This window comes from Phyllopteryx taeniolatus, chromosome 12 (genome assembly GCF_024500385.1).
Source record: "Phyllopteryx taeniolatus isolate TA_2022b chromosome 12, UOR_Ptae_1.2, whole genome shotgun sequence".
Lineage (NCBI taxonomy): Eukaryota > Metazoa > Chordata > Actinopteri > Syngnathiformes > Syngnathidae > Phyllopteryx > Phyllopteryx taeniolatus.
In genome coordinates, this window is record NC_084513.1 from 19,753,610 (window position 1) to 19,997,703 (window position 244,094).

The 244,094-nt window shown below is 42.6% G+C and overlaps 16 protein-coding genes and 1 long non-coding RNA gene across 41 annotated transcripts; 9 read left to right on the forward strand and 8 right to left on the reverse strand.

Moving 5' to 3' along the window:
• The first annotated feature begins 517 nt into the window (after positions 1-517).
• bcl9 (BCL9 transcription coactivator) lies at positions 518-44,500 on the forward strand. 10 transcript variants are annotated; one of them, XR_009791263.1, is made up of 12 exons: positions 824-1,163; positions 7,627-7,829; positions 30,832-31,291; positions 34,973-35,286; positions 36,601-36,708; positions 36,820-37,006; positions 37,374-37,470; positions 37,571-39,752; positions 40,812-41,084; positions 41,612-43,964; positions 44,066-44,206; positions 44,323-44,500. XR_009791263.1 is itself a non-coding variant. In XM_061793497.1 (10 exons), exons 3-10 carry the CDS (start codon positions 31,011-31,013, stop codon positions 42,649-42,651), a joined length of 4,482 nt encoding a protein of 1,493 aa, XP_061649481.1. In that variant the 5' UTR covers positions 824-1,163; positions 7,627-7,829; positions 30,832-31,010; the 3' UTR covers positions 42,652-43,973. The 10 variants fall into 10 exon arrangements, 1 of the variants encoding a protein (XP_061649481.1); XR_009791262.1 differs by having other exon boundaries at positions 44,066-44,167; XR_009791266.1 differs by having other exon boundaries at positions 41,612-43,735; positions 43,880-43,964; positions 44,066-44,500.
• Positions 44,501-45,065: 565 nt separating this feature from the next.
• On the reverse strand, positions 45,066-50,010 carry acp6 (acid phosphatase 6, lysophosphatidic). Its single transcript, XM_061793499.1, has 10 exons — positions 49,822-50,010; positions 49,236-49,364; positions 49,011-49,141; positions 48,850-48,929; positions 48,694-48,781; positions 48,462-48,594; positions 46,588-46,688; positions 46,401-46,493; positions 45,485-45,650; positions 45,066-45,412 (listed from the first exon to the last, which is right to left on the reverse strand). The coding sequence occupies exons 1-10, from the start codon at positions 50,008-50,010 to the stop codon at positions 45,278-45,280; spliced, it is 1,245 nt and encodes a 414-aa protein (XP_061649483.1). The 3' UTR covers positions 45,066-45,277.
• Positions 50,011-52,130: 2,120 nt separating this feature from the next.
• gja5a (gap junction protein, alpha 5a) lies at positions 52,131-70,697 on the reverse strand. 5 transcript variants are annotated; one of them, XM_061793505.1, is made up of 3 exons: positions 56,776-57,261; positions 55,721-55,809; positions 52,131-55,032 (listed from the first exon to the last, which is right to left on the reverse strand). In XM_061793505.1, exon 3 carries the CDS (start codon positions 55,003-55,005, stop codon positions 53,887-53,889), a length of 1,119 nt encoding a protein of 372 aa, XP_061649489.1. In that variant the 5' UTR covers positions 55,006-55,032; positions 55,721-55,809; positions 56,776-57,261; the 3' UTR covers positions 52,131-53,886. The 5 variants fall into 5 exon arrangements, with proteins under 5 accessions (XP_061649489.1, XP_061649487.1, XP_061649485.1 ...); XM_061793503.1 differs by lacking the exons at positions 55,721-55,809; positions 56,776-57,261 and adding an exon at positions 70,578-70,697; XM_061793501.1 differs by lacking the exons at positions 55,721-55,809; positions 56,776-57,261 and adding an exon at positions 65,713-65,811.
• A 9,129-nt stretch (positions 70,698-79,826) lies between these two features.
• LOC133487234 (gap junction alpha-8 protein-like) lies at positions 79,827-84,288 on the forward strand. Its single transcript, XM_061793498.1, has 2 exons — positions 79,827-80,563; positions 81,079-84,288. The coding sequence occupies exon 2, from the start codon at positions 81,094-81,096 to the stop codon at positions 82,354-82,356; it is 1,263 nt and encodes a 420-aa protein (XP_061649482.1). The 5' UTR covers positions 79,827-80,563; positions 81,079-81,093; the 3' UTR covers positions 82,357-84,288.
• A 3,583-nt stretch (positions 84,289-87,871) lies between these two features.
• Positions 87,872-110,311, forward strand: LOC133487270 (follistatin-related protein 1-like). Its single transcript, XM_061793611.1, has 12 exons — positions 87,872-87,936; positions 89,088-89,322; positions 89,460-89,516; positions 103,199-103,300; positions 103,377-103,506; positions 104,093-104,125; positions 104,303-104,433; positions 105,805-105,926; positions 106,215-106,327; positions 108,080-108,190; positions 108,269-108,363; positions 108,751-110,311. Exons 1-12 carry the CDS (start codon positions 87,872-87,874, stop codon positions 108,790-108,792), a joined length of 1,236 nt encoding a protein of 411 aa, XP_061649595.1. The 3' UTR covers positions 108,793-110,311.
• Positions 110,312-111,566: 1,255 nt separating this feature from the next.
• On the forward strand, positions 111,567-122,820 carry lrrc58b (leucine rich repeat containing 58b). Of its 2 annotated transcripts, XM_061793039.1 has the most exons (5): positions 111,567-112,244; positions 116,169-116,297; positions 116,374-116,651; positions 117,472-117,701; positions 122,679-122,820. In XM_061793039.1, exons 1-4 carry the CDS (start codon positions 111,787-111,789, stop codon positions 117,666-117,668), a joined length of 1,062 nt encoding a protein of 353 aa, XP_061649023.1. In that variant the 5' UTR covers positions 111,567-111,786; the 3' UTR covers positions 117,669-117,701; positions 122,679-122,820. The 2 variants fall into 2 exon arrangements, with proteins under 2 accessions (XP_061649023.1, XP_061649022.1); XM_061793038.1 differs by lacking the exon at positions 122,679-122,820 and having other exon boundaries at positions 117,472-119,113.
• A 71-nt stretch (positions 122,821-122,891) lies between these two features.
• On the forward strand, positions 122,892-135,808 carry gpr156 (G protein-coupled receptor 156). Its single transcript, XM_061793026.1, is given in 11 exon segments — positions 122,892-123,031; positions 128,408-128,563; positions 129,104-129,231; positions 129,644-129,779; positions 130,337-130,447; positions 130,740-130,865; positions 130,991-131,086; positions 132,146-132,382; positions 132,962-133,120; positions 133,340-133,716; positions 133,718-135,808. Coding segments are annotated over 10 exon segments (2,346 nt in total). The 5' UTR covers positions 122,892-123,031; positions 128,408-128,443; the 3' UTR covers positions 134,574-135,808.
• LOC133487065 (uncharacterized) lies at positions 129,947-137,851 on the reverse strand. The gene is made up of 2 exons (XR_009791203.1): positions 137,511-137,851; positions 129,947-131,056 (listed from the first exon to the last, which is right to left on the reverse strand). It is a non-coding gene; the product is annotated as an uncharacterized LOC133487065 (long non-coding RNA).
• On the forward strand, positions 137,752-162,584 carry gsk3ba (glycogen synthase kinase 3 beta, genome duplicate a). Of its 4 annotated transcripts, none has more exons than XM_061793032.1 (11): positions 137,752-138,646; positions 142,528-142,721; positions 147,827-147,910; positions 153,926-154,036; positions 154,881-155,011; positions 155,104-155,210; positions 155,295-155,392; positions 155,474-155,581; positions 157,055-157,268; positions 157,838-157,936; positions 158,629-162,584. In XM_061793032.1, the coding sequence occupies exons 1-11, from the start codon at positions 138,559-138,561 to the stop codon at positions 158,697-158,699; spliced, it is 1,305 nt and encodes a 434-aa protein (XP_061649016.1). In that variant the 5' UTR covers positions 137,752-138,558; the 3' UTR covers positions 158,700-162,584. The 4 variants fall into 4 exon arrangements, with proteins under 4 accessions (XP_061649016.1, XP_061649017.1, XP_061649018.1 ...); XM_061793033.1 differs by having other exon boundaries at positions 155,474-155,569; XM_061793034.1 differs by having other exon boundaries at positions 137,753-138,646; positions 157,082-157,268.
• A 1,772-nt stretch (positions 162,585-164,356) lies between these two features.
• Positions 164,357-170,171, reverse strand: cfap91 (cilia and flagella associated protein 91). 4 transcript variants are annotated; one of them, XM_061793031.1, is made up of 17 exons: positions 170,013-170,171; positions 169,830-169,900; positions 169,248-169,393; positions 169,086-169,169; positions 168,151-168,210; positions 167,894-168,072; positions 167,626-167,803; positions 167,284-167,441; positions 166,991-167,167; positions 166,546-166,685; positions 166,387-166,476; positions 166,243-166,314; positions 166,019-166,165; positions 165,530-165,751; positions 165,313-165,461; positions 165,131-165,222; positions 164,357-164,988 (listed from the first exon to the last, which is right to left on the reverse strand). In XM_061793031.1, exons 1-17 carry the CDS (start codon positions 170,092-170,094, stop codon positions 164,813-164,815), a joined length of 2,223 nt encoding a protein of 740 aa, XP_061649015.1. In that variant the 5' UTR covers positions 170,095-170,171; the 3' UTR covers positions 164,357-164,812. The 4 variants fall into 4 exon arrangements, with proteins under 4 accessions (XP_061649015.1, XP_061649014.1, XP_061649013.1 ...); XM_061793030.1 differs by having other exon boundaries at positions 165,131-165,225; XM_061793029.1 differs by having other exon boundaries at positions 166,243-166,476.
• A 251-nt stretch (positions 170,172-170,422) lies between these two features.
• Positions 170,423-178,740, forward strand: si:ch211-214p13.9 (cell surface glycoprotein CD200 receptor 1-A). 5 transcript variants are annotated; one of them, XM_061793042.1, is made up of 7 exons: positions 172,581-172,788; positions 173,961-174,272; positions 174,568-174,843; positions 175,756-175,852; positions 176,377-176,419; positions 176,557-176,668; positions 177,173-177,643. In XM_061793042.1, exons 1-6 carry the CDS (start codon positions 172,719-172,721, stop codon positions 176,626-176,628), a joined length of 870 nt encoding a protein of 289 aa, XP_061649026.1. In that variant the 5' UTR covers positions 172,581-172,718; the 3' UTR covers positions 176,629-176,668; positions 177,173-177,643. The 5 variants fall into 5 exon arrangements, with proteins under 5 accessions (XP_061649027.1, XP_061649026.1, XP_061649025.1 ...); XM_061793041.1 differs by lacking the exon at positions 177,173-177,643 and adding an exon at positions 178,515-178,740 and having other exon boundaries at positions 172,583-172,788; XM_061793043.1 differs by lacking the exon at positions 172,581-172,788 and adding an exon at positions 170,423-170,578 and having other exon boundaries at positions 176,557-177,643.
• Positions 177,805-188,822, reverse strand: zgc:113337 (uncharacterized protein LOC503741 homolog). The gene is made up of 7 exons (XM_061793036.1): positions 188,631-188,822; positions 187,993-188,104; positions 185,565-185,885; positions 182,074-182,406; positions 178,734-179,018; positions 178,502-178,603; positions 177,805-178,160 (listed from the first exon to the last, which is right to left on the reverse strand). Exons 2-7 carry the CDS (start codon positions 188,075-188,077, stop codon positions 178,153-178,155), a joined length of 1,134 nt encoding a protein of 377 aa, XP_061649020.1. The 5' UTR covers positions 188,078-188,104; positions 188,631-188,822; the 3' UTR covers positions 177,805-178,152.
• Positions 188,823-189,051: 229 nt separating this feature from the next.
• Positions 189,052-191,457, reverse strand: LOC133486905 (dynein regulatory complex subunit 2-like). Its single transcript, XM_061792735.1, has one exon. The coding sequence runs from the start codon at positions 191,126-191,128 to the stop codon at positions 189,785-189,787; it is 1,344 nt and encodes a 447-aa protein (XP_061648719.1). The 5' UTR covers positions 191,129-191,457; the 3' UTR covers positions 189,052-189,784.
• Positions 191,458-192,186: 729 nt separating this feature from the next.
• Positions 192,187-197,863, forward strand: si:ch73-390b10.2 (Golgi pH regulator). Its single transcript, XM_061792240.1, has 14 exons — positions 192,187-192,447; positions 192,787-192,846; positions 192,955-193,058; positions 193,319-193,425; positions 193,508-193,609; positions 193,683-193,803; positions 194,709-194,789; positions 194,870-194,979; positions 195,066-195,154; positions 195,864-195,956; positions 196,035-196,130; positions 196,991-197,080; positions 197,227-197,292; positions 197,361-197,863. The coding sequence occupies exons 1-14, from the start codon at positions 192,406-192,408 to the stop codon at positions 197,565-197,567; spliced, it is 1,368 nt and encodes a 455-aa protein (XP_061648224.1). The 5' UTR covers positions 192,187-192,405; the 3' UTR covers positions 197,568-197,863.
• Positions 197,864-198,133: 270 nt separating this feature from the next.
• On the reverse strand, positions 198,134-205,122 carry pdzk1 (PDZ domain containing 1). The gene is made up of 8 exons (XM_061792239.1): positions 204,594-205,122; positions 203,578-203,787; positions 203,294-203,507; positions 200,463-200,795; positions 200,194-200,390; positions 198,950-199,186; positions 198,611-198,883; positions 198,134-198,399 (listed from the first exon to the last, which is right to left on the reverse strand). Exons 2-8 carry the CDS (start codon positions 203,782-203,784, stop codon positions 198,346-198,348), a joined length of 1,515 nt encoding a protein of 504 aa, XP_061648223.1. The 5' UTR covers positions 203,785-203,787; positions 204,594-205,122; the 3' UTR covers positions 198,134-198,345.
• A 2,312-nt stretch (positions 205,123-207,434) lies between these two features.
• On the reverse strand, positions 207,435-210,938 carry rsph1 (radial spoke head component 1). Its single transcript, XM_061792241.1, has 7 exons — positions 210,790-210,938; positions 210,525-210,638; positions 209,668-209,773; positions 209,484-209,574; positions 208,710-208,845; positions 208,454-208,525; positions 207,435-207,865 (listed from the first exon to the last, which is right to left on the reverse strand). Exons 1-7 carry the CDS (start codon positions 210,838-210,840, stop codon positions 207,716-207,718), a joined length of 720 nt encoding a protein of 239 aa, XP_061648225.1. The 5' UTR covers positions 210,841-210,938; the 3' UTR covers positions 207,435-207,715.
• Positions 210,939-215,068: 4,130 nt separating this feature from the next.
• Positions 215,069-231,138, forward strand: cckbrb (cholecystokinin B receptor b). The gene is made up of 5 exons (XM_061792970.1): positions 215,069-215,440; positions 221,924-222,175; positions 222,928-223,189; positions 224,076-224,203; positions 226,501-231,138. The coding sequence occupies exons 1-5, from the start codon at positions 215,293-215,295 to the stop codon at positions 227,040-227,042; spliced, it is 1,332 nt and encodes a 443-aa protein (XP_061648954.1). The 5' UTR covers positions 215,069-215,292; the 3' UTR covers positions 227,043-231,138.
• Positions 231,139-244,094: the final 12,956 nt, after the last annotated feature.

Consider the following 244,094-nt stretch of genomic DNA (forward strand, 5'->3'; position numbering starts at 1 on the left):
GAATAATTTAAAATAACATCAAAACGTATATTTACACAAAACAATTTCAAAATAATTCTATAACACTAAATAAAGTGAAAAATGGAAATGTATTTTATTTTTTGTTTTAAAGCTGATGGCAGGGACGCCATCATCCATAGAGGGGGTGATGTCCGAATGCGTTTCCAGCACAAGAAGTTGCTGCCGAAAGTACCAAAACTCCAAGCTAACTACTAAACTATGAAGTAGTTGTTTATGCGAGTGGACGGGCGAATGTTTTAGTGTCGTTTATTTATTTATTTGTTTATTTTTTTTCGGGAAGGTGTACCCGAGTGTGCCTCTACTGTCCCCGAGTGTGCCTCTACTGTCCGACAAGCAGCCTCACTGGCACACAGACCTGACCTAGAATTGCTACTCAGAAATCGGAGCAAACCATTTGAGCGTCACGGAGAGGGGTGCTGCTGTTGGCGGTAGTGCTGGTAGCCCGACGTCAGAAAATCTTGACTGGGATGCAATGGAGTTGGACCACTGGAGGAAAAAAAAAAAACAACTCGGGCGAAAGGGGGGGTGGGGGGTAGGGAGACGTGTTTGTGTTTTATTATGGTGTCGTAAAATGGGATTTTGCCCTGTCGCGAAGGAGGAATTAAAAGTCCCAGGTGAGTGTCATGTTTTTGGTGGATGACGAATCCAGGTGGATAATTAAAAAAAAAATAATAATAAAAAAAAAAGTGTCGCCCGTGTAAGGCATAGCTCGCCTCCTGGCAACGGGGCACACGCGGGGGACATCTCACTCCGGTATCCGTCCGTCTCCCTCCCTCCCTCCCAACCCACCCACCCACCCGAAGGCTCTTCGGCTGCTGCTGGCTAGCAAAGCCCCGCGTCGCGTCCACAGCCGTGGCGGACAACCGAGGCGCTCCTTTTCCACGTTACAGAAGCCCCATTTTTTTTAACCCCCTCCGCTCCCCCCTTCCTCCTCCCCCTCCCATTCCCAGCAAGCAAGCAAGCGACAAAAGCGGATTATTCACGATGGTCTCGGCATGGCGCAAAAGCCGCGGAGAAATGCTGTTTTTTTAGCCGCCGCCGACACCGGAGGACCGCCCGAGTTTGTTGGTGAAAATGGAAAAAAAGGATTACAATGCCCGTCGCGCGTGTCGTGCATTCCACGGGAGCTCCGCGGACGTGGGGTATTGTTTTTTAAAAATTTGTATTTAATATGTTATCATTCAAAAAAAAAAAAAAAAAAAAAAAAGAAGCTCTTTAGTGTGATTTGTACACGGCGGCGGTGAGAGATTATAAAGGCCCTGCGCCTTCTCATTTTAATTGTTACATTGTTAACAGAGCTAGCATAACTTGAGCAACGCACGCCCGCCGACCGAAGGCCCTCACACGGGGGGCTTTTATTTTATGAAGCCACGGTGAGACCGTGAAGGCACCCCCCCCCGTGTTGCGTTTGTGGTCCGGCGAGACGTCGTTGTTCCCTTGCGTCCAGTGACCTCCCTCTTCGGAGGAAGACTTTGTTTGCGCTGGCCAAGAGGCTCCATGAATGCTCGAGTCCTCCCTTCCCCCCATCACCTCACCCCCACCACAGCAGTAGCTCTGTGGCGAAACAGGAACAACTTCTTTTTTTAGGGGAAAAAATGGGGGAAAAAAAAAAAAGTTCCTGGAGTTTTTCAAGCGCTACTGGCTCGACCATTTTTTTCTTTTTCTTTTTTTTTGGTATCTGCCAGGAGTTGTCCAAGTGGGGCGCTGAGATTTAATGGGGAGGGGTGAGTCTCGACTGATTCGTAGCCGATGTGTGCTTTAAGTTTATTTATAGTTTGGGGTTTGTATCCGCGTGTGTGTATATTTTAGGAGGCCGTTTGTGAGGAACTTTGTGCGGCTTTGTGCTGTATCACACACACACTTGAAACACGCTAACGTGTGTTGTAGCTTTGTTTCTACTTAAGAACAGAGCCACAGGTTCTTGTAGTGCTAGCATACGTTTTGTGGTGTCCACAGACGAGAGTAGCTTGAATTTATAAAGTGTAACCGGCATTTGGTATCCATCAACAATCTTTGTTTAAAGCTTATCTTGTTGTTTTTGTCACACAACTGTTGCGTTTTTTTGAAGTGATGCTGTCAGGTCGGGGCAGGTATGGGCTTAGTGTCACACACGGCTAAGCACGCTAAAGCTAGTGAGGACGCTATCCTCAAGTTGTCATAGTTTCAGCACATTTAAAATGTCCCCTTTTGTTATGAGTTGTCGAACAAACATATGCAGGTAGTGGAATTAAAAATGTATAATTTGCAGCCGTTTAGCTATGCCTTTAGGTTGCACCCTGTCAACCAGGAGCTTAATGCTAAAACTAGCTTTCAGTCGGACACTGTCCACAAGTTCTTCTGGCAGCGTTCGCCTTGTCGTCACCAAATGGTCACGTGGTGTTTCGGTTGGCAGAAAGCCTGTGGAAGTCAATAGCCTCACGCTTATTTCCGTTAATTAACGAACGGTACTGCCGTGTTGCGTTATGGGCCGTACATGCACATCGCCAACGAACGGTTCTTACAGCTTTTGCGGCATCCTAAAAGACACATGAAGCTCACTGAAAGCTTACGTAAAGCCACATGACGTGACACAACTGGAAGCATACTGACCGGCCATGTTTGCTTTCGGCACTTTTGTATGGTAATCGTAAGACACTTAACTTTGTAATCACTTATTTTGCAGTGTAATATTATGATATTAGATATGTTCGTATTTGATATTTGGCACAAGCAAAAGATACATTTCACATGAGGTAATAACTTCCATCTCACTCTTAAATACTTGATGCTTGATGTTACTTTTGGTGATATTTGACCTCTTAAGTAGGCCTACTAGCGTATACAAATTACAAATGGATATGAGCCTTTATAATATGCAAACAGACTTCACGTATGGCGATGCATTGCCGTCTGAACATTTTCCAATTAACACTTGTATGATTGACACTTCTATGCATCGAGAGACTTTTTTTATTAAATATTTTGTGTAGGCCAAAATTAAAAGTTATCGATTTAAATGTATGCCGTCAGTCAGGCTAAGCGGACAGATTTGGGACACATTTGTGCGTAACTTCATATTTAAGGCAAATTGTGGTTGAAGCCTTGCTGCATAACTTTGCTTGGCATCAGCTGACCCAAACTTGCATACTGTGATTTAAAAAGCCACACAAACAAGGTTTCTTAGCCAAAATTACATGGAGGTGAATGGCATGTCTACCAACCAATGTTAATGCGCCTTCGCCAGAATTACGTCACGATGACGTTTTGCGAATGCTCCCATAGTGTTAGCACACTTAAGCATATTCCCCTTGTCATCTGTTGCCCTATAAACATAGGCCTACAGAGACATTGGAATTCAAATGTATAAGCTGTAGCCATTACATTTTGTGCTATTATTGTATCTTAAAATGCCAAATCTCTGCACCATGTCACCCAAAACTAAACATGTCTTGTTTTAGCACACTTATAAATATCCCCTTGTCATTCCCCTCCCTAATAAACGTACACAGAGATTGGAATTCAAATTTATCATGTGAAGCCATGACATTTTGAGCTATTCTCACAGGTAAAATAACAACTCTGGACCAAGACCTAAGGCTAGCTTTCAAGTCGACTCAATCCACAAGTCTTATAGTTTTAGCGCACTTAAACATGCTCTTCTTGTCGTTTGTTCACTTATGTAATTTCACAGGTAGTGGACTTCAAATTAATAAGTTGGACGTAAAATGGCAAGTCTGTGGACCATGTCACCCAAAGCTAAACCTGCTAAAGCTTTTGTTTTGATACCATCCACAAGTCCTTATGGTTTTAGCACACTTAAAAATGTCCCCTTGTCGTGTTGCGTCATAAACATAGAGGCAGTGAAATTCAAATTTACAGTGTGACATATTTAAGCTGTTGTCATTGGTTAGAATAACAAATATGCACCGTGTCAAGCACAGCTAAAAAGATGGTAAAGCTTTAAATTTGAGACTATGCACACATTCTTAGAAATTTTAGCACACTTAAACATAAGTCCCTCTTGTCATATGTTGCCTTGTAAACAATAAAAAGGTAGCGGAATTCAAATGTGTAAGGTGTTGATGGGATATTTTGAGCTATTATTATAGGTCAGGGGTCCTCAATTAAAATTCAGAGGGGTCCTGTTGCAAGGGATTTCTCAGGGCAAAGATACGAACTTCAAAATGTTTCGATTTGCATAACCAGTCCGTCAAACAAAATAAAAATGACACACATCCTTTTCACATTTGTGGTTTTGCAAATGGGATGTTTTGCTTTCCATGAAAATACTAATATCTGTCTGTACCATAAATGAAACTACTTAACGCAACAATGCATGAACAGGAATAAATGCATTCGCCAAAACACAGAAATACATTGTGCTTTTTAAACACACATCCAAACACTTTATTAGCAGTTCACACAAATAACTTAAATAGCGAGTAAACTGGCATAAACACGTCAGACCTAAATTTCAATACAAATTGTATTTTGATGCCTGCAACTCAAAAAAGAAAGGCTCGCCAACATTCAGTTAAGCAGCATAGGCATCTCAGGCTTAAATTTCAAGTAACACTGAACATGCAAATAAAAGTAAAGTAAATCAGAACAGGTTAAATGCACATTTCAAGTAAAAAAAAAAAAAAAAGTTTATATTTGAGTAACATCTCAGAAGCTGCATTGAGACATTCCGTGTTCGCTTATGTTACCCCAAAATAATGCCACCCGGGGCTAAACATAATTTGCTCTTTGTTGCGCTGTAAACTGGTGAGTGATCAGTTGTGTAGTTCTGCCTTACTGGGATCTCAGTCTTGCGTGATTTGGCCGCCAAGTTCAGTGGATATGTTTGGTTAAGGATCCGTGTTTCGTTTTGGAAGTGCCGCCTCATGTATCCAACTTCCTGCTTTTTATTAAAGCCACGGTCGCGCAACATACGGATTTGCGCTGGCTTTCGAATGAATGGAAAAAAGACTGGTCCTGCCATTGATTTACAAACCAAGTCAAGTTTCTGAACTTTTTAACCAGTCTTACCGTTGTCATTAATCTCACAAATCTGGTAAATAAACAGTTTGATAGTCACATGATTACAAGTGCTACTGTAGTGCTGAATATAGCTGTACGTAGTACAGTCTGTGACAGTGGCCTATACGGTATATAAGAAAAAAAACTGTCACCGTCACGATGTACCTACTTTATTTAACAACAAATGGTCGTGGGTCCACATGATGCCTTGACTTGGTCCAGAAAGCTGTTCTAGGTTAAAATGGCAAATCTGTACGCTGTGTCACCCAAAGCTAAACATGCCAAAGATAGCTTTCAGTAAGACATTATACACAGGTGCATAATAGTTTTACCACACTTAAACATCCCCCCTTGACATCTGTTACCTTATAAGCTTTCTTATTTAGTGGAAATCAAATTTATAAGATCGAGATGTGACATTTTGATCTTAGTATTGTATGTTAAAATAGCAAATACAAACCTTGTCACCAAAGCTAAAGATGCGAAAGCTTTTCATTGAACACAGGCTTTTATACTTTTATCACAAATCAGTGATATTATCAGTGATTATAATTTTAAAACAAATAAGATTCTTGCCACAGGTTCTTATAAAGGTTTAGCATACTTAAAAGTGCTCCCATTGTCATTTGTTGCCTTTTCAAGCATACAGACTTCATGGAATACAAATTTATAAAGTGTAGTAGACTCATATTTTTGAGTTATTATAATTTTTTTTATTAAGAGCAGCTTCTTTGGAGTGGTTAAAATGGGAAATCTCTGTCACCCAGAGCTAAACGCTGAAGTTGGCTTTCACTCTGATATACACACGTTCTAAGAAGCGCATTAGCATGTCCCCTTTGTTATTTTTCTGCATCATAAGCATCCCGATGTAATGTAATTTAAACATATAAAGGTGTAGACATGACTTATTGTCACTTAGCATATTTTGGGCTTTTGGAGAGGAAAAATTGCAAATATAGATTCTGTTTCACCCACAGCTTAGCATGCTAAAGGTAGCTTTCACTATAATACTGACAATAGCACTTTTTTTGGGGTGGTTTATGTCTCCCCCGTTGGTTTGATCCCTTACAAAGCATACACAGGTTATGGAATTTATTTGTGTGATCTTGAGCTGTTCGTGTTAGCATCTTTTTTTTGTAGCGGTTAACTTTATAGATGGCGGCACGGTGGACGACTGGTTAGAGCATCAGCCTCACAGTTCTGAGGTGCGGGGTTCAATCCCCGTCCCCGCCTGTGTGGAGTTTGCATGTTCTCCCCGTGCCTGCGTGGGTTTTCTCCGGGCACTCCGGTTTCCTCCCACATCCCAAAAACATGCATTCATTGGAGACTCTAAATTGCCCGTAGGCATGACTCTGAGTGCGAATGGTTGTTTGTTTCTATGTGCCCTGCGATTGGCTGGCAACCAGTTCAGGGTGTACCCCGCCTCCTGCCCGATGACAGCTGGGATAGGCTCCAGCACGCCCGCGACCCTAGTGAGGAGAAGCGGCTCAGAAAATGGATGGATGGATAACTTTATAGATGGGAGATACGTTCAGTAGCTCAGCGCCAACCACAACTAAATCTGCTAAGGAGTGTGTAAATGCACGTTCCTATGCACTTTTGCCATTTTGTTGCCTTCCAAAGCCAACAGGTACTGGAATTTAGATTTCTAGGGTGTGTGTGTCTGTGTGTGAGAGACCTTTTCTTCTTTTATAATTATTATTATTAAAAGCGTCAGTGGTGCTTTTGTAGCTCTGCTATCAGGTTACGTCCTAAAGTCGCACATGCGCTCATTTTTCAGTTAAAAAAACCCCCCCAAAACAAATTGAAAAATGATGAATGAACCGCTCCACCTTTTGATAACAAACGATTGTGTGGAAAGCAGCTAGACAGTCAGGCAAGGCAGCAATTCAGCAACTAATGCTAGTGGCCTCTTTGTATATTATTCCCTCCACATCCCCCCGTTGAGAGACCGTTTCTTTTGGCTCTTTTTTGTGCCTTCGAAGAAAACATTTTATGGGCAATGTGTATGCCCTGTCCAGGCTTGGTTTCCATGCACGGAAGGCACACTTTCTTATTTGAGAACGGAGGGCCCCCTCAATTGCTAAGCAATTTCTTGCATCATTTATTTACGTGATGCACACAGGTTCTTATTTATCTCTTTTTCCAATTCGGCGCTGTCGTCTTTTCATTATAGCGAGCTGTCCAATGCTTGGTGGCGATAGACTGGTATCTGTTCCGTGAGGCTAGTTTTGGTTGACTTTCAAAACCAAAGGAACACTTCTTACTCATCCGCATGACACCTGGCGATCATCTCTGAGGAGCTTCATACCAAAACACAAATTCTCATCTTTGAAGGTGCTCGACCTTCGACGTTGCACTCTATACATGCTGGAGCACATGTAACCTGTCACAGGCTTTTATGTGGTCCCTCTTCGCTTGAAGTCTAAATAAGTGTTTGGTTGGAAAAGGAGTGTAAATAGTCAGTGACCTAAAACTTTGCACCACTTGTATGTTTGCTCCATGTTGTCATGTCAACACCAGCGACTGAGTGCTTTTCCTTGCCGCTGCGCTTGTTTGCTTGTCACCCGATGAAGCAAAGTTCTCTCTCCCTGTGTGTTGCAGGTGTGAATGACTTGTGGCTGTAGGGTGTCGTGAGTGGGCCAGCTTCCTGCAAGTCCACACGCTCGCGCGCACACACCCGCCCTCCAAAGGGGGAGGGGGCTCACTGCGAGGGCTCCGGTGGAGAGCACACATCAGTGCCCAGGGGACCTGAGGCTTGGTGCTCCATATGAGGCCCTGCTCAAAGGGCAGGGGGGGCTTCTGAGGTAAGTCAAATGCAACTATGCTGCTATTTTTTCACCCCCACTAAACACACCTTATCATACAAATTTTTTTTCCACCATTTGGGAGAAACTACAATTACATTTTACGGTGGTCAGACATTATTATCATCTTTTTTTTTATTTTTTATTATTATTACCTTAAAGGTGGACCATTGACTGTTTCGGAACTAAAAGAAAAACTGTCCCGTGGGAAGTAATGGAAATTGAACTCATCACTTCTAAGTTTTCCGTCAACATAATAAATCCTTTTAGTAGCTGTACCGGCAATGCTTTGAGTAACATTCTTCACTGTCACAACAAGAAGTACGCCACTGTATAGTGAAATTGTGTAATCATCACCCTTAACTTTGATGACATGCATGGTGGCGACGATTACTGCTTGTGCTTAGGAGTTGAGTCTCTTCACATAAACACAGCTGTTATCTGTTGTTTTCTTTTTTTTTTTTTTTGTTATAGCCAACTTAGCCATTTTTTTTACTGAATAGCCAGGACAGAGACCTGTGAACCACTTTCCCAATTTACAATACATTTCTGTTATAAAATTTTTTCTGTATTTTACCACTCACAAAGAGACAAAAGTAAAAGTGAAAGACACATAATAATTGTGCATTGTATTTGTAGGCATCTTTCAGGACGCTCAAGATCACCTTAGAACACCAATAAAAAATTTAACGATAATTACGATTGCCATAAAAGAAAGCTCATAAAATGTGTAAAAGTCAGATGGTGTCTGCAAATCAAGGAGTTTTTAAGACAGGAGTTAAAATTGTGGAGGGAGTCGATATCCTGGAGTGACTGTGGAAGTGAATTCCATGGATGAGGGGGTAGGTTATCAAGAGCTCCAGACCCAAAATGGGATAAACAGGCTAGCGGTACCGCGAGAAGCATGGAGGAAGAAGAGCATAAAAGACATGATGGAAAGTAGGGATGGATGGGTCAGAGAGGTTAAGGGGGTATTAGGAGAAAGGACGTTGGAGCCAGTGCAGGTTTTTGAGTATGGGGGTGATGTTTTAAAAAGGAGTGAGTTCTGGTCAAGATGATGACAACATGTGGAGTTTAGATGCTGACTGAGCTGAAGTCTCCCGAGATTTGCTGACACCGTGTCCGATGTCATGAGTGATGAGGTCTGCATTCCTTTGCTTTGTTAAAGGTATATTTTTCCAGAATCGTTAGGCAGTTTTCTGAATCGGAGCACCTTTTGAGCCATCCCGCTTTGGGAAGTTCCACTGTATTTGGACCATAACATAAAAGTGCGGGAGAACAGCCTTGTTCCGTCCCTCTTGTCCTGTGTTAATTCTAGTTCTCGATGATGTTTTTAATATTTTCCTGGAATGTTTAACATGCATCTCCTTATGCCGTTTTTTTTTGCATTGAAAACCTGCTTGGTTGTCATTATCTGAATCATACTTGGAGACAAAGTGGGGCCATTGTTTGATAGCCTAACACTCCCGTGATGCAACTGTGACGACTGGTGCATGTTCTCTCCCTTCTGACATTTATCTGTTCAGACATCGATAGCTTTGTCGCGATGAGAGGAAAGCCCTTGAGTTGTGGCATTACTAATTATTCCAGAGGAAAGAGGACTTCATAGCTTGCGCCATTTGGCTCAATCTGCACATTGTTTGGTGGTCTTCTCCGTTTTGGACACAATTGGGGGACAGAACACGGTCACGCTGCTCTTCCTCAAATCTCTGTCTGTGCAGTTTATTTATCTGCTATCTAATCCTGACGCATGTTAACTGAAAACCGTGGGGAGGTGAAGGACGCCTGGGAAATGGATATTGATGGAAGGCAGCAGAGGATTTATTTTTTTCTTCTGTTCATTGGGCTCTCATGTTTCTTTTTGCATTTGTTTGCTCTGTGGGATTTCTAATTAAAACTCCAAAGATTTGTGGAATGTTAGAGGCGGTTTGTCCACTTCCCTATGGAGTACTTTGTTGGCGGGGGGGGGGGCAGGTGTCTGCTTGTCCACCATATTGATATTCACTTACTAGACTCATTTTTTGTTTCCTTTGATCCCTGTTAATAACGTCAAAATCCAAGCCACCAAGTTGTACACTTTAGTTGGTTATGGTTTAGATCGATCAATCCTGATCAGGCTTCTGTTTCCCTTACAGTGTATGTAGGCTGGCGTAACTGTGACCGTTGACTTTGTGCAAGAAGGAAGGTACAGCCTGGACTGGTCACCAATCAATCGAAGGGGACTGATAGAACCATTTACATGCACAACCATGATCAATTTAGTAGTCTTCAGTTAACCGAGAGTAACTGGAGAAACCCAACACAAGAATTGGAAGAACATGCAAAACACACACAAATACGCACACACACACAACCTGTATCTCCTGACTGTGAGGCAGACGTACTAATTACCAATTCACCAATTAAAACATATATACGTGACATGGTGCTGACGGTACTACTATACAAGAAATACTGCTTTAAAACCTTTCGACCAAATACAAAGATTTTTATTTATTTATTTTATTTAAAAAAAAAAAAAAAAAGAAGGCAGTTTTCATTTTCTTCCCATTCATTCATCGTGACATGACAGTAGTCGGACAATTCTATGCCGACCAATAAACAGACGACATTGTGTCTAACACCACTCTCCACAGGTGGACCAAAGTGTACCACTGAAACCGACACACCAACGAAGGGAACTGAAAAGTCGGACGGTCTGTTCTGCTTTTTGGGACCCTCTCTAATTAAAACATGCTATTAGGGATTCACTGATATCCAACCGTTCGTCTGAACTCGTACTTTGACTCGATGAAATGCTCCGATACTCGCATAACATTGCATTCGTATTCATGCTTTTATATGCACCAGACTCTGCTCTTCATCTCTTATCCATGTACTACTTTTATAAAGCGCCAACTCGTTTTTAGACTGTGACACCACATAACTGAAATGCCTTGTGTTACAGGCTACGCTTAAGTTACGTGTGGCAAGACTGTTAGATAAAACACGCAGTTAGATGTTATGTAAGTTATGACAATTTGTTCCTCTACAAAGTGTTATCTGAGTGAAACTCAAGCCATGTTCAAGAAGTCTTTTGTGTGAAAAAAATGTATTAAAATAAAACCGGTTTTATTAAAACTGTAAGACGTAATTGCATTATCTAGTATTGGTATTGGTGAGTACACGTGTCCAGGCAGTACTTGTATTCTGTCTGAAAAAAGTGGTATCAGTGCATCCCTACAACCTGTAATGCCTCCTGAACTAAATTATACTGCTTGGTGGAAACGAGGCTCGAGTTATTATCAGAACTAAAACTACAATGGAACGCAAAATGCAGACTTCCGCCAATGTTAAATAATCCTAATTTGGATTGGTACCAAATTGTACAGGTCCACAGGGTGCACTTAGTGTGTGCCACCACTACATAATACAGCCCTGCATTACTGCAGGTTTTCCGACTTTGTAGATTGTTTTCAAATTGTTGTTTTTTTTCTATTACGCAAGTTGGCCTTGTCATTAATAACTGGGGGAGGAACGATTGCATTGATTATACAAAACGTCTAGGTTTTGTATCCGTACCTCTTTGAGGCAATTGTGTTGTGAAACCAACAGAACTCAACAGAACATCTGCATAGGGCTAAGATTTGTCATTGCCAATCAAGCCGTCTCGATCGTGTTATTAATGAAAATGTTGTTTACAAAGATGGAAAAATGCTAGATTTGCAGCTTTGCGGGAACACATAACATTATGAGTTATTCCTTGGACTATTCCCACTTTTGGGGGGGGGAAAAAGGTTTTGACGTAGTTGTGCTGACTAACAAACAAACTGGAGAAAATAAAACCTCCTTGGCAGAAGTAATAATCCCCAAAACTGTTAATATATGCAATGTTTTCCATGGCTCTCCATTTGCCGGCTCACCAAACTTTGCTGTCTGACCACATTCAGTTATTCAGTGGCCGTGGTCTGACAGATTAAACCTAAATGGTAACGATGCAGCAGTTAATAACAATTTCTTTTTAATGCCCTACTTATAACTTTAGCATGTAAACTGGCACACCAAAAATGGCCGCCTATTCTGTCAAATTAACACGTTGTGCGTCAGAGGCGCAGGCAGTGCAAATTGGCAACCACACACACACTCACGCTCACACGCAAACGTTCATACATGCATTCGCCGACAGTGGTGTCTTGCTTGCTTGTATGAAAGGCATCGAACTGAGTTTAGTCATTGAATGAAAGATTGCATTTGATCCAGTTCTTTGCTGACCATGATGGAAATACCACCATTTTCAAAACACAGCAAATATAAATCATAGCATTAATGGAAAACAGCCACACGAGATGTCACTCCAAACAAATGTTTTAGGGCTCTAAGGACCAGCGTGGAGTTGTTTTTATACAGCCGAGCGTGCCACTGCGAACGGTTACATCAATAAGTAAAAACGTTTTCTAATGGCAGCATTTGTAGTATTTTTGTGCAGGTCCCATCAGCCTTTTTTACACCAGGAAGTCCAGCTCAGTGCAGTGCGCATTGGTTTTGTGGTTCCATTGTCATCTGCCGGTGGTAATTGGAAAAATATTTCTCCTCCATTACGGGCTACATATGTTATGTTGCCCACTTAACAATTCATTTATTCATTTTATCTCAGTATTCTCTGTCAACACTGCCTTTCTAAATGACCAATGAAAACTATTTTATGATGTCATGTGTTTAACAATTGGCTCGTTCTTTTTAAGTATGTCTGTTCATTTTATTTTTACTACGAGCAGAGAAATTCTTCTCACAAACTGACAACCTCGGATGAAGACCAAAATGTTTTGGGTATTATTTTGCTCAACTGTATCTCATCATTTCTATATTGTGATATACTGTAATTTTCGTGAACAAAATGTTGCATTTAATATTGGAAGTTACTCTCAGACTGCACTCTGGACAAACTCCGGTATATGCGCAAACTACTCGAGCATTCGGCAAAACAGTTCTAAGTACTTCCTCCTGGTTCGGGTCAATGGCGAAGGGGACTATGAAAAAGCAGTCGTACAAACTTTAAATGTGTACAATGTATTTTTGTCAAGCAATATTCCACCACAGAGCCACCAAAGACTTTTAATGTTTAGGCTTTGTTCGTATTTGCATACAGTATATCCTATAAATAAATGTTTAACGTTTGTCCGAAGACACGAGCCATAAAGAACACAACATTTTAGCAATTCAAAAAATTGCATAATAAAAATAATAAAAAAATTGCATAGCACACACAGGAAGTCAGTTAACTTGTTTTCTGGGTCTGGTCACATGACATTCCGCATATAGTGGATTGGAGGGCAACCGTGAATTGGAGTCTCCATTGTCAAAATATTTGTATGTAACTGAGCCGTACTATACCACATTTTGGCACTTTCTCCTTGATATACCAATCATACGGATCTAGCCAGACACAGTGCCATCCGTTGATTCTTGGTCAAAAGAGATTTTGTGTAAGAGTAATGGAATGGGATGAACACATGTTTTTTTTTTTTTTCCTCAAACAAAGCGTGTCATCTTGTCGGAAAGAACCACACGTTACGAAGGAAGAACACTGAATGCTGAATGTCCTCTATTGTTTGCTTTCTGTTTACTGTGCGGTGCTCCTCTTCTTTGCCAAATTTGCTGTCATGATGCTACGATGTCACACCATTTATGAGCCGCCGCAGCCATCTCACTAGTTTATGGTTTACCAAACAAACCCGTACCCTAGCGGGCCAAACTGAATGAGCTGTATCGCTTAGTGGAAACATGGCTGTACTCATGAGCGTGCGTCAGCGGAGGGGTGGTCTCCGGATCCACAGGGAAGTGAGCGGATCAGTCGGAATGCACATCAATCCATCATGCTGCTTTCGTGTTTCTCTGCTGGGATTGACGGCTGTGTGACGGGCGGACTTGTCCACCTGCCCCTGACAGGAGGGGTGCGCTCATGCTGAGCTGTTGTCATGTGGAAGCCCGCGTTGCTTTTGGGATCTTTGCAATAACTGCCTGCCTGTTTTCTGTGGGACTTGGTGGGCGTAATAATCAATTTACTTAATAAGCGTTCTGTTGCTTGTTTGGAATTGTATTGTTGATTAAACACGTCTTGAATCCACTGAGACAAAAGATTTGCAACATGCAACAAATCAATGAATTGATTGTTGATTTTCTAGTTTGTTGATCAAGGAAATTTGTAGAAATGTCCATCTCTAGTTTGTAGATGGGTTTCTGGGCTACCTCCAGTTGATTTAGATTTTGAAACATTTTTCCGTCAAAACAATTAAAATAGCATTAATCTGATCCATGGTCGAACTATTGCCATAATATCTTTATTATCTATATTCCATGATGTGAAGCACAACCATATTGAATCTGTGTTTTTGTCCAACTTTAGAGGCATATTTTCCTCAAAAGTATTGGTTGAACTCTGAAGGGGTCCTGACAGTTAATTTGAATTTATGTTATTGTCACTGCCTAGTACACTTATCCTCTTCCCACCATCACTCACTTGGCAACTCAGAATTACCATCTTAATGACATGACGTAAACCATGCGCGACTGTCAATCGATACGGGCATGTGCATGCACACAGGAAGCACACTACAACCCCCACTTTTAATTCAATTTGTGGTTTTAAAACTCACCACTTCACTGAATTAATCAAGCTGCCGTCGGATAAAATTATATTGATCCTTAAGTGCCGATTTGACGTGTGTTCCTAAAGTACTGCATTCATTTTTCATTTGACGACATGAGTCAACTACAATGCCTTCTGGTGTCCATCTTGATTGCGGGTATGGCGTATACTGTAAAAGGATGAATGGCGGTCAATAAAAATTGGACTCGAATCAAACCAGTTCTTTGTGTTGCAGTTTCATTCTTTTGCTACTGAAAGATGATATCCAAAAGGGCGCCGTGCTTTGAATTTGGATTGTTCACGTCTAAAACAAGCAGGTTTCATCCTGTTTGCTTTTGACTGATTTTGCAGAAATTGTAACTCTTATACAAAAGAGGTTTATTTACAGTGCATTTACCTTTTGGTATAAAAGCATACATTTAATGTCAAGAATTTTATGACAAATTTAGAACATTTCTTCAAGTAAAACAATAAAATTATCATTATCACATGTTCTGACATGAGTGAGTGGATGATATTTATTTTTATTGTCATTCAATGCACCTAATGGTAAATTGCCAACCAGCCTAATTAACATTTATGTCCTACGATTGAGTGACAGATGCGGAGTTTTCGTATGCGTTTGAATCGATACAAACCCTCTTTGCTGTACTTTTTTGCGAGCACATTTAGCATGCAGCTAATGGAAGAGCAGACATGCGATGTTGTCGAGGAGTCAGTCAGGAGAGAAAAGAGCACAAGTTGGCAAACTCTGTTGCAACCGTCAAAGCCATAAAGCGGCGCTGCAGTTTTCAGATGTTATTAGGACAAATAAGTACTGACTCGTGGGTGCCGTGGTATGTGTGTAAGCACACGTATATTTATCTGTGTCTGTATATTTAATTGGGCAGGTCTTGCCAGTGTGTTTAAAATTCCTCCGGAATGACACACTTGTGCAAACTGGGGTAATTCAGGGACACAGTCTGGCTCTCCAGAGTGGTGTGCTTTATGATTGTGAGGAGGTTCCACATGGACTGCATTACTACATTAAGTTGGGTTCCTTGTTCTCGTGGCAGTTGCTGGATAAATAATACAAACCAGAGAGGACATAATGGCGAGTGCCAGTAAGCTGCACAGTGCTACCGTAGTGTTGGCTACCAAACTATTACCTTCCAAGGGTCAAACTGTTGCCATCATAAAAGATATATTATCCGTAGACACGTTTGAAGTCATATTTTAACATCTGTACAACTACTGTAGTATATAAACTTCAAAATGCTCTTAAAATACATTCTTTAATGACAAACAAAGAGAGCATAATTAGAGCTTCATACATTTGTATTATATATTAAAAAAAAATAAAAAATCAACCACTAATGTAGACTGTAAAAAGCGTACAGATAGATATTTAATGATGAGCTCTACCACTTAATATTAGCCTTAAACGCCACTGTGACTGTGTCTACTTCTGTTGTATATTCTTCCAATGCTCTTTAGGTCTTAACAGTCGTTGTTGGGCTTGGTCCTTCATTTGTAAAAAGAAAATAAGGAAGTGCACAGTTAATCCATTGATGCTCGCTGAACTGAGCTCAGCTTCATAGTGAGGGCGACACTAAATTCTTAATTGAGGGTCAGGGTTTCCAAATGATACAGTACTTTCTTAGGGGCGTTTCGATGTGGCGGTGGTACAAATTCAGTTGGTTTAACAAAGCTTTTCCGTCTCTGCAGGCCTTTGCCCACTGCTTTAAGTAACACTGCAATTTCGCAGTGGGATCAGTTGGAAGGTCAACTGTTTGCATTGCTTTTGAATGCACGTAAATAAGCGATGATGCAAGGGAAGTCCTGTGCCCTCCTCTGTAAAGTAGATCATCCTGACTGCTGTCTCCACTGCTCATACTTGAGGCTTCTTTTTGATTAGAACATAGAATCAGAACATTAATGTACAGTAAATGAATTAAGTAGCAATGGTAGGAATGTAAACTTTTGCCTCATGCGTCCAAGAGGTCTGCAGAGTCCCTAAAGGGACTGGCTTTTGGGATTTCCCACAATGCTTCCAGCATGAGCGAGGGTAGGAATGTGGTCGGAGTGTGGGAGCAACTGTGAGGAGGGAGGGAGGAAGCTAGCACGGTCCGGGGACAGAGGAAAGTAGGGGACTGATGGGGGGCAGGGAGATTCTCTTTACAAAATGGAGTTACCATTAACTACCAAGTGCAATACACTCACGCACTGTGATGGATCGTCTAAGTGACCATTACATAGATAACAAACGTACAAAAAGAGAGAGCTATTTAATAAGTTACAGAACATAGTTACTTGCTCGGAATTAATAGTGGAACCTGTTTTATGTTTGTACAGGTGTTTTGTTTTATTACCTCCTCTTCCTGTGGCTACAGAGCGCACTACCTGGCCAATCAAACTGTGTGAAGGGGGCGGTGCTTTAGGCCAAGAAGGAACCTGTTTAAATTTCAGGACAGATTATGAAATTTTGTTTCTTTATTTGCTTAACTTGGATAAGCTCTTACACTTCAGAGGTGGTTATGCTTTTATCATGTTTTTGCGAATTCCATTGCATTTTTGCTGAGAGTCCCGAATATTAATTCCTATTTAAAATCTGCAAAAATGTTCAAACCAATCCAATCTGAACTGTGGTGTGTACAAAGTCCAACCAGGTGCTCCCGATTGCGAATTTGGAAGGAATTTGAATTGCATATCAGCAGTTGCTTTACCATGTTCAGACAGCCATTTTCCACCAATCAGGATGTTTCTGTTCACTTTGCTACAGTACAGTGTGCATCCTGTAAACTCTGATCAGGGTTGTGTTTCCACTGCAACCAGCATTTCAACAAAGGCGTACTGGAAAGTAGGGCCAGATATTGTGTGGAGATTTAGAATGGAAAGGCGATGAAATGTGTACCGTGCTGAACGATATACCGCATTGTGCAAACAAGGTTTTGTGTCTTTGAAATCTCTTTAGATCATGTTATAATCACTTGTGCTCATGTAGGATCTCATTCCATTTCCTTTTCTCTTTTTAGATTGATGAAGAATCCTTAAAGTAATTATTTTTCTTTGTTTTTTGCAGGTGCTTTTGTTTGTGTTCTCAGTCAGGATTCATGAAAAAAAAGTTCACAAACAGTTTGGTATGGCTGTTGTATGAATGGATTGTCTCATTGATTTGGTTGATTTAATGATCTGCCTCCCACACGGTACAGTTTGCTCAATATTTTAACTCCCATGTGACCATAAATAGGAACTGGCACTTGAAGTAGGACCATATTACACACATACACGTTGGGTTGCTTTTCCACTCGGTGTGCAAGTGCTTCTTTGTTTTGTGTGAGATAGCGGCGCTGGGTCCAAGAAGAAGCCGGCACTTAGCCAGGGATGCAGAGAAGGGATGCAGATGGGCAGAGATGTGCAGGGTGAAGTTTGTGTGTGTGTTTTTGTGTGTGTGAGAGAGCGAGAGATGCACACACACACACACACAGAGATCAGAGTGTCCAGTGCCGGTCCGGCTGGCTGCTGGAAGGGCCACGCCGCTCGTGGCGGCGTGCCCGGATTTAGCCAGCAGATGTGTCACTTGTGAGTCAGCTGTGCGCCGCTTGTATAGCCACGTCTGAGACACAGACGCCCACCTGGGCTCTCAGCAAAGAGAGCAAACGGTGTAATAACCCCTCTCCTCCTACGGGGATGTCTGTGTCACACTTTCTCGCCAGCCTCTTGTTTCCCTCGCCACTTCCATCATGTTGATGGATGCATTGCAGCTTCTGCCACGGTCCATCCATCCATCCATTTTCTACCGCTTATCCGAGGTCGGGTCGCCGGGGCAGTAGCTTTAGCAGGGATGCCCAGACTTCCCTCTCCCTAGCCACTTCATCCAGCTCTTCCGGGGGGATCCAGAGGTGTTCCCAGGGGTCTCCTCCCGGTGGGACGTGCCCGGAACACCTCACCGGGGAGGCATCCGAATCAGATGCCCCAGCCACCTCATCTGGCTCCTCTCGATGTGGAGGAGCAGCGGCTCTACTCTGAGATCCTCCCGGATGACCGAGCTTCTCACCCTATCTCTAAGGGAGAGCCCGGACACCCTGCGGAGGAAACTCATTTCGGCCACTTGTTCTTTCGGTCACGATCCTTAGCTCGTGACCATAGGTGAGGGTAAGAACGTAGATCGACGGGTAAATTGAGAGCTTTCGGCTTAGCTCCTTCTTTACCACAACGGACCGATACAAAGTCCGCATCACTGCAGACGCTGCACCGAGCCGCCTGTCGATCTCCCGTTCCATTCTTCCCTCACTCGTGAACACGACCCCAAGATACTTGAACTCCTCCACTTGGGGCAGGATCTCATCCCCGACCCGGAGAGGGCACGCCACCCTTTTCCGACTGAGGACCATGGTCTCAGATTTGGAGGTGCTGATTCTCATCCCAGCTGTTTCACACTCGGCTGCGAACTGCTCCAGTGAAAGTTGGAGATCACGGCTTGATGAAGCTAACAGAACCACATAATCAGCAAAAAGCAGAGATGCAATACTGTGGCCACCAAATCGGACCCCCCCTACGCCTCGGCTGCGCCTTGAAATTCTGTCCATAAAAGTTAGGAACAGAATCTGTGACAAAAGGCAGCCTTGGCGGAGTCCAACCGTCACTGGGAACAAGTCCGACTTACTGCCGGATATGTGGACCAAACTCTGAATCCGGTCGTACAGGGACCGAACAGCCCGTATCAGCGGGTTCGGTAACCCCATACTCCCAAAGCACCCCCCACAGCACTCCCCAAGGGACACGGTCGAACGCCTTCTCCAAGTCCACAAAACACATGTAGACTGGTTGGGCGAACTTTCATGCACCCTTGAGGATCCTGCCGAGGGTGTAGAGCTGGTCCACTGTTCCATGGCCAGGACGAAAGTCACATTGCTCCTCTTGGATCTGAGATTCGACTTCCCGACGGACCCTCCTCTCTAGCACCACTGAATAGACATTACCAGGTAGGCTGAGGAGTGCGATTCCCCCTGTAGTTGGAACACACTCTCTGGTCCCCCTTCTTAAAAAGGGGAGACCACCACCCCAGTCTGCCAATCCAGAGGCACTATCCCCGATGTCCACGCGATGTTGCAGGAGGCGTGTCAACCAGGACAGCCCCACAACATCCAGAGCTTTTAGGAACTCCGGGCAAATCTCATCCACCCCCGGGACCTTGCCACTGAGGAGCTTTTTAACCACCTCGGTGACCTCAACCCCAGAGATAGGAGAGCCCGCCTCAGATACCCTAGACTCTGCTTCCTCATGGGAAGGCGTGTCGGTGGAATTGAGGAGGTCTTCGAAATATTCTCCCCACCGACTCACAACGTCCTGAGTCGAGGTCAGCAGTGCCCAATCCCCACTGTACACAGTGTTGGTGGTGCACTGCATACCCCTCCTGAGACGCTGGATGGTGGACCAGAATTTCCTCAAAGCCGCCCGGAAGTCTTTCTCCATGGCCTCACCGAACTCCTCCCGTGCCCAAGTTTTTCCAGCAGCGACCACCAAAGCTGCATTCCGCTTGGCCAGCCGGTACCCATCAGATGTCTCAGGAGTCCCACAGGCCAAAAAGGCCCGATAGGACTCTTTCTTCAGCTTGATGGCATTCCACACCGTTGGTTTCCACCAACGGGTTCGGGGATTGCCAACGACAGGCACTGACCATCTTACGGCCACAGCTCCGGTCGGCTGCCTCAGCAATGGAGGCGCGGAAAATGGTCCACTCTGACTCAATGGGTGAGACGTGGCTGAAGTTCTGCCGGAGGTGGGAGTTGAAACTCCTTCTGAAAGGGGATTCTGCAAGACGTTCCCAGCAGATCCTCACAATACGTTTGGGCCTGCCCCGTCGGAGCGGAATCTTCCCCCACCATCGGAGCCAACTCACAACCAGGTGGTGATCAGTTGACAGCTCTGCCCCTCTCTTCACCCGAGTGTCCAAGACATGCGGCCGCAAGTCCGATGACACGACCACAAAGTCGATCATCGAACTGTGACCTAGGGTGTCCTGGTGCCAAGTGCACGTGTGGACACCCTTATGCTTGAACATGGTGTTCGTTATGGACAATCCGTGATGAGCACAGAAGTCCAATAACAGAACACCCCTCGGGTTCTGATCGGTGGGGCCGTTCCACCCAATCACGCCCTTCCAGGTCTCACTGTCATTGCCCACGTGAGCATTGAAGTCCCCCAGCAGAACGATGGACTATATCGAGTCGGAACTTCTCAACCTCACACACCAGCTCGGGCTCCTTCACTGCCAGAGAGGTGACATTCCACATCCCTATAGCCAGCTTCTGTAGCCGGGGATCGGATCTCCAAGGTTCCCGCCTTCGGCCACCGCCCAGCTCGCACTGCAGCCGACTCCTATGGCCCCTCCCACAGGTGATGAGCCCATGGGAAGGGGGACCCAGGTTACCCTTTCGGGTTGTGCCTGGCCATGGGTGCAGGCCTGGTCACCAGGCGCTCGCCTTCGAGCCCCACCTCCAGGCCTGTCTCCAGAGGGGGGCCCCGGTGACCCGCATCCGGGCAAGGGAAAACTGAGTCCATTGTTTGTCGTCATCATAAGGGGTCTTTGAGCCAAGCTTTGTCTGGTCCCTCACCTAGGACCTGTTTGCCATGGGTGACCCTACCAGGGGCATAAAGCCCAAGACAACTTTGCTCCTAGGATCATTGGGACACACAAACCCCTCCACCACGATAAGGTGACGGCTCAAGGAGTGGTTCTGTCACGGTGAGATGACAAAATGTGACACTACACGCGTCACCTCCCCAGGGATGAGCATTGAAAACCCACTGGTGATAGGATTGACCGTGGGGTGTGGGGTGCTTGAGAGACAGACTGGGGTAGTTAGCTAAGGCTACGTTTGCATGACCTTGCTCTTGGCATTTTGCAAGCTTCGTGTACAGACCGCAGTGTTGTTGACACAGACCATCATCATAAAACTGTATGGATGCCAAGCCAGTAGTTGGTGCTGTCGCTTTAAGTAATGTGACTCCAATGGAATCAGTATTGGTATAATGAATGTACATTTTGTGATGCTCCAATAGCACTGTGGGCCATATTCGCACACGGCCAGACTAAACACTTTACACACGTGCACATTCTCAGTTCTTACAGACGACCGGTTTCACTGTTTACATTCCGATTGTGCTATAGTTTTCAACCTTTTTTTTTTAAAAATGGTTTTGAATAAAAACAACTGTTTTAGGCCTGAAAAACAGTTATTTGAACGAATTGCCAAAACGACATATCCGTTTTTTAGTTGAAAGCAGATGCATGTAAAAAAGAAACTAAACCTAAGATGTAAACAAATCTCTTATACACAGTCACTTTATTTCCATGAATGTTCAAGAGAAATGCTATGTGATAATTTAACTCTGTCAGGTGGGCTGTTTCAGTCATCTAATCCATACCTAATCATGGATAAGTTAATCAGCAAGGGGATTTCATAAGAATTTCCATGAGAATTGGGGGTAATCGATTATTTTATATATAAAAACAATTCAGTCGGTTGTGTGGGATTAGGTTTTGCTGAGTCCCGTGTGAAGCAATTGATGCAAAAATAGTGAGTGGAGAGTCCCTGTTGATTGCTGTCGAATGGAGGTATTTTGACACAACTGCTTCAGGCAGCATTTATCTGCTCAACATAACTGCATAGAAACTGGAGTTTAAAACATTTAGAGAGACATTCTCCCATCTCTAGTAAATTTTTACAAAACTTGCACTTGAGTAATTTCCACATTGGTGAAAGGATATTAAAATCAAATCCCTCTCCGAGAAGGAGCTGGAAGAGCTTGTATAAACGAAACACATTTTTATGAACTGTGCAATCTGTACAAAACTTGGTGTAACAGCTCCTGCATAGCAAACATTGTTCAAATAGGATTGTTTTTGAAAGTTTGACATTTGCGTGTGTGGATGCTTTTAATGGGAACATTGTTACTTTTGGGGGAAAAACAGATGTATAAAAAAATATAATATGGGAAGTTGGGACAAATCCGTGTCTCCTGGTATGTTGCTATCCTATTCCGGTAGAATTTTTTATTATTTTTTTTAATTTGTATTTTTTCTCCAGATGATGCAGAAAGAGTTTTGGGAGCACGTGACTTCAAGAGGGCTCAGGCACTTCTTCCTACTCATGTCAAGTTTGTTACATGTGATCTCTCGTGTGTGTTGTGTCATCGGTGTCTGCTGGCTCTACTGCCACTCGGCATTCCTGACATTCTGTGTCTGTCGCGTTTGAGTCATGATGCCGTGTACTGGGTGTGGCCTCACCTCGGCGATTTGGCTTGCCGACGCTCCAGTGTTTGATTGTAAAGTGACTTTCAGTGCGTTTTCTGGTGTCTGCCATCAATCTCAAATGAGGAATGTGAAAAAAATAACCCCCTGTTGATGCACTTGTTTTGCTTCTCAGATCCTTGTCGATCTGGCAAAAAAACAAGAAACAGCTCGCTGTGTGTTAGCAATGGAGCTTTCTCTGTGAGAAAAGAACGGAAAGATGAAACTGTTTAGTTCCAAATTCATTCTGAGTGATTGGAAACAGGATCTAGTTGTCTAAAAAGTACCCCAGCTTTTTTGAAGATTCATTAGTATTTATTAGATTATCTTGAAACCATTAATTTATCTTTCATGAAGTTCAACGGTCACAGTCTCAATTTTTTGGATGAGGTTGGATATTTTTTGAACCGGGTGAATGCAGAAGTACTCTTCAAAGCTGAGTCACAATTTTGCGTGATTGCATTGGTGTGAGAGTAATGCAGTCTAAAGAATGGAACAACACACTTCCATATTAACAAACCTTAGGTTTCAATTGATAAACACTAAGCCTTTCACTGTTCAACAGCGAAATGACCTGGAAGTTAAACAAGCTTTATGGTAAATAAATGCTCTTGTGTAAGGAGGGAGACAGCCTTTTTGCCTTGGGTGCCCACTCTCCCACAAATAAGATATTACTCCAAAAGATTACAGTTTTCAAATGCACACAAGGACAAGAACGTAATTCTTTTTGACGAAACTCACTTTGAACTGTTTGGCTATAATGAGCATCAATCGTTACGTTTGGAGGAAAAAGAGGGAAGTTCGAGAGAACACCATCCCAATTTTGAAATACGGGAGTGGCAGCATCATGTTTTGGGATTGTTTTTTCAGAGGGGGGGCTGGTGCACTTCACAAAATAGATGGCATCATGAGTAGAGAACATTATGTGGAAACATCTCAAGACATTATCATGAAGTTAAAACCTGGACGCAAATGGCTCTTCCAAATGGACATTGAATGGAAGCATACTGCCCAACTGGTTAAAAAGTGGCATAAGGACAACAAAGTCAATGTTTTGGAGTGGCTGTCACAAAGCCCTCTAAAAAAATAATTCTCTCTTTATTCTTGCATCTAGCAAATAGAAATAGTTTTGGTAATCCAAATTGACCCAAAACTGTAAAAGTTAAGTCTGATTTCATATCAGAAACTGAGAAAAAAAGTTCTGGTTTCAACTGTGTATAGTGTATTTTTTTGAGAAAAAGCAAATGTGGCTGATTTGCCCTAAACAAATAAAGAGCCTAAAGAAGATTGAGATGGCTAGAGAGCTGATTGAGAGCGGGGATGGGAGCAATACTTCTTTGCGACTGAATTGCAAAGCAGGATTTGCATAAATGAGGCTGAAACGTCGGCAGGCCGAGCTGACGGCAACGCTGAGAAGAAGGCGAACGTGTTTGTTTTGGGCTATGCCTCTCCGTAAGAAGTGTCAGAAAAATTCCAGGCAGTGAGATGAATTAAAGTTGGTGGACAGTGGGTTTAATGCAAGGCCAGAAACCCTCTCCCCCCGCTGATCCCACACCATTAACCCCAAACAGGTATAAATCCTCCCATCTTCCCTCCGGAGCAAGTCTGGTGATGTAGTTCAAACGGGTCACTCAGCAAGCCCAGGAATGCTGTGACATAAGCGTGGAATGAAATGCTGCCTTTAAGTGAAAGGCCACTCCCAATGGAGAGAGAACTGTGTGCGCGCCTTATTGTCCAGAAGCAGAAAATTGCAGGTAAAAGCTCATTTGTAGAGATTCCTTCCGTTTCCTGTTAACTTGCATGCAATGATCCTGTGATGTCTTTTATTGGAGACGAAAACTCATCTTTAAATGTAACGTTGTTCTGTACCGCACATTAATCTATGACAGTTCTGTTCCTACAATTTCAGTACAGTATGACCTGAATTTTTACACAAATCTGAACATAGTCTCTATCGCTAACCTATGCTTATGCAGTAGTAAAGTCATAGTTACAGTAAAGAGTTGTGTGAAAAACACGAGGCCATAAATATGAAATAATCACAATATACGCAGTAGAGACAACCCATAAACCCCAATTACATACGCATAGTAAAGTCATAGGTACAGTAAATAGTTGTGTGAAAAACACTAGGCCATAAATATGAAATAATCACAATAAACGCAGTAGAGACCACCCATAAACCCCCAGTACATACATCAGGTTGCTGGTGGGTATGTCTGATTAAAGTGGGCTTAGATGTTCTCCTGCCGCCCCCAAATTTGTATGCATGACCCTTTGGACATGGCCAACAGCAACATTTGGGGATTTCAGCTTTGTAATTCTGTTTTGAATTGTTTTATTTAGGGCTTGTTAATATCAAGGATCTGGAGAATCAACGACATTTTTTTCAAGGCTCCATGTTGAGCTCTCACAGGAATGAATTTGCAACATAAACAGTAAGAGAGAGTGACATTTAAATTGGAAGGAAGTGAAGTTTCTTCGTAGATATTTTGCGGTTCTTTAGTCTGGTAAAGTTAGCACGTCAATACAACAATTCTACCTTCAAAGTGTGTGTTTTCAGCCGTTGGACTTGCCAATGCCACGAGGCTGCTTTTACTTGTTGACATGCTCGTAGTTCTTAACAAGAGTCAGTACACTCGCGTTAACTTTATTTTGTTTGCGTTGGCTTGTATATTAGAATATTAGAGGTTTGGTTCAAGCCTCAGGCCCTGCTGTTCTGCCTTTTTGTTTGTTTAAGCAAAAAAGGAAATGGTTGTATTTGGAATTGTTGAAAAACAAACTTTGATCATGAAAATGTGTATAAAGTAACAGTCCTGCAGCCGTTTTGTTTGCTGTTATGTTTTACACCTTGATCGCTGAATATTTTTCCCCATATTTCTAATATGCAGAACTGTTCAGCAATAAGAATCTCATCAGAGGCTACTTGAAGGGCACTGACACAATAACCCTGCCATGACGGACACCGCATCTCTGCTTTTTGCAGATGATGTGGTTCGGTTCGCTTCAAGCCGTGATCTCCAATTCTCACTGGAGCGATTCGCAGCCGAGTGTGAAGCAGCTGGGATGAGAATCAGCACCTCCAAATCTGAGACCATGGTCCTCAGTCGGAAAAGGGTGGCGTGCCCTCTCCGGGTCGGGGATGAGATCCTGCTCCAAGTGGAGGAGTTCAAGTATCTTGGGGTCTTGTTCATGAGTGAGGGAAAAATGGAACGGGAGATCGACAGGCGGATCGGTGCGGCGTCTGCAGTGATGCTGACTTTTTATCGGTCCGTTGTGGTAAAGAAGCAGCTAAGCCGAAAGGCGAAGCTCTCGATTTACCGGTCGATCTACGTTCCTACCCTCACCTATGGTCGCGAGCTGTAGGTCATGACCGAAAGAACAAGATCCCGGATACAAGTGGCCGAAATGAGTTTCCTCCGCAGAGTGTCCGGGCTCTCCCTTTGAGATAGGGAAGCTCGGTCATCCGGGAGGATGTCAGAGTAGAGCCGCTGCTCCTCCACATCGAGAGGAGCCAGATGAGGTGGCTGAGGCATCTGATTCGGATGCCTCCCGGACGCCTCCCTGGTGGGGTGTTCCGGGCACGTCCCACCGGGAGGAGACCCCGGGGACGACCCGGGACACGCTGGAGAGACTATGTCTTTCGGCTGGCCTGGGAACGCCTCGGGATCCCCTCAGAAGAGTTGGAGAAAGTGGCTGGGGAGAGGGAAGTCTGGGCGTCCCTGCTAAAGCTACTGCCCCTGCGACCCAACCTCGGATAAGCGGTAGAAAATGGATGGATGGATAGACACCACAGTGGGTGAAATATCAAAATTTCATCCCATCTTTCTTTGACGAACATGATGAACCAAACTGCTATTTAATTATTACCTCATTAAAAGCTCTAAATTGCCTCTACCCGACTTGTTCTGGACTGAAATCAGAATCAGAATCATCCTTATTTGCCAAGTATGTCCAAAAAACACACAAGGAATTTGTCTCCGGTAGTTGGAGCCGCTCTAGTACGACAACAGACAGTCAGTTGACAGAGAACCCTTTTGAGACATAAAGACATTGAGAACAACAGTCACTGAGGAATAAAGGGTTGCTAGTTATCTGGTAATGCCGGTACAGTTTTTTTGTTTGCATCTTTTTGCACAATTGTAAAAAAAAAAAAAAAAAAAAAAAAAAAAAAAAAAAAAAAAAACAGGACTCCTCTAGCACTTAGAGCAGTTCGAATGACTTATCTCGCAATAGTCCGGTGCAATGATCATTGTGCAAAGGGCGCCGAGACTTCAAGGAGTGCATGCGGTTTAAAGTGACGAGTAGTGCGATAATCTGGGACAATGTTGATTGTGCAAATGTTGCAGATACTCCTCAGTCAGTGTGCAAATGGGGCAGATGCTACTCTGGTATTGGTCAACAACAGATATGCAAATAGTGCAGCGTGGCGAAACAAGTACAGTGAGTGCACGAGTATTTATAATTGGCCCGACAGAAATGTGACAACAAACTCAGACAAAAGAAATTGGCACCATGTTGCAATGCAATTGTAAGTTAGCTGTTTAAGAAGTTGATTGCAAGAGGGAAGAAGCTGTTGGAATGTCTGCTAGTTCTAGTTTGCATTGATCGGTAGCGCCTACCTGAGGGAAGGAGCCGGAAGAGCCGGTGACCGGGATGCGGAGGGTCCAAGAGGATTTTGCACGCTCTTGTCTTAGTTCTGGCAGCGTGCAAGTCCTCAAGGGTGCGTAGGGGGGTACCGACAATGCTTTCAGCAATTTTGATGGTCCGTTGCAGTCGGAGTTTGTCCTTTTTTGTAGCAGCACTAAACCAGACTGTGATGGAAGAACACAGGACTGATTCGATGACCGCTGTGTAGAACTGCCTCAACAGCTCCCGTGGCAGGCCGTGCTTTCTCAGAAGCCGCAGGAAGTACATACTCTGCTGGGCCTTTTTGAGGACGGAGTTGATGTTGATCGCCCACTTCAGGTAGTGAGAGACTGTAATTCCCAGGAACTTGAAGGTCTTGACGGTTGACACAAGGCAGATGGACAGCGTGAGGGGCAGCTGTGGCGAAGGATGCCTCCTGAAGTCCAAGATCATCTCTACAGTCTTGAGAGATAAATAAATGCATGTTGACAGTAACAAACCATCATCCAAAATCACTCCTAATGTAATTTTTTACATTTTACATACCTCCATTTTATTACTGATTCTTAACTAACTGCGGTGTCCTGTGGTGTTTTTTAAAAATTGTTTTCTTTTTTTTTGGCCTTCCTTATTGTGAGGTTTGTCCAAACAGTGTAAATTGGACACATAAGGCTTGTCTGTTCTTGTGCTGAAACGGCCTCCTTATGCTCACATGCCTTTGCGATACGTCCAGCGGAGACGTAAATCACTTTGCTTGTAGTAGACTGTTGAGAGATTAGTGCTGCTGCTGTAGCAGGAGTCTTGTTTTTCTTTCTCCTCATTCCCGGTGACAACCCCCTACCCCCACAGAACCCTCTCCCGGACACTCCAACGGTCTACCTCCTTCTCCGCAGGAGAACTCTGGAACCAGTCACAATGTTGAGGTTTTGGAAGAGCTCCTAAATATTTTCGGGATGACAATGTAATTTCACTGACTTGGTTGCGTTCTCATGCAATCCTCCCTCTCGCTCACCAGTGCACAAAGTCTACTCCTCCCCACCTCCCCTCTTTGACTTTACACCTCACTTGGTACTTGCTGCACCTACAGGCACACTTACGTAACCCTAAAACACCTCTAAACCTTTTACTGTTGAAAGGTGAAACCGGTTGGCGAAGTTAAGGATTTTCCAGCTCAATCGTGCATTGTATTTTGACACCCTTTCATCACTGTTTCAATGCGGCCCTTGGTGCAATACATTTTGGTGAACAATGCAATTGAACTTGCGGGCAAAACTATCCTCTACTTCAGACTGGTCACAAAGTCTGACTGTGGATGGGCATAATAATCAATCGTCAACAAGTCTGATGATAATTTGTAGAGATGTCCCTATCCATCCATCTTTTTTTTTTTTTTTTACTTCCGATCCGATACCGATATTGCAGCCTTGAGTTTTGGCCGATACCGATATCTGTCCGATCTGATTTCAGCAATAATTATACATAATGTACTTATTTTGTAGTATGGAATGTTAGAAAAGGCTTGCCCAAGTGATATTACTCAGAGAACAATAATGTTCAACTGACCCATTTATTATTAACCAATGGGTTACATAAAGTAACTGCTGTGCGCATCTTGAGCTCAGAGGGGCAGTGTGGTGATCAAGAGCATTGTATTTGGATTAAAGGATTTTTAAAAAATCAAATTGGAGATGTAAAGAGAGTGACAACATACAAGGTTTGTAAATCCAACATAAGACACTTGGATTTGAAATCTTCATCAGACTCTGTGAAACCCACAGCGGCAGGTAAGCTGTGTTAGCGTCACAGTTCAGCTCACCAATAGCTGATTGAACATTAGCTAAGCTTCATGGTAGTTTTGCGTTCAATTGAGAAAAGAATAAAGTGTTTGACAATACGGAAACTGGTTTGGAACCATTAAACACCGATCGTGAATGAGTTAGACTCAACGTACGTGTAGACTCTGCTGCTGATAAATGTTTACTCCCATATATATTTTGATATTTATAATCACAGTAACAGGGTTACATAGATTGGTAGCTGTAAACAGGGGGAAAAAACATTTATTAATATAAGTATACAGTATATTGTCGCTGTTGGGTGGAAGTAATTGCCATATTTTTGGAATTGTTAAACATTTTATAGTTTGTTCTCAAGCTATTCTCAACTCTTGAGATTGTTTAATAATTTGTAAAAATATCAGACCCTTGTGTCAATGTCCATGTATAGTACTGACATGCAAGTTTGAGATTGAAAACATTATAAAAAAAAGAGATATTGTATAAGCATGCACATTTGTGGCAATTTATGTTTAACTTGGCTACAAATGGTGGGTAGAGTGAATAATTCTGGGATTAATTATTGGGGTTATTTTTTCTGCTACACTGGTAGTTCTTGTTTTATATTGGGAAAAAAAAAATCCTAGGAAAACTTCATACTAGAAGTAATCCGTTATAGAGATGAACTGTCATCATAAAACTTTCAACTGTACAGGCAGTGTTTTTATTAACATTTTAATTAATCGTTACTGTTGTAAAAACAAGTTAACCATGTAAAATAATAAAACAACCACACAATTTAAAATAATGGTCTCGATGCATATGGTGATGCTGGATGAAAATACTGGCACCACCGGAGTCTTACTGCTTTGAATGCCAGTGCGCTTATGTTAGCTAACTTACTGTATGGTGTGCATTCCTTTTGTTCTTTTGTTGACATCTCAACACAATCTTAGTGGTCTAAAAAGCCAAAGAAACAGCTCAATTTTTAAAATTAATCCTAGGAAAGACCAGTATCAGATTGTGACTGTACGACCACCGCAAGCAAACATGGTTTCGCGGTTTTGCAATTACAGCTCCAAAATGTTTCAAAACAAATTTTTATACTATGTTTATTTTTAAATGTTTGTGTAAAATGTTTGTACATCGAACACGCTCCAGAGGTACATTAGCAAACATGAAAAGAAAATAAACAAATTGCCACATGACAAAAGTCGTCAGGCTCTATGACTACTCGCAGCAATCACGGGCAGGGGAGCGGTCTCGTCACTTTGCCAGCACTGACGACTCAAGGAAGAAAAAAAAACACCGGTCCGTACTTGTGATGTAAAGTTTTAGCCGTTTTGAAACAGACTTTTTTTTTTAAGACCAAGGTATACCTTGAAACTGGTAACCGATGCTGATGCTGACATTGACGTCTCGCATGATGATCTCCGCTGAATAACTGTTAAAAACACATGCCTAGAAGTAATCCTTCGCTTGCTGAGCCGAGGTACTGTGTAACATTATATATGACGGCCGGTCATGTTTTTTTCTTTCAACTTCAAATTTATATTTCTCTGTTGTGTTCTGAATTGTACATCAGGGAGATTCAACTTAAGAGGTTCAACACTGTGTGTTTAGTTTTGCTCAGACTATAGTCTCCCGTTCCATTTGTGCTAACAGCCTTTTTTTTTTTCTCCTTCTCTTTCTCTGCAGTGTGCCCGAGGGCCATTGAAAGCCCCCTTGAGGAGTTTCATAAATACACAGTGAACGAGAAAAGACTCCTGGACTATTGTTATTGTTTTTACCCGTTTTCTCTTTCGCACAAACACACCACACACATACATACAGGGGCGGGCGCACACACTCACACAGACAAGGAGACGTAAAGGAGAATGTTGGAGGTCCAAGAGGAGAGGCCAGCGGCGGCAGGTACAGCAGCGACACATTTCAGTAAGAAGGAGCGCGGCAAGAAGGAGCGAGAGGAGGCCAAGGACGGACGGGGGAACCTCAGCAACCTCGGGAATCCAGGCTCCAGGAACGTCCGTGCCAAGGCGCCGCTCGCACACGCGGGCAGTCCACACCAGCACCTCACTTCGCCCTGTTCTGTCGTACTGGTAACCCCATCAATGCACTCCAATAGGCTAAAGAACTCCCCATCCACCAACACACAAAGGTGAGTGGGGCCAGAGTCCATGTAGAAATGAATGATGTTGAGCATGTCTTTATAACCATGCATTTCTTTTTATGAAATTTAGCAAAGCATGTTTATCTGCTAAGTGAGTGGAGAGAATACGTGCAACGTATTTGACTGTTTTCAGACTGAAAATGTAAGAAAATATGGAGTTGGCCCCTTCATAGCTGTAAAAGCGTTCATTCTACAAGATTTTGTCTGTTAAAGTTTGCGTTCATTTATGCAGTGTAGTACATTAGTTAGGCGGGCAGCGCAAGTGGTTAGCACATCAGACTGGCAGTACTGAAGTCCTGGGTTTGAACCTCAGCTCTGGCCATCCCGTGTGGTGTTTGAATGTTCTCCTTGTGCGGGTTTTCTTCGGGTACTCCGGCTTCCTCCCACATTCCAAAAAACGTGTGTTAGGTTCATTGAACGCTAAATTGTCCTTAAGTGTGAATGTGAGGGTGAATGCTTGTCTATATGTGCTCTGCAATTGACTGCTGACCAGTCCAGGGTGTTCCTAATCGCTCACCCAAAGTCAGATGGATTAGACTCCAGCTCTCAGCAGTGACTCTGATGAGGACAAGCACTATAGAAAATGGATACATGGACCTTAGTGAGCTTTCACCGATTGGACCAGGAAAAGAAGGCCGGACTGTTTGTTCAAGTTCATTCCAAAAGTGTTTCCACACCAAACTCCTCCAAGCATGCCTTTATGGGCCTTGCTTTGTGCAATGGGCCACAGTCATGCCTGACTGTCACCACAATGTCGTAAAAACATCAAATTTCACAAAATGTCTGAAATCTCTTTCGCACAGAGCTTAAGATCAAACTTTTTTAAAACAAGGCCCAGCCAAGGGAGGTTTTTCCCACAACAATGTGTGTTTTCACACAACGATGCAACATCCCGCAATGAGATAATTTGATGACATGAGCACCAGAACCTGGCGTGACCTCTAAAATACTTGATGGACAGCGATAATTGCTTTCAACACAAAAGGCAAAGTGAGTGGCATGTGTTAAACCCGCAGTGCTGTCCCAGCATTGCGGGTGTCGTCCCGCCATTGGTGTGGCTCTGGTGCGGCCTACGGTGGTGTGTCGGTGCTTTTTATACAGAACAGCCATGTGGAAACAATTCCAGCTTTTATGGTACAACCTGGACTGGTCGCCAACCTATCATATGGCACATACAGACAGAGGACCATTCATATGGACAATTTAGATTTCAGTGAATTTAACATGCATGTTTTTGGAATATGGGGGGAATAACCGACAAAACCACGGTTAGAACATGCAAACTCCGCACAGGAAGGCCCGGGGGCGGATTTGAACCCCCAACCCTCCAAAGTCTGTGTCGGATGTGCTAACCACCACCTTAGCTCGTCATGTCAATCAAAAATTGGTTAGAAAAGATTCACCTTGTTTCCCTTTAATTGACACGAGGGCGTGAGAACATACTATTACATACAGTATCGAAAGTCTTCGCATCGAAAATATATAGCCCCTGGCATAAGGGTCTTCAACCCTTTTCACTGTTGGAGTTACTTTGACAAAATCAAAACAGTAGGTACTCTTGTGTGTTTTTATTATGATAGGTACATATGCATTCAAGGGTCACTTAGAATGTTTTTAATTGCAAAATGTGTAATTTGGGACATTTGTTGATCGTGGATGTTTTTCATGTTTTTGTCCCCATCTAAACACAGAAAAAAATGTTGCAGCTGCAAGTTAGTTTTTTGTAAAAAAAAAAAAAAAAAAAAAAGTTGTTTCATGGACAGGTGACTGATAATTTTTTGTTTTGTGTTTATTAAAAAAAAAAAAAAAAAAAAAAAGGTGGGATGGTTGTGATTGGTTATAGAAATACCAAAGGATTTAATGTGCATTATCTTTGACCAATTGGCGAGCGTCTCAGTATCAGATGACTTGGAGAGGAGTGCTGTAAATTGGAGTTATTAAGGTCAAGAAAAAAGACAGTTGTAAGCAATGAGTCAACAGGGTGTCTATTGTATTTTCTCTACATGTGTGCGTATGTCACACTGTATGATAGGCTGTGGTGAAACTGACTGAATTCATGTCCAACCTCTGCATGCCCCTGTGGCCTCAAGCAAAGGTCCTCATGTGTGATCTGGAGATGTCCTGGGTTCAGGGAGTGCATTGTCTTTGGAACTTTTCCCTGCAAACTCATGCATCAGTCTCTGGAAACAGCTGTCTGGACTGCCAAAACTCTCCCTGGCGCTCCCCTGCTTTTTTTTTTTTTTTTTTTTTTTTAATACTCTCAGCAGCCCTGTGTGTTTGTACATATACTAGTGAGCAAGGCTGTGGTTGTGCTTTTTGGACTTGTTGGCATTCGTTTCACACTGCTTGTAGCTTGTACGAGTGTGTACGAGGACGAGTAGGAGGGAGGGATTAGGGTGTGGCAAGTAAGTTCTCTGAAAGTTGGATTTGTCCTGCTCGACAAGACTGGGCTGCTTTCATAGAGAGCGAGTTAGTCCGCAGCAGTCCTTTCTACAGGGGCGATGTCTGCAATGTTGTACTCTTTCCATGGAGAGTTTTGGATGAGGTAGAACATAAGATTTCTAGTTCAGAAGCGAGATGTCCTATATAAAACCTACATTGAGTCCTCTACACATTAAATTTTTACCAAATTGGATCATGACTGGGTTACCTCAGGTGGAGTAGTGGTAATGATGTTTGTCTCACAGCTGAGGGGTCACGAGTTTGAATCTCTGCTCAGGCCATCCCTTGTGGAGTTTGCATTTTCTCTTCATGCTTGCTTGAGTTTTCTCAACGCTCTCCAGCTTCCTCCCACCAGTATTATTTTTTGACAGCAAATTTTATTTAGTCTTATTCAGTCTTTTGACTACATTTTTTTAATTTAGGTTTAGTCATCATTTTGTCATTTAGATTGTTTTAGGTTTAGTCTAGTTTTGGTTGACAGAATACCATAAGATTACAGTTGGACATTTAGTCAGCTAAAATAAAAAATGTGTCAAGGGTATATATTTATACTTTCCCTTCAATTTCTAAAAGTAATCATATTCACCTAGATCAGCAGTACGCAATTTGTGATAAAAGTCCCACCAGTCATATGCGGCCTCTCTTTAGTGGTACAGGAAGGAATCACTGAATTAAATGTGCATAATGTTTCAGTGGTTTAGAGCTTCTTCGTTTTTTTAATCCAGTAGAGTACATTTGTAAAATTAATATACCTGTAGCTGTTTCTTGCAGGCATTTACGTCTCATTTTTATTTGTTGACAAAAATGTGAAAACAGACAACCGAAGAAGGCATAAAATTGTTGGGTCAACTTCATCCCTCAATTCGGCATTTTTTCAGTGTTGGTGTTGATATGGACATAATGCAGAAAAACGCAAATCACGCTCTGCCCCTGTCCTCCCGCAAAAACGGCACATGAAGCAGAAGAAAAAACAACATGGGGAGTTAATCCTGTGATACTGATGGTACAAAGGAAGAAGCCTTGTGGCTTTGTGAGACTTTGGAGGTGTGTTTTACCTGAGAATTGTCAATTCTGAATTGTTTGACTGAAGGGATTTCCTTTCTTTTTTCCCGTTTTGTTGTTCATGCATAACTGAACTAAATATTTGGCTTAATGTAAAAAAAAAAACAAAAAAAATCCTGAATATTACTTTCACATTGTTTTTCTTTGTGTGTTCCTTTGCGTAAGCCCTAAACCTAAGACGGAGGCCATGGTACGCTCACCTCCCGTCATGTCCCCCTCCACTGCCTCCCAGATGGACTCTAAAATGCCCAATCAGGGTAAACCAGGGAGCGCTGGCAGCCAATCGCAGCCCTCGCCCTGTGATCCCAAGACTCTGGGTGCCAAAGGAGCACAAAGCGTGGCAGGGGGCATCGGGCTGAAGAATGGCCAGAGCTTGACCTCCGGCACCAGCTCCAAAGTGAAAGTGAAAAGGGAGCGAAGCACATCGGTGGAATCGTTCGAACAGCCGGAGAGCGGAACGCCCACGAGTGACGAGAAAGGTAAGGCATCTTATAACTGCCGCTTGATTCATGTTGACCAGGTTTCAGAGGCCAGTATTACTCAGAGGCCTTGTAAAGATTTGCTGTCAGCACCTATGATTTCATAGGGAGATTATGCCATCTTTCTTTGTAATGGTTTTAACTGCTCACCGCTGAAAGAACAGAACAAAATCTGCAATGCTTGAATGCTTTTTTTGTCTGTAACTCATGATGACCCCCAAGTCTAGTAGCTATAGGCATGATCTCTTTTTGGGGATGGACATAATAATAAATTAATCGATCTTGAAGTGAATTGTTGATTAATTGCATTCTTGAAGCAATTGCACTGCTTGGCCTTGCTGTTGACTGAGTTTCAACAAGTTTGGTGTCTAATGTAGAACAGTGTGACATTAGCTATTAGGAGTGTAGCTACATCCAGAGTAAATTAAAGGAAATGGAAATTAACGACGGAGAAATTGAATGCTCTTGAGTTGACTAAAGTATTGGAACCGGATTGTTTGTTAAACAACTTTTAGGGTCCACATATACAATATAAACAATTTAAGGTAATCAGTAGCATATAACGTTATCTGCGACCAAGCATTCTATTTGGACAAGTACATTTCTAGTTGGTCCTCACTTTACGAAAGTTCTTCGCTTTGTGCTTTACTGCCGTTTTGAGGTTACAAACGGCCGACAAGGAACTAGTTCACGCAGCGGCCTAAGAACATGTTGTCACATGGCACAAGAAGGCAAGGTCAGTTACAGCACTTTCTGTTTGTCATTTGATTGTTTTATATTTATTGCCTAAAATAGTTTTCCACACAAATATTTACCGACTAACTTTACTGCTGCATTAGCGTAGGTTAATGATGGACTACGTCACATGTACAAATTCGAGTTACGTTGCCGCCGTAGCAACGGAACTTCCCCTGTAATGTCCTTCGCTTGTTTCCGGTCTGTTTAGATTCTCAATCATCTACGTCTAGGTAATGTGCAAGAGTTGAATCGAGGCAACAGGACTCTTCTTGGTTGTTGAACCTACCTTTCAACAACCAAGAAATGGTGAATGGAGTGCACTTATATAGCACTTTAACTACACTATCACTGTGCCCAAAGCGCTTTGCTCACACATTGACACACATTTATACACTAATGGGCGGCTGTTGCCATGCAAGGCACTACCAGGCCCACTGGGAGCAAATCAGGGTTCAGTGTCTTGCCCAAGGACGCTTCGACAGCGGACAGTACTTATAGTATATACACATGCCTGCCTCTCATTGTAACTTACAGTGCCATGTGTAAGACCACTTTTGGTTTTGTGTGTTTGCGCAGACAGTAGCAGAGTGAAAAGGATGTGTGTGGCGGAGAGGAGGCAGCCTTACAGTGGAGCCGACTGGTGCTCCGGGGGAGAAAGTGACGAAGATGACAAAGGATTCTTCAGTAAGTGTGCTTCCGAGCATGTGTTAGTGGTCCAACCGTTGATCAATTCCACGCGTGACTGCACTGCAACACCTCCTAAAGCTGCGTTGTCTCGTCCTTGTCTTCCCGCAGACTGTAACTCCAGTGACGTGAAGCCGCCAGATTCTGTCACCCATTCTACCTCCAACGCTGGTCTCAGCCGCTCATCCACACCCTCCCACAATTTACTGGGAGGCCAGGGCTCCACGACGGAACCTGCGAGTGGCCAGAAACCAGGCTCCAAACTAGTCTATGTCTTCACCACAGAGATGGCTAACAAGTAAGGAAACTTGCAATAACACTATTCCTTCTCAGAAAGTGTGTGTTGGGGCATTAGTGGCGGGAACGAGAAATCGCTGTTGTGCTTCACTTTTTTGGTGCTGTGGAAAACAAGGAAGAGTTGAACAAGAGTGTTAACAATTATATCGATTAAACAGAAGCAAATGGAAATGAAAGCCTGACGCCAGTAAAGACCATGTATTTCACCACACTAACCTCTTTCCGAGGGTGTGCGTATAAAGTACTGTAGTTGCTGTTTTCTGATCTCGACATCGTGGTCACTGTCATATCTGCTGCCAATTGAATACAAATGATAAATGGTTGTTTCTGCTTGCTGATACTGTATCTGTTTTCCTTCTTGACTTCAGGGCAGCTGATGCAGTTTTGACTGGCCATACAGAAAACATCATCACCTTCCACATGAAAAACATCTCCAACGGCAAAGACAAAGCTCACCTCCTCCTGGTAAAGACTTGCTAATATTCACCTACATTTATCACAGATAAACATCTTCACCTCTCTAATCATGTTTTTGTTCTTTTTTCCCCACCTTATTTTATTAAAGAACAATGCCGCAAACACCCTCCGAAATGACTCCAAGCCTTCCCAGCAAACGCCGTCCCATGGCCTAGATCAGAGCCACCTGCCTGGATCCAAGCCGTCCTTAACGGGCATGGCAGAGCCAGCCCCGCCCCAGTCCACAAACCAGGGAAGCCAGTCTGGCATTCTTCCACAGGATGGCTCATCCACCCAAGGCATTGAATCAAAAAATCTTCCCAGCAGTAGCCCCAGCAACAACGCAGGCCCTAATGACCAGACACCCATGAGCCAACCTGAGGCAGGCCTCAACGCTCCCACAGCAGGTGACGTAGGGCAGGGCGTAGGCCCCGGGGGACCGGGCCTGACGCCTCAGCAACAGCAGCAACAGTTGGCTCAGGAGCTTTTAAATATGGAGGCCAATACAGAGGGTCTGTCCCAAGAACAGTTGGAGCATCGCCAGCGCTCACTGCAGACATTGCGAGACATCCAGCGCATGCTTTTCCCAGATGACCGCGACGCACCACCCCCTGGGCCTCCACAGTCCCACGGTGGGCCCCACGACGGAGGCCCTGACTGTCCTCCCCGGAGGTCTGAGCCAGGCCCTTTGCAGGCCATGATTGCACAATCTCAAAGCCTTGGACCACCAGGTGGGCCAGGAGGACCTCGCCCACAAGGGCCACCCTTTGGACCTCCTCACGGTCCCAGAGACATGCCCCCTTTTCCGCAGGATGAAATGGGTCCTCACATGGGAGGCCCGGGTGGCTGTGGAGACGGTGATCAAATGACCCCAGAACAGGTGGCGTGGTTGAAGTTACAGCAGGAGTTTTATGAGGAGAAGAGGAAGAAACAAGAAATGCAACACCGGCCACTTCCTCCAGACATGATGATGCACCCCCATGGTCCACGTGCCATGATACGAGGACCTCCACCGCCCTATCAGATGGGCCCAGGAGAGATGTGGGGAGGACCAAGTGGGCCACAAGACCCTTACCCAGAACGCATGGGCATGGGCCCTGGCCCTGGTCCAAGAGGCATTCCCCCTCATATGCAGAGGATGCCTGGCTTCTCAGGAATGATCAATCCTGAGATGGAGGGCCCCCCGCGGCCCGGAATGGGGTGGCCTGACGACATGCCACCTCGTATGGGAGATGCACGAGGGTTTCCTGGTGGTCCGGGGGCCATGTTTTCTGGCCCGGGTGGTCGAGGGGAGCGCTTCCCAAACCCTCAGTCAGTCCAAGAAGCAATGTTCCACCAAGGTATGGGCGGAGAGAAGGGCCTTCCCCCTGGTATGATGATGGACATGCAAAGGATGATGGGCCACGGCCACCAAAGAGGTGGAATGGAACCCGGTAATGGCATGGGTATGTTTCCAAGAATGCCTGGTGACGGTCCTATGAGTCCATCGTCAAGGCTCCAGGGAATGGGCGGTCGAGAAATGGGTCCCGAGTTCGGCATGGGGCCTGGTCCTGGGCCAGGACCTCACATGCACCCTTCCAAGCTACGAGATCCTCCAATGAACTTGAGTCCAGATGAGATAATGAGAATGAGAGGAGGCCCTCCCATGGAAAACATGGCTGCGCAGGGCAGGGCAATGCAAGGGCCGCCCTTCCCTGAGCAGCCGCAACCTGGAGATTTTCCTATGGGGCCTGGGCGACCTTTCCCAGGGGGTCCCGGAGGAATGAGAGGCCCACATGGAGAGCAACCGTTTGGCCCAGAACACAGAGCAACACCAACGGGAGGCAATGGTCGCATGAACCACCTCCCCCCCAATTCTGGCCCTCCACAGGGCCAAAGAGGGCGCAAGCCAGCAGATCTGAATGTTCAAGCAGGTGGGAGCAACTCTCCTAACGTCAACCCACTAAAGTCCCCACCTCTGAGGCAGGTGCAGTCACCTATGATGGGCTCGCCCTCCGGAAACCTCAAATCACCCCAGACACCATCCCAGCTAGCTGGCATGCTCACGGGTCCCACGGGCCCCCAGGCCCCTCCAGCACCCCCATCGTCTGCGCCAATGAAGTCACCGCACTCCATGATGGGATCGGCGGGAGCCTCCCCCGTTCACATGAGGTCTCCTTCTCTTCCTAACCCCTCGCCGGGATGGGCCTCCTCGCCGAAGCCGCCCATGCAGAGTCCTGGAGTGCCACAACAAGGTGGCAAGCCCCCCCTCAGTCTCACCTCACCAAACATGATGGGGAACATGGAGCAAGGTATAGTACACTTTTCCTAATGATTTTTGGTTTTCAAGAAAACCTCTGAATTTGGGCACTAGGATACAAACAATGACATCGTGCCAATACTATATATATATCCATATGTATATTTATAATAGAATATACAGTAGACCCCCCACGTGACACCCGCCGAGTCACCTTTTCGCGGATTTGTTTTCAAATTTTCTCATCGTTTTTATTTTTTTTATTTGGGGGAACTAACCCTAAAAACGCTTATTGGCGGGTTATCCCCGCTTATTCAAGAATTTTTGGGGTTTAAAAAAAGTCTATCCCCGCCCCCAAAATGCAATTATAATGAGCGTCAATTATTAGCGGATTTTCGCTATTCGCGGTCCGGCCTGGTCCAACTCCCTATCCCCCGCGTATGGCGGGGATCCATCCATCCCTTTTCTGAGCCGCTTCTTCTCACTAGGGTCGCGGACGTGCTGGAGCCTATCCCAGCTGTCATCGGGCAGGAGGCGGGGTACACCCTGAACTGGTTGCCAGCCAATCGCAGGGCACATACAAACAAACAACCAGTCGCACTCACAGTCACACCTACGGGCAATTTAGAGTCTCCAATTAATGCATGTTTTTGGGGATGTGGGAAGAAACCGGAGTGCCCCGGAGGAAACCCACCCAGGCACGGGGAGAACATGCAAATTCCACACAGGCGGGGCCGGGATTTGAACCCCGGTCCTCAGAACTGTGAGGCAGATGTGCTAACCAGTCGTCCGCCTAGCGGGGATCCATGATGAATTATTTTTTTTTTTGAACCCAGAGCTTTAATACCGTGAGGAAGACATACTTACCACTAGACTACTGTGCAGTTTACAGAAATTATCTATAAAATATAAGTTTCCAAGATATAATAAAATACACTATATGACTGATTCTGTTTCCAGACAATTATAAGTACACTGCCAATGTCACCCATTTGTATTTTGGGAATGCAGTCGCCTGGCTCCATCTTGTGGTGATACAGTTTACCACACATTGTCCCAAATGCCAGCAAATCTCAAAGTTTTATTCTGTTTTTGTACTCCCACCTCGCAGGTGGTAATGGCCCTGCCTCTGCCCCGCCTTCATCCGGCGCACCGTCCGGCCCCATGTCCCTCCCAGGCAACGTGCCGACGGGCAGCCCTTACACCATCCCGCCCGAGCCCACACTCTCCCAGAACCCGCTTTCCATCATGATGTCGCGCATGTCTAAGTTCGCCATGCCCAGTTCCACGCCGCTCTACCATGACGCCATCAAGACTGTCGCCAGCTCAGATGATGACTCGCCCCCGGCGCGCTCCCCTAACCTGCCTTCAGTCAACAACAATGGTAACGTTTCAGTAGAACAACAGCGTGTGTGTATGTATATCTATGTTGTGTGTGTGTGTATGTATGTATGTGTGTGTGTGTGTGTGTGTGTGTATATGTATATATATGTATATATATATATATATATATGTAATGTGTATATAGTCGCGTGACATTGCAGATTTTCACCTATTCTGGGTGGGTCTGGAATGTATCTGTCACGATAAATGGGGGGTTCACTGTATCCTGAAATAATTATAAGCTCATCTCAACTTAGTGTGTAAGTGCCATTACTTAAATGGCGACAGGTGAATCTGCAGTTTTATTATGTAAATTCTGCTATCTAGTGGAAGAGCGATTCATTGTTCTGCCTGTCACTATACGTCACTGGCATAAATAAAGATACATTCATAGTGAATAAATAGTTTTTGTACCAAGAAAGTAAACTTTCATAATTTCCTGATTATCTCTCACAGCACAGGAGAGTGTATTATTCTAATAGAAATAGATTTGTATTAAGTATCATATATTTTGTGTGTGTTCATAAGGTATGCCGATGAACCACCAAGGCAATCCCCGAATGATGGGCCCTGGTAACTCTGGACCCATGCCAGCCCTCAGCCCACTAGGTATGAACCCAATGGGATCCCAGCCCCTCTCACACGGAATGCCACCACAAATGCCCTCTCCTAATGCCCCTAACATGGGCCCTGGTATGATTCCTCACGGCATGATGATCCCCCCTAACCCACAAGACCCCGGGATGGCCAACCCACAAATGATGCCCCAGGGACGTCTGGGTTACCCCCACCGAAACCAGGGTTACCCGCTTACCCAGTCCCCGTCTCAGCAGGGCCCTTTCTCCCCGCACAACGGGCCCGGGCACCAAGGTTTCCCCGGTCATCCCATGGGCTTCCAGGTAGAAGGAGGGCCAATGGGAGGACGGATGGGGAACATGCCTCACGGGGGAGGGCCGGACGGAGGCATGTGCAAGCCAAACACCCCCGGCGGACCAGAGTTCAACAACATGCAAGGCGGGTTCAGCGAGGCGGACCTTCACGAGGTGATGCGGCCGGGAGCGTCCGGCATTCCCGAGTTCGACCTATCCAGGATTATCCCGTCGGAAAAACCCAGCCAGACTTTGTCCTACTTCCCTCGTGGCGGAGGAGACAACCCTGGAGGCAAACCGCCGCACCCCTCCGGCTTCCCCATGCAGGCCATGATGAGCGACGGCCCTCCGAGAATGGGAATGCCCATGCAGGGGATGGGTGGGATGCCGGGGGTGCCCGGTGGGGGGATGGGCCCCCAAGACATGCCAATAGGCAACCCTGGCCAAAACCCCATGCGCCCCCCGGGGTTCATGGGCCAAGGCATGATGGGCCACCAACCCCGGATGATGTCCCCGGGTGGTCCCGGGGGAATGATGCAGGGGCGGCAAATGGCCCACCCCGGACCGGTTGGCTCCCCTAACATGATGATGTCACTGCAGGGCATGGGCGGCCCCCCGCAGCAGACAATGATGATGGGGGGGCAGATGAGGCCGCGTGACATGGACATGGGCTTCAGTCCGGGCCCTGGAATGTTCTAATCGGGGAAACTTTGTATCCAGAATGTTCTGGGACTTTGGGGTCTTTGTACGTGGGAGGCGCTAAGTGAGGAAGTATTATCCAAACAAAGTGGATGTACCCCGGAATCAACTGAACGGAGACGCCCTGTCACGTCACGCTCGTGGACTGCGGGGACTTTTTCCCAATGGAAGTGGGAGTACTTTTTGCCACAAGAACAATTTGGACTTACGAACTTCAGAATGTATGGAATTGTTGTGCAAAGTTTTTGTGTTTTTTGGGGACTTATCATGAGGAGTTGGACATCAAAGATGACAGTATATGTTAGCTTTCTTTTCCTCTTCCCCGAATTAAGAACAAAACAAAAAAATAATGGATGCGGTATGGAACAGGATCGAACAGGAACAGGATCGAGAAGAATTAGTGCTTTGTGAGGTCTTGGGTGGAATTACACGTTGTCTCCATTGTTTTTGACTGTTTCTGTACAGTATATATGTGAGCGTGTGTGGTATGAGCGTGTGTGTGTATAGGCATTCTATCAGTGACCTCTCGACTCCTCTTACCCGACTTTACTTGGGGGGCCGGGGGGGAGCGCCCCCCCCATCCCCTTAAAAACATACTGTACTGTTTACCATTGGTGGGCTATTCGAATATTAGTCTATTTTAATTTCCTTTGTTAACTCCAGTGTATAACAAACCAAACTATGACCTCATTAAGATAATAGTATTATTAAAAAAAAGAAAAAAAAAAAAAAAGACAAAAAGCACAAACATGGACTGTCTGCCGGAAGCGTCTTCTTTTTCTTTTTAACCACATGAAGTGTGTGGGGGGTGGGGGTCTTTGCAGCACACAATTAACACATGATTACAAGTTGTGCTCCAAAACTTCCAGGACTTCTTTAGCCAGCGTGAATCCTATTGCTAATACCCAGATGTGCTATGTGTGTTCTTGTTCCTGTTTTTACTTTTGTTTTTTTTGGGGGGGCGGGGGGGGGGTTGTTGTTTTTTGACTCTTGTTGACTCTGGGTAAATCATTCCCACAGCAATAATCCCTCCCCCCTCCCTCCAAGGGTCCTCAGAGTGGAGTGGGCTTGATGCCGAATCGAGGTATGTCAGGTAACATAGAAATAGAGTTAGCTAGATCTGGTGTAACGATATCAAAAGCGAGGCCGCGAGCGAGACGCCAATGTAAACGCGCACTGCTTTTTACCATCCAGTTGACTTCCTCTCTCTTTTTCTCTGTTGTATAAGCTTGTCATGTGTTTCTCCGTTGGCTTTGGTGCAAATAGTCTACCAGGGCTGTGGTGATGGACTACAAATAAAAGATATTGTTTTGGTATATAAATTTTGTCCGTTGCGTGTACGTGTGGATGGACAGTATGTTGTGGCTCTTGGCTACTCGCCAATGGTATTAACCCCCCCTTTTTTTTTTTTTAGGATACCGGTGACGGCAAAGAGTGATGATAGGCATAGAACAGAAAATGGAAATTACAGCGACATAGGAAAGCATCTGGCTGCTCAGCACAATATGACCAGTCGGTAGGTGATGCTTTATTGATCCCGTAGGACCAGAAGCAGGTATAAACTTAAATATACAGGGTGATTGAAACGTAACTCCCTATTTTAAAATACTTATAATTTATTCATGTTATAATATTTTTCTCCATTTTTTTGTGTATGTTCCATGATTAAAGGAGCAAGTCTATTCTACCAAACCAACGACTTTGGAAGAACTTGAAGGGCGAGTACGAGAAGTTATGTCTTCCATCCCACAAGAGTTCCTTGTGAAATCAGTTAATGTGGTTCCCAGGCAGCTTGAGAAACTGGTGGCTAATGCTGTCGCCCATATCAAATAAAACTCCATGCAATACACTTTCTTCTCATGTTCATTTCTTGTAAAAATTATATTTCATAAATAAATTACAAGTACTTAAAAATAGGGAGGTACTTTTCAATCACCCGTATATAATTTTATTACATTTGTTTTTCCCCCCGCCATATTTTGCTTCCTTCCCACAGATTTGTTTTATATTTTTTATTTATTTGCTTCCTTACCTTTTTTGCCTTCTGTGTTCGCACCTCCCCTCTTTCGTCTCTGACCTTTCCTGCCTTGTTACCCTCAGACTTTGGAGATTTCACTGTGTGACAAGGTTTATTCTTATTGCTCATCGGGTGTCCATTTTGACCCAAAGTGACCAAATGTGGCCCTTTGCCCAATACCTGTTACCTGGGAGTACAGAGCCTGACTGTTCTGTACTCCCATTTGGCAGGTGTTCAACTTCCCGTAACCGACAAAGTTCTTTTGAGACTCAACAAGTACTAGTGCTCTCCATTTTGCCTCCATTGCTTCAAGATGGTCATTCATTCATTTTATATAATTGATTATGTGGTGTAATACTAACACTGGAATCTAATACTAAAAAGTACTTGGACAGGATTCTGTTCCTGCTTGTTCATCAGAATCATCTTTATTTCATATAAACACACTGCAACTGACTGTTTTACACAACCTCATTTGTGTATAAAATGGTCATACAAGTCTTCCCCTGAGGAATGAAGTGACATTCGGTTTGTCAGCAAAACCAAATAAACAAAACAGTAGAGTTAATATGGACATGATGTGTAAAGGCAACAATAGCATGCATGTGTTCAGAGTTTCGACGTGTCTCCTGTGCTGTTGCAAAGCGACCGGTAAAGGTCAATGTCGAGTGAGTATGCTGAAAGCACCTTCTGGAATTCCTGCAGGGGGCAGTAGAGGCCCCTGCAGCCAGGAATAAGTTGATCCTAGAGAAAGGAAACGCACTTGATCGGTCACGAACAACAGGGTGCGTGACGGTGCCGTCGACGTGTTCCTACCTGGCCCATGTACGACACTTTGACAAACGCCTCCTTGGTGCGCCGGTGCTCATGAAGCTCCAGCGTGACGTCCGCGGCGTACGGCGGCCACTTCATGTCGAAAATTCCCAGCGCCATCAGGCACGGGATCAACGTGGTGTCGTGGGCCGAGTACAAGAACAACTTCCTGTTTGACAAAGCCGCCCACGAAATGACATTTAGTAGAATAAACTGGAATATAAGGGAATTTAAAACATTAATAGGAATAAATCAATGCTTATTAAAATATCGTTGTCCATCAAAAAGGAGGCATCTCGAAATTCACTTTTGTTTTTCTTGGCAGGAAAGAACTTACTTATGAAAACATGAGAATATGGGGATATGACAGGTTACAGACTTAGTGGTGATAAATCCATGGGAATTGGATGTGAATTAACAAGGGAATTTAAAGACAACAGAAATACAATTCATGTGAGCCAGTGGAAATACAGGGGAATTTAAATAAATTATTAATGGGAATACAAGGAATTTAACATTATTGGTAGGAATACATTCCAGTCAATGCGAATCCAATAATTAAATGGGAATGAAAAGAAATACAGGAACTGCAGTCAATAGTAATGGAAATTTAAAGATGGAGTTATAAGGATATTTAAAGGCAGTAGGAAGAAATCCATGACAAAATTGGAATATAAGGGAATTTAAAGACATCAATGGGCATGAATCCACGGAAATTATGGGAGTATATAGTATTGCCAAAAGTGGCAATGATCATTTCAGTTAAAAAAAACTTTGCAAAACAAAGTTTGTATTCATTTCCTTAATGGTAATAAATTGTCCTGGTGTCCAGCTTTGCAGTATTTCCCAAACTCTCCTGTTAAACCTGCCAAGAAAAGTTCGTAAATACTCCAGTCATGAAGAAAGGTGCAAGTGTAACCTGTTGGGTTCTGATGAGCTGCCTTGTAGCTTCTGGTCAATGTTAAATAAGAACATGTGCAGCAGAGGTCCCACGCACAACTGCAAGTTCTCCCTGTCGACACACATGTACACAATTATTGTGTCACGCTGTCCTTGTTGACTCTGATTAAGAGTGATAGGAGTCATTCATTGTTACAATGGCTGACCTCTTGCTGGGTTGGTAGCAATAAAACATCATGTCCACGGCTCTCCGCTCCACTCGGCTTCTCCACGTGTTGAGCACGGGCGGGCAGGGCAGGCCGTGAGCCTGACAATACACACGCACACACACACGCTGTGTCACGACTGTAAGTTTTTGTTCCCTGACACATTTCAGTTTGCCATGTTCACATCAGGCAAATTGTGATCATGCTAACATTTGTAGCGCAGGGTTTTAGGCGGGATGGTGATTGCTGTGTAAATTATGTGACCGCAGAATAGCGGACAGGCAGACAGCTTCGAATTTGCCATTAAGAGAGAAAAAAACAACGCTGCATTAAATGGTTTTCAATTTACTGTATTTGTTTAAATGGCTCAAACGGGGGCCATCATAACCCTTTTTAACTGCATAGCTGTGCAAACATGTTTAATGGAACATTTTACATGCAATACCAGTCAAATGTTTGGACACACGAGTGCTATTAAAGGAGAAACTGTCCAACCTTGGTAGACAGTGTACAATTTGATGAAGTCAAGAACTGCAAATTGTAGAAAATTAATTAGTTTATATATTAATAAAAAATTCACAAAATTGTAATTTCTTTTTCTCAGTGCGATACATTTTTTGTAGAATTGTTTGCAATGACTTGTCATCACATTACGCTTCTCAAAGCATCTGTTTTTCCTTTCTCCCCTGTCCAATCAACAGACAGCAGTGTGCACAGCTCCGCCCAGTGCAACTGTTACCCCAATTAAAGGGTACTTAAAAAAAAAAAAAGGGGGATGTGATAACCCAATTTAAGACTATCAAGACCTCTCCACTACATATAAACATTAGGAGTAGGCGTTACACAATCAGGATTTTTGGGGCCGATCAGCAAGTTTAAAAAAAAAAAAAAAACGATAAGATGGCGCAATGTGTCTATTTACATGACTACATTTATTGTATATACTTGTGTACTGTATACTGTATCCAACCATCTTCTGTACAGCTTATCCTCACAGGGTTTGCGGGCGTGCTGGAGCCGTCCTTCCCAGCTCAAATTACTCTCTAGCATTTTAGACAAAAGTTAAAACACCAATGACCTCTAGGGGGCATTCAAGGATTGGCCACTGACATAACTTTAGGTCAAATCAACATTACATGACAGAAATAATGGGTGCTAACTTACTGTAATTAAATTACTTTAATAAATACTGTTAATGACATACTTTCTCACTGTCCCAGCTATATGGACGGGTGCAGAGTTTGAGTCTTTTTGACACTTTACTCCCCCCCCCCCCTCCCATGCTGTTGCTTGAACGCGGCATGCTCCTCGTGTACATTCTTCAGGTGCTCGATCAAATTTGTTGTGTTGAAGCATTTAGATGACGTTCCCCACGACATACTTCAGTTGTGCACAGACTGCAAATAACTTGCGTATTGTTTGTCTGAGACACCGCAAAATAGTCCCCCACCGATGACGTTTTTTTTTTTCATTGAAAAGATTGAAAAAACGCTATTGGCTGTCAGAGAGTTACAGTAATGCGCAACAAGACACGTGACTAGGCAAAAAATAAACTAGCTTTTGGATTCATACACAGCGAAGACGCGGAGTTAAATGTCTAGTGCGGAGCCGATCAGCATGAAATGCTAATTATCGGCCGATACCGATAACACCGATCAGATCGGCGTAAAGTCTAATTAGGAGTGGACCATATGGGCTAGAAATAACAACAAAACATTCAGCCTGTTCGTTATCAAATAAGTATGAAACTTGATTTCAGACTTTATAAGGGTTCACTAACACTCTACTTTTTAAAACTTCAATTTGAGTTCTGTTTGCATCAATCACTTTTCCCAACTAGATAACAGTTAGCCAGAATGCTAAGCGAGCGTCACCTCTCTGGCGACCATGTCGTCCCTGATGAGGACGAAATCGACGTCCGGTCTGTCGATGATGCCCAGCTCGCTTCGGATCCTCTTCAGGTCGGCCGCCATGTCCGGCAGGAGGGCCACCTCTTGGAGGCGCACGCTGGTGTGCAAACACAGTTCATGTTTGACCCCCCCAAAAAAATAAAACATAAAAAAAATAACCCAAACAAAATTCCCGCTTTTGCGTCGTCGTACAAACCCGCTGAGCGTTCTGAGCAGCCGGCATCCGTGGTAGTTGGGGTACAGGATTTCCGACTCTGCATTCGTTGTTAATATGGGAACCATTTCTATGTAAGCAAAAGAAAAAAGTGAAAAAATGTTGGAGAAGAAGGAATGATCATGTGAGTGAGTGTACCTTTTTGTTTTTGCTGGAAGAGCCCTGCCAGCAGGCACTTGGCAGACTCGATGGTCCTTACAATGTTGGTCGACCGCACACTTCGCATCGGAAATAATGAACAACATTAGAATCCGCTGACTGTATTTCAATGGCGTCGTCTTCCTCCAATCCTCACTTACTGGACCTCATCGGGGCAGAAGGTAGGACTGAGGAAGGCAACCTCCTGGACGTATCTTCTCCTCATCTTCTCGCCCAGCTCGAACAGTTGCTGCATGCCCAAAGTGGTCAGCTGACCCGCGAACACGCCGCCCTTGTACGGTCGACACACAAGAGTAACTCGAACGTGAGTGTAAAAAGAAACATTACCGCAGTGTTCATCAACCGGAACAAAGAAACCTACTCACGCTCAGCGTCTTCTTCCTGTAGCTGTCCTCCAGTGGAGATGGAGGTCTGGGCCCCCCATCGAGGTCCGTGACCACGTAGTTGATGTGCGTGTGGGCCGGAGGCTCCAACAGGGTGGGCACCCATTGTGCCTTTCAGCAGAAAAGAAAGAATATAATGGCAGAGGTGAACAATTAGCCCTAATTAGTAAATGAGTACTCATTTAGAGACCTTGTTTAACTTAAAATTGTCCAAAGCTTTGGAATTTCAGCCTCTGAGTAAATAATTATGATAATAAAGCAGACTGATTCTCTTTGTGTTTCATCAAAATAAGACATTTGGAAACATCTTTTACTTTGGAAAATAATTATCACCATTTATGCCCATTTTCTGACTATTATTTTTTTTAACCCAGTCATTGAAAACGTAACCGACAGATTAATCGATTGTTAAAGCCTTATGATGGACAAATATTGGAAATGTTTTTTTGTTTTTTTTTTAAATGCTGGAACTGCAAAGCTCATTATGTAATCGTAGTTTTTGAGTCATCCTTCTGACAAGCAAGCAAACACGTGCAACCGACACGATGGTTTGAATGTTCTATTTTACCTCCAACACATCAGGTATGGATTTAAGCGGCGTCCGAGCGCCGTGTCGAAACAGCACTTGAACCAGCTTGAGCTCGTAGGGCGACGCTTTGGAGCCGCCGTCCGCGCTCCTCTGCCTCCACCACCACACCGAACCGAAGGCGAAGGACACGGAGCCAAAGACGCCCACTTTGGGCCAAAGTTTCCTCATGGCCGTACCGCTGAAGACAATAAAATGAATTGAGGTGAGTATATACATGAACAGTGTTGGGAAGATGACTTTGGAAATGTAGTTGGTTGCAATTACAGTTACACTGTTGAAAATATAATAGTAGCGTAACTATGGCAATTACTTTTTCAAAGTAACTAATTACATTTTGATGATTTTTCATTTTGAATGAATGCATGAACAGGACCCTTGGATGCTTCTTCTATAAAAGTGGATCAAAACCATAGATCTTTATTTTGCAATTTACCACATTCTTTGTACAAATGATAAACTTATAACAAAACATGATGAAATGTAAATATATCATAAAATGTTTTTTGCTTAAGTGTACAGCATGTGGAAAACCACCATAACATGTTGACCTAATTAAAAATGTGCACATTTTAGATACTGGTTCTTATGACAACCCAGATAAGTGAATGTTCCATAAAAAAAAAAAAAAGTCCAAAATTATAAATACGAAACTGTTCAAAAGTCAATGTTCTTTTATTTATTCAAAAGTGTAACTATGAGTCTAACTTATTCCAAACCTAAGACAAACCAATAGATTGGCACCCCAACGTGCAACTTCAAGGTCATTATTTGGAAAAATAAGTCATGCAGAATAACACATGACCAGAGAGAGCCAATCACAAGCCTCCGCTTGAGGAGGAGGACGTGATATGGAAAAAAAAAATTTGAGCTTTTGCATACATTTTTGTAAATGTAACTAAAATTGTAATATGCAAATTTGCAAAAGCAACTATAATTGATTTACAGACTTTCTCCCAGTAATGTAATGCATTACAATTACATACATTTGTAATCTTGTTACATATAATTAGTTACTCCCCAACAACTCCTCTGTGGTTTTATTTGTCCGAAATTTCCCTGCATGTATTCATAACGAACCAGTTCTAAAACATAAATTCGCCAATGGCTTGTTAAAGCCTAACATCCGACAAAGCCTGTGCTACATAGTGTAATAATAATTACAGGGACGGGTATTGAGACCAGGCAGTTAACAAGTGGTCCTCGGTTTAAATCCCTCTTCATTAAAAAGATTACCGTTTTGTTTTTGTTTTTGTTTTTTAAATATAGTTATGGCCTAGAAGTGTTACTTACGTACAAATTCGGGTTACGTCGCCAGCGTAGAAAGATAAGAAACGGAACTCCGTTGTAAACCGAGGACCCCGTGCAACGTTACGAGGAGAGTAAGGAGACGTTGGCGTTGAAAGGGGCCGTGGGGTGGCGTAACGACTTTTTGACGTTCTTCGTCTAATATGACAGCACAACCACAAAGCAGTATTCGGTTGCCAGTACGTATAATATTGTTATGGTAGAATCGTCAGTTGTGTTACTTTGCCGCCGGTTCGTTGATAGCGGGCAACAAGACAGGCGATGCTAGCTTAAACTCTTTGCAGCATGACGACTCAAATGTCAGCCGAGCTAGCAATGAAAACAGCGTCTTACTTACTCGTCAAGCAAAAGCTAAAATGAAGACTCTGTGTCAACCTTCGGCAAGAAGTGTCTTCAGCTGCCGGTTGTAGTCAGGCCATGCCACCGGGAAATGTAGAGCAGATCTGCACCGAGTGCACTTGAGTCGCGGGTTGAAAACTACGTTTCCCATCAGGCATGTGCTGCGTTCAGTTTTTTTTTTCTTTTTCATAATCTTGAATTTCTTTAAAACACGTTCTCCAAGTGGATAGTTGGACATATTCCTGGAGGTTAAATTATATCCTGTTTTTCATGTAATAATACAGATCGAATGGTTTCCCAGTTTTAAACAATTCAAATTATTTTATTACTGTCGTCGAACTGACATGGTGTGTTTTACCCTTGACGACAGATCAATAAAATATTTTCAACCGGCACCTCCGCTCCGTGCCATGCACGTCATTCATGGCTCATAAAAGTTATTGATAAATAGTAACCGTACAACTAGTATTGAGTCTCCGCTTCCCCCCCACGAAAAATAACTTTTATTTTCTAAAATGTATTACTCGTGTTACGACATTGAACGCACCATAATTTCTTCCTCGTCTCTAGGATTTTGACTGGGAGGTGCGTTCAGGATGTTTTCTGCCCTCTATTGTTTTGTAAAAATATTACAACATTAAACAGACGTGATCATTTATTGAGAAAAACTGCAGGAAATACATATGAAACAAATATGTATATTTTGATAGAAGAGATGGATTTTTGCTGTCGTTACACACTAAAACCGAAGTTACATGGAAACGTTTCTTCTAAAAACATAATGAATGAATACTCAGTCCACATACACTGCAAAATACAGTAAAATTATTGATGGATGAAATCAAGTCAATTTGTGGATAAAACATTGCATAGAGACGAACCATTAAAAAAAAAAAAAGACAGGGAGAAACGTAACATGTGCAGTCGCCACCTAGTGGCCATATAAAATCACGACAGTCATCCACATCGGGCCTCTGAATGGGCTCTGCTCACATGAAAATTTCATACAATAAATGGCTTTGAAGTAACACCTCACATGACTCTCATTAAGGCACATTACCTTTATGGAAACTTCACAATTATTAACAAAATGTCCCTGTAAAGTGAAAGTAAAATTGAGGCTTCAAAATTGTGAAAAATCCCCCGCTGTCTCCGTTCTCAAACGCTGTGGGCGTGTCCACTGAATGTGCTGAAACCACTCTAATGTCAATCAAACCCCACTTCTACAACGTGGAAAAACAGATGCTACTTTGTCCAGAATCTTTCTTCTTTCTTTCTCTTCCTCGGCCATTTTCCGGGCGTGGGCACAGGTTGTTAGCTAACTGCATGTTAAGATGTTAGCTAACCGCTGATGCAAACGAAGGTGCTCAAGTTCTAATATAATGAGGAGGGGCGACTCATCCTGGACTCAAAACTTTAGCCATGCCCCAAAAATCAGGAAAACTCAAATGCTGACAAGCAGTTTAACACTAATCGACAACTGAGTTCTACAATAATTATCTTCAAATAGGTATAATGAATGTATTAAGTAAAAAAAAATAATAATCATTTCACTTTACAGGATCTTTAAAGGGGACATATTATGGGAAATAGACTGTTTGTACAGTATACAAATACAGCAGTTGGGTGGGGCTAATTATAACTACCCCCCACCAGAGTTTCTCCACCTATGACATGATCAGCGCAACATTCCTGCTATCACATGAAATCCAAAAGGTAAGCAGAGCTGTATTGAGTTTTGCTGGACGCACAGATTAGCGTTAGCTGACAGTGCTATCTTCTTATATGCGGCACATCGTTGAGTGCTTGGTAAAGTTGTCAATGCGATAGTGGTATGGTATTTGTGTTTGGTGATATGGCGATACGCCACATACACGCAGTACAGTACATGAACCGCTACCTCCAGAAGCGAAAAATATTTTCTTTGGTCTTTACTCTACTACTCCCTCCAGTTGCAATGCTCAGAATCTGCCCCCGTCATGGCAACGAAAACCGGACTTGCCATTGGTACAGCAGGATATGGGCGGGATTACAGTTGCTCATTTGCATGAAAGAGGACCGCTTCAAAAAATGGGCAAATATTCATAAGACAAGAAATCAATAATAAACTGTGCTATAACTCTTTTACCTAATTTGACGAAATCATGTCACTGACATGTTATGAGGACACCTGGGAACTGTTTTTGGAATGTGGGAGGATGCTGAAATACCCTTGAAAACACGGGAAGAACATGCCAACGCCACGCAGGAAGGCAGGAGCTGAGCTGTTCGGCACACATGCTAACGACTAGTGCGTCGTGGTGCCCGCTTTAAAAACAAATAAGTGCAATTGTCAGGCGTCCCTTCTGTTACCCTGCGTATTTATGGTGCAGTTCAAAGTGGTTCCTGAAGGTCCCTCGTTTAAATGGTCAGGTCGTCTTGTCTCCCTCGCCCGCTGCTGCCGCTAATCTTGCTCAGACGTCGTTTGTTCTCAACGTAGCCCGAGGGCGGAGGTGGCGCGTTGCGGCAGTTGTTGGGCAGCCCCTGGGGCGGCGCCGCCGGCCGGTACCTCTGCAGGAAGTCCTCGTTGTCCTCCAGGTTGTCCCCGCCGTGGTGACGCTCGGCCGCCATGTTGGCCGAGTTCTGCTGCAGCGCCATCCTGTTGCTGAAGGGAACGGACGCCAAGGAGGTCAGGGGGTCGACGCAGCGGCTGAAGTCGGGAGGCGGGCTCCGCGGGGCGACTGGGCCGTCGTGCTCCAGCAGCGTCGGCGCGACGACGGGCTGGGTGCGCCGCGCGGCCTTCCGCCGGACGCACGCCCTCAGGCTCTTCCAGCCCAGGTAGTAGAGCTCGAGCACGGACAGCGCCAGGGACACTGCGGCCACCCCCAGCATGAACACGATGAAGATGTTCTTCTCGGTGGGCCGCGACATGTAGCAGTTGACCGGGTTCGGGCAGGGCGACGCCGTGCACAGGTACAGCGCCTTGAGGAACACCCCGTAGATCATGTACTGCACGGCGATGAAGATCACCTCCATTGCGGTGCGGATGAGGATGCTAAGGACGTAGGTGTGGAGGAGCGGACCCTTGAGGCGCAGACGGTTCTGCCCGTCGGCCCCGGCCTCCTTCCCGCTCTCCCTCCGTTGCAGGTACTCCTTCTCGCCCTCCATCTCGGCCTCGCCCTCCTCCGATCTGGCCTCCCTCTCCTCCTGCTCCCGCCGCTTGCGCTTCTCCTCGCCTCGCACGGCATGCACGGCGTGGCCCATGTAGATGAGGGACGGCGTGGACACGAAGACGATCTGCAGCACCCAATAGCGGATGTGCGCGATGGGGAAGGCGCGGTCGTAGCACACATTGGTGCAGCCGGGCTGCTGCGTGTCGCAGAGGAAGTCGCTCTGCTCGTCGCCCCACGACGACTCGGCCGCCGTGCCCAGCACCAGGATGCGGAAGATGAAGAGCACGGTGAGCCACACCTTGCCCACCGAGGTGGAGTGCTCCTGGACCTCCTCCAGGACGTTCCCCAAGAGGCTCCAGTCGCCCATTGCGGCTCACGGGCACCGAGGGCACACCTGAGAGGAATGACGAGATGAGATAAGGAAGGAGCAGCAGGAAGCGGTGTACAGTAAAGGAAGCATATTGGTGACTTGGGTGTTCAAAATGGCCGCCTCAACATGCTGTTCCACCTTGTCAGAATAATAAGACAAGGCAATTTTAGGCAATTTTCCATAACTTTTTCAGTTAGAAGTTTACATACTGTAAAATTACAATGCCTTAAAACAATTTGGGTAAACCCAGATGTTGACATTATGTTTTGGAAACTTGTGATTGGTTTATTTAAAACATTTGCGTGAAATAGAGACACACCCGTGGATCTATTTGAAGATACAGCAGAAACACGCTGCTTCTTCGTGTAACATCATGGGCAGGCAAAAGAAAGGAAGAAAATTGCACTTGCACAATTCTGGTGCAATTTCCAGATGCCTGTAGGTGCAACGTTTATCTGTTTCGCTACAAGAGGGACTGGTACGCTTCACAAAATACTGTAGATGACATTATGAGGAAAGAACATTATGCGGAAATACTGAAGGACCACCTCAAGACACCAGCCAGGAAGTTAAAGTTTGAGTGCAAATGGGTCCTCCAAATGGACATATTACCAAACTGGCTGCAAAGTGGCTTAAGGATCACAAAGTCGGTGTTTTTGAATGGCCATTGCAAAGACCAGATCTTAATCCTATTGAAAATTGACGGGCAGACCTGAACATGCATGTGGAAGCAAGGCGGCCTACGAACTTGGCTCAGTCACAGCAGTTCTCTCAGGAGGAACGCGCCAAAATTTCTGCCAACTATTGTGAGAAGGATATCAAAAGCGACATTTAAGCTGACAAGAAAAAACGACAGCAAATAAAATACTGTATACAAAACTATAAAAAAATATACTGTCTAAACTAACAAGAAAATGAAACATTAAAATGAAATATTAAGTAGCAAGAAAATGTAAACATGGAAAAAACACCAAGTGACAGAATACATTAAATTACATCGCCATGAAAGATATTGGTAATGTACTCTAAATATGTATTTCAATGAGCATGGTGCTTACTAAGGTTTAAGAGACAAAAGCAGATGTTCCTGGTCATTCTGTGCGTTTGTGCGTGTGTGTGTGGATCATCTCCGTAAAAATAGCTTCTCTGCCTGTGAATGGCTTGCGGACTGGACACACTAGCATGAAAACCAGTTTTTCCCCATCACCACCCCTTGTGGGAGAGGAACTTCTTGAATCACACTAAAGTACACAAAGTGGCTGTTTTAAGAGCAAATATTCGTCCAATATATGCCGTATATATTTACAGTTGTGCCCTGTCTAATTCCAGCATGTGCATGAGTGACCGACACGAGTGGGTAAAAACGCAGCCAGCGGGCAGGTCGAATGGAGAAGACTTTGTCCTTTCAATGGCGCACGGATGTAGCATGTGGCCTGCAGCGGGCACCCGCTCCGTTACCGCAGCTTCCGACTCCTCCTCCGGCCCCAAAATCGTCCTCAACTCTCCCATGTGGAGCTCCCTATGAGCTTTCCCCCCACTCTTAACATTAGTGAGACTTTGGCCCAGACCCAAACGTGTTGCCGGCGAGCTGGCAATGACCCTATAAGGCAGCTTTATGAATGACCCCATCATTAAGACGTTGGCTACTAACCTCTGTGTCAGACAGATAAGAGACTTTTACATCCATCTTGAGCCTTTTCCATACTTGGCAAAGTTGGAGAAACATCAGAACGGAAGCAAATGTATGGAAGAAAGGTCGTCGCTTACCGTTCCTCCTTTTGGTGAGCCCTGACTTTCCATTTCTAACAGTCCGCTGTGCGTTCTGCCCTAGAAGGCTTTCATGGAGCCGGCTGACCACGCTGACAACGGTTAGGCGTGTGCGAGAGAGAGAGAAGGTCCAAATGACCATGACCATGACCATGTGTCCACACTCCCTCTCTCCACTCTCTATCGCGCTTATATATGGCAAGAGGTGTCGGGCTTTCCATTGCGACATCACAAATGAGGACTAAGGAGTATTAGGAACACGCTGAAAGAAAAACAATCGTAAATGATTTGAGGAAATGTGGAACGTATGTGGAAATGGTTGTCATCGTACGAGCAATAATGTAACATGAGACTAAATTCATAAAAGAAAAAATGACATACGACTACTAATAAACTTATGTGCTTGTAAGATTTGATTTAAAAGAAACAAAATACATTGAAAGAACAGTGGGAATATTGTATAGTTGAGAAAAAAGGTTGGAATATTGTGAAAAACTAATGTTACAATAAAAATGTAATGTTACATGGAAGATTGGTCTTGATGGGGATAAAGTGGAATATTCAAGTCGTAAAATAGAAAATAAATCCTGATGTTACTCTAAAAAGTCAATGTTAAGAGGAAAATGTCTTAATGTTATCATCATAAAGTTCTTTGACAAATAGTTGACATGATGAATTCCGAAAAATGTAATTGATGAGAATAAAGTTATCAAATTATGAAAAAAGTTAGTTCCCAGAAATATACGTTTTTTTAGGAAAAGAAATTGTGAGAGGAAAGCTGTAAAGTCATACTGTAACATTACAAGTCATAATGTTACAAGAGATGTATTTCTATTAAATTTGTATTATTGCAAGATTAAAGTTGTAATGTAAGTCAGAATGTAATGAGAATGAAATTGTAATCCAATAAAACAGTTCCAAATGCTGTGATGATAACGGCAGTTTTACAGGGACGACGTAATGTTGTGATAAAGAAGTTATTTTGTTGCGTGAATAGTCATCTTCTTTTCCAAGAATAAAACAGAATATTACGAGTAAAGATTCATAATGTCACAAGAAAAAAAAGTTATAATAGTACAAGAGGTTGAAATATTATGAAGGGGAACAAAAGGCATTCTTTGTTTCAAGAAAAAAAACAAATCACGTCACGACACCAAAGTCACGTTGAGGAAAAAGGCCTAATGTCACGAGAATAAAAAAAACCAACAACAACACGATATATACGACAATAAAGTCGTGAAAGGTTTGAAATCAGTGGAAATTGATCCTATGCCACCTGCACAATGGTCCGCTATGTGGCACACTGCATACACTACTACCTTTGACAAACGAAACCCGACAAAGGAAGCACTGATTGACCAATTCCCAAGAAGAAAAGACTCTTCCTATTGACTCTTATGCTTTGTACTTTGTGTTACTTTGTGTCCACAATGCTGGGCCGTCACGCCGGCGGCTTGCATAAGGCTGATGATGATCTCGACTGGAAGTGAATCACAAAGACGTCCAGAGTCTGAGGAAGGGAGTGAGAGTCCAGACGGCACAATAGCAGGAGGTTGAACATGGAAGCGGCCGTGTTCTTATCAAACGACCGTCGGGCTTTGTTCACCCTTGGGTTCACATCATTTACTGGCATCATGAAATGGATTCAACCCTGCTCATCCTGATTACAGACGTACGCAGCAAAGTGTGTTTTCCCACTTAGATTTCAGGCAAATTTGTATTAGATATAAAAATTGACGTCAGATAATGGAGAATACTCACAGTCTGGGGGGGGGAAGTCATGAGGAAAAAGAATGAAGTTGAAATATCAAGAAGATAAAGGCTGCAATATTACAAGAACAATGAGACAAATGCCTCATGGTATGAATGTTGCCTGAATAGGTTTGTGATAGGATAAGAAAAAAGTCGGAATGTTACGGGGATAAAGGCACATTTGTTTGAGGAACCTAGCTACGAGAAAAAGTACTTGATAGAATAGATTCGAGTTGAAATGTTACAAGAAAAAGTTGGAATGCAACATTGGAATGCTACGAGAATAAAGTTGCCATTTTTTTGAGATCAAAGTCATAATACTTAGACAAGTTGTTTTAATATAATGATAAAAAGTAGCAATTTTATGAAAATTAATTCTTAATATTTAGAGGAAAGAACATCTGTTTAGAGGAAAAAACATTTAGGCAAACTATTTGTAATATTACAATAAAAAATAAAACTTTAATGATAATATAAAGGCAAAACATTTACTATTGTGACAAAAAGTAGCAATTTTGTGAATACAAATCTTAATACAAAAAATGCCTAAGATTTAGAGAAAAAAGTAGCAATTTATTAAAATGAAGTTACAATATTTAAACAAAATACAAAAGTCAAAATTTCATGAATAGTCATATTTAGACAAGAACCTTGTAATATCATGAGCGAGAAGTTCCCATTTTATTTTACTCACAAAACAATTATGAGAAGAAAGTCTTAATCTTTGGACAAAGAACTTGTACTATTATGAGAAAAAGTAGCATTTTCTGAGAAAAAAAAGTTGTAATATTTAGACCAAGAAAATTAGGAAAAAAGTTGTAATTTTATTCCAAAAAAAAAGTCATATTTAAACAAAAACTACATTAGAACAAAAGGTAGCAATTTTATGAGAATCAATATTTAGTCAAACAATTTTTTACAAAGGTTGAAATGTAAGAATAAAGTCATATTACTTTCATTGAAACATGATGTTAAAGGAATAAAGTCGCAATGTTATGGTGAAAAAAGGTGCGATGATATAAAGTCCAAAAATCATACTTTACAAGAAAAAGTCATCGTCACGAGAAAAAGTTGGAAAGCTATCGGTAATCAAATCGTAATATTCTGAAAAGGTCGCCGACATGTCACGTTGGTTGAGAGTGAAACAACAGCGCCTCTGCTGGTGGCCACCAATCACTGCACTCCAATTTTGCCTTCCACACAACGGACAGATGATCAATGAATCGTTACAATTACAATAAGAACGATCTTCAATTTCCCAAATTTAAAAAAATGGAATTCCGTTGAATTTCTTGGTGCCTCGCAGCTCTTCGCTCCCGTCTCCATCTCGCCGTGGCGATAATAAGCAGCGATTCATTACACGCCGGCCCTCGGTGAGGACGAGCCTGTGCAGCATCAGCGCTGTCACGTCTATTTACAATGTGCGTTGGCAGGCTAATGGAGATCTAATGGACGACGGGCACTGATACACTGGGCTGCCGCTGCTAATGCCGCACAAACAAAGTAGGGAGGCAGACGAAGGGACCGCACGCTTTTTCCACTCGGTTGCACTCTTTGCCGCCTTACAGGGAAGTGACAAACTTGGCGGCCGTGTTGGCGGCGCAAATATTCAACATGTTTTGATTGCTTGCGCGCGAGACGGGAGCCGATGGAAATGTTCGGATCGTACGGCGCTACCTTGACGTGTTAGTGCCCCAAGTTTTTCAAATTTGCTTGATTGGGGAAAAAAAATGGTGCAATTAAAGTACAGTGAACCTTGATTAAATATATTCAATCCAGCTTTGTGAGGTTGCCTATTTGCAAATTTTTATTTTTTTTTGAGCCAATCCTCCGTTTACGTTGAAAAACTCACCCATTCATTTTTTTTTTCGTGATGATGGTTTCATTCTTTACATTCTATTTGATTGTTATGTTTTTATGAATTAAAATATCATTTTTGGTGTTATTTTATGGCTGGGTGAACAGATTAATGGCATTCCCATTCATTTAATTTCTTTCATCACAAATGAAACTTGTCAAGGTACCACTGTCTACTGAAAAAAACGACGATTTTGTTTCAGTTTACTCGCAAATTTGAAATCTTTAGTCGGGCACAAAGCTATTCTGTTGCATGAATGGCAACAGGTGACTAAACGCGTTAATAGTATCTTCTGCCATTTAGTGAAAGCATTTAATTGTTACCGGTTGTCACTAAATGTCGCCGGCATAGATGGATGAATAAAGATGCATCACTTGTACTATATACAGGAAATAATCATTTTGGGACCAGTTAAGTGAAATTGGATCCTTTCCCTTCTGCACCTTTCTTTTTTGACAAACCCCTTGGCGTCATGGAGGTGTAGGATGCACCGGCCGCCGTCCTCGTAAACATTCGGACGCTAGCGGAGATGCTGGGTGTACATTTTCTGGGCCGTGTTTAAAGTAACTTTCGTGATGTCAACCAAGTATTCCCACTGCGATGTGCTTCGAGGGCAATTGTGCTGAGGCTGCACGATGAGTGAGAATGGCTGATTTATTTCCTCCATTATTTGACATTCTCTAGAGGGAGCCATGAGGCCACACAGTGCAAAGCACAAGTGGATGGCAGACATGTAAAAGCCACCACCTTAGATGGGAATAATCTCACATACACATGCTGTATTTCACATTTATCTCGAGCGTCATGTCCAGTTCAACATTAGAGACGTGCTTTAAACCGGCATACCTTCCGAGGGCTTATTTTAGCGTAGTTTATTTTTGGAACTTTCCATCGTTTTTTTTTTTTTTTTGTGTGAAATGAGAGGCGCTCGTAATATAGTGTCGATCTGGTTGTAAAATGTGAAGCTAGCAGCTGCTTGTTACTGCCTCAAAGTAGAGAATTAAAACGGAGTAGGACAATCATCTGGAAAGGGAGCGAGCATTGACGTTTTCGTTGCAGAGAAAATATGTCAGCAGTGTGGCACTGCCGTGAAAAAGTATTTGCCCCCTTCTCAAATTCTTATTTCTTTCCCCATAGTTTCCCTACTTTAAGATCATCAAACAAATGTCTCACAAAGATAAACAGAAAGTAAACAGAAAACGCAGTTTTTAAATGGTGATTATATAAAAGGGGGAAAAAACAACTATTCAAAGCTACCTGGCCCTGTGTGGAAAAGTAATTGCCCCCCGTTAAGTCGTGAACTGACCGCGGCGAATCACTTTTTTGTCTTTTTTTTTGAAAACTGAGATTATTTGACCACAGCCAAGCCAGATCTGTTCAAGCAAGGCGTCGCTTAAAAAGAACCTGTCTGGCAAAATGAAGTTGTCCAAAAGATCTGAAAAAGCTGCAACTGGCTAGCATATCTGCCTCACAGTTCTGAGGACACGGATTCAAATCCAGCCTCGTCTGTGTGGAGTTTGCATGTTCTTCCCGTGCCTGTGTGGGTTTTTTCCGGGTACTCCGGTTCCCTCCCGCATCCCAAAAACATGCATGGTAGGTTAATTGAAAACTATCAATTGCCCGTAGGTGTGAGTTAATGTGAGTGTGAATGGTTGTTTGTTTTTATGTGCCCTGCGATTGGCTAGCGACCAGTCCAGGGTGTACCCCGCCTCTCATCCAGAGTCAAATGGGATAGGCTCCAGCATGCCCGCAACCCGAGTGAGGAGAAGCGGTCTGGAAAATGGATGGAGGATAAATAAAGTCATTGACATTTATCAGTCTGGTAAGAGTTACAAAGCTATTTCTAAAGCTTTTGGACTCCAGCGAACCCTGGTGAGAGCCATTATCCACAAATGGGGAAAACATTGAACAGTGGTAAACCTTCCCAGGAGTGGCCGGCCCACCAAAATGACCCTTAGAGCACGGTGACAACTCAGCTACGAGATCACAAAGGAACCCAGCACAACATCTAAAGAACTGCAGGCCTCCTTTGCCTCTGTTATGGTAAGAGTTCTTGACTCAACTAAGAAAGAGACTGGGAAAAAATGGCATCCATGGCAGAGTTTCAAGGCGAAAACCACCGCTGACCAAAAAGAACATAAAGGCTCGGCTTACTTTGGCAAAAAAAAAAAAAAAAAAAATATCTGAATGATTCCCAAGACTTTTGGGAGATTATTCTATGGACTGACGAGACAAAAATGTAACTTTTTGGAAGGTGTGTGTCTCGGTACATCTTGCGTAAATGTAATTCAGCATTTCAGAAAAAAAATATCATACCAACAGTCAAGCATGGTGGTGGTAGTGTGTTGGTCTGGGGCTGCTTTGCTCCTTCAGGACCTGGATGACTTTATGTGATTGATAGAACCATGAGTTCTACTCTCTCAGGAATTTTTTTACGTCTTAATAAATAAAATCCCCATTTAAAATCAGTATTTTATATTTACTTGGATCATCTTTGTCTGATATTTATATTTGTTTGATTTTAAATATCAAAGAGAATAGAAAAATACCCGTAATAGGTGTGGCATATCAAGATGCTGATTCGACAGCATGATTTGCACGCCCACAATAAAAGGCACCGAAAGGGACGAACACAAATATCAGATGAGAACGGTCGCAAGGAACTGCTGTATGCCACAATTCCCGCCCAGACGCACACGCGCACACTAACCTGCTCAAGCTCGTGATGCCACGCGATTAGACCACGCCCCTGAAAGGCACACATGCAGCACACGGACACGACAGTATGTACGGCAATTGCACTTTATTTCTTTACATTCTGTCTTATTATGTATTAATACAATCTAGTGCTTTTTTTTTTTCACTTTAAAAAATGTGCTGATTTTTAAAAAAGCATTTCAATTGATTTCAAGAGGGAAAATGTATTTGTTTTATGATTAAATGGAGTTCCACTGTATATCTGCATGCTGGCTGTTATTAAGCTTTGACACGCGCTGGGAGTGATTGCCACCGCGCTCGCTCTGCAGCTGTTTAGCAGCCAGGCCGCACGGGTGGCGAGCATAATTCAACCACCAGTGCCAGGACGGCCATCCAGGATGAGTGTGTTTAACTTCAGCTGCCTGGTGGCGCTGTCACTTAGGCGTAGTCGAGTGAGCTACGGGCCACCGCCGCCCCCCCCCTCCCCCGCCGCCGGCTGCTCTGAGTCACCTGTTGGCATCACGTGTGCAAGGCCGGCGACGTCCGTATATCAGTCGCCCCGGCGCGGGCTCGCTTCCTTACATGGCCGCCTGGCTCGTCATCAGCTGTGCACACAACACAACAATCTCCTGATGAGATATTGGTTAGCTGCGGACGGCAACTCGGAGGTGCTAGTGTTGGACCTCCATCGGGCAAGGAGCCTTATTTGGTGACTTGAGGGAATCATTCAAATGGATCACTTGAGGCGATCAAAAAATTGAGGTGCTTTTTCGGGGCTGGAATGGAATACAGTAAACCACCGCATATTTGCCCGTATTTCCTAACATTTGCATTGTGTGTAAATGCATGACTCAATACCATTTGTGTAAAGTGCGAGTTTGCATATTTGTTTGTCATGTCACATCAGTTTGTGCTAGCGTATTATTCAGGACAGTATGCTTGCTAATACTATTGACGAGCCACATCTGAAGGTGCTTTGTTTGTGTTAAATATTTAACTACTGAATACAGTCGTTTATGTAGCACGGGTTCATGATTGTATACAAGCGGGAAGCATGGCGTTGATGCTTTATGGTCCTCTCCCTTTTAGGCCCTTTGCCGCCATCTTTTGGGATCTTTATCTGATTAAAAATCCCTTTAGTCAGGAGCGTCAAATGTAGGATTTTTGTTATTCGCGGCATGCTCGTTCCCTATTATCCAAGAAGAGTGGGTGGGGGGGGGGGGGGGGGGGGGGCCGGGCCGGGCGGGGCGGTTCTGTGTAGTTACGAGCGTTGTCATTGAACAAATTGAATTTGTAAGTCAGGGTACCACTGTAATATTTTTTTAAATAGAATAGTAATAAGTAAAAAAATAAATAAATAAATAAAGTGTATTCACACTGAATTTGTCCATATTGAAATGTGTTCGCAGGCTGTCAAGTGAACACCAATGTAACAGGCGGCACTCTGTACCATAACTGTAAGGTTAAAGTTGAACAAAAAATTTTAAAAAAACTCAAAAATAAAAGCAAGTCAATAAAAAATAATAATGTAATTATTGAAAAATATATATTTAATATGAATTCATTTTATTGCTTATAATTACATTTTATATTCACAATGCATTTTTAATATAGAGATTAAATATTGGCAGAATAATTTGAAAACCGTACAAATAAAATGTAAGTAAAATCTTCGTAATGATAAGTGTTCTTCTGTAATTTAGGTCTAATTTTTTAGATATACCATACTCCTATGGTGTATTTACAAAAATAAAACTTATTGAGGCAATCAGAAGCCAGAATAGTCTCTTTACTGTAGAAGGCAATGGTGTAAAAAAATTCGTCAATAAAATATTTTCACATTTATGATCTATATATACAGCATATATCGCAACAAATTAGAATACAGTAATTCAAAGAGTGAAACCGATATATAGATTTGCTACACACGGAGTAATATTTCAGGTTTTTCAAATAATTTGGATGTTTATAGCTTACAGCTAATGAAAACCCCAAATCCATCATCTCAAGAAATGTTAATATTAAAAAAATATATATATCAAAATAATTTTTGATATAGCGATTAGGTAGGAATTGGCCTTTTGAAAAGTATGTTTCGATACATTTCATGAATTTAATGAATGAATGAGCTTACTTTTTTAATTAAAATACTGAAATAAACTTCACACGCACATGAAGATTCTTTTAAGAAATCCATTGCGGAGTCATAAAAAAAGTCATACGAACAATTATTTTATTTTTTTTCCCAAATTTAGCCATTAAAAAACTTGAAAAAAAGATATTACAGCATATTGACAAAGGAAAATCCAATTTGACAAAAATGAGGCTCACATAAGAGGCTAACAGTGCACACGACATAGAAAGACGCCCGCCTTGAAACGTTTCTTGAACAATTCACGAGCCCAATGACGTTTTGGAATAAAACAAGTGCTCCATTGTAAAAGTGTCACACTAACATGGAGAGCAGAGCCTGCAGTAAGTAGCAATACGTAATATTCATTACTTTATGTAGTTGATCATGTCTTTCATTTGAACTGTAATATCCTAAAGGTAGATTTACGCACATTTAGAGAATGAGGGCTGTCCTTGAATGCTCGTTGAGTTGCATCCCTGTAACCTGTTGGTCTTACCTATTGTCGTCTTGGAAGCTTTTTTTTTTAACTTGTCCTCCTTAATGGTGACCACCTCGTCCCGGCACCAGTCGTCTTCTTCGCAGGGGGTATAAGAAGAAAAAGCAGGGAGGGGGCATCACACCCACCCTGCCAGCGGCCACCCTAAGACCCACCCTCTCTTCTTTGGTTCTCCCCTCCTCTTCCTCCAGCCTTAACACCCCCCCACTCGCTTCATTTGCCCCGGCAACCTTTTCTTCTTACATCCCTGGTGCTCTATTTTCTGCTGGGAAGCATTCCGCCAGCAACAGGAGAGGAAGTGGGATTGTTTTCTGGGATTGATGGCAATTCCGTTTCCACAGTGGCCTACCATAGTGGACTTACTGAGTGCTGAGTGCTGGAGAGAAAAAGAAAAAAAAAAGGCCCATATTTTGCCGGCGTGTTCCAAATGTACATTCGGCCCAATTGCGACTTTTAGAAAATTCGGCCCCTGAAGCCAGTTTCAATTAACATCGTGACATTTAGTAGGCATGTCAATCATCGATTGCCACACAAAGAAATGAAAAGAAGCCGTTCCTAAAACAACACGGGAAGTCTGCCATTTCAACATTTATCTTTGGCCCAGTCATGCCTTTCTGAAAATCCAGCCCCTCGGGCAAGCTTCACGAAGCAAAATGTAATTTGTTGGGCATGTCTACCATGAGTAAATGCACACAAAAAGTCTCATGAAGCCATGCCTGAAAAGACACAGGAAGTCTATGGTGGACTGCTTCAAGCCAACATGGTAGATCAAGTTGGCAAATCTTGTTTCTTGTGTTGTGTTCTGAGAAGAGAAATTCAAGTACACTCTGGCCTCGCAGGCATCCCATAATTTGTACAACAATGCACTGTTTGATAGGAAGTAGAGGTTTTAGCTGGAGGACATTCGAGAAGATTATCAGTTAGAAATGGGAGTTTCCGAGTATGCACTAGTTCAACACACAAAAACGAACAATTCTGGATTCTATTGGAATTTAATTTTGACTTTCCCATGTGAGATCATGGAAATAATCCGCTTGGGACTCGGTGCCGCGGTGTCGAGTAGTTAACACATCCGACTCACAGTAACCGCCCGACTAATGGTAGTTCAATAGCAGTGTCCATTTTGTTCTTTTCTTTTTTTTTTTTTTTTTTTTTCACATCTGCCTCCCAGCCAAAAGCTTCTGGCTTTGAATGGAGGGGACCCTTCTATGGTGCTGACATAAAAAAAAAGAGTTTTGCACTAGCCAAGGTGGATTTTTCCCTCATATTCTGTCTTCATTCTTCGTGATGATTATGCAACTTGGTTCCTTGACAAATCAATTCAGTATCTGTGGACTGGGAAAGTACCCGTGATGATTATGTATTAATTTGGAAGAACTGTACGGTGATCCGTGGTTAAAAGTCACTTGTATAACTTTGATGGCGGAGGTGATTACAATGTTTTTTAACGTGTATTAATGGGGTCTTATGATAACCCCTGGTGAGGAAGGAGTTGTGACCTGGCAACTTCATCTCATCATTGATTCATTTAAAAATCCCCCCCTAATGGGAACAGTCCTTTTGCGTTTGCACGCATTGTGATCCAATAGAGAGGCTTGAGTTGGTGCGGTTGATAAAAAGGGATGGAAAACATGGGACTTTATACTAATAACCAGTTACGGAAGGTGGAGAGGTTCACTCGTCTTACCCTGAACAGGACAAACGGTAGAGGAAATGGATGGATACAGTATCTACTAACCATGGTTTGCTATGTCACCTACAGTATGACACCAAGTTGAGATGTATAGCGGCACCTCCAAGTTTGGATTTGGAGTCTGGAACTTTGTCCCAAACTGTCACCATCATGAAAGCTGAACGAGAGCTGCTGTTTGATAGGGAAAAAGTCCCCGATGCCAGGATGCATTAGTGTAAAGTCCCTCAACTACCTCGTAACTCCACCCCCCCTCCCCCACGCCCCCCGGCCTGCCGTTCCGCCTGACACGCGTCCGAGGCGGGCCCGTGTTTGACGGACATGTGTTCCTAAACATGCCGCCTAAGAGAAACCCTGAGAGAGGTCCAGCGCGGGAACCAAAGAAGGGTCGCAAAGCTCAAGGTTGTTTCACGGGTTGCCGACTCGAGCCTACGAAAAGTATGCGTGACGTCACTCACCGCTGCCCACCAGCGCAGACCTCACTGAACAACAGCATTGGCATGTTGTTGTGGCCATTTTTTTTTTACTGAACTTTCCATCCACACTATAGGACATCACCACTACTATTATGCCTAAAGATTTATTGTACATAGATTTTGCATGATGGAAATTGCACTCTTCTTCTTCTTGATCTGGACTCTGCATCGATGAACAGATCTGATTTGGATTTTATTCAACCGTCCCTATTCTTAACTTGAATTGAATCATCCCAGCTCTAAGCACTCTAACCCTAACCCCTCGACACCCGAACCCACTACAGTCAGTCGTGTAATTAAGCCTTCTTAACGGGACCAATACCGACAATGAAACCCTAACCCAACAATAGTTGGTCTCCACCCAGTGTGTGACAGTATTTCCATAAGTTGTGATGAACTGGGGACTATTTCCTGTCATGTATGAATACGTATTTGGTAGCAAGCACATGCCCGTTGACGTCTGCCAGTATTGTTCTCATGGACATCATCATTACCGACGGCCCGGTTATTATTATAGCCCGAGCGAAAGAATGGAGCTGGTCGGTGACAGTAAATGAGCAGTGAAGCTACGTTGCTCATAATAGAGTGACTAAGCTTGATGTGAACAGGTGAAGGATTGCGAGAAGACAACATCAAATGCGATTGGTGGATGGATGTGTATTTTGGAGCCCTCAGGAATCCACGCCTTGTTTTAAACCATTCATTGTAGAGCCATGCTATTATTACCGACTGAACTCTGAACCCGTTGGATGACTGAAATGTCCCACACTGGTGGAGATACGTTGTAGATATGTAAATGAGTCAAGCGTGCGATGTGACGCATTCACTCTGTAACAGTGTATGGATGAGCATAACTCTCTTTTTTTCTGCCGGCCAAATCGGAACATCAGTCGTATTTAAAAATATGGATGTCCATTCAATGGAGCATCTTTGCTTAGTTAATCAGGACCTACGAACATTTTCATTTTGGAGGACCATTATGTATTGGACAGCGGGAAACAACAATATTCTCAGAGGATTCAATCCCAAAAGAGCTAACGGGTGCATTCCAAAATGACATTTCAAAGATGTCTAAAGGCTGAGTGCTGCGGTTGTGTCATCTCTTCCGATTTACATAAATGTTGCGGGTTGTCAGGTGGTTATTCAAACAATTTAGTGTCGGAAACATTGAAGTTTCGGGATCTTAAAAAAACAAAACATGCCCTGTTCAAGTGTAGGTGCAATATGCAAGTTTTCAAACTACTAGCAGGCCCCGCAGCCTCGCGTTCGTCGCGCCCGCCCGGCCACCTCAGCAGCATTACGCAAATTGTTACCGGTTGGACGTTGTATTTTTTTGGGAATGTACAATCAATTCAAAAATTAAGAGGGGTGATCAACTTACCTGACGACTCTGTGAGAACGATGACGTGACATTGGCTGTGGTTTTCCAAGCTCATCCATGCAGATGTTTGAATGAAGGGTACCAAATACTGCGTATGGTTCTTTGCCCTAAGGTGATTTTATACCTCTTTTGAAGGGTACTTACTGCTACTAAACTACAGTATATATATCGCCGTACCTTAGCTGTGGACCCTGCAGTAGTATCATACTGCAGGGTCCACAGCTAAGGTCCACAGCCACAGTCTCCACTTTGCAGCAACGTTTATGTTTTTGTTTTTGCCCTTTGTCTCCTCTCTGCTAAAATTGGTCTTAGACACTCGTTCTCCTTCATTATTGTTAGATGATAGCATTCAAAAGGATTCGTTCAATGCGCCATATTTTTTGCAGTTTCCCGCAATGCTATTTTGAAATTGAAAAGTGTCCTAAATCGAGTGGAGCTGAGACAAAATGGCGTTAAAGCTGAAAATGGAAAAAGATTATTATTTAATGCTCCCTTCAGCTGTAGTTGAACAGATGTATAGCCTGAATTCTGCCTTCAGGTTCAAGTGCTGACAAGCTGGACTGAATTGTGGTTTGGTTGATGAAAAGTTCCCATTTGTTCCGGGAATCTTCAGCATCAGCATTGCTTTAGTTGAAATCATTTGCCCCTGTTCTCATTTCAAAAGACTGCGCTGGCATTTCTGTCGACGAACAGATTAAGCGAACGAAAGCAAAAACAACCTCGGAAACCAATTGTCGGTTCCTCTCCCACCCTCAGAAGGAACAGGGTTATCAAGATGTGAATTGAGTCGGGAGGAAGTATGCGCTCTTAATGCCACTTCCACTACCCCCCCCCCCCCCCCCCCCCCCGCTTTGCAGGCCCCCCTGTGCCCCCCATCATGTCACCAGTGTGTATTTGCAGCATCGCTGCGAGCAGCCACGGAGAAAGAACGGCCTAACAAACACAGGAAGAAGGATATCGACAAGAAGCCCTCACCCAAGACAAGCAACATGTTTGCGTGTGAACTAATTGACTTTGTTATGTGCGCGTCGACCTGTTTTCATGTGGACAACATACATCCCTGAAAACAAACAACAAATGAAAGGTCCACATTGTTCTCAGCCCACAGTGCAACCAGCCACAAGCAGAGGCCAACATATAGGCCAGAGATGCTGCAGTGCGCCGTCCAAAGGAGACACCTACAGTATTATGCATGAAGCCACAATCTAAAACAGTTCCCAGTTGTTTTAATAACATGCCTGTGACATCACTTGACACACTATTTCGTGCCTTGCTGAAATGAGTTTTGTCTCAGGCAAGGTCATGCAGCTTTGCTTACCTTTTTTTCTGAGCCATTCTCGGCTGTTTTCTGCACGACAGTGTTTCAGACAGACAGACAGGTTGAAAGTGTCTCGGGATCTTCGCCCAGCCTTGCTGATTTTGCCATTGGTGGAGAAACTCTGCGAAGAGGGAGATTATGATTTAATTATTATTTAAATCACTAACAGACGGCTGTATGTTCCCTTTAACTTTTATGGCAGTCTGGAACAGTATTTTTCATTTTGTTGAACAAAATGATGAAGTTAATAGACGAGCAACTGCACTTATGAAATGCAGTTTTTAACTCAAACAACATGCACATCAGCTACGACAGTCTTGTTCAACGTTGCTAATTTTAATTTGTTTTAAGCAACGGACGGAAATCATTTGCAAGTTGACACAACCGGACTCGCTTAAAGGAGACATGCAATTTGTTTCCACAAAAAACACACTTGTCGCTTGTCCACTGCGCCCCCTTAATTAATGATCCCCTCGACTGCGGGGTGTGACAACATGAGAGCCGCTTTGCGCATTACTAGAACAACTACTGAGCTTGAATCCTGTTGGAAACATTGACGTCTGCTTACCTCTTGGCTTTGAGTTAACGGCCACTGCACAGACTCACAAATGTGAATACAAGCAATTAAGAAATCCCTTTTCCATAATATTTCCCCTTTAAAAAAAAAAAAAAAAAAAGCCAGAACCTAATTTGAGCCCTCAATATTATGAAGCCCATTTAAAAGATGATGCACAAAAACATGAACCAGTGTTCCAGCTGTTTTGCATTGCTCCGCTGTAATAAACTAGAGCTATGCAAATGTTGTATGACTTCCTGTAATTCCTGGCTATTGTTCATTCGAGGAAAGGGCCTTCATCTTAACACACTCGCTGCTCTCCGTGAGCATGGAGCGAGAGCGGTAGCGGTAGTGGCGGTGCTCGCTGACGTGTGCGTGCTGGCTGCTCCAGGTCTTGATAACATTTGAGGGGGCCCGACGGCGTGAAATCCTGCAAACAAAAGGGCCTGACACGTACAGGGTGTTACCCTCTTCTGTAATCTTCCTCAAGCTCTTCCAAACGCACTTCCTGCCTTGGCTGAAACGCACGCACGCACACTGTGTACACAGTATACATGTCACTGTTACCTTGCATTTAGAAGCCACTTTATTCCTCTTTATATAATTATGTTTTAAAAATTTCACATTTTCAAATTCCACTTCCAGCCCAGCCCCTGCATGATCCCATAACTTGTAACCTGAGCAATTCGCAGTCCACTATTCACAAATTCACCTAACCGTGTTTTTTTTTTCCTTCTGTGTAACCTATCTCAAGCTACTTTATTTGCTGAAAATTCACCGATTCTCTTTTTTGTTTTTAATTTTTTTTTTTTGCAATACTAAACATTTTCAGGGTGGGTGTCGATCAAAAAAAAAAAACAGAGGGCACCATAACATCAATTATTTGTGTCCAGGGTAATTGTCCGTACTTTTCCAAGTTACTTATGAGGATATCACAACAATGATAAGCCAGTAAATGTAATAGTTGAGCTGGCATTTCTTCGCCTGCACCTTCATCCTCTCTCCCCGCTCTGACCTTCACCATTGTGCCGCTTTGCCTAGACCCACTCGGAGAGGAAGTTGTCCTTCCACTTCCCGCATGCGCCTTCGAGGAGAACAGTTCACGCTCGCGCCCTCAAAGCCTCGCAGTCGTCGTGAAAATGATGCGTCGCTCAAGTAATCTTTAGCGACTCATCATTTGATTGGAAGACTCCCAGATGTCGCTCGGGGCCAGAAGATAAAAAGTGTTTTGTTTTTTTCAAGGTTCGTTTGTCAAGTCTAGCATCGGTCAGTTAAATTACGGTGTCGAGTGACTACCTCTGACTTTCATATCCAGTTGTCTTTTCATGGTTGTTGATATGGACGTGTCATTGGCCTGTAGGCTTATTGTGAGGTTCGTATGTTTTTCTGTTTTGGGATGACCGTGGTTCTTTTGTGGCCTGAAGCTTCTCTGTAAAACCCAATTGCGTTTCGGTCCCAAAAATCCCATGATCCCTTTATGGGACATACAGCAGAACCCCCCACAGTTGAACCCGTTCAACCAAAAATATGCCTTAAAGCTCCACGTTTCGACATGCATGATGCCACATGGAACAGCAGTAGCTCTCGTGAGATTTGAGGTCATAAAGGTTGATAGCTTTTTCTGTTACTTTGTGTATTTTGCGATGCGGCTCATGTGGCATGGCCCAAAATTCTTCTTTTTTTTCCCGACAGGCCCTTACAGAACGGCTGAAAAGCAAAGCCCATTTGGCATACTGTTTGATTCCTGCTGGGGAACCGGGGCTGGCCGTGGAAAGCTTTCCACGGCCAGCATGGACTGAAAGAGGGAGTGTTGGGGAAAACATATTTTTTATGTGTTTCCCTCTACCAGGGCCCAACCCTGAAACAAGTCCATATTTTTGGGTCTAGCCAGGCCCCTGGTGTGGAAGATTTCCTGGTCCTCCTGGCTCAAAAACTGAAACATTAGATTATTATTTTTTTAAACAAGCTGTTAATCAACAGAATCCACAGAAAATTTGTATTTTTGGCATTCTTTAGGTCAGACCGACCATTGTGTTGGTGTAGAAGTTTCATATCATAAAATTCGAGCCAGCAAACATAGCAACGTGGATCAATAGAATTGTGTTTTCCCTGTCTTGCTGGACAGTTACTTGGTCAGCGGGGCACAATCATGTGTGCCCTGAAGTCTAAGTTAAGAAATTTGCACGCGCCAGTCATGCTCACTATGATGTTTTCTTGGTTTGCTTGATAAATAGATGGGTTGTTAAGATTGTTGTCATGTGTAAGACTCAGCCAGTACTTGCTAGAAGTTCAAAGAGCTGCTTTTATATTAAGTATACAGTTTTACGAGTCATAAGTCTTTATTATTAACTGTCTTCATTTATCTTTTTTAATTATAAACTACATTGGGGAATAAAATATACTTGTCATTTACTGCACATTGTCGCGCTTGCCTCACTTGTATAATTTGTAAATATTTGGAAAGAAAAAAAAGAAGACGTTTCTTAAATTACAACATACAAAACCTTTTTTTTTTTTAATTATTATTTTAGGAAAGATAAACCACATCTATTTGATGCCAGTGTAGTCTAAAAAAGTAATTATAATTATTTTTTAACTTTTTTAAAAAATAATAATAATAATAAAATCATGAAATCTTTATTATTCAGTACTGCATTACACACAACTACATGGAACAATTGTTAATTTTTGCTCATATAGTCTATTTTGTAGCGTCCAACAATGTACAATGACACCAAAACGTCAGGCAAACAAAAGCGTCAGACAATATGTGGAACCAAGCGCACCCTCACGGGCAGGCGGGTGGTGTGGACTGGTGCGGTAACAGGACATGGAAGGGGAAACTTTAAGCACAAATGCAGGTAGTGAGTCCAAACAGTCTCAAGCTTCTCACCGTTTAAACACACGGCTCACTTTTGTAATCTTACCTACAATCAATCTGAATGGAAATCTCCACGCACAATAGCCGGCGAAAAATATTTACTGAGAAACTAAACTTCTTATTTTTATCATCACTTCTCGACAAGACTATTTTGGTGTGTGTGCGTGTGTGTTTTAGACCCTTTTTTTGGGTCATATAATATGTTTACATACTTGTTAACTGACATCCTGTCTTAACAAATTCGATAAATTCCAATACATTTTTGGGACTTTTAAACTGTGTTACACGTATGTAAAAAAAAACAAAAAAAAAACAGACCAGACCCTGTTTTGTTGCCACGGTGACGTGGTGATGCCAGTTTGGTGGATGTTGTGTCTGGCTAACATTACTGTTGTGTGCAGTGCTTGTACACATTTTCTATTCAACTTAGTGAAAATGTCAGGGAGTAAACTATTATTATGTAATACGCAGGGTTGTATATGTACGTTTCATGTACATGTGAAGGTATCACTGTCATGAAGCAGAATGTCGGCTAAAGCAGACAAGATAGAGGTTTACTCATCAATAATAAAATGTAAATATTTCTTTCCCAAGGCTCGCGGACTACGACAGGAAAGTACAAGCCGCTATTCGCAGGAAGTGAGGGGTCAGCACAGTGGAATGTTGGGAGCGGCGGGGCAGGTGAGAAAGTCTGTGTGGCAGTTCATTGCCTCACGGCCTGAAAATACAACACAAGTGGCTCCAAACGGACGAGTGAGTGGTGCGAAACAGAATCGCCGCTAACAGTAGAGACAGACCGCTTTTGTCCACGACGCACACACACTCACCATTCAGTTTTCAAGCTAAACAAACAAGCCCATATTTGTTTGTCTTTAAGCACAAACCTGAGCACCGAGGTCTCAGTGTTGCGCCGTGTCACAGGGGGCTCAGCGCTGCCCTCAGGTCACGGCCGATAGCATCTCGTAAATCTCACCATGAATGCATCCTTTCTGTGCGTGTGTGCCGCGCACACAGTGGAGGTCATGTCACTAAGTAGGTTAAATGCATGCTAGAAACGATGATCTGCTAAAACCTTTCTGCTCTTAATTTACGCCGCCAGCTCAGATGAAAGAACTAAATTGATGTCACGTTTGCTAATAGGACACTACTACGCTTGAATAAGGGAAGGGCGTTATTATATTGGATTATGATGAGTCCGCGGCGGGCCGTGCATTTGGTACCTTTGCCTTTAGTTGGGATTTAGCCGACTTAATCCACCTTTTCATACCTCCACTATCACGTCGCAATCATATAAACCATCAGTACGACACAAAAACGAAATATAACAGCATGCAACTGTACAGTCGCTCTATTTATCGAATAACGTGACACAAATGTAAAAACTAGAGATCGGACTCACTCCCTATAACCCCATTCGCTATTAGTACTGACTAGCGAATCACAATCAATTGTTACTCCTTGTACTATTCCGAAATAATAATCCATCAAATGATAAGTCCAATTGGATTATTTGAAAACGATCTATTTAACAGGTAAGAGAGTATGCGTCTCTGTCCAGGAAAGTTTTCTGTTTGTTTGTTTATAATGGCTTACTTTAACTAGGATCCCTCGTTCTACCTTGGCCAAAAGTAGAATTCCCGGTCTGTTTTGCGCTTGTCTGTGCCATAAATACAAGGTGCCGCCTGTCCAATTAGCCTGCCGGCTACCAAGCCGTTTGCCATGCACCAGACTATATATACGTCCGTCCATCCATCTTCTTTCCCTTATATGCGGCCACGTCACTGGGGCAGCAGCTTAAGCAAGGAAGCCCAGACTTCCCTCTCCCCAGCCACTTTGTCCAGGCTCTTCCAGGGGAGATCCCGAGGCGTTTCCAGGCCATTGTCCCTCTAGTGTGTCCTGGGCCTCCTCCCGTGGGATGTGCCCGGAACACCTCACCAGGGAGCTGTCATGCCCCAGCCACCTCATATGGCTCCTTTTGATGCGGAGGAGCAGCTTCTCTGCTCTGAGCCCCTCCCGGATGACCGAGCTTCTCACCCTATTCCTAAGGGAGTGCCGGGACACCCTGCGGAGGAAACTCATTTTGGCCGCTTGTATCTGCAATCTTGTTCTTTCGGTCACGACCCACAGCTCGTGACCATAGGTGAAGGTAGGAACGTAGAGCTTTGCCTTCTTCACCACGACAGACCTAATCCGCATCACTGCAGACGCTGCACAGATCTGCCTGTCGATCTCGTTCCCGCTCCATTCTTCCCTCACTCATGAACGAGACCCCGAGATATTTAAACTTACCACTTCAGGAGATCTCTTCCTCGACCCGGAGAGGGCACGTCACCCTATTCTCACCACAACAGCTTCACACTCGTCCACGAACTGCTCCAGTGAGAGTTGAAGATTGCGGCTTGATCAAGCCAACAGAAACACATCATCTGCAAAAAGCAGAGAGGCAATGCTGAGGTCACCAAACCAGACCCCCTTAACGCCTCAGCTGCACGTAGAAATTTTGTCCATAAAGGTAAATCAGTGACAAAAGGTAGCCTTGACTGAGTCCAACCCTCTCTGGAAATGAATTGGACTTACTGCCGGCAATGCAGACAAAACTCTGTTGTTGAGCCTCGTTCAGCCAAGTGGCCACACAAATGTGAGTGTGACATGACCAGGTTAAAGGATCCGATCAATGCTGCTCATCCAAAATATATTTGTAAATAAGATCTGTGATGGAAGATAAATGATCCCAAAAGTCCCCAACACACAGCACACTGTAATAGAGAATAGGTTTCCTGATGTGTAGCCTCGTTGGTGCTCACAATTTTGGTTAAAGTAAAAACTCCTCTGACCGCGACCAATCAAAGTTATGAGATGCATGCCTTATCGCCTAATAAGGTCATCACACGAGTTAAGATGTACGTCACTTCCTGTCTTACAAAGTCCACTGCGAGCAGGAAGCGGTTGGCAGCGTGGATCTGCAGGCAGATCGCCCCACAATACGATTGTTAGCGTGTTAGCATTCTGGTCAGCGGCCAGTAAGTGCCCTGCCTCGGAGGTCTAAGCTGGCCTCGCGCCTCACTGCACGCGCTCAATAGCGTCCGCGCCCTGCATCATGACATCATGTCTTTGTGTAAAATCCTAGTTCCATTCACGCGCCCACTGTAGGGCTTAGCATCCAAACGTCCTCTATACCAACACGTGGCTCTTTAAAGGGAGACCCGGTGGATACACCAGAGCTCCAAACATGGCCGCCGTCCTCCGACATGGCACGGGCCTGCCTGTGGGCCGGAAGAAAGGGAGCTTGTGGGCTTTTCACATATTTATTGTAGTTCGCAATCTACTTCCTGGTTTGTGTAGAATCACATTTGTACATTACAGGTAGATGGACAGGACGTTACCATTTGCATTCAGGGGCGAGGAAATGTTTCCCTCTGCCAAAAGTGACAAATGCACTGTATTTGTGCATATTTACATCCAATATTTAATTGGTTCATGGAGGATGATGTAAGATGTCAGACTGTTGCATATTTGATTCTGTAAGAGGGGTAATAGTTCCATTAGGGACTCAAACAGCAAAAGGACAAAAGAAATCATTTCATATTTAGGGATATTTCACTTCAGATAGTGTTTTATTGAATAAAATGTTGAGATTAAACGGGCAGGACGATATAAAGCATTTGCATTCGGGGGCGAGGAAAGCTTTCCATTGTGACTCAAAATTGCAAAAGTGACAATCAGACTGTATTTGTTTATATTATGTTATGAGAATGTTGGGCCATTTTTCCGCAAAGGGGAATTGTTCTATTGTGACTTCAATGGCAAAAAAGACAAAAACATGTAAAAATCATGGAGTGTCATATTTGTCAGATAGCAAACTACTTCCTGGTTCAGGTAGAATGATGTAAAGTCTTGAGCTTGACGGGACCCTACCGTTTACACTCTTGGGATTGCATCCAGACTCAAAATGGCAAAACCAGAAAATAAAGCCCTCGAACAAGTGACAACTCGAAATTGTCCATAATTTGTCTACAGTTGGCTGCTGAGTAGTCCGGGGTGGACGCCGTAATCAGCTCGTAACCTTATTCAGAACAAAGTGTAAAAGAATATGGATGCTTTATGTTCTTAATTTTCACAGATGTTTTTTTTTTTTTTTTTTTTTTACACACTTCTTTGTAAAGTTCAATGAGGTGGACATCATCGTGTCAGTGTCATTGTTAACATTTTGGTATCAATTCAAAAGCCTCATGAATTGCTGAATCTAAGTGTATTTTTCAGAAATGTTACACGAGCCTTTTTCGGCGCCAGGTAACTGAAGCAGTGGAATCCAACTTGTGGAGCGCAGACATCAGGAGGTGGGCTTAGGTCATCGAACCGCTGATGTCAAGAGAGGACGTAAATGTTATTGGCGGAGAGGCAACAGGGGCGGGACTTAGCAGCATGGTTAGAGTGCTCTCTCAAAGGAGTACACACCACATGCCAGCAGAGAGAGATGAGAGGGATCGACGCATACGACTGTTTTCATGGTTGACTTTTGCGTTCTTTTCTGAAAATGACTTGCCTCCCGACCACCAGTTCTTTCAACACAAAGTATTCCTTTGAAATGTATAATCTGGCACACAAAGTCCAGCAAACAGCCCCATAACCATGAACAATCTGCGTTGCCTAACCTAAAATCAACACTGCCATCATGTGCAAATTGAACGTAAAGTGTAAGCGGTTTGCGCGTACGTTCAGGCATCATAAACAAACTGTAACCACCGGTACCAAACGGGAACGTTTCAGCAATGGTGGCCATTCCTCACATTCCAGCTAATATGATGATACTCACACACACACACACACACACGAGAGGGCATGCAGACCCCACGGTGTGAAAACTCACACATTGTCGCAATAGAAATCTCTCATTGCTCGTATTCTCCAGTGAGGCTCTACTGGACACTCTTCTGCCTGACGAACAGTGGATTGTATCATCATTTATCTTTGTTAATGGGTCACAGTGACCTTCCACTATGGCTAATGTTCAAATCCACTCCCATCCTAGAGAACAAATTCATTCCTATAGTCAATGATGTTGACTGTTCTTTATCAAGGAAAGCTGAAGCGGAGGAGCCAGATAATGTGTGTTCTAACCTCCTAACCCTAACGCTGACTCGTACGTATGTGAGCGTGTATGTCTTAGCTCATTATAAGTTCTTTATTTTTTTACCTGTGTGTGTGTGTGTGTGTGTGTGTGTCCTTGAGGACAAGTGATGGAGGGGCTTGATTTGAATCCATGTAAAGCAATTTGGATTGCAATGTATATATGAAAAATGATGTGCAGATAAAGTTTGATTGATTGATGCTGTAAAATTCTAAAAACAAGTCAAACTGAACAGTTATAAAAAGCCCCCAAACATTTAATGAACAAATGATATGAATCCTTTTTGTTTCTTTGATCATTGCCTCATATTTTTTCATCAATTTACTACAGCCCACAAAGGACTTCATAAAAACTGAAATGGCCGCTCTGTAAGAAAAAAGGTTTGGTCTCGTATTGCCTTGGTCCTGGTCTTGATATCTTTTCATCTCCTCAGTCTTGGTGTCTACAGGGTCTGTCAAGTCCTCAGAGTCTGAGTCTTGTATTGCCTTGGTTTCGGTCACAGTATGGCCAGTCTTGGTCTTGATCCAGTGTGTTGTAATATCGAGGTCTTGGTATTGACATGGTCTCGTATTGACTTTGCCTAGACATGTCTTTACTCAATTCTCAATACTCAATTATTGCTTTGGTCTTGGTCTTGATATAGTCTCATCTCCTCCCAATCATGGTCTTTACTCGGTCTCATATTGACTCAGTCTCGGTCTTAACATGGTATGATCTCCGCAGAGTCTTGGTGTTGAAATTTTGTCATCTAAGAATCTTACACTTGACTTGGTCTCGTATTGATTTGGTCTCATGGTCTTGGTTTTGACTAGACAACTCTACACTATCCTATCCTTTAAGTACATCTGGGAAAAAAACAACAACAATAATGATTTGTATGTTTGTGATTGGTCGAAATGAAATTGGCTAATTTAAGGTGTTATTTCCGCTAATATCTTATTTCGGAAATTAGAGGGGTCCCGTTCTTCCAATCCTCGAGGACATCCACTCTCCTTCATCCTTACAGGACTTCCTTAAATTTCGGCATGGCCGAACAACAGCCACAGGCTCTGCAAGACCGTGCGGGATGTTTTAGGAAGTTGGTACGGACCACTGTGCTGTGGTGGACCCGGTGGCCCGGCGTCCATGCTGCCATGGCAGCCTGAGGCCTGCTCCCCATACATCCCTGCTCGGGCTCTGTTGATCCTATTGTCTCTCTGCGTCACCACACGTCGCCCCGGCAAATAAAGGCTGTCTGGCTCCAAGCTTAAACATCGCAGCGAACTCAAAACCAACCATCAGAGCCGATTCATTCACATCTGCTCAGTGGGGCGACAAGGACAGGGCTTTAGGTGGGAAAGAGGGCAGAAAAAAGTTCACTTTTCCCTGTCGGGTGCCAAGAGAACGGGACAGGACTCAACTTCGAGGGAGCCGCAGCTGTGGCAAGTTGCCTATTTCATTACATTTAACATATATGCGAGAATATGGAAGATCGGTTTCTGCGTGCTAAAAAATGTTTTGTAACATTTTAACATTTAGTCTGGTTGTCGTGGTTTGGACTTGTTTAACTGCTGAGGCAATAGATGCAACGCGTTGCCTGTCATAGTCATAGTTTGTACCGTGAATAGTTTTCAAGAGCGAACCATCCTGGTGATTGTATGTTTAATCGACTCATTATCCTTTTTAAAGAAATACACTTGTATAAGACTGAACCTTGCAATCTAAAATCAGTGCAGTAGACGTATGAAGTCATCAGCGATATGATGCGATGGCACAATATTTACAATTTCAGTTGGTTTTCACGGTCGATTTTGGGGCATTTTCTTATGTTTGACACTCCATGTGTGCCCCCTAAACCCTTACCCCTCCCCACCTCACTTGTCCGGCTTGCCTACCCCACCCTCCCTGCTTATCTGCACCCTCCATGTGCCTCCCTACCCCACCCTTCATTCCGCAGTGCTACGGACCGATCATGGGTGACTGGAGCTTTCTGGGAAATATTTTAGAGGAAGTCAACGAGCACTCTACGGTGATCGGCAGGGTGTGGCTCACGGTTCTCTTCATCTTCCGCATCCTCATCCTGGGCACGGCGGCGGAATTCGTGTGGGGCGACGAGCAGTCCGACTATGTGTGCAATACGCAGCAGCCCGGCTGCGAGAACGTGTGCTATGATGAGGCCTTCCCCATCTCCCACATCCGCCTGTGGGTTCTGCAGATCATCTTCGTGTCCACACCGTCTCTGGTGTACGTGGGCCACGCCGTGCACCACGTGCACATGGAGGAGAAGCGTAAGGAGCGCGAGGAGGCAGAACTTAGCCGGCAACAGGAGCTGAGCGAGGAGCGACTCCCGCTGGCACCCGATCAAGGGAGCGTCCGCACCACAAAGGAGACCAGCACGAAAGGAAGCAAGAAGTTCAGACTAGAGGGCACCTTGCTAAGGACCTACATCTGCCATATCATTTTCAAGACACTCTTTGAGGTGGGCTTCGTGGTGGGCCAGTACTTCCTGTACGGCTTCCGCATCCTGCCGCTGTACAAATGCAGCCGCTGGCCCTGCCCTAACACCGTGGACTGCTTTGTGTCTCGCCCCACAGAGAAAACGGTCTTCATCATCTTCATGTTGGCCGTGGCTTGCGTCTCACTCTTCCTCAACTTTGTAGAGATCAGCCACCTGGGCCTCAAGAAGATCCGTGTTGTTTTCCGCAAGCCGGCCCCTGCCCCGGCGCAGGGCGAAGGCTCGGGCACCTTGCCGCCGGGGAAAAGCCTCCCTCCCTTGGCAGTGTCCTCGTTGCAGAGGGCCAAAGGTTACAGGCGGCTGGATGAGGAGAAAGCTCCCCCTATAACGCAACTGTACCCGCTGTCGGAGGTTGGCATGGAAGCCGGCAGGGGGGCCCCACCCTTCCACGGGCTGGAGGAGAAGGCCGAGGAGGAGCTTCCCATGGGGGACATCCCCAAAGCATACGACGAGACTCTGCCCTCCTACGCCCAGACCACTGAGACCGGAGGGGTGACATTGCAGCAGGCGGATGCGGCCAATGAGCCACCGCCAGTGGGGGTGGAGGGTGGAGAGTGGCAGGGTGCCAACGTGGAGGTGGAGGGGGCGGTCACCACGGAGGGAGGAAGCGCGGTGGCCGAGGCAGGGAGGAATGCGTCGGATACGATAGAGGACAGCAGACCTCTGAGCCGACTGAGCCAAGCTAGCAGCAAGGCCAGATCGGACGACCTCACTGTATGAACATGTGAGAGTGAGCAGGTGCATGTACCACTGTGCACCATAACGACACCTGGGAGAGCACACACACGTACACACACAGCCCTCAACGGACATTTCAAAGAAATTAGTCAGTAATATGAACGGCAGACCTTCGCCAAGGCTTTATATTGCCTGCCTGAATTTTGCCATTACGATTTTTCCCCGCAAAATTATGCAAATGAATTGAAATGATGGATGGTATTATATAGGAACTGTTATGAATAATGACAAAAGAAACCCTGCACCTGAATTCAACTATTTCCTCCTTGGTGCATGCTCCACCCTTCCAAAATTCAATGGATTTTTTTCTCTCCCTAATCTTATATAAAATAAGTAGTCATTAAATACATTGGCGGAGGTAAACAAATCAACATTTGAAAAGTACAAATTAGGACAATAATGACAAGTGTTTGTGTCAAATATGAAACAAAAAGTGTGTTCTTGGTATTCAAAAATTGCAGGGCAGACATGTTTTTACTTGACAAAAAAAAAAAAAAAAAAAAGATACTGTATGTTCCATTTTGAAGTAACACCTTTTTTATCTAAGGTTTTAATCACATGATGGAAGTTTAGAAATTTATACAAGCTGAAGACAGTTTCAGTATATTTGTGTGTCTGCCAATCGGTAACTTTGCTGTAGTTCATTTCCCATTCAATCAGTGCCATAATGCGAGTGCATGCCACACAGACAAGTGCCTACTTTTACATTTGTATACAACGTATGCAGCTTTTTGTCACCGGCCAAAGTCACATTTTCGGCGTCAAAAGGAGAACACCTTTTTGCACATGCAGAGGTTCATACACTGTGCGAGGCTTTTTTTTTTTTTTTTTTTTTTTTTTCCCCCCACCTCAATGATGCATCTCTTTACACATGAATCCTTTCAAGTGCACGCATCTCACGTTTATCTGGCAAGTATTGAGGGGCGGGAAATAACCTTTTGAAAGACCACATGCCTGAATGTCTTTTTCAATGTGATCCTGTTCATCTCTGTTCTAGATTTGTCTGACCTTTCTGCATAGAATGTGTTGCGATTTTTGAAGAGAGCGGGGCTCATTTTGCCCCATTAGAGAATGAACTATAGAGCCACCTCAGACCAAATCCTCTCTCTTTTTGCGCTGTACAAACAGGCGTGTGGCTGATAAAGATCTTGCCCCATCAGCACAAAGTATTGTCGGGAGGCGGGACAATAAAAGAAACGGGTGGCCATCAATGAAAACAAGCATCCTTAACCTCGTTTGAGGGGGCTAGACAAATACTTATACCAGAATACCAAATACCAGAGGGGAAAACACCAAAAGATACTTTTGCCAAAAGTCTGAGAGAAACGTATAAATAGTGGCAATGTCATGTCTCATAATGTACAAGTTGTACATACTGTGCTGTTTTAGGTACTTCACTGTCTAGACTGCTTACACATTTGGTATAACAATGTCAGAAAATAGCAAGGATACATTGTGGATGCAATTTTGAGAAGCTAAAATGTGTCATTCAGCAGCAAGAATTAAGATAGACAAAGCATCAAGCCTTAACATTTTACCTGTTGAAACCATTTCTTGTGCCTTTTCTCGAAATATGTGAACTTTATTTAATTTTTGTTGTTGTTGTTGATACAGCGACACGACGGACCCCTGAGAATCTTGCTATTTTGATTTTTGCATGCGAAATCTGAATTGATTGTGAATCTAAAACACATTTAAAGTTGCTTATGCACACACATACATGCACACGCACGCATACACTTACAGGGTATGACAGGCAGCTTTGACCATTTTGTGAGCTGTCAAAAAACCTAAACATATTTTAAAAATAATTGTCACAAGGTCCTTGTTTACACCTATAAAGTGCTGTGACTGCTAATGTATGACGACTGTGTATTCTATTTAGACTGTTACGTTGCTTGTGATGTTTGTAAGAAGACATGATTAATATATATATATATATATACACGTATATATATATATATGTATATATATGTATGTATATATATATATATATATGTATGTATGTATATATATATATATATGTATGTATATATATATATATATATATGTATGTATATATATATATATGTATGTATATATATATATATATATATGTATGTATATATATATATATATATATATATATATGTATGTATATATATATATATATGTGTGTGTGTGTGTATGTGTATATATATATATATATATATATATCTGTGAATGTATATATATACGTATATATATATGTATGTATGTGTGTGTGTATATATATATGTATATATATATATATATATATATATATATATATATATACATATATATATATATAATGTAAACATTTTTACTAACTTGTAGTCTTCACTGATGATAGTTGTGTAGTGGAAGTATCTTCTTTTTAAATGCAATAAAAAAGTCACACGTGATCAAGAAGCGTTGCCTTTGTGTACAACACGCGCGCACACAGACACACGCTGTACACATTGCTCTACGTACCACACTTCTAATATTCATGCACTTTATTAATCACATTTAGCTATAATTTGATAGGTTAAACTTGCACTTGAGTACACACGAGCGTACTTTCTCCTTTGCTGTGTAAAGTAATGTAGAGACCAGCAGAGGTCCCTGTGATCACATTTTCTACTTTCTGCTTACAATTACACTACACACAACACACACAAATACTGTACAACAAATAGTTTCTGCCTTTTACTATTATAAAACTGTAACATAATAAAATATAATTGTAGCTTCATGTCGTCCCTTATTTTAAATCTGTAACATACTTAATAATATATAATTGCAGCTTCAGTATCAAACACCTTGTCATGGCTACTTGTTGCTAGGCAGAATTTTACGCTCTCTTTACTATTTCCTGGACAGTTTTGGACCACACAGCAGAGAAATGACAAGGAGGTACAATGAATATAAAAACTTTGCCAAATTCACTCAACGAAAATGTCCTCCTTCTTCATCTGACCACTCTGTCACGATTTCACAACCAAGACTTCCCCCAAACCCTCTGACGGTGTAGTGGTACACTTGCCTGACTTTGGTGCAGGCAGCGTGGGTTCAGTCCCCACTCAGTGACGGTGCGAATGTGAGTGCGAATGGTTGTCTGTGTCTATGCGTGCCCTGCGACTGACTGGCGACCAGTTCAGGGAGTAGTCCGCCTTTCGCCCGAAGTCAACTGGGATAGGCTCCAGCGCCCTGCGACCCTAACCAGGATAAGCGGTCTTGAAAAATGGATGGATGGATGGATGGATGGACTTCCCCCAAACCCACAAGATGGCATTTTAACACTATGTTACTTAGAAACAAGGATTATTGTGTAAGTTTCAAATAAACAAAGAATTTATCTTGGACAAAATTGGCTCACTAGAGGATCTGTGAGTTCTATAGTGGGCAATTAAAGGATTTATAAGAAATGCAATGGTTTATTTCTCTTCTCACTTTAACTGAGCAAGACTGGGCAAAATTAGCACACTTGAAAATGATTTACAGATGCTGGGAAATGCTCATTAGGCAGATGGTTCTATGAAGTCTAAAAAAAGAAGAAAGTGACAAAGACTGAAGTTGAACAATTTACTGAGAACAAGAGCTGAATTTAAAATCCATAGGACCAGGGAAAACTACTTTAAAGGTCCCATATTTTGGGTATTTAGGAGTCCATAGAGTGACTCTCTAACATAGACTTAGTATAAAAGTGTCAATTTCATTTAAAACAAACAAACAAAAAACACATTAGTTTTCTCACACTAGTGTCCAGAAAAGGCCCTTCTGACAGCTACTTCTGTTTGACCCAGTTTTGTATCCCTTTTGTCCAGAATTGGCTAAGATAGCCCCCTTTCCTCTCACTGCTTTCCTCCATGTAGAAGACCCAACCCTCACGACTTGTGAGAGCACACGTGTTTGTTATGTTGACAGCGCTGGCTTGGGGGCGGAGAGGGAGAGGGAGACCTTCGCTCGTGAGATAGATAAGCTCGAGAAATTCAAATGACCTGATTTCAGGCCTGTGGGCAGAAAAACGTCTGGAACTCAGGAATGCATGGACGATTTAAATTCATATATCACGTTTACTGAGGCACCATGGAGCCAATATAACATCCCAAATATTAGATAATGTTGGTTAGATAAAATATGGCACCTTTAATAGTTCAAGGACAACCCCCCTGCTTGGTAGCAAGAAATAAACTATTTTCCAAAACCTTTATGAAATCTGCTAGGGTGTGGACAAAACTGTATAACTTTGGATCAAACCAAATGTAAATCCTTCTTACATGGGTTAAACCTTGGGGGAAGAAAAAACTCTCCGACTGAGTTGAGGACTGCTATAGCTGGAATGGAAAAAGGCAAATCACCAGGATGGGATGGGATTCCTCCAGAGTTCTACTCAACATTTTGGGAAGAACTGAGACAGTACTTTTTACCTATGATCCATGGAGCTATTGAAGTGGGTGTCTTACAGCCTAATAGCTGTATTGCCTAAACCCAATAAGGAATACCGCTGACTGTGGCAATTACTGACCGCTTTCCATCCGCAATTGTGAAAAAATGTGTTTTTTGCCCAGGTATTGCTCTTCCCTTTACAACCCCATTTAACAAAACTCATCAAGTGCGACCAGACAGGTTTCGTGAAGTCATGGCTGGCCTCGAATAACATCTGGCATTCACGCCATGTCATTTATGAAGCTAACCTCAAGCTAAGCCTCACTCTGTGCGGTCTTGTGTCTTGACGCAGAAAAAGCCTTTGATAGACTATCATGGGAAAATTCATGGCTGAATATGCAAAACCTCAGATTAGACACAAAATGTGTCAGTCTGGTTAAGATGCTCTTCTACCCCATCTGCAATGATTAAGACACGTGGTATTATATCAAACAGAGTAACTATCATGCTCGTGCCCTTTAAGCCCCTTTCTTTTTATTTTAGCGTTAAAGACCCTTGTGCAAAAAATTCCATTTATTTCCCCCATATGCTTTAACAATACTTACACTGCATGCTGATGATATATTATTTTTTTTTTTTATAAAACTGACACCTAAATACCACTTATGTTGGATATTTTTGATAAATTCAGTTCTCTATCCGGTTACAAAATTACCTGTAACTGGATGAAATTGGCATTATTTCCTGTAAACTTGTGATTGGATCCCAGCCTATTACCTCAACATATTCGGGTCAACAAACAATTGAAGTACCGTGCAACAAATGTTTTTTCTTGATAGCCGGTTTTGCCAATTAAAACGTCGTGGACATTTTTCACAATTCATAAGACAATTCAAACTGAACTTGGTAGATGCAGGTCTTACCTGGCAAATACATTACAAGCTCACCTGTCAAATATCAAAATGGACATTTTAGAAATGTCCATTCTTTCATGCTATCATTACCACCTCCAACTGATTACTGGGAGAGAAAAAAAATCCACTTGCTGGTGTCAAGATTTCTTTTGGATGGGAAGCAGCCACTTGGGTTAATGTCGTGAAAAATACATGACCTGAGTCATAACCCAATGAAACGACACACTGGGAAGAGGAGGCGAGAGAGAGTGATGAAGGTGCAAAGACCTGAAGCAAGGTATGGCATGTTCCCTCCTGAACAGGGGTGTAGCAACAATCGTTGTCGAAGCATTAAAGGTCCCTGTAAAGTGAAAATAAATACATTATGTCTTCTACATTCGACACACCACAGAGAAGAGTGTTGTGAACAACCCTGGCGAATTTGAATGATTTTAAAAAATTGCCCAGTAAATAAAACGAGGCATCAAAATCATGGTCAAGCATGCTGTGGAAATACTGCTGTAGAGCTAATTTCCTGTCATGACAGTTATGGTGTTGTGTACGTGTATCATATAATATAGTGCACAGATGTCAAATTCAGACACCAGATCATTTTATGGAGTCAAATCATGTGCGTCAAACGTCCGTGATTATTGCTAATTTCTGTACTAACATTTAAAATTGTCATATGAAAAAATGAAAACGCTTATTCTTTTTGTTACCAACCCCCCCCCCCTCCCTCCCTTTTTTTTTTTTTTTTTACAATAACTTGAACAATAATTGGGCAAATAATTATCCTTCTGATTTAAAAACTAGTTATCCATACATTTGTTGTGTATATGTAATAGTATGATGAGGCCCTCATAACGGCCCTCTGAAGGGAACCGGAACCACAATGTGGCCTGTGACAGAAAATTAGTTTGACAAGCCCGATATAGTGGATGCGTATCGAATGTAAACACATAGCACATAGTGTTGCGAGATGCTTGCAAATAGTTCAGCGTACCTCAGTATTTTCTTGCGTGAAGTGCAGTGGCCCTGAAGGGTGAAAAAAAAGAGGTAAAATGTAAGCTTTTTTTTCTAGATGTTTAAAAATGGCATGGAAATACTGTAGTACAACAATTGTCATGTGCATCATATGAGAAATGTGAATGTGTATATGAATGTAAATTGGATGTAATGCCACATGTTTTGCTTTCTGCAGTATATTTTTTTTTCGCGTGAACTGGTGAAGTACAGCAGCCATCAAGGGTCAAAAAGGAGTCAAATGCCGTACGCTTTTCTTTTTGTCGTTGTTTGAATATTAAAATAGGGGGATATTGAAAACAGGCGTAAAAATAATGTCACATCGTCGTAATGTGTACGTGTACTATGAGTATATTTTCATGAGCATATGAATGGAAACACACATCCCTTCCTGTCATTTTAAAAGGAGACCGGCTTGTTCAGGCCTTCCTCCTCTTCTTCTCCCTTCTCCATTGTGGAGAAAAAACAAAAACAAAAAACAAAACAAAAACCAGACCTTTCCATTGGCTCTTTACCCGGGAGAGGAGGAGAAAGATGGGAGGACCTGCTCGAATTCCTCAAAGCTGCTCAGATTTCCTTCGAGCCGCCGTCGAGCGACGAACATCCACTCGGCTACTTTTCTCCTTCGCCGAGCTCAAGCAAGCTCTTCGCTGAAACGGTAACGTAATGGCGAAGACGTGCGACCCGAGTAGTTTTAACACAACTCAAACGCACGTTTCAATGTTTAAAAAAAAAAAAAATGGTGTTTGGAGCTCACTGAATCTGACTTTTTGTGTTTCTTTTTCTTTCGACCAGATGTTACGAGGTGTCGCTGTGTTCCTTCTGCTAGCTCTGGCTCTTTCTCGCGCAGAGGTAAGTCGGTTTGTATTGCTTTTCAACTTCAAACTTTTCACGTTGACTATACTTAAAACACGGCAACAAAACAAGTCACCCCCAAGAATGTTGAACGTGATTTTATTCGGCGTTAATATAGTGTTCTTACAAGGTTTTCCAAAATATCCCAACATTGCTGATGGAGTTTGGATCCAATTCATTTCCCCCCCACTTCGAAATCCCTTATGGAAAGGCAACATTTGTAAAGTGGCTCAGGAAAAGGGGGCCATATATATAAAAGTGACACATGAATGGCAGGCAGCTGTGAAAAGAAAAGAAGGAAGGTTAGTGCTTGTGTACATTTCATCAGCGGTGCTCCACCTACACTTTGCACTTCTGTTGGGGATGCTTGGGGGCAAGAATGCTGGGCGGCCTGGCAGCTGCTCGAATGGGGTCCAAACGGTGCATTTGGGTGGTCGGTCAACCGGCGTGTGTGTTTGTTTGCGCGTTGAAGCGTGAGCTCAAGAGGAACGCGACAACGCTTGCCTCATGGGTGTCACACCGCAAAGGAAAGTGTCTCTGAGTAAACACGAGCATATTGGCACCGAACACACTGATGGGAAAACGATGACATATGAGGTGTAGCGTCTCTTTGGAAATAGGAGAGCAGATGCACAAGGCGGCATTTCATGGCTTCGCTGGGAACAGCTGTTGAACACCTGGCTTTGGGTCGGCTACCCTCTCGACCTGGAGTCACTGTCACAACAGATAAGCCCCTTTTCTTTTTGCCCAGATTGTCACTTAAATACAAAAACACTAGAATGAAACGCAGCAGGCCTCCACTAAGGTTAAACGGCTGACGATATTGCAAACCCAGTTTCCGCAGTGGTGTAAGAATACGTCATCGCGCGGCACAAGAAGGCACGATCAGTTACAGCTGCACTTGCTGATTGTCAATGAGTGGTTTATATTTATGGCCTGGAAGTGTTTTTCATACAAATATTGTAATAATGACCTTAGCACCGCGTTAGTGTAGCTTTTAGTGATCAAGTATGCCTCGATCCCACTTGGGTACAAATTCGGGTTACATCGCCACCATAGGAACAGAACGCTGTCCTAAACCGAGGACATCCTGTATTTAAAAGCCCAGTGAAGTCATTTTCGTAATTTGTTTCTAAATACATTAAATATGTTTGAAGTGCTGGGAAAAAAAAAAGTACTGAGTTGGTAGCTTCTGAAGAAATAAAGGAGAAGAAGGTATCGCTTTCCATTAAACAGAAGCCTCATTCACGCAAAGATCCTGCAAAATTGGCGCTTCCTACCGGTAATAAAAGCACAGAAAAGTATGTGGAGTCAAGCACAGACTACCGAACAACGATAATGGTGCATAATGCTATCGTGCCTGGCTAACTGAATGAAGGACAAGAGGCATGTTTGCCATCTTCTGTGGAATCTGAGTTTCCAAAGTGATAAACAAGACCTCTGTAAAGGTGGAACAATAATGCCAGAAAGTCTTATTAGCTTAGTACAAGTGTAGTACTGTTCTCACGAGAAATGAAGCAAGAAACAGCTAAATGGGAAAAATAACTGAGCTGTTTGTAACTGATTTGTAGTAATTGGAATGAAATGTTCCACTTGTGAATGGATGCCAAATACATGTAAATTCCTTTATGTTCCTGTAAAGCAACCATGACCATTTGTAAATCCACCCATCCATCCATTTTCTACCGCTTATCCAAGGTCGGGTCGCGGGGGCTGTAGTTTTAGCAGGGACGCCCAGACTTCCCTCTCCCCAGCCACTTCATCCAGCTCTTCCGGGGGGATCCCGAGGTGTTCCCAGGCCAGATGAAAGACGTAGTCTCTCCAGCGTGTCCTAGGCCGTCCCCGGGGGGTCCTCCCGGTGGGATGTGCCCGGAACACCTCACTGGGGAGGCGTCCGGGAGGCATCCGAATCAGATGCCCCAGCCACCTCATCTGGCTCCTCTCGATGTGGAGGAGCGGCGGCTCTACTCTGACATCTTCCCGGATGGCCGAGCTTCTCACCCTATCTCTAAGGGAGAGCCCGGACACCCTGCGGAGGAAAGTCATTTCGGCCACTTGTATCCGGGATCTTGTTCTTGTTCAGCTCGTGACCATAGGTGAGGGTAGGGACGTCGATCGACCGGTAAATTGAGAGCTTCGCCTTTCGGCTTCGCTCCTTCTTTACCACAACGGACCGATACAAAGTCCGCATCAATGCAGACGCCGCACCGATCCGCCTGTCGATCTCCCGTTCCATCCTCCCTTACTCGCGAACAAGACCCCAAGATACTTGAAGTCCTCCACTTGGAGCAGGATCTCATCCCCGACCTGGAGAGGGCACGCCACCCTTTTCCGACTGTAAATCCAACCGACTTGAAACCTAAAGTTTGATTACGTGTGATCAGTGTAGTGCCATTTGTTGTCTGATTGAATTCATTCTGATTTTGAAAAATATGGCCCTCACGGCTCAGCGCAGGAAGGACAACAAACATTGAGTTATTACATGACTGGATTAAGAAAGTTTAGGAAACGCCCTGTGGGCGCCAGAAATGCGCATAACGAATTGGTTGCTGGCTGCCAAAAGAAGGAGAGGAAAGATGTCCACCATCTTTAGCGGAATCAAAGTTTCCTCAATGATAAATAAAATATGCAAGGGGTCCGGCCATATCCCAAAGTAGTTTTTGTGTACTCCCGTTAATACACACACACTTGCACATAAGACAACACAGAAAACAAACGCTCACCAAAAACATGACCTCCTTTGGTTGAGGTAATAAAGCAAAGACAAACAAATTGTCTGCCGCTCGAACTTCTTGGATGGTGGCCATTAATGACTCAACCCCTCTTTTCTCTCCCCTGCTGACCTTCCATTGCTTACCCCCACCTTTGCCTGCCTGCCCTGCAGAATGTGCCATTGTATGCATGCCTTATTCAATTCCTTATCGCGATGTGCGAGGAATGGCTTGCTTCGGCCATAGTTTGTCCAGTGAAGCCGCAAGCCAGTTAATGGGGCTGCATCTGTTCTCGAAAGGTAATTACCCTGATAATATACGACCTGTTGTCTGGCCGTGGGAAGGGCGTGAACTGGAATACCAGTGTAATGTCTAAAGGAGGTCAACAAGTTGCGGCAGAATCCTCACTTAGTGTAAGTGTGTCTGATGAGCCTGCAGGTCGTGTGTGCCGGTTGTCATCAGAGACACTTTGTACATATGCACAGATTGTGTGAGCTGATGTTTTTACATTCTGAATGTAGATGATAATCAATGTTACACAAGTTGCGCAAGTCTTCTTGTCCGTATCTGTTACGTATAAAATTTGGCATATAACAGTATGTCTTCCAATAATAATTACATTTTTGGTTGCTGGAATTAATACTCAAATACTTTAAGCAGCAAAAACAAGAAGAGGACCAGGGATTCTGATAGATTTACACGTGTATTTTTATACAGGCTTTGTGCGAACGCCTACTGTAGGAGTTGTGTGTAGTGTGTCCTTTAGTGGTGGTTGTAGCAGGCCATCCACTGCCTGGTTTGTCAAGAACAGATTGTGTTTCTGTGTGACAACCACAGAGCTTCTCAAATTGGTGCTGAACTGCATTTGGGGACAGAAAAACTTCTCGGCAGGCGGCAACCTTTCAATGCTATCCCGATATCAATTGGAGCGCAATGGGCAAGAGCTTACAAAAACTGTCAAACCTAACCTGTCAAATGCTGACGGCTTCATATTTATTTGAATGACACCTGAATTAAAATCTATAACCCCAATTCCAATGAAGTTGGGACGTTATGTTAAACATAAATACAAACAGAATGCAATGATTTGCAAATCATGTTTGACCTATATTTAATTGAATACACTACAAAGACAAGATATTTAATGTTCAAACTGATCAACTTTATTGTTTTTAGCAAATAATCATTAACTTAGAATTTTATGGCTGCAACACGTTCCAAAAAAGCTGGGACAGGGTCATGTTTACCACTGTGTTACATCACCTTTTCTTTTAACAACATTCAATAAACGTTGGGAAACTGAGGACACTAATTGTTGAAGCTTTGTAGGTGGAATTCTTTCCCGTACATACAGGTTTTGGAGAAACATATGCTGCCATCCAAGCAACGTCTTTTTCATGGACGCCCCTGCTTATTTCAGCAAGACAATGCCAAACCACATTCTGCACGTGTTACAACAGCGTGGCTTCATAGTAAAAGAGTGCGGGTACTAGACTGGCCTGCCTCCAGTCCAGACCTGTCTCCCATGGAAAATGTGTGGCGCATTATGAAGCGTAAAATACGACAACGGAGACACCTGGACTGCAAGCAAGAATGGGAAAAAATCCACCTACAAAGCTTCAACAATTAGTGTCCTCAGTTCCCAAACGTCAATTCAATTAAATATAGGTTGAACATGATTTGCAAATCATTGTATTCTGTTTTTATTTATGTTTAACACAACCTCCCAACTTCATTGGAATTGGGGTTGTATAAAAGTAAGTGTATAGTGACTTTTTGGACACACTCTGTTTTCAGGTTAAGATGCATTATTGGAGGAAAATGGCTTTCTTTTCTTCAAAACACATTTTTATCTTTGAGTGATTTCCGCGACTGAACAGAGGACTGAAAAAAGACCCCTTGTCTTCCAGGGTCCTGATGAATACCTCTGAAAAGTCATTTCACAAGGTTTAGAATTTAAGTATTCGAGTATTGCATTGGTCGCTGTAATAATGTTAACAAGCGTAAACAAATTCTTTCTTCCATTAAGCACAAACTGCACCCTTGTTGTCCACCATTTGCTTTTTTTTTTTTGTTTTTTTTGTTTTTTCCTGATTGTGAACTTGTGACACCCTTCTGGATGTCTGCACTGAACAGGATGTTTATGTCCGACCATGTCAGTGTTTACACAGATTTATTTTCAAAAACGCCTTTGTTTCAAATGGCAAAACGCTACCATTTTTTTTTTTTTTGATTTTAGTTGAAATGCCATTGTCTACTGCGGCGCCAAGGAGTGTCCTTAAGGTTACAATTGCATCATCTTCGGCAGGAGGCTTAGGTAAAACCTTGATGTGTGTGTGCAGTGTGAAATAGCAAGCAACACACAAGAGGAGGCTGATATGGAAAGCTGACCAGGATGCACGTCTGCACAGCTCTACATTCACTTCTTTTATCCTGCATTTTTGTTTTTTGTGGAAATGTTAATTTACCTAGAAAGGCCAGCGATGGATCATGCAAATTGCAGTTGTCAAGGCAAACGCGCACACGAGCGCTATCCTCTCCGGCTTCAGCAAGCAAGAGAACAATTAGGACATGCCCAAGTAGATGTTGGTTCCCTTGTTGACGCTCTCGCATTCAAGGTAGGCTAAAAATATCTGCCCAGGTGGAGAGAAAATGAGGGGGGGACTGGGGGGGGGGGGGGCGCTTTGTCCTCTGTCTTTATCAGCCCGCTCTAATTACTATAGCATGACATGAAGTCATGCAGGCTGGGCAGGCACTAAACTGAATAGGAACAGAGCCATGCTCATGCAATTATAGCAGGGAGAAGCTCAGGATGAGGTAAGACTTGGCTGTGTATAGTAGGGGGGGGGGTTGTGTTTCACGCCCCGATGGTATGTTCTCGTCAGTATTGGATTTGCTCGAAAAGAGTACTCATGTAGCTTAAGCAGCTGGACTGGTGACTTCTCATTACCAGCGCAAAGGCACATACATTTAGAATGACACAGCACAGCTGTCAACTAATTTAGTTGGATGTAAGGTGTGATTCGATATAATTGACATTAGAAGCATGTTTAGTTGACAACCAGTTCTAAGTATCATTACCTCTACTATCGATGTTCGTAGGATTTTATAATCAGTACTGTACTGATTTTGATTAATATTTTGCAGGTTACAAATCTTGATTGAGCTCTTCGCCCTTAGTGTTCTATTTTCATAATTTTTTTTGATACCGTCAAGATACTTTTCTCATTGCAAAAGTCAGTTGCCTCAAAAGTAGTTTCATATTCTTCGCTTGGGTTCAGAGGCAAAACATTTCTCAAATGCACCCTGCCTGTGTAGAGGCGCATATATGCTAAGCTAATTTTTAACAGCATATATCGCAGGGCATTTTGCATTTAGAGTAGGTTCAGAACCCGCTCTGTAGCCAGGGAAATATGAATAAGAAATAACAAGTACCACAAGCTCAAGTATAACGTGAAAGGCAAGTCTACTTTGTGATATACAACTCATTGTAATTGTAGTACAAGTGAACATTCAACTCCTGATCATCTATTTATTAATCCCGTCATATCTCGTCATAATCTCCTAACCATCGGCTCACACGGCACTTGGGGGAAGAGTCAGGAGACTTTGGGTGAGGGTGAGGTTTATTCTGCCAGTACATACATAATCAAAGGAGGAAGGACATTTTCTTTCTCACTTTGCACATCTATCCATTCACAAACTTAATTTCTGGAGCACGCTTCTGATATATTTAGAGAGACTTCATAAATCCTGACAGAGGCACTTGAAAGCAATAGTGTCAAGGTCTATAGCAGAAAAATTGTGGGAATGGTTGAAGGCAAAAAAAAAAACTCCAGAGGAAGATCCTGACAAGAAAATATAATACATTTTCTTAAGGATTTGAATATTACGCATCTACTCTGGAAGTGACGAAGAAGCATTGCAAGGAAAAGAGGCATTTATATAAAGCATCTTAATCTTCTCAACCAGAACATTGAAACAGCCACCATGCAAACTGTGTCGTTTGAGAAGTTCTGCAGAAAATGTGTACTAATTCATGTTTAAAGACCACTTTGCTCCCTCCTCTCTGGAGAAGTTTAATTTGTTCCACACTTTTAGTGCGCTAGCAGGCTCACTCTTTGTGTTGTTGCTTCACTGTTAAATAGCAAACAGATGAAGAGCAACATCTTACGTGATTCTGTTCTATGTGGCCCAGATTCCAAAGAGACCATAGCAGTGAAGATATGACGGCGGGATCAACTATGCGATTGAACATCTTGGTTAAAGTGCGACCAGTGAAGGCTTCATGGTGTGTGAAGGAATGTGATCTTCAAAGCTTGGATGACAAAGGCTGTATTCGGTTGCTTGTTCGACGACTCACTTTTTCCAAAAGTGGCCTCATTGAGGAAGCGGAGAGGAGGGCAGGGAATGTAGTCGCTGCTTTGGATTGAGTCTCAACACAGACACCTCCTTAGCACCCGCCCTCCTGCTGGAAAAACGCTAAGAACAGAAGAAAGACGAAAGTACTGCAAGTCAGATTTGATAGAGACGGACAAAACTAAAGAGAGTTGTATGAATGCGATGGATGTGAGTCAGGTGGTTGGAGACAGGGGGACACCCTTGTCCCTGCAGCCCAATGACGGGGCAGGCAGGTTGAGGTGTGGGTGGGGTTTGTTCTTTTAGTTTAATTGAACTGCTAGCAGATGTGTCTCTGCCCAGTTGGTGACTTCTTCCAAAGCTTTTATATTAGTCTATTTCACTTTGTTTGTCTTTGTCTCCTATCTATATTAAAAAAACAAAACAAAAAAAAAACATCCCCACCGTCTTTACCTTGGACAACGAGGCCTGGTGGGCGGAAAACAAGAAGCTGCAGACGGGAGTGACATCATCTTATTTGTCGATGCATTCCTTTCACACTGAATAAGAAGCAGGGTGAAGACTAACAGGCAGATGGGTGCAAACTGCTCATTACCCAGGATGCCTTTTGTTTCTGCAGGGTTAATCTCAGCCCACGCCTGTCCCCAAGTGAACGCGCAAAACCGCCCTAACTGTTTATCTTGACAGTATTTCTTAGTCCTCATTATTTCAAGGACATACACCACCACTTCCACTCTCTGTCATTATACAGCACATTCACTAAGCGGGGCTCTCAGCTCGAAGGAAGCGGTAGATTCTATCATTTTGTGGTTAGAGCGTGCTTCTGTCCTCCCAAAGCTGTCAACTAGACAAGAAATGACACTGAAGTCTGATTTCAGCTGTATGAAGTTTCACAGTTAATTAGACTCTGAAAGAAGGCAACATCCAGAGGTGTTTTAATTATTGAGGGCAAATCCTCCAGTTTTAATGACTCGCATACATCAGTAACAGATGAAAAGTCGCTCGCTTGTGATGCTTCTCCCTCGTGCATTGAGATTTAGGCACAAGCTCGCATATATTTTACACCGGGAAACTAGTTCATACTTAACGAAGAACGTTTCATTGGTCTTGAGTCGTCCTTCGGGAAGGCGGAGTGAAATGGAACCTCTGCTTACTGAGCCAGTGCCCAATAGCTGGAGAGACAATGGAAAAGGCAGGAAATGCAGGAGAGGGGGAGCTCAGGGGGCAACACTCTGACCTTGTTACCGACCAGATTTTGGCTCAAGACGAACCCGGTCAGACCCCAACTGAGGCACAACATTGCTCAGGAATGCACTCCCTTAGTCTCCCATTCTGGATCCTGACAAGGTCCCTTACCTCTTGATATTTTACTGCTCCATTTAGTTCATCCTTCTGTAGCTTTTAAACCACTTCCTAGACCGGAACACATTTTGAAGACGTGAAGTCGTCGTACTGTGAGTCATCTCAGGTGTCCGTATGTCCGTTTGAGGCTGTCAGATTCAGCCATTCGTTTTGCTACCCGAGAGGCACCAGTCCACTTGATTTACGTTCTGACCCAATTCTGACATGTGCATTCGAACACGGAAACTTTATCCGCGATGTTCTTAATACATTGGAACCTCTAAGATTGAACACAAACTGTTCTTCTCGCGATCTTCTCTGAACAACCCTTGTTGAAGTCGGTCTGTCTTTTGCAAGAGGTTTGGCAAAAGAAGAAAAAGACCTGCATTAATCTATTCACAATTGCTGTACCAGAATTCATCGTTTGATAGTCTCTGAGCTGAGAGTGTGCGTGATATGTTGAAATCTCGCGTGATTTCATGCACGACATCAGTTCAAGTTTAATAGTTTTGTGCGACTTGAGCCATATTTCCCCAGAAATTGGGTTCACAATTGTATGAGCTCAGGCGTTTTTGATGTTCTCCTGTCAGTGGTAAATAGGAGTTGTTCACGTGCAAAAAGTCAGAAATGATAGGCATTATTACTTCATTAAAGCACTTTTAATCAGAGCACACGAGAACAAATTGGTGTTGGTTTTCTCTGATTCATCCAGTAGCTTAGCTCACATCTGTGCACCGTTGAGGGCTTGCAGATCAATCCAAAAATCATTGCATTTAAATGTTTTTTATCATGTTGTGCCATTCTGTACCACTCAATAGCCACATAAGCCACGATGAGCTCTGTTGTTGAATCATAAGCTCAAGAATTGATTGACACACACACACAAACAAACAAACAAAAAAAGCCCTCCGCTAATGGATTGCATATACTAGGGATGAGAATAGTAAGCCTTGCTATGACAACTCATGGCAGCAATATTACGCTCTATTCCAGTCTGGTATGGAAGCGGGACATTTAAAGTAAAAAAACAAATATATATATACTTAAAATATGATTGCGTATTATTGAGCAATTGTTCTTTAACTTAACGTGATAAGAGCCAATCGTCTATTGTATACTGCAATATTTCATGCACTTGTGGTTCATTTGACTTTCGGGAGAAAATTATTCCGCATACAAGCCATACATGTATTTTCTTCATGCTAAAGAGGAGACGGGGAACTCATGGGAATTGATCCCAATTGGTCGCCAAGTGACATCAGCGCTGGAGAGCCATTGATTGACCTTCTAATTCACCGGAGCATCACGAGGATATGCACACGTCTATGCACAAGAGCCTAAATGTGCACACAGAAGCACAACATGATGCTGTGAACGCTTCCATTATTGAGTTTCCTGCTGTTATGGCAATAATTCCTTATCATCAAAGGCAAGAAAGGATTAAAGAGTACATTTGATGTCAATCGCAGCACAGAAACAATTCCACTCTATCAGCGTTATCATCACCATCTCCTCCTAATCTCGTCACCTTTTTTTCCACTCTCTCTTTCCTTTTATTTTCCTTCCAATAAACAGAACAAGCTGGACTCGGTCCAATGGCTCCCGGCCCTAAAAGGACAGGACAGTGGGAATAAAACAAGGTGGCAGGGCAAATCTGGGCAGAAGTGTCCCAGACCCGGCCGTGACGATGCCATGCTGAGATGGCGAGATGGTGCACTGAAGCATTTTAGAAAAATCATTTAAGTCGGTGAATCTCCCCAGAAGCTTTTTTATTTGTATTTTTATTTTTAATTGCATTAAGGGAGGAAACGGTAAGGAAAGAGGGCACAGTTTGGAGGCAAATAAGATGTCAAATATCTTATTTACATGAGAAGTATGCTTGGGAAGGGCATAGCAATCAATGTGATTTATATTTAATTGGAGGTCATTAGTTTGAACAGCGTTGATTCATGTCAAAGTAGAACGCCCACAGAAGTGGAGGTTGGTTTTCATTTGGTACATTTGTGTGCGTAGTCTATAAGAAGATGCTGCAATGTACAGGTTCGATGTTGAAGGATGAGATGTCATATCCATTTTTAGGAGCCTGAATATGGTGCTGTGCCAAAGTCTTACTGCTAGCTTTCTTTTTTTAATAGGAGTCATAAAACAGTGCGTCCACCCCTCAGACACACAATGGTACCACGAGTCTGTTCGTCATCTTCCACAAACCAGGAAGTAGCCCGCTAACTAACAAACAGATGGACTAACAATCACACTTGAGTTGCCTTGGTGGAGGTTTGCGCTCTACTCAGTGATATTTTAACCGTAGCATGTTCAGCATTGTAAAACCAACACAACCATTGACAAGGCTTTGTTTCTTGGGTTTTTAACTGTTGATTTGTACCATGTCTTTACTGTTACTGGTCCATATTTAACACAATCCATACAAACTACCACCCACTACCACTTTTAGGCAAAAGTAAGAAGGCAGTGTGTTCATGTTGAGTGAATAGACAGTGAAATTAGTATTGATTTTCACATATCAGTGAAGCAGAAAGTGGATTTGCTTTTTATATTGTAAAGATGGTGGGGGAAAGAAAGGCCAACCAATGACACAGTTACGAGTCATAGCTTACTGTTCATTATGTTGAAGATCGTAGTTCAGTTGCCCTTTTTAACTGCAAATGACTAAACATGCAGCTCAAATTTGGCAGTGTTGCGTTTTGTCTCTGGAGGTATTTTGTGTGTGATTGTTGATTTAGTTATTTTGTTTTCCCCTCTCTTGCTCCATGAGGCTCTTTCTGTTGATTGGCACTTGTGGTCTCAATGGTAGCTCCTCTCACCAGAGCAACAACACAATGGAATTGGAATTGGAATGAGGGGCGGGGTCGTGTGCTTGTGCGTTCATTAGTTAAATGTCAGCGTTGTCTGCTGGTTCCACTTGGATGAACAGAACACCACCAGGTTCATCTGCAGAGCTCACACGGAATTCAGTGTGGGGATTTCAGTGCTAGTAAACGGGGTGCAAGCTCAGGGCCACAGGGATAACTGAAGATTTTCCCCCAACATCGGATTATTATGTGACTTTTAAATCATGCATAGAATTGAACCACCGTTACCCTCAAGCGCCTCTCGCCACTTTGAGGTTAAAGTCTGCTCCACTTTTGCATGTGACTTCAAACTCCCACCCCACCCTCTATCCATCTTGTTACATTCAATTATTGGTGAGCTTATGTGAGTCTCCAAGAATCCAGCCCTTGTTTGAGTCCGCATACCAGACCCTGAATGTGGACCGCAAGCTCACGTGTGCTGAAGCAAAGGACGGGCCAACTTTTTCCCGTCTCGCTCTCGTTACAGGAAACAGCGCCTTAGAGAGGGGGAGGGAAGGGGGAAAAAGATTGCATGGGAACAGGCCCAAAGAAAAACACACAAGCCAGACTCCAGATGTGGAGACACCCTGTACACACATACGCTGCAGTGCACTGACGCGGAGACACTCAAACGCATACAGATGGAGAACAGAGGAGGTAATGAGGGTCATAAAGCAGTCTGTGGGTGTTTGCTGCTTGAGATTGGTTGTTTTTTTGGCTGGTGGGAGACGGGGGGGGGGGGGTGCATTAGACAAGCTCATAACAAAAGATAAACGAAAGAAAAGACATCAATGGCGAAATACACAAACTGGAAAAAATGTTCCCCTCATCCTGTTTACTTGTCATTATGCATCTGCGACCAAGGTTTTGACTCATCTGTTGAGGCTGAGGCTGAATCATAACCCACTGAGTTCAAGCAGCTGCTCTCATGTCATGTGATTTATTGCCACCTAGAGGAGAAAGTCCGATTTACTATGCGGACCCGAAAAATTTGCCTGGAGCCCAGTTTAGCGATTTTCTTCTCCAGTCACATTTGGTATCAAGAAAACAAGAAATAGTACAAGTAGAGGAACGCAAAAGGGAGAATGGTTTTTCAACAGGATAGTGTGTGGGGGGGGGGGGGGGGGGAACTGCACTTATATTACAGAAATAGTGCATATGTTTCCAGATAATGACAAATCACTGGTATTCTGGTCTAAAAGATGGCGTACTTGGGTAGACAAGTATTTCCAAGTAACACATTTGTAACTATCATAAAAGTGTATTTTGACCACCACTGACCGCTGTCAATAAAAAGATGTAGAAACACTCATTATCTCAAGTGGCAGGCAAATCTGAATGACAAAGCCGTGAGTCTAAAAAGAAGTTGACCACTGTAAAATGGAAACACAGCCAAACTCGTCTTCACTTTGAGAAGTGACAACACGTGTGGTGACATTGGAGCAAGTCCGCTTGCTTCGTGTAACTTCCTGTGTATATTCTTCTTCATTCTGGGCTTGTTTAATGATGGACACACCTCTAATGTAGAATTTTTAGATAGTATTCAATTGGCCATGCTTTGGTCAAATTGTTTCCCAGCCTTTATTGAGCCAAGGCATTAGAAAAATGAGACATTAGAAAAATCCTGTTGCGCACCATGAAACAGTGTCACAAAAAGTATGAATACTGAAATAATGATGATGATGATGTTTCAGTTTACTCACAAATGGACCTACTCTGTTTAATTGAAGATGATGGACTTGCAGAAAGCCAAGAGTTACTCTGTTGTATGAATGACAACAGGTGGAAACACATTCGCTGTCTCTTCTGCCATTTAGTGGCGGAGTATTTAATTGTTCTGCCTGCCGCTAAACATCACTGGCATAGCTCGATGAGCAAAGATATTTTGGTAGATAATAAATGATGAAGTTTAGACAACTTAAGGGAAATCGGATAGTTTCACACAGCACCCTGATGATTTACAGCGGGTGATTTTGAATGTGTTGTTTGCGCAGACGTGGGTGTGTATATACATCAATTTCGTCAAGCTCGCATTGATGAGGTATGTCCAGTAAGTTGTGTTCACACCTCACACTGATCGGCAGATATCCCATATGTATCAGATTTTTATCCACATTCCAATTCCAATCCGAAGGTATTCAATTCCATACGTTGCGTTACACACATCAGAGTTGTGCCACCTGACCTGAGAGCAACAAAAAAAAAATCGGAATTCTTGCGTGAATTATGCAGTATAAATCCACTATTAGTGCAATCTCAGCAATTTTAAAGGTTCCACTGCATTTGTTTTCAACTCCATATATTGTCAGCCGTAAAGGTGTGGCGTTTCCTGTGGTCGTATCCTGAATGCAACAATTCACCGCTATTATTGCAAGTGCAAATGTGCGTGAAACCAATGTTGTCCCTTCTTTTATTTCAGGAGCTGCAGAGCAAGAGCAAAGTGTGTGCCAATGTCTTCTGTGGCGCAGGCCGGGAGTGTGCCGTCAATGAGAAGGGAGAGCCCAGCTGCCTGTGCATAGAGGTGAGTGATGGGCTGAGAAAGACGTTTCCACATCGGAGTTTCCGCTTCATGTCCCTCGCTTCCGTCGTCCCTCCAGAGCTGTAAGCCCCACAAGAGGTCAGTATGTGGCAGCAACGGTAAGACCTACAGGAACCACTGCGAACTGCACAGGGATGCCTGTCTGAGCGGACTGAAGATCCAAGTGGCCCACGACGGACACTGCCGCGGTACGTTTAAGTGTCACCGCTATATTACAATTCATTTCAAGTGATGGTGGAGTTTAAAACGGGCACATCTCTAAAGCAAAACGTTGCGTAAGATGAGTATTTAATTTTATTGGTTCACTTATTTTTGCAATGTTATGAAAGTTAAGCAAGTTAGAATATTACCAGTACAGTTAAATAATGTTTTGTAATTAAAAAAATGATAATAACAATTTACTTCCCCCCCCCTATATTTCCATTGGTCACAGTTTTTTGACTTCTATTTGCCGTCGTCCAATAATCAAATGCTGTTCCCTCCCAAACGTTGCCAGCCGAGGCCACTGCAAATCAGCTTCCATCTATTAATCTATTAGCATCTTTTTAGTCAGGTTTGAACTTTCAGTGCTCACCCTCGGTAATGTTGTTCTATTTATACTCCTGATGGCCTGAACGTTGATCTGAGCTGTGGCAAAGAAGTTGGTCATAGAGGCCAGTTATGTCACTCTGCCCCCTTATCAGACCATTGACCCAGAAACGTTTATCACATAGCATGACATACTCACTGGTCTTGTGATTTTAATTTAGCGTTCTCTTTTCAAACACCTTTTAGAGAAAAAGAGTGAGCAGGCAGCTGCCAGCCCAGGTGAGTGTTACATGCATTTTTATTTTTATTTTTTTTTACACTTTTCGCTGTTGGTTTAGTGTACGGGCATGGTCTAATGAAACACGCACAACAAACGTAATACCTGGCAAGCAATATAGACTGTACTCAATGAATGCTTCATGAGCCTTTACCTATAGAATGTTCCCCGTCCCGCAGTGGTGTGTTACGCTGCAGACCGCAACGAGCTGAGGGGCCGTGTGATCCAGTGGCTGCAGACTGAGGTAGTCCCAGATGGCTGGTTTGTCAAGGGCTCCAACTTCTCTGACATCCTGCTCAAGTACTTCAAGGTGGGCCAACTCCTTGCACGCGCTGTCCTCATCTTTGCATCTCTTCTTTTAAGCAGGGTACACTCATACCAATTTTTAAAACGTGAGACCCACACTTGACGAGAAAAAGAAGTGTTTGCTTACTGCTCTCATAGTCATTATGACTTAACACATGTCCTCATCTTTGCATCTCTTCTTTTAAGCAGGGTACACTCATACCAATTTTTAAAACGTGAGACCCACACTTGACGAGAAAAAGAAGTGTTTGCTTACTGCTCTTATAGTCATTATGACTTAACACATCACAGCACACTCATAACAAGATCTCCACTGACAATAAGCAAGTCTCTCCCTCAAACCGGCTGTCAGGCATAGTACCAAGTCTGACCTGTGAAAGACAGCATGGTACCAAAGGGGATCCAGACTGCCGGAAAATACACAAGTCGCTTCCTACATGGCTATTATTCTATATATCTTTGACATCTTCTTTCTAGCATCTTGACCCCAAAGAACCATGCTGAAGTGAGTTGAAGTCCATCCATCCATCTTATGGACATTTAGAGGCAATTATAAACCTTTTTGGGTGACGTTAATGCCTTTGATGGCAGGTCTCTGTCCCTATCCCCTGCAAATATCGACATCTAATCAAATTTGTCTTGATTACTGGTCTCTGTGTTCCCTGCTGTGGAAAACTGAATCTGCCTTTTTGAAAGGTTTAAGGTACAGACGACAGTGTTTAAACAGGAAAGTCATTAAGTAAACAGCAGAGTCCACTGAAAATGCAGAATATGCATGTCAGGCCAGTAGTTTGCAATGTCACAGATTGAGTAGAACTGATTACTATTTAACGTGTCTTGAAACTATTGAGGCAAAATGGGATTGCACTACTTGGCTGTCGCATGCACTTACTGTGATGCCAAATGCATTCATATATACAGTACAGGAGGTCGTCTATTCACAACGAAGTTCCCGTTCCTGTGGCGCTGGTGACGTAATCCAAATTTGTACAAATGCGACGTTGTCGATCACTACTGTGTCGCAGTAGTCAAAGTCATAAAATCACACTTGGAGTAACTTGTTTTAGGTCATAAATATAAAAGTAAGATAGTCAAAGTCATAAAATCACACTTGGAGTAACTGTTTTAGGTCATAAATATAAAAGTAAGTGCAGTGATAACTGCGTGCGCTTTACTGTGGCGCGTGACATATTTTTTAGTCACTGCAAACTAGTTCATGGCAGGCCGATCGCAACCTTGAAATGTCATGTCGCTACTGCCATAAACCGAGGGCCCCTTTGTATAGATAAACATCATACAGAAGTACTATTCTCTCTCGTGAAAACAACACTGAAGCAATCTTTTTTTTTTTTTTTTCTATTTTCTTTTTTTGCAGTCGTACGACAGCGGCGATTCCACGCTGGACTCCTCTGAGCTGCTCAAGTTCATCCAGCACAATGAGTCAGTGGCGACTGAGATGCAGTCCTATGCCGACCAGGATAGCAACGAGCTGCTTCGGTTCGTGTCCGTGTACGCTTGCATGATAGCGGTGGAAAGATAAGACAAATGCTAGGCATTCCTTTTTTTGACCTGTCAGTATTTGACCTCTGTGCTAACTGTGCAAGTAACTGCGGCAGTGCTTGCAGATGCATACAGTATCTTTGCTATGTGCACTGGGGCTGTTTTTAGGTAGGTCACTAAACTTTATCCGGCCCAGTGTAAACTATACTAGTGGGGCCCTCGTTATGGAAGCCTGCAAAGTTGGGTGCTACCAACTGAGTTTGCATGTGTGTTTGCGCTATCCAGGAGTCTCTGCGTCGATGCCCTCATTGAGCTGTCCGATGAGAATGCCGACTGGAAGTTGAGCTTTGATGAGTTTCTCAACTGCCTGAAGCCCGGATTCAACCCGCCCGAGAAGAGTGAGCTTAAACCATCTGTCCATCCATCCAGCCATCCATTCTCTATAGCTCCATTGTCGCCAGTCAATTTCAGGATACATAAAGACAAACCACCATTCACACTCACATTTACATTGATGGGAAATTAACCTACCATGCATGTTTTTGGGAATGTGAACAAAACTCCACGGAAGCATGAGGAGAATATGTAGAATGTGTAGAATACCACACACCGTAAGAGCCGAGACTCACACACAGAACCTCTCGACTGTGAGGCAGACATGCTAACCACTATATTCGCTTGCTGCCCTGAAAAAAAGACAACTACATTTTTTATTTTTAGGACTAAATGCAACATACTGGATTTTCCTCAGTTAGTGGCCTCCACTCTACTGGAACAAAAGCCGTAAATAAATGCCACACCGAATGTAGACACTTGCGGCATCTGTAAAGGTGACGTATGCGGTGGAGTTGAAAGAGAACGTGTTGCTGTAATACATTATAAGCCGCCGCTGGTGACTTCAGTGTACTATGCTCAGAGGCAAAATATGTGTGTGGGCTAAAGTCCAAAGCACTGAACCCTGGGGCTTCAGCAGACTCACGGTCCTGTGTGGTTATTGACAAACTCTACGATGACTCCAAACACGGCAAAGTGTGTTTTTGTTCCAATTCTGTGGGACATAAAATAAAAATATTGCAAAACAGTTTTTGTTCCAGTATTGTGGCCAGTGGTTCTTTATTTACTCAACTACAAAGAGGACCAAGCAAGGTCCTTATTAAGTGGGAGGTCTTTGCTTGAACAAATATACTGTTTAATTAAAAAAAAAATTTTTTTTAAATCCATCCATCCATTTTCCTTACCGCTCATCCTCACAAGGGTCGGTTTAAAATAATATTGAATAACTTGACAGAACATGAAAAACTGACACACATAACACTGTGGCATGAGTACAAAGGCGATGATCCAGTTAATTGTCGCATTCATCGCCACACAACCCCATTTTTGGATACTATGCGATGAAGTCGGGAGTCAAAAGTCAGCAATAAATTTGGTAGTTGCTGCTGTCTTAGTTTGCAGAGTTCCAATGGGCTCAGTAGTTAACTATTATCTCAGTTCATAATCACAGTTACTATCAGCTCTTGTATAGAGGGGAATAAAGATTTCCATTTCACAGATATAAATAGGTAGATACGACTCGCCACTTTTGAACTGCGTGCCTACAGCAACCTTAAACTAAGAGGATCAAAGTCGTCAGCGCATTCCATGTTTGTGGACTGCAAGAAAACCAAAAGACCAAGGATGCCAGTACATCGTGCTGCATGCATACTGTTGTACACAACAACTTACAATTACGACAAGAGGAATGGGAGTAAACTTTCGCAGGTACAAATATTTTTTTGGGGGGGTGGGGCGGTTGAAATGTTCTGTATTGATACCAAACGCTTTGGCGTTGACAAAAAAAAAAGTCAACCTCATGAAAACCGGTTGTGAAATGAGCAAGTTACGACTTAAGTTTCAATGTCCGTGCATTGCGTGCCAAGACGTGAGAATGAATATATGTTCATCTCGTGGTGTTCGATGGGGTTGAGTTCAGGGTTTTGAAGTTCGACAATACCAAACTCATCCATACATGCCTTTGTGGACCTTGGGAACAGAAATGGGCCTTTGCAAAACTCTTCCCCCTATGTTTACAGTACATAGGATCTGTACAGGGGAAATAATGCACTGTTATCTTATCCCCCACCTCCACTTTCTTGTATTTTTTTTCCCAGAATGTGCCTTGGAGGATGAGACTTTCGAGGACGGCGCAGAGACACAGGTGGAGTGTAACCGCTGCGTGTGTGCATGCGGCAACTGGGTATGCACTGCTATGACCTGCACAGGTAAGCTACGAGATAATCGTCTTGTTATTGGCTCGAAATCATCGCACCTTAACCACTTGTGACTCACTTTATGTGCAGACAAGACAGCTGCTGTGGACGAGTCAACAGATGGTGGTGCGGAGATGACAGAGGAGGAGTGGAACCTCCGTGTGGCCGAGCTGAACAAACACCAGGTTGGGTTTTTTTTCATCGGTGAACCAACAAGCCGGAGGATCTGACTTGAGGGTTTCTCTAGATAATGGAAATGTGTTTTTCTTGACTAAGGAGATTTGAGTTAAACTGCTTAGCTGGTAAAACAACATCCTCTGTTCAAATTTGTTGACGTATGCTTTTATTTAGCACAAACATGCACCAGGAAACCAGAATATCAGCATATTTTGAACAGGAAACTTGTCTCAAAAGCTCATGTTTGAATTAGTGGAACGGCCAAAAAAAAATACCGTGTCAGCTGGGACGCCTTTCAACGCTTTATTTTTATATGAGTGGAATATTATAAAATACATCTATGCAGCTACAGTATTGAGCCTCATTTACATATATTATCTTATATTTTCCTACAGGAAACAGTGGAAAAAATGAAAGCTAGCACAAAGGAGGCCTAAATGAGGATGCGGAAAAAGAGAGGATGCACACTACCACCCTTCCTCCATACTTGACTTACCTTGCAGCCTGTGTGTTGTTCTGACTTTGACATGTTTTCTGTACTATTATAATTGTTATTATTATAAATTTTTTTACAGTGTTATGTTGACGTTGTTTGATTACAGGGACTATCTTATGATTCCCTAGTGTTCAGTACTGTCATATTTGATTGTATTAACTACTATTGTACACTTCTTACTACATATTTTTGCAGTTCTTAAGGTAAAAAAAAAAAAAACAGGATGTCAGTGTTTTAGAGATTTAAAAGCATTGGTTTCATGGTTAGAAGCAAGGTAGTGGGAGGGTTCAACTGCAAGTTATACATATATACCATACTCGACCAATGCCCTCATTTTATTTCTCTTAACCTTTCTTGATTCATCCAACCAACCAACCTGAGCTGTTTTGCATGTTATTAGGCATTCTGTGACAATTTTTTTACATTTTTTTTTTTTTTAAATCTTGTATTTCCAGTTTCTTGGTGCCATTTGAGTTGTAGCTTGTCATGTTCCCACTCAGATACACTGTAAGGGCAAAGGTATTGGGACACTAACATACTACTTTGTTGATGCAATGTACATCCCTCTCCGGGGGTCTCTTCATCTGTGTCGCTTTCATGCATACGGTAGATTGTTCGCACACAGATCCTGGATCAGAGCTGTAGCTTTATCCAGCTTTGCCTTTTTACACGGAACCCAAATTGTTTTCATTCACTCCCACTCTCTATGTTGCTGTTCTGTAAAAGTAGCACTGACATGGAATAGGGAGTACAAAGTCGAGTATCTGAGTCGGTATGGTACCTTTGTGTAAGGGAATGGTGGAAAGATGGATTAGAAGTGTGCAGTTGAACTTCTGACACTCACATCTGCCATCCTATTGTGTTGAAAGCCAAGTTGTCGCAAAGGCAGATAAATGTTCCCTGTGTCAAACTTCACACTTCTGCCCCGCCTTTCCAGCATTCCCTTGCGAGACCGCATCTGAGCATAGTGTGGGGAGGGGGCGGGGGGGGGGGGGGGGGACGTCTGAAACCAAAGATGTGCTGAAGATGTTTTGAATTATGTACACAAATTTCCAGGTAACAAATTACTCTGGACCCAGCAACAACACTTATACCTTTCAAAATTACTCTTTAAAAAAGGACTAGCCTTGCTTTTGTAAGTACATAACTAACCGGATGCGTGTGTTTTGTGTGTTTGAGAGAGCAAGTGTGTGTCTGCTGTTAAATGTGCTTTTCTTTTTCGTATCTTGATTAGTTAAAATCCTGCGTCTAAATTAGGAAAATAAAAAAAATAATAATTGTGCCTTTGACTTGCAAATAGTGTTTTGACCACACAGTGAGAGTGGTTTTGCTGATGTTTGGTTGTTGGTGAGTGGCATGTGACTCATACATATAAATACCTTGTGGAGATCTTTATAGACCACTAAAAGTGACTGTAAGGAATATGTATGGAAGCTAATAAATCTTTGTACACCAGATAAGCTGTCCCTTTGAATGTGTTCAAACTTACAGTATGTGCATTCTTAGAGTCGCAGGTTCACCCAGTTGAATTTGGGCAAGAGGCCTGCGGAGTACACCCTGGACTGGTTGCCAGCCAGTGCCGCTTCTCACACTCTTCTAACAATGCAACTCTGCTTTTTTTGACGGGCTTCTCCTTCGCCATTTTACATCCGATTCACTCCGTTCCAACTTCGTCATGTTCGAAAAATTCACGCGACGCGTGCTATTACTCATCTAAGCCGCAACATTTTCACATTACCCACAATTCCACATTTTACACCCAAATAATTCCCATTGATTCCCAATGACACTTTCAACTAAATACTTTCATATAATTCTCTTTCACTTATAAAACATTCAGCTCATTCAGAACTTCTTCAACACACATTCCCGTATTCCCCACATTCCCATATTACCCATATTCCAAATTTTCACCCACATTTTACTGTTAAAACACCCACATTCTCCCCCCATTCCACTCTATTCTGCCTTCTTCCCCCCTGCTTCCACATTTCATCACCAATTCAAACCATTCCACATTACCCACATTCTGCACTGTGCAACACTAAAATACCCGCATTTTAGCCACAATAAGACAAATTCTACATTTGTAGCTGCAGTTTCCTTATTTCTCAGCCGATTCGCACCATTCCTACTTCTACGTGTTCAGCTCATTCAAGCGCATGATTTCAATCAGCATTGCAGCACTCACACGCAATTTATCCAGGAATTGCACCTTCTAGTTATTATTAACATGCATTTTTTTTTTTTTAAATGTGAGAGACAGACAGTATCTGGAAGCAGATTCCAACACAGAACCAAATGTAAGGCACAAATGCTGTTGGGAAAAGTATCTAATCATTTTACAGAGCAAATCTAAAGTATGTTTAGAAACTGACGTATCCCCCTACAATATACATATACTGTCTTCATGTTCAAACCCGCACAGTCTAGCGTGACCGTGTAACCGAAGTCCAATCTTGCATAATGTCACAAGAGCTGGATACATTTGCATCCTGGACCATCATAAAAATTCGGCAAATGCATATTTTACAGCCCTAGAATGCATTATAAATTATTTATATATATATATATGTACATATTTTAAAAAAAATCGAAGCAAGCGTGTTACAAAACTAATGTACGTGACAGGTTGGGAAACCAATGGAAAGCCAGCTGGGTGGAGCTTAAATCAGGCTTGGCCAATCACAAAACTCGGGAGCAAGCAATAAAGGATAAATATAGCTCCACATAGCAGCAACCGAAGCTGACGTCTTGCCGTACGAAACGTGTGTTTCGGGCAGCGAGATGCGGTTAAATGTTGGCGTTAGCACAGAGGAGTGAAAACCGAGCGAGCGAGACGTGGTTGTGACGGTGTCGTCCAAGTCACAACTTCCCCACTGACCTTACTCGGACTTAGGGGGATTTTGGGAGGGTTGAAGGAATCACCCCCAAAATGGAGCTCGGCGACGGAGCAGCGGTGGGCAGCGACGACTCGCTCAACTTCTCCCACTCGAACTTGAACATTTTCACCGCGTACTGCGTCAGCGACGAGAAGAAAAGAGACACCAAACACCTCTACCTGAACAACAACCGGCTGTGCTCGCTGCCCTCTTCGGTGACCCACTTCGCCAACCTCAAGTTGCTGGACATCAGCAACAACAACCTGTCGGCCATCGGCGAGGACATCACGCGGCTAGCTCATCTCAGGACGCTCATAGCCAAGAACAACCGCCTGAACGAGTTCTCACTGCCCAAGGGCTTCTCCTCCATGCAGCTGGAGGTGTTGAACTTCAGCGGGAACTGCTTCGAGGAGATCCCGCTGCAGTGCACCAAGCTCCGGCGTCTTCAGTCACTATCACTCGGCGGAAACCGACTGAAAAGTATCCCCGCCGGGATTGAAAACCTAACCAGGTAGGTCACCCAACGCTTATAAACGTAATAATGTCGCCAGCAATATGTCACAAGTGTTGAGTATGATGTATGTGGACATAATGTCGTCGCTTTGTGGGGTTCATGGGGGTTGAGGCCTGCGCTACAAAAGCGACGTTCGGGGTCATGCGAGTCTACTTCATCGACAGCTCGGGATTTTCAGTGTCACAAAGGGGTCCACAAAAGCGGGCCAGGTCGTCATGGCGACAAGGGTTGTGGAGTTCACCTGCGATGAACACCCCCCCCCCCCCCCCTTTGACCTTCCATTCATCAAATGGTCACTAGGTCATCTGCACAGTGTGGTTTAGTTATTTTTATTTTTTTCCCCCACGCATCACGTGAGGTACAAAGTGAACACCTGAGAGTCTTCCTGGGGTTTAAAGTTTATCGTTGTTGTGGAATTTCAATAATAGAGAAATACTTTCCTGAGCTTAGTGAATGTCCTTATCCATGGATCAAAGCTCAGAAAACAATAGATAGGACTAGGGATGCACGGTACTCGCTGTACGTCTGTACTCTTAAAACTACTATTGTACTACAGTACACTATTCTGTACTTTTTGAGCGTGTGTTTTGCAGTTTGGCAAATAGCAAACAGGTCCTCAAAAAGAAGCTGCGTGTGCTTGCTGCAAGCTGCTTGATGAAGCCTGCAGTAAAACTAACACAAAATGAAGAAGATTACATGCTGTGTGTTTAAGCAAACACACAGGTTTGTCCTGTGAAATGACATAAAAAGGCAAACAAATGACATCAACATTGCAGTATAAACCTTTAAATAACAAATATTCAAACGGTGCAGCAACTGAAACAGAAAGATCCCCGTATAACAATACTGGCGGGCATATTCGTCCTACGCTGCGAAAAAACAACTGTTACTGCGCCTTTGCTGTACCGTTCTTCTTTGTGTTTTTGTTTTTTTTTTCAATGCTAGCTGCATGCATGCACCACACTGCCCCTTGTACTTTTACTCATACTCTGTCTTGGGGGGAGAAAAAGCGGTATTGCTGCGTCCGGTGCCACACAGTGACTCCTCACCAGCATGGCAACCCATTCCAGTTTCCCAGGACACAAATTTGACATTTTACATGTATACAGTACATGTTGTCCATGGGGGTGATGTCAAGGCTGTGTATGCAGTTTATACAAGACCAAACAATCCTTCAGGAGTCAGGGCAAACCTGAGAATGTGGTGGCCCTGTGAGGCTCGGATCTGGAATGCGGCATAGTTACTTGTCTGTAGAAATGGTCGACATTGAGGTGGAAGCGCAAAAGGAATTTTTACTGAACGCGACGTAATAAATAGAATAATGCTTTGTAAAAGGTTGCTCTGTGATGCCGTTTGAATCGTATGAGGTACTTTCACGATGGGTACGAATGGAAATAGAAATAATCTGTTGCAGAGTCAAACCGTCATCATGATATCATGAAACATTTGTTAACTGGCCGGCAAAAACGGGCATTTTTAACATTCTTCACACCCATACGTGCGTAAACGACCTTGTAATAGAAATGTAGTATGTTGCACTAAGGTCTAGTGAAGTATGATGACCGCTTGCATAAGGGACCTCAACTATGAGGCATATTTTTACACAACAATTTGCGTGGTTTTGTGAACTGTACAACTTTCGTGGCTTTTGAATGGAGAGGTTTAGTTTTTATCATTTCTCACATCCCTGCTGTAGTGCATGGAAACCTTTGTTTCATCACACTCGGAAAGTTCTTTGAATGTCAGACTGTTTATCTGTAACCACGAACAACAGTGTGTGTTTGTGTAATACTGTTCAAAATTTACTTAGTCTTTGTTTGGTGGCAATATAAACCATATCCAATTGCTTAAGACCGTTCCTTAATTTTGGGGCAGACAGAAGTATGTTTTTGTGCAAAAGCATCTGATTTTGCTTCCCCTTTTTTCAAATATGTCAACAACAGTTGTTAAAAAACTTCTTTTTTTTTTTACCCCCCCCCAAATGAGTCACACACAAACATCTGCACTCTAAATGGGAAGCAGATCTCCGAAAAAGCCAACAAGATTAAATTCACAACACAAGAAAGAGAGTCCATTGTCGCTGGCGCATTTTGACAACCGCTTCTTGCAAAACGCTTCCTTTTCGTCTAAAATGGCTTACTTTAACCAGGATCCCTCGCCGCATCGTGGGCTCAGTCGGCTTTGCGCTGGCCTCTGTGCTGTAAAATGCATGAAATAAAGTTTGGAATGGTTCTCAAACTGCTGCTTTTTGTCAAGCGCTTGTAACTCCAATTTTTGCTCGCAGCTGAATGCAAGAAAGCGGCTGTGCGATGACTCGTATCTCGAAAACCTCATTAGTCGGGTCATGGGCCTGTGCCTAAAAAGCAAGGCATGGCGACTCTCTGTCACCAATAAGTGCAGCCAAAAATGACAATCTTGAAGTGGTCCATTGTGTGTTATTGGTACTTTATTCATTGGAGTACACTGCTCAGTTACTAGTTTGCTCTCCAAAGAACAACAACGTGACACCACCTAAGGGAAGTTGAGCTATGGCAACTTGTCGAGGAAGAAATATTTTGGTCCATAAAACGTCAGCATGGGAACATGAGTTCAGAACATTCAGAAATACAAGAAAGAGATGTTAGTTAAGCCAAATACGGGCCCTTTGAAATAGAGTGCCAAGTGGGCACTTTCACTTGTTCTTTTCCATAAATCTATAAATGACTTTATGACTAGATAAAACGACACCGCATCTGTTACTAAGCACGTAATGTTTTCACCTGTGTGATGGACAAGTCCATAAAAAGTCCCCAAATATCTTGTCCTTGCTGTGATTCTAACCCATTTATACCATTTAAAATTCCCGACAGGACCCAGAGCACTGGTTGGTGAGAGTGTAATGTCTCCACTCGTGAAGGTTTTATTGTCTTATCATTCAGTAGCGCGCTTCAGTGACCTGCTCAGAGATCTGACCTCCACGTCTTATCGCAATTGTTTTCCGTGATGCGTCATGTGATGCGGTAGACTTTACTTCATTGAAAAGCCCAGGCTATACGCTCCCTATATATATATATTTTTTTTTTGGACAGAGTGAAAGTTGTTGAGTCGCAATAAAGTCGGACTGTAGGTAGCTCTTGCCCTGCCCTTTTTGACACAAGCATCAATGTTTGCACCATGAGCGCCCCCTACCGGTTGACTTTGTTTATTTCAGGTCAATCTGCTTAAAAAAAAAATTGTGATATGAGAATAGTCATATTTTGTCCTCGAGAACAGTTATAATAAAACATTAAAGCCGTTTTTTTTTTGTATTGTTGTTTAGTTATTGTAATGTTACAAATAAGTCCCATGTCTAGTAAAAATTAATAATATTACGAGAATCGTTTCATTTCTGTAAATGGGAATAAAAGTATAAAGTTGTAAAAAAGTGATACAGTATTAGTCAAATTTCATTTTACAAAATACAATAATGTAATGGTAATATAACCATCATGTCTATTCATATTTATATTATGAAATTTTTAAATATGACAGAAATGGTCTTCAAAAAATGAGAATACATTTTTTAGAAAGGTTGTAATTTTAAAAAGTAAAAAGTGGAGAATAGCCATATTTTATTTGAGAAAAAAGATAATCTTTTTTTGTATTTAATATTATAATAAGTTCTGTGTTTAATCACAATAATACATCTGTAGTTTTTTAAAAACAAAAAAGTGTTGTCATAAAAATAAAGGGAGGTTTTTTTTTAAGTCTTAAAATCATTAGTCATCATTTTATACGTAATATAAAAATAGAGACAATGATCTGCTTATAAATGGAGATCATTCAGATCCCAAATAACCTAGAAAAAAAAATCCCTATCAAGCATTAGCGTCAGTGTCGAAGTTGTCCGTTTCATGTTTCATTCATGATGTTGTTCTATCTTTATGGACTTTCCTCTTGTAGTCTGGAAATGTTGTATCTGGGTGGCAACTTCATCTCGGCCATTCCCACTGAGGTTGCCAACTTGCCCTACCTGAGCTACTTGGTGCTGTGTGACAACTGCATTCAAAGCGTCCCGCCGCAGCTCACCCGGTAAATTAAGAGCTCGTCACCATTATCCCGCTGAGTTGACCTCGCCTCACCCTCTCTTTTTTTCGTCCGACTTCAGGCTCCGCTCGTTGCGCTCGCTGAGCCTCCACAACAACCTGCTCACGTACCTGCCCCGGGAGATCGTGAGCCTGGTGCACCTGCAGGAGCTCAGCCTCCGCGGGAACCCGCTGGTGGTGCGCTTTGTCAGGGAGCTGATGTACGACCCCCCCTCGCTGCTGGAGCTGGCCGGGCGCACCATCAAGAGCAGAAATGTCCCCTACTCGCCGCCAGACTTGCCCTCCCACCTGCTCAAGTACTTGAACCTGGCCAGCAAGTGCCCCAACCCCAAATGTGCCGGTCAGTTGTTTCTCGTCTTTACAGGAAAACCTCCAAAGATAAGCGCGATCCACGCTGATTTAGTTCAAGACAACTAGCCCATAGAAAACAAATGTTGCCCTCACACAACCGAACTACTAAAATGAAGTGAATATTGAAAAATATGGATGACTGAGGGGAGGCTGAGCTGAGCTGTGCTGTTGTGATTAAAAACAGTACTCTGTTCTTGCTGCTCAGTACAATATGGCTAAGTCGACAATGATAATAAGAGAAGAACGGAATATTTACACGACAGTGATTGCTAGTGACCGCATTTGTCTCATCTTTAAAATAAGTCGTTTTTTGTATGTCAGGAAAAGCCTACTAGAACATCTGAACTTTATTGGGGGTTAATCAAAGCACTTTAATTGGTGACAGGTGTGTGCTATATATGTGTGTATATGTATATGCATGTATGTTTCTGGATGGCAGCAGCTTGACTCACCATCCATCCATTTTCTGTACCGCTTCATGCTGGAGCCTATCCCAGTTGTCATCGGGCAGGAGGCGGGGTACACCCTGAACTGGTTGCCAGCCAATCGCAGGGCACATACAAACAAACAACCATTCGCACTCACCGTCACACCTACGGGCAATTTAGAGTTGTCAATTAACCCACCATGCATGTTTTTGGGATGTGGGAGGAAACCGGAGTGCCCGGAGAAAACCCACGCAGGTACGGGGGAGAACATGCAAACTCCACACAGGCGTTAACTTGACTCAGTTGATTCAATTTGCATGATTTCCCATGCGGAGGAAAAAATGAGCAGTTGCCAGCATGACCTTTTGGTCTCTTCGGCAGGCGTCTACTTCGACTCGTGCGTGCGCCACATCAAGTTCGTGGACTTCTGCGGCAAGTACCGGCTGCCGCTCATGCACTACCTGTGCTCGCCCGAGTGCACCACGTCGCCATGCAACTCCAACCCGCAGAGCGACGCCGAGTCGGAGGACGAGAACAGCGTGCCCGCCGACCGCCTCCAGAGGGTGCTGCTGGGCTAGGACCGTACCGCCTCCATTGTGCAGTCCCTACATGTACGCCATTACGCACAATTTCTACTTCTAGTATACACATCTAGTGCAGATTTAAAGGGAACATATAGTGCATTGTTTTCACAATTTAAAACGATTCCGTTGTCTCCTAATTAGGGCCTGACCGATATGGAATTTTCTTTCAGGCCGATTTTAATATTTGGCAGAGTGACATTCCAATAACCGATTAATCGGGTGATTAATTTGAAAAATATGTAATAAATAAACTAATTTCTATTTTGGTCACTTAACGCCTCCAACAATAAAGATGAATTACAGGTAGAACATTTGACTGAATTTACTGAATTTGGCTGCCCTTTAGTAATTACTTAACTTTACAATAATTGTAATATTTTTTTTGAATGCCATTGTGTTTATCTTTTGTTGTGATGTGTTTTTTTTGTATATAAAAAAAGAAATGCATAAAAAAAAAAAAATAGGCCGATTTGAATAGGGTTACTATTGGCATAATAAATCGGCTGGCCGATTAATCGGTCAGGCCCAAGTCTTAATCGCAGGCCTTTGAGTTGCTTTTGTCAGAAGAAATTATGCTTGTAAAATTGGCTGAAGTTGGGGGGGGGGGAAAAATCAGTACAGATTTTCTGGCAAAACATTTTTTTTTTTAGCAAGAAACATGAGGTCGACTCTTTGGTTTAGTAAAAATAAATGGGCCGGATGTGTCCCCTGGGCTTTGATTTTGAAACCCTCGATGTAGTTTTACCCCGGCACGTAAAAGATTTACTTAGTTGTGTAGTTTCGCACTTGATGGGCGGGCAGGCAGTCCACACAACGATTAAACACCACAAGCACTTAAAAAGTGTATTTCCCATAATATGTCCTCTTAAAATTCTATTAGGTGATCTCAGCAGGCTGCAAATTTTCGGCAAACGCTCGTAAATGAAATGTGCCGCTTATCTGACTTTCATGACATTCTAAACGAAAATGTGTTATGTTCGAGGATGCTTACATGACATAGTGATGCAATCGTGGTAGTTTTTAAATCAGAATTTCTACTTTATGAGCGCTAAAATGTATCGTAGCCTTAACAGGGAGCTTTTCAAATCTCCTGCGTTACGATGTTAGACGTGCGAATGTTACAGTGGCACCTAAACCACAATAATAATATCGTCTTTCTAATGTCTTTTCAATATCGTTGTGTATGTCCAGCAATGTAATATATGCACCCTGAAATGTGACAAGATTACTAGGAATTATTTTTTATTTTCGTATTATCACAGAAAATGTATTTCTAACCTTTTTTCATAACTGCTTTTATACCAATCATCATTTTACAAAAATAAATGAACTCTACTTATTTTATGAACCTGGAGTGTAGCTTGCACTTAAACAGAAAATGTATGTACAGTACTTTAATTTGTTTATGATAACAATAATAAAAGACATGTTTACTTGTTTATTGAAGTTTAAAACTGGTGTCGATGTTATTCTGATTTAGAATCAATAGTTGCTGCAGGAGTGTGTGTATGTGTTTGTGGAACGCGGATCAGATTTTATTGGGATCATAAACAAAGAAATGTTACATTTCTGAAATTTTAATGAAAAATTCCTTTATAAATGAATTGTCGTTCAAAAAGATAGTTTTGCTACCTGTTTGTTTTGTCTTTTATGGAACTTGCACAGTAGTGTCTTGCTTTAGCCTGATGAAAATCTGTTGTCTGCAGTTGAGGAGCAGTCTCCCTCTTTAACATAATATCATTCTTTGGGTTCCACTTCATGTACAAACGACCAATGAAAACATGTTTAATAACGGCGTGTTTACAACGAGTATCTCCATTTCGAAAACGTCTTGCCAGGCGAACATTTTGCAACGCCGCTCCGATGTCAATTGGCGAGCCGTGGGCAAGGGAATATGCTTGCAAAAAAAAAAACTGCAAAGACTATAAGATGTCAAAGGTTGATGGCCTCACACCCGTCCGAATAATACCTCAAACAAAATATCTACTACAACTGCAGTACCGCACATTTACATGTTAGAACAGTAGTCTGCTGGAACTTGTTTCTTTTTGCACCTTCTATTTTTTCCCCCTCTGATGAGCACACACTTTTTTTTTTTTTTCCATGTGTGCATCACAGAGCACTGCTGTTTTTAATTATTATTATTATTTATTTGATTTTTTTAAATAGGAGCTATATGGACCACACATGTAAAGGCCTTGCACGTGACAAGAGTTGACTGTAGAGTGCGGACGCTCGGCTGAGCCGTTACACATGACAGCCAGCAGAAATCCAGAGTGGTTTCGAACAATCACGACTTTACAAAGTTGACTGTGTTAATCCTACAATTGTGTAGGCAGGCCCGTCCCTATACGGGAATCCTATCAAGGATTTTTAATGGGAAAATGTATTTGTTTCAAATGACCACTCTCAGCCTATTATATATATAGTCCTTTATATATAAATATATATATATCCATCCATCCATTTTCAACACCGCATATCCTGGTTAGGGTAGCATATATATATATATATATATATATATATATATATATATATATATATATAGTGGGAGTGTCCGCCCCAGGTACGGGAAGAACATGCAAACTCCACACAGGCGGGGCCGGGATTTGAACCCCGGTCCCCAGAACTGCGAGGCAGATGTGCTCACCAGTCTTCACCGTGCTGGCCATATATATTAGAAAAGTTTTTTAGAAAATGCTATTTTTCTATTTTATGAATTTACAAGAACAAAGTTGTACATTTTTCTTTTCGATGGTCACCGTAATACTTTTTCTCCACTGCAACTCCAATGTATTATTTGTTTTGATATGATTATTATTGATTATTTCTTTCATGTGCTTTTATTCATATTTCTTCAGTATTTTTTTGTAATATCCTCTAATATGCCGCCGTATTACGGCACATACTGATGGACATCAGCATACAATGCAAAACGTCAGTATTCTGGAGTGAGCACGACTTCTCATTTACACTCGTAGTCCCTTTAGGATGTCTTTAATTATATTGTTGCAATGTTTTCATTGTCATCATTACTGATTGTTTGGGACATTTCAAGATGATGAGGCTTTCAACTCCAGCTGTCACGTATCACAATAGTGATACAATGGCGGTTTCTGGTATGTGCAATATGTGCGACCCCCTGGCGCCATTTAAGATAGGACCACCACTGATACAGCTGTAGCATCCCAGGTTACTGTTTCTACCATACAGCTTTAGGGAGAGGGGAGGGGGTGGGGGGGGGACTAACAATAAAACTTTCAATGAAAAGTGACAATCTGATGCTTCAACCCTTCAGTCACCACAGTCAGCGCCCACATGCTGCTAATCCAGTTCCGTAGCAACCCGGCATAAGGATTTGTCTCTGGGTCGGTCTGTCACAAGTCAAACATGGACTCGTCGCTATGCGCGTTAATCCCTTAAATTCGGTAAACTGACAGTTTTGGTGTCCCACTTGGAATAATTCAACTCACTGCGCTATACGTGGGAGTCGATGTGGTCACATGTTGATGATTCCACGGCAGGGAACTGCTGCCACCTTGCCAGCAATAATAGAGCTGGAAAACTGTGATGTGATAATGGTTTCCAGTGAATACACATCACATGGACATTTCATTAGGTACACTTGCACAACTGCACGGATTCTGCCTTTAGGTGCACAGCAATGCTCACCCAAAACAGACTTTTTTGGAATCCCCTCAACTCAGTCATCCCGAGTGAGTTGAAATGAATTTGAATCATGTAAAGGACCGTTGAATTAACCTCGTGTACGAAACGCCCTACCGTATATAAATAAAGGTGCCTTTGTTTAGACTGATGGGACCATTTTTGTCATGGTGACAAAGTAAAATGAATTGTCATGACATTTGAATAAATCACCTCAAATTACGACGAAATATCTTCCTTCCTTAGTTAGTCCCAGGAAATGTCAACTAATTACTATAAAATCATCACAGCACAAACAACAACTCTAATGGTGGACATAATGGACATTCGCACAGTAGCACTACAATAATTGAACTTGATGAGTTGACTTCTGCTCTGTGTGTCTGTATGTGTGTGTGTGTGTGTCAATGAAATATTCAGGCTGTTAGTAATCTGACCGGAGTCGTAGCCAGCAGGCCTCTAGCATCTTGCTAACAAGTCCACCTTAAACCCGATCCGGAGGGACACACGATCGCGGCCGACACGCGCTGCATGTAACAGAGACGCTTTTGTTCCTCAACGGGACACCAGCGCTGTCATCAGATCATCAGAAGGGCTTGCAACACCTTGACGCTTGCTCTTTTTTGGGTTTGGATGGCCAATTCCCACTGGCTATTGCTTTTTAAAACGACTACACATGCACCCCAGCCAATGAGATCCCAGCCTATATTGCAGCACTACTAAATTTGATGCCTTGTTTTTATGTCTTGCATAATCCGAAATTGTAAAAATAATTGTGTATAATATCAGGGCACGTTACACATGGAGCAGGTCTCATAATCACACCCACTTTTGATTGAAATTGTCAGACGCGTATTTGTTTAACAATATGCGGTTGTAGTTTGCAGTGCTGTCCCTAATATTTTGGATACCTCATCTCAGCCCGTGAGAGGAAGAAATAAGAGAAATATATTGTTGAATGGATACCTGTCTGACAGTGGTCATGTGAGTGTATTTGCAACGTAATTGTGTTTCCATGACGACGATGTCTTGGTGTCTTTCTTCCAGCTGTGATTTGTGCTGACACACCCTCATCAGGAATGACCCTGTGTGTGTGTGTGTGTGTGTTTCATTCTTGTCTTTCTGTCTTCATGTGGCCCCGGCCTTGACGCCTTTATCGTGTGGACATCACTATAGGGCAAATGCTTGGATGAGATGCTTTCACATTGACTCAATTAACCGTATGACACCTTGATGTATCCAAATATTGTTACATCAGCCAATGCACCCGACGTGATCTGCGTGTGTTTGTATGTGTATGTCTTTCCATTCAAACAAGCCTGTTTGTTTGCATTGCAGACTCCTCCTGCATGCGCCACCATGTCCCAGGGGACTCTGTCACAGCCCTCGTCGACCACATGAGCCGTGACAGTCTCAACCCTATAGCTTGGGAAAGTGTGTGTGAGAAAGAGAGAGCCTCACACACACACACTCACACCCTTCCTGTGACACACACACACACACACACCTCCCTCCTCACTAACTCTCAGTGTGGTGAGCTTCTCCTGACAGGAGCTGGTGTGGAAAGTTGGACGCGCGCGCTTGGGCATGGTGGGATTCTTATCCAGCGTGGGGATCTAATGCGAGGCCACGTTAGACGTCTCGTGTGCCATGGAAGCCGCAACGGGAACTGACGTCGGGATCATCCTCAGGTTGGCTTGATTCATTTATCCATTCCTCCCCATTGATTCTCTTTCGTCATCTAAGCGCATTGGTGAGTTTATATCTTGGTTTTTGCGATGAAAACTTGCCGAATAAATACGTCAATGTAGCCACAGTATATAAACAGTGGAACCTAAAAAAAAAAATGGCGTTCTAATTTCTAAATTCATTTCCCCATAGGAAATAATGTACTGTGGAGTGAATTACAGTGATATAGAAAGACCATATAAAAAAGTCTTTTTAAATATAGTTTTACCCCACACCGTTTAAGCACATTTAATCTTTTTAAAACACTTTTTATATACTGTAGATCTTTGAACATATAGAAAATATGGTACGTATTGTAGTGACTCTGTGTTAGATATGCCTTAAAGAGGCGGGGCCTGTGCGGGAGACGTGTGAGTGTCTGCTGTGGGCTCCAGCGTGATTGCGCTCGTTGTCTTTTACTGTTGTCTCTCCTTTCCCACATGTGAGGGCTTTAAAAACCCGGAAAGAGTACTTTAAAAAAAAAAAAAAAAAACACGATATAGTGGGGCACGAACTATGAACCGCAATATAGCGGGGGAACACTTACTGTAATCAGTTCCATGTCACATTTATTAACTGTACGGGCAATGTTTTAATTGCCATTTTAAAAATTCTTAACTTTCAAAACCGGGAAAATAATGATTATTCATATTCCATGAAGACAACATGCTTTTTATGAGACTGTTTTTTTCTCTCTCTCTTTTGTAAATAAAACATGAGACTGCTGGTCGCCGTTTGTCAGAAAACAATGCTGTTGCATATTTCATTGATCATCAATCAGGCTCGGAATCGCTTAGCAAATGGACTCTTTCATTCATGTTTTGTTTGTGTTCTTTAGCATAGTTGCTGCTGTAGCAATATTTGATGTCTTTTTAAGAAGTTGGGGTCCTGGGAGGAAACCCCTTTTCTCATTTGGGTCGAAAAGGTTGGGGAATCCCTGATCTAATATGAGTCTGACTGAAACTAGCAGCTGTTTTCTGAAGATTAGTCCACATCCCCTTGTCTATTCCATGTTTTCGACTAGCAAGAACTAAGTCTTAACTCACTCATTTTGGTTCGAAGCGGTCGCCTTCCCACTTGTAAGTAGTGCTCCCGAAAGCTACGAAAACCACGCCGCATCGAACGCATCAGCCAGAGCAAGAGAGCATAACAAACGAACAACAACGGCACTACTTATTATTTTATTGTTATGAAACTGCAGGTTTATTTCGGTTGTCTCCTGCCATTTGTCTTAATCGTGCGCAACCAGCAGCCGTACGCTATCGACGTAGAAAGCTCAGATCCCGAGCCGAGCAGGTACTAGAAATAGTACCTCGGTGCCTGGCCGAGCCGGGTAGGTAGTAAAATGCGTCCCACAGAGCAGATTCCGATAACCAGATTATATTCACCCTCCCATTCAGGCGCCATTGCTGCAAAAATGCACCACCGTGCTCCCAGAGATTATCCCCAATAAATTGCATTCTAACTCAGCTTAGAGAATAAACTGATGAAGGGAGCAGTGGGTGAGGCGGAATGCCTCAATATTGGCCCGGATTTACAAGAGGCCAGGAGCCACGGTTAATCTTAATCCGAACAATGGGACAATTAATACAGTGAAACGGGGTTAAACGCTATTGCTTCGATTCAAAAAGTCAGACAGGATCAGTCTAAAGCAGTGTACGCACAAAGTCTCAAAGTCAGCAAAGGCCTGATTGGTGGATGTCTCTGAAAGATGATCCTGAGTGTGTGTTAATCAGAATCATCTTTATTTGCCAAGTATGTCCAAAAACTCACAAGGGATATGTCTCCGGTAGTTGGAGCCGCTCGAGTACGACAACAGGCGGCCATTTGACAGAAAATATTTTTGGGGCAATCAAAGGCTACTGGTAATGTAGCAATGGCGATACAGGTTCTATTTATTTTTTGGACAATTGTGCAAATGATGCAGAGTCCTCTCGCAATTTAGTGTAGGTTGAAATGACTAATTGAGCGATAATCTCGAACAGTGACCATTGTGCAAATGGTGCAGAGAGAGTGATAATTTCCTTCCTGATCTGCTTAGAAAAAAAAAATAATAATCAGTGCCAACAATTGTTAATGTTAAACGTGTGCAATAGTTACAAAGGCAAATCCTTATGTTTGTGGTCAAAGCCGAGTTGGGTCGAGCCGGGGGATTGGGCGATTGGGACGTGAATTGGAGCGGTCGCAAATGATTTATTATTGTAATGTTTTCCGTCAGTTCGGATCGGGGGAGGAGACTCACAATTGTCGCTGGAGATATGATTATGTGCGTGGTGCGTTGTGTTTGATCATCTCGAGTACACCACGCACTACAGAGCAGTACGAACAGACTTACGGTTCGATTTTGAACCTCTCAAATGATTTCTTACAATATCAGCAATCACACACGGAAGGATTTATGATCGTAAATACTGAACAGGTTTAACATTTCCGATTGACAAATCACTCTTAACACACCCCGCACCACAAGATAATTGCTTTGAATAATCTTTCAGAGCCATCCAGTAATTACTTTTTGCTCAAATTTGGCGTGATTGTTGATATGTTCTTACTTGAAGTCAAGAGTACTTAAACAACAACTGGTATGGACGACGGATGGATGATTACAATATGCAAGAGCTCCCTTTACGTTAGCATTTAGCATACAGGAGGTGGAGAGTTGAATTTGTTCTTGTTGCACATGTATGAAGCTGTTAGTAGAAGAGAGAAGGGAGCAAGAGATCTCCTCGCTTTAGTCAAGTTAAGTCGAGCTCCAAGGAAGAAGTGAAGATAAGTGAAAGTTCAAGCTATAAAAGGACTTCCAAATCCACGGGTTACTCAGCTATTACTTGCTGTGTAGCAAAGAATGTGGTGAACATGACCATAAAAACCTACAAATCCTCGCTGCTGGATGTCGGCCCACCTTTGTTGACCTCTCCACAACGTGGGGTGGCGGAAATGCTTCTTTCTACAGGGGGGCTTTCCTGCAGGAAGCGGCAGGAGTGCGAGCAAAACTCGGAAAAGTGACGAAAAGGACAAGAAGAGGAAGTGCAGATATTTCCCAGATATGCGGCTGCATTGTTCTCGGTCGGCACCGTTCCTTTCGTGGAAGTAGGTCACTGTGGGCTATGCATCCATTTGTCGTTGAAAAACTCCAATCTGCTACAATGCAAAAAGACAACTAGCCATTTTGTTTTAATGGCCCTTTTTCACATTTATTTTAACATGTAAAACAGTAAACAATAAGATATCCATCCAACTTTGTAGAATAGAATTAGCCTTTATTGGTTATGCTAATTCAGTTCAACATGGGTTTCTTTGGACCATAGCACATTTTCCCACGTGTGTGTGTATGTGAGAGATTTTGTTAGGGTCCAATGAAACCAAGTTTGAACTTTTTGGCCATAATTCCAAAAGGTACATTTGGTGCCGCAAACACAACACTGCTCATCACTGAAAGAACAGTGACGAAGCACGGTAGTGGCAGTATCATCAGTAGCTGGAACTGAGACATGCAGTATATAAACAGTTCCAAATACCAGTCAGTGTTACCAGGCTTCTGCTAAAAAAAAAAAAAAAAAAATTGAAAGGCAGTAAAAGCCTACTAGATATTTGTTTGGGGTTAATCTGAGGCACTTTAAATGGTGGCAGGTGTGTGCTGACTCCCATTTAACATGAGTTTGAAGGTGATTTGCCGGTCAACTGTGAGCATAGCCACAGCCGCAGTTATAGGAGGGTGTGCACACTTGTGCAACCACTTTATCGCAGTCATTTAGTTTTATTTTACCTCTCAAAAAGATTAGATTTTTTACCGGGTATAGGTCAGATTAATGTTGGCAAAATGTTTTGCTTAATTTAGCATGGTCTCATTTTACTGTATCACTAAAACTTGACATTTGAACAGGGGTGTGTAGACTTTTTATATCCACTATATTTACATCATAAGTCAATATGACTCAATACAATGAGATCAGCAGTGGTACAAATGTATGGAAGTGCGCATATACGGAGACTCTCCATAACCTCCGCTAACAACCCAGGCTAAACATAGCTCCTCCCAGCATACACTGATGAATCGAGATGTATCACTTCAAACTTACTTCCTTCACTCCAATTACTACTTTCAGGGCTTAGGTTTTATTTACGACAGTTTGAGCCTGGAAGTATTCATTGACATTATTAACGATGGGAAAATGTGTTTTGCGAGCAGAACAACTTTGTTGAGACTTCATCAACTCAGACAATGAGCAGACGCGTGACGCCGCTCAGGTAAACGCCGGTCGGAGCCGCGTGTGGTTGAGTCACAGTCGGTCTGTATGATTGTGAGCTCAAGTTTCAGCCGTGCGAGCGCATCTACATGTCGGTGCAGAGAGGGCAAGGCGGGAGGAAGTGCCTGCGGGCACAGTGGCAAACTGACTTTGTCGAGTCTGTGTTTGTCACGCCTACACTTTTGTGATAGTCAGAGGTGCAAATCACAGCTTGGCTGTAGCACACTCTCAACTCACGCCAAGAATTAAAGGAATTTATTTATATGAGCAATTTGAAAATCGGTTAGGTAGAAATGATGTTATCCTGTAGCGGCAATAGCAGTAACAACATGCAAAATATTACATCACACAACAGCAAGTCATTTGCACAGTCACAGGTCGGAGGCAATGAATGCAAATTGAAAAGACATTTGTGCTTTACGTCTGCAATTTAATGACATGAAGGTATTAATACAAAAACGATTCTACATCACTTCAGGAAATAATAATAGTAAAAACAACTAACCGCAACTTTGCCGGTGCTTGCTCAATAGAATGAAATCCAATATATGCGCTGTGTAAAAAAAAAAAAAGTTCTCTTGCAATTATAATGTCAGTAGTAGTAATAATAATCATTGTAAACTAGTAGAAGTATTTCAAATAACAAAAATAAGTAATCAATTAAAAAACATTCAAAAAACATCAGTAAGGTCATCATTATTTAAGCATACAGTACATAGTATTTTTGGCATGTTGTCTGGTGGTGTGCCAGGAGATTTCTTTTATATAAAACGTGTTTTGGCTTTAAAAAAAAAAAAAAAAAAAAAGAAAAAGTTGGGAAACAGTGAACTAAAGTAACTATTATGACAAAATCAGTTCTTAGCTATTGGCAAACCCAATACTAAACATATTGTGAAATGAGTAACAGAACGTAACGTTACTATATTTGTCAAGGCAGAACTTGTATTGGACCTTGCAAGTGTACCTAATGAAGTGTCTTAGTAGTGGGCGTCTCTGTGAGAACGCCACACTGTGGTCGACTTTGTGTACTGCAGGTGAAAAGTAAACTACTTTTTCCGACATTTCCCCGCCATTTCTTTTCATTTTTAACAGGATGTGCGCGTGAAAGTGGACTGACCGAGGCCAGTCATGGAGCCCGAGTGGAACTGCAGCTCTCGCTGTGATTCCCCACTCTGCCTCAGCCGCTCGGGGGTCCGCAGGCAACAGGAGAGCATGGAGGTGCTGCAGAGACTGTGCAACCTCAGCAGGGTAATCACAGCCACCAGTCATATATTTTATTTTATTACGCTGTGCATTCAGAAAGTATTTGCATTATTCGCTTCGCACGCAATTTGTTACGTTACCGCCTTCATTCCAAAATCGACTCAATTAATGTATCCCTCCAAATTCTACATGCATACAGTACCTCATAATGTTCACGTAAAAGACTTAAAACAAATATATATATATATATATTTAAAACAAAACCAAAACAATTTTTTTTTAATTAAGAAAACATGTTTAGTGACGCCTGTAAATTTGCTGTCGGGCATTCCCAAATTAGTGAAATTTGTCATTTTGATTAAAAAAAATAAAATAATACTCCACTGACAAATTTGTACTTATTTCAAGTAAAAAAAAAAAAGTTTTTGCAGCGAAGTAACGACGTGAACTGATAGCGGCCGGGTGTTGTGACGTTTGCTGTCGTTGTTATCGCCATCTAGTGGCGGAGTGTTTGAAGCTGACAAGTAAAGGTCGTGAATACTTTTGGGGATGCACCGTATACGTTAAGGCCCGCCGCGTTCTCAGGTGGCGGCGGACTTCCCGAGACGCTCGCTCTCCCCGGTGCTGAGCGCCGTGGTGTGGTCGCTGCTTTCCTGCGGCATCCTGCTGGCCTTCTGCTTCCTGCTCTTCACCCTGCGCTTCAAAAACAACAGGTAGCTCACACTCGCCAAGCTCAGTCTCTTATTGGAGCAAAGGACCTATTTTTAGGTGAAAAAAAGGGATTTAATTTGTAGAAAACCGATGTAGATTTTAGGAATCGTTTATTTTATCACTGGGAACAGTGTATTCTTTATCCATATGGGGAAAAAACTAATATGATTGCAGCTAATTGTTTAATTGATTTCATTATCAAACGTATATATGTATAGTTGTATGTGTTATAATGCCATGGCATGCACACCAGAATGAGTAGCACAATGCCCATTGAATTATCATGACGCACTAAGTGTTTAATTCCTTACATTCTATTCTAGTTTTGCTCGTTGAATACCTCTTTGACAGTGTTAATCAAAACAGAACTGACTTTGAGTGTTTTTGTGCGTTTGTTTGTTTGTTTTCTACAAGGATAGTGAAGATGTCCAGTCCCAACCTGAACGTCCTGAGTCTCTTGGGAAGCGTCGTCGCCTACAGCAGCGGCTTCCTGTTTGCCGTGGACGCGCCAGCGCAGCCCCAGATGGAAGCGTCGACAGCTCTACTTCACGTCAGTAGCGCTCACGTCCATCCATCCGTCCATCCGTTTTCCGTTGTAAGGTTGAATGAATTGTGTACAAGAAGGCCAGAAAGGCCGATGGTTGTACGTGATTTCGGCACACCCCGCACCGCTAACTACAGTGTGTGTAAGAAGTGGTTAAATGATACTAAAGCAAACATCTTTACATGGTTTTATTGTCCACGACAAATTATTGGTTAAAACGACTCATTTGGATCCTATACATTCCACATATTCCATTTTAATGATCATATTGTCCCTGAAATTGCCGTCCACCCTGTCATTACAGTAACGGTAAACATATTTACACTTGTGTTTCATAATTTTTTTTTTTATCATATTATGTGCATAGTTGGATGTTTTCAAGCTTAACATGCCCACTCTGTCATAGTGAAATGTCAGTTGGTATAAAAACCAATAATGTGAAATATATTTGTCAGTCAGCTCGCTATAACTGAATCACGTTGCCAGGTGAAGCTGCGCCGCTTTTCCAAACGCATCGCCGGTTCATATACCGTTCTTCGTTTGGTAAATGTTGCTTCCCACAGGCTCGGGTGTGGACCCTTTGTCTCGGCAGCACCATGGTGTTCGGACCCATTTTAGGGAAAACGTGGCGGCTGTACAGGGTGTTCACCCAGCGAGTGCCCGACAAGAGAGTGGTACGTGTTTTTGTGCAGCTGAGCTCATTATTGGAACCTTGATGTTGAGTTCAATCGCAACTTCACATTGTGGAGTTATCATTGAATATTTGCCTGTGAGTGTTCTTATATTATCTGTCTACATATGTTGCTCCACGGCTTGTGTTCAAATATCTGTTTTCCAAAAGGGGGTTACGACGCCGTGACATTGTGGCTTTCTGTTAGCCAGTCTGTGGCGTTTTGCATCGTCCGTCACCTCCTTGTGGTGCCAACTCTCTGGTACACCTTTGTACGCCCGTGTTTTTTACGTCAGATCATCCGAGATATTCAGCTAATGGCCATGGTGGCCCTTTTGATCCTGGCGGACCTGCTGGTCCTGACCGCCTGGAACCTCGCAGACCCCATCCGCTGCTCTCGATCGCTCGGTGCAGTCGTTAAGGTAAGTCGGGTACAGTTGAATTGATGACTATCCCAATTTTGATTAAAACTGATGGACTATGTTTGTGCCTCAAACGGATGGAACCTGATTTCCCCTCAGCAGCAATATGGTTTTCCTCGTTCTAGATGGTGGAGAAGGAAATCTCTTATTCTTTGTCACAGCTTGACTCCTGCTCTTCTGTGTACTCGGATCTGTGGATTATCATTATAGTTGTTAAAAAGGTAGGTCGTTTCACCCCGCTGTTCAAAAATAATCATTCGCCATTGGGTTTAACATTTAAGTTTGGCTTCTTACCATAAGAGGATTGCTGGAGTGTCACGGAATATATCATAAAATAATACTAATTATGACAATAGACAACAGTAAAGTGGCAGTTTTTATGAGAATACATTCATAATTCTACAGGGAAAAGTCCTAATTGTACGAGACCAAAGACATCATAATGTTACGGGAATAAGATTCCAATTTGATCAGAATACATAATCCTTTGATGAGAATGAAGTGTTACGGGACAAAGTGAAAAGTGGCATTTTTCACAACGGTGAAACGATTGGCTAAATGGAGTCGAATACGTACAAGACTAAAGTCAGATTGTGAGAAAAAGTCATAACTGCAAGTTGTCATGTAACGAGGAAAAACAAGACAATATTATTTATGATGAACTTGTTATATTACAATTTTTAACGTTGTAATCTTATGGGTAAAAGTCTCCATTTTCTAAGAATAAAGTCAGATTTCTGCAGGGAAAAGTTGTAATGTCCAAAGTCGTCATTTTTGTGCGGAAAAATTGACACTTTAGGGAATTTAAAGTTGCAATTGTATTTAAAGTCATAATTACAGCAATACAGTACAGGAGTGCGAGGAAAAGTTATACTTTCTAACGAAAAAAGTGAAAATAATCTCTTAATATTAAAAGTAGGAATCTTCCCAATATTTTTGATGTCACGGGAAAATTTGGGGGGTTTTCAGAACAGTCATAATTTATGAGGACAACGTCGTATTGTTCGTGGACGAGTCCTAATTTTAAAAGAAAAAAAGTCATAATTGCATAATAAACTCATAACATTACAAGAAAAAAAATCCAGAAAAAATGATTACGTATCCCTGTGTGAAGATGAGGACTATTGCTGATCTTGTCTAATTGTTGGGCTTGCGTGGGAATTTCGACAGCCATTAAAACGACCACTTCTTCCCTCATAACTTTTCCATTTTTTTGGGGCGAGCCTAATACACATTGGTAAATTCCCAAAGCAATTTTTTCACGCCGTCCTTCTATTCAGGTGTGTCTCCTGCTATACGGCACTTATTTGGCCGGCCTGACCAGCCACGTCAGCCACCCTCCGGTCAACCAATCTCCCACCATCCTCACCGCCGTCACTTTGGTCACCCTCTGCTCCGGCGTGGCCGTCCCCGTGGCCGTCTTCATGCCGGCTTGGCCCAACGTGGTCTACGGCACCGTGGCCGGCGCCATTTTCGTCTGCACGCTGACTACCAACTTCATGCTCTTTGTGCCCCAGGTAGGAAAGCTCATCGCTAGAGCCCTAACCCTTTTTAAGAGTTTGCAACCGAGCGACCGTAGACCCCGCCCCACGGACCGCTGGGCCGAAGGCAAGTCCGAGTTTTGTTACCATGACGACTGGGGACAGAGCTCGAGCGGCTTCTGATTGCGAGAGCAGAGGGCAGAGTATGACTCACACACGTGTTTATGAGTCGAAAGTAAAGCTGGCAAACAGCTTTATGGCCCACTAAAATGACGTTAGGATAAAGGAACGCATCTGAAATATTTCGGTGATGAGCCATGTGCTCCGAACACACCTGATCGCAACCGCCTCCCCTAGTGAACGTGCGCATTTTACAGTATCGGAATGCTTTCATCTATCCGTCCATTTTCTGTGGCCTCATTGGGGTCACGGTGAGCTGGAGCCTTTCCCAGCAAGAGGTAGCCAGCCAAACACATTGCGCATGTGGGGATATACAACTATGGACAATTTAGTCTGCATTTTACCATGCATGTTTTTGGAAGGTGGGAGCACTGTATGCCATATTACAAGAATGTTTTGTTTTTATACTCCCTCCACCATCGCCTATACGAGCAGCTGACGGAGTGGCGGCACTTTGAGGAGGATCACATCAACCCCAGTCAGCTGGCCAAGTACTTCAGCAGCCCCAGTAAGAGCCAGCCTTCAGTCTACAGCCAGGACGACGTCTACTTCCTCCTCGGGGAGAACAACTCCATGAAGAAGCTCCTCAACGAGGTACTGTTCAGCTACATGTTTTTATTTGAACTTCAATTTTGTAAGATCACATGGGTGCAGCACGGTGTACTAGTGGTTAGCATGTCTGCCTCACAGTTCTGACGAATGAAGACAAATGCTATTGAAAATGGATAGATGGATGATAAATGGAGCAGCATTTTTGGGCTGACGCTCTCAAAGCAATCAGGTTGAACTTCATGTTTATTTGCCGTTTTCCAGAAGAACGCCGTGATTGACAGCTTGCAAGAGCAGGTGAGCAACGCCAAAGACAAGCTCCTGCGCCTGGTGTCAGCCGGCCAGCCGTCGGAGGAGCAGGACGTGGACGACCGCCACTCCTCTTCCACTCAGACCGCAGAATTGCAGTCTTGTCACCTTCCAGCTTCTCTACCTCATAGCGACGTCAAATCCAGATTCTCACCAACGGCGCCTCTCTCCCCTCGTCTCGTCACTGCTCCGTTGTCATCTGGTGGTCTGGGATCTTCTGATCGTCCACCTTTGCCTTGCTCCGTAACCCCCGCTGCCGCCCCATTTCCTCTTTCTGGTGGGTCGGATGGAGGCCCATGCAAGTCCATAACAGAAGACCCCCTCCGGTCTTCCGGGGTTTTTTCGGACAGCAGAGGAGACGGTTCAGTTTGTCAACTCCCTGCAATCCCCCAGACCTTTGAACCCTTTTGAGGTTGAAACCTTTAGTAATGGATCAACATCCCCCTTGGGACCAAACACCAGACCGGCTGGTTTCGTTAGTCGAGAGAAGTTGCAGGAGATCCTCCAAGAATTGAGTGTGGACACTGTCTTGGAAACTGTTCTAAAATCTGCGAGGAGTCCTTCTTCCCATGCCAGATTTACCGAGACCTTGTCACTTTCCCCCATCTCTCTGCGGACCCCGCGTTCGCCAAATCCTCCTTTCGTCTTCCGCTATCCCAGCATCTCCCCCTACGCCATGAGGAAACGTCGACCGCCCTTCCACTCGCCCAGACGTGGTTTGACGCCGCCTTGCCTCCACGCAGAGAGGCGGATGAGGGACTGTCAGAAGCGAAGAAAGCACCCCGAGGGAGTCAACCTGAACGGAGGAGTCACCACGGATGGTATCAACCTCCAGGTTCCCAACTGCGACCTTGACGTGCAAAATGAGGAAGTGAGAAGTTTGGCATCAAGGCCTCACGGGTGTTCCCTGCAGCACGCCGATCCGTCTGACGTAGAAACGGGCGGCGACACCAAAGAGCACCCCCGCGGACACGCGGCGGACCACCGCGGGTACTGGGACTCGGACTCGAGCAGCTCCACCGACTACTGCTTCTACCACCGACCTTACTGCGACTCCTGCTTGCAGCGAGGCTCGTTCCTGTCCTCGGACTCCTCAGACTCCTCGGACAGCGAGTGCGAAGGTTACGATCTCTACCGCTCGGCGCATCCGGTGGTGTTCAAGGAAGACCTCAAACCCACGTTCGTGTAAAGACCACTTTCGGCAACGTTTTCACTAAATTCCCAAGATTTGAGAACAACTTCAGTAGCAATGAAGCTCATCTGCATTTAGCGTCATTGAATTCATTTGACTACATTTTGTATTGAATTATTTTTAAAGACATACGTACTATACGTGTAAAATTCTTCCTTAACTTGCCGACCTCGAGTTCTGGCGCAAACAACTTCACCAAACACTAAGTCTGGGTAAATAAATAAATGAGGTGATTTGATTTTGAAAAATCTTATGTAACCTGCGCACACTTGTAGTGCATACTACAACTTTGCCAACGATAACAATTGTCAAGCAATAAAGCGATAACTGTTTCTTCTGATAATAGGTGCTCAGTAGAGGAAAAAAAACCAAACAAACATACACGTGCCGAAGATTCACCGTAACTTAACAACTCAGGCAAAATGTAGCCCCATCCCGATATACAACAATCTTACAACAGTCAAAATGGAGCTCTTCACATACTTCCTTGACACCAATTACTACTATCCTACTGGCCAGGGTGTGGCGCCACCTTGTGACATATTTGGGCGATACAGAGAGAGAGCACAAAAACATAGACAAGAGAGCCGTGACTTGGTAGGGTTTTCATCGAATTGCTAAAGATAGGTTCCACAGAAAAAAAAGTTTGCCATGAACACTCAAGGATGAAAACACATTTGACATGCGAATGAAGTAGTCGAATCCAAGGGGAGCTCTATTTATCGTGTTAGTTATTTCAATGTGTCTTCAATCTTTTCCACTGAAGCGAGTCAAAAACTAATGTTTTACATGCATTATAACTTACCATGCTCTCATGTCTTGTTTTATTGCAAAAACATTTTGGACACATGCTTTCGTTCGAATAGCTCACTTCCGGGACACCGAGCTCATAATGTCAGTATGTTTCTTTGATGAATGAAATGTATTTTGGACTTTTGTGGGACTAAAGAACACAAAGAGGTCCCGGCAACCCTCAAAAGCTCGTCTGTTCTTACGTAATGTTCGTCTTTTCTTACTGAAGGGGAGCCTCTACTGCATGAAAAGGTCAACACCAAGTATACAAACCGCCAGGGGCTCGAAACCAGACTGCATTTCTATGCCTCTTTGCTTCATGCCCGACTTTGTTGCACTTAATTCCTTTGGTTTGCGAGTGGGGGTATTTGTAAAGTGAGATAATTAAGGATATGGGGCATTCGTTTTTTGGTTTATAAAACAAGAGAAGTGTCCATTTATTTTGGTCTCACCGTATCTTTCATTATTTTTGCTCGGCTGCCTAACTTCTGGGACACGGCTCTTCATTCTGCATATTGGAGCACTGACGGGCAGACTGGGAGGAATTCTCTTTGTAGCGTACAACAGAGGCAACACAAACCACACAAAAGACTCTCCGCCGGCTTTCGTGTGTGGGAGGGAAGACCAACTAAGATTAGGCCTGTTATTTATTTATTTTTTTTATTTGCCCGCTGGCACACTTACAGAGGAATGGTCGAGTAAAGACAGCTACGTGAACACATCGCACTAAGCGATAAGGCAGAACAAACTTGATATTCCTACGCTACACATTCATTTCCACATCTAAATCAATATTCTGTTTTCAATATAAATGGAATTGGGAAAACTGCTAAACTCAATAAAACCTGAGAACAAAATGCACATCGACATGCTATCACGCATGTGCACCAAGTACTAAATACAGTACGGTACAGCTTAATCTGTTATACATTTCATTCCCATTGTATCAATTCTCTAGAGCAGAGTTTCGCAACTGGTGGGTCGGGACCCAAAAGTGGGCCGCGAACCCACGTTGGGTGCGTTGCAGATAGGTCGTAAAAATGACTCAGTTTACAACGGTACCGAGACACAACATGTCAAGGTTACAGAAGCTGTAGCAATACGTTTTTATGCAATTCAAGACGGCACACTCAGCACTGTATTTACTGTTTTTAATTGGATTGTTTGATTTTTACGGCCTATGAATGTTTTTCATACAAACATTTATTGTAATTAGGACTTTAATACTGTGTGAGCATAGGTTAGCGATAGACTATGGCGTGTTTCAACTTGCGTACAAATTTGGGTTATGTCACCACCGTAGGAGCAGTGAAATATTTAACGTGCTCCCCAGGGCCCATTATTTTGAACGGCATGCATCAGAAACGACTTAGCGACAACGGGAAAATCCGAGTCCCGGTGTGACAACAGTTGAGAAGCAATGCTCTAGAGACCTGTTGTCAAACAGATCCCTCCTGCAAATAAATGCATCGGACTCTCTGCCGTTGAGTAAATAAACACCCTCTGGGCCACTATTTGAGGTGATTCTGTAGAGGTCCGTTCTCAAATAAACGCCTGGTACTCTCTGCAGTTGCGTAAATAAATGCCTCCAACAAATAAACGCCAGTACTCGCTGCAGTTGAGTAGATAAACACCCTCCGGGGCGCTATTTGAGGTCATTTAGGAGAGGACTGTTATCAAATAAATGGCTCACTCAAATAAACACCTGGCACTCTCTGCACTCGAGGTAATTCAGTAGAGGGTTGTTTGAGGAATTACAGGTTTGTTCACCACACCATGTACATGGATTGAGTTAACAGGAATAGAATCCTACATGCAAAATAAGGCTTAATTTTTGATTGAAACCGTTATTGAGATGCCGAAGAGTAGCTAAATGACACAGCCAAAATATTAGAAACTCCCTTTTGGGAATGTGGTGCAATTGAAGCCACTTGCACACTGAAGAGTGTACCTAATGAACTGTGCTGTGGGTGTACATAGTAAATCATTTTGAAGAGTTTAATTATCTTTTTTTAAATAACTATGAAATTAAGTTCCCTGACGATACATACACATTCAATTCCATTTCTCCAATCAACATTGTTCCGAGAGGAAAAGTTGTTACGAAACGACATAGCAACAGTGCTGACTGACTGTACTGACCAGTGGCGCTCCGTGACAGCTGGCGGCTATCGATGACGTCACTCGAATACCGGATCTTCATTGGGCCATAAAGTCGTCCATAATGGGAGAGGCCTTGAAGTCTTGTGGGCGGTGCCACGCAAATTATGCCATGTGGTGTTCCGGAACGGCGTTCTGATTGGTCTACAGAACTCCCAGTTGACGCCGAATACAGGCCGAATAACCTTGTCTGATTGGTCAAACCCGCCATCAAACCAGATTCGCCATTACGCGTTCGCGGCCTCCAGTATTCTCCAATTGAATATACGACAACAGCGTGGGAATGACTCGTCCGTCGGCACTTGTACGCAAACGACTTAGCTAACGTGCGTAGCGACAAAGACGGCGAGCCCGAGACCTATGGGGAAGGAATAAAAAAAAAAAGAAATCCAGTATCGTCCCTTTCCATAATCCAACAGTGTTCTACTTGGAAGTCGTACCTGGAATTTAACGTTGTCTTAGGTTAGGTTTTTGTCTAACGGTGTACCTTACGAACGCTGAAGACGTTTTTTTTCGGCGGGGGTGGGGGGAAAGTAGACGGGCTGCCGCTGGACGTTCTGTAAGGCTCGGCTTCGGCGAGGGAGCCGCCATGGCAGTGGGTTCACGTCGGCTCCACATCGGAATATGAAGAGGAACTGGACGGGCCGCAAAACGCCGCATTTAGCCTACATGCTAACATTAGCGTCTTTATGAAACCCACCCCGGATTCGGAGTGATTCTTTTATGTTTTGTTTTTAAAAGGCCCAATTCATGAGAATTTTAGAAGGAGACGTCTCTTCCTAAAGGGCCCCCTTCACAGAAAGATTCCCAAGAGGGGGAAAATGCACACGTTTGGCCAGAAAGTCTTCGTTTATTAGGCCAGCGTCTCCTTTCTGTCTTCCCCTTGGACAAGACATTTGCTGTCACTCCCCTGCCCCTTGTTTTTATTTAGTGTTTTTTATTTTGTTTTTTGTTTTTGGATGAGAAGCTTCAGAGATCCCATCCGTGGCTAAAGCAAGTTCTCCGAGAACCACCAGCGAGCGCTTTGAACATGTCAGGCCGGCCCAGGACCACCTCCTTCGCGGAAAGCTGCAAGCCGGTGCCGCAGCCGTCCGCCTTTGGCAGCATGAAAGTCAGCCGTAAGTCGTCTTCCACACACCGCCGACACCGCACCGGGCCCGGTCGGTGTGGGCTCCACCCTCCCTCCGACCCGAACCCCCTCCAGCGAAGCGCCGATTAGCTTAGCACGGAGCCCGCGTGAGGAGCTCACTCGCTTGGGCCAGAGCGTGACAGCTGGGCCGGTCCTCGGCCTTGAGATGGAAGGCGAGCCTCGGTCCGGTTCCGTGGTGGTGGTGTTGGTGGTGATGATGATGATGATTACGGTCCTATGGACAATTTGGAAGATGAGTCATAGCCGGGTTGCCACATAAGCTATGCGCATGTTAACGCTGCAGGCAGGCAGTCTTATTACGCAACTGTCACGGCGCCCATAGGATGACTGGAGTGATCAAGAAAAGGAGATTTCTCCTCAATATATGTTTAAACTTTATTATTAGAACCCCAGCCCCCCCAAGTGTCATTCAGCTGCAATGACATTAATTCCAGTTTGAGAAGCCCCAGGCCTCCCTGCTGCCTTCAGGCTAATCAGATTCTATATCTGGGGCGGGGAACCTTTTTTCCTATCAGTGGCCAATTGAGTCACGTGTGTGTATATATATATATATATATATATATATATATATATATATATTAATGAGTTCGAGTCTCAGCCATCCTGAGTGGCATTTGCATGTTCTCCTGGTTTTTCTGTGGAAACTCCGGCATGCTCTTAAAATTTCCAAAACATGCACGTTAGGTTAATTCAAGACTCTAAATTGCCCACTAGTGTGAATGTGAAGGACTATATGTTCCCTGCAATTGGCTGGCTACCAATCCAGGGTGTGCCCTGACTCTCGCCCAGTCAGCCGGGGTGGGCTCCAGCTCACCTGAGACCCTACGAGGACAAATGCAACCGAAAATGGATGGATTTTCATATTTGCATTACATACTGAATGTCAGTGCTAAGCATTTTGAAGAATGTTTATTGGCAAATAAGTCCAAGTGTGTCGGAAGTAATGATAGCAATGTTTCTTCTTTAGACGATATTGTTTTTACAAGGGTGATTGATTTGGTGTCATTAGGTCAGAATAGTGGTGTTACTGTATATCAGGGACAGGGAAGTTCACAACAAGCAGCAGTTTGGCATATACAATAATCAGTATTTTTGTTTTTTTTATTAATGCTCTTGTTTCCAGAATATCTATCTACTTGTAATATTCATCTACATTTTGGCTGTTCACATATTTACTCCCTTGCATGCAACACCACTACTGAAGCTGGAACGCAAACCCAGCAACACAGGGGAAATTGATTTGTCGGATTCCTAACTGTCAATACTTGATGCACTTAGTGCAGTGATTCTCAACCAGCGTACCGGGGGCACATTAGTGTGCCGTGAGCGCTCTTCAAGTGTGCCGTGGGAAATAATAACATTTTACCTAATTGCTCAAAAAGTTCTTTATTTACAAGAAATAATGTATCTTTGTTCATCTATTTATGCCAATGAGGCATAGTAACAGACAGAACAAATAAATGCTCTTTGATTAGATGGCAGGAAGTAAATACAGTAATTAATGTATCCACTTTTGTGACATTTTTGTTTGTTGGTGTGCCGTGAGATCTTTCAATTGTAAAATATGTGCCTTGGCTCCATAAAGATTGGAAATCACTGGCTTAGTGTGTGACCGTCTGACATTTGCATGAGCTATGAGAGAATGAAAGGCATTAATGGTGGACAAGAATTGAAGTCTCACGAACAAGCATGATTACTGGCATGCATTTAAATCTCATTAGGTTGCGTGGGTGTACCTAATGAAGTGTCTGCTGAGTATCAATAACAACTGTCTCTTGACTAAAGATGACGAGCTGGAATTTAAAAAATTATGGCACACGTTATGGTAAAGATGGACAAATAATCAATATCTCCCATCTCCATGACATCTGTTCACTTCAGTGTGTCATCACTCCTCCACCGTGTCCTGGTTTTAAATGTACATTTAGTTTCACTTTGACTGTGTTGCAGTCTTTTTACTGTCTTAAAAGGAATATATCAGTGCACACACTGCACATGTTTTGACATCAAAATGACACTATAGTTTTCAAGGGAAGCAGTAACTAACTCGTCGCAGCCCATTCGTATAGAATACTGAGTCCTCGGCTGAGGATTTCACCAACATACGTCATATTGGGGTTACCAATAGCACACAATGAATTACATTGCGAAGTAAGAATACGATGTCACATGGCACAAGGAGGCACGCTCAGTTTCCACCTTACTTCCTCTTTGTTGAATTGTTTTCCCTTTTATGGCCTAAAGAAATAGAAATATTTTCTCAAATTACGACTTCTGCGTTTGTGACAAGAGTTCGACAAACATACGCAACACACACAGAGTAGCTGGGCAGACGCAGCTGTTGTGCTCCTGCAATAAGGGCTCGTGCGCCATATGTTGACACACCCACACGTTTGCTTAAAAGGTTTTGTTTTTGCGGGGGGTGAGGCAGCTGACCAAGAACAATGAGCAGGCTTGTTGAGCATTTCAAAGCTGCGGCCTGCCGCTTCTCTCTCTCTCTCTCTGCTTAACTCGCCGCTTCCTTTACATCACTCCCTTGCTTGTCCTTTACAAGTGATTGGAGCAAAATGAGACACTTATTCCCTTTGATTCCTGAGCAAACGATGAGAGCTTTCACACGTGAGACGAGAATGACTTCCTAGGACTTTAAAGAACTATAGAGGATGAGCAGAGACTTTTGCAGTGCTTCTGATGTCGTGATTTGGTGGCTCTGTAGTAGGGACATCACACAACCTCACCGACAGCCATAATTAGAAATCATTTTCAAGTACATGTCCAGTTTTCTGTCTCGAGGTTTCCCGACAGAAAGCAACATTTCCCTCGCAATCGTGATTGCTCGCATGTTCCTTTTACTTGTGAGAAATCCCTGTGCGAATGTGTGCGTGCGAACAGACTTTTCTCACAGTTCGAGGAAGTGAAGAGGCGGCCTGGAAAGGCCCTGCTGAGTTGTATAGTGCTCCCTCGAATCAGTCAAACTACAATAGACCAGTTTGATAGTTCCGTGCAATGGAGAGACCCTAAACCTGCTACCTGTCTTCAGGAATCATCATCAACTTGGTGTCGTCAGCTATCTCGGCGACCCCTCTATAGCAGCTAGCTCTGCTATTATTTATTTGTTCATGATTAACTTGTGTATATCAACGCTGTGAGAGCAGAAACCTTGAGCTTGCATAGTTATGTTGCTGACGACATGGTCAGAAAACTGGAGACTTGAGGTGACCGCTAAGCCCAGGTTCCACCTAAAAGTACGGTTTGAATGGTACTGGACACGTTTGGGGGTCAAGGGTTTCTCGCTCAGGAACTGAGCGTAACTGTACTACTGCTCTATGATATTTGAAAAGCTGAGCGAGCTATTGCTGTAGATTCTGTGCAACCCAAGATCAAAACCCAAGACAGCTCAGGGTTTAGTACTATTCCTGACTCTATAGTGGCGTGTTGAAGGCAACCACAAAAATTGTGGTTCCCTTCAATGTGTCCTTCGACGTAGAGACGGATGACGTGTGGAAACCTCCTCGTTTGTTCAGAGATCGCCATTTCGAGCTTGACGTAGATGACTTCCCAAACCGAATCAGGACATTGTTGTCCTCAAAGTAATGTCCGTTCTCCTTGTCGAAGCATATGAACTATTCAGCCTGGTCGGTGTACAAATATTACCTCGGAGCAAAGTCGGACGAGATATTTGCTGTACCCCATAATTCACATCTCAATAAGTTAGAAATCCTCAGCCACAGCTGACACCCACAGAGAACAAAGTCTTTCTCCTCATGGATTTTCACTTGTTATAACATTTATCTCGGCTGCAGTGCCCTCCCCTCCCTCAGACTCGCTTTCTCTGTGGTTCTCTCTCAGGGGATAAAGATGGCAGCAAGGTAACAACAGTGAGGGCCACACCTGGCCAAGGCCCCGACCGGCCACAGGAGGTGAGCTACACAGACACGAAGGTCATCGGCAACGGTTCGTTCGGGGTCGTCTACCAGGCCAAGCTGTGTGACTCGGGAGAGTTGGTGGCCATCAAGAAGGTGCTGCAGGACAAGAGGTTTAAGGTAAATTACGCTTCACCTTTCCCAAGTTACAGGAATGCATCACCAGGGACTGTACTATATCATATCATCCACTACAATGCCGTGAACATTGTTATACAAAAATTCCACATCGCGATATTGATCGTATAGTGACTCACCCATGCGAGTGTGCCCAACCATGAGCGACAGCAGCATGTCATTGTACAATGGTACAGCTGAAGTTGGGTATACAAATTGACGACTCAAGCAAAATCTCCTTGTGGAGTACAGTCGGGTTGAGCGAAGCAACAAGCAGCTGCTGACATGCGCCATCAATTTCAACAAATCAGTCAGAAAGGCAATAGTGCATCGCTAGTTTCACTTTGTATTAGATTAGTAGAGAAGTAGAGGAAACTGTAAATAAATCATGTGGTTGCATATTGTTGCAATTCCATGATAACACTGAGGTACGATGCCTGTAGGACACGGGTGTCAAACTCAAGGCTCACGTGCCAGATCCGGCCCTCCATGTCATTTTATGTGGAACGTGAAAACTTGTCACATTTTTTGCTTTCCTTTTTATCCATCATAAAATTGATAATAACTAAATGCAGGAACAATTATGTGTAATATGATGGGATGATTATAAGGGTTCCCACACTGAACATATTTGATATTTTGAAGTCGTAGCCCCCAGCGACTGTTGCACTTGTCTGCATCCCGGTTTTCCTTTAAAAAAGAAACTATTGATGTTGCACTTTCCTAAAAAGAAAGAAATTGACATTTTCGTTTAATTTTATGTGCAACACAAAATACAAGCAGTTTGTTTAGCATTTTGCTCCCTGTACTGAATGCAAACTGGTTGCCTGAACTTAAAACCAATCTACAGTTAGTATATACCCAAAAGCTATTTTTGGCGTGCTGTTACACCGTTGCGATTATACATTTATGGTTTCACCTTTAGAACCAGCCACCTAAGGGAAGCCAAAACTATGATGTGGACCGCGAATGAAAATAAGTTTAATACCCTTGCGAATGAAAAGCCAATTTGGTTTTACAAGTTGTCCTTAGTTTACGATGTTTTCAAGGCTACGAACAGCTTGCCGCTTAAAAATCCGTCGTCATATAGGATAAAAAGGCACGCTAATTTACCAATATCTGTGATTCTGACATTTCGAGGTTATGAATGGTGCGCAATATACTAGTTTGAGCTGCTGTGTAGAAATCTGTTTTCATGCGGAACCAGACGCACGTACTGTTTTATTTGATTGTTTTATATTTGACCTGGAAGTGTCATACATGACTACTACTGCGTTAGCGTAGGTTAGTGATAGTCTACGGCACATTCTGACTTGTGGACAAATTTGGGTTACTCCATCGTAAACTGAGCACCCCTCTGTATTGTGTTTTTGAACACATTGTTGGCTTAGTTACAGAATGAGACGGACAGGCCTGTGGCAACCTGATGCGGAATGCTGCTGGCTGTGAAGTGAAAGTATTGCCGCATTTAAAAAAAATTTTTTGATATGATTTTGAGGCTATCTCGCCCACCCCCATGCGTCACTTTGAGTTTTCCCAGTCACCAAGGACCTTGTCACAAGAGGTGACAAGTTTCCACCATGCATGTGGCTGCGTGAAAGACAAGTAATGAATGATTTTTCACAAGAACACTGCAATCTGGCCACCGACGATGCATTTCGCCATTGCTGCTTATAGTAGGGGTTAGACGACTAAAGATTTTTGGAGTCGACTCTTTGTAGTCTACTCTCTGGCCCGTCGCAGATGTATGAAGACTGTGTCTGCCGTCGGGGTGAGTCGAATGTCCTCTGTAAATTGGCCAATTGGAAGAAGTGATGCCAAAAATATGTTTAGCGATTAGTTGACTTCAAACAGCAAAAGTCGATGCGAAGTGGTACAGTTGAATAGTCTGTCCAACCCTAGTGCGTACATGCTTTTACCATGTCAACTTTGTGGTTGTCTTCCAACCTGAAAAGCGTGAGTGCACGGTGCGCTGTCATCTTTCATTTTGGTGCCAGCGTGGAAGTGTGCGATTTCCTTCAGAACGAAGCCCTGCACACTCCCTACCTGACTTTGACTCACTTTGACGAATGGGCTGTTTTTTTTCACGGCCTGGATGACGTTGCTTCATCGCACACTGTTCCTTAAAAGACCAGTCAGGAAAATTGCATTTAAATCTGTACTATACGGTATTTATATTTGTATCGCCTTGTCACTCTTAGTTTTAATGTTAGGGATATTTGTATTTTGTGTCCCATAAAGGGAAAGGATTTTTTTTACCTAGCTGAGGCTCTAGTACTAGATGCTTTTATAACTGCGTAGTGCCAGTATGGTATTATCGTTATCGTTTCCAACAAACTAAATAACGATGCACACACATCTATGTTTTCTTGTTCCACCAGGGTGGATCGTGAGGTATTCTTTGCTCATTTTATACAGAGTTGTTCAGGGAGGAAGTGGTCTTATGAATATTCTGCCTTCAGGGGTAGTAGCGGAGCCGTAACGAAGGCGGGAGAGAACCCACGTGTAAGAATGCCGTCATGCCAGACCAAGCTATGATTTTGTGTTGAAAGCACTTTCATATGTCGGACAAACATTTTATACGTGACGACAGACGCTGGCGCTGACTTTGTTACGCATGTCTTTAATTATGGGATGCAGTTGTGGCAATATCCTGCTGTACTGGATTGTGCAAAAAGCAAAAGGTGGATAAATCCTGCATCCTCTGATTCGGCTGTGACACGTCAAATGTTCCAGGATCTCTGTGCAAAAGATGCTCCAGTACCTCCAGCCACTCCTCAGTCTGCTCTAATGCAGGCTACTAGTATGTCCAGTACATAAAGATAAATATATTGTAGTTTATACTATCTTTTAAATTAAGTTTTGCATTCACAATAAATGTGTAAGGTCAGGTTTCATCATTGCGGTGATGTCACTGTGCCCAGAACTTGCAAGTAGGAACTCAGACTTGATGTTCAGTGGTCTTTTCCATGTCGGATGCCGGAAATATCAGACTTCCCGGTTTTTGTGGAACCTAGAGGAAGCCTAAGCTCCCTAATTGTTCTCTTTACCCAGACATGACGAGTTATTTTGCTGTCTCCAGGTGGCTTTTGCCGTTTTCTTTCAAGTTCTGCTGTCAATTGAGATAGACATATATTCTGTACTCGGAACATTGAAATAATGTACTGATATGAATACAACTCTGTAAGCCCACCTGTGAATAATGCTATTGAACCCACTCTCTTCTGCTTCTTTTCCTGAGTCTGGTAGTCACATTATGAAAAGGCTGAAGCCTGTTATTTATTGAGATTTAAGTTTCTGTCCCTGCAACTTATTTTTTGTGCACTACAAAACAGCCAATATTAATACTCCATCCATCCATTTTCTGTACCGCTTCTCACGCGGGTCGCGGGCGTGCTGGAGCCTATCCAGCTATCTTCGGGCGAGAGGCGGGGTACAACCTGAACTGGTCGCCAGCCAATGGCAGCCAATATAAATACTTCACAAGGTTTAACTTTCCAACACAACAGGTGCAAGCCATTGCTGCTCAATAATATTATGTCACTAAATGGCACATCGTGTCTTTTTGTTTTATTTTTAGCCCGTGCATCTGTCACGAATTGCAAAATGTTTGTTTGCTTGTTTGCGTCTGCCCACGATGCTGTCATGCTTGTGGTTATCCAGTGGTTAGCGTGACATGCTAGCAGGTTGGATCTTTGAACAACCCAGCGGTTAGCTAGCATACATTTTTTAATTTTTTTATTTGTATTTTTTTATTTTTTAAATCCCCCTTGCCTCCGTTTTACAACGTCTACTTGCTCAGCCCAGTGATTCTTGCTTATAGCTGGTTGGGAGGCGAGTGAGCATTAAGTCTCCTCACATGACTGTCAGCAAGTGTTTTTCCCCAACCACACACAAAGCCTTCATTTTATTAGAATTGTTTTTTTTTTGTTTTTTTTTTTCCTCTCACTCCCGGTCTATCACATAACTATATCTACATTTTGATTATTTATTTTTTTTGGTCTGAATCTGCGCTTTTTACTCTAACGAGAGTTGATTCTGTGTAAGGGTGTCACCGAGTTAAGTGAGAGACGGACTACTGATGCATTATGGGATTGACCCTCCTCTGCACCCATATGAGGGATCACATTTCAGCCTACTGGAAAATGGATGCTCGCACTGGAACCAGCATTTGCTCATGCTTGCACACGCACGCATAACATTGCAAAAGGATAAGTCTGGTTTCTCGTATCATATACCCCACGCAAAAGTCCAACACCAACGGTGCACTAATCCAAAAGCCTGCTTTGCTTATTTCTCTGCTGGAATACATCCATTGTTTTTTGTTTTGATTCAATAGTGAAATGTATGATAAATATACATGAGCTTAAAAGCCTGAGTCTGACAAAATCAACTCTTAACTGGTTGGTGCTGACGCAATCTAATAGCTGTTAGCTTCTACTGATAATCTCATGAGAGTAACATGAGAGAAAATAGTGTCTGCATGTTATTAGCTTGTGAAAATCAATGCAGTGTTACGCGTCCAATGTGGCTATAATACAAGAATGAAATAATTTTTTAACTATAATTAGTGCCTTTTTGTAATGAAAGTTTGAAGATGTATAGTGAACTAATGGGTTTAATCACAGCATACCATTTGGGAAAAACTGTTTTCTTTTACAATTGTGGAAATGTGGGACAAAGCCAACATTTAACAGCTCTTGTGTATTCAAACCTTTAACAAATGAATTACCTTGTGACTTGAAAATGACTGTTAGTGCCTGCTAGGCTAACTAGCTGCCACTAGCCTGAAGTCAGGTGGGAGAAGCACTGTAACATAGTATAGAAATGTCCCGCCTGTTTGTAGTTTATTGTTTGCGAAGTCACATGTTTACGCTTTTTTTTTTTCTGTGGAACCTATCCCCAGGTATTGGTTGAAAAACTCAGCTGTTTTCATTTTTTGTGCTCTTTCTGCAACACCATATGCCACATGGCGCCAAAGCCCTGTCAAATAGGAAAGAAGTACAATACTGTGTTGAAGGAGCAAATCTCTATCTATCACTTTGGCACAGAATAAATTGTCTGCATTTTTTCCTGTATTTTATGATTATTATTATTATTTTTTTTAGAACCGTGAGCTGCAGATTATGAGGAAGTTGGACCACTGCAACATTGTCCGCCTGCGCTACTTCTTCTATTCCAGTGGAGACAAGGTGAGCTACTGCATGTCTGTCACACTTGTTGTGCCCTTAGCAGTCACTGCATCAGTCACACCTGCACACCTTTTGTGCAAGAAGTGTGGCAAAAGTCTGTCCATCAAATGTCCGTCTGTCCGTCCATTCAAGGTCAGGAACGGAGCTGGAGCCACTCGTAGCTGACTTGGGGCGAGAGGCGGGGTCCAGTCTCCATAGATAGCCAGACAATTACAGGGTTCAATGCATTCAGCCCATACCAGCTGCTTGAAATGGCCTGTTTGCCTGAATACCGTACCCATAATAAACGCTTTTTTCTTTGTTTGTTTAAACGCTCATTTAAAGTAGCATTTGTTGTGTACAACATTGCACGCACATGTGCCCGTGCGTGCAGTGAATTTAAAATTTATTTTATTTTATTGTATTTTTTTTACACTATGGATTGTCTCTAGTCATGTATTTCTGTTGTACAATGTTGCAATTACCGTGATTGGACAGTTGCGAAGAGGCTCGTGCCGGGCTAAGGCTTCCCTCGTCCAAATGTGACAGAGTACAGGAAGTGTACTCATCTCGATTACGCCTCAGAGAACTCACACTGGCCTAATGTACTGGACTTTAGATGTCAGATGGGCTCAAGCACAGTTTGAATGGCCTAGTTGGAGTAGTCCATAAGAGGTGGCGCTGTAGTCTGTTCATCTGTGTCAAGCAGGGGTGTGAACCCAGCTGCTACCTCTGTGTAGACTTACACCCTCATCAGCACTTGGCATAAAGGGAAGTCCCCGAATGCTTCTCGACTCGACTTGTCCGCCTTCATCGAGCGACGGTGGTCCCCTGGCGACGGCAAGGCGAGCGGGCGTCACTGGCCTCGCTGGCAAACAGTGCGCGTGTCAAATATAGACACACACATACACACACTTGCATAGAAGTTTTACCATGACGTTGACGTTAGGAATGCTTCCTTGCTACATACCTAAGCCAAAAGATGGCGGCTGGTGATTTCAAAGAGGATACCGTGCGTAGGCCCCTAGAGGCGACTGGACATGGGTCGCAGGGTCTGTTAATTATAGACCTTCCCTCCATGCCGTTATACCGTGTGTGCATTGACTGACCCGGCAAGCACAGACCATTTTTGGGATAGTCCCACACTCACTTTTAAAGATTGAATACATTTTATTTTACTGTACAGGGGCATACAAAGTCGTCACAGAGCAGATGAAGGCATGCCCAGTTACCACTGAGTGTACTTACTGTTTTTCATTTGATTGTTTTTTAATTTATAGCCGAGAAGTGTTTTTCATACAAATGTTTCTCATAATTATGAAGTTACAACTGCTTAAGTGTTGTTGAGTGATAGACTACGGTGTGTTTTGGATTTGGTTTACATAAACTGAGGCAGCTTTATTTATATTTACCTCAAAGTACCTCCACTTGCCTGGAAGGTATACGTCAGGTTGGTAAAATGTTATCGGTCTCCCAATATTGGAGCATTTTTTTCCAAGTTGGAGTACAAGACGTACATTATCGGCACAGATACTGGTAAAGGTGTGTCCTTATCTATTAAGGCTTAATCGCTGTATTGCGATATCGATAATAAGTATCCTGATCTTGTTATATAATGAGCTACTCTGCAACACCCACCCTTCCCGTGTCCCTTTGTTTCTATCCCCTTAGCGAGAGCCAGTCGCTGATTTACCGCCACGCTTCGTTTAATCGGACGTAAGTCGGAGCAAACGCTCAGCAGTAGCCAGCGTCTCTTAGCATCTTAGAAGCGCTAGAGTGGGATAACCAAGGCTCTTGTCCGATGTCATTAACTTCCTTCTTCATAGAGCCCGATTGCGCTTAAGATCTACGACCCTCGTCACCTTTTCACAGGCCTTGGCTTTGCACCACAAGGTAAAAGGTCAAATGGAGATACTGTATTAGATTTACAATTGTGTTCAGAATAAAAGCCATGTGTTTAAAATGGAGCAAATAATCACATTTATTTTGGGATTGGGAGCACAGCTTTCACCGCCATTTCTTGGTTCACCTACGTCGCAGATATTTTGTTGAATTTATCTATAGAATAGAAAGGGAAAAAAAATACAATAGAACTTTACTGTCACAGGAACAATGAAAAACCGTTAGGCTTATTTACAGAATGTTCACATTTGGGAGAATGACCATATTATGATATGGTAGTTGTGCGATTATTTATATCCGGGTAGTGCACAGATGTTTGATCAGACTGTTGTACATGCCTTGTTCATTATATTGCACTTGCATATGAGCGCTATATTGTGGGAATCTGTGGGATTGTTTTAGCAATTGTTTTTTTGGGGGGTTTGTAGAGTATACTTGCTTATTGTAATGCCCTCACATGTAGGATGAGAAAGGGGAGTTACGGCCACCAGTGCATTTTTCAGCCACTTATTGAATGCCGGGAGAAAGAAAAACACATACACACAATGAGCACACACAGCTGCTGTTGGCCACAGCTCACGACTGGAGACTCAGCAACTTGTAACACAGACTTTACAATAAGAGAGGTATTTTTTTGTCCATTGAGTTGACCAACTGCTTGGACCTGTGAACTAGTATTCCAGCCCAGGCCATGGTCTGGTGCTTGATGTGGCGTACTATAGCTTTCTGAAATACAAAAATACAGAAATAGACGATCATACGGGAGACAACCAGCTTGTAAAGATAGTTAAGTTAGTTTCAAGTTACATAGGTCATAGGTGCGTGGTTAATGAGGCCTCATACTCAATAGTTGAAAGTGGCGTCTGAGCACAGTGAGTTTTTGCGAGGGATTGTTTGCTGACATGTTGATGGCTCAGCGACAGATGTGCATGTGACAAGCTGAAGGGGGCGGGAGATAAGATAAGGACAGGGCAAGTTTGGATAAAGGTTCATGCTGGTTGCAGCTGTGTGCCAAGCAACCACAACTACTACTACTACTACTAGTACAAGTTTGGATGTGAGAGGTTTCTATGTGTGCTCAAAATTCTTTAAAATGCTGTTTTTCGAAGCGTTGAGTATTTTATTGAGAATTTTTGAAGTGATTGACTCAATGAGGTATGATGGCCATGTGACCTGACACTATAAATTGTACTCCCTCGGCTAGTAAACAGAATTGTGTTTGTGCTACAGTGCCAATAGTTAAGGTACTGATTACTGAGGAATGATATTGAAAATACTCAGAAAAGTGTTTGACTTGGACCTTGAAAAAGGCATGAACCTTGTGTGAGCACGTGTTTATGTGATCTTACGTAACCGTCGCCATGCGGCGTTCGACACGCACTGCTTTGAGACTCTCACCACTTGTATTCTATGGTTTGAACTAAGGATGGCCCTTTGAATGTGATAGTTTATTTATTTATTTATTTTTTATTTTTTGTATTTTTTTTTAACTGACACGGTTAGCTAAAAACAATCTGTAACAATGGAGCATAGAAATGGGTTTAAAGTGTAGGCACGTTACCCAGTTATGTAACCAAGAGTACATTGGTACGCCACAGCGCTGTTGTTGTTGTATGCTTTTAAGTGCTTCTCCAACAAAATGTACTTAATGTAGTGGTATCATTTACTCAGATTTCTTTCCAGAGTTAATTCACAATCTACTGGTCCATCATGCGAATTACGAAATAACAGAATCATTTTAACGGTTCAGTGTGAAAGAGGCTTGTTTGTGAAACTATGGCTGAATCTGTAGAGAAGGACCAAGTTTTTATCCTTTTTTTTGTTTTGTTTGTTGTTTTTTTTAAACTGTCATTTTCAGTGTACATTCCAAGTAACACAAATCCAATAGGAAACAGGAAACAACTTGCATGTGCAGACTCCACTAGACGCTGGGCAGTAGAAAGAAGTAAACAATTATGCATAAATACATAAATAAATAATGTCACATACTGTTTGGTTGGTCTTGGCTGACTTCTTCCCCGAATTTATTCAAATGATTGTAACCTCCACATTACACCACTGGTTGCCACCGGCAACAATTTTGCTCATTTTATGATGGCCACTCTAAAGTAGCATATTTAGGCTGTTTGTCTAGTCATTTGCTTTACGATGCATGTTTTTCAATGTGATTACTTGTTGTTTGAGCGGACACTGATGTGTGTATTCAGATTCGCATTTACGGCGCATATGCGATCTGTATGTTTACGCTGCTCTTAGATTGGTGTACATCCAACACATTTTTATCCACATTTGGAAGAGGCCTGATTCCAATATTAAGCTACTTGATTCCATGTGTTTTTTATTTTTTATTTTTTATTTATTTTTATTTATTCTGCCATGGCACGTATTCAAATTGTGTCAGTAAAGAGCCAAAATCTGAGATCCTATGTAATGTCGCCACATTACACGGGATGCTGTCGACTTCTATGTGTCGTATTTCCATTTCACACAACATCGCGTGGTGACGCTTGGTGCTGGACAGGTGTGTGAGCACCTACGCCAGCAAATTGACGTCTGCATTATTTAACGGAGGCGGGCCAATCAGGTCGCCGCCTGGCTACAACCTACTGGAATCCAGCCAAGGTAGTGGCTTTGTAGCCAGGCAGGAAGTGAATCATCGCTGTTGCTAGGCTAAATATAGCTCGAGTTGCACTCGCGGGAGGTAGGGTGGGCTCTCTAGTAGTGGCAAACGTTATCAATGGGTTTCTGCAACACACACACACACACACACACAAATGCACAGAGTGCAATGGGGTGACTCCATAGGAATGTTCAGCTGAAGACACCAGAGGGCTGAAAGCTGTTTGGGAAATGATGCTCATCATTGCTGTCTGGTCCCCTTAGTGCGGTCCATCCTCGTCGGTAACCGTGTTTCTGTCTTTTTGGCCAACTGCAAGAGGATCCCAGCTGGCAGCTGCTATTACAAAGTACATTCTTCTGCTGACACGAGTTGGGAGGCCCCCGTTTGAGCATTGAAAAGGGGGCATGGACACTCATTCTCAAGATGATTTGATTGAATCAGATTTTCATTTGTCAGACGGCTTCACTGATATGGTTGATGGGATGCAAAATATGTTATTGTCCATCTGGGATCGAAAAGCAAAACTGTCACAACTAGATTGGCACAGGGCTTCGACGGTTGAGAACAGTCTGGACATACTGTACGACCTTTCGAGGTCACGAACAGCGTGCCATGAACTGCGTTGCGCAACGGTGTAAAAGGCAAGCTCAGTTACTGCCATACATTTGATTGTTTTACATTTATGAACTGGAATGATTTTTCATACAATCATTTATTGTAATTATAACTTTAACACGACGTTAGCGTAGCTTAGTGATAGCCTACGGACGTATTGTTATTTACATACAAATTTGGGTTACGTCGCTGCTACAGGGGCAGAACACTGTGGTAAACCCGAGGACCCCCTGAGAACAGTAAGAACTGGAGGACACGCTCAGGAATACATTATGGACATCTACCAGTTGCAATGCATTTCTAGTTGGCTTTGTAGAAGCAGGATTCTTGATCGTCTACTGATGGCAGCTGATGCACGTCACGATGATCATTTGCAGTCTTAGCTTACAGAATTAGACGTAGTTTCATCAGCCTAGGCGCAGGCCGAACTCCATTCAGAAGCGAAGGGAAAAGGAAGTAGTCCCAGAATAAAGGAGCGGCCCCTGTGTCTCTTCAGGGTCAGCGTGCTCCAGAATAGAACGTGCACAAACCCGCCCTCCTCCAAGGAGGAAATGATATCAATGTCTGCGGTCCTTGCCGGAGTACAGGACGCTGTGACGCATGTGTGTGTGTGTGTGTGTGTGTGTGTTTCCTGCCCTGGAAGAGGGGCAGGGGGGTCAACCCTATACAATGGACCCCCAGTTCGACTTTGGAGGGGAAAATGTCATCTCTATCAGCGCTAAAGCAGCTCCATTCATCAGGAGACGACGTCTTATGAGCCCTCGAGAGGGCAAGGGGGCACAGACGCGTGAAATAGCATTTTGAGGGTCACTCAATGACGTGTATGTGCATCACAGTTGTGTGATTTACAATTATACTTTGTGTGTAAATGATTTTGCATCTGTGCTCCTAACTAACAGAAAGATGAATTGTACCTAAACCTGGTCCTGGACTACGTTCCTGAGACAGTCTACAGAGTGGCCAGACACTACAGCCGAGCCAAACAGACCCTGCCCATGGTTTATGTCAAGGTACTTACTGTATGTGATGTCTCCGTACCTCAGCAGCTTATCCAAGGTGGCCCAGAAGTTTTTTACATTTGATATATGAAGATCTGCGTAACTAAGTGTCCCAGGCAAGTGAAATGGAATTGGCTTCATGTTGAAGAAAAAAAAAAAAATCCCAACAATTTATTCAAATGGATATAGATTTTATAACCAATTTGTGATATGATATAATCCTTGATCCCTGGGGTATTTTGAAGAAAGCACGTCACAGAAATGTTAAGACATCTGGGAACTGGAGGCGGGGACCAACAGCGCGGTTTTAGGGCCACGGTTCAGTACCACCCTTGGCACGTGTTTTGTGCATAAAGAGAACACCTTTTGTGACAGTATAAGTACAAATGACGTATAACAAATTAAAACAAAACAGTCGAATGGTCAAGTTTTCAGTAAGCCACCAAACCACACGTCTTCGACTACACAAATGCTACATAGATTGTTGTCTTGTGTTTATCTTCAGTGGCACGGTAGGTGTGACACTTGTTTTTTCTGTGGTGCTACTTTTTCGAGTCGCTTGACTGATGTGTGTCCACCAAGCGTTATATCACGATACGAACACAGAAAAAGCTTGGTCACATGCCTGATCTAATGATGAACCCCGATAAAAGAGCTGAATCAGCAATGGTGCCTCTAAAAAGACAATCATTTTGATTGACATGGCAGAGAAGTTTATAATAATAGCGGCAACATTTCGATTGCAACTCCTGTATTGGATCTCATTACATTGTGTAATGTTATGGCCGGGAAGTTTGCGTCATTGCTTCGTTTCGTCTTAATGCGTGTGTGTGTGTGTGTGTGTGTCCGTTTGCAGCTTTACATGTACCAGCTCTTCCGAAGTCTGGCCTACATCCATTCGTTCGGCATCTGCCATCGGGACATCAAGCCTCAGAACTTGCTGCTGGATCCCGAGACGGCCGTGCTGAAACTTTGCGACTTTGGCAGGTGAGACGCTGCGCTCGTCTGACCCTCTGACCTTTCCGCTCGGCAGAATAGTTCAGCGGTACTTTTCTTTTTTTTTTTTTTTTTCTGCTTAGCGCCAAGCAGCTTGTCCGCGGCGAGCCCAACGTGTCCTACATCTGCTCTCGCTACTATCGAGCCCCCGAGCTCATCTTTGGGGCCACTGACTACACCTCCAGCATAGGTAAACTCCACCCCTCCTGTTGCTGTTTTCATTGATATGCTTTCTCGCTCTTTTCCTTCAATTTGAATTGTACCTTCTCTTCAGATGTGTGGTCAGCAGGCTGCGTGCTAGCAGAGCTGTTGCTTGGACAACCAATCTTCCCCGGTGACAGCGGAGTGGATCAATTGGTTGAAATTATCAAGGTAATGTAACTGCGAGCAGTTAAAAGTCACGAGCCACCAATCCCCGTTCTTGTCACTGAACATTTCACCTGTTCCTTCCAGGTTCTCGGCACACCGACCCGGGAACAAATCCGTGAGATGAACCCCAACTACACAGAGTTCAAATTCCCCCAGATCAAGGCCCATCCTTGGACTAAGGTGAGTCCACAGGTACAGGAGCCCTTTTTATTCTCTAATATACCACTTCATACATAAGTGTTGTCATTACACTCAATGTGGGGCGGCTTGATTTTGGTAGTTGGGCGAAACAAAATTGGGAACCGTATAATCATCCTCCACCGAATCGGGTAGGCGGGCTACTGTCAAACTCGCCAGGCGGTCGTTTCCGCTGTGGAGCTGGTAGCGACGGGCTTATTTTTCGAAATAGGGCTTGAGTTTGACCCAAAACGGGCGGAAATCGAAAATCCAATAGTGTCATGGCGCTCGACTGGCATTGCTTGAGTTAAAAAAAAAACTATGGAAGTTGTAGATAAAAGTCAAGATTGCTGTCTTTGTGGATACGTGTGCACGGACTTTGCTGTTGTGAAAAGAGGCAACAATAGTAATATGGGAAGATGACATTGGTGCCAAAATTAGCACAAATCTGTAGACAAATAGAAGCACATGTTGTATGAACAATATTGCTCTTCTGTCTTTTCCCTTGAACCTTTTTTGCAAATAAAGCAAACAAATAAGGAACATAAGGCTTTTACATGGATTTTGCGTCTGTTAACAAGCCAATCTAAATGGGTAGTCACTAGTGTTTTTTACAGGGTCAATGAATCAATCAATATTTTATCATAATACAGCACCTTTCATGCAAAAAAACAAAAATGCACAGTTAACAATCAGCAAAAACAAATGCACATCAGGTATAAAAACAAGGTAGTCAGAATCAGTCGAAAGCTAAATTAAAGAGGTGAGCCTCCTCTTGAAGAACACATGCGTATTGATAATACGGGCGATACATTTACATATTGAAGAGACACGTTTTTTTTATTTTTTTTTATTCATTTATGTAATTACATTTATATTAAATTATGAAATAAAACATGTAAAATCAAAATGATATAGATCATTTAACATGTATTTATTTTTACGAAATAATTGGTTAATTTATTTATTGTACCTCATAAAATAATAAATAGTGAAACAAAATTACAACTAGTCTCCAGGCCAGTGACTCTGTGACTGTCCTGGCTCAGTTGTTCTGTTTTCGAGTACCACCTAAAAAAAGTACCGAGTACCACCTTCATGACCAACATTAAAATACAGTAGCATGGCAGGCCGAAGTTTTCATCAATAACGAGACCGTTGAAAAGCGTATTTGAATATTACTGTAAGCCACTGTAACATGACTAAGATTTGGAACATTAACACTGCGCTTGAATATCGGGAAAAAGAGATGAAATGCAAACTGAACTGAACTGAACTTAAAAGTTAAATACAATACTTCGGGAGTTGTTCTTGGACCTACCACAAGAGGGAGCCAGCGTACCACACTTTGAGAATCAGAATCATCGTTATTTGCGCCGCCCGAGTTGGACCGCCGCCTCAGATTGCCTTGTAATGCTTTGTTTGTGCCCATGAAACAGAAATATGCCGTTGTGTTTTTTTTGACTTGTGTGTGTGATCACTGTACAGACGTCTGTGTGTGCGATGGGTGTGCAGGTGTTCCGGCCGCGTACGCCCCCCGAGGCCATCGCCCTGTGCTCGCGCCTGCTGGAGTACACGCCCACCGCGCGGCTCACGCCCCTCGAGGCCTGCGCGCACTCTTTCTTCGACGAGCTGCGCGACCCCAACGTCAAGCTGCCCAACGGCCGCGAGAAGCCCTCCCTTTTCAATTTCACCACCCAAGGTCGGCGAGATTCCTTCTCCACTTTTAACACCATTATTCCGATCAGCACCGAATGCTAATGTAGCGCTTGAAAATGCGTTCATCTCATAGTTTGCTTTAACTTTTTGTAGCATTCCATCCATCCAATGTAAATCTCAATGAATTAGAAAATTGTGGAAAAGTTCATGCATTTCACTAGTTCAGTTCGAAAAGTGGCACTCAAATTTTAGGCAGAGTGATTGAAAACTAACTTCCTATTTTAAAATACTGCTACTTAAATTATCATACATTAAAGAACAAACAAAAAAATGGAGAAGAAAAGTTATGGATTAGATTTTCATACATTAAAGAAGTACAAACAAATGGAGAAAAAAATACAGCGGTTTTAATCATTTTTAAAAATGATTGACTTTTTAATTACCCTGTAGATTCATTCAATCAATATTTTTCTGAAGACTAATTTCTTAATTAGGTTTGTGACAGACTGCGGTGCGTTCCAACTAACGTCCAAATTGGGGTTACGTCGCCAGCGCAAGAACGGAATTCTGAGCGAGGACCCGCCATAATACGTGTTGTCTATTTTCTCTCAGAACTGTCAAGTAATCCGTCTTTGGCGTCTATACTCATCCCCGCTCATGCTCGCAGTCAGGCCGCCGCCTCCACCCCAACCAACGCCGCTGCCAACACGGGTAAGAGCCACGCCGCCCTCCAGCTGCCCAGTTGCTCCGCTCGAACTTTGAGCATTTATTCATCCGCGCCTTTCAAACACGAGTCGCTGAAGTGCGCGTTCGCAATGCAGTCGGGGCTTCCCTCATCTCAGATAACGAGATGTACGGCGATGTCAGCGTGACAGCAAAAATAACTTTTTACGCAAAGTCTTGGGTGTTGAACTTCGCGATCTCCTTACACGTAGCGGCATTCCGCCTCGGATGGTTGCAAATTTAACATTGTACGTCAGTAGCTTAAATGCAGGACAGCGAGCTAGTTGAAAGAGGGGGGGGGGGAAAAAAAAAAAAAAAAAAGGCATCTTCGATCAGTAATTTAGTTTTGGTCGTAGGCCGTTGCAGAATATCCCGCTTGGCGATTATAGGAAGTAGTGAGGTGCTGTTTTGGACACTTTTGAAGGCTTCGTTGCCTCCTTGACGAGCTTGTCTGTGAGTCACACTTTTCACATTCCTGTCCTCTTGCCGGCCGTTGTTGAGGATTTGAAGTAGGCAAAAAGCGTAGTTTATCCTTTTCGTGTTTGTTGAACGGACTTTTCTTGCGTAATGCTTGAAACTACGACGTTTTGCTGAGCATGTTGGTCCCTTTCCCGCTGTGCGCTGTTTGAAATGTTGCTCAGCTGACTCAAAATGTCGACACGGCCACCTTGTGTCCGCAGACGGCGGCAGCACGGAGCGAGTCCCCAACACCACCGCCGCCTCGGCTTCCGCCTCCAACTCCGCTTCCTGAGCACCGCTGCCACCTTCCGCCCGATCTCTGCCCTCAGCCTGTGACCCCCCCCTCCCCCAAGTTGGTGTTTCGGCCAGTGCGACAGGCTACAACCACAAACAAAAATCTGCCTTTTACCTCCCCCGCGAGCCCCCTCCACAGGCCCGCCACCCAGTCGTCGGTGGGTCGTCTGTCCGTGGGCCCAAAGTAGCCACAGGTGTGTGAACTCAAGATAAACATACACACACACACACACACAACGCTTGTCTGCTAATGTTTTCCAGGACGATTGTATGTATTTAAAAAAATAAATCAATAAAAAAAATCTGAAGCCGCCGCCCCCCAGCCCCCCCAATTTACGGCATCCTCACCGCCCCAATTCTTCTTAATACTTTTCTTCCTATATAGTGCATGGCCTGAGAATGGTTAGGGGACGGGGGTGCCTGGGTTGGGTGGGGTGCAGTCAAGGCATGAGGTTCGTGCAAGCGTGTACACGCACACACACGCACACACACACACACACACACACACGAATGCATGTGCAAAGAAGCAAATCCAGATGGGAATTTTTTTTTCCTTCAGCCAGGGGTTGTTTTTAAAATGCTTAGCAAGCCGTTTTACTCAATTTTGTTTTAAAATATTTTTCTACCCGCTTCGGGCAATTTTTTTTTTTTTTTTTTTTTGTGTCGGATGTGACATGTTTATCTGGTCCTGTGTGCTTGTATAATATATACATATTAAAAAAAATGCATTACATACACAGTTTATATATTACTTTTCTTTATGTATAAAAAGTATATATAGATATATGTATATTAACTACCATGGTTCACAAGTCCGTTAATGGGTGAGCTCTTATCCGTCACGGGCGGCGGCAATATTTGCTGCTGACGACAAACAATAGAAATAGACCACGTGATTTTTTTATTTTTTATTTTTATTTTTTAAATTTTTTTTCTCCCCCCTCTCATGGTTTGGCTGTTTTTGCTCTCTTTTGCCCCCTTTTCCATTTGTCATCTTTATTGAAGCTGTAGCTCTGGGTGGGGAACCTCTCTGCATATAACAGCTTGCCATGTTCAAAATGCAAATTCAGTGACATGAAAAATGTTTACACCACAATGTTGACAATTATAATAATAAATGAGTTAGATTGGTGCATCATATATTTTTTTTTATAATTTTGTTTTAGTAGGGCCTCCTTCAGACAATTATGAAAACTAAAATATTGGACCAACTAAAATGGCAGTTGGTTGGAAAATCTACAATGGATTCTCATAATATAACCTAAAATGGTTTGGAATACATCAAATTAACACTGATTGGACATAAAATGACCTAAGGTAGGGGGAAAACTTAAATGGTCCACTGATTGGACAAACTAAAATCAAAACTAGAATGGAAAAATACAAAATAACCCCTGGTTGGAAAAAACAAAATGGACTCTGATACGTCAAACTAAACGAGCCCATGATTGGACAAACTAAAGGCCCCTGAAAAGGTTCCCCACCCATCCCCATGGAGTCCTTTTTTTAACCACTAAGATGTTCCCTTAGCGTCCTACTGCGTTTGCTAGTCCGGCAAAGCGTCGTCTTCTTAACGGATAACACTCACTACACGCAAAAAAAAAAAAAAAAAAAAAAAAGAAAGAAAGGAAAAAAATCTGAAATTGTACATACAGTATAAATGCTCCTCACCAAAAGTCATTTTTACATCGGTTTTCTTTTTCTGTTATGTACATATGCAGACCCATGTACTGTTTCAAAAGGAGAAGAAAAAAAAAAAAAAAAGAAGAAAAAAAACAACAACAATGGCAGAATCAGGGCAAATGTTGAGTGGTGGATGGATATTTTCGATGATCTTTATCCAATGTTGACCTGTACAGTACAGTAGATGATCTTCTTGTAATGACAACTAGTCATGTATAGTGTAACTATAGTTTGGAGTGCCTTTGCTTTCATACACCTTCGCCTTGTGGCCACCCTCTCCAGTAATTGTGACTCGTCCCCTTTTCCCTTTGGTGCTGTTGAATGTCTCCCCCCCCCCCCCCCCCCCCCCCAGCCGCCCTACACACACTTAACTGTAATATACAGATTGTTGATTGACTGTTAATAGCAAGGTTAGTTTCTTTTTAGTGTTTATTTTGACCAGTTTTATCTGGGACAAGCACACAAGCAGGCAGCACCGCAGTAGTCATCGCACGGACCTCAAATGAAGCTTTTTGACAACACACACACACACACGCACACACACACAAAAAGCCCTGTACATATTGTGAAATGCAGTACAGTGTTACGAAGGAGTATTAGGGCCATGCTGAAAGAAGGAAAGAAAACAATAAAAATGTCCACTCGTGAAGAATGTTTTTGAGGGGGGGGGGATCATCATTGTATGAGGATATTGTTATAATATTACCAGAAAATTATTATTATTATTTTTTTTTTTTAAATGAAAGTGCTGTACAGTATTTATTATGTACTGTATGAGGGCCACACAAAAGTGATAGAATTCCAAAGAAGCGAAACGTGACTGAAGACACAATTTTACCAGATCCAAGTGGAACTATTTTGGGGGGGAAAGTCAGAATTATACAAGAGTAAAGTTATAGTATTACGAGAATATTTTTTAAGTTGGAACATTATGAGCTAGAAATGAAGACTGTTGACGAGCTAACCGTTCAAGCACAAGCTTGACAAAAATGTAAAAAAAAAACAAAAAAACATAACATTAGAACTTTCTCCCTTTAGCATTACAAATAATTCTCATAAATTACAATGCAAACATTTAATAATTGTTGTACTCATAATCGCTCAAGGTTAAAATGACTTTATTCTCGTAAATTACAACATTCCGACAACAGTGAAAAGTGACAAAAATTAAGATGACTACTTAAGCTGTAACAGTACAACTTCATTCTTGTAATTGGCTAACTTTATTGTTTTAACAATTATACACCTTTATCCTCGTATCATCTCACCTTTTTCTCATGTTACCATTTTTTTCCTCTCCTCATAATATTAAAACTTGTGTCATTATGACTTAATTCTCATAATATTCTATCTTTATTGTTGTAACATTATGCCTTATCCTTTCTATCATTGCAATGATATCTTGATGCTCGTTGTTAATTACAATTAAGATGGCAACTTAATTGTTGTACCATTAAGTTTTTTTCATAAGATTACCACTTCAGTCTGATAGATAACAACTTTATTCTTGTATTGTTGCAACTTAATTCTCTCAATAGTCCAACTTCATTTTAATAAGAGTGCAACTGCTGGTACTTAATTGTCTAATGTTGACTATCATGTTCTCGCAACGTTACGACTTATTTCGTGTTATATTACCGTTGATTTTCCCCCCTAATAGTTCTTGTGTTGGTTCTTGGAGGTAACAATGTGGATATGTTTTCCTTTTCCTGTATGTCTTGACATATTTGGGAAAGATTAGTCCAGTATTCAGTAGCACCTAAGGGTTCGAGTCATGCGACATCTCTCCCGCCTGCTGTAATTTTGCATCCACGAACATGTTGCAGCCCTCAAACTTCTCTCTCTCCTAAACACCCACTCCCATAAAAACACCATAAAGATTGCCCCAAAAAATAGCAAGTGGAGATGCTCTTGTTTCATGGTAGCGTAGCACAATGTGCTAACTGGGTTCAAGAAAAGAGAATTGTTGAAAAGACTCCAAATAAACAACAACAAAACATCCCATATAACAGTACAGTACTACTACTTGAATGACTTTGTTTGTGACTGAACATTTTTATTTCATTTGTTTGTTTTCTTTGGTTCTGTGAAATTATGCTAAATGTGCGCCTGTGTAAATATTCCCTCTGCGTGCTCTGAGGAATAGTTCCCTGGTACTGTAATTTGCATTAAATAAAGAGTAGGATAGCCTGGAAATGAACACACTTCTTCGTTTGTCTTTATTTTGTCAACAAGCCTTTGTTTCCTAAAAAAAAATAAACACAATTTTCATTTTGTTTTGTTCCAGGGTTCCTATGAAAGTATGGAATTTGATTTCATACATGTCCAGGTCTGGAAAAGTATGGAAAAATGATTCATGTTTTCAAGAATCTTGTTCTTGCTCTATATTCTAAAACAAAAAAAAGTATTTTCTTTGCGCTTGGAAGCGCAGCTACAATGTTTGTGTGAGAACACACAGTATTGGTTTTGGTGAATACTTGATTCTGATTGGCTCAGAAAATTCCATCGGTGTACATTCTCAGCTGATAATGTACAGCCTTCAAACGCCCAAAAGTAGTTGCTGTCAAAAAAAAATCGTGACATTGTTTCCAAATAAATGTTTTAAATGTAATCATTTTATTTGGTCGCGACTGGGACGCTGCTGAGGAAATGAAGAGACAAGAAGCGGCACAAAGAGTTAACGCCGTAAGATTGAAATCAACTCGCAGACGAGAAGGATGAAATCAAAAACGGACAAATGTTTTGAACACACGGGTAACATACACAAAATATGGGGAATTAAGAGGTAGGGTCAAAATTTGGGTTTAAAGAGTTTTAGGGTTGATTAGTGTTTCAAAACAACGTTGGGATTTCAAATTTGGGTTCAAAGATTTATGGTTTGAAATTAGGGTTAAAAACAGGATTAGGGTTTCAAGACAAGGTTAGGGTTTCAAATTAGGTTGAATAACAATTAGGGTTAGGGTTTCAAAGTAGGGTTTCAAGACAGGGTTATGGTTTTAAATCAGGTTTAGGGTTTCAAAACGAGGTTAGCATTTCAAATTAGGATTTCAAAACAGGGCTGGGGTTTAAAAATGGAGTTAAGGTTTTAAAGTAAGGTTTCAAATCAGGGTTAGGGTTTCAAAGTAGGGTTTCAAAACGGTTAGGGTTTCAAATTAGGCTTTCAAAACAAAGTTAAGGTTTCAAAGTAGGTTTTGAAAATTGAGTGTTTCAAAGTAAGGTTTGAAATCAAGATTAGGGTTTCAAAACGGTTCAGGTTTCAAAGTATGGTTTCAAAACAAGGTTAGGGTTTCAAAGTAGGGTTTTAAATCAGGGTTAAGGTTCAAAGTTGGGTTTGAAAACGGCGCTACGGTTTCAAAGTAGGGTTTCAAATCAGAGTTAGGGTTTCAATTTAGGTTTAAAGAGAGTGTTAGGGTTTCTTATTAGGGTTTCAAAACAGGGTCAGTGTTTCAAAGTAGGGTTTTAAGACTTACAGCTTTCAAAAAATAAAACTGCAAGCTGTTTTTAATTAAACCATTCCGATTATATTTTTGGGGGTAAAAGGGAAATACATTTTTGTTGTGAATCTAATCAAATTGAATAGTTTTTTTTTCAATAAAATACAATGTAATATTACAACAGTCATTGACCCAAAAATAAATCATTACATTTGATTTAAAAAAAAAAAAAAAAAAAACTTAAATTTGAAAACAATATGCAATTGTCTTTAAAAAGTGATCAAATTGCTCCAATAAACACAGAAAAAAAAAAATGTTAAAACACTTCCCAAAATAAAAAATTAATGAATATTTAATTTTGTAAGGCAGGGGCTCCATGTTTTTACAGGTAATATTGCTTTGTGGCAATCAGAATTAAGCCATCAGCAGACTTGAACTGTTCTGCTTACTTGAGCCACAGGGGGGCAGTGTTTTGTCTTGTTACCTTTTTGCAGTGAATCTACCAGATCTACTATAACCATACAAAAAAAGAAAAAAAAAAAAAAAAAAAAACAACTGTTGCCAATATATATTTTTTTGTTTTAATGTTTTTGAGGTTTTTCAGGTGAAAAATTAAAGCGGAATTGGTGACAAGAAGATCTCAAGAAGCGGTTTCCTCAGAAAACATAGTTGACCCCACAGGGGGTGAGATAACGAGGCGAGTCACGCTCAGTCATTCGCGTTCTCTCGATTGCGTTCCCTGAGAAATGAAGGCAGGCAACGAAAGCCGAGTGCTGATCATATTCAGATCAACACCTGATCCATTTGAAAGTGTCGCATTTATCAAGAAATGCACTCCACCCAAAACGTTGGGGATATTTGGGGTGACATTTCTGTGACTCTCCCGGTATCTCTGTTGCAATCCGCTGAGTAGTGTTATGATTTGTGGGTAAAATGTTTGACTTTGAACAGTTCCTCTGAGGTTTTCTGTGGTTTTCGAATTGCCCGGTGGGGACTACTTGGCTCCGCTGAGACCCGGGAGCAGCGCATCGTCCAGGACCTGCCGGGCGGCCACTTCGGAGGGGCGCGTCACCTGCGGTGTGCCCATGGTGCTCGCCGCGATCTGCGGCTCGGCGTTGCCCTCCACGATGCTGCGCACCGCCAGCAGGTGCCTGCGCTGCCTCTCGTGCACTAGGAGAGCGAGGACACGGAACGAGAATGACGAGCTGGCCGTCTCGCTCGTGTGACTTACAGCGAAAGTTCAATATTCATTTTAGATTTGAATACGGAGTGCGGAAAGTGTGCCTCTAAAAAGCAGGGCTGGGCAAACTACCTCTCTGCCGGACTCTGATCTTCTCTACTTCAGGAATCAGGAAGCCGTAGACCAACTCCGACACGATCTCCTCCGACTGAAGGTTGTTGCGGCTGCTTGCGCGTAGAGAAAAAAAAAAAAAAAAAAGAATCAGTCTTGTTTTTGTTTTTGAATAAACAGAGTCGCTGGCGAGGGTACGGCACCTCTCCTCGATGGCGTAGGCGATGTCGTTGACCTCCTTGGCCACCCTGCGGATCTCCTCTCGGGCTTGCTGGTCTGCTGTGATCTCCATGGTATCCAGGATGATGTCCTCAAAGTACAAGTCCACCGTCTCCTGGTGGACCTTCACCACCTACCACAAACACGCACACAATCGTGACACAAAAGCCAGCTCGGCAAGACTTTGAGAGGCCGACGTACTTCTCTGAAGATCTGGTCGTCCTCCCTGCGGCGGCGTTCCTCCGCCTGCCTCCTGCCGCTCTCCTCGGCCTCGCGCCGCAGACGCTCCCGCTCGGCCAGCAGCGTGAAGGCGTGGATGCGGCGCTCCTCCTGCAGACGGATCAGCTCCTTGGACAGGGTATCGAACACGTACTCCAGCTCGGCGCCCACGGCGGCGGCGTGTCGAGCCTCCCCGCGGGACCGCTGCCGGGGGAAGGAAAGACGGCTCAAGTATGGGCTTGTCCTCATTTTGCTATGTTGACGCCGGACGCGACCCTCGCACGAGTTAGACACAACCGGAACATTAGAAGAGTCATGTACTTTTTTATGAATGCATTGCAGAGGCGTTTGAAGTGCTCATTCTATGTTTGTGGGGAAATTCCACAGTTGGCGGCCACCCGTCATGTTGCCAAAAAAAAAAAAAAAAAAAATCAATAAAGGCCTTACTCAACCGCTATATTGCGGAAATACCTGGAGCCGCTGCTTGTCTCTCTCCGCTTTGAGGGCCACGACCATCTCTTTGTCGGCCCTTTGCATCTGCTGCTCCTCTGCTCGCAGGGCGTGGGCCGTCCTCAGCTCCTTGATGAGGTCCAAGTGGTTCTCTTTGCTCGTGAATATCTGCATGGAAGCACACGCGTGTTGAGCGCAAGTGCTGGAAGATGAAGCTGACAACGCTTGCGGGGACATGCAGACACCTCCGTTTGGATGCTTCTTCCCCTCAGGAGTTTCTGCAAATGGATGACTGCCAGCTCCTTCTCCTCTTCCCCCTGGAGAGCAACGCGACAATTAAAGAGGCGTGACCTAGAATTATCGGTTATTAATGAAAGGCGTGAACTGGCCTGCGGAGGCTCCTCCACAGTGGGAGTGACAGGACGAGCAGCAGGCTTTTCCTTCTTGACGAGAAATTTGGAAATATCGTCTTTCAGGTCCTACACAAGTACGGATGATAATCAGTGAGTACATGGAGGCTTATAAAGATATTTCTCCCCTTTAATAACCTTGTATTTGTCCAACAGAATGCTTCTTCTGCTCTCGGGGGGCTTGATGATGACCTTGCTCGTGTTGAGTTTGGGTTTGGTGAATTTCTTTTGCTGCTTAAGAAACGCGTCAGCGGGTCTCTGCACTCGATTCAGTAAGCCTGGTTGCAGAAATGTAACCGTTAGCAACTTTTTTTTAGCGATCATAATCAAATGTTGATTCATTCATGGATTGCACCAAAGCTCTCTGCGAAATGCAATCCAATCCAAACGTTCCTTACGTTTACGTGTGATTTTTGGCACTGTACAGAGTGTGCAGCTTCTGTTTTACCGTTCAAGTTTGGGATCAGAATCTGTATTCAAATCCAGATTGCCATCAGTTTTAAGTGCACTCATCCTTTGGATCAAACTAAAGCTACACACCAAGATGAATCCAAATTCACGCTGAAACATTTTCTGTACACACCGTCGTATGTCTCCAGGCGTTGGATTTCGTGACTCTGTGTTTTCTTGACGGCGAAGTTGTCGCCGCATGCCCTCGAGGCGCACGTCAAAGAGGAGTACACCGTGTAGTCTTTACACGTGCCCAGCTGCTTGATTTTCTCCTCCATGTTCCTCCGCTTGGCCTCCAGCTTCCTCATTGCTGCGTACACATTTTGTTTTTTTGGGGTGGGGTGGGGGGGGGGGGGGGGATCGTTTACAGTCAACCACTAGTTTTGAAGTGCACTCACTCCACTGCAACGACATTGTGGGTCTCACATCGCATGTGGTCCTTGTCCACCTTGTGCAGCTTGCTCTCCTTCTCCTTGAGCAGCTTGGAGTAGATGTGGTTGAGTCTGTCCTTGGTCAAGGTCACCTGGGCCCGGTCCTTCTGCTGCAGCATCTCCCCCAGCACGGCCAGACGAGCGTCCTGCAGCCTGCGGACGACATTGTGGTGAGCCCGACATGCTGAACGATTCATGACATTTTCATTCATTTCAACTGGGAGAGTCCAATAATCATAATTACAAATGGTTATTTAAAAAAATGTCGAAACATTGCCTTTAAATAAAGAGACAATTAATAAATTAGCCATTGAACTAAGTCAATAAAAGCATTTACTTCTGTATTTTTCCTTCTCTGAAGGCCCACTCTCGAGCTTCCATTTCCTCCATCATGCGCCTCCTTTTACGCAGAAGATTCGGGTCGTCGAGTGTGGGCAGCCTTGCCTCCCACACCCGTCTGGCGCGCGCCCGCTCGATCATTTCCACTTCTTCAAAGCTTGCGGGCAGACCTCGCTCTGATCGGGAAAGGGCGAGCGATTATAGTGACTCACGAGAGCAGGCTATACGATAGGATGATCGAAAGAGCGGCCGTGTATAATGCGCACCCCAAGTGAAAGACGCCACCGCCAGCAGCTCTGAAGGGGCGGCGCCAGCGCGAAGCACATAGTCGGGACTGTACGGGTCCGTCTGCGCTTCGCTCTCCCTGTAGTCTGTCTGCACTGCCACTGTAAAGTGGGTGGGAACGCCCTCAGCGTGATGTCTGCCACTGGCTTCCAACTCATCTCTGAAGAGGATGGAGGGGGAAAAAAAAAAACAGTAGAGCACAAAAAACGAACAAAAGCAAAGACAATGTTGAACTTACTGATGATAACCATCACGATTCCCAATCAGCGGAATCTGTTGCACATATGGAAGGAGAGGCCTGGAAGAAACGCAACGGCGTCCGCATAAAGACACAACATCAATCTTTTTTCCAAGCTTGCATTATTACACACTCACCGGTCACTTTATTAGGTCCACGCCTAAGCTCTTGACATGACACATCCATTACAACGATGACATTAGTCGCTTTGCCACTCACGCTGTCAAGAGGGTAATTAATCCAAAATCATTATTATTATTATTTATTCATATGTATTTATTTATTTTTTTGTATTATTAATGCAATGATTGTAGTTTTTCTTTATTATTTCATCTAATGAATGTACATATTCATTCCATTGTTTATCATATTTTTTATTTTGAGACAATGTCAGAGGTAACAATATGCTATAATGTATTTTTATTTGAATATGAATGTAGTATTTATTTTATTGGTTTGTTGTATATTTTATTACTTTCTTAACTATAATTTGTTTTTATATTTTATGATATTTATTATTATTAAGAATAAAATTTTTGGGGGTAGGCTGAATGTGAGATTATGTGAATTATGATTGTTATAGTCTGCAGTGATTGTCGAAGTGCATCAGGCTGAAAACTCTTCCGAACGCTTTGGTTACGTGATTGAGCAACACAAGTCAAAACAATAGAAACAGCTCACAGTATGATGCAGTGCAGTTGTGCAACCACTGTAAACTACAACCACAATAATATACATATTGCATCATTAATACCTCTCTGAGAGTCACAATAAAATAATAATAGTAGGAAAAAAAAACAGAGCATCATCTTTGTGAAGGCAGAATTCCTGCTGCAGCTCTTGCATTTGATCTTATTAGATTGTCCAAGTGTACTTCATTAAATGGCCAGTGAGTGTATGTTACATTTCGAGTTCCGCAGACGCCAAGCTCAAACCTTTTAAAATATTTCCAGCGGTCAGCTCCGCTCGGCTGACACACTTCTCTTGTTTTCATCAAGGGCTGGATACTTGGAATAAATCTGTCAATGGAGACAATCATGAGTGACAACAACTTGTGTGTGCGTGCGCGCGCGTGTGTGTGTGCACGTGCGGCTTACCCAGCCAATTCCTGTAGGGCCTGCTGTCGTTGTTCCGCATTGCCACGCCAACGGCGGTCCACGGAAAGCGGCAGCGGATCGGCGGGGTCCAGACGAAAGGTGACCCTCCCATTGCTGAACATGGATTCAAACTCTGGCAATTTTCTCTGCCAGATATCATGTGTCATTAAAAAAAAAAACAATGCAGTGGAAATACATCTGCATCTACACGAGTATGATGGTTAATTAGGACTGCAGAAGATAACTGCACTTCTGCAATAGAATGTGACAATAATAAAAGAATTCATCCAAATGTGAATGCATTTCAAAATCATCATCAGAAATGCTGTAAAAACATTCACATAACAATGTTTTTCAAAAGATTATTAACACAGGAGGCATTGCAGAACCACGTTAGTTGTTTGCTTTTTTTTGAAAAATATACATTACTATTATTTTTTATTATTGTACCAGGCATAAAAAAATGAAGAACAAATTGAAGCAACAAGGGTAGTAGAACACTTTTTTTCCATGACTCAGCAAATAATGCAGGTGTACCTAATGTTTTGGCCGGTGGGAGAATTTTACAACAAAGTTACTTACAACTCGCTCCTTAAAGGTCTTAAAACTGGACTTGACATGGTCGACCTCAGAAGAAACGAAATATATGGGCTCTGCGCGACAAAAAGTGACATTAATTAAAACTAAGCATGTCCCCCCCCCCCCCCCCCAAAAAAAACATGAGCTAGTCAAAGCTAGCTAGTTGAAAATAAGCACACGACTTACCATACAAGTAGTCATACACGCGCTCCCGTTTGACAACTTTAGCGTCAACAGGCTCGGGAACGGTGCGAGTGACAGCTGTCATTTTTAATATTTATTTTATTCCACACAAAAAAAACAAAACGGCACAAACGGCGCTATTGAGTTTCAATGGTAACTAGCGTCCTCCGGAGGACGCACGTTCTCTATGACGTCACCGGCGTCGAGAAAATATCTATTTTAACGAGTTTACATGCATGTAAATACCATAATGTTCTTCTTAAATCATATAGAGCTATTTTTTAGACCCGTGCTGCTTTATTGGTTCATTAAAAAAAAAAAAAAAAATTAAAAAAAAATATATATATATATATATATATATATATATATATACTTTTTTTTTTTTTCTTTTTGTGCGCAGTGCTTCCTGGGATTGCTAGCAACAGTTAGTGCATCCTCGACAGTACAGGAAGACGTGTAACCATGGTGACCGAAAAAACAACCAAACGCTGTCGTTGCAGAGAACGTCAAAGAGGGGGAGGTCAACTACCACTCCCAAGATGCACTTCGACAAAAGGCCACCCAATCAAGTAAGTTAAGGATATGGAAATGTTTCTTGCTTCAGTACAAAATATTTAACGCTTAAAAAAAATAAAATAAATAAAAAAATAAAATAAACATAACTCTTTAATTTTGAATTAAAGGCTAAGGTTTAATAAAAATAAATAATAATGTAAATACTATGTGTAATACATAAATAATATATGAATTAATAAGAAAACGTAATATCAATTATTACAAATAAGAATACATTTTAGTTTAATTTAAAAACGTACTAATTTAGAATGCTAAAATTTAGTTTTGTCAGCCACAGTCAGTGTGAACATCCTCGACAACTGACAAGGTTTCATGTCGTTGCAAAAACAGAATTTAGTCATCATAAAAATAAATTTCAAATCAAGTATACTCAAACAGTCTTATATTTTTGTATAAATTGGGAAATGAGAAAATAACAACGGTTTTGTTATCTTCCAGGCCATATTGAGTTGCCCTAAAGTTGATTTTGACATCAACAGGATGTCAGTCTTATCTAAGTCACACACTCATTCATAAGTGTGCCGTTGTTGCATAGTGATTATGTATTTTCTTCCTCTTCCCTAAAGTCAAATTGATCTTAAAATGTAAAGCTCTTTTTTAGGCCAGGGGAAGTAACTAAAAAGCTGCGATGTCTTGCAAAACAAGTGAGCCAGCTCACAGTCAGCTGAAGCTCTGCTGCCTCAAAATTCGGAAGATATGGGGTTAATATTAGACCACAGAGGAAATAGATGCCTTTTGTCATTTTGGCTGGCACGAAAAGTCCTTTCCAATGCCCTTCTCTCACTTCTTGTTGCGTACGAACCGCCCACACGTCTGTCTCTGATTTATTTCTCCACAGCAAACATGACAAAGTGCACCAAATGAACCTCAGACTTATGATTAATTTGCCCCAAGTGCTCATAACAAGTGGTTAGTTCATACTTTTAGCAAGTGGTGGCATCACTTTGTGTAATTTTGACTTTTGTATGTAGAGCTTGTACATCACCAGTTTGTGTTGTGGTGTCAGAACTACTACTATGATTTTTGTCTTTATAAGCCGCCACCATTAACTCATTCACTGCCATTGACGGCAAATTTCCACGTGAACTGGGAGGGCTCCCAGTGAATAAATTAATTTACAATCGAACAACCAACGTGTGATAGGAATGTAGACGTTCAGTTGACAACAATGTAAATATATGGTTTTATTTATAACATTACGATGTTAATTCCAGGACATTTTCTGTCTGAAACATGCTAACGTGCAGACAGTTGGTATGCTGACTGGCAGCAAGATAACCTGAATGCAGAAATCCATCCATCCATCCATCCATTTTCTGAGCCGCTTCTCCTCACTAGGGTCGCGGGCGTGCTGGAACCTATCCCAGCTGTCATCGGGCAGGAGGCGGGGTACACCCTGAACTGGTTGCCAGCCAATCGCAGGGCACATAGGAACAAACAACCATTCGCACTCACAGTCATGCCTACGGGCAATTTAGAGTCTCCAATTTATGCATGTTTTTGGGATGTGGGAGGAAACCGGAGTACCCGGAGAAAACCCACGCAGGCACGGGGAGAACATGCAAACTCCACACAGGCGGGGCCGGGGATTGAACCCGGGTCCTCAGAACTGTGAGGCTGACGCTCTAACCAGTCGGCCACCGTGACGCCTGAATGCAGAAATGACTCAGGCAATTTGAAAAAGGTTTTCTATCTCGCTATGTAGTCAGGTGCTTCAGTACATTTCAAATTACAATTGATAAAACACTAACATGCAACCCTATTGATATGCAAACATATAGCAAGATAACAGCCAGTGTGCACAAATCACTTGCTAAAGCAGACTGCTAAGGATTTTACTTTTTTCACTCTTGTCAGGTACTAATTCAAATGAGAAGTGATCAAATGCTGACAGTTGGAATGCTAACATATATCCAGGTAGCCACCTGAGTCGAGAAAACAAATTCTGCAAAGAGCAGCAGTCATCTTCCTGTGTGATCACATGTCGTCGTATGAGATGTTCGTGGAGGAGGAAGAAGGGAGGGATTAGTAGAGTTGACCACAGGCTCCTTGTTCCTTTTAAATGCGCTCTATGCTCAGGATCGGAGGAGCCGCGGCAGACTTTAACCGGTAGCTGGTTAAAGATGGTTTAAGATGAGGAAGCCGACGGGGTTTTTTGCTGTGATTCTCTCGTTGCTGTGCCGAGCATGGACTCAGGACTCAGGTCTGTAATCCAGCTGCGTTGTGGGTACAAATCAAAGACTTTGTGAAGACAAATTCTGTCTTTACATCTACACAGTAATAATGATGGACTGACATAGTCACAGAGTTATTCATTTGACATGAGTTGTTTGTTTATTATTATTTTATTTTATTACACCCGCGACCCTAGTGTGGATAAGCGGTAAAGAAAATTGATGGATTATTCATATTATTATTATTATATTAACAATTTATTTTTGTAACATCATAATGTATAGTTTATTTTATCATTTGTTTTATTTTTTAACTGCCCAAGAGGTGTTTATTTTCTAATAGGATTATTCATATATATATTTGTATTACTACATTTTAGTATCATTAGATTTTTTTATTTAGTTGTTTGTAATGTATTTTATTACTTTCACTCTTGGTAAACGTTTTTTTTTTTACAGCGGCAAAGAGGTCGTTTTTTTTTTTCATTCGTTTCTATTTCATCGTTCACCATTTATTCTTGCACGCTCAGCGATGTATGAATAGAACAAATAAAATGAGCATTTTAGATTTCATATGATTCAGTCATATGTTTGCCAGAGAGGCACTGTATAAATTTACTTATCTGATTAGTGTTTTATATTATTGTATTATTATTTCTAAAAACAAATGCGTGGTTTGCAGTTTTATTTTCCAAGTATTTATTTTGTTTACCAACATGATTTGTTTCGTATTTCTTATATTTATGTGCCAGAAATGTAGTAACTTACCAATAGCACTCTTCTCTACTGACATGCTTTTTTTTCGTATTCATTTATTTATTTTTAAAATCATTTATTCGCACGGTCAGAGAGGTATTGATTCAACCTCGTTTATGATAGTAGTGTATAATAAGTGCACTGAAATTAGATGGTGTCTGTGCCTCAGTGTAGTTATGAGTCAGAATGTTGACAGTCAGTGGAAAGAAGGGTGAAGGAGGTGTCGGCAATGCAAGAAGTTCCAGTGAAGAACCTGGCTGATGATTGTCCTTTTTTTCTGAATGAGTAAGCAGTGAGTTTTATACAGACTTCCAATGAAGTCCTTCAATGATGGACTGACTTGGCCTAATATTAGGTACCGTACACCTGCTTAATCCAGTGTCATCCAGTACAAAGTTCAACGTTTGCAAACTCGATAACGATCGTTTCTTATTACTTTTGGCAGTGATCTACTTATCTTTCAACGCGGGCAGCGAAGTCGAGCTGAACTGCAGCAGCTCGTCATGGAGAAATTTGATGTACATCATCTGGAGCGTGGACCTGGTGGGACAAAAACAGTGTAAGGTGGGCAGCAGCAGCCAGATCGCAGGCGGAGGGTTGGACACCTGCGGAGACGGCAAGTCGCTGCGCAACGCCTCGGAGGCCTGCTACTACCTGCACATCCCCGACTTCTCCGAGCGCGACGTGGGCTTGTACAAGTGCGAAATGGCTTTCGTTGGAGGAACCCGGACTTGTAACATCAGCGTGTCAATCACAGGTGCGACCTATAGGCACATTTTCACACTGGGCAACTTTGCATGATCTGAAATGTATGATTTCAAAAATCAACTGTCGTTATACAATTCAACTTCTTATTTTTTTAAATGAGACTTATCATGACAATATCACCAGTGGTACGTTTAAGGGTGCCAAAATTAGCGATAGCATTTTCAGAGATGCAAACGGCGCTTTGACGGCATCGACCGTCTCGCTCCCCAAGATTCCCTGTCTGTCACCATCGTCGGTCTGGACTGCAGCATTTGTCGGTTGTTCTGTGGTCTGCGCCGCTACAGTTCCTCCCCGTATCTCCTCCTGGTTGGAATCGAGGGACGACAACAGCACGGTGGCCGTGTGCAAAGCCGAGGGAGGAAAGCCGGCCGCCGCCGTCACGTGGCGCCACGCCGGGAACTCGTCTTCCGTGGAGACGCAGCGGAGTTCCGGTGGACTGTTCTCCGTGGAAAGCCGCCTAAAACTACCCGAGGGCACCAAGAACGCTGAGAACGTGACGTGCGTCATCAAGCATCCGTTCTGGCGAGCGGAGAAGATGTTGGTACCAAAGCACGGAAAAGGTTTGCGTGCCACAGACATTTTGCTCTTTGCTTGGTGTTCTTCATTTGGTGTCAGAAGAAGATGAGGGACATTTTGTTTTTGTCACATGCAAAGACACCGAGTGACTAACATCTACGAAGCACAAAGGACACCACGTTTACTCACACTGTGTTAAGGTTCTACATCAGTACAACCTTATCTGAGAACAAGAGCGGGCTAACTCCGTTTGTGTCATTTTTAATCGCGAAAAGACATATCTTACAGATTCTGGTCGAAATCCAAGTTTGGTTCCTATTTCGACGTTTTGGGAGAAGTCCTTTATTGCACGAAGGACTTTTCCTGATTCATCAGTGCAACATTGTGCCAAATCCCATTTCCAAGATGGCTGCGCCCATGCAGCATGCCAGACAGAAATCGATGGGAGACTCAGAACGTCAGTATCGGTTTAACTTGGGCATGCCACTGCATCTGCATGTTAGTATTAGTAGGGATGGAAATGAATAAGAATTTAGCAATTCCAATTTCATTATCGATACTGCTTATCGCTGGTTCTTTCCCATTTGTTTTGTTTTCAAAGAGGAATCGATAAGCGAAATCGTCAGACAAGCACACAAACGATTACTCGGAATCGAATTACTTGTAACGCGTTCTCAAAAAGAACTGAACTGATCTGACATAAAGCCATGAAACTTTACATCTCTCCTGCAAAGTAACAAAAATGGAGTTAGCCCACTCGAGTTGTTAGTGACTCATTTGAATGGTTGAAGGGATTCTTCGTGCTGAATTCAAATTGCTGTAACATGTGCAATTTGGATCGGAGCCGAGTCAAAATTATTCGATAATGGTGCCACTGTGTTTATTATACATATGCCTTTTTGAAAATGTGACTACTTTTTCTTTTCTTTGACACCCCCCCCCCCCCGCCCCTGCAGGTTTTCCTTACACCACGGTGTTCATTCTTATAGTTTTCGCAGTCCCAATGGTTCTGGCTGCATTATTCTTTATATATCAGAAGCAAATCATGCTCAGGTGAGACTTTCGATGTATTGTTTTTGTTGCTTGTATTCCTATATTACTTATCTCATTTTATTTGATCCATTTTTAGATTTAATGTATTCATTTTATTTCTCATTTCATCTATTTTACTTCATCAAATTTTAGACTTCCTTTATTTTCATTTCAATTTAATCTCTGTATTTTATTTATTGTTCTGTAATTTATTCTATTCTATTATTTTTTTTTTGTTTCTTTAAAAAGGTTTTTAAATGTATCTCTTATATTTTATTGTATTATTTACCAACGATATTATGACTTTATTTTTTTTATATCAATTCACTTAAATTTCCTTTATTTCATTTAATTCCTTGTTATGTCTCATTTCTAAATCTATATTTCCGTCCATTTAATCTACTTCCTATGTGTTTTATTTTACTCACTCTGCATTGTATTTTAAAAAATGTCGTTTTTGTAATTTTTCATTCGATTTCTTTATTACCTTTTAAATGTGACTAAATGGTTCCCCAAACACTGAACACTTTCGTTTCCGCTCCCAGACGCTGCCCACTCGCCGACTGCTCTCCATCCGTATCAGAGCCTGTAGGTGTTTTTAGATTTTTTTTTTTTCTTGGTTTGGTGTCTTCCTATTTTGTGCATGCTTTTACATTTCGAGAATGACTCCTCTCGTTTTGTCTGTGTGTGTGTGTGTTTTTTTTTTGTTTGTTTCTGTTTTTCAGAAAGAGGATGTAGAGGAAGTGGAGCCTTATGCCAGCTACGTTCAACGTGTCAACTCCATCTATAACTCATGATGTGGAGGAAACAAACAAACAAAAACGCAGCACTTGCCCAGTGCGTGAAGCCCAATACTCTTGTGCTATGTTAACAACTAGAAATGCAGTTGGGTAAAAGCACATCATGCTTTTACTATAGAATACATTGGATGCGGTTATGTTTGACATAAAGTACACGGTATGGAACATTTCTATTCTGTCCTAAACTGTATGTTTAGACACACTTTAGGTTGGTTGACAACACTAAAACGTTTGTACAGGGTGTTTGGAAAGCCACTGCGCACTTTGGATAACAGTGTTCTTTAATTGAAACACTTCTGTTAATAAAAAAAATGTATCCTGTATTTGTAGGAACTTTCCAAACACTAAGTTTTGCAGGTGCAGCCAATGTATTGCGACATTATAGAAAGAAGCGAAAATTTGATTTTTGTCACAAGATACATCAGCACGCCACCTGCACTTCCTGTTTTCAGCAAGTGCAAAGTCACTGTGCGTATGTGTGAAGAAATCATCGGCAAGTCCACTTTCCTTTGACTCATCAACTTTTGTCTTGCTTGCTAAGGCCTGGAGGTAAACCACAGTCAATGCTGTCTTCCATCCGTCCATCCATCCATCCATCCATCCAGCTAAAGTAGCGAGCCATCTATCTTTTTTCCCCCACCAGACGGCGCTGTTAAAAAGCACTGATCTTCTTCAGAGTCTTTTGGAAAAGACTATAAAGCCTTCTGTATTAATGGTCTCAGGCATACGCACAACATGAACCAATTATAGCCCACATTGGTTCTTATTAATATTTGTTTGATGACAAAGGATTAGTGAGGACAAAGCAAGCAAATGTGCGCACATCGGGCTCACATGGACATCACAGAGGCAGACATCATGTTTTTTTTTTTTATCAGTGCATTCATTGGCTGAGAATAGAGAAAGTCATCAATATACATGAGCGCTCCCATATGTTGAATGTGAAGTATGCACTGCATGTGTGCAAAAAAACTGTGAGCTTTCCGAATAAAATTGTTCCGAACAGAGTCAATCATCGAGACGACTCAGAATGAAAGGAGGCGAGCATCTGGCTGCCACCTTGAACACTTCACAGTGGAATTTCTTTGTATTTCTTGGTTTTTTTTAAAAAAATCCAGTGTAAGGACAGGAAGCTGAACTCAAAACTCAAACAGTAGCTAGAAAGCGATACAGTATATTTTAAAATAGTTTTATTTTCCTAGGCTTTGCATCACCGTCATGTAACAAGGTACATTGTCATGGTTTTGTCTTTATTTGGATTACAAGTGTTCTTTGTATGGATACATATCACAGCCCAACTTTAACCTGTTGGTTCTCTGCTAGACTGACAAAAATACAACCGTGTGTATCCCAAGCGAGCAAAAAGGTTGACTTTGAACGTTTCTAAGGAGTCAGACGTACACGTAAAGATGAATGTCGTAAGGTCGGCGACCCCTAAAAACAACGATCGTGATTGACATCGTGTGGAGGTGTAAATGTCGGTCCTCGATGATGAGATGCTGTGAGGCGGCGCTGAAGTCATCAGTCGGCTGCAACAAATGCGAGCAGAGAGTCAATCTCAGTTGAAAAAAATGTGTTCCGGTAAATTTGGCAGTTTGTCTCAAATTCTGATTTAGTTCAAACCCGGCAGGCGGCACCAAGTTTGATTTGATCCTAATCCAAAGTACTCTTGTCAAAATGTTACATCGCTGTAACAGAGTCAACATATAATTAATTTGAGAGACCGTGGACTTATTTTGATGAATGTTTCTTCCATTCCGTCTGTTTCGAGTTCCTATTACGCCACCCGCACGTTTCCTGTTGAACTCATTCAAAACTGACTTTAGATTAATGACACAGTCGTTTAAAACCGATGAATGGACAGGCTCACCTTCTTTGCGCAGGAAGCACTTCCAGAGACAGAAGCAGAGGGCCAGCACCAGCAGAGCCGCCACTGTGGTCACTGAGATGAGGATGGCCAGGGCCGTCCCGACTGCGAGGACATGACACGCACGTTAGCCTGTGAAATCAACGGGCTTCCTGCTCTGCTCAAACGATAAGTCATAACCGAAGAGGATTGATATTTGCGGCGACATTCTCAGGGTGCAGGCGTTCAGACTGACTTTTGGTGTTCATGGATACGGCGATGGGGACCTCGAGCCCCCTGTGGTGCACCAAACACTTGACGGACACGTCCTTGAGCAGGCCGGAGCGCAGGGTGAGGGTGCTGACCACCAGTGTGGTGCCGTCGTCCTGCGGCAGCAGCGTGGTGACTGGCGGGCCCATGGTGCGGTTGTCCCGCTCCACGTTCCACACCATCTCCACGGGGGGGCGCGACACGGCGCTGCAGTTGGCCTCGATCACGCCGGCCGACGTGCTCTTGTAGCTCACCTGAGGTTTGGGCAGCGCTAGTACAAACACAATGAGAAGAATGAATGAAAGCAAAGCAAAATTTCGTTTTCTGCCAGCAATCTTGATTATTTATCATCCATACACCGACTATAAACTCATTCCAACACCGCTTGAACGGCGTGCAGTGATGTTTCCGTTGTATTGTCATGTCTTTAGCCATGTGCTAGAGGACTCTGCATCTATTTTTGTCTTTCTGTCTCCAAAGTGTTCTGTAAATTGACTGTCTGTTGTACTAGAGCGGCTCCAACTACCGGAGACAAATTCCTTGTGTGTTTTGGACATACTTGGCAAATAAAGATGATTCTGATTCTGATGTATGGTTTGTCCATCTAAAAATGACTGGGGTTGATTTAAACAATATTTCAAGTGAAAAAAGACGAACTGGGACAGTGGAAATCATCTAGGCCAGTGATTCTCAAAAGTGCGGTACACACACCACGCTCCCTCTACTGGCACACAAAATAATCTCTGCCTAACGACAGTTCAGTTGTATTTAACTTGAGTTCAATACATTTGCATTTAAACTTTTGAAACCACTACTCCGACTACTTTTTACTTGCGCGATATTGTTTGAAAGTAACATTAATCTTACTTGAGTCCATTTTTTTTCGGCGACTCTACTTATGTTTGATGGACAGCACACAACGCGATCAGTTCAGTTGCAAAGCACAATACTAAATATTGTACAATCAAACATGACAATTCACGATTTTTGCTTCAGCTGTTGATTTGGATTTTGCAGGTGTACCGCATTTAGCGGCAATATTGTGCTTGCAAGATAAACCTGTGGAAAAAGAAACAAAGTCCAAGCTCCCAGAGCAGGTTTAGCTACGTGAATTCCAGAAGATCCATACGAGAATCTCTGTCTGTTTTCAATTTGCTGTTCTGCGGAGGAATGGTCGACTGGAACATTTATGTTGGCAGCTACGTGTAATTTAGCCGCAGTTATTTGGACATGGTACTTTCAGACGCTGCCCGTGATTTCACTGAAAAGTTCATTTCAGCCTTTATAATACGCTGGCTCGAACTTTAATGATAGAATTGTATATTGTATTTTATTCACATTTGAAATTGTTATTTGTGCCCCAACAAAATCTCAACTGAGATTTTTGGATGATGAAGTACAGAAAAGAAATGGAAAACGAGGAGCATGTAAAAAAAAAGATACATTAGTCCCATATTGAAGAAGTACATGGTAAAAAAAATTGCGTAAATTATGCATGCAAAATATAGCAGAGTGAGTCTAAAGCACAATATTTTAATGTATTACATCAATGGGATTTCCCTGTTATAAAATACTGTCAAAAAAAATCCAAAGATATGTTTGTGTGTGTGCATGCACGTGCGTGTGTGTGTGTGTGTGTGTGTGTGTATGCGAATGGTGTTTTGAAATTATAAATTATATTTGTTATTTTTATAATTTCTTTCAGTTTTACTCTATTTATGGTTTACACATATTTGAAAATATTTTGAAAAGGTCTGCAACATATGAATTAATTAATTATTATTACTATTGCGTGTGTGTGTGCGCGGCGTTTACGAGTTTTTTTTTATGTAACTTTATTAGATTGTTTTATTTCATTTTTTGTTTATGTCTTGTGTTTTTGACTGTAAATTATTATATATTATATAAAATATTAGTATTATTAATACTGATTGATTATGGACATTTATCCATATTTGAAGTTATATCGTCGAGGTATTACTGTAACTACGGAAAAGCCAAGTGTTTCAGTTATTACTGTTAATGTGCAGCACTCAGTGTATGTGGCCTCACTTTTTCTAGAGCAGCACTTGACGGCAGGGAGGGTGTCATGGTGGAAAACAATCCAAATGCTCATTGTGCTAGACAAAAAGAAACACCTACTGTACTGTACTGTAGTGTTCCAAACAAAAGCACATGTGTTTATAGAAGTAGAGAGCGAGGCAATGGGAACCGGAGAGCCAAGTTGAGACAAAGCACACAGGCCGGCCACTGTGCGCTGACAACACTGACGACAGTCATGCGTCAGGGCCTCAGCCGCACCGTTTGCTCCGCAGCGCTCCTTACAAAAGGAGCCAGGAAGACAAGATCAACATTCCTGCTTTAAGTCTCAGACATGCACAACTCTCCTGTGAAGTCCAAAGGGAGCTGGCTCTTGTTGTCCCACCCACCCAGACACACACACACAGACGCAAACAAACACACACGCGAGCTTGAGCTTGAGCTTGAGCTTGAACAGAAATTTTCCATACTCTTATTGTCTCAAGTGCTTCATCAGGAATTTCATAAGACGAGCCCAGTTCAAATTAGCACCGGAGAAAACTACGGAAACTGCGGGAACATTAGCATGTGTTAATTGGTAAACCACCGTGTGACAAATTATAGCCTCTTTCACACATATACCACCAAAAAATACACACACGCTAAGGTAACATTAGAATGTGTTTTTGGGGTCATATTTAGTTGTGCAGCCTCAAATGTTACAATAGCCTCTTGATTTTTCCATCATTAGAAAAATCTGTCAATTAGCTTTAGCATTGTGTTATTTGTCCACGTGATCACTGTGTGAAAGAAGCTATTGAGATTCATCGCTAGAAATTGCACAAAAAAAAAAATTATACATGCTAACATTGGCTTCGTACGCAGTGGCGGTTCTAGGAGAGAGGAGGGGGGCAGGCCCCCACTAACACTGTGCATGGCCCTCCCTCTGGCCCCTTCTTGGTTCCAGTCAAGCCAGCCCCAAAAATGAAAAATGTGCTTTTAGGACTATTGTTTTTATTGAGCTACAAGACGTAGCTCTCAGTTTCAAAAAGATTAGTGAGTACAACATCACGACCGCTCATGATATTGCTTAATTGTTGTTTATTTGGTTTTGTTTAATCATGAAACAATGCTAAATAACCAAGAATCGGGGGAATTTTTTTTCTTTGCACTAAACATAAAATTTTAGCCGATTATTCAATTAATCGATGGAATAATCGACAGAATAATCAATTCTACAAACTTGACACAACTCACAATGACAAGAGAAACACAAATATTAACATTGTCTGAGCTAGCCTGCTCACCATACGTGGAGAGACACACAGTGGAGCTCTTCGGCCCGTCCGCATGCGTGCTGTACAAGCAAGTGTAGCAGCCCTCGTCGCGGATGGCCACCGGCTGGATGGTGAGCGTGCTGTCCGACAGGGAGGTGCTGAGCCACACCCTACCCTGGTAGGCGGGCTCGATCACGGGGTCGCTCCTGTCGGCGTAGGAGGCCACGTCCGAGGAGAGCCCCCCCGGTGCCGAGGCGTAGCGCCAGCTGACCTGCTGCACCTTCTCGGGCAAGCCGTAAGAGCACGACAGGGACGCCTTCTTCCCGCTCACCGCCGTCTTGTTGCTGTCTGCTGTCACTGACGCTGCCAGGGGAACATGTGGAGGGAGAGCGGTCAGTGAATAGAAGACCGGAGGGAAACAGGAATGGCAAAGAAGAAGAGTGTGATGAGCAACATACAAGCGCAAACTTGGGCTCATTGCGCATCTAAAGCAGTGGTGGGAAAAATATGGCCCGGGGGCCACATATTGCCCTGCTCTGTTCTTTAACCCGGCCCACTGAGCATTTACATTCTCAAGAGTCCTGTATTATTTGTTGCAATAATTTAGCCTCCCCCCCCCCCCTAAAATTGGTTAATTAAAACATACTTATCCATTTTAAATTTGTTTTGTGTTCGTTTAGCTCAATAAATAATTGGTAAATTGATTTGTCGTAAATAACAGTCAAAATATTAGTAAAATAAACAATGTATACATTAAAAATATTGTCGTTTATTGTATTAAATGGTTAAAGGACCCAGTTCCAACATTATTATAAATACTTTTTTTATAATCTTTGATGCTTTTTTAAAAATTGTGTTTAGATGATAATTTTGTTTGGAAAATGCCCAAACTGTCCTTTTTCCAGCTATTCTAGTTGGTCTTTTCTGGTCTGATCTCTCATTATTATGCGACATGTAAATGAGCTTTGCTCTGATTGGAATTCTCATCTTTCCTTCGCTTCATTTGCGCCACATCGATATGCTCTTCCCACCTCGGTGCGCTTCAGCAGGTTGTCGGCGCGCTCACGTGTAAGCGGCCATGGCCAGCGCGACAAGTCACCCTGGCAGGTTCCCTTGAATTTTTTTCCTCCCCCCTCGGCCCCGCGACCAGCGGGACGCCCGTTATTATCATTGTGAAGCACAATTCACCAAGCACTGAATTGTTGGCCCAGTAATAGGGAACGTGATCTGAAAGTTGTTTTCAAGTTTAGCTGTATTATACAGCGGTCGAAGTCTCTCTTAAAATGTACATACGTTATTTCCGATGGGAAAAGCGGTTTTGAGATATGAACCGCTTGGACGTTGTCAGCTGTGAAGCACTGATTCCACTCTCATCACGTTAGCACATCGTTATGCGTTTTTTGTTTATTTTGCCTCCACCCTGACCCTTTGCACTCCTTTCACCTGACTATTTATTTATTTCCTCCGCTCCTTAAATTATTTTGACATGTCTACCGTCAGCGGTCGTGCTCTCGGCACCTCCTCGGTTGCAGAGCAAATATTTTGAAAATATGAGACCGACACAGAAAGCTAATGGGCCACAGCTGTTTGTGCTTAGTGGAGTGAGCACGGTTCTCTGCCTTTTATGAACATACCTTGCTACGCCTCAGCATAATTGTCCGGCGCTCAGGCTGAAGTTCTTTTTCATCTCGAAAACCCACAGAGCTTTGTCATGCATGTTACATGATCTGTGTGTAATACGTCTGCAATGAGTGCATTTTCCACGTTTGGGCCCCAGGTGAGCTGGAGCTTGTCCCAGCTGACTTTGGGCGAGAGGCGGGGTATACACCCTGGACTGGTCGCGAGCCAATCGCAAGGGACGTAAAGAAAAACAATTCTTTATGCTCACATTCACACCTATGGACAATTCAGTCTTCAATGGCGCTCACATGCATGGTGTGGGAATGCGGAATGTGAAGCTGGTGTAACCTTTTTTACACTTGTATGACAGTTAAGGATGTTCAAATGTTACTTATAGCACTGCGTGTACATTTTTTAAGGGGTTTTTGATGCTGGCAGTTTGAACCTGGACCAGATGATTTCTTATTACATTGTTCTTTTGCTGTTTTAATATTATACAGATACAACTCACCTTCATATTATGACTGAGTGTTGTATCATTTAAGTGTATTTGAGTATTTAAAAAAACACCATACAACTTGTTTGGATTTATTATTGTTTTTATGTCTTGATGTCAACAGTTAACTTCTTTTGACACTTGAATGTTACATTACAGAACATTACCAGTGCACATAATAAAGCGTTCCCCATGATTTTCAATGTGAGAAATTGGTGTTTTATTGTTTTTACATTTTACACTTGTATGATGTTAATATTTTACTTTAAACATTGCCTGTATAGTTAATAGAAGTTTTATGCTTCGTGAATAGTTTGAGATTGGAACGGATTATTCCTATTTCCATTAATCACTATTTTGGGTGATGTTGCTTTGATTCTATCTATACTGAAAAAAAATTAAAATAAAGAAAGAAAAGGATGCGTAACACATCTCAGTCGTATTTCCTTGGACCAATCCGAAGCTTTTTCATACTAAAAGGAATGTGCTGTCACTCCCCAGGAGGCCTCGCAGCAGATATTACATGAGAAGCGTTGAGTGAAAGCGGCTTTGAAATTGAGCATCTGAACTTCTCCCGGGGAGGAGATCGTTTCCTGTCACCATGATCATAACTCATTCGGACCTCAAAGAGAGACAAGACGTCTTCCATGTGGCCTGGATTTACAACTGCAAGAGTGCGCTTGATTTCTGGGCTTAATCAACGCTCACTGATTGTAAACAAACAAACAAACAAACAAACAAACAAACAAACAAACAAACAAAAACAGATGAGTTTAAATTCAATCCAACACACATATGCAGAAAATGATGGAAAATTACTTTTGGAAGAAGCCCTGTGATTGGCCCAAAGCCAGCTGGGATAGGCTGCAGTTCAGCCATCACCCTAATGAGGAGAAGCGCGATAGAAACTAGGCAGATGGACTTTTGGAAGCTTTATCACTGCCCTCTGAAATTAAACAAATGCCAAATGGAGGAGAAGCGTTGCCAAATAAATAAATACATCAAAGACTGCTAATGCTTAAGTGATAGTTACGAATGTTAAATTCCTACCAAAGGTCACAATTTTTTGTCATTCAATGAGATTTAGTTTTCTCTATTAACGTTGGTTAACTTAATTTTACAGATACTTGGCAGTTAAGTTAATAAAAAACAAAAACAAACAATGAATTGCCTGTCCAGTTAGAAACGGTTATATGGTGGTGGCAGTTTGATCTTGGGAAAGATTTTTTTCTATTGCCATTATCTCCTATGGGAAATCTTTCAACATTCAAACAAAAGGCAGATTTGACTGATAATGTAAGTGTTAAACTACTACTACTACTACTACATTAAAAAAAATTCAGTAATGTTAATGTACTTTATGCTTCTCCGTCAACGTCATCGGCACAAAGCGGGCCTTACTCACCAGTGACGGTCAGACAGGTGCGTCCTTGTTTGGCACCAGATTGGACCATGTCAAAGATGCACGTGTAGCATCCCTCGTCCCGGAAGCTCACTCTCTGGATGGTGACGGACGAGGTGTCCTTCGAGGAGGGTGTGAGCTCCACGTGCTGCTGCCCGCTCACACTGTCGCTGTTGCCCGGCTGGTAGCTGAGCAGCGTCTGGTTGTTTACGTCCAGCCATTGCACGTGCCGCACAGCGTCGCCTCTGTCCTTCAAGAGGGCGCACGTCAAAGTGAAGGGCTTCCCCACGTCGGCCTGCACTCGCACTGGTGCTGTTACTTTACCTTAATATAATAATATATATATAATTATAATAGAATATATAGGTGCATCGAACTGAATATCATGTATTACCATCGATTACACACTGAGTGAAATATTTGAATACCTAAAAATCAATATTACATAAAATTATTTCTTTCTTTCTTTTTATAAAATACCGAAATTAGGTAGGAATTGGCCTGCTAAAAAGTATTTTCCTATATATTTAATGAATATGTCCCTAGCATATTTGCAGTTTACTATTTCAAATTTGTCCATTCATGATATTACCATATTCGCGGAAACTCAACTTTTCGCAGTACTAGTGTATCTGTCAGAAGGACTTTCAACTCCCACCTCTGACAGAACTTTGCTAATGTTCCGGGGGAGGCGGGGGACATCGAGTCCGAGTGGACCACGTTCTGCGCCTCCATTGCTGAGGCGGCCGACCGGAGTTGTGGCCGTAAGGTGGTCGGTGCCTGTCGTGGCGCCAATCCCCAAACCCGTTGGTGGACACCAACGGTGAGGGATGCCGTCAAGCTGAAGAAGGAGTCTTATCAGGCCTTTTTGGCCTGTGGCACTCCTGAGGCAGCTGATACGCATCCCATACCCATACCCGGCTGGCCAAGCGGAATGCAGCTTTGGTGATCGCTGAGGCAAAAACTCGGGCATGGGAGGAGTTCGGTGAGGCCATGGAGAAAGACTTCCGCACGGCTTCGAGGAAATTCTGGTCCACCATCCGGCGTCTCAGGAGGGGAAAGCAGTGCACCACCAACACTGTGTATAGTGGGGATGGGGCGCTGCTGACCTCGACTCGGGACGTTGTGAGTCGGTGGGGAGAATACTTCGAAGACCTCCTCAATTCCACCGACATGCCTTCCCATGAGGAAGCAGAGTCTAGGTTCTCTGAGGCGGGCTCTCCTATCTCTGGGGTTGAGGTCACCGAGGTGGTTAAATAGCTCCTCGGTGGCAAGGCCCCAGGGGTGGATGAGATTCGCCCGGAGTTCCTCATGGCTCTGGATGTTGTAGGGCTGTCCTGGTTAACACGCCTCTGCAACATCGCGTGGACATCTGGATTGGCAGACTGGGGTTGTGGTCCCACAGGGATCGACAGGCGGATCGGTGCAGCGTCTGCAGTGATGCGGACTTTGTATCAATCCGTTGTGGTAAAGAAGGAGCTAAGCCGAAAGGGGATTTACCGGTCGATCTACGTTCCTACCCTCACCTATTGTCACAAACTGTGGGCCGTGACCGAAAGAAAAAGATCCCGGATACAAGCGGCCGAAATGAGTTTCTCCGCAGGGTGTCCGGGCTCTCCCTTTGAGATAGGGTCATCCGGGAGGATCTCAGAGTAGAGCCGCTGCTCCTCCACATTGAGAGGAGCCAGATGAGGTGGATGGGGCATCTGATTCGGATGCCTCCCGGACGCCTCCCTGGTGAGGTGTTCCGGGCACGTCCCACCGGTAGGAGACCCCGGGGACAACCCAGGACACGCTGGAGAGACTACGTCTCTGGGCTGGCCTGGGAACGCCTCGGGATCCCTCCGGAAGAGCTGGATGAAGTGGCTGGGGAGAGGGAAGGCTGAGCGTCCCTGCTAAAGCTACTACCACTGCGACCTGACCTCTGATAAGCGGTAGAAAATGGACGGATGGATGGATGGATAGTGCAGCTGGTCCAAGAAAGTAAGTTAAAACACATACACTGCCATTGACGGCTTTAGAAGTCAAATATCCATGTTAACTGTGAAGGCTGGCAGTGAATGAGTTAAAGTTATACATCTCAACAGACTTTATATGTCAGGAAGGAGCTAAGCTTAGCCTGTGTTATCCCGGGAAGTTGTCGCCATGTGCATGTACATGTGCACTTTTTTTCTAAATTAAATCATCTCTAAGGTATTTATTTATATTAAGGGTAATGTTGCAAGATTAGTGTTTTGGGGTCAGTGTTTTTTGTATAGTTTCAGTTTCAACTATTAATATAGGACATAAGCTATCAAAGCACTGTGAATAGCTGCGTTCTATACATATAATATTTAATATTTCACATTATGAATGGAACAATTGAAATAAACAAACTTTTCTACAATGCTTGAATTCATGGATTGAGAGTTTGAACATGATGTATATTTACCCTGTAGTTTTGCCACCAGCACAAGGAGCAAACACACCTGCAGACCTTTCCTACAGGAGGCCCGGATCATCATCATCATCATCATTGCTCATTTAACAGGGAAGATGAAGATCTGGTGAGGGGAAAATAATGCTTTAGCATTCAGACTGCTAATGGTACAATACACCATCTCAACCAACATCATGGACAAATTAAGGTAGTGTAAGGCAAAAAAAAACAACAACAAAAAAGAAGGAAAACAGTGAATTTGAAAATTCCTAAAATGTAACATTTACAATTTATCATTAAAAATATAATTTGAGTCAAAGAATTTCTACATGCAGGTGTATTGACCATTATAGAAACCTAAACGAATTAGTTTGGTAATTACTAAGCTCTTTTTTTTTTTAGGCGAGCTGTGCCATAAACTCGATTCGGGGGTGGTTTGTTAAGCACTGTCGCAATAAAACAGAAAATAGCAGACGTACAATTGAATCAAATGCTGACGGCATTTTAATAAATGACTATTGGCCAGTTAAAAAAAATATGGTTGCAAAAATCACAGCCCTTTTAAAAGTGACCAAAACATGACATGAAACTATACATTATTAAACCATAACATTGACTTCTCTGGAGTAAATCCAAAATAAGACACTCACCTCTGCTTGTGTCCTGACAACGCTGGGGGTGGGGGGGGGGGTGTTTTACCTCAGCAACATATCACATATCAGTAACAGTGATTTCCGAACATCACACAGAGAACAAAAGAGTCTTTTTCCCTCGACGTGTGTGTTTCCAATTGTGAGCGCAAATGTTCAGCAGCAGGCTGAAGCTCCAGATTGCAGTGGAGTGGACCCACACAGAGGGGAGACGTGAGAGGAGAGAGAACCAGTTGGTACCGTTGGGTTGGACACACAGCACCCTCTAGTGAGCAAGGCTTTTTTTTTTTGCTGTACATTAATGGTGGTGAACATTTTTACTAAGACGGCTCATTTCAGAATAGCTACCGAATATCTACCATACATTGCAACATATATTGAAAGGTCCCATATTTTGGCTATTTACACCTCCATAAAGTGACTCTCTAACATGGACTTAGTATAAAAATGTCAATTTTATTTCAAAAAACCCTTTTGTTTTGTCTTAAGAGTGTCCTGAAAGGACCCTCTGACACAGAACTTCTGTTTGACCCAGTTTTGTATCGGTTTTGTCCATATTTGGCTAAAACCGCTCCCCTTTCATGATTGGTTGCCTCTGTGTAGAACACCCAATTGTGTGAGCACACGTGGACAGCACTGGCTCGGAGATCTGTGACGTAGATAAGCTTGAGAAATTCAAATGATCTTAATTCAGGCCTCTTGGCAGAAAAACGTCTGGAACTCAGGAATGCGTGGATGATTTTAATTCATATTTCACGTTTACTGAGGCACCATACAAATAATTTTACATCCCAAATACTAAAAAAATGTGTGAGTGGGGGGCGTTAACAAATGTTCAAACAGCTATTAAACTCTGTAGAGACTTGCATTATTCAAGCGAAGTAACGTTAAGTTACCATATGTTGCAACATCAATGTAACTAAAGACCTGATTTATTAAAACAGAAATGTGAGTTCGTTGCAAAATACAGTAAATGAAACTAAAGGCTTGGTTTAATAAAACAAAGTAATGACTATTGGCACACACTTGGCCGTCTGACATAGTCACTGTACTGATATCTGATTCAGGTGTATTGATATTGTATTGTGATGGAATATACAGTATAACAAATATTCTGTCCCACCCCTGGTTTGTTACACCCGTCATGTTCGTCTTCACTCATTGATGGAGAGTATTCTGATGGCTTGTACTCCCTCGATGACGCAGCGCACTTGCTTGATGGCGTCCTTCTCCATGACGGGGGCCATCTTGACCAGCAGGGGGTTGTAGGGTCCGTTGTGGGTGTCCGGGTTTAGGGTCTTGGCTTCGAGGCGTTGCCGCGTGAGCAGCTGCAGCTGTTGGTTCTCCCGCTGGAGGTTCTTGCTGCGGCGCTTCAGGTCGTCCTGGTGGAGCCGGGCGCCATTGTAGCGCTTCATCAGCTCGGGGAACTCGAACATGTGTGAAGGCGCCACCAGCCGCGTACTGAATTCTGCCGCCACTTCTTTGGCGGCCACCTGCTCCTCCTTCTGTTGAGCCTCTAAGTGGCGACACATCTCGGCCACCTTCAGGAGCCAGGCGCCCTTGGCGATGATCAACCGCAGGCTGTTGGCGGCGGCATTGCTGTGCACGCTCACCTCGTTGATCATCATCTGGACGGGAACGCGGTCGCGAGCCATCTGGCTGAGGAGCATGTGGATCTTGGCCTTGGCGTCGTTGCGGGCCGCCGTCAGCTTGGCCGTCATGGTGGAGTTGCTCTTCTCGGTGGCCTCCAGTCGGGACTGCACTTCGATGATGGTGTTGTAGAGCGCCACGCCCTTCTTGGACGTGGTCACCGAGACTTGTTTCTTGGCCTCCATGCGCTCCACGTTCTCCATCTCGTGGAGGTAGCGTTCCTCGGCCTTCTGGTTCTTGAGGACCTGCACGTTCTGGTCCAAGAAGCACTCCTCCACCTCGAAAGCTTTCCTCTTCTCGTACACCGAGTGGGCCTCCATGGGCTCGCTGTACAGCATGTGGATGGTCGCCAAGGCCTGCTGGTGGTGACGCTCCAGGTGGACCACGGTGTCCTCGAAACCCACGCGCGACTGCAGAAAGTAGGTGGCCATTCTTTCGCTCAGCAACTCCAGCCTGTGGCCCGAAGCGTCCTGACCCATGTCCCACTGCTGCTGCAGGAAGTTAAGCCGCTTCTCCTGCATGGCACGCAGGCGCTCGACGTGTTCGCGGTGCACGCGCCAGACCTGCGCCGAGAGACGTTCACCCTCCTGCACGCCACACGCGAACCTCTCCACGGCGCGGTTAAGGTCCTGGTCCCGTCGCTCGAACGTACGCCGGAGGGCCACTATGTCCTCCTTGAGCTGATCGCAGCGGTTGCCGCGCAGGCCGAGCCGATATGTGTCCTTCAGCTTCACAGCGTTCCCCGCTGTGTATGCATCCTCCTTCTTCAGCTTGTCCCTCAGGATTTGCGGGCGCAGGCTGGGGTCCTCCCCTGCGCCTTTGCCCTTCTTTCCCTTCTTTTTAGGCATCTTGTCGTTCTCACGTTATGCAACCATTTGAACCGGCAGTGAAAATGGGCCTGTCCAAAAGTCTGGATTTGCACTGAAAGTGGGAGCTGGAAAGATGACATCACTCACTGTCATTTAGTGTGATGCATTAAGGGAAGGTAGGTCTTTGTCCAGTGATGCGACACTATCATGATGATGTTATTCCCCTTTTTTCCTGCCTGGCACACTTCTTATCAGGAATTATACAGAAAAGGGGACAAAATTAGATTTTATCAAATAAATCAAGTGTTTACCTCCCACCCATCTGTCCACCTTCAATAGTGCTTGTCTTCATTAGGGTTCAGCTAGAGTCTGTCTTCACTGAATCTAAGAAACATTTTTTGAGAATGTGGGACGAAGCTGGACTCCCCTTAGAATGCCCCCGCAGGTGAGGGGAGAATATGCAAAGTCCACACAGCAAGGCCGAGACTGAGATTTGAACTCCGGACTACAGAACTGTGAAGCAGACAGGCTAACCATTTGCACACTGTGCTGATTTTGGCATACTTCTTTTAACAAATCTGAGAGAAAATGAAAAAAAAAAAAGTTCAGCAATCTCATCTGAAATATAAGAATGAATGAATCAAGCGTTGACGAGTAAAATCAAGTTTGCTACATAAATATTATTAAAGAGGTCATGTGATGTGTTAGGGGGCGCAGTGTCAGGGCTAATGGTTCTATTTTTATATGTAATGTTCCTTATTATTCTAGTTATAATCAAATCAAACACAATTTGATTAAAGCATTACTGCAAAATAAATGTCTAACGAGAGCTAATCGTCCTTCTGGTGTTTTAATGTACACGTTGACGAAGTACATAAACAGGGATTGTACCGCTCCAATATGGCTGCCCTACACACGCATGGAATACGTGTTTACAATGCAGGGCAATAAGATCGGATGTTATTTCAAAAGAACGAGCATACATTAATATGTTCAAAATACTAGCTGGTGTACATACCAATTACCAATATAAAAATATGAGAGAATACATTTTAAAATGTTTCGTCGTTACATCATAGATAAGCGACGGAAGTGCGCCGCGGAGCTGGCATGATGACGCAATATGTAGAGGACCCTTGTAACTTGACGCACTAAAGATAAGATGTCGTCCATTATGAGTAAAATAAATGTTTATCGTTCAAGGCCGGTCATTGATTTTTGTGTCAGCATGACCTAAAAAGCATCCCCTACTCTCCTTCTGATGTACATCCGATTATTTGGTGGATTGACGGCCGTTTAATAAAAGACGTAACGTCATGTCGTTTTTGGTGGATTCTGTCGTCATGTTCACCTCTCAGGTACAAATAGAATTTTATTTTGAGTTCCATTAGTTACAGCCTTAAATACTATTTTTTGTTCAATCTTTATGCGACTTGGTGTAACGGACTACATCACTCTGTCAAACAGCATTAGGAGTAAAAATTCAATCGAAATAAAATACGGAGTGCAGGTGCACGTTAAAGATGTCTATTTAATGTATTCTGCAATATTAAATCATAACGCAAGAACACATTTTCATTAAAAAAATTAGTTTACGTTTTAAATGTTAATAATAAAATGCATTTATCTTACTGTTTATTTGGATTTATTATAAAATTGTATTTTGTGTCTTTCCTACCGGTGCGAACAATACAAAGGTGCTGTTCTTTGGATTTGGCTGGCTATTCTTCATGCGACAGCTATTTAAAGACTATGAGGTATATATCTATATCTATATATATATATATAAAAAGTGTTACTTACAGTATGTACATAATCACTTTGTAATGTGTTAGTATTTGAAGTGTTTTTGCTTGCGTTGGCAGGTGCGGCAGTATGTGGTGCAGGTGGTCTTTTCTGTCACCTTCGCTTTTTCGTGTACTATGTTTGAGCTCATCATCTTTGAGATCCTGGGGGCCTTAAGTAGTAGGTAAGAACACTGTTTTTTTTCCTTTCTTTCTTTAAAATCCATTTATTTTCTGTAGGGCTGGTCCTCATTAGTATTGCGATTCACGGGGGTACACTGATTGCCGGCCAAGCGCAGGGCACATACTGTATAGACAAACAACCATTCATACTCACGTTTATACCTCTGCACAATCTTGAGTCTTTAATGATACTAACATGCATGTTTTTTTTTTTGTAATTTAAAGTGATACATTTAAAGTGATGTTGTCTCCGTCCCTCAAGTTCCAGATATTTCCACTGGAAGCTGAATCTGTACGTGATTCTGCTGGTCCTTATCTTTGTGGTGCCTTTCTACATCGGCTACTTTGTGGTTAGCAACATTCGCCTGTGTAAGTACACGCGCCGCAATGTTTTTTGTTTTTGATGTGGTGCACCCACTGTATACGACACAAAAGCCCGTTTGCTTTGCAGTGCACAGACAGAGGTTGCTGTTTGCCTGCATGGTGTGGTTTACCTTCATGTATTTCTTCTGGAAGTTGGGCGATCCGTTTCCCATCCTCAGTCCCAAACATGGTGAGTCAGCGTGCCATCACCCGACACTAACGCGCTGTACAATTATGTCATTGTGTTATTATGTGTTCTCTAGGCATTCTGTCCATTGAGCAGCTCATCAGTCGTGTTGGTGTGATAGGAGTCACTCTCATGGCTCTCTTGTCTGGCTTTGGTGCCGTCAACTGTCCCTACACGTACATGTCCTATTTCCTCAGGTCAAACAAACAAACTGTCAGTCACTCTGATTCCCTCGCTTTGGTCTGTTATTGTAATCGTTTCTGATATGTATTTTAACATTAGCTAATTAATTACAGACATACAGTTGTTTTTAATTATCATTGTTTTTAAATCATTAACATTACTTACTTAAATTTGTATTCCTATTTATTTTATCTTACAGATATGATGTACGACAGTTATTTTTGTTAATGATCATGTATTTCTGCTTTTAAATGATTGTATATTTGCTTTATTTTAAAGTGGTTGTTACAGGACTACAGTTATTATTTATTCATTGCTTATACATTTCGGATCATAACACATTTTCTCACGTGTTTGGGAGATTGTGTTAGGTTCCAATGAAACCAAGGCTGAACGTTTTGGCCATAAATCCAAAAGGAAAGTTACTGCTCATGTCCAAAAAAAGAACACCATACCTACAGTGAAGTACTGGTTCTGTCAGCATTATGCTTTGGGGCTGTTTTTCTTCAGCTGGAACTCAGGCTTTAGACAAAGTGGAAGGAATAATTATTTTTACAATTATTATTCATTATGAATAGTTTCAAATAGCAGTCAGTGTTAGCACAAAACCTTCAGGTTTCTGCTAGAAAGCAAAAATAAATAAAGAAATAAATGAGAGAAAGATTACTAAAACATGAAATTTATTCGGGGTTAATCAGAGGCACTTTAAAAGTGACTCTATACATAAGTTCGAATTTGAATGGTTAAAATTTTTGTCTTTTTTATTATTATTTTTGTCATTACTGCATTTTACTGTTATTAGTTACAGGGTTTGAGTAACTCTCTCCTTTTAAAGCATATTTATTTATTTTGTGTTTTTAATTAGTATTTAAAAAAACATTAATTTGACAGTTAATTAGTAATTTGCCACAATTTACAGAAACGTGACAGACAGTGACATTCTTGCTTTGGAGAGACGGCTGCTTCAAACAATGGACATGATTGTCAGCAAGAAAAAACGGTATGGCCCATGATAATTGTGTGTTTTGTGCGCTAAAATTTTGAAGAAATGCTTACGAAATGATTGAACTTGATGTGCAGCATCGCCATGACGCGGAGGCAGATGTACCAACGCGGAGAAGACCAGAACAAGCAGACGGGATTGTGGGGCATGATTAAGAGCGTCACATCGCCGCAAACGTGCAGCGAAAGTACCCTCCATTTTAAATGCGTTACAACAAAATGGCATCCGCTCAGTGTGCTCACATGACTTATGTGTTCTTATTCTTCCATGCAGATCTGTCTCTCATCCAGCAGGAGGTGGACGCTCTGGAGGAGCTCAGTCGACAGCTTTTTCTCGAGACTGTGGACCTGCAAGCCACCAAGGTAAGACACACGCACACGCACGGATTTATTATGATTAGTATATTCCATACACATGGAAAATCTGATGGATCAACTGGAATGGATTCCCATCTAGGGCTACAGCTAACACATCTTTTTAGAATCGATTATTCTAAAATTTATTTTGCATGATTAAACAACAAAATGTGCATGTGAGGCGCAGGTATTGTTGTTGCCCACATGGGGTCGCCATCATTACGTTTCACACCAATATTTGTGACTTAGTGTGTGTGGCTTTTAAAGGCGGGGCCTGGCCTGGTGAGTGACGTGAGAGTTAGTCAGCCAATGTGAGTGTAGAGTTGGCTGTTGTGAGCTCAGGTTAGCGCTGGCTGTTAACTGGCTAACCGTTAGCGCATCATTTGTGGCCGCAGCCGCTCGTGTATTAATATGTTTATTTTGTTACCGTTTGTTTAACAATGCGATCGAAAGTGCGCCGGTGGATGTGTCTGCCCTTGAACACTTCTGGGGGGCATTACACTACGCTCAAACTTGCGGTGGTATGCTATATTTAAATGAGCTAACCTAGCGTTGGCGATCGCAGACATGCTGTTGCACTCTTCCTTCCTGACTTGCTGACATTGCTACACGGATTGGTACACCAGTCCATAGTTAAAAAAAAAAAAAAATACAAATTTTGTTGTGTAATTGAATTATTCAAGTTATTGTTTCAGCCCTGTTTCCATCTTTACAGGAGCGCATTGAGTACTCCAAGACATTCCAGGGAAAATACTTCAACTTCCTTGGCTACTTCTTTTCCATCTATTGCGTCTGGAAAATCTTTATGGTGAGGAAATATGTGCGCAAACCACGCTCATAATAATATTTTGAATTGTGTAAGAACATGATTGTCTATCCACTGCAGGCCACCATCAACATTGTGTTTGATCGAGTGGGAAAGACGGATCCGGTGACTAGAGGCATTGAAATAACGGTCAACTACTTGGGCATCCAGTTTGATGTAAGACCTCAACTTTTACACGCGGGCATATGACCCACACAAAGGTACATGACTACCCCCATGTGGACAAAAGTATTGGTACACTTGGTTATTAAATTGAAGTCAAACGTGAGAAAACGTGAAGCTTCCGCTTGTTTAGGAAGATTTCATTCGTTTGAATTCATCCCCAAGTTTTTCCACTGCTTTGTGCGCTGGGAACAGAAAAGGGCCTTCCCGCTAACCTTGAAAGCACACAATTACAAATCCCAAAATTGCTTACCTCACTGAGATGAAGAAGACTGTAGTTTAACCCTTTATTGGTTCGTTAATTGATTACAACGATTAATTGGCGTGATGGGCTATTTCAAGTCATTTCTCATTTTTTTGATATTTTTTATGATATAGAATTATACACCACAGAGCTTTTGTGTGTAGAACACTTTATTTTGGAACATTCACGTCAACACGACATTTGCATGTTTAAGGCAAATTTAAGAGCCCTCATTCTCTAAATATGACCAACAGGAGTAATTCTTCTTATTTTTTTTCCATACACACTAAGTATGAAACATCTTTATAGTGACTGCAGACTCATTTCAAATTTTTTAAAAGGTTTTGCAAAGAACAAATATTGCTTCTCTGCATTTTTAAAGGATAGTTTCATTTTTAGCTATAATTTAAGCCATAATTTTGTAAAATATAATGAGACTTTTTAAGACGCTGCAGAAAACATGCATTTAGTGTGTTTCTAACAGTACCGTCTTGCCTACTAGGTAGAGCAACGACTCGTGTTTTCATGTACATGCCCATTGGACCGCGTGAGAAAATCCTGTCATCATTGCCGACAATGCATTCGAAATGTCGTTATGTTTCACTCTCAGGTGAAGTTTTGGTCCCAGCACATCTCCTTTATCTTGGTGGGCATCATCATCGTCACGTCCATACGAGGTTTACTCATCACACTCACAAAGGTACAAAGTCCACGAGGCGACACTTGTGAAGCAGCGCGCCGGAAAGCTACGGCCCGTGGGCTATATACGGCAGCCGTAAAATGACTATGGCCTACGGAGGACTTTGTAAAAACAAGTAAAATGGCCACTGTGTTTCTCCGTTGTAGTTCTTTTACGCTATATCAAGCAGCAAGTCTTCCAATGTCATCGTGCTGGTCCTGGCTCAGATCATGGTGAGTTTCTTCGTCTTGTCTTTTAAGAGAGCACAGCGGTGTGTAATGTGTATGCGTGTGCGTGTCAGGGCATGTACTTTGTGTCGTCGGTGCTGCTCATGCGTATGAGCATGCCGCTGGAGTACCGCTCCATCGTCACCGAGGTTCTGGGAGAGCTGCAGTTCAACTTTTACCACCGCTGGTTCGACGTCATCTTCCTGGTCAGCGCCCTGTCCAGCATCCTCTTCCTCTACCTGGCCCACAAGCAAGCGCCCGAGAAGCACATGACACTGTGACCCCCCCCCAAACCCACCAACATGTTCTTTTGTATCATTGCAATTGTTCCAACCACATGTTCCTGAATCAGGAATTTTAAAAGTGGACCCTTAAATACAAAGTGTGGAATAAAAGGTTTCTATTTGTTCTTTGCTAAATTGAATGTTTTTGTTTTGTTTTTGTGCTACTTTTTTTTAGTGTGAACACACTGGAGCTGCTTCTATCAATATCTCACTTCATGACTTTCTCTTACTTCACTCTGCAATTTCTAAAGTGTTCAATAAAAAGCAGCAGACTTGTGTGGTGGAGAAATGACTTTTTGATGTTTTCTCAGATTTTCAATATTGATAATTTTTTCCCTACACTGGAAATGCAGTATTTCACAGCTGAAAAAAGTCAGGCGACTGAACCACTGAATACACAGTCAGTGACTCTCTAAATAAAATGATGAAATGTGATATACTTTTAAATCGATTGAAAATAAAATGCAAAGTTTAAAATGGATTAAAATACAATTTATCGTATTATCATCATCATAGGACTGAAAATGAGCTTATTAAAAAAAAAAGAAACCCTTTTGAACTACTTACAAATTCAGAACAGTTTAATGTATATGTGATTACTGGAAGTACAATACAAGACTATCAAAAACAAATTGAAAGCTGAAGATGGTTAAATTTTACATGTAAACAGGTTAAATGTGTGATAAATTAATGTACCAGTGAGTTTTCTTTTTCTGGTTCTTTTGTCCATTGATGAGGATTGTTAGGAAAACATTTAACTTCATGTTGTTGCTTCTTAAAATCTGTCATCCATACTATTAGAAGATGAAGATGAAGACACAGATGAGGTCTGCAAGAAGAGAACCAATTAGGACCAATCAGTAACTTAAGTGAGTTCAGTGTGGTTGGTTGGAATCACCCACTTCGGTATTTCGATGCTGATTTGAATGTGCCGGCATGCTAATTTTGATTGAAAGGAATGATTGATAAGTGTCCTGTTACGTACCTTCATCTTCATGACGGTGCACATTTTTAAAATGGAATTCCAAAAATCTGCTTACCCTCTCTTTAGCCGGTGCAGTCTCCTGATCTTCGCTGTGGACTTGAGCTTGCGACGTCTCGCCGAGGAGCTGACGCGTGACAGCCGTTCCTCTGGCCTTGAGCTGCTCGTAGACGCTCTTGGCGGCCACCAGCATCTCCAGCCAGTTGCCCGTGCCGCGGATCATGTCCACCACCTCCTCGTGCGTGCACTGCTCCACATTCTTCCCGTTCACCTCCACCACGATGTCATCATCCTCCAGGCCGGCCATGTCGGCGGCACCGCCTTTCACCACCTGAGACGATCGTCCTCTGGTGATGTCATCCAAAATCCTTGTTCACTTTTCTTTTAATCGTCTTACCTCTTTAAGGCACTGTCCAAACACGCCCTGGATGCCGTTGAGATGAAAACCATATCCAGCAGCTGTCTTCTCCATCTTACACAACTTAGGTTTAAGCTCTATTCCTTCGTCGTCCTTCTTCTCCTGAGCAGTCGTAGCGGGTTTAAACAGGGTGGGGAAGGTGGTCGCCTCGGAGTAACTAGGCGGAGAAAGCGAGTCCTTCTTTTCCTCCCAGAAGAGCATAGGTGACGCTTTACCCTGTGGAGACGTATACATGAGATCAATGATATACGTATGCAAGACCAAGTATCTAAACTTCTGCCCTTACACAAACTAGAGTAGGACTCAGTAGAGCGCAAAACTCCACGAAGGCCCAAGTTGTACAACTTCATTGCTATCCGCCTCTGGCATATGTCTGAATTTTTATCAATAGTTTTGGTACATACAGTAGCTCAGCGATTGATACATTAAAAAGATCCATTCGTAAAACTCTGAAAGTAATAACAAAATTCCAAACCTAAAAAGTCCAAACAGGATTAACATTGATTCTGATTTTTCTAAACAAATACAAATATCACCTATACAATTAAAAAAAATATTCATAATTTTATTTTGTTTTGATAACAACAAATTTATGAATTAAACATAAGATACTTTAAAAAGATACTTTTCACATATGTATACATTAATCGATATTTAATTGACAATACAATTTTTAAATATTAATTTCATTTTGTTTAAATGACGAATTGCACTTCCATACTTAAAAAAACATTGTCTTTAAAAAAAACAAAAATGTATTATCATTATAAACCACATCGAAATAATAACAATGTTTTTGCATTTTTAAAATTCATTACTATAATTATAACAATAAACCAATTTTGAAGTACTCATAAAAAAAGTAAACCTACATGAAATTACTTATGCAAGAGTATTTTAAAAACCATTAAAGTTGACGTCTGTTTTAAATTTCCATAGATTTCTTAATTCCAAAAAGTAATAATTATATGTCATTAAAATGCATACACTCTTATACTGTATGTAAGTTTTCTTTTGTTACAGTCAATCCTTTATCCTATTTTGTCTCTCTGCTGATTGGCTTGGAGAAATCACACGGTTCTCTTCTGGTTTTAAAGTATCTTTCAACGATGTTTCTTGTCAAATAAAGACAGTAAGCAACATAACGTTTATAAAGGTTGATACAGTGAGATCTCATTAGCTTGTGCAGGTGTACCTAATACTGTGGCCCAGTGTGATCTCACCTGAGCATACATGAGGTCAGTGACCTTGTCCACCACGAGCAGGCAGCACTTGTTTCCACTCTGTCTGATGGCGTCCACCGCCTGCTCGTGAGTGCACGCGTCCACCTGCTGGCCGTCCACAGCCACCAGCCTGTCCATGTCCTTGAGGCCTCCTCTCTCCGCTGGACTGCCTCTGTCTATATCCCTGATCATGTGTCCTGCGCACACGGACAAGCTCCCGGTCAGCGCACACTCATCTCCATGGCGACGGGAGAAGATAATACACCTGCCTGTCATGTTGGCCTCCTCCTTGAGCAGGAAGCCATAGCCCCCGGGCGCTTTGCTCAAGTGGACGATGCGAGGTTCGCGAGGGAGGCACTTGGTCGTGGCGAAGCGAGCATCCACCTTCGCGTTCACGCTGCGGTAGTACCAGTCCGTCTCCTCGTCCACTAGCAGGAACATGAGGCTCCCGCCCGCCATATTGACCTTTTCCACCAGTTGTTCGTGCGTGTAACTCTCGATGTTCTCGCCGTTCACTTCCAGCAGGCGGTCGTTGGTGTTGACGCCAGCCCGGTCAGCCACGCCGCCCGGCACCAGCTCCGTCATGAACATACCCCGCTTGCCTGAAGATGATAGAACAGAGATGCAATCGCAGGCCTCAGAAATTGGGTGCACAACTTAAGTATATCATGAAATACAATTGTTGAATTCAGTCCAGACCTGAAAAAAAAAATGGAGGACCATATTTGTGTGTGCTTGTTTGCACGTTAGAAGACTATTTCCTGGTCCACAAATGATGATGTAAGACGATGGGAGCATTTACGTTCTGGGCTCCATCATTACTCAAATGGCAAATACAATGAATACAATGATTTGCAAATCATGTTCAACCTATATTTAATTGAATGCACTACACCAGAGGTGCTCAATGCGTTGAAGGTAGTATTGGTAGATCGCATGATATCGCGTGACATAGATAAAAAAAAAACAAAAAAAAAAAACATCAGCCTATCGTCCATCCCGTTGCATGATTAATATACATATATAATCGATGATATCTGAATTTTTCTGAAACTTAGGTCACACACACGCGCTAACAACGCTGCTAAAAGGTAAATGCAGATGCCCAAACCACAGCGCCAAGTGTGTCAAAACTAACAAGCTAGTCAGTGAGTTACCTCCAATTTTTATCTCTCCGTGTTTTCTCTTAAACTTAAGAAAGGGTATAAAAATGAGTGGTGGGGGGGCTGGACCAAGTAAGAAGACAAAAACTTTCATACGGAATGGGAGGAGGTGTATTTTTTCACGATGACATTTTCGAAGTGCGTATGCCTCATCTGCCAGTCTGCCGTCGCATTACCAAAGAACGGAAATGTGGAGCGGCATTTTAGGACTCTGCATGGAAAATACGACACTGACTACGCATCCCTGGCTGATGCATTTCAGTGCAAATCATCGGTGTGAACTCAGGTAATGACAAAAAAAATTACATTGTTAATGAAATCAAAGATCGCGGGAGGTTGGCTGCTTGAAAAGTAGATGTTGGGGCAAAAAGGTTTGGGCACCCCTGCACTACACAGACAAGATATTTTAATGTTCAAAGTAATAAACTTTATTGTTTTTAGCAAATAATCATTAACGTAGAATTTTATGGCTGCAACACGTTCCAAAAAAGCTGGGAGAGTGTCATGTTTACCACTGTGTTACATCACCTTTTCTTTTAACAACATTCAATAAACGTTTGGGAACTGAGGACACTAATTTCTGAAGCTTTGTAGGTGGAATTCTTTCCCATTTCTGCTTGACGTACAGCTTCAGCCGTTCAACAGTCCGGGGTCTCCGTTGTCGTATTTTACGCTTCATAATGCGCCACGCATTTTCCATGGGAGACAGGTCTGGACTGCAGGCAGGCCGGTCTAGTACCCGCACTCTTTTACTACGAAGCCACGCTGTTGTAACAGGTGCAGAATGTGGTTTGGCATTGTCTTGATGAAATAAGCAGGTGCGTCCATGTAAAAGACGTTGCTCGGATGGCAGCATATGTTTCTCCAAAACCTGTATGTCCCTTTCAGCATTAATGGTGCCTTCACAGATGTGTAAGGTTCCCATGCTGGCTTTTGAACTTTGCATCCATAATAGTCCGGATGGTTCTTTTCTTCTTTGGCCTGGAGGACAAAACAATTTGAAACGTGGACTCGTCAGACCACAGAACGCTTTTCCACTTTGCATCAGTCCATCTTAGATGAGCTCGGGTCCAGAGAGGCCAGCGGCGTTTCTGGGTGTTGTTGATAAATGGCTTTTGCTTTGGATAGTAGAGTTTCAAGTTGCACTTACAGATGCAGCGGCGCACTGTATTTACTGACATTGGTTTTCTGAACTGTTCCTGAGCCCATGTGGTGATATCCTTTACACATTGATGTCGGTTTTTGATAGTGCCGCCTGGTTTTTGGCCTTGCCGCTTACATGCAGTGATTTCTCCAGATTCTCTGAACCTTTTGATGATATTATGGACCGTAGATGATGAAATCCCTAAATTCCTTGCAATTGTACGTTGAGGAACATTGTGCTTAAACTGTTCGACTATTTTCTCACTCACTTGTTCACAAAGAGGCGAACCTCGCCCCATCTTTGCTTGTGAATGACCGAGCAATTTAGGGAAGCTCCTTTTATACCCAATCATGGCACCCACCTGTTCCCAATTAGCCTGTTCACCAATTCTAAGTAAATGATTATTTGCTAAAAACAAAAAAGTTCATCAGTTTGAACATTACATACCTTGTCTTTGTAGTGTATTCAATTAGATATAGGTTGAACATGATTTGCAAGTCATTGTATTCTGTTTTTATTTAGGTTTAACACAACGTCATTGGGCGTCATATTATTATTGGAAGCCACAGTAACATCATGCACAGTTTGAACATTAAAACTGCACCTAAATAAGGAACAAAGATATAATACTGATTGAATTCAAATGTATTAAACATAAAAACTAAATAAAGATTTTACCTAAAAAAAAATGCATAATTCCTCATTTGGGTTGGCGGTGAGCTGGAGCCTATCCCAGCTAATTTTGGGCAAGAGGCAGTAATGTAGTGGCTGATGAATTTTATGATGCTGTCACCTTTGACTGAGCGAAGAGAGAAGCCATAGTCGGAGCCAGATTTGACCAGGTAGCAGAGTCTTGGTTTTGGAGCCTGCTGGCCCACACCGTTGGCAGCTGGCGTGTGCTGAGGCTCACCCAGGTTGACCCCCTTTCTCTTGGCCAGCTTGTAGGAAGCTTCGTCCAGCGTGTGGAAGGTGACTGTGCCCCCGCTGCTTCTCACCAACTCCACCACCTGACCCGGTAGAGCAAAGGCATAATACACGAGTGGACAGGATTGTATAAGATACCGCAGGCTCACTCACCTCAGAGTGGGAAAGCCCATCGACAAATTTGCCATTGACTCGGAGGACACGGTCCCCGTCTTTCATGCTGGACAACTCGGCCGGACTGCCCATCTCCAGGCAGCGGATCACGTGACCCTCCTCACCGTGCTCCAACCTCAAGTAGAAGCCGAACGTCTGACCCGGCCTCTTGGTTAGAGAAATCACCTTTGGCTTGTACCCGGCCATGTCCTGTCACTCACATCGAATGACATCAAAGAAGGTTTAAATGTCTCATCGTAACATATTGTTTTAGAAGCAAAGTAAGCCCGAGGCTCAAGAAGTTTTACAATCTAAAAAGGTTCATCTACCGTACGAGCTTCACTGTGACAGTTAATGGTTAATCACTTTCCATGGTGATGACTCAGGTTGAAAAGTCAAGCTGCACTTTGAACTGCATTGCCAACATCATCCACCTTATTACTTATCAGATGTTATTATTATAGTCAAGGATGGTCATGCGTCCTGTCACGCAGTTGATGTGCACGTGACGACTGACGAATCGGCCAATGGTCAAGCTGGATCAGTAGTTCACAAAGAGTACATGGCAGAAAATGTCATTTTCAACTCTGAAATACCAGGAATATTAGTTTTATATAATATAATATATATATATATATATTACTTTTATATTATATATGTTGGAATGTAAAATATTGAAATAAAGTCTAACTGCATTTCCCCCTTGTTTTTCTTGAAATAATTTTCATCAAACACTAAATTAAAAAAGATGGATGAAAATCAAACTGAAAAGCTTGATTAAATGTTTTATATTTTTTTACATTCGAAATACAGTAAACAAAAATCACAAAATTTGTAAATACATGCTTTTTATTGAACAGCAACAATATGATAAGCAAGGGTAAAATATTTTCTCTTCACATTTTCATAAAAAAAAAAAAAAAAAGAAACAAATGATCAAAAACAAACTAAGGACGTACTGTAACTTGCAAGTCAGGCTTTTGTCATTAATCACAAGAGGTAAACAACTCACTCACCGATTCACGTCTTTGCTCAGTCGCCGTCCCAAACGCAAGAGCTCACCTGTCACCGAATCGGAGTTATTCGTCACAGCACGTTGCCTCCCCCTCCTCCTCCTCCTACACAGGAACATTTGATGGGCTGAAGGTGAACCTAAAGGTTGAGTTATTTAACAGTTTAAGGAAGTAGTGGCTCTACGGTCTTATGTCATTTGCTCTTGGAAAGAAGGCTGGAGCCATAAGGAGGCCGTCTGCGGTTTTACGACGCAGGGTGCAAAAAAAAGCAAACGTCAAGGTACAAGCATACATACAGTTCTCGTGGAAACACTTTTATCTTGTTATCCCTGGAAACGGTTCAAACAGTTACTTAGGAGTGCAATAACTTGCCCAATGGTATGTCATAGTGTACATTGAAGGTACCATTGTAGCTATGTCATAAAAAATACATTATTATAGGGATTGGCCTCATCCCAGCTGATTTTGGGCAAGAGGCAAGGTACACCATGGACCTGTTACAAGCCAATTGCAGGACATATATAGACAAACAACCATTAATACTCACAATCATGCATGTTCCACACAAGCACAGGGCAAACATGCAAACTCCACAAAGGCCTCTCAACTCTTGAGGTACAAATTTATCACTTTCAAGAATGAAAAAAAAAAAAAAAAATATATATATATATATATATATATATACTGACATAATTTCTCAAACCTTCAAATACCAGAAGAAAATAAACCTTATAACAGCAAACGTATTTATCCTACAGCTAAAGATTAATTATTGAATGGTTCAGCCGTCGCAGAGTGTTAAAGGATGTGCGTTAGTTAGTAAGATAAAAATGAGCTAATTTCTTTTTAAGATAAAGATAGGCGTTTAACTAAATTCCGTATCTAAATTATTATCTGATAAACTATGAAGATTATGTTGAAATTCTTTAGACAGCAAATGAGTTGGAACGAAAACAGCGGCGCTTCTAATGGTTGCAGCCAAGTTGCAGTGCATTCAATTTTACCTCAATTTTTTAAGACCTGATTCATCAGAAATGATTTTCACACAATAGAGTAACTCTAAATAATCAGTTAAGTGATTATAGTGCTTATCCCTAATACCGTAATTTCTCGTGTATAATGCGCACTCATGTATAATACGCACCCCCAAAGTTTACCTCAAAATTCTGGAAAACCCTTCTACCTATGTATAATGCATTTTTAGAATGCTTGATTTTGCTTCTACCCATATGATCAAAACATGAACTATTATCTGTATTTTGTTAGTTTTTTTTTCCAAATAATGATTCTGAAGTTCCATCCATCCATCCATTTTCTGAGGCGCTTCTCCTCACAAGGGTCGCAGGAGTGCTGGTGCCTATCCCAGCTATCAACGGGCAGGAGGCGGGGTACACCCTGAACTGGTTGCCAGCCAATTGCAGGGCACATATAAACAAACAACCATTTGCACTCACATTCACACCTACGGGCAATTTAGAGTCTTCAATTAACCTACCATGCATGTTTTTGGGATATGGGAGGAAACCGGAGTACCCGGAGAAAACCCACGCAGGCATGGGGAGAACATGCAAACCCCACACAGGCGGGACCGGGATTTGAACCCCGGTCCTCAGAACTGTGAGGCAGACGCTCTAACCAGTCTTTCACCGTGCCGCCTGAACACATAATGCTTTTTTAAAAATTTGCTTGCTCTTATTTTGAAATTAACAGCCCTACTTTTATTTAGTAAATTAGAAAACACACAGTTGTGCTCATATGTTTGATTACCCAGGCAGAATTTGTAAGATGGGTACAATTCTTTAAAGAAAACATGAAGGACCAGGTGAAACACATTTAATTTTATTTTAATGGGATTCAAATTAAACGGTCAAGGATTTCAGAAAAGCATTATCATTAAACAAAACATAACCATAAAGAAATTAATGATGGTTGTTGTTTAGTCAGTCATATTTAAAAAAACAATATTTCACAAATGTCGCCAGGGTATGTAAACTTATGAGCACAACTGTACATATATCCAGTCATACATTCATATTGGAATGAAAGTGTAGGCTACACTTTTTTTATAACCACTTGGTGGCGGTGGCATTTTGGAATGAAAGGGTACAGATTTTTCATAACCACTAGATGGCGACATACATTTATAAAATGTGAAAGTTTTTCCCATTTGCCCCTGTACCTTTGTATAATGCACACTATTGACTTTTGGGGGGAAAAAATGTGCATTATACACGAGAAATTATGGTACATATTTTTTCAACCACAGGCTAGTTAGTCATAGCTGCCCAGTGGGAAAAAAACATGCATCTATGATAATATAGTAATTTTTGTTGTTTTTCAGATAAAAAGAAAAAATTTAGGAAATGCATGGCAGAGGAAAAAACATGCATCTAAAATAATATAGTAATTTTTGTTTTGTTTTTCAGATTAAAAGAAAAAATGTAGGAGATGCATGCTTTTCATCAGACAGCAATGAATAACAACAATCATCCATTCATCCATTTTCTTTACCGCTTATCCTCACTAGGGTCGTGGGCTGCTGGGGCCTATCCCAGCTATCTTTGGGCGGGAGGCGGGGTACACCCTAAACCGGTCGCAAGCCAATCGCAGGGCACATAGAAACAAACAACCATTCGCACTCACATTCACACCTATGGGCAATTCAGAGTCTTCAATCAACCTACCGCGGATGTTTTTGGGATGTGGGAGGAAACCGGAGTGCCCGGAGAAAACCCACCCAGGCACGGGGAGATAAGCAGTAAAGCAAATGGATGGATGGATGGATGGATGGATGGATGGCTGTACCTATCTTGCGTCAAGACAGAAGAACAATATAAGACCTGCTGAAGAAAGGAGCAGACATTTATTTCTCGGACAAATGCAATGTTGACACTGGTTGGAGTGGGATAAAGTTGACAAACTCAGGTAAGGGCTGAAAAAAAAGTTTATATTATATGATAAAACTTTGATATTTCTGTATAAATGTAACAGGTACAATTCAAAGCTAAAGGGCATATTCTCCCCATGACCTGAAAGGATTTGAACGTGTGTAATGTAGTTCATATCAGGTATGTTTGTTCAATTTCTACCGTACAGTGTTTGGTAGGTTGGAGGTTGGTCGTTGGCTACGCTTCGGTTGAAGCATCGGGCGAAACCTCGGATGAAGCCTCGGCTTCGCCCTCGGCCTCCTGCGACGTAAGGCCTGTGATCCATTTTGGAAACCACTTGAGAAGCGTAGTGGAGCCCGGCTCGCCCCACTCGCCTTCGGCCCTGTCCTGTGGAGGGAGAGTTAAAAACACATTTACCATTTGCTTGGTATGTTCTTGTATTTGCTTTGACGAAACTGGATAGTTTATTGGGTACACTTTTAAAATCTAATAAGATACAACACGAGCTGAATCAAACATTCTGCCTTTTCAGAGATGCACGTAATGGCATATATATATCTCACGTGGGAGAGGATTAGTGTCAAGAAGAACAGTGGACAATAACAACGTTGAGTATTCACAGGGAGGAGAGTCACCGTGCAAGCACAAGAAGCAATCTATCTCCATAGGTGATTTGGCGCAACACACCCAGAGATATCAAATTATCATAAGACAGTTGCAGGAAATGTTCTACGGTGCCGATATGTACCTTTCAAGTTTAAATGACTGTTTATAGAAGGCAGATGCACACCAAAGAACTAAATGAAGAATATTACTGTGTATAGAGACCAGAGCAGCACCTGCCCTGCTTGTATTTTTACCATTCTCCTCGATCGCAATTGGCTTGTGTTGCTAGTTGTTGGCGTCATTTCTGGTGCTCATACACAATAAAGACGTAATGATTAACTGTGTTGTTGTTTTTGTTGTTGTTGTTACCTGCTCTATCTGGTGGTATTCACCATGCTGCTCGCAGCCAATGTCAAACACATATTTCCCTGGACCAGATGGCTGCAAAAAAACAACAAGAGCTTGATTAATATTGAGTATTTGACAAGCTACCAATGATGTCAAGTCAAGATTTATCTTGAACAGTGAACATTACGATCTTTTCATATTACAGGTCAGTATTACTACGCCTTATGAATTGCCGTGAGTGTATTTTCTATTATTATTGATATAAAACAGAACTCACATTATTGTTGACAAAGTTACTGCTGTATCTGTGATTGGCATGGATGAACTCTCCGACAGACTCAATCTTGCCATTCTCCCACGTTCCAGTGTACACCGAGCCGGTATCATGGTAGCGATAGGTGCCCTCGCCGTGCCTGGATATAAATGATGTCAGCAGGTTTTTTCTCATGTTACAGAAATTAACACAACGTTACATTTCACATTTTAAGTTTTGAGTTAAGCAGAGCTGATTTGTTTGGTTGTTTTCTTGGAGGCACAGATTAGCTTTAGCGTCTGATAAGCGGCACATAATTGTATGAAGTCGTCGACGCAGTGGAAATGCAGGTATTTGTGTTTGTTGATGTGTCCAAGTGCCACAAACACACAGTACAGGTACATCGCGATAAATTAGAATATGGTAGAAAGGTTCAGTTATATCAGTAGTCAATTCATTAAACACTTGGGAAAATACTTTTCAGAAAGCATATTCCTGCCTTAATTTTTTCATTAAAATGATTTTGATTGTTTGTTATGTAATATTCTAGATTTTGTGATGGTGAATTTGGGGTTTTCGTTTGCTGTAATCATGAAACATTTCACTCTGAGTGTGTGTCGTGCATCTTTAAAAAATGAGTTTCACTTTTTAACTTGAACCACCTGACTAAATTAACCTTTTCACGCTATACTAATTTATTGAGATGTCCCCGTATCGTGTACGAACTATCGCCACAAGTTAAAATGCTTTGTCATTGCGGGTGCTCGCTCAACCCCGCTTCCAGAAAAAGTACTGTACCTCATGTGATTGAGCCACTCGCCAACATACGTGTCCCCGTTGGAGTACATGTAAACACCATGTCCCTGTCTCAAGTCCTCGGCCCAAGAGCCTTGACAGAAAAGCAGTGGATGGAAATGATTTATTTAAAAAACAAAAAACAAAAAAGAAAACAGAGACACGTGTGAGGTGACTGTTGACACACCTTCATATTTGGATCCATCCGGGTAGTAGAAGATGCCTTGTCCATGTTTCATGTTCTGGTGGTAGTCGCCCACATATCTCGCCCCATTCACAAAGCGGTACGTGCCCTATCAGCGGCACATGAACCACAACTTTGAATGCAACTTGAAGTTTTTAAGACGATGGTAGCGTTTATTGTAGTGCATTCTTCTGTCACCCTTGTTGAGAAATCCATCAATTTTTTTATACCGCTTATCCCCACTGAATGTGGGCAAACCCTGGACTGTGTGCCGGCCAATCGTAGAACACGTATAGACCATGAATTTACACTTATTCACATTCACAACTATGGACATGAGCTTGGTGAAATTCATAAATAACATCACTTGTGGCACGATAAAAAACAAGGCAGTCATTTTATTGTAACGTTATGATCAACCTTTATTTATAATAATAATATACCAGTACAAATATAGTTTCCTTTTATGATATGCGACTAAATATTACCATCAAGTGCCTCTGTGACTTACCAATCTCACTCCCCCAAAGAGTTTTCATTGACCTTCATACTAAATGTATTTAGATCTGATGCTGTTAGAAACGCATATCGGTCAAGCGCTCACAATTTGTTTTTGTCAATTATCTGCGAGCAGACAATGTACATACAAACAGCAAAATATGCTAGCTTGCTGACAGGGTGGACAATGCTAGTATTAGCATTTAATAAGCACATTAGCAACACGATTCCGTCAGCAAGATGGCTGTGTACTGTTTAACAAATATATTTAGAATTACTGCAAAGTTTTTTTTTTATATATATATATCAAATGATATTTCACGTCCTGAGGCCAGCGTTCGATTATTCATTGCTAATCATACCTTGCCATGTCTTTTACCACGTTCATATCGTCCTTGATAAACATCTCCTTTAGGCAGTACCGCTTTACCCATCCCATGTCTCTCTCCAGCTTCATTTCTGTCCCCTTCGTACTCCTGGATCAAATGGGGGAAAAAAAATACAACAAAATAGGGAATTTATCACCGCTAGCAAGAACGATAGCTGATACACTGGCGTCACCTTGGTTACCCCAAAAAAAAAAAAAAAAAAAAAAAGTCGCGTTACTAATAATGTGTAGTTTCTCACCCCGAGTTTATTGCGTTCCTCGTCAAACTCGTCAGAGTCTATATCGGACATTGTTATTACAAGCCCGTTTTAAAAGTAAAAAAGATAAATGTGGGAAGGGGACGTTGTGCGTTTAGGCGCGTGCACACCTCGTAATTTCAAACCCGGAAGTTTACGTCACTTAGTTGGTCACGTGCCCTCGCGACAAATATTGCTAAAACATTTAGTATTTATAAAAGTTTTATAAAATTATTAATAAAAGTTGATACCCGTCATAATCTCATTATTTTAAGTATTTGACAAAAATTAAAACACTTTGATAATTCTAACAACTATTCCCCCCCCCCCCCCCACCTCATTTGTATTTTCGCACATTGACTTGAAACATTATAATAGCCACTTTTCATAGTTTGTCCACCAAACAACTTAAAAAACACTTAAAAAAGGACAATTTCCGTATATTTTAGGAAAACGTGTAAACGCCGTGGCGTTTAGTTGCTATGACAACCGTTAATCAAAGCAGCCAACATACTGCACTCCATTGGCTTACTTTGGTTGTCTCCTTTTATTAATGCTGTATACTTTGCTGTTTCGTTATATTGATTTGCAATATTTTCAATTGTTCACCTTATAGCTTAATAACAACACCAGGTTAAAGTTTCTTTCGTCTGAATTCTTCCCCATTGGGTGCTTCCAGCTACTGTGTGTGATTCCTTTTAATTCAGTGATTATCAAATAACACTTTTCATAGAAAAGAGATGATAGCAAAAAGTGCATTGCACAATAAAAGCCAAGGTCTACACACACATGCGCGCACAGATACAAAATGACAGAAAATGCCATCAAAAATCAAAAACTGCCTAGAAATACCATGAAGAAAAATGTCTGGAAATAAAGCCGATTCAATGAAGAATAGTGAAAATCAAAGCAAAGACATAAAAAGGTAAACACCAAGCCAAAATACAGTAGACCCCCGCTGTTAACGGGGGATCGTGAACAAGCCTGAACGCGATTAGCGGATTTCTGCAAAAAGTTGATGCTCCTCTTAGAGTGACTATAATTGGCTATTTTAATAGTTTACATCGTACATATATCACATAATCCCACATACTATACTTTACAAATATATTTGTTCTACTGCTGTTGGAGCAATGTCTTTTTTCTTCATCTTAGTTTCAGGGAAGTGTTGCGATTGTACATTTGATGGAAAGATCAACACCTTGAGCCTCCTTGCTGTTGTGTGTATCACACCACGTTCACGCTCTACTTGTCTTATAACACAAGACTGGGTTATACTGTAAATAAACAACACTGATTTGAACACTCAAGTCCATCTATTAGTACCGTATATGAGTCTCAGCCTCACACTGCACTGTTAACACATTCACTGCCATTGACGGCTTTAGAAGTTAAATATCAGTGTTAACCGGGAAGGCTAGCAGTGAATGAGTTAAATACCAGAGCAGTGTGGATGTTGGTGATGCAAGTGCAAATGGGACACCACAATCCTCTTGAGCTCTGCCAAGCACTGATGCGTGCACCCGCCTTCAGTTTTGTCTTCAAATTTATCAGCCAAGACTGACTGTAACAGCGGTGCTCCAAACAAATAATTGCCATCGTGCCAGTTGCAAAATGCCACACTAGAATTGATTTATCTCCAACCTGTCTTCATCAGCAGTAATCAACATGTTTGGTGATTACCAGCCGCGACGCAAAGCACTAGTCTCGCTCCTCATCCAGATTGGCATCCTCCCATGACTTGTTTATCTGGGCTAAGTGGCACAGCACATGACCTAGCCGAGACGGCCAATTAAGCACAGGAGAAAAAAATTATTAGAGGTACATAATGGGCCTCCTCCCCCTCTATTTATCCTGCCTTTTTTTTTGTTGAAATGTTTCCAGGCTAAGCAGATGGTCTCCTGCTAAGATACAATAGCACAACATGTTGACCTCCCAAATTGTGTGGCATAGAGGAGACAGTCCATTAAGAAACACATGCTTGAGCTCTCGAGCCAGCCGTCAAGCAAAAAGAAATAAAACATCAAATTAAAACAATAACCATAATGTTCGGTCAGATTTTATTTTTTTTCATTGATTTTTTTAAATTAAAATTAAATTGTTATTATTTTTATTTCTTTATTTGTATTTGTTATTGTCTTTCATTTTGATACTCCACAAACAAAAAGACGTTTTTTTTTTTTTTTACATGATGCAAAAGGCTTAAAGGGCAAGTGTAACAATAGAACAGAAAATGCTGCAATATACAATACAAGCAATACAGTTAATTAAGCATCATTTAACCTTTCTTAAACACGTTCCTAATAACAAGCAGGCGGAAATTTAAGTGCACATGCTCTACACTACACAATGATCATTTTCAGCAATAAAGGCCAACAGGTGAAAGTATCCCTCTGCTAAAACCTTCCTGTTCCCTCTGCAACATATGAATAGTTTTACTTTATTCTACTTTTATTGTTAGGTGGTTAACGTCTCGATATAGTTTAGATACAGTTAATCATGTTAAAATGTGACTTAAAACATCTGACACACAGTAAATTCATGTTTTATGATAATGGCAGTTTGAAAGAAACAAATCAATTCACCCGAAATTATTTCCTACGGGAAAAATAGTTTGGAAATGAGAACAACTTGCACGTCAAACCAGCGTAAAGGAGAAGATTGTTTTACTTCAGAGCCGCCACTGTATCCTAAATCCCCACACAAAGATCAAACGCTCAACAAAAAGAAAAGATGCAAATCGAACCTATTTCAATGCAGAATCGAGATGTCAATAATGAAGGTATGAAACACTTTTGTTCAGTCAATAAGATTGCCTGAGCATGCATCCCCAAAGCAGGAAGCACAGTGACATTAATGCTGTTATATCACAACAGCGCAGAACCTCAGCGAGGTCAGGGCCAGTATGCGCATTTGTTGGTAGCCTGCAGATGAAACTGGACACACTGAAGCAAGTGGACATGTCGTTGACCCCCAGCTGCCAGGGATGCTTACATCACCAAACGTCTTCATAGTCTTTTGGAGTAGAACACAATAGGAATAAAAGCAACTATAGTCATTTAAAAAAAAAAAAAAAAGAGGAAGATGGGTCACAACTTTTGAAAATGTCAACTGTCATACAAGAACTTATTCACTGTCATGAATTCAAAAAAACAAACAGAATAACTTCAATGCCAAATGAGTAATTTGAAAGTAGTATTCTGCGTGGGAACTTGGTACGCCCGACAGCAGTTTTTGGCATGCACATTATGTTTAGTTGCACAGGGTGGGTTTGCTGGGGCTGCCCATGTGCCCCCCCCCCCCCCAAAAAAAATAAACAAACAAACAAGTGAAATGGTTTTCTACTGCGTTATGTCAAACGTGAATCAATCATTCACGTTTGTATGGGGAATTTGCGCCCCCTTGTGGAGAGATGCAGGATGGGGGCAGAACTGCAATAGTGGAGTCAGGGGGGACATCATAGTCGATTTTGCATCAACGAAGGCCAGATAGCAACTATTCTTTTTTTAAGATATATATTTATTATAATTTCATAATACACTCCTTTACATAAAAAAGCAGGAATGCTGGGAAACAAAGCCAAAATGATTGCAATAAGGTTCCAATTTGTTCCATTTGTGCAATGAAAGATATGTTTTGAATTCTCAGTTGGTTCCCTTAATTGTAATTATTATTTGCTGTTGCCGTATTCTTGCTTGTTTATGAATTTTAAACCAAATACAAGGTCTAATCTGGGGGGGGGGGGGGGGGGGGGGGTTGCACAGGGTGTCATCCAAGTCAAGCTCGGACCGCCACTGGTTACACCTCCGTATCGGATCGTCTGAATCGGAAACAGTGTACTGTTACACCTCTAATCAAAGCGATGGGCCTGCGAGTCTTGACTTTTGACATCTTGAATTTCAAAGTCTTCAATAAACCTTAACACGCGTGTTTTTAGACTGAGGGAGGACGCCAGGAGAGGATGAAAACTTCACACAGGAGAGCCGGTGCGGGGATTCCAACCCAGAACCTCAGAACTGCGGGGCAGACCTACTAAACCCCCACTTGCCAAGGCTGAGCAGTTACTGACCGTGGCCACAGAGAGGCAGCCTATCAAACAAACATACATTGGAGCACGCACAAACATACATTATTGGAATGCCTTTGCAAAATATATGGAACCCAAACTATGACCTTTACCTCTCTCTCTCTCTCTCTCTCTCTCTGTCTCTCTCTGTCTCTCTCTCACTCCCTCACTCTATAAGTATCCAACGTTTCTCACCCTGCGCGAGACTGACTTGGTGACAACGTAGCAGTTTGCAAGGCTCTCCCTTTCTTTTTCTTCAGTGCACAGAGAGACGAGCAGCTGCAAAAGAAAGCTACTTCTTCTTCTTCATGTAACAACTCGGAAAGATCTCCGGTTATGGATGCAAGTGCGCGCGGTAGCACGTTGGAATTTGAGAGCAAATAACTTTTTTTTTTTTTTTTTTTTTTTTTGCCAATAAGTGGCGAGTCGATCGAAGAATTATGGATTCGTTCGCGCCAAACGACACGTCGGCAGAGTGCGCGGGGGCGCCGCGCGTTCTCGCGGCGCAGGACGGGAGCGCGGACGCGTCCAACCGGAGCTGCGGCAACATCTCCGCGGCGCTCGCACCCAGAGGCGTTCGGCCAAAGGGTGAGACAACACTTTGCGGGTTTCATTTCAAGAGAGACAACGCGCCACTGTGACGTCACGCCTTCAAAAGGAAATTGCTGCCGATGTGCAAAGTTGATCCCATACGCAGTTCAAATCATTCACATCAAAAAAAAAAAAAAAAATCATCTCTCAAATTTTAGGGGTGCTGAGATTCATTTTAGGGGTTCTTGAACACCCCCCAAAATGGGCTGAAAATGCATATGAGTGAGATGCCGAAGAACCGTAGCCCCGCACGGTCTCAAATAATTCAATATGATGCGATACGCAATGCCATTATTTTGCAGCCCTAAATGTAGCCGCTGCAGTGGCATGAGGCTTAAGAGTGCAAATGAAACCTGGCTGCTGAGTGGGGATTTAGCGGATCAGCTGACCTCACATCTGGACTGTGACATGGTCACCATGCCTCGTGCATTCTGGGGTTTTGCACCTTTTTCTTATCAGGGGTCAGTTCAGCTTGCAGGTTCCCCGAGGGATGGAAAAAAAAGGATGCAATGGTCAAACTAACAAGGATGGAGACATTTCCGTGATCAATATTTAAAAAAAAAACAAGCCTATCCAAATTTTTCACCATCACTGTTTTCAAATGTTATTGTCTAAAAAGCAACATCTTTCAATATAGGCAAAAATTACACCAAAGAACAGGTAATCAATGAGGGACATGACAGGCTGAAGTGTCCAAAATTTGGACGTGCCAAAATCTGGCTGAAAATCAAACATTTCATCAGAAAACAAGGCTAACGAGGGATTTTGTTTTCTGCAGACATCGTTTTTAATTCCACAACTATGGAATAAGTGCCAATGTTGACAGGTCCTTAAATATACGTCTTACAGTATGTGGTTGTATTATTATTATTATTATGATGATGATGACTTTTTGGGTCAAATCAAATGGGCGATAAGGACCATCGGTTTCCAAACGCCATAAAGCAAAGTCTTGTGATGCATGTTTGCTCGGAGACTCAAGACAGACAAAATGGCGCATCTCCCGTATCGCTGCTCCTTCATCAAGCAAATGGCGCTATTTTGCTCCACCTCTTTAACTGGCCCCCCTTAATTGTTTTCTGACGAAGCGCTTGTGTGTGAGCGTGTCACTGCGCAGAATGAAGTCATCTTCATGAGGGGTGTCGACAAAGACAATGCATTTTCTAAGCGGCGCGTCACGCTGTTTCGATCTCCCGATGCCATTCTCAAGCCTGTCACACGGGTTCCTTTCGCTCCCGCTCCCTATAGAATGTCTCATTTGAGGGTGTGCAAGGGGCCGAATGCCTTCTATAAAAGCCGCCTGTCAATCTCAGCTCTACGAGCGAGTTCAAGTTTCCAGTTAATTCAGGGCTCAGTTCTAAGAGCTCCTTTTCTTTTCCCATGACTATGTTTACTTCCACTTGGCTCCCTAATATGGAAACCTGGAATTTCGTTCCAGTTTTCATATGGGCGACAGGCAAATTTATGTGTCTCTTAAAAAAAAAATGGAGTAATGGATATTGTTCTACTACATCTACTACAAATATGGCGATGATATAAAGGCCCGGCTGGCTCTGAAATGACAACAGGACAGAGTTGATGGTTTTTGGTGGCCCGGCCGGGAACGCCGTGTTAGATCTAAGCGTCAAGTTGGATTCGGATCTGAACTGTATCACTTGAGGCCGGCCGGCCAAAGTCAAGCGAATTCTTTCACGGCAGCACTTTTGAAACATTAGTCCGTGCCATCGTCGCGACCCGGCTGCGCTTCTGGAATGGGCTCGGCGCGTCTTCTATTAATCGCCTGCAGATGCTACGAATGGCCGGTGCACGTCTTAGCTTGCAAATTCTTTTGATTTGCTTTGAAATCATGAAATGCTCTCGGCCCGCGTTGCCTCTCTGAGCTTCTTCACCGATACGAGCCCAAACGTTCTGTCAGGTCAGCTGGTGAACCGCTCTTGACTGCGACCAAAACGAATCCCAGAGCGGAGCGTTCCCTTTGCTGCTGCAGCTCCAAAATTGTGGAACAACTCGCCTTAGCCCATGAGACACATCTCCTCTTTGCCTGTTTTTAAAATCACTCCTTCAATTGCAGCTCTTCTCTTCGGCCTTTGCCATCCAACGAGATGCTGAGTTGTTGATTTTTTCCTCACACTGACTGACATTTCTGTCTTTAAATGTAATTTATGCACCTACCTTTGTGAACTTCTTTGTCCTTTGTGTTATTTATTTATTGCTCTGCACAGCACTTTGGCGCACTGCACGTATAATCATAATATAATCGTGTATTTTGTTGTTGTTGCCATGACTGTGTAAAAAGGCACATTATGCTTTTCTTTTGTTTTGTTTAGCATGAATATATACAGTTCAAAGACAATACAGTCATGAATGTACATTGGAAGTGTGTAACAAATCAAGTTGGACAGGATTGGATTGCTTTGAATAGTGCGAGTGCTTCATGGCCTGCTCAGGCATCGGCCTCCGCACGATTCTCTTTGCAAGCTAAACATTTATTTTGTTCAACCTTTTGTGATAAATTGACTATGCTCATATCGATGAATCGCCTATACATTTGCGTCACACAGCTCTTTTAATGGCTGTCACTTGATTGTGGAGGTGGTCCTCATATTAGCGTATATCCAGTGCGTATGTAACATGAAATAAAGACCTCAGCTGTCTGTCCGGCACCAGGCTGTGCCCGCATAAGAGCAGTCAAGAGAATATCAGACCCAACACAGCTGCCGGCCGGCAACACCGCGCCCGCACTCACCCCTCAAATGACGTACCGCCGACCAACCGCCATTAACCTCTTGTCTTGGTCCGTTAAACACGCGGTCTGCATTTACGGAGCTTACCGAGGCGAGGTGCAGTCAAGATTGCTATTGTGGCGCATGTGCCTCATCTCCGGATCTGTCAAAGCTGAGCGGCATGCATCCAATCACCAACAGGAGGTCATGGAGCACATTTGAAAAGATGTCTCGCCTTTCTTATCAGGGAATTGAGTGGGTCATGTTGTACTGTGCGGCAACATGTGCTGGTTGTATAAAAGTACTGTACTTTATCGTACTGAGAGCTGTTTCTAATATTTTGGTCGCTGTATTTAGCAAACCCGAGAGTCCAAATATTGCGTTTGAACAAAACGGGTGGGGAGGGTGCAGGTGCTTTGAAGGCACACAGCCAACAGACACAATGAACATCATTTCACACTCCGACAGTCATGCATACAGCAATTGAACTGCCTTGGCTGGATCGCTGTCTTGTTGCGTGCAGACGCGTGAGAAGGTGTTTAGCGAGTCAATGAAAATGTTGATGAGCTACCCAGGATGAGGGCTGATTGCAATTCATCACGCATCAACAGGAGGGCATTACCTGGCCGATGAGGGCGGGGGGAGCCAAATGGCGTGCACAAAAACTCACTTTCACACCGCAAGTTCCTGTATCACCTGTGCATGTTTTTGTTGTGACGCAAACGAGAGTTGACAGCGACCAGTCGCAACACGACATCCAGGGACAAAACGGTTTACATTTCGAGTGGTTGTTGTTACAGTTAGAATTTTTATTTATTAGAAATACTGGATTTGTATGAAACGTGCTCTGCTTTGTGCGCTGCCCCATTAAGGGCGAGCGAGAGGGAGGGTGCTAGCAATGCTAGGCTAACAACGTCTGCATGTTCACACTTTTGATTGAGATTTGTTGTTAATGTTCATGTTATTTCTATTCATCTAGCAAAATATATTTGATAAAACATTAAAAGTTGAAAGTGTCAAATGTGGTTTTTTTGATTAAAATGAGGATAATCGGTAAGAAATGGTCGAATTAATAGCGTGCCGCCACTATTACACAATAATCATACATTTGTATTGCTTTCTTAAGGTCTTGCATAATAATTAGCTATTGTTTCTAATGACGAAAAGTGCATAGTGTCGCTTATTTACAATTTTTAAAATTCCAAATAAAACATGTTGCAATGTTTCGAGAGTGTGTCCAGTATGTGTGATTTGATGGAGGTTTACGTTTCCTCATGGCAACTGTACAGCAATCCCACGCATATTCATCACATCACTCACTTTTCACAAAATTACCATTCCTGTTTTTTTCCCCTCGTGGAATCTGTCCCCAGCTATTCGTTGAAAAACTCACCAATTTGCATTTTGTTTTCTGTGTGTTTTTTTTCTTTCCTGAGACGCCTGAAGATGCCACAAGAAGCCAAGAATTAATAGGCCGACTGTGGAGTAATTTGATGTCAAGGAACTATGTTGAAGTGATACATCGCGACTGACACACAAGCTCGTCAGGGACGAGCTATATTTACATGTTAAATGAATAAAAACTGATCTTTATTACCTTTGTAAAGGCAGGATATTCTTGTGTTGGAGCCTCAAGTGTAACAAGTTGTTTTCTATTAGAGACAGAACAAGAAGGGCCATTGTTTAGCAGTCTGTCCTCTTGAAGAGGTTTTCAGCACCCTCTGTGAAATAACTGTCGTGGATTGCACTTGAGCTTAGTGACACAGCTGAGGTGACATTTACAGCGGCGGATAAGACACTCGCGGTGACATTTACCAATACCTCGGCCTTACAGCAGCAAGGGCGGATTCTTTTCCCCGATGGGAACGGTGACACGAGAGCCAACCGGAATAGAAAGCGTCGGGCCGCATACATATTAGAAAGGCGGGGAGAGGAAATCATTCACAGTTCATAAAATGTCAGATTTGTTGAATGAGAAAAGCAGATTAAATGTTAAATATTCATGGCCAGACAATGAACTCTATTAGGAAGTGAGCCACCAGTTAACGGTGGGTCTAATAAAAGCCTCTGCCGACGATGAGTCTCGGTTTAGATTCTGAAAAAAAAAAGTAGATGGAGTTGAGTGGCGGGTCATTGGTAAATAAAAACAATGAAATAAAGAATTCAAGAGCTTGTCTTGTTTACTGCTCATCCTCGTGTGTGTGTTGTGAGGTGGGGTCACCAGTCAATCGCATATCAGTATCGTTTGAATGGGTTTGACACTTTGATGTCAGTCAGAAAACATTGGATTCTTGAGAGTATTGTCCCATAAATCCATATTTTCTAGTATTTGTCCTCAAGGGTCACAGGTGAACCGGACCTGAGATTTGAAGCTGCGGGGCAGATTGTGATTCCCAATCAAAGTACCGATATGAGATCGTCACGTGTGCCACTTAATGGCGTGCACGTGGACAATCTGATGCATTTATAAGTAAGCATTACAGGGAAATATTCGGAATATTTCGGTGAAACTTGTTCAGCCCAGTATGACAGTGCCGTTATTCACCAATAAAAAGTACAACCACAATAATAGACACTGAGTGTGTTGGAACCGCAGTAACGCTATTATATGTTCGGCAAATGCTGCCCCCCCCCAAAAAAAAAAACAAAAAACAAACCACACAGGCACGAGTGAACACATTCTGGTCGGAATGAACACATGCACTGTGTGCTTCAATTGAACAGCAGCTTGTTCATCTGGGGAATAAAAGTCAAACGTGGGCTACACGCCAACATCATTATGATGCAAACAGTCTTGCTCTTGTCGTCCGTTATTATATTTAGGAAAAAAAGAAAAATGAATGCCAGTGAATGCAGCAGATAAAAAAAAAGAAAAAAAGTGCTTTATTCTACCATCTTTGAGCAGAAGAGCAATTAAGAGTTTCCTGAGCCACCTTTGAATGTAAATGTGCTGAGAGAGTTATCAACGCAGGGAAGCTAATTGGCTTCGATTAGGCAGAAGCCCGGGCAGCATATTCTGTTCAGTATGGCGGAGACAGACCCTAATGAAGGTACATGTTCTCTATCCAATCGCCTGCCTGCACATTTTTCATACTGCTGAAAAATGGGGGGGGGGGGGGGGGGGGGGGGGGACGATCGGCAACACACTTTCCGACCGTTCGTCCCTTTCACTTATTAATAGGCAGAATTTTTGATTCGGTCCTTTTATTGGATCTCATTAGATGAGAATTAGAAATGGAAAGTGAATGTCAAAGAGGCAAATCCTGGAGCATGATGGGACGGTTGAGCAGTAGCGAGCGACTCAATCTATCACGGAGCCTCATGACGAACATTTCTGAAACTCTGTGTCGTGACGTTTGACCATTCAACGTGTATTTTGTAAAGCAACTCCTGTGAGCTGGAGGCAGTCAACATTTTCTCATGCTGAGGTGTTCTCACACCTTGACCTGGACCCGGATGCTTTCGGATAAGCAAGCCATCTGTGCATTTCGCATATTATTTGCAAAATGGTGCCATTATTCAGCGTTTGCGTGCATGGCTGCTACGAGGAACAATTTCGAGAGAACAAATCAGTACCTGAGAATCAATCGATGAGGGTGTAATTACCTCTCAATCTTAACGAACACCACACCCTTGTTGATCGAGTCAACTTTTTGAAAAAAACTTGTTTTATTTTCACTTTCCGTTAACAGAAATTGCAACCGCATAGTAGAAGTGCATGTCAATAAACGATCGTTTGTTCGTTTGTGTGTTTTAGATGACGACCACACGCTGAGGATCCTGCTCTACTCCTTCATCTTCTTCCTGAGCGTGTTCGGGAACCTGCTGATCATCGTGGTGCTGACGCTCAACAAGCGCATGCGCACCGTCACCAACACCTTCCTGCTGTCGCTGGCCATCAGCGACCTAATGATGGCCGTCTTCTGCATGCCCTTCACGCTCATTCCCAGCATCCTCAAGGACTTCATCTTTGGCGCCATCATGTGCAAGATAGTATCCTACCTCATGGGTGAGAAGAGACAGGAAAAGATGATTTCAAAAAAAAACACAACCATATTATACACGCTGCACTCATTCCCAGTTTGGATGCCTATTTGGAAACTGTAGCGTAAACAAAACGCACACATCTAAAATGTGAAACAACTGTAAGTTTACACTCAGTACAGTGGGACAAAAATAATTATTTGAAGTTGATAGTTTAAGAAATGAACTCAATTTTCTCTGGTGGAGGTGTTGGTGTGTCCCAATGATCCTCGGAGTTCAGTTGTTTGCCGCAGTCACACATGGCAAACATGTCCTAATTCTTGGATAAAAACCCCTGTTTCCTTAGCGAGAGCCGTGGAAATGACACAAAACACACAAGAAAAAGCACGTTAAGGTCACGCAGTGGCCTCGTCAGTCTCGTCCCACGAGAAAACCGTTGGCGGCAGCTGAACTGCATTGAAGCATTTGTAACTTTTTGAATTTTCTGAGGGAGAGTCAGGTCTGACAACGCACTTCACCTGACTGACTCACACACACACACACAAACAAACATTCGCAGTTTGCATTTTGAAGATCCGTGAATAAGAGAGGTAAAGAGTAATTTCCCGTCAGGCCTTGTCAGGGGGGGACGACGCAGATGGGATCAGTGTCTGAGGCCAACGTGATTTCCTCTTCCACAGATACGCATCCTCTCCGCCTCGCATATGTCCGCCGCGTCGCAGCTTTTGTTCTCCTTTGGATTGCAGATACGACTTATAAGATTTTGTCTTCCGACAGGTATATCGGTCAGCATCTCCACGTTCAGCCTGGTCGCCATAGCAATTGAGCGCTACAGCGCCATCTGTAACCCCCTGAAGTCCCGCGTTTGGCAGACCCGTTCCCACGCTTACCGGGTAATTGCCGCGACGTGGCTGATGGCAGTCGTCGTCATGATCCCGTACCCGGTGGTCAGTCATCTGGACTCCTTTCCGAGCCCCGGCAACACCACCGCCCACCAGTGTCGTCGCAAGTGGCGCGACGCCGTGGCCGAGCAGTCCTGGTGAGTCTGGCTGCAAAACCCGCAAAACCGCTTTGTTGCGCCAGCTTAAGAAATGTTTCTAAGCTGTAAGTACCACGGAAATGTAAGAAAAAGTATTTTAGGAGCACCATAACGAGGAATGTATGTTTGTAAGCCACTGCATAACAAGAGGATACGTATTGTGTGAGTAAATGTGCATGTACAGTAAGCATGTACACAAATACATATTGTAAAAAAAAAAAGATTCCTATTATATGTAAATACATACATTTGTATGTTAGTGTAAGCGTCAGCATTGTGTTAGTAAGACCATTCATATTTGAGAAAGTACGCGAATGTCAATAAGTAACCACAAAAGATGATATGCATTATAGAAGTAGTAGTTTGTAGTATGTAAATACCAATCAAAACTTCATTATAGTAGTTATATATCTTGCTTGTGAGTATAAAAGGAATAAAAGCAAGAAGGCAAGAATGACTGCAAAATATTTTAAAGTCCAAAAGTACACATAATACAGAAAAGCAACACAAGAATTTTAAACTGAAGGTCCTGTGATTGAAAAATGAACCTGGGTACTTATTTCATGTCTGACTGCCGTCTTTGTTTGGATTGCTTTGTTTGCCCCCCCCCCCCCCCCCCCCCCCAAAAAAAACAGGCTTTCACTTTGCAGCAGATAACATTTTGATCAATATGGTTTGGAGGTGCCTCGAATGTATTCGTTGACTGGAGCGTAAATGATCCACGTTCACAGATCAGTCAGCGTCACATCCAATCCAATTCTCACCTCCCGTAGAATGCATGCTGGCTGCTAACAGTTCGGAGGGGACCCGCGTGCAGCGCCGTCGCCTCGCGCCGCTGTATTTGTGAAAATTGCATTGCAAAAAAAAAAAATTGCATTGTCTTCAGGTACGTTTTGCTGCTGCTTTTGCTGTTTGCCATTCCTGGCGTGGTGATGAGTGTGGCCTATGGCCTCATCTCCAGGGAGCTTTACAGAGGGATCCAGTTTGAGATGGGACACAAAAAAGACTCTACAGGTGAGGACACGCCAAATCGCTTGAATACATACGATACAAAGTTATTTTCCCGCACGCTCATTAGGCTGACAAACAAATGATTGAACATGTCCCAACTAGCAGTATGATGCTGAGAAAAGCTGCAAAACCATAGCCAAGCATTACTACTACAACCAATATATTCTACAAAAAAAATAATCATTCTGGTTACGTCCTGGGGCATAGGAACAAAACAGTAATGAGTATACAAAAATAATAATGAAAATAAGAAAACAAAGCGGCAAACATAGAGGCAATTGTGTGGGGGATGATAGAGATCACGCACCGGCTGCAAACCTTCAGATGTGTTTTTAATATCTTGTTATTTTTAGTCAGTTGGACGCCATTGCGACCTACAACCAAAATAATACACACATTGTTACACGAGTACCTCGGGGACAGTGGCTGTGCAAAATTATCTTTGGAAAGCCGGATGCTTTTATATAGGATCCGATTTTGTTCCGCAATCTCTCGCATGATTTTTTTTTTTGTCGAGATGATCGCAATCGTGACCGTAATGATTTGAGAAGCAACATCAATCACTGTTATGCGCCGCGGGTGATGAGGTACCACATGTAACTTGTCAGTGTACTTACAAGGGGGTCTGGGATCGAAAGTAGACGAGAAGCGGATGTGAGAGGACGGGATTGGCTGGCAGCTGCCGGCATGGACGTCGCCATCTGCTTGGCCTCACATGGGAAAAAAAAAAAAAAAAGGTTGTCTGAAAAAGAGATGAGCACATATTTAAAAAATGACTACAAAAAAGTGGAAATCCCATAAAAGGGATAAAACGTTCCCAGGAGATTTTATAGGACATTAATGGAACATGAGGCAAATTTAATAATCCATTAAGTGTGTTCTGTGTACTTATATGGAAGTAAATGTGGAGCCTCCAAAGACGGACACGCCCTAAAAGCTTTAACCGCACAACAATGTCTTGAGTAACATTTTTGCATCATTCACATGTGCACGCAGAGAATTGAATATTGGATCATTAAACTAAAATCGTTTCAGGATCCCCTTGCCTCATTTTTCCCAAATTTTTACAGCATGTTTTTAATCATATTTGATTTCAAATCTGCCCGTTTTGCAAGCCTTGTTTTTGATGTTCTGCGGGTCATTTTCATGCTAGTCTGCCTTTTATTGTTTTCAGCTACATGCTATTTAGTGTACATTAGCATCTGCTTGGTAAAAATCCATTTTGTTCCCATGGTGCAGTAAGTACTATTTCAGGTTTTATGTTCATTACAATTCCCACGTTCCAAAAACAAAAAATGCAGGTTTTTGATTTTATTATCAATGGCACCCAACAACAACAAAAGTCACAGATTAAAGTTGTGAGAGACTTTGGACATTCCACAGTCACCAATCAAAAATGTGTCACTGTGGTATGAATAAAAAATAGTCACCGTGCTGCGGGGCAGTGCACAATTTAGTCTCGTCTAGTGGTCTTAGTCACTGGCAAACATAATCAAATATGTTTTCGCACTGTGGAGCCTTGGTGGTAACCAGGGCAACTGTAGAATGAAAGAATGGAGACATTCCAAACATTTGCATTATTGTGTTATGATAAAGAAATGCAATAACGGCTGCTTGTTTTCGAGCACGGAATAAAAATCTTGTTGCTCGGTGTTGTGGGAAAACAGGACAGGCTGTCAATTATCAGCTTACAGTTCCGCCGGTGTGGTGCTGCTGAATTGTTTGATTAATTCCCCCTTTTGGTGATGTTTGTCTCTATTCTCCGTCTCTCATCTGATTATTGCTCCTGCCTGTTTCTCGTCAGCTCTGCGCTCCACCTGTGTCTCGTTGAGTCTTGAAACCAGACTGTACAACCATCCATTTTCTGTACTCCTTATCCTGCTCTGAGTCAGGTGAAAGAAAGTCAGCGACGTGAAACGCTACGCTGAAAATGTCCAGAGTACAGTGGCTAAGCAAACCAAATCGTTTTTTTTGTCCATTGCTGGATCTTTTGTTGTGCTGCTTTTTTGACTAGCATATTTACATAACACGCATTCATATGTACACAGTGCAGAAAGCAGAGAGTTTACGCAGTGCTATTTTATAAAGAGGCCATAAATATCTTGAGTTTATTTTTCATCAGAGAAGACATTCATAAAGACATAAAAAAAAAAAAAAAAAAAAGGTCTTTTCTTTGGTCTCATGAACTTTTGCGACGCTCTGACTCAAAGAACGGAATTTCCAGATTCCGCAAGGTTGACTTTCACATCCCTCACAAGATGACGGCTAGTTGAATTCTCTTTCTTGGCTTTCCGATACAGACGTGAAGAATGGCTTGACTTCAACAGCGTCGTGCGGCAGCGACGACGGCGACGGCTGCTACGTCAACGTTCAGCGTCCCTACTCGCTGGAAATGTCTGCCAGGTCCGCCTCGGCCAAGACGCCCAAAGCAGACCGGCCGCGCAGCAACACGTCGGAGGCCAAGCTCGAGGCCAAGAAGCGAGTCATCCGCATGCTGGTGGTGATCGTGGTCCTCTTCTTTCTGTGCTGGATGCCGCTGTACTGCGCCAACACGTGGCGGGCTTTCGACAACGCTTCGGCCAACAAAGCCCTCTCGGGCGCGCCCATTGCTTTCATTCATTTGCTGAGCTACACCTCCGCCTGCGTCAACCCCATCATCTACTGCTTCATGAACACCCGTTTCCGGAAGGCTCTGCTCGCTACGTTCGCCTGCTGCGCCGCCCCGGGCCGTTGCCGACGCCGGCGCCGCGGGCTGAGGGACAACGAGGAGGACGTCACGGCCATGGGACCCTCCGTGTGCAAGTTCAGTTACACGACAGTCAGCACCATGGGAACCTGCTGAGGCTGATGGAGGCAGCTCCTGTCTGGAAGAGACAGTTACTATGGCAACGCGGTACACAACATCCGCTGTGCTTAGCCCAAAGTGAAAACAGTCGGCGTAATGTAGCAACGTACAAGCTTAAACCCATGACTGTGAGGGAATCAAAAAGGGATAGTAAAACTCACAGTGTACATACCTCAATTGAAACACACAAAAATGGAGTATACAAATTGCTGGTTGAGGTGTTCAATCAGGGGTGTCCAAACTTTGGCGTGGGGGCCGCTGTCCCTTTTTTTTGGGGGGAGTCTGTGACATATATAATCTGACCTCGTTGGTTTTCTGTAAATTTACAAAAACGCCAAGTAACTCGTAAAACGGTACCAACATTCATAATGCCCGATGAATCAAGACAATTCAGCTGCAGCAGCAAAGTGCGTCGATCGCAATTGTGAGCTCCACTTTCGCTTGCTCTTGTTTTGATTCTGAATGTGGACACTGCTTAGTCCAGGGGTGGCTCGATTCTGTTGGGATACAGGGCTGCTGACCACTTCAAAAATCCTGAAAAACCCTTGCTTTTTCATTAAAAAAAAATAAATAAATACATATAATGTATACCGTGTACAAAACACTATACAATAGCTGAGCGTATCTTTACCTACACTGATGGATTGATTTTAGCGTGTTACTGTAAATGAAAATAAATGTGAAGAAGGTCAACGTGGCCCTTCCGTCCTTTGATTTTTTTTGTACGCAAACATTGGAAGAGAAAGTTTGGACACCCCTCCGTTAAATAATGAGACTTTCCAACTTAGTGGTCATTAAGTGAAGAAAAAAACGTTTCTGTCGCCTATTTATAGACCTGATTGTTAGTAACGCTAATTCGGCTGCCTTTTGTAAAAAGTGCCTGCTTGTTAATATCGTTCTTGTCAGTGCAACATCTTGGAAGTACTTATCGACTTGAGGTGTGTTGATGTAAATTGAAAAGTTGCAGAAACTGTATATGTATATTGCTGCGCTACGTGTCATGTGTATGCGCGAGTGACGTCAGGAGCCGCGGTCATTCGGGTTGACCGTTAACCACGCGGCCATGCGACGTTGACACCACGGGGATTTGGGCGTTTTTTAAAATCCATATTCAAAGTCTTGCTAAATTATCTCACGGGTGATCACGATATCCCTGATAGGCTGCGGGGGAAATGAATAATTAAAATAACGAAGTGCTCTTTTTTAAAAAGTGTTTATTTTAATGGCACTGTAGTAGGCACTGTGTCCTTTCCAGTGTTGTAGCGATAGTAATGCTTTCCGTAGAAATTGTGACATAGCGTGCATCTATAACTCAACTTCCCAATGATGACATCATGTTGTACTTCTTCAAATTAATCAACAGCGCCTCTGCTGGTGGCCTCCGAATAGTGCACTCAATTCCTCCCGATTGATTCCACATAATCCACAGTATACTCGATTAATTAGTAGATTATGATGCCCATTCCTAACTGTAATAGTCTAGTCTAATCAACATCGGACACAAGTCTCTTTCTTGTGTGTGTTTCTTTGGACTGAGGATAAAAAAATAAACGTGGCCCAATTTTTCTTAATCTTTTACAAATAATTAATGATCACATTATTGATGTGACGTATTGAATTTTGGCCATGTTAATTGGTTTGGTCATGGTGGTATGGACTGAAAGATGCCATTAGGACTGAAATGTAGCTTTAGGAATGGCACATTAGGAACAATCTCGTAATAGAATTATGAAATGCTGCATTCAAACACCATCATTTATAACTTCTAATGAGTTTTGTTTGTTTTTTTTAAAAAAAAACAGCGAGTCGGCAGCAGCCTTCAATATTTGACAGCAGCACCGGGGGTATCGTGTAATTAGTTGCAACGAAGTTCAGGCGTTTCTCAGAGACTCCACGTCCCCGCAAGCTTCTACCAGAATGATATCTGTGGAAGAACTTGACTTTCATTGTTACTGCTGCTAGATGCCGATGGCTCCATAGTGGTTGCTAGCAGTTTCAAGCACTTATTGAATGAATCACAGTTTATAAGCACATTCAAATTTAAGACCCATTGTGTGTCTAAATACTGTTGGGCAAAAAGAAAAGTATAGGAATGCAATATCGACCGGGTTTATGAGTGACACTTAAGGAGCCCCGCACCCCGGCGAGGTTTGAGAGAATAATTTCCCGGCGGTGTCACAAAAGTTGCGTGATGTCGACACACACCTCGGCTCATCCACTTTGCCACTCACACTGACAGCAGCTTATTAAATTTGTTGTTCCAGATAGGTGCCACTCATTTTCCTTCCGGTGCAATTCATACTGAGCGTTTGAACGTTTCGAAATTCAACCTAAAGTGAAATCAGGAAATGATAACGAGACAGGTTTGCTGTGTCGACAACATTCCCCCCCAAAAATGCTTGGATGGTTAATTGAAGACTCCAAAGTGTCCATAGGTGCGAATGCGAGCACGATCGGTTGTTGTGAGCTCCAGCACAGCCGTGAAATTAAGTTTGCAGTCTGGACCGGGTTTTAATATTGATATCTGTGGAGAAAAAAAAAAATACCTGAAACATTATTCCACCTTAGTGCACTGGAAGATTTTTAAATTTATGGTCTGGGGTCCTCGGTTGGGCAAATTGACCGAAAAGCCAAATAATACAAATTCCAAAATGAATTCCTTTCGGCTTATCATTTAAAATCAATTTCAACAAGCACCTCTGGTTTGAATGTAATAGTGCTTGGAACAAAGGAAAAAAATGTTTTGCAATAGAAGACAAAAATAGATGTTATTTAGGCTTATATTTCCTGTGTAAATAATAACGCAGTAATTGGAGGATAGTTAAAATACCGTAAAATAAAATATTGATGATACATCACTTTATCTTTGTAACCGTGCAAGAAGAAAATAAAGCATTTATTGTTGCTGTCTGAAGAAAAAAACGTGTATGTCAGATTGTGGTTTTATCAGGAGAAATAATAATAATATTAATAATAAAAGCTTTATATCAAAGGTGTTTCATACAACACACCACAAACGACTTATCAGACAGATTTCGCGCCGCAATCATAGATCTTTGTGCATGGCCATCTGCTTGAATGACTAAATTCATCATCCAAGCTTGGATGTGCAGACGATATCGGTCAGCGGAGGCCACCGTAACGATGTCCAGAACATTGAATTCGGGTGCCGAGTCGTAATACTTTGGCGGACCATCCTAGCGAAGATTTTAAGACCGCCGTGTCTTGTGAGAGTCGCGCATCAGGGCATTGTTTAAATGCACACCATCTCCGAGGCGCATTTCAGATTAGTGCAAATGTCAACATGAAAACACGGAGGCTTTTTCTTTCTTTTAACATTTGTATTTTTTTTTTTTTTTTACGTACGAGCAACGTGCATTCCTGCTCATCTGTGTCTTTGATATTCTAAAAGTGATGACACTTTACGTTGAAATTCTCTTGTGATGTAAAAATGAATGCAGTCTGTCGTTTTGTGACGCTGCGTAAAGGAAGTGTTTCGGTCCGATAGTGCGCCATGTTTCCAAGCAGCTTGTTGGTGCCCAAGGCTACATTGAAGACTGAAGAGTTAGAGAAGCGTACAAGGGCACTCTTATGTCCACTTGAATTGTCCCGCTTCCCAGGCCACCCTTGCATTAAACGTCGCTTGATTGTACGCTATCAGTATTTTCTCTAATCCCTCATGTATTTATATGGGTCAGTGTTGTTTGGGACCAAATGGCAAATTTGCTCCAGGCTTTGACTTGACATCGCATCATGGTAACACAGCAGAAATGAATGTGACGGTTGTCTTTTCTGGAGCAGAGTGACAGTGTAAAAAGTGTGCTTTATTGTGACAACTGTCTACAAATGCCGAAAGCATCTTTGTGCAATTGTAAGGCCTTACGTGTTTACTTGTGCTTTGATTATAATCTGAAGTATCATCTGATGTTACATCATGGAGGAGGAACAACAAAGTCTACCTCCATCATGGAAGTGCAGAAAGGAAGCTCCTCAACATATTGTCTCCGACATATGGAACGTTTGTGTACTGAAGTGATTTTTTTCCCCCTCTGCTGCTACTTGTTCGTGTAATATTTAAAATAAAGTCATATTAAACCTATCATCTACGTGTTTAGTCCAAAATCTTGCATTTTCTTTCGACTTCTTATCTAATTAGGTTCAGCGAGAATGTTCACGGTAAAAACAACGTGTTCTACCAGATGGGCATTTTTTTTCGGCTGAGGAAAACGTATATATATTTGAAATGGGATGGGAGAATCTCTCTGAATGCTCTGAACTGACGTTTTGCTGCAAGTGGTGATTTCAGCCGAATAACGCTGCCTTGATAAGTTAGCGTCACATGCATGTATAGCTTCAGAACAACAGCACCTGTGCTGGTTGCAGCCATGTCGTAAATTCCCTTTTGGATCCAATTGCTAACTCACAATCAACAGAGTCTTGATGACAAATGAACTGTTATGCTTGAATCTAAATAAATGGTCACATCATCTGCTAAAAAACGAATCTCTTTTGAGGGGACCTTCAACAACCAATTCAATAAAACTTTTAGGCAATAACAAATCACCTTAAAAGTCAGTGGTGACATCGCTAGATGCGTTTCAAGAATTTCAAGCATAAACTTTACATGTGTATTGTTACACTTTATTTGGATTTTTTTTGTTTTATGTGGACTAAATGCAGGCAATAAATGAAAAGACAAGTTTGTAGAGGCGACAGTTTCACCCTGGAATAGAATTTAGTTCAATTCTAATTGTTCCTTTTGAAAAAGAGGGGGACACAAAAAAAAACAAAATCAGCGTTTCAAAAAGGATTACGGTCGACTTTGGATGTTCCACTGTTGTTTGAATCGTAATCCTTTGACAAAAAAACTAAAATGCCACCGCGAGTCGCGCAAAAGCACTGGCTAATGGAGCGGATGGCAAACATGCAGTTAGCCTGACCTTCCAGTGACAGGTCGCCACGTGTTTGACATTTTAATTGTCACAGATAAGAGTGACCGTGAAGAGGTAATCATCTCCCAGTGCTGCATATCATTTCGATGCGAAGGCTGGGCGGAACGGACGACTACTGATTAAAGGGCGTACTTGCTAGCAATGCTGAGGCTCCGATGGGGACTGGAGCCGCCCCGCCGCTGTGCGCTCTGAATGGACGAACGTTCAGCCCGGTGAGTCGATGTGAGATTTCATCGTCCTTACAACTGAATAATGAGTAGCGGACGCTTTTAGTACCAGGCAAATTAAGCAATTGTTTTAAATTGGGCTGCTGTCAGTGACTTTTCTTTGCTGATACAAAGCCACTTGACAGATTGAAAACGTGGAACCTCCATGCTGGAAAGGTTTTCCAGGGTCTCCATGAGGATGAGGATTGGTTCTACTCTCCCCATCATTCCGAGTGATTGACAACATGGGCACGTCCGTTATTGAAAAGCAGACAATGCATGTCAGACTGGAGAGAAGCGTTCTGCTCCACTTGTCCTCTTTTCTGTTGTGTTAGGATAATCTACTGCACTGAAAGTTGTCTCACCAAATGTCCAGAGTTTGGTGAGACAGTAAGACAGCGTCTGATCGTACAGTTTCCAGTTTTTTAAAGTCTTCACGAAGTGTTCTTTGTTAGTCATAGAAGACGTCAATGTACTAGCCGTTTGATCTTCTCTGATGGGAGTGCAATGTACAATCCTGCTACGTGAAACCGGTAAAAGTGTTAAACGTCGATGAAAGCCCTTGGACAAGGCCAGAGCCTTTTGCTCTTTAAATGTGTTAGCGTCTCAAATGCCTCTAAAAGGTCATCTGCGATTATGCTGTGGTGTGGGGGGGGGGGCGTTACGCTAGGGGCCGACAATAAAAACACCTGTTCGATACGTTCGATCACAAATCCTTATGCATGTGGAACCAACATCGAGTTCGGCCGTACCAAGGACTCACTGATTGCGACATCCAGTTACAGTGGATACGCCATCTTTTCTCAAGTTCGTCTCTTACCAGTGTCAACAGGCTTTATTCGGGGCTTACTAAATTGGAGGGTAACAGCACACAAATGGTCTCCATAGCAGCGATCGAGGCAAAAAGAAACCCTAAAGAGAACAAATGAAAGAGCGGAAGGGCAGTTTCGGACAATTTTCTTTCAATAGAATACTTACTAAATGAAAGCATTTGATTTGGTCGATTTCTGTGTAACTTTGCAACTGACTGACTGTGTGATATTCAAAAAAACAACACCAAAAAAAAATGATTACAGATCCTAACAATAATGGGATAAACAGAAAGTGGAACTTTGGACCAAAATTGCACCATTGTCGTTGATAAAAAAAAAAAACAACAACTTTGATCAACATTTACAGTATTTAACAAATTAAAGGCAAGGAAAGCATCTTAATCTTAAATGGATGGATGGTGAGGGCAGTCTGTTGCAAGCAGAAATGTCCGCCAGAAAGTATTAACGAGAGTTGATACTAAACATACAATTACATACGATTACATACAATGTTAACAAGGAGATACACAAAGCAGCATAAAGCGCATTGGTAAATGATTTTGACTTGATTTTCATTTGTTCCATACAGGGAACCCATGCATTTTGGCGGGTTCGGCATTTGCGAATTGTGGCAGTTTTGTGACATTAAGTGACGTTGAGCTTTTTGTACACGTACATTTTAGACTGCGGCAGTCTCCTGTTTGGAGGCGCATATGCACCCACAGAATGAAATCATTTCCTGTTCACGTTTTGGTGTTTTCATTGAAATGTGGCCCAATTTCTGGGTCTGGATGGCAACTGGATGTAAATTGCAGCCGAGGACATGTTTTGGCCAATCATATGTCGCCAATCTGCCACTAATATGTCATTTTGTGTGTCCGCATGGTCAGAGCTGTGTGTAAATTTACACACAGGCACAGGCACGTGCCCACGCATAAGTCCGATTGGATAAATCCCATATATTGCGCGGAAATCTTTGTATGCACGCTTTACGCACACTACTGGGGCGTAGGCACGCTTAATAAATGAGGGCCCTAGAGTTGTGGAGTGGGGGGTGCGCTAGCCGTTTTATCTTCTCTGATGGGAGGCTCACTGTTCCACACTTGACAACTAGTTTTGTAAAAAAAACAAAATGTATGATTCCCACTGCGGGGACAGTTTGCTTTTTGCGCAGTGCACACAGGAAGATCCATAAAGGCATGATGGATGATGGTGACCAACAACATATTTTCTTCCATTTCCACTTCCTGGTGGTTGTAATGCCGAGGTGCCCTGACACTTTTGCCCACATAGTGTCTGACATATCTTGGACCTTTGACCGTTCATTAATCATTTGTGTCACAATATACTGTAGCTATACTATGGCTACCACATGCATAACAAACATGTTCGTGAGTGCGCAGTCGCAAATACGCACAGAGAAACGCTTATTTAAAATATAATTTAAAGCCGTTAGAGGTCATCAGTAATGTCACCTGGGCGACGGTCCCTAATGATGACTGATGAGGTTGCAGGGAGGAGAGAAAGAGGCAAAATGAGCTGCATCGCCCCAGTCGGAGCAGAGCTGAATTCTAACTTGTTCATTAATCTATGAACTTGTTTCCAGCGATGGGAAATCAGCAGTTAATTTCAAACAGGGCAAAACATGCACACATCACATAGATGGATGGAATACAGAAAAATCACAATTCCTGTGTTTGGAATATCACCACATCGAAATGGGGAGAAGCTGTAGTCCAAGAATTATGGGCCTCATACTTTGCCGTAATTTTTAAATGTTTATTATTCCAGTGTAATATTTTCTGAAAATGTATAGCATTTTCAAGTACCTTATTAAAAAATATAATGGCCTTCTACTTCTTGTGATCTTACAGACTTCTGCTGAAGCAAGCTCTAAAGGGTAAATTTGTGATTACTTATCGAGGAATCGATTCATTTATAAAAAACAAAAACCAAAAAACATGGAGATGGGAGAATCACTCTGAATGTTGTGAACTCCTGTTTCTAGTCTAGTGTTGTGTTGAGAAGAATAATGATGGTCGGTGGAGTCAAATTTCCGTAGCTGACAATTAACACATTCACTGCCATTGACGGCTTTAGCAGTCAAATATCTATGCTAACTAGGAATGCTGGCAGTGAAGGAGTTAAAGGGACCTTGTTGAGACAGCAAGCAAGTGGAGACCAAGTCAACAGCACCTTTGCTGGTTGCACCCAAGTAGTTGGTGCCAATTGCTTCAGACAGAATGAATCATCATTCACACAGAATTCTCAATGCTCAATCGAACCTCACCTAAATTGAAATTACTTGTCGAGGCAATTATACACCTTCTGCTCCTAAATGTGAGTCACATTTCTGCAGTGGAAGGAAAGAGAAGTGAATCATCTGCATACCATGGTCAATGATTTATGAGCGACTGGTTAGCACATCTGCCTCACAGTTCTGGGGACCGGGGTTCAACTCCCGGCCCCGCCTGTGTGGAGTTTGCATGTTCTTCCCGTACCTGGGCGGACTTGGTTTCCTCCCACATCCCAAAAACATGCGTGGTAGGTGAATTGAAGAAACTCTAATTTGCCCGTACGTGTGAATGTGAGCGCGGATGGTTGTTTATTTCTATGTGCCCTGCGATTGGCTGGCGACCGGTTCAGGGTGTGCCCCGCCTCCCGCCCGAAGATAGCTGGGATAGGCTACAGCTGCCTGTGACCCTAGTGAGGATAAGCGGTATGGATGGATGGATGGATGGATTTATGAACGACAAACACACATTGCTTGACCTCAGTGTGTAGTTCCACAATGCATGAACTCATACTTTGTAACACTCATCACAGATCGGGCACAGAAAACCACATCGACCTAACCCTCTTTGGTCTTCATCTCGTGCGCTTTTCGCTTAGAGCTCCCCACGACCCCCGACTGTTTTTCCAGCTTTAGCGGTGTTGACAACACCGCATGATCAATCTATCAGCAGTAATTGTTGGCTCTCCCTCAAAAACCCTTCACCGGAGATAAAATCAATCACAGAATAAAACAGGTCACTTACTATACTGTATGAAAAGCCTCGAAAGAGAGGAAAATGCTCTTGCTTCCTTGTAGTCCCTTCGGAATCAAGGTTTTCCAGTTTCTTCCTGCCACTGTTTGATTTCACGTCCCGTACATAAGGTTTCACGTTAGCCTCTTTGCATTATTGATAGAGCACAATGGCTGAAAAAAAAGGTGAAAAGATTCAAATGAACAGGCCTGCCTTTTTTGTTGTTTCGTTTTTTTGTCATGCCACTTGAATCTTGCAACAGGTGCAATGATCTTGATCTGAAGTGTACGGCAGAGACCAAGAGATAATGAACAGGAAGATGACATTCCATTGTTCATGACCCGGTTCACAAACAAATTGGTTTAGGCAAATTTAAATCGGTGTCTTTGTGAAATCGCTTATAAAAATCTTTATCCGTTTGAATCTCGTTGAGATTTTGATAGATGAATAAAGTCAATTTGATTGTATTTGCCTTGGCCCTAGGACATGTAGTTACTCCGAATCATATTTCAAATGACATGAAAAATTGTTTGGACACTGTCTATATAGTTTTACTAAAACCTTAGTAATTTAAATTACCCCCATTTTACTTTCGAAAGGTTTCCCCAAGAAATCAACAAATCAGAGGTTTTACCAGTGTCTCGTTTAAGGTTCCAGTGTACTGAAATTACCATTAGTGATCAACTAATATAAAACGAAGCCACCAAGGATTCCTTAAAGAAGCATCAACGTGCTCCCTGGAGCCTCCAGCTGTCCGGGTTTGCACGCACACATAGCTGGCCCTCCACAGTCTTTCCTTCACATCCACTCACGGTCTGTGTTTCATGAGCCAGCTCAGGCTAAAACTGATCCAACGTTCATCGCCAGCGGGGAGGCACGTCACGGACGATATGCAGAGCGAACATAATTCCCTGCCGGACGTCTTGCCTTTAAAATCTCGGCGAAAGAAAGGAACATGTGCCAAGCGGGGGGAAGCATAGTGATCATAGATTTGCTGTATAGATTGAATAAACACATCCATCAATTGTGTGAGGCGTTTGCTGATTTTTCAAGCTCAATAACAAGACTGCGTGTTTGACAAATAAAAGAACGCAGCAAAGGCGCTGTGGGGAGCGCATACACTAGATATCCTTTAGCACAGCAGTGGGGCAAGCATTTCATCTCACATGCCAAGCAATTCTAAAAAACAGATTCCATCTCAGATGAAGAGAATATCAAATCAAAATATAGATTCCAATAATACATATTTGCTTGATTTTTGTGCCACATATATATTTAGTCAGGCCCTCGCAGGACTTAAACGACCCCTGATATGAAAATGTTCCCCATGCACCGCTGATGAAGGATCAATGTTTATGGAAACAGGTTGAATAGGTTGTTCCTTGACCTATGCTACAACGATCCATCCAAGCTCTTGAGCGCAGGGTAGATGGATTTGCCATAATCCCACTTAAACACTAGATGGAGAAAAACAAATGCAGTGCTAAATTGTTTCACCAGGTTTGATTCAAAATGGTCGGTGCATTTATGTGATACTCTTGTTGACAAAGCACTCTCAAGGAGATGGATATGGTATTTGAAGGCGTTCCAGGTGATAGATGCACCTGCACCTTTCACGGAGATTTACTGTAACACAACCTCTGTTTTTTTTTTTTTTTTTTGCTCCCAACAACACAAGGAATAACCAGGCCTTGAGACCTGTCTACCTCGGAAAACAGCTTGATAAGGACTTCAAGTTTCCTGCCGGTGGGCGGAAAACAACGCGACACCGACAGGGCATGAGCCTCCGCGAGCGGGCTCGCTCATCGCGGCTTAACCCGCCGGAATCCCCCAGTTGAAGCTCGGGTCTGCACGGGATTAACCGACTCAGCAGTCCGGCAAGGAGAAGCGGCGGGAGCTCTTCCAGAAGGCTTTACAACACACTCGCCTAGTCCATCCACGTGGAATTAATCCAGATAGCCCGTAAACACTACTTTGGAATCACACGGCCAATTAAAGTAACCGTTGTGGTTAACATGGACCAAAGTAAGAATCCTTACAGTGTACCCTGTGATTATTTAATGGCTGATGAAGTCAGCCGTCAGACTCGGTTAAGCAGCATTACGTGTTTATTGTGAATAATCAGGATGTTGGTACTTGGGTTATTAAAATGAATCAATGGTGAGCAGCTTTTTCATTTTCATGTCGTTGCGAGTCTTTGCGCTTCCGTTGATGAAAGTGAACGGGGGTCGTATATCCCGAATCAAAAGCGAGCATCTTTGTAAAGACGATCTTTGAACGGATCTCATTTTGTAGGTGAACCTAACGCTGTGGCTAGTGAGTGTATAGCAAAAACTTACAAAGCCATTAGACTTTGCTTTATTAAACCACTAAAACTGTACAGTATTCCGAAGTCAAACGTTTGCTGTGGCGTAAAATAGAGGATGTTGGACGAGCTTGGGCGATGCGATATTTTAGAAGGTCTGGGACGGATAAGCGCTACACTTTGAACACGATGGAGGTCAAAGCAGGCGCACTATTTTTACTCGCCAAGCCGCTTAGATGTCTTTCATAACAGCAGTTCCTATTATGTCACTGGCTGAGGAAAACATCTGTATCGATTTAATTATGAGCTTCCTGTTTGACTCTGTCGTTTTTGGAGGCTGAAGTGTCACATGCCTGTCCGATAGCGTCGGTTGTGAAGAATGACTGAAAGCATCAACAAAATGGTCAAGTCTTTGGCTATAGGGCAACGAAGCAAACAGGTTTTTGCCACTTCAGCTCGTTTTTTGACAGTATGCTCAAACACAACACATTTGTAATTTGCTTGGGCAGATAAAGCGGACTTCATTGTGCGGTGTCATAATGAGATTCTAAGTAAAAGACAGCTCTGCAGCCCTCTTACAATCTGTGCCCAGGACAAAAGGTCCTCTGCACAGCTGTGCTGATGAAAACACCACGTTATAATCCCTGCTCTGCCATTCGGATCCCTCAGCCCCGAAAGCCTCCAAAATCCGCTTTTCAATTGCATCAGCCCATCCGGCAGAAGACACTGCAGATCAAGCGACTACCAGCCACTGTGGACCCAAATATTCGCCTGATGATATGATTGATTTTATTGGGCGGATGCACCGGCACTGCACCTGTTCATGTCTATGGTTCAGACAAGTGAGCCGCTGCTAGGATTCAGAAGATGATATCCCAACAGCTGTTATCAGTGATATTCTATTATATCAGACAGTCACCGCTCATAGAGCAAGGACCAATTTAATCATCGGTCAATCAAATACGTTGGTTATTCGAAGGTTGACCGCAATCTTTTCAATTTTGGTGGGCCACGTCCAATTTGGTTGAGTTTCTAAACAAAGTTAGTTTGAAAATCAGCTATATTACGAAGAAAAGGTTGCCACCATAAAACCTTGATTAACCCTATGCATTAAGTAAAATGAATCATTTATATACAAGTATAACCAGAAGTTAACCATGCTGCTAGAACAACACTCTTGAAAACCTTTTGTGATGAATGAGGAGTGGTAAAAAACGTCAGACAGCTCATTCAACATCAACATTTGCATGCAGTGGCAAAGAAGTGACACACACCATTCTGCTAATCGAACGGCCCCAAAACTAAAAAAAAACTAAAAAAAAAAAACTCAACAATCACCAAAAACAAAAAACAATTCACCGACCTCCAACATGGCGGCCAACGGCAAATTCCAGAGGTGCGTGACCTCACAAGAAAACCGTCTATAGCAGCTAACCAGTCGGCAGCAAGCTAGTGTGACGCTTGTGGTTTACGTCTTCACTCCGTCAACTTCGTTTAAATATCCGCAAAGGTCGAATCAAGGAATGTGGACTCTTCTTGTTTGTCGAAGACATTTCATCTTTAATCCAAAAGGCTTCTTTAATTGAACATTTTCGGTGTGGAGTCCCTCTATTAATGCCTCGGTGTGTGTGTTTTCTGGGGGTGGTTAACAATAGGGTGTTGTTGTTGTTGTTGCCCAGTGTGGTTAGTGAAACGACCATAAATTCTCTTCTGTCAAAGGCACGGTAAAAAAAAAAGAAAAAAAAAAAGAAGAATAAAGTGCCCAAATATGAAATGAGTCACTCAAAGTATTCAACTTCAATCTACAGTAAGACTGACATGGGAGTTTGACAGACTGTGGTAGCTGCTTCTATTGTGTCCGATCTAAAAATGCCACTCTGCACTCTTGCGATCAGAACGTTTGCCTTTCGTAATGGCAGTCATTTTACATCGGAACATAAAAGTGCACCTAGCGCTCTCTGCGACGCTGACATATGGGAAGAAACTCCATTTAGGTGATTGAGCTAAGCTAGAACAGGTTGTCTGCTCCCAAATTTAGAAGCTCTACATTAGATTTTCTTTGCATTAGGAAGAAACTCCCAGGCCTCAAGCTGACTTAAGGGAGCAAAGATAGCAGAAATAACAAGATACGAGGTATCTTTCTGTCTGGGCGCTGCCATTTAATTTCACTGTTCCTTGCGGGGTGCTGTTGCCAGTAGCAACTGGGGTTGAGAGTTTTCCTTTTGGTCAGACGCCAGCATAATATTCTAGCTATTAAATAAGACATGTTTAGTTTTAAAGTGAGTAGTATGACAAGCCAATGTGATGAAAGTTGGAAAATGGGACGCTGTGTTCCGGAGAATTATTATTATTATTTTTTTTGTCTCGGTAAAATTGACTTCTTGTGGAACGTTTTTGTGTGATATCGTCTATAGAAAATCTGGTCAAAAAAGGCCTTCAAATTCCAGTAAAACAGTATAACTTCGATATTTCTTAATATATCTCCTCAACTGTTTCGCTTCGTCGAAAATGAATACAGTTCAGCAAATGTACTTTTCCTTTACACTCTAGCCCATAAAATAAATGACCTGAACCGATATTTGCTATTGATTAGTGTCGTGTCCCTCTGCTTGCTCATTGGGTGAGACTGAATATGTACTGTGGCATTCTTAGGACAACTTTAGATTGCACACTTTGAATTTTATTTATGACCAACTGGACACACCAGAAGCCTCACGCTGCACTCAAGTGATTCTCTGCTGGCATTTGCTCAAATCAAACCTTCGTCAAAGACGGCGCATCATCCCCAAAAAACCCAATAAGTGGTCCCTTGACACGAGTGTCCCAACTTACGTTGACGTTTTTTTCCAGTGACGAGCCGTCTTTCAGCAGTTTTTTTTTTTTTGCTTTGACTTGCGAGCGTAAACGTGAGTGCTGTACGGTGGCGACAGAATTAGTAAATATTCATCTACGGTTAGCAATGCTTAAGAGTATATCATTCAAGTGCATCTTGAGTATCTGTCCATGTGAAGACTGGCATATACGACAGCAGCAATCCTTCAAACCCAATTACTCATTCTTGCATGGTGGAAGAAGCTAATTATGCATAATTAGATTGCCTAATAACCATGTCCATTTAGCATACAAATGCAGTGTGTTATAGTTATAGATAAAGTAAGACTCAAAATGAATTTTGATTAGAAATAGATGTTATATGTTTTATGAGATCAACTTGAATTATCACATTAGACCCATGTCATTTTATCAATTAAAATGATGGCAGTACGACTTCTCTGACATATTTGCTTTCATAATAGTCTATTTAGTTATTTGTTGTGTTATTTGCCCCATTTTAACATGGCCAGAGAGCACTGACTCTCAGTGTAATTTCATATTGCGATGAATTACTTCCTGCCCCAAGATATAAAGGTGAGTCGGTGCAGGCAAAAGTCTAAATTAGATGCATACAGTGGCCTTTGCTCAGGTAAAGGTGGAAGTTCAACGAGTTAACGAGCAGCCCCGTGCCGTCTCCTGTGCTGTATCCTGCCACTTGGTAAAAAGAACAAATCTACTTCTTGAATAATAAGAATCATATAATAATTATGTGAAAATGTCAAGTTGAATACGAAGTGTTCCACGACGCTGGTTGACTTCCATTCATTTTTTTCCAGGCTCAAACTGCCACCAACTGAAAACCTTGATTAACTATCAAGTGAAAAATGGTTAGTAAGATCTTACTCTTCATAATTGTCCAACGTAAATAGATTTTAACCAGTAAAACTACTCACATCTTGAAGACGGCTGACACAATTGTAATGGAGAGGGAACAAGAAGTCCCAATTCATTGATTATTCAGCTCTCTAGTCCGCTGTTGGCAAATTGCCGCTATCAAAAGACTTTTTATTGCTACTTAAGTGAACACGCGTAGCCATAAAATTGAACTTTGGGAGACCAATTGTCTGCACCTTGCAGCGATGTGCGGCTCCTTCGAAGGTCATTGGTTTTTAAATACTGGAAATGTAGACGAGCAGGAAGCCAAGAGCAAGTAAGAAATAAACAAACTGGCCACTTGTGAAGTACGACTGGAGACTAGACATTTGCTGAACTAGTTTGTCGCGTGCCGTTCATAACCACAAAATATCTTTCTATCCAATGACTTGGTTGTCTTGACATTAACGTATTGCAATGAAACATTTGGCACATTTGAAATTGTAGACAGGAGCAAACTAATTGAATTTGTGAGCCCACAAAATGTACTGACATTGATCATGAATGTTAATTTTACCAGCAATTTTGCAAATAAAGAAGTCATATTATTTCTTTATGAAATTGCAGCTTTTATTTTGAACATCTTTAATCTCATTAGAATATGTGTTGTGAGAAGAAAAAAAACAAAACATCTACTTCGGTGTTAAGATGAAGACTGTTTTAGGAGCATGTCCAGTTCCATTGGAACATTTGCAACATATTTCAAGTTTATATTCATTATTCATATTTCCTTATATGTACATCGATCTATAATGTCATTTTGTTGTGCAAAATGTGACTTCATTATTGTAATTTTATGACTTTTGTCATTTGACTTCTTCTTTTCAACTGGTCTTATATTTCTTACATGGCACTTTATGTAAAGGCTTACTGAAAATCCTCCCCATGGATAGATTTGTTACTTTTTTTCATGTTTTATGTTTTATGTTCTTGGGCAGTTTTGCTTTGTTCATCAGACACATTTTACAATGTAAACCCTCTGAGGCTTAACTCTTTGAACGTTTATATTTGGGATGTAATTGCAGAATATTCATTTCTCTCTTTCAACATTGCCTTCCGAAATGCCCTTTCAAACGACTACCTTCAGTCCGAACTCCCGCAGGTCTAGTTGAATGAGCGCCATTAGTTTTCCTCATGAACAGACCGGTCAAGTCGAACGGGTTAGTGGATTCGGTTGACGGTGAGCGCCACCAGTGGAGCGGATGAAAGATGATGACGCTTTCAGAGAGTGTTTCACCCAATGTTTTCACTTTTGAGTTTGCAAAAAATTGTGATCGCAACACAAAAGCAATAAACGAATAAATAAGCAAATAAAAATGAAAGTCGGAAATTGAAGCTGTTAACTAACACTGTGCTAGGTTGGCATAACTACAGCGATGCTATTGCTAACGTAAACAAGACCGGGAGTAACTCAAGCTAGGTTAGCGCAACTTTAGCAAGCGCACACGTTGGCATGACACATAGTAAAGATAGTTCAACTGAAACGGGAGACATGTTGAGTCATTGTTAATTTCACAACGTCGTTCTACATTTACCTGTAACCTCAGAGCGCTGCCGTAACGTTGCCTGGCTGTAGCGCACTCCTTGTTTTGTCGCGTAGCGGGGGGGGGGGGAAAACGGCACGAGGACATCATTCTGCGCGGTGCCGACACCTAACAGCATTTACTGTAGAACGCCGTTTAATCGGAAAAACTCTGACCGATGTTGATTATTTTGAAAAGGGCTAATAGCAGGTGATAAAAGCAGTCAAAGCCTCCTTTAGTCAAGAATTCTGAACGGTTGGAAATAGCAGTCTGTGCTTGCACAAAACCTTCAGGCATCTGTTAGAAAACCCCTAAAAATGTCAGTGAAAGCCTATTAGAACAGCAACGTAATTATTTGGGGTTAATCAGAGGCACGTTAAATGGTGACAGGTGTATTCTGACTCATTTAAAATGAGTTTGGATGTGATTAGTCCATCCTGAACATCGCCACAATATGCTATATGCAAATGATCAATAT

What these genes read in the sequence shown, in the direction of transcription:
- pdzk1 (XM_061792239.1), bottom strand. Translation starts at nt 203,784, where the DNA reads ATGGCCGGGTACAAGCCAAAGGTGATTTCTCTAACCAAGAGGCCGGGT. An exon ending in GGAGGAGGCCAACATGACAG is followed by an intron (nt 200,391 to 200,462) that starts GCAGGTGTATTA and finishes CCGTGTGCGCAG; the next exon opens with GACACATGATCAGGGATATA. An exon ending in CTGACCTCATGTATGCTCAG is followed by an intron (nt 199,187 to 200,193) that starts GTGAGATCACAC and finishes ACGTCTCCACAG; the next exon opens with GGTAAAGCGTCACCTATGCT.
- cckbrb (XM_061792970.1), top strand. Translation starts at nt 215,293, where the DNA reads ATGGATTCGTTCGCGCCAAACGACACGTCGGCAGAGTGCGCGGGGGCG. An exon ending in CAGAGGCGTTCGGCCAAAGG is followed by an intron (nt 215,441 to 221,923) that starts GTGAGACAACAC and finishes TGTGTGTTTTAG; the next exon opens with ATGACGACCACACGCTGAGG. An exon ending in ACACAAAAAAGACTCTACAG is followed by an intron (nt 224,204 to 226,500) that starts GTGAGGACACGC and finishes TTTCCGATACAG; the next exon opens with ACGTGAAGAATGGCTTGACT.
- bcl9 (XM_061793497.1), top strand. Translation starts at nt 31,011, where the DNA reads ATGTTGGAGGTCCAAGAGGAGAGGCCAGCGGCGGCAGGTACAGCAGCG. An exon ending in AGATGACAAAGGATTCTTCA is followed by an intron (nt 36,709 to 36,819) that starts GTAAGTGTGCTT and finishes GTCTTCCCGCAG; the next exon opens with ACTGTAACTCCAGTGACGTG. An exon ending in ACCACAGAGATGGCTAACAA is followed by an intron (nt 37,007 to 37,373) that starts GTAAGGAAACTT and finishes TCTTGACTTCAG; the next exon opens with GGCAGCTGATGCAGTTTTGA.
- si:ch211-214p13.9 (XM_061793042.1), top strand. Translation starts at nt 172,719, where the DNA reads ATGAGGAAGCCGACGGGGTTTTTTGCTGTGATTCTCTCGTTGCTGTGC. An exon ending in AGCATGGACTCAGGACTCAG is followed by an intron (nt 172,789 to 173,960) that starts GTCTGTAATCCA and finishes TACTTTTGGCAG; the next exon opens with TGATCTACTTATCTTTCAAC. An exon ending in CATCAGCGTGTCAATCACAG is followed by an intron (nt 174,273 to 174,567) that starts GTGCGACCTATA and finishes GCGCCGCTACAG; the next exon opens with TTCCTCCCCGTATCTCCTCC.
- gsk3ba (XM_061793032.1), top strand. Translation starts at nt 138,559, where the DNA reads ATGTCAGGCCGGCCCAGGACCACCTCCTTCGCGGAAAGCTGCAAGCCG. An exon ending in TGGCAGCATGAAAGTCAGCC is followed by an intron (nt 138,647 to 142,527) that starts GTAAGTCGTCTT and finishes GTTCTCTCTCAG; the next exon opens with GGGATAAAGATGGCAGCAAG. An exon ending in TGCCCATGGTTTATGTCAAG is followed by an intron (nt 154,037 to 154,880) that starts GTACTTACTGTA and finishes GTCCGTTTGCAG; the next exon opens with CTTTACATGTACCAGCTCTT.
- gja5a (XM_061793503.1), bottom strand. Translation starts at nt 55,005, where the DNA reads ATGGGCGACTGGAGCCTCTTGGGGAACGTCCTGGAGGAGGTCCAGGAG.
- lrrc58b (XM_061793039.1), top strand. Translation starts at nt 111,787, where the DNA reads ATGGAGCTCGGCGACGGAGCAGCGGTGGGCAGCGACGACTCGCTCAAC. An exon ending in GGGATTGAAAACCTAACCAG is followed by an intron (nt 112,245 to 116,168) that starts GTAGGTCACCCA and finishes TTCCTCTTGTAG; the next exon opens with TCTGGAAATGTTGTATCTGG. An exon ending in GTCCCGCCGCAGCTCACCCG is followed by an intron (nt 116,298 to 116,373) that starts GTAAATTAAGAG and finishes GTCCGACTTCAG; the next exon opens with GCTCCGCTCGTTGCGCTCGC.
- rsph1 (XM_061792241.1), bottom strand. Translation starts at nt 210,840, where the DNA reads ATGTCCGATATAGACTCTGACGAGTTTGACGAGGAACGCAATAAACTC. An exon ending in GAGTGGCTCAATCACATGAG is followed by an intron (nt 208,846 to 209,483) that starts GTACAGTACTTT and finishes ATTTATATCCAG; the next exon opens with GCACGGCGAGGGCACCTATC. An exon ending in GTAACTTTGTCAACAATAAT is followed by an intron (nt 208,526 to 208,709) that starts GTGAGTTCTGTT and finishes GTTTTTTTGCAG; the next exon opens with CCATCTGGTCCAGGGAAATA.
- LOC133487234 (XM_061793498.1), top strand. Translation starts at nt 81,094, where the DNA reads ATGGGTGACTGGAGCTTTCTGGGAAATATTTTAGAGGAAGTCAACGAG.
- zgc:113337 (XM_061793036.1), bottom strand. Translation starts at nt 188,077, where the DNA reads ATGATGATGATGATGATGATCCGGGCCTCCTGTAGGAAAGGTCTGCAG. An exon ending in GCTGGTGGCAAAACTACAGG is followed by an intron (nt 185,886 to 187,992) that starts GTAAATATACAT and finishes TATTATATTAAG; the next exon opens with GTAAAGTAACAGCACCAGTG. An exon ending in CACCTGTCTGACCGTCACTG is followed by an intron (nt 182,407 to 185,564) that starts GTGAGTAAGGCC and finishes TTCCCCTGGCAG; the next exon opens with CGTCAGTGACAGCAGACAGC.
- cfap91 (XM_061793027.1), bottom strand. Translation starts at nt 170,094, where the DNA reads ATGACAGCTGTCACTCGCACCGTTCCCGAGCCTGTTGACGCTAAAGTT. An exon ending in CGTGTATGACTACTTGTATG is followed by an intron (nt 169,901 to 170,012) that starts GTAAGTCGTGTG and finishes TTTGTCGCGCAG; the next exon opens with AGCCCATATATTTCGTTTCT. An exon ending in GGTGGCGTCTTTCACTTGGG is followed by an intron (nt 167,804 to 167,893) that starts GTGCGCATTATA and finishes TTTCCCGATCAG; the next exon opens with AGCGAGGTCTGCCCGCAAGC.
- LOC133487270 (XM_061793611.1), top strand. Translation starts at nt 87,872, where the DNA reads ATGAAACGACACACTGGGAAGAGGAGGCGAGAGAGAGTGATGAAGGTG. An exon ending in CCAGCTGCCTGTGCATAGAG is followed by an intron (nt 103,301 to 103,376) that starts GTGAGTGATGGG and finishes TCGTCCCTCCAG; the next exon opens with AGCTGTAAGCCCCACAAGAG. An exon ending in TCCTGCTCAAGTACTTCAAG is followed by an intron (nt 104,434 to 105,804) that starts GTGGGCCAACTC and finishes CTTTTTTTGCAG; the next exon opens with TCGTACGACAGCGGCGATTC.
- LOC133486905 (XM_061792735.1), bottom strand. Translation starts at nt 191,128, where the DNA reads ATGCCTAAAAAGAAGGGAAAGAAGGGCAAAGGCGCAGGGGAGGACCCC.
- si:ch73-390b10.2 (XM_061792240.1), top strand. Translation starts at nt 192,406, where the DNA reads ATGTCGTTTTTGGTGGATTCTGTCGTCATGTTCACCTCTCAG. An exon ending in ATTGTCAGCAAGAAAAAACG is followed by an intron (nt 194,790 to 194,869) that starts GTATGGCCCATG and finishes CTTGATGTGCAG; the next exon opens with CATCGCCATGACGCGGAGGC. An exon ending in TGGTCCTGGCTCAGATCATG is followed by an intron (nt 197,293 to 197,360) that starts GTGAGTTTCTTC and finishes TGTGCGTGTCAG; the next exon opens with GGCATGTACTTTGTGTCGTC.
- acp6 (XM_061793499.1), bottom strand. Translation starts at nt 50,010, where the DNA reads ATGAGGAAACTTTGGCCCAAAGTGGGCGTCTTTGGCTCCGTGTCCTTC. An exon ending in CTTCCAGCAAAAACAAAAAG is followed by an intron (nt 48,782 to 48,849) that starts GTACACTCACTC and finishes TTGCTTACATAG; the next exon opens with AAATGGTTCCCATATTAACA. An exon ending in AAGTGTCGTACATGGGCCAG is followed by an intron (nt 45,413 to 45,484) that starts GTAGGAACACGT and finishes TCCTTTCTCTAG; the next exon opens with GATCAACTTATTCCTGGCTG.